This window comes from Daucus carota, chromosome 4 (genome assembly GCF_001625215.2).
Source record: "Daucus carota subsp. sativus chromosome 4, DH1 v3.0, whole genome shotgun sequence".
Classification (NCBI taxonomy): Eukaryota; Viridiplantae; Streptophyta; class Magnoliopsida; order Apiales; family Apiaceae; genus Daucus; species Daucus carota.
The window spans coordinates 50,599,619-50,838,829 of NC_030384.2; the positions used below are offsets into that span (position 1 = coordinate 50,599,619).

General features: G+C 34.3%; 35 protein-coding genes across 63 annotated transcripts; 11 read left to right on the forward strand and 24 right to left on the reverse strand.

Annotated features, from left to right (window-relative positions):
* Positions 1–821: 821 nt before the first annotated feature.
* Positions 822–7,234, reverse strand: LOC108219327 (protein WEAK CHLOROPLAST MOVEMENT UNDER BLUE LIGHT 1). 2 transcript variants are annotated; one of them, XM_017392710.2, is made up of 12 exons: positions 6,896–7,234; positions 5,816–6,214; positions 5,555–5,656; positions 5,173–5,304; positions 4,974–5,078; positions 4,693–4,797; positions 4,464–4,571; positions 4,122–4,226; positions 3,750–3,854; positions 3,453–3,509; positions 3,150–3,254; positions 822–2,954 (listed from the first exon to the last, which is right to left on the reverse strand). In XM_017392710.2, exons 2-12 carry the CDS (start codon positions 6,071–6,073, stop codon positions 1,128–1,130), a joined length of 3,009 nt encoding a protein of 1,002 aa, XP_017248199.1. In that variant the 5' UTR covers positions 6,074–6,214; positions 6,896–7,234; the 3' UTR covers positions 822–1,127. The 2 variants fall into 2 exon arrangements, with proteins under 2 accessions (XP_017248199.1, XP_063947766.1); XM_064091696.1 differs by lacking the exon at positions 4,693–4,797 and having other exon boundaries at positions 6,896–7,179.
* Positions 7,235–8,399: 1,165 nt separating this feature from the next.
* Positions 8,400–12,785, reverse strand: LOC108217551 (metal transporter Nramp3.2). Of its 2 annotated transcripts, XM_017390379.2 has the most exons (6): positions 12,627–12,785; positions 11,750–11,944; positions 10,939–11,678; positions 9,909–10,045; positions 9,168–9,820; positions 8,400–8,959 (listed from the first exon to the last, which is right to left on the reverse strand). In XM_017390379.2, exons 3-6 carry the CDS (start codon positions 11,520–11,522, stop codon positions 8,735–8,737), a joined length of 1,599 nt encoding a protein of 532 aa, XP_017245868.1. In that variant the 5' UTR covers positions 11,523–11,678; positions 11,750–11,944; positions 12,627–12,785; the 3' UTR covers positions 8,400–8,734. The 2 variants fall into 2 exon arrangements, with proteins under 2 accessions (XP_017245868.1, XP_063947237.1); XM_064091167.1 differs by lacking the exon at positions 12,627–12,785 and having other exon boundaries at positions 11,750–12,604.
* A 2,806-nt stretch (positions 12,786–15,591) lies between these two features.
* On the reverse strand, positions 15,592–17,864 carry LOC108216776 (UDP-glucuronate:xylan alpha-glucuronosyltransferase 2). Of its 2 annotated transcripts, none has more exons than XM_064092765.1 (3): positions 17,509–17,864; positions 16,767–17,400; positions 15,592–16,644 (listed from the first exon to the last, which is right to left on the reverse strand). In XM_064092765.1, exons 2-3 carry the CDS (start codon positions 17,380–17,382, stop codon positions 15,710–15,712), a joined length of 1,551 nt encoding a protein of 516 aa, XP_063948835.1. In that variant the 5' UTR covers positions 17,383–17,400; positions 17,509–17,864; the 3' UTR covers positions 15,592–15,709. The 2 variants fall into 2 exon arrangements, with proteins under 2 accessions (XP_063948835.1, XP_017245104.1); XM_017389615.2 differs by having other exon boundaries at positions 17,514–17,804.
* A 1,657-nt stretch (positions 17,865–19,521) lies between these two features.
* Positions 19,522–23,818, reverse strand: LOC108215974 (protein TIC 22, chloroplastic). The gene is made up of 8 exons (XM_017388618.2): positions 23,400–23,818; positions 23,220–23,288; positions 22,128–22,202; positions 20,875–20,925; positions 20,542–20,601; positions 20,384–20,455; positions 20,069–20,104; positions 19,522–19,978 (listed from the first exon to the last, which is right to left on the reverse strand). The coding sequence occupies exons 1-8, from the start codon at positions 23,775–23,777 to the stop codon at positions 19,886–19,888; spliced, it is 834 nt and encodes a 277-aa protein (XP_017244107.1). The 5' UTR covers positions 23,778–23,818; the 3' UTR covers positions 19,522–19,885.
* A 452-nt stretch (positions 23,819–24,270) lies between these two features.
* On the reverse strand, positions 24,271–35,320 carry LOC108216371 (phosphatidate phosphatase PAH2). The gene is made up of 11 exons (XM_017389123.2): positions 35,161–35,320; positions 32,703–34,590; positions 31,497–31,903; positions 31,333–31,406; positions 29,461–29,545; positions 27,468–27,554; positions 27,261–27,333; positions 26,490–26,533; positions 25,634–25,762; positions 25,440–25,535; positions 24,271–25,096 (listed from the first exon to the last, which is right to left on the reverse strand). The coding sequence occupies exons 2-11, from the start codon at positions 34,465–34,467 to the stop codon at positions 25,040–25,042; spliced, it is 2,817 nt and encodes a 938-aa protein (XP_017244612.1). The 5' UTR covers positions 34,468–34,590; positions 35,161–35,320; the 3' UTR covers positions 24,271–25,039.
* Positions 35,321–36,674: 1,354 nt separating this feature from the next.
* LOC108216904 (BRI1 kinase inhibitor 1) lies at positions 36,675–38,249 on the reverse strand. The gene has a single exon (XM_064092453.1). The coding sequence runs from the start codon at positions 38,140–38,142 to the stop codon at positions 37,216–37,218; it is 927 nt and encodes a 308-aa protein (XP_063948523.1). The 5' UTR covers positions 38,143–38,249; the 3' UTR covers positions 36,675–37,215.
* Positions 38,250–40,831: 2,582 nt separating this feature from the next.
* On the reverse strand, positions 40,832–44,875 carry LOC108217768 (probable protein phosphatase 2C 12). Its single transcript, XM_017390653.2, has 10 exons — positions 44,682–44,875; positions 44,139–44,424; positions 43,790–43,961; positions 43,449–43,602; positions 43,308–43,371; positions 42,818–42,925; positions 42,193–42,318; positions 41,850–42,088; positions 41,432–41,634; positions 40,832–41,351 (listed from the first exon to the last, which is right to left on the reverse strand). The coding sequence occupies exons 2-10, from the start codon at positions 44,340–44,342 to the stop codon at positions 41,323–41,325; spliced, it is 1,299 nt and encodes a 432-aa protein (XP_017246142.1). The 5' UTR covers positions 44,343–44,424; positions 44,682–44,875; the 3' UTR covers positions 40,832–41,322.
* A 1,434-nt stretch (positions 44,876–46,309) lies between these two features.
* Positions 46,310–51,470, reverse strand: LOC108219429 (uncharacterized). Its single transcript, XM_017392882.2, has 7 exons — positions 51,027–51,470; positions 49,372–49,429; positions 49,042–49,122; positions 48,909–48,944; positions 48,415–48,654; positions 47,878–48,019; positions 46,310–47,157 (listed from the first exon to the last, which is right to left on the reverse strand). The coding sequence occupies exons 1-7, from the start codon at positions 51,203–51,205 to the stop codon at positions 46,664–46,666; spliced, it is 1,230 nt and encodes a 409-aa protein (XP_017248371.1). The 5' UTR covers positions 51,206–51,470; the 3' UTR covers positions 46,310–46,663.
* Positions 51,471–52,913: 1,443 nt separating this feature from the next.
* LOC108216175 (succinate dehydrogenase subunit 5, mitochondrial-like) lies at positions 52,914–56,106 on the reverse strand. Its single transcript, XM_017388865.2, has 4 exons — positions 55,875–56,106; positions 54,303–54,619; positions 54,022–54,207; positions 52,914–53,248 (listed from the first exon to the last, which is right to left on the reverse strand). The coding sequence occupies exons 1-4, from the start codon at positions 56,020–56,022 to the stop codon at positions 53,192–53,194; spliced, it is 708 nt and encodes a 235-aa protein (XP_017244354.1). The 5' UTR covers positions 56,023–56,106; the 3' UTR covers positions 52,914–53,191.
* A 494-nt stretch (positions 56,107–56,600) lies between these two features.
* On the reverse strand, positions 56,601–64,910 carry LOC108215894 (CST complex subunit CTC1). Of its 3 annotated transcripts, none has more exons than XM_017388505.2 (16): positions 63,647–64,910; positions 63,379–63,497; positions 63,218–63,292; positions 63,052–63,130; positions 62,819–62,881; positions 62,664–62,741; positions 62,228–62,425; positions 61,254–61,358; positions 60,828–61,103; positions 60,301–60,753; positions 59,562–60,191; positions 59,387–59,478; positions 58,695–58,884; positions 58,424–58,535; positions 57,173–57,495; positions 56,601–57,034 (listed from the first exon to the last, which is right to left on the reverse strand). In XM_017388505.2, the coding sequence occupies exons 1-16, from the start codon at positions 64,748–64,750 to the stop codon at positions 56,831–56,833; spliced, it is 4,101 nt and encodes a 1,366-aa protein (XP_017243994.1). In that variant the 5' UTR covers positions 64,751–64,910; the 3' UTR covers positions 56,601–56,830. The 3 variants fall into 3 exon arrangements, 2 of the variants coding, with proteins under 2 accessions (XP_017243994.1, XP_063947745.1); XM_064091675.1 differs by having other exon boundaries at positions 56,930–57,068; XR_010291189.1 differs by lacking the exon at positions 56,601–57,034 and adding an exon at positions 58,262–58,338 and having other exon boundaries at positions 57,358–57,495.
* Positions 64,911–65,949: 1,039 nt separating this feature from the next.
* On the reverse strand, positions 65,950–70,079 carry LOC108218372 (mitogen-activated protein kinase kinase kinase 5). The gene is made up of 10 exons (XM_017391286.2): positions 69,267–70,079; positions 68,385–68,963; positions 68,213–68,300; positions 67,896–67,958; positions 67,630–67,793; positions 67,293–67,368; positions 67,041–67,100; positions 66,839–66,964; positions 66,249–66,447; positions 65,950–66,136 (listed from the first exon to the last, which is right to left on the reverse strand). Exons 1-9 carry the CDS (start codon positions 69,626–69,628, stop codon positions 66,256–66,258), a joined length of 1,710 nt encoding a protein of 569 aa, XP_017246775.1. The 5' UTR covers positions 69,629–70,079; the 3' UTR covers positions 65,950–66,136; positions 66,249–66,255.
* Positions 70,080–76,054: 5,975 nt separating this feature from the next.
* On the forward strand, positions 76,055–78,932 carry LOC108215960 (protein NRT1/ PTR FAMILY 4.5). Its single transcript, XM_017388602.2, has 6 exons — positions 76,055–76,208; positions 76,364–76,442; positions 76,814–77,031; positions 77,164–77,610; positions 77,772–77,896; positions 77,986–78,932. Exons 1-6 carry the CDS (start codon positions 76,206–76,208, stop codon positions 78,827–78,829), a joined length of 1,716 nt encoding a protein of 571 aa, XP_017244091.1. The 5' UTR covers positions 76,055–76,205; the 3' UTR covers positions 78,830–78,932.
* A 2,231-nt stretch (positions 78,933–81,163) lies between these two features.
* LOC108215884 (protein NRT1/ PTR FAMILY 4.6) lies at positions 81,164–84,345 on the forward strand. The gene is made up of 6 exons (XM_017388492.2): positions 81,164–81,305; positions 81,480–81,558; positions 81,643–81,860; positions 82,614–83,060; positions 83,151–83,278; positions 83,377–84,345. Exons 1-6 carry the CDS (start codon positions 81,303–81,305, stop codon positions 84,221–84,223), a joined length of 1,722 nt encoding a protein of 573 aa, XP_017243981.1. The 5' UTR covers positions 81,164–81,302; the 3' UTR covers positions 84,224–84,345.
* Positions 84,346–88,013: 3,668 nt separating this feature from the next.
* On the forward strand, positions 88,014–91,218 carry LOC108215531 (thylakoidal processing peptidase 1, chloroplastic-like). The gene is made up of 6 exons (XM_017388011.2): positions 88,014–88,856; positions 89,876–89,944; positions 90,055–90,123; positions 90,213–90,299; positions 90,389–90,456; positions 90,624–91,218. Exons 1-6 carry the CDS (start codon positions 88,233–88,235, stop codon positions 90,742–90,744), a joined length of 1,038 nt encoding a protein of 345 aa, XP_017243500.1. The 5' UTR covers positions 88,014–88,232; the 3' UTR covers positions 90,745–91,218.
* A 435-nt stretch (positions 91,219–91,653) lies between these two features.
* Positions 91,654–94,731, forward strand: LOC108215815 (protein TUNICAMYCIN INDUCED 1). Its single transcript, XM_017388397.2, has 3 exons — positions 91,654–91,919; positions 91,990–92,307; positions 93,736–94,731. The coding sequence occupies exons 1-3, from the start codon at positions 91,755–91,757 to the stop codon at positions 94,486–94,488; spliced, it is 1,236 nt and encodes a 411-aa protein (XP_017243886.1). The 5' UTR covers positions 91,654–91,754; the 3' UTR covers positions 94,489–94,731.
* A 1,412-nt stretch (positions 94,732–96,143) lies between these two features.
* LOC108217814 (probable transcription factor KAN4) lies at positions 96,144–99,083 on the reverse strand. Of its 2 annotated transcripts, XM_017390703.2 has the most exons (7): positions 98,810–99,083; positions 98,227–98,644; positions 97,996–98,072; positions 97,874–97,913; positions 97,495–97,657; positions 96,642–96,747; positions 96,144–96,500 (listed from the first exon to the last, which is right to left on the reverse strand). In XM_017390703.2, the coding sequence occupies exons 2-7, from the start codon at positions 98,633–98,635 to the stop codon at positions 96,384–96,386; spliced, it is 912 nt and encodes a 303-aa protein (XP_017246192.1). In that variant the 5' UTR covers positions 98,636–98,644; positions 98,810–99,083; the 3' UTR covers positions 96,144–96,383. The 2 variants fall into 2 exon arrangements, with proteins under 2 accessions (XP_017246192.1, XP_017246193.1); XM_017390704.2 differs by having other exon boundaries at positions 96,642–96,741; positions 98,227–99,083.
* Positions 99,084–103,983: 4,900 nt separating this feature from the next.
* On the reverse strand, positions 103,984–109,953 carry LOC108215529 (B3 domain-containing protein Os01g0723500). Of its 2 annotated transcripts, none has more exons than XM_017388006.2 (6): positions 109,634–109,953; positions 108,315–108,843; positions 107,845–107,963; positions 106,981–107,392; positions 106,582–106,751; positions 103,984–104,791 (listed from the first exon to the last, which is right to left on the reverse strand). In XM_017388006.2, the coding sequence occupies exons 1-6, from the start codon at positions 109,697–109,699 to the stop codon at positions 104,459–104,461; spliced, it is 1,629 nt and encodes a 542-aa protein (XP_017243495.1). In that variant the 5' UTR covers positions 109,700–109,953; the 3' UTR covers positions 103,984–104,458. The 2 variants fall into 2 exon arrangements, with proteins under 2 accessions (XP_017243495.1, XP_017243497.1); XM_017388008.2 differs by having other exon boundaries at positions 108,327–108,843; positions 109,634–109,898.
* A 1,507-nt stretch (positions 109,954–111,460) lies between these two features.
* LOC108216747 (probable nucleoredoxin 1) lies at positions 111,461–115,236 on the reverse strand. 2 transcript variants are annotated; one of them, XM_017389585.2, is made up of 5 exons: positions 114,919–115,236; positions 114,124–114,684; positions 113,487–113,993; positions 112,956–113,411; positions 111,461–112,089 (listed from the first exon to the last, which is right to left on the reverse strand). In XM_017389585.2, exons 1-4 carry the CDS (start codon positions 115,120–115,122, stop codon positions 112,977–112,979), a joined length of 1,707 nt encoding a protein of 568 aa, XP_017245074.1. In that variant the 5' UTR covers positions 115,123–115,236; the 3' UTR covers positions 111,461–112,089; positions 112,956–112,976. The 2 variants fall into 2 exon arrangements, with proteins under 2 accessions (XP_017245074.1, XP_017245073.1); XM_017389584.2 differs by lacking the exon at positions 111,461–112,089 and having other exon boundaries at positions 112,759–113,411; positions 114,919–115,235.
* Positions 115,237–118,619: 3,383 nt separating this feature from the next.
* On the reverse strand, positions 118,620–120,923 carry LOC108218271 (BTB/POZ domain-containing protein At5g03250). Its single transcript, XM_017391176.2, has 4 exons — positions 120,865–120,923; positions 120,545–120,614; positions 119,250–120,467; positions 118,620–119,092 (listed from the first exon to the last, which is right to left on the reverse strand). The coding sequence occupies exons 1-4, from the start codon at positions 120,921–120,923 to the stop codon at positions 118,727–118,729; spliced, it is 1,713 nt and encodes a 570-aa protein (XP_017246665.1). The 3' UTR covers positions 118,620–118,726.
* Positions 120,924–127,474: 6,551 nt separating this feature from the next.
* On the reverse strand, positions 127,475–128,894 carry LOC108216782 (probable galacturonosyltransferase-like 1). The gene has a single exon (XM_017389621.2). The coding sequence runs from the start codon at positions 128,784–128,786 to the stop codon at positions 127,710–127,712; it is 1,077 nt and encodes a 358-aa protein (XP_017245110.1). The 5' UTR covers positions 128,787–128,894; the 3' UTR covers positions 127,475–127,709.
* Positions 128,895–132,822: 3,928 nt separating this feature from the next.
* Positions 132,823–140,837, reverse strand: LOC108219206 (uncharacterized). Its single transcript, XM_017392523.2, has 17 exons — positions 140,354–140,837; positions 139,320–139,676; positions 139,082–139,222; positions 138,649–138,781; positions 138,407–138,520; positions 138,234–138,307; positions 138,075–138,149; positions 137,414–137,506; positions 137,227–137,287; positions 136,606–136,938; positions 135,437–135,563; positions 135,258–135,357; positions 135,078–135,147; positions 134,816–134,968; positions 134,638–134,733; positions 133,906–134,225; positions 132,823–133,397 (listed from the first exon to the last, which is right to left on the reverse strand). The coding sequence occupies exons 1-17, from the start codon at positions 140,450–140,452 to the stop codon at positions 133,209–133,211; spliced, it is 2,535 nt and encodes an 844-aa protein (XP_017248012.1). The 5' UTR covers positions 140,453–140,837; the 3' UTR covers positions 132,823–133,208.
* Positions 140,838–145,942: 5,105 nt separating this feature from the next.
* On the reverse strand, positions 145,943–147,586 carry LOC108217789 (calcium uniporter protein 4, mitochondrial). The gene is made up of 2 exons (XM_017390680.2): positions 146,973–147,586; positions 145,943–146,700 (listed from the first exon to the last, which is right to left on the reverse strand). The coding sequence occupies exons 1-2, from the start codon at positions 147,513–147,515 to the stop codon at positions 146,242–146,244; spliced, it is 1,002 nt and encodes a 333-aa protein (XP_017246169.1). The 5' UTR covers positions 147,516–147,586; the 3' UTR covers positions 145,943–146,241.
* Positions 147,587–156,393: 8,807 nt separating this feature from the next.
* LOC108216099 (F-box/FBD/LRR-repeat protein At1g13570) lies at positions 156,394–160,317 on the forward strand. Of its 3 annotated transcripts, none has more exons than XM_064091129.1 (5): positions 156,394–156,478; positions 156,588–156,642; positions 158,625–159,443; positions 159,574–159,729; positions 159,833–160,317. In XM_064091129.1, the coding sequence occupies exons 3-5, from the start codon at positions 158,736–158,738 to the stop codon at positions 160,115–160,117; spliced, it is 1,149 nt and encodes a 382-aa protein (XP_063947199.1). In that variant the 5' UTR covers positions 156,394–156,478; positions 156,588–156,642; positions 158,625–158,735; the 3' UTR covers positions 160,118–160,317. The 3 variants fall into 3 exon arrangements, with proteins under 3 accessions (XP_063947199.1, XP_063947200.1, XP_017244269.1); XM_064091130.1 differs by having other exon boundaries at positions 158,629–159,443; XM_017388780.2 differs by having other exon boundaries at positions 158,645–159,443.
* Positions 160,318–161,671: 1,354 nt separating this feature from the next.
* On the forward strand, positions 161,672–165,610 carry LOC135146742 (F-box/FBD/LRR-repeat protein At1g13570-like). Of its 2 annotated transcripts, XM_064092745.1 has the most exons (5): positions 161,672–161,798; positions 161,905–161,959; positions 163,936–164,734; positions 164,867–165,022; positions 165,126–165,610. In XM_064092745.1, exons 3-5 carry the CDS (start codon positions 164,027–164,029, stop codon positions 165,408–165,410), a joined length of 1,149 nt encoding a protein of 382 aa, XP_063948815.1. In that variant the 5' UTR covers positions 161,672–161,798; positions 161,905–161,959; positions 163,936–164,026; the 3' UTR covers positions 165,411–165,610. The 2 variants fall into 2 exon arrangements, with proteins under 2 accessions (XP_063948815.1, XP_063948816.1); XM_064092746.1 differs by lacking the exons at positions 161,672–161,798; positions 161,905–161,959 and adding an exon at positions 161,975–163,667.
* A 1,365-nt stretch (positions 165,611–166,975) lies between these two features.
* On the forward strand, positions 166,976–169,797 carry LOC108216666 (putative F-box protein At3g17480). Of its 3 annotated transcripts, none has more exons than XM_064091016.1 (2): positions 166,976–167,384; positions 167,609–168,308. In XM_064091016.1, exons 1-2 carry the CDS (start codon positions 167,354–167,356, stop codon positions 168,136–168,138), a joined length of 561 nt encoding a protein of 186 aa, XP_063947086.1. In that variant the 5' UTR covers positions 166,976–167,353; the 3' UTR covers positions 168,139–168,308. The 3 variants fall into 3 exon arrangements, with proteins under 3 accessions (XP_063947086.1, XP_017244982.1, XP_017244981.1); XM_017389493.2 differs by having other exon boundaries at positions 166,977–167,384; positions 167,601–168,308; XM_017389492.2 differs by adding an exon at positions 169,091–169,797 and having other exon boundaries at positions 166,978–168,134.
* A 2,205-nt stretch (positions 169,798–172,002) lies between these two features.
* Positions 172,003–176,162, forward strand: LOC108218471 (uncharacterized). Of its 2 annotated transcripts, none has more exons than XM_017391419.2 (6): positions 172,003–172,491; positions 174,191–174,326; positions 175,173–175,306; positions 175,432–175,494; positions 175,597–175,665; positions 175,787–176,162. In XM_017391419.2, exons 1-6 carry the CDS (start codon positions 172,297–172,299, stop codon positions 175,856–175,858), a joined length of 669 nt encoding a protein of 222 aa, XP_017246908.1. In that variant the 5' UTR covers positions 172,003–172,296; the 3' UTR covers positions 175,859–176,162. The 2 variants fall into 2 exon arrangements, with proteins under 2 accessions (XP_017246908.1, XP_017246909.1); XM_017391420.2 differs by having other exon boundaries at positions 172,156–172,491; positions 175,435–175,494; positions 175,787–176,092.
* A 544-nt stretch (positions 176,163–176,706) lies between these two features.
* LOC108218469 (NAC domain-containing protein 41) lies at positions 176,707–181,123 on the reverse strand. Of its 3 annotated transcripts, none has more exons than XM_017391416.2 (6): positions 180,990–181,123; positions 179,708–179,937; positions 178,724–178,950; positions 178,508–178,627; positions 178,050–178,332; positions 176,707–177,037 (listed from the first exon to the last, which is right to left on the reverse strand). In XM_017391416.2, the coding sequence occupies exons 2-6, from the start codon at positions 179,856–179,858 to the stop codon at positions 176,853–176,855; spliced, it is 966 nt and encodes a 321-aa protein (XP_017246905.1). In that variant the 5' UTR covers positions 179,859–179,937; positions 180,990–181,123; the 3' UTR covers positions 176,707–176,852. The 3 variants fall into 3 exon arrangements, with proteins under 3 accessions (XP_017246905.1, XP_017246907.1, XP_017246906.1); XM_017391418.2 differs by having other exon boundaries at positions 179,708–179,909; positions 180,990–181,108; XM_017391417.2 differs by having other exon boundaries at positions 179,708–181,070.
* Positions 181,124–182,779: 1,656 nt separating this feature from the next.
* On the forward strand, positions 182,780–184,318 carry LOC108218468 (geranylgeranyl pyrophosphate synthase, chloroplastic). Its single transcript, XM_017391415.2, has one exon. The coding sequence runs from the start codon at positions 182,945–182,947 to the stop codon at positions 184,013–184,015; it is 1,071 nt and encodes a 356-aa protein (XP_017246904.1). The 5' UTR covers positions 182,780–182,944; the 3' UTR covers positions 184,016–184,318.
* Positions 184,319–185,532: 1,214 nt separating this feature from the next.
* On the forward strand, positions 185,533–190,259 carry LOC108215658 (NEDD8-conjugating enzyme Ubc12). The gene is made up of 6 exons (XM_017388193.2): positions 185,533–185,697; positions 187,875–187,988; positions 189,187–189,295; positions 189,460–189,538; positions 189,640–189,756; positions 189,834–190,259. Exons 2-6 carry the CDS (start codon positions 187,880–187,882, stop codon positions 189,969–189,971), a joined length of 552 nt encoding a protein of 183 aa, XP_017243682.1. The 5' UTR covers positions 185,533–185,697; positions 187,875–187,879; the 3' UTR covers positions 189,972–190,259.
* Positions 190,260–195,193: 4,934 nt separating this feature from the next.
* LOC108219018 (protein BRASSINAZOLE-RESISTANT 1) lies at positions 195,194–197,363 on the forward strand. The gene is made up of 2 exons (XM_017392247.2): positions 195,194–195,619; positions 196,125–197,363. The coding sequence occupies exons 1-2, from the start codon at positions 195,353–195,355 to the stop codon at positions 196,824–196,826; spliced, it is 969 nt and encodes a 322-aa protein (XP_017247736.1). The 5' UTR covers positions 195,194–195,352; the 3' UTR covers positions 196,827–197,363.
* A 1,199-nt stretch (positions 197,364–198,562) lies between these two features.
* LOC108218498 (deSI-like protein At4g17486) lies at positions 198,563–202,991 on the reverse strand. Of its 4 annotated transcripts, XM_064092738.1 has the most exons (5): positions 202,675–202,991; positions 201,348–201,588; positions 200,723–200,935; positions 199,818–200,105; positions 198,563–199,122 (listed from the first exon to the last, which is right to left on the reverse strand). In XM_064092738.1, exons 2-5 carry the CDS (start codon positions 201,418–201,420, stop codon positions 198,878–198,880), a joined length of 819 nt encoding a protein of 272 aa, XP_063948808.1. In that variant the 5' UTR covers positions 201,421–201,588; positions 202,675–202,991; the 3' UTR covers positions 198,563–198,877. The 4 variants fall into 4 exon arrangements, with proteins under 4 accessions (XP_063948808.1, XP_017246954.1, XP_017246953.1 ...); XM_017391465.2 differs by lacking the exon at positions 201,348–201,588 and having other exon boundaries at positions 202,675–202,985; XM_017391464.2 differs by lacking the exon at positions 201,348–201,588 and having other exon boundaries at positions 200,723–200,965; positions 202,675–202,982.
* A 918-nt stretch (positions 202,992–203,909) lies between these two features.
* LOC108218496 (J domain-containing protein required for chloroplast accumulation response 1-like) lies at positions 203,910–209,876 on the reverse strand. Of its 5 annotated transcripts, none has more exons than XM_064092736.1 (9): positions 209,198–209,873; positions 207,981–208,732; positions 207,457–207,905; positions 207,225–207,330; positions 206,518–206,588; positions 206,229–206,294; positions 206,050–206,127; positions 205,076–205,252; positions 203,910–204,071 (listed from the first exon to the last, which is right to left on the reverse strand). In XM_064092736.1, exons 1-9 carry the CDS (start codon positions 209,632–209,634, stop codon positions 204,033–204,035), a joined length of 2,175 nt encoding a protein of 724 aa, XP_063948806.1. In that variant the 5' UTR covers positions 209,635–209,873; the 3' UTR covers positions 203,910–204,032. The 5 variants fall into 5 exon arrangements, with proteins under 5 accessions (XP_063948806.1, XP_017246951.1, XP_017246950.1 ...); XM_017391462.2 differs by having other exon boundaries at positions 206,518–206,591; XM_017391461.2 differs by lacking the exon at positions 203,910–204,071 and adding an exon at positions 204,099–204,942 and having other exon boundaries at positions 209,198–209,875.
* A 283-nt stretch (positions 209,877–210,159) lies between these two features.
* On the reverse strand, positions 210,160–212,471 carry LOC108218497 (arabinosyltransferase RRA3). The gene is made up of 2 exons (XM_017391463.2): positions 212,082–212,471; positions 210,160–211,648 (listed from the first exon to the last, which is right to left on the reverse strand). Exons 1-2 carry the CDS (start codon positions 212,271–212,273, stop codon positions 210,509–210,511), a joined length of 1,332 nt encoding a protein of 443 aa, XP_017246952.1. The 5' UTR covers positions 212,274–212,471; the 3' UTR covers positions 210,160–210,508.
* A 1,199-nt stretch (positions 212,472–213,670) lies between these two features.
* Positions 213,671–216,514, reverse strand: LOC108219307 (zinc finger protein ENHYDROUS). Its single transcript, XM_017392675.2, has 4 exons — positions 216,123–216,514; positions 215,637–216,033; positions 215,226–215,542; positions 213,671–214,805 (listed from the first exon to the last, which is right to left on the reverse strand). Exons 1-4 carry the CDS (start codon positions 216,235–216,237, stop codon positions 214,009–214,011), a joined length of 1,626 nt encoding a protein of 541 aa, XP_017248164.1. The 5' UTR covers positions 216,238–216,514; the 3' UTR covers positions 213,671–214,008.
* Positions 216,515–220,618: 4,104 nt separating this feature from the next.
* Positions 220,619–234,866, reverse strand: LOC108218965 (probable serine/threonine protein kinase IRE4). 6 transcript variants are annotated; one of them, XM_017392162.2, is made up of 18 exons: positions 234,737–234,866; positions 234,439–234,547; positions 233,122–233,216; positions 232,805–232,996; positions 230,306–231,556; positions 228,979–229,151; positions 228,666–228,891; positions 228,228–228,320; positions 228,006–228,146; positions 227,838–227,930; positions 226,888–227,083; positions 226,728–226,813; positions 226,082–226,170; positions 225,298–225,349; positions 225,082–225,138; positions 224,249–224,401; positions 222,372–222,449; positions 220,619–221,383 (listed from the first exon to the last, which is right to left on the reverse strand). In XM_017392162.2, exons 2-18 carry the CDS (start codon positions 234,545–234,547, stop codon positions 221,294–221,296), a joined length of 3,174 nt encoding a protein of 1,057 aa, XP_017247651.1. In that variant the 5' UTR covers positions 234,737–234,866; the 3' UTR covers positions 220,619–221,293. The 6 variants fall into 6 exon arrangements, 4 of the variants coding, with proteins under 4 accessions (XP_017247651.1, XP_017247650.1, XP_017247652.1 ...); XM_017392161.2 differs by having other exon boundaries at positions 220,619–221,183; positions 221,286–221,383; positions 234,439–234,845; XR_001806527.2 differs by lacking the exon at positions 220,619–221,383 and adding an exon at positions 222,616–222,744 and having other exon boundaries at positions 222,380–222,449; positions 234,439–234,846.
* Between the last annotated feature and the right edge of the window lie 4,345 nt (positions 234,867–239,211).

The following is a 239,211-nucleotide window of genomic DNA, read 5'->3' on the forward strand; positions in this document are numbered from 1 at the left end:
GGAAATAATAAAAAAGGGGTGTCGACGGAGGATTGGGAATGGTAGGGAAACAAATATTTGGACAGAACCTTGGTTACCATGCCTAGAAAATGGCTACTTGACTACACATATGCCTGCTTCACTGGAAGGGAGCTTAGCTGTAGAATGATGAACAACATAGCTGGGATATTGATATTTTAATGGATATATGCAATGAAAGAGATAGGAACCTGATCCGCAAAATCCCTATACCGATACGAGACAAACCTGACACCTGGTTTTGGCTTTTAGATGAAAAAAAATACCTTTTCACGAAAAGCTGTTATAGTACAAGATAATTACAGACTTGAGAGGACTACATGGCATTCAAGTGAGCAAATGTTTCGAGCCAGATGTTTTTATGAACTTTTCATATTCGGATTTTTATGTGTCTCTAACTTTAACACGACTTTTATGTTTTAATTGTTAAGTAATTATAACAAGAAATTTATAAATAATACTGTAAAAATTTATACACTAAAAATATGTCCTACAAATCTTAGATAGAATTATTATAGATAGAATTATGAAAAAAATAAACCTACCAATCTCACCAGATGGCAGATAGAGACGAATAAAAGTTTCAAATATAAGGTTGTCGGCAAGTGATTACTTTGTTATTATCGTACTTTTGCTGAAAGTAGATATATAAACCTTGAAGGAAGACTTGGCATAGATATTTGCCACAGTTGTTGAAATAACTGTCAGACACCTCTTTTATTAGCAAATACTCTATGCATAATATTAATTTAGCAGAATATGTTATTCCAAGCATTTCTGGTTTCTTTTGCTAGACCAAGGCAGTAAAATCTGAATTTCTTGCATTTATCATTAATTTTTCTGTGATCAAGCATCCTGCTCCCAGCTGCTTGTTAAATTATTAAGCATTTAACGGGAGCCGGATTAACGTTGGCAGGACACATTACAAATTAGCCTTAACAACAGAATACATTTTCAAATGATGAACTTTTGTTTTCCAGAATTACCTTGTAACGAGGGTCTGCTAAGGATAAATGGTAATCAGGCAGGTAGGAGAATGCGTTGAGTAAGGAGTGGCTGCTAAGGATGAATGGGATACAACGACATTAACTTCAAGTTTCGCCAAGAGATTAATTTCCTTTAGATTGGGACTTCTTCTTGCCCAAGAACATGAAGAAACGCGGGATCATTGACTTCTTCTTTTTCTTTTTTCCTTTAGAAGATGAATCAGTATCACCATTGCTCACCTGGGATGCTTTGGGGTTTGGTCCAGAATGGGTGGCTACAGCCTCTGACTCAGCAATATTCTTGGATTTTGTGGCTTTTCCAGAGGTTACTCTTGGACTTATGTTTCGGTTATCTAATTTACAAGATAGTTGTTGTTCATGATTTACCCTGTCTGCCAACTCCTGTTCTACACTCAACTTCCTCTCATTGGCTTTTTCAGCCTTCTGTCTTGCTATTTCCAGTGCTTCCTTCTTACTGGCCAACTCCGAAGAAATTTCCTCTAACTTGCTCAAACTTCTGGTCTTAGATTGCTCTGCTGCCTCAGCATGAGAGACAGATTCGGCCACTCTCAGGTCTGCTTGTACTTCTGCTTCATGGACCTGCTTATTAAACTTGTAGTACTCATCCAAAGAAAGTGTAATGAAATTTCGCGAATCCTTATTCTTGGGAGTTTGAGCTGTTTCAGTCTCTTGTAAAGCGTTAATTGCTGCTAAAGCCAGATTCTCTGCTGCCTTGGCAGCCTCTATTTCCTTTTTAGCTGCAACAAGTTTGCCCTCGATAGTATCTGCTCTTGACTTTGCTTGATCTGCTTCCTCAATTGCTTTCTGGAACTCTTCACGAGCAACTTTAGCACATGATTTGGCTTCATCTGCGTCTTCAGACGCTTTCTGTAATTTCTCAAATATCTCAACCATATCTGCTCTCGCTTTTCTCTGCTTCGCCTGAATAGGAGAAATCTCTGCCATCGTCCTCTTAAGCTTAGATTCAGTAGAAGCAACTGTAACTGACAACATTTCTTCTTTCTTCCTAATGGTTTCTAGTGCCAACTTTTCACTTTCTAACTGCGACTTTAACGGTGTGCCAGCTTCTTTGAGCAAATTTAATTCAGTTTTTGCTTTATCAGTGTCGTGCTTCACTTTTCTAAGATTCTTTCTGGCTGTAGCAATTGCTGCGAGCACGCCATAATCAGCATTCTTGTCCTGTTCCCCAAGGGTTTTGTTTAAATTTTCACAAGTTTCTGACTTCTGTTTTGTTTCCATGTATGCAGCTAACTCAGCTTTTAATTCATGCAACAAAGCTGTGGAAGTATCTAGCTTTGAACTGTAATCCTTGGTTGACGAGCATTTTTGGTTTAGTTTCTGCAGCTCCTCTTCTGCCTGCTTCAATTCCTTCTCTAGATTAAAAATATCCTGTTTTCGTGCCTTAGCTGCTTCAGTTCTATGTTCCCCCGCCTCTGACTTGGCTGCACGTGCAGACTCCAAGGATGCTTTGGTTTTCATCAGCTCGATAGTCAAGTTCTCAACTGTCTCCTCAACTTCCTTTGTAGCAGAAACAGTCTTCTCGGCTTTTTTTGCAGCTGTATCTTGATCCTTCATCAGTGAAGCATAATCCTTGCGCAGTGTATTCAACTCATCTTTTAAAGCTTGCAAGTCTGATGCGGCCGCTAAAGTCCTGCCCTTGGCAACCTCAAGCTGTGCCTTGGCTCCAACACTAGCCCCGTTAGCAATCTCTTTCTCCATCTCTTCCACCCTACGTTTGGCAATTTCAGAGTCCTGTTTTGCTTGCTGCTCTTCCTTTTGTGCTTTCTCTAGGTTGAGTTTATGATCTTCTATAAGCTTCGTAATCCTATTTAGATCCTTTAATATAAGATTCTTCGCTTCTTCAGCTCTTTCACACTGCTTCTTGAGAACAGGTACATCCTCATGCACTCTCTCAAGACTTTTTTGTCTCTGCATGGCAAGTTGTATTACTAAGAGACAAGTTGAGAAATCATATTGCAAAATAATTAAAATTTCAAAAGTCACATCATCATATAAAGAAAAAGAATTGCCAGAAAGGTTAATTTTCCTCTCTAGAGACATATGGACAGGGAATATATAATTAATCTTTAATAAATACTCCCTCCGTATTTCTCATATCTTTACCTCCTTTAATGTCTTCTTTTTCGGATCTCCAGTTGTTTCTGATTGTTTATTGAGGATAGATTTCTCCTCGGGCACTTTCTGACCTTCTTGAAAACTTCTTCGTCTCTGTTACAAGTTAAGAAAGCAAAGAATAAAGAATTCAAAATCTCAAAACACATAATTATCACATGAAGGAAAAGAATTATGAGAAAATTATTTTCTCTACCTAAGACAGATTGACCGGGAAAGAGATAAATTAATGTGCATATATTGACAGAAAAAATATAATCGAACTGAGTTAAAAGAATCATGCAAATGAACCACCTCCATAAATATCCGATCATCCTGCACTTTCTCGGGTCCTTGAAAACTTTTTCTTCTCTGTATGGACCAAGCAGAGAGTATTGTATCAGTTATTAACAGATAATTTAAGAATAATAATGACAAATTCAAAACTTTAAAAGTCCATTAAAAAAAGAATATTTAGAAAAAATGTTGGCTCTATCCATAGATATATGGATTGGAAAATCAATTTAATCTTCAAATACTACTTAGTTGTGCATATATCAGTAGCAAGACTGATCCATACTGGGCCGAAAGAATCATACAAAAATGAACTACCTCCATAAATTTTTGATTTTTCGATTCTTCAGCTGTTTCCAACTGTTTCTTTGCAACATGTCTCTCTTCCAACTCTTTCTCATGTTCTTGAAAACTTTTACGTCTCTTCACAAACCAAACACAGAGTATTGCATTATTAACACATAAGTTCAGAAAGCTAAGTTACAAGTTACAGGAAAATTCAAATTTTTAGAAATCTTATTATCATATCTAGAACAAGAATTGTAAAATATTCTTTTCTATTTAGAGATAGATGGATCAGGAAAATGAAACTTATTTTTTAGAATTTAATTCAATCCTACATATATCATATATTAGTAGATAAATACTTATATTCAAGATTGAGTCGAGAGGATCATGCAAATGAAGCACCTCAACAAATTTCGGAGTCCCTGGTTTTTCATTTGTTTCCGACTGTTTTCCAAGAACAGGTCTCTCTTCATGCATTTTCTCAGGTTCTTGAAAACTTTTTCTTCTCTGTATGAATGTAGTAAAGAGAGTTGTATTACTATCATTAAGTTAATAAAGTCAATTATAAAAAATTCAAAAGTCAGATTATCATACGAGGGGGGGGGGGGGGGGGGGGGGGGGGATGTAATTTACTTATAGAGAATAGTCAGTGGTGAATAAATCATTATAAAAATACTTGCATATATTAGTAAAAAAACAACTTATTTTCATACTGGAGTAGAAAGAATCATGTCATTGTACCACCTCAACAAATTTCTGATTCAATTCTTCAGTTGTTTCCGACTCCGACTTTTTCCTGATAACAGGTTTCTCTTCTTGCACTTTATCAGATTCTTGAAAACTTTTCCGTTTCTGCATAGACCATGTAAAGAGTTTTGAATTACTAATAAAAAAGGTAAGAGAGCAAATTGTAATAAAATTTAAAAAATACTTATGTTCAAAATAAGTTGAAAGAATCATGCAAATGAATCACCTCAATAAATTTTTGATTCGTTGATTCCCCAGTTGTTTCCGGTTGTTTCTTGAGAACAGGTTTCTTATCTTGCACTGTTTCCGATTCTTGAAAACTTTTTAACCTCTGTATAGACCAAATAAAAAGTTTTGTATTACTAACAGTTAAGAAAACATATTGCTTTATTTCTCTATAGAGATAGATGGATTGGGAAAATCAACTTTTGGAAAATAGTCGTGCATATAACAGTAAGGAAAGACTTATATTCAGACCGAGTACAAGGAATCATGTAAATGAACTACCTCAACAAATTTCTTATTTTTGGATTCGTCAGATGTTTCCGGCGGTTTCTTGAGAACAGGTTTCTCTTCTTGTACTTTCTCAGGTTCTTGAAAACTTTTTAGTTTCTGTATAGACCAAATAGAGAGTGTTGTATTATTAACATATAAGTTAAAAAAGCAAATTGCAGACTGAGTTGAAAGAATTATGCAAATGAACTACCTCAATAAATTTTTGATTCTTTGATCCTTCAACTGATTCTTGTTGTTTCTTGAGAACAGGTGTCTCTGTTTCTTTCTTGAGAACAGGTGTGTCTTCCTTGGCTTTCTCACGTTCTTGAAAACTTTTTCTTTTCTATATGGACCAAGCAGAGAGTGTTGTATCACTACTAACATATAAGTTAAGAATATAGATCATAAAAAATTCAGAATTTCACAGGTCACATTCTCACATGAAGGAAAAGAATTGTATTTCTTCTCCTCTATCCAGAGATAGATGGATTGGGAAAGTAAACCTAATATTTGGAAGATAGTCAATCATGCATATAACACTAGGAAAAAACTTATATTCAGACTGAGTTAAAAGAATCATGCAAATAAATCACCTCAATGAACGGAGTCTTTGGTTCTTCAATTGTTTCTAACTGTTTCTTCAGAACTGGTTTCTCTTCGTGCACTTTCTCAGATTCTTGAAAACTTTTTCGTCTCTGTATGAACCACGTTAAGTTAAGAAAGCAAATTATAAAAAGATCCAAAATTACATCATTATATTAAGGACTACCGCAGCTTTGTACAGCTCTTTGTTTTCACAAGCTTTGTACAGTTTAACAATAAATGATGAGAAAAGCGGTTTAAATTACCCTTACCTCCATCGACGGGCTTCTGTTGGCTTTCCAGTTTGTAGCTCCACCAAACTTGGACACAGCATCTCGGACAGATCCCATTGGTGAGCCACCAAACTTGGACACAGCATCTCTCACAGATGCAATTGGCGAGCCTGTATCGATCACAGCTGCATCTGATCCCTTCACACGTGCAGGTCCATCAGAAGAACCTTGCCTAACCTTAATCTGATTTAAGCTACTAAAAGGATTTTTCCCTTGGTCTGATTTTGAATCATCCATGATTGATGCCTCATTCTATATCCACTTCTCCATTATATCATTGTCTAGGAACGCCCAGAGATTTATGATGGAGCAGAAAAAATCCAGGGAGGCGCATTTAATTTCCTCTACTTTTCACTCTTTATCCAATGTATTTCTTAACTGTAAAACATAAACTCAATACGTCGAAATCCAAATTGAGTGATAAAAGATAACGCTAACATGCTTCTAAGATAAAACAAAACCATTAACAAACTAACACATTAACAAACTAACACATGAAAAGTGTATAGAGAGTATATGAAAAGGATTATGTTCAGGATTAGTTATAACGCTCTTATTTCCCGGTTGTTTCCAAGAGTCGTCGCAGGCCCTAACTAAAATCATTCGACTTAAATTACAGAAATACTAGTTCAAACTTCAGAATCTGCCAACTGAGCCGCTAAAAGTGACGACATTAAGATGAAGAAACTAGTCCTTAATATAGATAGATTCTCTTCTCCTATTTCCATGTTTCATATTTCTCCATGCAAATCAAGATTATTTGCCTCTATAACAATTAAATCATTCTGGGCTAAGATTTCGAGTAGTAGAGAATTAAATGCATGACAAACTAATAACAAGCGAATAAATAAATAAATCAAACATGCATCTAGACTGTGCAACACGCAGAATCTACACTTCAACTTCTGAAGCAACTTAGCATCACAAACCTTAATATATAATTCTTAATCATAAATCGCTCAACATATTACATAAATCAAAAATCACGGAACACAATGGAATTTATAATAAAAGAAGCATGATCCACCAAATAAATTAGTGAAATTGTGAATATATTACCTGCTATCAGCGGAAAACGAGCACGTAAAATGTATTATCCAAAATTTTGGGTTCTTGGTATCAACAACATAAGAAATGGAGGGGAAGACAGAAACGAAAGAAAGACAAGAAGAAAAAAGAGTTTGTAACTGGTAGCAGTCCGCTATTGTAGCATTAGAATTCAAAGGTGGAGATTTACTGCCAAATATAGTAAAAATAAATAAAGAAGAACTCTGTTTTTTTCGTTTCTTTCTTGTCACCATATTTTTGCCACCGATCTTTGTTCTCTCTTTCCGGTCTCTCCTCCCACTCCACACTCCAATCTTGGTGTTATGAGGTGAAGTTGCAGCCTGTCTCCGCGTTTCTTCCCACTTTGCGTGTTTATTGCAATTTCAGGACAGCTGGCCCTGACGCGGGTCATAAATTTGACCGACCCGATATAATAATTTTTTAATAAATATATCTTTTAATAATAAATAAATGTAATTTTAATCTAAATAAATTAATTTTATTACATTAAAAATAATTTTTTATTAATTTAAATAATAGATAATATAAAATAGTGTATATATATATATATATATATATATTATAATAAGATATTTGATTATAGTATATGATTTCAGGTAACCAGAATTCGACTGGAAATGATTATTTTGTTCTGATTGATTCTGGAGTTAACCCGAATTCATCCATATTTTAAAACTCCAATTCATTTTGAGTTGTCGGATCTAACATTGTCATCTCATTATATATATATATATATATATATATATATATATATATATATATATTTATGAGCTAATGGCAAAACGCATTCCTTTGATTTGACATAATTATATTTTATCACCTAAATTTTAAATAATTAATGATACATCACTTAGCATATTTTAGGATTCCCGTCCATTTTCATCTATTTTGACCTATCATTATATTAAATTAAAAAGATAATCACAAATTTAAGAACCTATACTATTACATTTTAGTTAATTATTAGGACTATTTCATCTTTAAAATAATTTAGTGATATGTCAAAATAGACAAACATAGTCCAAAAATAATTCCAAATACAACGTCAAAGTATACTAAAAGATGTATTATGCAATTATTTAAAATTTAAATAATAAAATACAAGTAGCCTGGAAAAAAAAAAGTTGTTTTGTAATTAACTCTATCTTTATGCTGTAACAACTCGGACACTCGATCACAAGTGTTGTGCATGATTATCACTGCATTTTCTCTTCACTCAAATCCTCATCTTTCATGTTCATTTTCCCAGTCTTCATTCCTCTTCTCATATCATTTGAAAAACTCGGTTTTTCTCTGTTTATAAAATTTCTCCCATCGCTGGCTTTTGTCTCCCGCAGATTCCAACACTTATTTCATTTTTATTCTTTATCCGTTCGAACTTGCAAACATAGTAATTGTTGGCATTCTTTATAAGATTATTAGTGTCGTCTATATTGCATAACTAAAATGAAATTTACAGGTACATTGATTAATTTTGGGGCTAGCTGTTGAAGCAATTCGATATACAGATAGAGTTCAAATAGCATAGAATTCTGTACAACTTAAAAGTACAATTTTATACCACAAAACACTTGAAAATTTTAAAATATTAGTACATGAACCTGATATGCAAAATTTTGATTTATATTTAGACACTATACAATGAAAAACTACTCTACTTCTTTACACACAGTGAATTTATCCACATTTTCTGCAATCTATGCCTTGAAAAGTGCAACACATATTTACAATGTTAACCTGCTCTCTAATTTGGTAGGAAACTCTGCAGTCGGCAGACAAGTGCAGTCGGCAGACAAGATATGCTACATACTATGGGACCTTACTTTGGGTTTATTGAGCAGTGTAGCCTAATCTCTTGGAGCGAAGTGTACTGAACCAGGTTGAAGGTAGAGCATTTCCATGAGAGGTTAGATACAATATAAATGCGGCATAAGAAAAAATCACACTGCAAACCAAAATTCCAAATACCAGCCCCTTGACTTCTGAGGAAAAATAATCTAGCAGAACATATCCATTAATCACGGTTACCAGGGCTGCCACGATCCACATAATCCACTGCATCATATATAAAGCCAGTAGAATGTGTCCATTAATCATGATTAGCAGAACATGATAATGTACTAAAATCTGCAAGTAAAGGAACTAACAATGTACCCTGAGAGGTCATTTCACTATTTCAACTTGGGGAAACGAGAGTAATAAGAACTCTGTGAAAGAAACTGAGCAGTTAACAATAACTAAATTATGTGATAAATGAGCTTACCTCAAAAAAGCGTCCAATTTTAAAATCTCCCATGAGATGATCATCAGCTACAAGTACAAGAAGTGGGATGAGAGCGAAAGGAATCTGCATTCCTTGAAGCACATTAAGCCATTCATTCAAATTATCTAGCGAAGCATCAGATCTATCAAAAACAACAGCTACGATCATGGTTGGCACAATAGCACAACTTCTGGTTATTAGAGATCTTAGCCATTTTTTCAAACGAAGATCAATAAAACCTCCCATTATAAACTGTCCTGCATATGTGCCAGTTAAAGTGCTACTTTGGCCAGCAGCCAACAGGCCGATTCCCCAGATATAGAGAATCGGGAATAATCCTCCACCATATCTGTCTTGAAGAAAATTCCCTGCATTTAGTAGCCCTAAAGTATTTGCTTCCTTAGTATTATAAAACCCTTTCGCAAAAACAGTTGTAACACATAAATTGATCAAGAAGGTCACAAAAACAGCGATGGAGGATTCAATTGTGTAGTAATTAAGAGCCTCTTGGACATATCCTTTCTTGGTTAGATCTACTTTCCTTGATTGTACTAAAGCAGAATGCAAAAATACATTGTGAGGTGTTATTACACAACCAACAATGCCAACAGCTTGCTTCACAGCTTTCCGACCGAGTTTCGGAATCAAAAGACCTGAGATAAAGGGTTTTTGTGAAATTCAGACCAACAGTCTCAAAAGTATATACCATATTATGAAAGATCAACTGATCAAGTATCACACCTCCTAGCAGTTCCTGTACATTTGGTTTTGTATCTGCGAACATCCAAGCAAATGTTAAGGCCATGGTTGAGATAAGAACAGCAAAAACAGCTTCTAGTTTCCGCACTCCATAGTTCTCAAGAAAGAGAAAGAAGAAACTGTTCCAATTAACATAACAGAGGTCATTATAGTAAATAAGAACCGACAAAGCAAATATCTTGCAACTAAAATCAAGCTAAGATGATAGCAATAATTTTTGCATATGGATTCATAAACTTGCATTATACCATGATAATAAGCTAAGAAAATTGTTAAATTAAAATCTCGTAGTGGAAATTAGTATTCAAATTCCACATAAATAACTTGCTTTATCTATGATACATCACTCCCAATCAATACAAACAATATACAGTGCACAATATGATCATCATAATATTATGTTCTAAAGTTCACACACGTGTGCTTTGTTACCAGGACTTGGCTCGAAGGGTCTAACATGGATACATGTCTAAGATTTGACTCAATTGGTTTTCTAGTGTCCATACTTGTGTCTAGATGTTCGACACACATACACAAGGCAGAATGAAAAGCCAATGTAACAGAGCATACATATTAACATTAAGATTCATTCTCTGAACCTTAAAATTAATTTTGTCGCGAGATACTATGATGACAGGATTATAACAAAGTAAATAAGTATATTGCAGAAAAAAACTGTTCTGTTTCTCTGTAATTAAGGTTCAGATTTCATATTTACCATGAGCAAACATGTTTCCAAGTTAAAGAAATAGTTCTAAACTCCTAATCTCAGGTCACCAGATTATTAATATTTATATATGATATATCTGGACCAAGTGCAGAACACTAGAGAGTATTGCTGACAGTTGATGGTAAGAAAATTGGGAACACAGTTATTTAAACACAACTGACCTGCTTGCATTCCCCTAGCTACTTAAATGAAACTCAAAGAAGAAACACATGCATACATGTAACATAGTACTTTAAAATAAAAATCCAAACAAACATTAAATCTAAATTTTTATTTACTTGCCAATCAGAAGCTGTAATAATAACACCAGCCCAAAGAGGAACAACATCTTGACTAAGAATATTAATAGCAATAGCACTCCCAATAACCTCTTGGATATCAGCACCAATTAAAGCCAATTCTGCCATGCACCACAACAACAAGCTCGCCCATCTCGGATACTCATCTCTACAAATCTCAGCCATGTGCCTCCCCGTGACCACCCCAAGCCTGGCCGATAAAAGCTGTATTAACAAGCCCATCAGTGTAGACCATAATAACAACCATAACAATGAGTACCCTGCAATTGCACCAGCCTGTAAATCTCCCTCTATATTTCCAGGATCAAGAAATGCAATGCTCATTAAGAAACCCGGGCCTGTGAATTCCCACAGCTTCTTCCACGAGAATGGAGGTGTTATATTGTCATCATCATCTATGACAGTAGGAGAAGAGTTAATGTCGATGGAGAGAAAGTCATCATCATAAAATTCATCGTCTGTAGACAGTGTAGATTCACGACTAATTAGGAGGTGGTTAGATTCTTGGGTTTCAGTGTTCGTCTGTGTATCGTCTGGATTTGCTGGTTGAGGAGGAGAAGTATCCATTAGAGCTTTTTTTCTTCTCTGGTTTATTTGAGTTCCCGGGTTTCGATTTGTGTTTTGTTTATGTCTTGCTTCCGAATTAGATGCTCGGATGATTTCTGAAACTGAAGATTACTTCTCACACAGAGGTTCATCAGAAGTACCTTGCTTAACCTTAGTCTGCAAAATCAGGTGAATGAGCCAATGCGCGTGTTTAATTATCAAAAGAAAATCTTCTGAAAAATTTGAACCTGTTTTGGACTTAAGCTGCTAGATGTTCTTTCTCTCCTTTGACTATTTATGATTTTTTGGATCAGGACTGATGCCTCATTCTAGTTCCACTTCTCCATTATATCACCATCTAGGAACTTCTGAAATTAAAGATAGCACAGAAGAAGATCCTGGTTCGGTCCTTTCCACTCTCATCCAAAGTACGTAGTTCTAAACTGTCAAAAACAACTCACCATATCCAAAATCCAAGTCGGGTGGAAACAGAGAACAAAGTTCACAAGCTTAAGCACTAGAATACCAACATATTATAGCTCGTGATTAACTAACATAATCCTACTTTGAAAAACAATTACTCTTAATCTTAATCAAGAACCGGAGAACGAACAAAGTACTACAGTTTTCATGAATTAATCTTAATCTTAATGCTTTGATTTTGCTGTAGTGTACCCTTGCTAATCATCCATCAATTTTTCATATTTTACATATTTTTAAAAAAAATTCTATTTACATGTTTCATGTCGTTTCCGTAGATACCAAGCCAAAATCATTTTCTTACCCAATTATTTCCAGAACATTGCATGCAAACAAGATTGAGTGCCTTCATATAGCAATTAAAACGTTCTAGACTTGGATATTTGTATTATTAGATAATTGGGTGCATGGTATATTACAAACAAGCCACCAAATGAATTATTCAAACATCTAACATGTAGATTATACACAGAATCTGCATTTCAACTACTGAAGCAACTTGAATTGCAAATTTTCATAATTGATTCTTAATCATGAATCACTCAGGAGACTAAATAAATGTGAAGTCACGAAACAAGAATTAATAGAAATGTCGTATTCAAGAAGCTGTTTAAGAAGAAACAAATTAAATCTTGGAGAAATTACCTGGGTTTAATATAACAGAATACGAGCAATGTACTCTTGATGAAGACATTAAAAGGAAGGTGCAGACCTAAACCAGAGAAATAAAGTAAAAAAGTTTGTAATTAGCAGTAGTCCGTAATCGTCGCATTAAAATTTAAGAATAACAAGGTGGAGATTTGCTGCCAAATATGCAAACAGATATGAAGGAAAACACTTATAGCATCTCCAGCAGTATAACTCATTCCTTAAATATAATATAAAATATTGGATCCGAGTGACTTAAGATAATAATAGATATTCTCACCTCCAACAATGTTCCTTATATTCATTCCTTATATAATATTTTATTATTAAAAGTTACCATTATTGCAATAGGTGAAGAGAGAGAACATGTTTGTATTCAAAATTTATTATAAAATAAGATTTAGGAGAGGAGAGAGGTTACCTAAAGATAAGGCATGGCTAGTGGATCTTAGTGATTTAGGGAATCACTAAGATACTGTTGGAGTGGATTATTTTCTCATATTCCTCATATTTTGATTTAAGACTCAAATAGAGAAGCTGCTGGAGTTGCTCTTAGAGCATCTCCAACCATCTAAAGCCTTTGGCTAAAAGGTGAGTTGGCATACTTAAAATAAAAAAAAATTAGCCAACAGCTTCAAAAACTCAACTCCAACCATGCTCACATGTTGTCTATAAATTTAGCCAACCTCCTATGGATGACTAAATTTGTCGAACCTCTACAGGTCTGTAAGAAAATCTGTAGGAAGATTGTACATTATTAATTAACATATTAAACTGATATATTCTATTTTAACAATTTAAAATATTAATAACATACTATTTTTAAATTATAGCCAACCAATATAGCCAGTACCATTGAAGCAAAATGTCTTACAAGTTCAGCAAATTTTACATAATGTCTTACAGGTCCAATTTAGCCAACGATTATAGCCACCGTCATTGGAGATGCTTTTATTATGTCAGCTTTTTCTATTATGACACGAGATAAGTTGAGCAGAATAATTACCCATATTATTCAAAATATATTGCATCCTAAGACAAAGGCAAAAAAAACTGAAAAAAAATCTAAACTTTTTCATTTATTTTTAAAAGTAGGAATAAAATTATTTTTTTTTAAAAATCCAGAAGAATTTTAGAGGATTGAAGATGATTAAAATATTGATGTATAAATCCAAAATGTTTCATTGAATTTCAAAAATGTTTAGGTGCAAAAGCCCACCCCAGCCCGAGCCCAATATGCCTGTTTAAACTCGAGGTACAGCTGTGATCAGTGTACAGCTGTAAAACAACGGTAAGGAAAACAACAACGAAGTTTTTTTTTTTTTTTTTGCGATACTACAACAACGAAGTTTTAAAGTTGTATAAATTATTTTCAAAAAAAAAGTTGTTTAAAATATATTCGTACCAAACAAAACGGCTTTTCCGCAGCTTAACATTTCATATCTTATAGTTAGTTTAAATAAAAAATAAACAAATATTTGAAGTTACGAGTTCTTCAGTAAATCAAATTATGAAAAAAACCAAAAAATCAGATATTTATTCTATAAAATTTCGATTCGAATCAAAATCGCTACTTTTTATAAAATATATGCAAAGTATGGGCAATATTTTGACATTATTTTTTAGTTTTATTTCATTTTCCAAAAATATCTTAAAATCCATTCAATATAATTTATTTATTTTTGAAAATAATATAATATTTACATCATAGACACGAAATATCGCATCCTAAAATAAAGGACAAAAGGATAAAGGAAAACGACACAATAATAACAAATTAAAGTATAGACTAGAGAAAAAAATGGGCCTAAAAGTCCAGCCCGGCCCATATATATATGCATGTTCAAACTCGAGATACCTTCATCTCCTAGGATTAGTAAAAATAATCAACCTATTTTTAGTATAAACAAATGAATATATATATATATATATATATATATATATATATAGATATATATAGGCCAACATTCAAAAGAGAGACTCCTTATATGGAGTTACATAGTGCGCCACTATAAATCATCAATTTTATTATAAATTTTGTTATAAAATACATATAAAACGTGATTCTAATATAGAATACTATAAAATATATTTATTTTAAGTAATTTAAAACTTAAAATTTGATGAAAAAAAGTATATTTTCGAAACTGATTCTACAACAGAATTATTCTGTTGTAGAATCATGTTGAGATATTGCATAATTTTAGATGATCTTTGGAATAAAAAAATTGTATATCTTCGTTTTCGGTTTAATAATCAAAATTTGCAATTATATTTCATAAAAAATATAATAGAATATATATTATGTGTATATTTATAATGGTGTGCTACGTAACTCCATATAAGAGGGTATGCTATGGAATGCTACCCTATATATATATATATATTTTCTTGGTCGTTCGTGTAAAGGCAAGCACTAACGACTCACTAATCATAATTAGTTGAAGGCTTCAAAATTTTCAAAAATGTTTGACATCTTAAGAGGAGTCGTTGTAATCGGACAATATTATATAATCCTTATTACAGCTGATATTAGGTGCACCTAATTTGATTAGTTCAACCATAACTCTCTCCATTTTTTCTTCTTTTCTTATCATGTCAACTCATCTTGCCCTGTAAGTCTATATACCGTTTCCAAGTGATTGAAAGCAATAATCCAACCGTGATTTTGACAAGCCAGCTGATGATCTTTTAGTTGTTATCGGATATGTGATTAGTTGGTAGCAGAAAGACAAGTCTTGTTAGTGTTACTCCATGTATAATGAGAGTCCATGTAAAATGAGAACAACTCATGGCATGACATTGTTGTCATGTTCGGAGTTCGGAGAAATCTCGTATCTGATATCATTTTTAGGATCCAAACACTTATCACTACGTAAAAAACAGCTAATTGTTGTAGATGACGTAAATTTAAGTGTAACAGTTCTCGTCACGGTAATTAATTTTCCTAGACACAAAATAGTGACCGATCATATAAACACAGAATTATATTAATGTGGTGTGCATCATATACAAAAAATGTAACCATCACAATCTTCTAAGAAAACGAAAAAAGAATCGAAAATAAAACCGAAAAATAATTATTTCTGCAAGCGTCGAGGATCGGTGACATTGATTTTCCAATGTTCATCAGGCAATCCCATTTTGCCAGCCATCTTTCTATCCCACAGCAACTCAATCTTCCTCTTCTCCGACAACGCGCAGTGCTTCTGCAACCCTTCTTCCATGCTGTCATGCACCTTCCACCACCGGCCGTGCGCCACATCACTCGCGTACACACGCTGATCACCGATGTCCCAGTTGCAATCATAATCGCGGTAACAGAGCCATGGCTTCAAGCCCAAGTAATGAATTGCAAACACTTTCGCAGGCTCTGAACCGAACAGCTGGTTCTTTAAACTAGTCTCCACAGTGTTGTTGGCCCAAAAATTCTTTAGGAAATTGACTCGTCTAGGCAATCGATGCCACCAAACGAAAACTTCGTTCAAGAATCCCTGATCACCCCCATTGTACGAGACTATTTCTTTAATACGTTGCATTAAAATCTTGAATGTACAATTGGAGGGCTCGATCACCATGATGCCCGAATTGAAGATGGAGGCATCGTTCCCTGTCGCGGTCATTTGGGGGAAGGAGAAGAGAATGTCCATGTTTCGTAGCACGATGATGTCAGAGTCGATGAAGATGATCTTGTCGTAGTCAGTGAGCTGCCATAACCTGAATTTGCTGTAATTGTATTCGTTGTACGTGTTCTTTTCAGCTTTCGGGTTCCTGATCCTTGTTATCATGCGGATCTTCCAGCCTGCAGAGGCGAGGGCTCTGCGTTTGCTTAGGGAGATGGAGCTGTCTATGAGGAGAATGAGGTCGTGTTTGGTTCCGGTTTTGAGAAGAGAGTGTGCTAGAGTGATTGCACCGCATACGTAGTCCTCGGATGAATGGAGGACTGTGGCGTAGGCTTCTCTTGTAGGCTTGGTGCTCCGTGGAAGTTTAGATGCATCATAAAATTCATCATTCCCTGAAAACCAAAACAGAGACGTTTTTTAGCTTAAAGTCAAAAATAACTTAAAGCCCCGACTTTAAACTCAGGCAAACAGGCTCTTAGTCTCTGCTTTGAAACACAACAAAAAGAATACACACCTTTTCCCCAGAGAGGCAAAGCCAGATTGCAGGATCCAACAGGCATCGAAAGCTTGTGATCCAAGCTAACCACGTCGGGCTTAAACAACCACCAATCTCCTTCCTGCTTGATCAATTCATGGCAAGGAAACAGCTCCAACATAGGCCTGCACTTGCTCAAAAACACAATCTTTGTTCTCCCATTCCGGTCCCTCTTTCCTCTCCCCACTCCCATATTTGCCGCGATGAGGTGAAGCTGCAGCCTCTGCGTATCTCTCCCCCACCCTTCTTCCGGCCATTTGCACCCCACCTTCACCACGATCACATCCATGTATCCGTAGTCTTGTATTCTTGGCATTGGAATTTCGGGACAGCTAGGACCATCTAGCTCCTCCTCTTCATCTATCCATTCCGGATACAAATCTTTCCATTCCAACAGCTCGGACACTCGCTCATAACTAATATGCATTACTTTCCCCTGCATTTCCCATTCACTCAAATCCTCATCTTCCATGTTCACCATTCCAATCTTCAATCCTCTCCGCATTTCATTCAAAAAACTTGGCCTTTCTCTTCTAATCAAATCTGTTCCATTGCTGATTAACTTATCTCCTGGCTCTTCCAATACCGCTTTCATATTTAATCTCTTATCCGTCTACAAAACATCAACTCAACATTATCATCAACCAATACTACAATCAATTAATCACATGAAAAATCAAGTACCTAAAATGATGATAACACAAGAACTTAGCTCTCTCACCTTACCTTGTGATGGCACTCGCGCAGTGAACACCGCACAACTGCAGCTGCATTCTGATGATAAGCTGAAGAAGATGGACGAAGAAGAAGTGTAGCGTAGACCACAAGGAAGAAAGCTATGAATATTAGATTGACTCTGATGATCAGAGCTTTTGAAGGAGGAGACTTCATCATTTTAAGTTCTCACTGCAACCCTCAGACTAGATGATATATATATTTAGATCAATGCTCAATTTATTACACCAATGTTTTAAAATGATCACATATGGAATGATAATGTTTGTTGAACATAACACTTCAACATATTTATATACATGAATAAATAAGACTAGGAGGGTAAGTTTTGAGGGTTCGTATAATGTCAAAAACAAGAAGGTGTCTGTCTTATTTAATTAGAAAATATAAAGAAGGGTTAAACAGAATGCAAATGGAGGGTAGCTGGCTGCACAATTTTTATCGTATGAGTAAACTGGAGACTTCCACGTGTTTCTAATTTTCTATTGACAAGAGGGTTTCAAGTAAGATTATAGTACTAACAATTATGCATGTATTGCTCCTACTAACACTAGAAAAATAAATAAATCACTTTTCTATTAAAGTCAAATCAACATATATTTGGAAAAAAAACGATAAATCACTTTTCCATTTCTTAAAGTCAAATCAAGAATATACGACAAATATTTGCAAAGTTGCATTAATCCTGAATTCCTGATTTATACATTTTTTTGAAATAATTTTTTTTTTGAAATAAACCTGATTTATACATATACAGTATTCAACTATATGGTTAATGTTAATTACATTTAATCAAGTTAATTTTTTGCGCATGAAATCATAATTAAGTAATAGTAAATCTTTTTGAAAGTTTTCTAGAAACTTTTATTTTATTGATTTTGAAAGCTTCCCTTTTCCTGTCTCAAACTATAAAAGAACCTGCTCAATAAAAAAACACATTTTATTAAGCACACCGGTATGCAATCGAATTTTAAAAGTCCAGTGCTTAATCTACTACTCTAAAAAATTACATTAAATTTTACTATTCGACATTTTATTAATACGATAATATTTGAATATCTGGTGGTTTTTGTTCTGGCATAATTTGGATTAGCACTCATGCACAGTACATATGGCTTAATTAGCTGAAGTAATGGAGATCAGGATGAAGATTAAGGATGAGGGTGCTTGATTTAGAAGGCAAGGCTAAAGTGACAAAGTGGTAAAGCTAAGATTGAAAATATGTGGCAGGAAGTGAAGAGGAAGGAGCAGGTAATAGGCATAACAACTGTTTAGTTGGCCTATCAATTTCTTGAGTTTCAATGAACAATGTTGGTTGCTTATGGTCTAGTTTTATACTAAGATCCAATGCTTCATCATATCTTTTAATTTTTTTTTAATAAAACTATTATAACAAGCCATCAGTGTATTAGTATTGTCTAATTTCTTGTTCAGGAGACTATACTGTAATTTGTTGACAATCTGATGAAATTGGGTCACAGTAATTGCAAAGAATCAATTGTGATCTTTTTCTTCGAATAGTGTGTTACTTCACTTCTTTTCATCTTTTTTTCACATATATTTTATTGAGAAAAAAGGCCATGAGGATGATGTTACTTCACTTCATACCATCTCTTATTCCCATTTAATTTATTGAGAAAAAAGGCCATGAGGATGATGTGGGAATTATTTAACACTTTAATTCATTTTAATTGGAAATTTTAAACGGCCACATTGTAGAATGTGTATGACTACCCACCAGTATGGCAGTATACACAAAAATTACGCTAATTTTGTATCATAATTTGCTCTAACATTGTCATCTGTCACGCAAAGAGCTCTTCTAAAACTCATAAATAGATCAACGGAATCACAAATTCTTAGGTTGGAAGGATAATAACACCCAACCAATATATGCGCCGTTAATCATAATCTTCATTAATTTTTCTAGTTACCAATATTTCATCTGCATAATTATTATCTAATTATTGCTCTTATACAAGTAAACTAGAATACTATATAGACCAAGCCACTAATCCCATCAAACAAAGCCCATAGGCCAGAGGTTTAAACTTGCCTGTATCTTGCTTTCAGCACTATGGTGACATACATAAATACATACAAATCCAGGGTAAGACCAAGGCTAAAGAAAATCGCCAATGGATGGATCAAGTTAATATCATGTTCTACGACTATTTCTAACTCAAATATTAACCAATAACAATGCAGTACCTCATGACTACCTTCTCGTGCCCAGCTATAGCAATTGCAATAACTGCCTCTTTGCTAAATCCAATTGACACATAATCATTTTAATTTCAAGAAACCCAGCTGTAGCAATTGCCTGAATATTTTTGCCATGTCATTGTCTGTAGGCAACTTTATCACGCTTTTGCAACTTCCTGGATGTGCTGGGAACGGCTTTTACCAGGCGGAATGAAAATCAGATCCTCCCATCCAGAACTCTTTTCATTTATCTGGAATCACCAAAAAAATGTAAATATGACTCAAATATGTTAATACACCTCCTCCCATTTCCCACCTAAATTAACCATGTGGATAGTTACCTCCATCTTTTTCAAAACATCTTCCAGACTCCCCACCTGTCAAGGAGAATAACTCATCTTAATTTCAGAAAAAGCATTTAATGGAGAATTATAACTGACACTTAAGATGTCATAGGGCTTGAGAATGTAATGGTAGATAAACAATAAAGATTTTTCAGGTCGCGGTTTTCCAGAACATTACAGATTTTAACCATTGGTGCAACTGTTACCCTCTTATTGGAAAAGGTTACATAATTATTAAGGGGGATTGCAAATTGGAGGCTAGAAGGGTTACTAAAAAACATAGTGAAATGGACAGGTGCTAATTGATCATACCATAATCTGTTGAGAAACCCCAGGTCCTCTTGATGACCTTGACACTGTTGACAATTCTTGTTCAATATCCTCCTGAAACAACAGACAGCACTCAACCAGTAAATCATGTAATCCACAATCTACCCAGGTGGTGCAGCAACAATCTCACAATAACAAACCTTCCGGAAATATATAGGACAGTAGCGCTTATTTTTCTTCTTCACGACCAAGAGATCTGACTGTATATACACAAAAAACAAAGGGTGAAGGCCTGATAAAGTCGCTCAAAGCAGCCCCAAATTAGGATGCAAGGTTGGTTATACAATGTACTTTATATATTTTATAGCCATTGATGTGGACAAAAATCTTGGTGTGCTAAGAGTATTGATGAAGCTTGATAATAGTTGATACTACAACATTATTCAGCTGATGATGTACTTGCAAAATTCATGATATCATACCAATTGAAATGAGTAATATGAGCCAATGGCTCCTCAGAAATATTGGCGCACCTGGAAAACAGGAACACCGTCAAACCCACTCCTGACATCGGAAGCTTTCAGCTAGCAGCCATAAAACTTAAATGTGAGTGTAAATAATAGTGCTGATGGTAAACTCATCAAAGTAAACAGATACAGATCATTTGTTACAAAAGTTAACCAGCAGAATACCATAGTAAGCTTATCAAACAGCATGAGAAAATTAGATACGTTGCTGGCATATGACAGTTTAATTCAAAGCAGAGGGGTGTCATTTTACTTGATCATTCCTATAATCCTTTTCAGCAAAAAACACATGTAGCACACGAAATATCAATATCAATAACTTTTATCGAATGTATTAAGAATCAAAATCCTTAATTTATAAGACGGTATAACCAGACTGCAGGTTGTCAATATTTTGGAGACGTATCAGACCTCGACATCTGATGTGCAACTTAATTAAAGGTAAGGTAGAACTACTTTAACGAAATCCTTCTTACCTTTTTTTCTATTAAGCAGAGTTTAAAAGATCATAAAGGAATACATGTCATAGTATCATGAACTGCTACCTTCTTGATAACAAACTTACTTGTTCCCATTAAATATTTTATTGTAAAAATTCATATGCTTACCAAAGTGTGCGCCTAGCTAAAAATAACCAGAAGACAGTCCGTACGCAATATTTGTTTTGTTATACCATTTTAGAAATATACTGATGGGGAGGAATGCAGGGGCTAATTAGGTTTTTGCGGGCTTTTTTTCACAAAGAACTCCCTCAAGAGAACTTCTAGACAATGTAAACATGATTTCAATAATAATAATATACAAGCTTAAATACCTGTTTATAAAGGCCTAAACTACTTTCATAACTCAAATCAGCACTCGAGATTATTATACTAATACAAACATAATGTTTATCTAATTGGCTTCCAGGATCTCTTATATTGTTTCAGTCTACCTTCATCCTGCATCATATACTAACTTTAGAACTTTAATCATGACAAAGATATCAATCACATTACACTGGGGTTGGTTGGCTTATATATGACGATAAAATCCATATGCACAAGTAATTTTTGCTACATCAGCCAAAAGTTTTAGGATTTTACTCAGAAAAATTACGCAGAACAAAAATTGGATTCTATGAATCAATTTCAATAGAATGTATATATACACATAAGAAACATTTTACATAAACAATCTTGAAGATACGATATAAACAAACGTGCCCCAATTTTTTCAAAATAGACAAACACATCACTGCGATACACACATACACCAACCTCTAGAGCATTTTTAATTTGAACAGGATCCGGCATGAATCGAAATGCAATTCCTTCAACTTTCAACATGTAGACCTACATATGGTAAATGGAGCCAAAATTTAATACTTAATAAAGATTATGTAAAGAAACAAGCATGCCTTAAATGCTGTGCCATATCCATATTACAAATGAGGTACTCTACATGACATATACATGGATAATTAATAAATTTGTCCAGCTTGTTTAAGTTCAAAAAATAAATCATTATTCATTATATAATTAAAAGACTTATAACTATGATGAGTCTGGAACTTTAGTGAATGTAAAACTTCCTTTTGTTCTAATAAGAAAAACTGAATTTGAGTATTCATGTGACTTGATTATAAGACTCAAATTCTCTGTGAGCCGACTGTCAAACTTGACGCATGTTAGACTTCGTAGATTTTTTGACATTCTCTTTGGAGGAGGCTAATACACATATGAGCAAATCAATAGTATTAGAATTCATATGTCAAAGTAATTTGAAAAGCATATATGAGATCAATAGATGTTTCGTTTCAACATTCAAGGCTCGAATGAAGAAAGTCACTACAACCAACTGTTCTTTATTAACACCCCCCCCCCCCCCCCCCCCCCAAAAAAAAAAAAAAAAAAAAAAAAAAATTGCCCAACCAATGACAAAAGTAGCAGAATCTGGAATGCATAGTCAATACACAAAAGAAGTACTACACAAGCCACATGCCCTATAAGAAACCACAAGTCACATCACGTATAATAGCCTCCAAAAGATGTTTACAGAATAAAAACTTTATTATCTAGGATCGAAGCAGACGTACGAACCTCGGTGTACACAATCCACCAGTTTTTTAGAAAAAAACTATTTCCCTATTAATAAATGCATTCATTTTCATTTGTTATTTAGTATCTCCTCCACTGTCTACCTTCAGTCCTTCACAATAGCTAAATATCCCTACAAAAAGTAATTTCCTAAACCGAAATACTTTTCCTGAAAAAACATAATCTATATTACTTTAATTCTCCCTTAATGAACTAGCAATATCAAACAAATCATAAGCGGAAATACATTCACTAGGAACAATATAATCTCACCTGGTCAAGAGTTATCGGAACAACTTTAGCATGACCTTTCATTCCTCCTCCTCCCTTCCTCAGCCGAACCTGAAATTACGAAACCGAAAGTACCTCCCAATTCAATCCATTAATTCTATACAAATAAACATAAACGTAAATTGTGTGCAAATTTTCGATAAGAGGAGTGTAAAAAGTGACCTGAGATAGAAATGCTTCGGCGTCTTCTTTTCGAAAACAAAGCAAGCCAATAGACTTCACTCCATCAGGATCAGACATCAACACAAACTCATTACTCGAATTGCTAACCGTATACACCGCCGTTCCGACGAGCCTCTTCGCCACGCCGTCGACGCTCTGAGCTGCTTGTTTTCCCTGACTCACTGACGCGAAAGGTAAATCATGAGGTGCTGACGTCATTTGCATCGGCGCCGGAAAATTGGCGGAGAGGAGACGCCGCGAGTCGTCGATGCGGGAGACGACGTCGGCGGTGAGGCGGTGGCAATGGTGGTGGATGAAGGTGGAGAGTCGAGTTATAGGGCTTGGCGGTGGGCCCGAGGAAGCGTTTGGTGACTCCATTGATTAAGAGGAGTTGCAGAGTGAGAGATTAGAGGAAACGGTGGAACAAATTGGTCCGTGGACTTGTGAATTGGGCTTTTACGGGCCTGGGCCTAACTAATAATGAATGTACTATGTCTGATACAATATGGATATGTATATATTCAGAAATTAGTTTAATTTAGGTTTTAATTGATTATTAATAATTTTTAGAAATTTTAATTAATATAATAAAAAACATTGATTACAGTATTTACAATTGGATAAAAATGAAAAAGAATAGTAATAAAAACTGTACAATCTAGCATTATAGCTTCATATCAAGAATTTCAAAAAAAAACCAACGAATCCATTTATACCGTTTAAATTCGCCTCTATTAGCACTTCCCCTTTCTCAAACACCAACATAAATTTAAATATAACAGCTATACATTTCACCCTAATCACGAAAACTTGAACCTTCGACTTCAAAGCAACAATTTTATCTTTAATATTGAAATTTAGATGCTAAAAATTGCCAAAAAGAATGAAATTGCTCTTACATGTAACCAGATTTAAATGTTATAGTACAACTTAAATACTAGAAGTTGGCTATTACAACAGTTGTCAAATTAATACTGACTGTTCATCAAAGAAATAAAGAATATAATTTACATCTCAGCTAATTTTAGGTACATGCTACAACTAATCTATCTAGTATCTACACCGTTTAAAAATCTTTACACACAGTCTGAGTGCCTGCTTCCTGCTTTCCCTAAAACATTCAATGAACAAAATTTATATGCCACTTTCTTATCTGAGGCCCGACATTACTGACATGGAAGACGGTCCTCTTTCCATGAAAGGACCAGTTCTCTGGACACATTAGTCCAATCGACCAGACTAATAGAAGATATAACTGCCAACCTACTGAAATTCTTGGCCCTCACTTACTAATCAGTATTAAGCTCCTAATTTTACGTTGTCAGACAGGAAAGCGTTCCTGCAACTATCAAATAGCTCATTCAGATCCAAACAAAGTTACTTGCTTAAGGAAGTCCCTTTACTTCACTTCTTTTTCCATCCTATCACTAATCATAGCGTGTTATTCTCTCTGATATTTCCAGATATTTGTCCATCTAAATAGCTCCTCTGAAAAATCTTGACGCGTCAAGAGAGAGCCCAAAATATGTGTAATGAGTTTTTCCCCCAAATTGTGACAGTTTTTTGACCTTAGAGTTGGAGGGCTAGCAGTAGGCGTTCTGCCTTCCATTTGAAGAGTCTAAGAACATTATGCTGAAACTTCACATGTCGACAGGAGGGGGTGGCAATTTCCAAAAGTTCCATGAATTAAAATCTTCCTGCAACCATGATGAAGAAATAATTAAGCAAAACATGAGGCAGGCAAAAAATGAATAAATAGACTTGATGCAAAAAAAAACCCTGGAATATGGTACTGGTAGAGCCAAGTGGCAAACTAAAATATGATCCAACATAAGGACATGCTAAACACTACACCATACGACAAAACTAACATGCGCTTGAGTGAGACAAAATTCTACCACTATAGATAATAAACAATCTTCCCATGTAAATATTTTCCAAATTATGTATGATGTGCTTTATTAAAGTTACACAGCTTCTCATGCGAATATTTTTTTTCATTCGAATGATGACAAAAAATGAAAGTTTAGGGTCACGAACCTGCTCGGACGAGGGAGTGGGAGGAAACATGCCATTTACAATAGCATGAAGGGAAGTATATGATTTCTTATCACAGCGATTCACAACAACCTCACCCTAAGAAATTCATAATAGATTGTAAGTTTAGAATTTGATAGTAAAGTTGCACCCTACATCTCTATACATTATGTTATATCTCTATATTCCACAAGTACCTTAGGATTAATAATAAAGATTTTTCCTTTTGGGATTCCAACTTTAAGATAGCTAAATTCATCAGTATCTCTGTTTCCGAAACCAGCATAAAATGGATTTCTATCAGATGGGAAGCATGCCTTTATATCCTGCAAATTTGAAGAGCTAGATTAAACTCAAATGTGCTCAGAAAATCAGTTTTAGAAGTGCCACATGCACCAGTTTTAAAAATGCCACACGCACGCACCCTCTTCTCTGCAGTACTTGCTTGTAGAAATTTCTTTCTTTTTTGATGCGAAAAAGTTATACTTTTTTACTTCTTAATACGAGAGATTTCAAGATTGCATGTATAATATGTTTTAATTACAACAAAATAACATAAATTGCATACAAATATGTATAAAAAGGTAAGTCACTGGCTGTGTGTGCAACCAAGGAACATCTTTGCATTATCAAGTACTCATTATAATTTAAATTAATCTGTAACAAATGGAAAGTGCTTATGATTCATAGTATTCCATCATAAAGGCACACATTCTCCACAATTCATATTTACATTGTTTCTCGATGTTTCTTTGGATTTATCAATATAACAATTAGTTGGGCAGATCTCACTACTTGGCTGGTGAGGAGTTTATCAAAGAACTTAATCCAACTCTTGCATTAGTGTAAGTAACATAAATTGTCCTTATAAAACATAGTTTAAATTGTCATTGCAAATAATTTTCGTTGGCACATATACTCGCTTTTAAAATCAGCAAAAGTTTTGCATATATAGATTTAAAAGAACATGTTTCCATATAAAAAAAGACAAGAACGGAAGTTACAGGCTTATCAGAGAGGCAATTATAGATTCTAAGAGTAACATGGAACTACCTCCAAGCAAGCAATTTTAAATTCATGAGGAGCTCTTCTTATAACTGCATGAAAAATGAGAGTTGGACAACACAGAAATAGGTAAGTTTCCATCTTAATTTAATTGAAGAAATTACGCAAGTCTTGGGTCAACTACTTATAAAATCAACACAAAAATATAATAAAAGTATGCTCAAGGAATACATACAGGCTCTTTTCTTTCTTTTTCAACTAAACTTCATTGTTGTCCCCAAGTAATTTTTTTATATATAGATATTTATTTACTGCTTCTAACATTTTTTTTCTGGGAAGGAATATGTAGACTCTTGCATGAAGAATCAATATAATGTTTTCTTAGTCAAAACAAAATCATCATACAGAGGAGTGGAATCGTAAGTTGTGAAGTAGAGTGAACGGGAAGGATTAAAGAATTCACAAGACTGAAGAGATTAAGATCCATTTCAACAATGAAAGGGTTGGAAGATAGCAATATTCATTTAACAATGAAGGGTCAGAAAACAGATAATGAAATTCAAAAAAAATATCAATATGTGCAGATATACAAAACAAGTCTTTAATAAAGTTGTTAAGAACAAAATTACAGAAGCAACTGAGAAATGGAGCTGACTAGAATCAAAGGTCATGGATATTTTATATGTACAAAACAGGTTGGTAGAACTTAACCAGAACACAAAATTATACTTGACACGATTAATTTAAAAAAAAAAAAGTTTGCAGGATTAGCAAAATAAGAAATATGTGAATGACTTTCTGGACATAATCAATTCTCACCTTCTCTAAACAAGGAAGGAAAAAGTCCATCAGGAGAAATAACAACAGGCCCATCTGGTAATACCTTACCATCCTGCGTAAAAATTCTAAGAGTCCCAGTAAACAAATATACATACAAGAGCAACAGACTCCATAATATATTCCTATATGAAATTATAAAACTAAAACTTTGTTGCCATGCAAGGGAAGTGTGCAGAATTAACGTACCTGCTTAAGATTGAATAGGAACTGCCTAGTGATGCCAGCTTGAGAAATTGCTCTTGCACTTAAAAATAACAATTGATAACCGTTTTCCTGGAATGGCAATAAGGGAAAGGGGGCATAAATTCTTGTTAAGGTAGAAGAATGAGAACTTCCACAAAAATTCATCTTTAGCTATTTACATCAGTAATGTCTGAAAAAATAGAAGTACATAACCCACAAGGCAAAGGTAAAAGGAAATAAAACTGTGGTAGATCCGTAGATATATGGCTCCGATTTCCATCACCTTTTATATTCAGGTTATAACGGTATAATATTATATGCGCTTATTAATAATTCACATAAAACATAATATGATCATATATTTCATATTTGAGACAAAAGGGGTCTACAAGAACTAAGTGGTGAGGTAATTACTAACAAGGCCTCACAAATTTGACCCAGGAAGTAACCCACCTTTCTTTGATTTTTTTTCTTTTCCTGTTTTGGAAAAAGCAAAAATCATGTTGAACCAAAGAGCACTGCTATTTTCATTTTTCACATTAACACAAAGATCTCATTCTTAAGTGATACTTGTTCCACACTTCTCTGGCAAGAGTGCTTTGAATTATTTAATGAGCTAGTCACGACCTAAATTATAGATGATATTGAACAGTCAATCAGATACTTTACATTTGATCTTCTGACCGGCTGAGGAAAAAATTATAAAAATGGGGCTCATATAATACACTATATTGGAGAGTCAACTTTTATACACTTTTTCTCCATACGTGGGGTCTTGTAACTTGTAACTAGGTATGACTACTGTGCCAGAATTCCAACATTGGATACTCAAGCACCTATGAGCCACTTGTTGGCACTCTTGATACTTCGATTTGGTCATTTGTGTTCATTCTCCATTCCTAATTCTCTTAGATATTTGTTATCAGGATCAGCACCACACATATCTATCAATAAAACTTGCAAATAGATATCATTCTCTCTGTATGTTGTAGTACCACCATAATCTTATTTATATTACATCAATGGCCAATCAAATTTTCAGAAACTAGACCAAACCAGTCAGTCCAGTTTAACTGGTCCAAGGTACACCTGTAGCTACCCGGTCCCATGCGAAGTAACTACTTTATTATAAGACTGAGTACAATCAGTGATTTCAAAGCTTGTTCTTTCATATACAACCAATACTAATATGTCTTAGACGGATAGGTACATAGAAAAAGCGACAGATTTTAGATCACATTATATTAATATGGTAATATACAATAATAAGCTGGATGTTTATGAACCTCCTTTCCTCTACACTTTCTAGAAAAAATTTGTAAAGATTAAGGAATCAAAGAGAGGATACACGCGAATCATATCCTAAATCTCCAAACTGAAGAAGCCATGCTCCTGACAATCACTATCATCTCACTTTCCCTGTTTTAGAGAATAAATTAATTATTTATAAACTGATACATTTGCTGGTCTAGTATGGTCTCTACTATTTTTTTTTTAATTGACTCCTGTTTCGCTATTTGTTGTTATGCACTTGTGCTTATATTATTATATTCATAAATTTAATTCTCTTTGGACAACTATGATAGCATTACACAAATCATAGATCTTTTTTTTAAGAACTTGGTTCTCTATGGGCATGCATGTCTCTATAGAAGATTATGAATCATCAAGTGTTTTAGGATCCTAGCGCTAACTACTACACCAAAAGCAGCTACTTGTTGTGACCTGCTCTGATACCAACTTTTAGGACCCTAGCGCTAACCACTACACCAAAAGCAGCTACTTGTTGGAGATGGTGCAACTATAGTCTTTATAGTGTAGTAGCCAACTTGTTGGAGATGGTGCAACTATAGTCTTTATAGTGTAGTAGCCAACGCCGGTTCGAGCTAGGGAGATGCTGGGCACCCCAACAAAGTGGCATCAATTAAATATATGAATAAAACTACAATTGATAATACTGCAAATAATATTTAAAGAAGAAAAAAGAAGGCCCAACCTTAATAGCTGAAAAAAGATGTGCAACCCCAGTCTGTGACCAATCTTTCCCAACCAAAGGCATGAACTGGCCTAGAACATCTGATCTGAAATAAAAAAAAGATATAATCAAGTCAAGACCTTAAGTATTAACAATGGTACTAGTTGTAAAATCTAAGTATTGATTATCGAGTAGTACAGTAGTACAAGTTTATGATTATATACAAAATTAATAGATCTAGTAGTTACCGATAAGGCTAGTAGTAGATATTTGTTATTTAGTTTATACTTTAGAATTGAGAATGTAATGATGCATGTTATGAACTGAGATATTCAGGAAACAGTTCCACATATATCTGATAGCATGATTATCTCGTTCTTATGCCAATAAGCTGTGGTAGGATAAAGCTTCAAAATTTAACCTTATGATCATTTTGTTCTAAAAAATGTGCGTTATATTATTAGTCATGGACTATTAATGGGTTAAACAACAGATCTAATACGGAGGTGTTATACCACCCTTAACTCACACAAGCACCCTGCTGAACAAAATACCACAACCTAATAATAGAACTACTAGAGTTTTTAATGCTTCACCTTTCAATTGGCACTTAGTTAAAGTTATTAACTGATCAGTTCTTGGATATCATGTTTACTTCAAGTGATGCAGGACAGCTCTCTAAAGATAAGGGTGATTCAACTAGAGAATAAACACTACTCCCAGAGTTTCCCAACCCAAGAAGGGAGAGTTATGACGGATCGCAATCCATGTACGAGGACTTAATTCAATATTTGTTATAACAAATCATTGCATATTAATTTAGTCCAAGTTAAATGTGGGGATTACATAACTTATATTGAAATATAAAACCTCTATAATATAAACTAAGGATTAAAGCGCAAAAAAATTGGGTTTATTAAAATAAGCTACATATTTTATATAATTTTTGTCAGGAAAAAAGAAGAAGCTAAATCTTAAATAAACTACTAGCTCCAAAGAAAATAAATTGATAGATATTACACTAAATGTATTCAAACAATTAATAACATATACAAAAAATGTCAATCCCATTCATCATCATTATATATTAATAGAATATTTAAACTGTTAGTTGAATATAATAATTGTTATTTACTATACATATAATTATTTATTATGAACTTAGTGTTACAAATCTGAACTAATAATATTAATTTTTAAGTTTCGAAATTTTCTTTTTCATCTCTCATTTTATCGGAAACAGTATTTTTTTCATAATTTTTAATTATGATGAATTGTTATTAAAAGCGAGAGTATTTAAACTTGACATTGTTTTTAAATATATTTCTAATGTGCTTCAAGTTTTACTAAACGATCTGAATTACAAAAAGTTAAACACACCAGCTAATATGGAGCTATATTACAAAAACATACACACGTGCACAAGACAACCTCTATTATAAAGACCAGAAATTAGAAAAAAACAGCAGATTTAAGGGTAATAATAACTTATGAGGACTGATCAGCAGATAATAACAATTATAATAATAATAATAGAGAGTATACCTACTTAACTTTTTCCAGATATTACTCCCTCCGGCCCACTCCTCATGTCCTATTATACTTGTCCCAATTCTATTGTCCATATTCAGTAAATATGGTGTATTAAGTATTAATTATTTTAATGTAATTGAAAAACAATACACTTTTTTGGTAATTATCAGCTTATGTGATGTGAGTGAATAAAAGGTGGATTTCTGATTGTGGACAAAATGAGTGGGATAGAGGGAGTACTAAACCCTCTTTATTAATACATAATTAGGTCTAGTACAATTTCATAGAAACGTATCTTTTTCAAGACAAATCCTAAATTCCCAATGTCTAAATCTAAATTCTTAATTCCAAAAGACTTACTTGGTAATTGTACCATCCACGTCTGTGATAACAATACGAGTGTCCCACCTCCACAAGTATATTCTAGCATCAACCTGTGAATACTTGGTCCAGGTAAGCATGTTGTCACACACAATAATAACAGACATTACCTAAGAGAGCAATGCAACAAGTAAATGACGAACCTGCTGCTTTCCCAACATCGGAGTTGAAAAGGTAAATGTTACAATGTTCTTTCCTTCCTTTAGATTCAAGGATGCCAGCTGCTCAGATGTGGGTGAAAGTACCCTGATTCCTTTCTTCTTTTTCTTTTTCTTTGCCTTTGACTTGGAAACTTTTTTATCAGGCACTTCTTCATCTGGCACTTCTTTATCTAGCACTTCCTGAGCCACTACTTTGTTGTCGAAATCTTCTTTTCCATGTACTTCTCCTTCCCTATCCATGCCACAAGTGCTCTCTAAAGATACTTCAGAACCAATGCTTCTCGTGCAATCAAGAGCTGATGGCGCATTCATGCTTTTGGATCTTTTAAAGGGCCAGATACCCCAGCTTCCACTTGAGGGTTCAACAGTTACTGATACTGAAGTATCCCCTGTAAGAATTATGTCACTCAATCAGTAGATATTACAATTATGTTCAAATTGTAATTGCTTATAATGCAAGAATCCACAAGAGATAGTGTTGTAGCATAACCTTGACAGCTGATCAACAACCTTACCTGATACAAGTATATTATATTTACTATAAAATTTTACCATATCCTTTCCCATTAACTTCTACGGGAGACATTCATGACCATTCACACAAGATAGAGCAATCCTCACTCAGTCACTTGACACTTCTAAGCACCATGGAGCCTTTTGCAGAAACAAATGCCAATGGTCCAAGAAGCAACAAAAAATAAATCAACTACTTTCTGGATTCTAGTTGATTCGATGATTATACGTGCTAATTTTACAGACTTGTGCATTTTAATCATCCTAGATATTCTTTAATAAATAAGAATAATCATAATCACCTATAAAATTATCGTACATGGGACATCAGGAGCTCAACTGTTCTCAGAAATATTTCTTGTTCAGTTTATATTTCTGTAAACAATGTTATATTGTTTCAAAGATTTGTGATATGTTGCGAAATTACTTATGACAGTATATTAACAAAGAGTAAAAAACTAGTGACTAAAGTTTTCCTTGGGACTGTAGAACCACCTCTACGTCAACAAAAGTTTGGATTTTGTAAAACAACCACAAACAAATCAATCAGGTACAATATGGAAACAATATTGATAGCTTTCACTTACCCTAATAAATTGGACAGTGTCATGGTTATGAACAAATAACAATCGTAAGTTCTTGATGCAATGATACTATGCAAAAGATGATTTTTACCAATTGCAAGGCTGGTGTCTGAAGCTTTTAGTTCTTCCAAATCTGAAACATCTTTGGTTGTACAACCTAAATTTGATGAACTATGTGCACTCCCCTCGTCTGACTTCATGCTGCTTTTGAAATTTTTACCGACTGATGCCCACTTCGATAATCTGGGGTTTGTATCCAGTGAATGGCCCAACCGAGGATGAATGTTAAGTTTGTCCAATTCACGAAAGTGAGACCACATATTAGGTAGGGATTGAACCACTTGTTCTGGCTCCTGTCCTTCAGATTTGTTACTTCTAGATATCCTGATTCGAGCAGATATTACTCTTACCTGTTCTCTCAACTCTTTACTGTCAAATGGCAACTTTTCTTGCCTGAACTTGACTGGAGTTTCAAATTCTGAATGAGAAGATCCATTCTCTGATCCAATAACTTCCGATTGACGTGAGGAATCATGTTCTTTATCCATGTGAATAGTAGGAATCACCTCCATACATCTACTCTGTCCATTTCTAGAGTCGTCTAGATCACTAAACGGAAACTGTTCTTCGTCTAAACCTACTGACGATGACTTGTTTACCTCCTCATCTCTGACAAATTCATTACCAACCTCTTTCAAATTGCAGGAAGGTAAAACTACTTGTTGGAGCTCCTTCACTTCATATTCTTTCTCATCACTTTTCTCACCTCGAATGGGAGATATCGGGTCAATAGAACTAGAAATAGTGAGTGTACTAAATGAGTCAACTTGTTTAGCTGTACCATTTACATGATCAACATTAACAGGCCCAGAGGAGGTTGCTATGGGGACTGTATTGTTTTGTAGAGATTCTTCACTTTCATGAAGCTTCCCATCCCTACAGGCGTTATCACCTAAAATTCCAGTAAAATGTAAATTTTCAACTTTAGAAGCAACCTCAGTACTTGATTCTGGATCAGGAGAAGTGTCTGTCTGCATTAAGACTCCACCACCACCAGATTCCAAACATGTAGTATTACTGTCTTGTCCATCATGATAATTCAAATCAATCTTTGAGGTGTCTAAAGTTTCATAATAAACAGTCGGCTGGCGTCTAAATTCTTTGTTCACCACCTTGGTTACACCACCCTCCAACGAACAAGCATCCTTTTCAACCAGAAAATCCGTACTAGATACACTGTTTAGAATATCTGGAGCAGATCTTAACTTATTGTCTTTGTCTTTCCTTACAGAGGCAAGATTTGTAGACCAATTTACCTCCAGAAGATCTGCGGCAATCTCAGCACTCTCCACCTCAGATTTATTTTCTTTTGTGGGGTTCTTTCCGAAAATCCCCAAGACTCGAGAATTGTGTGGGCCAGGCGTAGGAACGACTGTGCCATTGCTTACTTGAAGCTCTGTAACAGTTTTAGGTGAATCGATACCTTCATTCCAACTCTTGCACTTCATTGGTCTCCTTTCCACCTCCTCCATCTCGTCACCCGAAGATGTACATGATAATATCAAATCACCATCTTCAGTATCCACCTCCATGAGAAAATAGGCTTCCCCTGTATGATCCAAGTACATATGGAAATATGCATCGTCACCATTAACATTAATGATGATAGCCTTCTCCTTTGCCTTTAAAACCCCTTGAAACTTTCCAAAACGAACATACCAAGGCGATGATTTTAAGGTACCATCTTGTTGCTCAACCACAACTATATCAACAGCACCACCAAACGGATGAAACGGTGCAGAAATCGTGTACACACCCCGTGAAAAATAGCTTCCTAACCTCCCTACTGCATACATCCTCCAAATAATCAAGTTACTCCACCGACCTGGATGACCAGATTATTCCACTAGTTAAAAAACCCATTCCATTCCCCCACCAAGATATATAAGCACATTAAGTTCCCGTAATCTCCACGCACCCTGATTTCAGCAATACAAAACCATCAAGAATCTGAATCACCAAGTACACAAACCACAAAGATCTTTCCGCTCTATAAGAAATCCAAAACCCATAAATTGCTTCAAGAATCCATTAAAATTTCAATAAAAAAACCCAAATAAAAAAAACTCTTAAACGCAATATGATGATTTCAGAACTCAATTGATTGCTTCAAAATTCACCATACTCCAAAACAACACAACAATTGAATCAATACCAACTCAATTACAAACTCTTCATAAATTACCACAAAAAAATTCAATAAACAAGAGAAAAAATAAACTCCATTGCTTCGGTTCTCAAATATCAAGATAAATTACAAAAACAACAATCATATCATCAACAAAAAAATCAAGAATTTTATAAAAACAGTAGTGACCATAGAAAGCATATTTCCATCAAGATTTCACAAATGTGGCAGACAAGCACATCATCAACACATCCCAAGACACAAGAACATCATAACATATATAGAGATACGCTTAACGAATGTGCGTGTCTATCTATGCATGCACATGTGTGTGTATAATTGATAAATTGAAGAAACGGACCAGGAGAGAAGACAGGCAGTTTCAGGGGAGAATAAGCGGCGAACACCGATCTTTAGATACAGAGAGGGACAGAGATTTGATCCTCGTACGTACGTTGGAGAGAGATAAAGTAATGTTGTTGGTTTGATGAATGTTATAATAAAGTATTATTTTAATTTTTTTGATTTATTTCGAAGTAGGAGAAGGATTTGCATGATGGGGTAGGCGACACATAAGCATATGTAGATGTTCTTTTTTCTTTAACTTTTTTGGATTTAGGTGCTTTCTGTTTTCCTTTTTGCTCATATGTTCGAGGTTTCAAATATCATCCAAGATAAAGTGGTAAAAATATTTTTAAAATTTTTTAATTTGAAAATATAATTTTATTTTGTTTAGAAAATAAAATTTAAAATTTCTAGTTTTAATTATTTTCAAAATATCTAAATATATCAATAAGTATGATAAAATGAATTTTTAAAGAATAAAATCTTTGATAAGTTATTTCTCGTACCAGTCATTCAAGTTTTTCAAAAAAAATTGACTAGAAATTATATAGTTCTAAATTATATCTAATATATTTTAGTATGTGATTTTGAACTTTTTAAGATAAAAAAAAGTGTGTTGATTTTTGATCAAAAATATATAACTAAAAATATCAAGTTAATTAATTGAAAATGAAGACGGTAATGAGGTGGATCGAAACGAGGTTTCACAAAATTCAAATTCAAAGTCGAATTTTCAACCAGACTCGAATATGAAAAAATCTGAATCCAAACTAGATTGATATTGCACGGGTTCAGATTACTTCGAATCCGAAAAATATTTAAACCCCATGAATTTTTGTACTTCACATTATGAAATCACTGCCCCGTCTAGTTTTGATTTTTTTAATCTGTTTGTTTAAATAAATAAATGTATTTTAAAAAGATGAGAATGCTTATTTTTGAGTTTTTATCTTTTTTCAAACATTTTATTAATTTCAAAAGAGTCAAAAAATATTTATATTTGTAATAAAATAATTTATTTACATTCTAATAAATTAATATAGTTTATTATTTGACAACAATAATAATTTTTTTAAAAACCGACATCCGAATTATAGCACAATTATATTTAATTGCAAAAACTAAATTATAATTTATTTTAATTTTAAACAAATTATTAATATGATAATTTTTTATTTTAATTGTTTAAGAGAATTACTCCCTCCGTCTCTTAATACTTTTCATGTTTACCTTTATCACGTTTGTCAATGCACACTTTTAATCATTAATATTTTTAGTTTCGTGTTAGTATTAATTATAAAAATTTTACTGTAATAAAGTACTCATAAATACGAATCCAATAAGATCACTACTATATTTTTATTTTTATTTTGTCATAAGACTTATGATTATATTTGGTCCTATAAATTATACTTAAATCAGTCATTTGTCTCGTGTTATGAACAGTTCCGCATTATAAACGTGAAACGAATAAAGAATCAGAAAGTATAATTTAAAATAGATAAAATGTAAAGAAAACGAAGAGGGTGGGGAATGAGTTACGAGATATCGGGTAAATCCATTACTAAAATAGGAGGGAGGGAACATGATTGCCTATTTCTTTTCCCTTTTCTTTCCTAGTTATCCCCGACCAGCAGAAATTTTAACTTCAACATTACTTGGACTTGCTCTCACGCCCTTTGATTCATTACATGAACCCAACTTTGGAATAACACAGTTGATAAACAGCAAACAATTGTATCCTCCTAATCCAGTTCACAAACAAGAAACAGTTGATTTCTCCTGAATAAACAAGAAACAGTTGATTTCTCCTGAACAGGATACTCGATGTTCATCCCGTAATGGTTGTTTCTCCTTCTATTTGATTCACATTTTCTAAGCACAAAAATCTCCTCTAAAATATGTCAACACCATCCACCCCCTCCGGAGGTATAGGTCACGATCTCGGGTTCAATTCCCTGCAGAGTAATATGGATTTAAGTGGATGGTTGGCAAGGCTTTGCACAACAACAAATACAAGTACATACAGTATATACTATTGTTACATAATGGATATATATATATAGCCACATCAATCATCTCGGCCCTTCATTTTCTCTTGCACGGCAATGGAATTTTTGCAATGAGTAATCGCAGATTGAATTGCCGCTTGCAGCTCTTCCATCGTGCTGTCACTAGTTGAATAACCAGCCGCTCCGGTGGCTACAAGAAGTCCACTGTTCGTTGGAGATGCTCTCATGGAAGCCGGGGCTGAAAATAGCCCTCTCCTTCCTCTGAACTCTTCTTGGTTTTTCCTCGAACTCACGCTCCCTGGAAACGAATATGATTGATTATGAAAAGGCTTGTTGATCGACTTTCTTGATCCTCTAAAGGGCAGCAAGGGTTTCAGCATTTTCATGTACTTCTTTAGTACATCACTCACTTCGGATTTTAATTTTAGCTTCTTTTTTTGTCGCTCTTGGTCTTGTCTTTCGCTTCCTTTTTTCCGCCCTCCAAAGATAGAGAAAGATTTGGACTTGACTCTGCCACTACTAATTGCAGCAGCATTAGTAGTAGCAGTGTCATTGAGTTCTTGATTGATTTCTTGAAAGACGTTGGTGTACTCTATATCATCATTTGTGAAGTTTTCTTCAATGATCTGATCGCGATCATCGAAGAAAAACTCCGTTATTGGAAGAGTGAAACTGTCCAGAGAGTTTGTGGACGAACGAGGGGAGACCGGGAGGTGGGAGAGGAGGTGCAGAGGAAGCAAGTGGCCATGAAAAAAGATGTCATCGGCTGGAGAAAGATCAACGGCTGCCCCCGGAGGAGAATTCATCAAAGACTTTGTACTATTTTTCGCGATTAATGGATTCTGCTGGTGGAACGATATGGTGAAGGAGAATTCATGAGCAGGGGAATTGGAACAAGATGAAGGTGGTGAAGCTGAGGCAACCAATGCAGGCAATTCAGGTATATTAGATTTGATGTTGTTGTTTTGGAAAGTCTGGGTTTCCATTTTCGTGTAAGGAAGACAGATTGGAAAGTGAGAAAATGTGTTTGGAGGAGAGGGATGAGGAGACGAGGAAGCTATGGAGAAAGTTAGGGAGCTGTCATTTAGTATGAGCTTCCAATATAAACTAGACAAATCAATTTTTATTATTTTTGTTTAAATTATGAAATAGGAGGAGGGTATGTGGTGGGTATGGAGCCTGTATTACAAGGTGAGAAGAAAATAGAACCAAAAAATGTGGGCCCTGTTCAAATCAACTCCCTGGTGTGTCCCATGTTTTGTTTCTTGTGAGTTTTACTCCTAGTTTCTGAATTAATTAGTCTATTTTTATTATAAAAGTTGATGATTAATTTCGCAATTCAGTAAACTGATTAAATATAATTAATTAATTTCAAATAATTTTAAATGAATATTTATTTTATATTTTCAGTGATCGATTCCCACTTTTTACGGTACTAATCCTGATTAAAATCAGTTCGCGAGTACCACTAATGTGAATTAACAATGTTGTACATCCTTTTGCATGAAGGTACTAGCACAAAAGAGGAAAAGAGAATGAGTGCCAAATGATTTGAATAAAGATTAAAGATCCACTTGACCAGATACTTTCGCCTACCGAACTTTTCTTTCTCGAGCACCGAAAACACGGATCGGAGAAAAGCTATACATTCATCATACCATAAGCGCATATTATACTTGGACAGGCGCAAAGTAAATTCGGTAAAGTTCGGAAGATTCATGCATCATTTGCCGTAGGGGCCGTAATATCATACATGACCCGAAACCCGACACGAACCCGACCCAATTCGAAACCCGATTTACTGAGATAGGAACTCGAAAGTGACCTGAAAATCACCCGACTGATTCGAAATTGGAATTTTATTTCTAATAACTTCAATTTTCAATTTTATTCAATTTTAAGTGATTTTAGCTTGACCCGAAATCGACCCGATTGCTGACATGAACAGGACACGTTACCCGAAATTGCCACCCCTAATTTGCCGAATGCATTCTCTCACGATCGAGTCGAGAGTAAATTTTTATCGGATCATATATCTTAAAAATAAAAAATAATTATTTGCATAATGTCATGCACTTGTTCAAATTTGTGCAAGACGAGCTTTGATGGAATGAATTATTCACGTTTCTTCTCTTTTGTCCTTACACGCCGTTTAGAGCAAGTCCAACAATGTCCTAGCAAATGCCCTATAAATATAATAAAATAATGTGTCCTAGTGATTTAGGACATCATCTTCATATATCAACTCCAACAACATGCCTCATTATTGTGCCTTATTATTAAAATATTAATATATTTAAATTGTTATTGGAGGGAAATGAAAAGGAGAGAAGAGAGAGATGTAGTGGAATGGTAGGAAACTATTATTTTATTGAATAGGGCATGCATATTGGTGCCTCAAAAATAAGGCAATTGTTACATGTCCTAGTGTTTTAAGGCACCACTAGGACATTGTTGGAGCATTGATTTGCTTCACATGCCTTATATTTTGATTTAGGACATTAATATAGGGCACTCTTGGACTTGCTCTTAATAATAGACACTAAAATGCAATAATTAATCACCGATAAGATAAATGATCGAAGACCCTCCTTTATACGATCTGATCACGGACACCGAGACCAGATATTATTAATTTTCAAGCTTGATATATTATTAGTCTTTAACTACATTACAATCTTCTCAAATCCGTGTTAACATATTTTCAAGTATAAAAAAATACATGTAAGGTAGAGAGCTAGGCGAGTGGGGACGAACACACGTGTGCTCCGTGGAGTATGGTCCCATGAGTTTCACAAATTTGTTTATTAAGGTCAATATTTCTCAATGATAGAGCCATTATTTGAGTGGACACATTTTTATCTCCCCTTCTTCGAGAGTGTAATTGCTGGCATTATTTTAGTCCGACTGAAATTCAAAAATTTATGAAAGTTATTTAAAATATATTATGTACAATGGTGTGAAAATCAGTTGGCTTTGATTGACTTGGTCTAAGTATTCGGATGAGTAATTAGAAATTGGAAATCTCGGAATATTGAGAACGAGTACTCAACCGAATATTCGTATTTTAGGAATAGGAGTTTTACTAATTTCCGATTTTTATAACACGATGGAAAAAGGAAAAGAGAGGATAAGAAGAATGGTAGACAGTTGGAATTAGCATGGAAGGAAATAAATGGGATGGTCAAGTGCTTTTTGTCCCATTTCACGTTGCATTGCTTTCTAGCTTTCTGCAAATGACTCTTTCTGTCTGTAGTGTATCCGGAAAAAGGAATATATAACTGGGTGGCAAGTGCCAAAAGCCAGAGAAGATGAAGAAAAAAGCATCGTCAAACAAAGGATCTTTGCTGGATGACTGCGAAATTCTTTGTTTTATCCATGTTCGAATAGATTGAACGAAGAATGCCCATTACCCTGGTTTAAATACTATGTATATATGACTAGCTATGTCGCCATCACACCCCACAATATAATCAAATCGAAAGAGCGATTTGTTTGACTCGAGTCCTGTCAATAACAACACTCTTTGCAGGAGCGTTCTGATACCATGTTAAATAACCGAGAAAGTTGAGAAAGGTTCTTGTATTATTCCACACAAAGAACCAAACAAGTGCTTAATCACTTCTTGGCTTTGCCAGATGTACTGAAGAGAGTCATGCACTAAGATTAACAAATGATTTTATAAATTATCACTGATTTTCTCTAGTATCTCTTACATTATAATTTTACATGAAGAACTTTCATCAGAACTGAGAGCTGAGATAAACTACCTCACAGCATTACACAGAGAATTGAGTTACACTGTTGGAATGTGAGGGTGAAGGGCTAATATACTATATGGAACATAATTAGACACAAACAATGTTTCGTTTTTCAACTTGTTCTTGTGAACTAGTACTTAGTTAGCCTGGCATTCTCAAATTGAGACAGGCCTACCTGATCTATCAACAGCGATCAAAATTAATCTTAACTACAATAGGCAACCCTATTCCTGACTGCTGACTATATGTATCAAGCGCAGCGAAGATTCTCACTATTCCAAAGTTTTTACAAATTGAATTCCTTGCAAGAAACCGAGGAAGACTTCTTCTACTTCGCTTTTCCTTTACAATTTAGCTTCAGACAATGGTTAGTTCTTTGTGTAATGTATATTTGGTCGGGTTTGGCTATTCGCTTCCACTACTGTATCTAGAATCTGTAAAAATTGTGACATGACAATGTGTAAGGTTTAAAAAAAAAACCATTGTAACATAAAATTATATATATCAGGGTTACCTCCAGAGGGTCTTTTTCCTTCCATAGCTTCTTTCTTCTCTTGGCAACTTGCGCAAAGAAAAGGACCATCCCAGGGCCGTAATTTCTTTGAATTTTCAGGTCCAGCATGTATTGATATTCCCTCTCCAGGTTTCATCTCCACTTGACAAACGGCACATATGAACAACTTAAACATGTTGCAAATTGGGTATTTTGTATCCAGCCTGCAAGTCATAGAGTAACATCAAACAACAATGACCTAGGCAGCACGAATGTCATCCTAACATAGGTAATTCTATCACAAACAGTCATCATTTCGGATGTAAAGCAACCAAACATCAGGAAGCATGTAAACAATGTACTGATCATAATCTTAAGAGCCAAGGTAGAAGCTGTTATTTGCTCATCAAGACGTGACACAGATGACAATATCACAGACCTTTCAGAAAGATTTGCAGATCCTTCTTCTACCAATTCCTCGACCACATCAGGTTCACTGTACTGATCCTCAGGAGCTGAAGATGGCTCAGAACTCTTTTTTTTCAACATGGACTTGAAAACATTCATTCCTTGCTTCTTTGGCCGTGCTGGCATAGGAGGACTTGACTTCTCTGGGGGCTGTAAATCTATCACAATGCAGGTTGTATCATCTCGAAGTCCCTTATACCCAACAGCGTCCTGCTTATAGGGGCAACTTATTAAGAACAGACTTCTAAGTTCTAACTACTTATAATCAACCATAACAAAATTGCTGATAATAGAAAGAATTTGCAAGCATATACTTTAACTATTTGTGAAGCTGCAGCATCTGGCGGCATTCCACGACAACAATCAAGTGCCGCTTCAGCACTCAAAGCATCCCAGACACCATCACTTGATATAACAAGCCTGCCACCACTTGTGGAGAGCTTCAGGAGAAAACATATATAATGTTATGCATATACATTCACAAAATCGATATTAGTCATTCCATATTACAAAATTCACCAGTGAATTGCATAAAAGGAGAATCTCAAACTCTTGATAGAACCAGTTAAATTTAAAATGACATTTATGCCTATGATTAATAAATACTAAACTCTCATAATAAGACATAGTAATTCATCATATAATTATAATGGAATATTGCATATTCTTATACAGGAAGATTAATTTAGATTGGATAAAAACAAATAATATACTCTCGCAACAAAGACAGCTACAAGTTTGGACAAATGTTACACATGCAATTCCAACATCTGAACAATTAAATCTTCAAACCCCAGCTGCAGTTAGAGTTAAATTGTGATATCAATGCATGTTAAAGGTTTTCAAAAGAAAAAACATTGGGGTCTTTTGTGTGTGCTTATAAGAATACAAATAGACACCTAAACAAGCTATATGAAAGGAATAAAAAAGCTAACAAACCTTCACTTGCTTTACATGAGGAACAGGAACAATGAACTCGCCAACATCCATATCACCAATAGATCGTGATAGGCACAAGCCACCTGGCCAGCATCTTAATGGACCAATCTGCCATAATAGAATTTAGTTGATTAATACAGCCGTCTGTATACATGTTTGTGCATGTTTGTATATGCAGCAGGTGAGATGACATAATCTTGTGAGATTTATTTAAAATAAATGACCAAAAAATCAGTGATTTTTTTTTTTTTGCACACTCCAGATATAATATATATCATCAACTTGCAACAAGGATGTTGAATTTTAAATCAAAACAATTGATTCTGGACAAAATGCTTATCGACCAAAACCAAAATAATTCCTCTCATAATTTTTGTTTTGATCCAATAAAGGTTGTCAAGTAACTTAGGTGGAAAGAAACATGACAGAAAAAGGGAGACGGAAGCAATTAAGAAACAAAAAGACAACTTCAAGTATAATATCAATGTACCTGAGTACCACCACCAGTATTAAGTCGACCAACCTCGCCACCACATGCAGTGATACGTTCCCTCCTGGTATAATGAATCAGAAGTTACACATACAGCCAATTGAAGCAATGATCCAACAAACTGAAATTATGTGAGCTTACTCTTCTTCATTGGTTTCAAGTCTATGATCTGCTGACAGATAATAAATATCCCCTTCTGAAGATTCAAGGATGCACCGGGAATCACCAACTGATGCTACACTTACAATCAGTCCTTCGATTATCACAAAGGTAACAGTTGTTCCTGAAGTTTGCGCTGATAACCAATAATAGAATAAATAAGTATCTATCACATAGATACTTCAAACAAACACACAAAACTTTACAGGATATTACAATGAACCACAAGTAGAAAGTAAATTTCAAATCAAGATATAACAGTTACAATCCAAAAATACATCTAAAAGTAAGACAGTGGGAGAAGATACAACTGTTAAGCCTACCTTTTTCTTGCAACTCCTTATCTGTTTTGACAAACCCTGCAACCAAAGCCCTTGGCAGTGCTGCAACCCATTCTTCCCTATTAAGATCTGGCGGAATAGCACTCAAGACATTATTTAGGAGATTCTCCTTACTGTATATAGCAGCTGCAGACCCATTGTGCCCATCAAATAGCTGCAAGTGATGGCTAATTGGTTAGAAAGTGATGGGGGAAATACTGATGAACAAGCTGGCAAAAAATTGTTGCATGGTTCTTTTTATTAAATCCTTTCTGACATAACATTAAACGAAAACAAGCAAGCAACATCGATCCTTAAACATTGGAAAAGAGAAACTAGGAAACAATCTTACTGCAAACACATGAAATGTGGTAACATCATCTCCTAGCACATGTTCACATTCAGTCTTCCAAAACGTAAAGTCCTCGCCTTTCTTGCTGTGATTAGCCTGACCATACGAAATCTCGAGCTTGTCAACCTTGTCATGATCCGACTCCCGTTTAAGGAGCACAGAAAGTGGAACAGTTTGATGCTGATCACCCTTATTGGAGGACATTCTTGTTCAAAAATCACACACTATATCCAAAATTCAAAGAATGTGCCTCCCCTTATCGTTCCATTCATAATCTAATCAAATCCTAAATACATAAAATCACATAATTAATCCAAGAATCAAAATCTAAGTTAACAAACATAAAAAATAACATCTTTTCATTATAATAATCACATGCAACATGAAACAATAAATCAAGATGCAACAATTTAACAAAATATGAAGATGGAAACGATCCAAGAACACATTTGCATATATTCATAAAACACACACATATAACATATGAATAGTATGTTAATAGAATGAAAATAAAAATATTGAAGATGAAGGGAAAAATATTACATAGAAATGTGAGAATTGCAGAAAGAATTTGAGAGAGAGAGAAAGTAATGATCTTTGTAGGAGAGGGAAACAAAAACGGAAATGGAGCTCCTCTTCTCTTTTGTTTGCTAACTAATTTCTGTTGTCTTTTTCTTTTTTTAGAATTACCATTAATTGTGTACAAATCAGGTAATAATATCGCTTAATATCAGTGTTTCAGAAACAACAAAAATTTTAGTAGTGTAATTCTTTTCAAAATTTATTTACTTTTCGAGTATATAATACTCACTATCTAATAAATCTCACAAATTCGTGAATTTGAAATTTGGTCAAAGTACGTGTTGGACTTTTGGGTAAGATGGGGTGGATGTGAACTGTAAAACGCAGCGTTTTCAGGTTGGCGCTAAACAAGTCGTGAGTTTACATGTGCATTTCCCTGTTCACATTTTCATCTCTATCTTTGTCTTTGTTTTTCAACCCTCCCGTCCAACTTGGACATTGCCTTCTTTTTAAATTTTCAAATTTTGTTTAACGGTTTGTCTAGTGAGTACCAATGCGCATATGCTAAGCGCGGAAATTTTTGTATTGCACATGCTAAGCGCGAAAATTTTTGTATTTGAGAGATTTTGATGGGCGTAGTTGGTGTATTTGAAGGGGGTCCACCATTATCAAGAGATGGGAGCCAATTAAAATGATCTAAGCACATAATTTTCCGCGCTTAACATGTGTCCATGGGCACACCATAGAAAAACCGTTTATCTAATGATCATTTGATTAATTTTATTTTTCAGAAATAAGAGTTTATTTTTGAAGTTCAAAAAACCCTAGTTTTCTTTTTCTCCTTTCTCTCTAGCCGTCTCCCTCTTTTCATCTCCGACGGGGCTTCCATCGATTTCCGGTGGAAAGCCCCAAATCTTTACGTTTGATTGCTAGTTTTTTGATTGTTTTTGCTTTTTCATTGATCTTCCTAATAAATCTCCTTTTTCGGGGAAAGTTTTCTTAGATCTCATCAAAACTTTCAATTTTCGTTCTTATTCGCTTCTAGAGGCCTTTTTGGATTTGTGGGTGGATCGATTTTCTCTTAAGTGTCGTGGTGTAGATCTGATTGCTTTGATTATAGTTTGATTTCTCTCCTTAGTGTGGTGAGAGTGTGTGATTTTTCTCTCTTTTTGTGAGAGTGGTTTGGATTCATCGATAAAGCCTTTTGAGAATAGCATTTGTGGTTAATAGCTTAAATAGAGTTTTTGGAAAAAATAGTGAACACAAAGATCTATATATGTATCATCGTCAATTTCAACATCGCTTATTTGTCTCATCTTGCATATGAAGACATGCATGTTAATTTTTTCTATGTTTGTTGGACTCGATCGTTCTTATAGAAGCCGTATGACTATTATTTATTGAATTATGTCCTTTTTCTTCAAAAAAAAAAGAGTTTATTTTTGAAAATATATATACATATAATTATATATTTTTTTTAAGAAAAACTCATACTTTTTCGCTAAACAGGCCTTGTTCAAAATATTCCCGAGGATGAAAAAAGCAGAAAATTTTTAAATTTTCTTCGCCTATTTTCGTCCTCTCCTTTTTTTCAACTCAGGATCACAGTATTAGATCACCTATTTATTTTTAAGCAAAAAAAAACATAATAAGGTGAAATGTATGTTATATGTATATTTCTTCAGCAGAGGAGAATTATTATATCGGCAGATTCCTCTTAATGTCAATTCTAGTACAGTGAGGGGATCATTGATCATCCCTCCATAAACAACGCTCTGTAGTACACGGTATACATTAAGATTACAAGAAACAAGAAGAAAGCTGCCACTAGTTCAGACTTTGAGACCAGAGCGATCAATACCTTTGCGGCAGCAGAATATTTGCATATGAAAATTGTCCGTCCTTTCAAACCTAAAACATCATGCAATGTTCTGAAGCTTCCATTCAGCGTAAAACACCATGCAATGTTCTGAAGATTCTCTGAAATCTGTAAACCACTGACATTAGAGTCTTGAGCGTCGAATGCACTTGATGGGGTTGAAAGGTGAACTTTTTCTTGAATAAGAGGAAGGGGGCTTCAGGAATGACGATGGCTTTATATCCCAGTTTTCGACATCCGTTGGGACACAGACGTCAAAGAGAGCCTGACCAAGAATACCATGAGCCTTGATGACTGGTGGCTTTGTCAGAGTAACATAACGTTCTTTTTGTTCATTATGTACGGACCCAAGAACTTTATCTCCATCATACTCCACAGAGCCTGGCACAAAAAAGTGGTCATTCAGCTCAAGAGCAACTCTTCTCTGAAATGTCTGACTTGAGCTCACTGCTGCATCACCCAGCTGGGCAACTGACTCTCGGACCTCATCATGTGTTCCTCCGAAGCCCATCTTTCCCCCCTCGAGTTGTCTGATTCTTTGAGAATACATTACCGCAGCCTTTCCAAGTAGCTCAGTAACAGCAGCCTTGTAGTCAACTGGGTAACGCCGATAATGGCCTGCGTGACATTAAACCATTACATATGAAGTTCCAAATACAAAAAGGAGGATAATGTACACATTAGCAGGCAGATAGAATGCTAAAGCAAATCATGACAGCTAAAAAATCTAAATTACAAGTGTAACTGATCCCGGAATCATTCACATTGCTTAAGTAGGAGCAGACAAGGAAGAAATCTGCCTGGCAGTCTATTAAATCGTGGACCTAAGACCATATATATATTTTTATCTTCCCTATCATGCTTCTCTGTTCCATTCTCATTTGGTGGATTTTTATCTTAATATTCTCAATTTTCACGGCTAAGAATCAGCTGTAACAGTATCTTCATCTCAACAAAAAAAAAGGGAGTTCTGTGAAACAGCAAATTAATGGGTTAATAAGAATGCTTGGGGAGGTGGGGAGGGGGAGTACAGAGGAATGCACAACAGACCTCATTTTACTTACATTTTCTTTTTGATTGACATAGTTGCATTAAGGTTTGTAGAAAATAAATATGACATGAAGGCAATGAGATGTAGAAAGAAGCTTCCAAATTCATTCATCAGCTGCTCAAAGATAAGGCATGTTCTATTCATAAGCATACACCGCCTTCGCTCTCTACCATAACTATAACGATATGATAATCAGATTAAAATAAATAATGCAGCCTTTTAAGGTCGCAAGGATTCAGAACAACCTGGAGAAATTTATGCAGAGAAAAAAGTCTTGAGAGGCCTACCTACATGAGAAGAGCTACTCCACTTTACCAGTTTGACATCACCCCCAAGGTCTATTAATCGCTGAGCAAAATTACATATTGTTTGAAAAGGAGCAAGGTCATCGTTTTCTGAGCACAAAATAAGATATGGAGCCCCCATACGCTGCATGATCATAATTATAAAATAAAAAGTTGGAAAAAGTAGTACTCCCTCCGTCCCGGTAGATTGTATACATTTGGTTTGGACACGGAGACCAAGAAAAAGCGTAAAAAGTGAGTAAAGTGAGATGAAAAGTGAGTAAAGTGGTGGGACCCATTTATATTTAATGATAGATTTGAGATAGTGGAGGAAAATAGTGGGTGTAATAGTGTTTATATTATTATAGAATGGAGATAGTGGAAGAAAGAAGTGGGTGTAATAGTGTTTTATATTATTAAAAGTTACTATATTTGGAATGTATAGAAATGATGGGACGTCCCAAAAAGGAAAATGTATAGAATTGATTGGGACGGAGGGAGTAACAGTTTTATATAATTTTTGGCATGGGAGATACTTACAATTGTAGAGTACAGAGTTTGCCAGTACTCAGCACGAAGTGATTCCATTCTGTAAAGAAAGAATTTATCTGCAGTATACTTTAAGCTATGGGCAATCCAGGATGCTATAAGAGGCGGACGTGATCTTTTTAGAACAGTTGGATGAAGAACGAATTTCGTACCCAGATCACTGGTAAAATCTACTGGAGTAGAATCAAAAATTTGACCAGAAATGCAATCTCTGACCACTTGATATTCGTCCTACACAGAAATAAAAGATCAATGAATGATAAAATCACCCGCCTAAAAAAAGTTCATGAAAATTTCCAATTTCAGTATATACTATTATCACAAAAGGTCTTATCATAAATGCAGAAGATTTAAGCTCCTAGAGCAGAATGATTTAAACACTACTAAATACTGGGTATGTATTAGAAAAGATGATTGCCTAAATATATGTACAGAATTATTTGTGGGAAGGTGGGGATGTATGCAAGTTAAAGAAAAATTAATACCCGATTGGCCTTTTCTGCACAGTTCTCCTCAATCATCTACAAAAGAAAAGAACATATTATAATTAACTTTACCAAAAGGAAACTCAGATAATCTCTAACTGGAGTAGAACTTCACTACCCCAAAACGAATTACCTGAAGAACTTTGCACATGCATGCTTTGGGTCCACCAGAAAACGATGCGAATACCACGGGGCCTGGGCATACCTTTAACTCCTTCATGTACAAAATAAAATAGTCAAAGATAGTCTAACCGATAACCTTTCGACTTGTTGAGAGTTAAGAAATGATTATAATATAATAGCAGTAGACAAAAACTTGAGCAATTTCACAAGGAAGTAAAACATGACTCAAAAGAGTTGCCACTATAACTCTTATTATTAGTTTCTTATTCAAAATCACATCAAAAGAAAAAAATAATCAGAAGAGTCATTCTCATGCAGACTGTGAAATATAGAGAGCTACCTCAGTTAGCTCATGGAGAACTTCCGAAGCCAATGATGCGCCCTTCTCAGGGAAGAACCTGCATATAGTTACAATCAATAACGTCAACTTAAAAAAATCTTAAATTACACCAGAAACAAAGAACAGAAGAAGCAAACATTGATTAAATAAGTATATTCATACATCCGAGGTGAAGCATAATAACAATCCGTATTTATTTTATTGGCCTGAATTCATATCTAGGTCACACTGACCATTTATATCAAAAAAGTTACTCTTACCCCTCCATTGTGTGATCACTAAAGTAAACTTAAAACATACAATGCTCAAGATTTTTGCAGTTCATTTGAAATCAACAGTGCTGAACAGTCAATTAGTAGTTATCTATACAGTATTTACAGCTCTTAGCTGTACAAATAAAGATTCACCGGAAACAATATATTTTTTTAGTTTTTTTTAATAGAAAGTGGATCTAACATTTAGATTCAAATGGGTCTGGAGTAAATGGAGAAATGCACTATTAATTTCAGGAAACATAGATTACAAATCCAATAAAGTATATTTCAGATCCAAAAGTGTAGATGCTTGTACGTATTCATAATCACGTCACGCTTGTGGGCACACGCCCCCTACCCTCCCACACTGATGCCGAATATTTTCAACTGCCACTAAATTTAGACTACTAAATTATAAGGGCAACAGCCTACAAGAGCTACCGAGGGAGTTGACTGTTTCCTCGTACCATCCCTCAGTGGAATGTTATCACTGGTCTAGTAAATACAGTTATGAATGATGCAATCATCATTACGTAACCTAATTGCATCGTGTTCTGTATATGAGCTCATAAAATATATGACATTGCTGGCGACAACAATGGAATATACATCAGTTTTCATAAAGTTTCTATTAGAAGAAAGCAGAAATAGGGTATTAGCAAAACGCGGTATTTGATCTATGCGTATTAAAGAACGTAGGACAAATTTTGAGATTCAGTATTACTAGTTCCAACAAAAGACCTTTTTAGGATCTCTAATTTGTAGCAAGTAACAACTAATGACGCAGGACCCAACACGTGTTAAGAAAAGCTACATCTTCAAAAGTAAATTGTAGAACAGCCTATAATGTTATGCTGCATATCATATAAATCTTAACACAATAATATTCAGTTTAAATCAAAGTCATCATACACGTGTTTGGCATGGGGAAGTTTATTTTACCATCTGCACTCAGATGCAATCTAATAAGGTAATATTTTCTTCCAAAAGACCTTACTATGCACACTTGTTTTTCATCCCCCAAACATCTCCTCTGGTCATATTAATACCAATTGTAAACTTAACACAAATAAAAATGTAGCACAAATGTACCTCAACAACCATATCCGCAGTCCCACCTTACATAACTTCAAGCCATTATTTACCAAGATAAACAAGTCACTAAAACAATCAAGCTAGCCGGCATTTACCAACATAAAACTCATCATCAGCATTTCAACTTCAAAAAACAAACCAAACTGATTCCTCACACATCAACAACAGAAGGGGAGTCTTTTAAACACAGCCAAGGTCAAACAGACCAAAACCCACAAATCACCAATCACAAAAAGTAAACAAGAACACCAAACTACCCGATAAAATCGATATAAAGAAGAAAGATTGGGACATGAAAGGACATACATATTGAGAAATTGGGAGTGACAAACAAGTGAATTCCAACCAAGAGAAGCATAAAGATCAACATAGCTCTTAACATGTTTCTCCTCACTTGACATCCACGCATAAATCACTACCAGCCCTTGTACTTCCTCTCCTCTTTCTCTTCTTCCCCAGTAAAATCTTCCCCCAAATCCCCACATCTTTTGTTTATAGACCAAGATTTTCGCCACCACTTTGTCTACCCAAGTTCTTGAAAAAGATTGAGTGGTAAAATCTCATCTTCAATACATAATAGCAATTTTGGGGAGTGAAAAGAGAAGGGGTTGATGATGATGATACTGGGTTGTGTTTGTTACAGGAGAGATGGGGAGAGTCAGAGAGATAGAGATAGAGACGCAAAGAGAGAGAGAGTAAACGTTAGATGAGGAGGATGGGCAGCTTGCCTCTCAATATTTTATACTTTTCATGTAATTTCTTTTCTTTCTTTTTTTCTGAGAAATTTTTAAAGTGATTTCTGAGAAATTTCTCTTTTCATGCTACTACTATAAATGGGTCACTGTGATAAATTCTGGGGCACTCGATTTGGCAAAATACCGTTTTGAACCATGATCGTGATAATTGATTATTTCGTGGTTATTTATTTTTATCTTATTTAAGATCAAAATTTCGCTGATTGTAAAGAAAAATCGCTTCTCACAGGTTAAAAAGGAGATGATAATCGCTAAGCAATCTTTTGTTAATGCGTCTTCGCAGTTAGTAACTTATGGAGTATTATATATCGGTTCACGCTTGGCTTTGAATTATTTTTACTTGTATAATTCTATAGGGTACACTTTATTTTATTATTAATACGTAGGCTTGAGCAGAGGCTAAGAAAATTTCACACTTGGCGATTGCCACAAGCAAAAGCATCTGGCGGTGTTTAACCCCAAAAAACAACAAAAGACAAAAACATCTCGGGGGCGACAGTCGCAGAAAGCTCAAATTTTCCTTTCGTTGTTGGAGCTAGACTCCTTTCTTGTGTTCATGTTTTTGCCAAACTGAACCAAACTTAAGGAGGTTAACATCGTTATCAATTTTCATCAATCACATATTCATTAACTTAAATCGCCTATATGGAAATATAGCAGGCCTAACTTTAGCATCTTCCAAATCAGGACAGATTTGTTACCATAGGTAGTTACTTATATTAGACTGGTCAAGTTAGCAACATTCAACATATGTTGTGCTTCATTGTCTCTTGATGAAATGCCTGATACAGTGCTTGCAAATTATTGTAAGATTTTGACATAAAGCTCCTCAATCATAAGAACTTTAAACTTCAAAGCCACATAATAGGATAATAATTGATGAAGTTTGAAATATACTAACAGTCTTGTTCTCTTGCATATGGCTAAAAAGTTAAACCTGTATAAATTATTCAGTTGCACTGTATATGTTTGCAAGACAATAATTTCAGAATTTAAAATTCTGAAAATTGGATTTCAGATTAGCAAACACTACATAAAAGAACTAGCTGATAACTCAAGATACAAGTCTCTGCTTGCAAAGAAATTGTTTTGCCAAACTACATATAATAATAGATCATCACGCCTCAACAGCCTAACAATAAGGTAATTTTAAATTGGATTTAAAGTAATCAGGAGCTTGGAAGAAAACAGAAAACCAGTAGATCACACTTCAGCAGCGTTCAGCCTGTATTATATATGAGTACATTTAAAGCAATCTACAGGAAACACTTCTGCGGATACAGTTCATGTATACATTCTAAGAAATCTAGGAAGAGAACTTATTCCTCAAGGACATATATCAATTATCAAGTATCTAAATGGTTCTAACCAACTTTCAAATTAAACTTGTACAGCATATCATGCATCACCGGGGATTATAAAGCAAGTTAATATGGACTCTACCTTTAAAAAACATTTTATTGCCAATCCATCTCCAAAAACATTTTAAGCAGCTATTATTCCCAGCAAATGCTTCATACCGATGAGTATAACGAAAGAAACAGAAAATCGTGTCTATGAACTTTAAACTGAACATCATCAAAAATATAAAATCGCTCGCTTTTAACAGACAGGATAGCTGTGATATCCTTGTGACGCCTAAACTATAAACCAACGCCGAGAATTTCTTATGAGAACAATCATCAGGTCCCAAGACATTCCACTTGTCCAGCAAAGTTATGCTCTGTGCTCAACATACGAACCAGAAAGCCCTGAAGTCCCAAGGACTGTGATCTGCAATTACATATATATAAGCAAAGTATTACTAATAATTAGACCAGCCTCGCATGACACTTTAAATTCAAGGAACCGGCACTATTACATTCATTAAAAGTTCAAGACCATTCTTAACAACAAATAACTTTTAGCTCCTTGAAAGTCCGAACAAAAGCATAGCTACTGGCTGAAGTTAATTTCCTCTCTTAAGATATGTCACAACATCTTAAATAATATAACTAGCATTTTTATGCACCAAAAGTTAGTAGATTTAAGAAATTAGACAAGACACTATATATTTGTAAATTATGAATAAAATGTCTTGGTTACATGATAAGTGTTTCGAATTCATTGTTAGCTGGCTTGTCTCACAACTTTATTTCTAGTCAGTATTATATTTCATTTTTTGAGAAAGTTCATAGTTTAAAACAATTTTGAGTATTAAATTGTGTGTTTATCATGTAAATCTGTGACAAGATGCCACTTGTAAACATTCATACTATATATCACATGATCCTATTAATTAGTTCAAAATAATATTTGAAAGTTAAAAGCTGGACAGTAACTTTTTAATTGGTTTCACATAGAGAACCACCACATTTTAAACCAAACCTATAGCTGGAAATCCAGCTGCACCAACTATTATATTTCTAGTTTCAGCATTTGACAACAGCACCTAATTAGTTGCAGTGCAGTTTAAAACTCAATAACATAGGATTCTCAGACCTAATATAATTTGCAAGTGCACAAGACAAAGAAGATAAATTTGGTAGAGTACTATAGTACTATACCTTTCCCCATTCAGAACTGAGACCACCACATCTCATTTTTAAGTGAATCATCCTCGTTCCAAGCTCATTCTCCACTTTCTTCCGGATAAAGGTCTCATCAGGTCCAAAGGCATCCAAATATGCATTGTAACGCTGAAAAGCAGTCAATAATGCCTTGGCAAATATATCTGGTAGAGGTTTGACATCCTGCAGAAACATTTTTAGATTAAAACAGAATATTAACCGAAGAAGCATATAATAAATAGTCACTAAAAACACTTGTTGCTGTTATCGTATGTAACCTCTCCACTCAATCCAACAGAGTCATCAATTTCCATCCTCAAGGATACAAGTTTGCCTGTAAACTCCTCAACTGCGTCGGCTGCAAGAAGAACACTTTTTAAGGTCTCCTGACCAGACTTATCCTCTGAGCTCTTAATCAATGCTTTCTTTGCTTCAGAGACTACAGCACTTGGGATGTCACTCCAATCTGCTGCTAATAAATCCTTAATGGCGATCATTACCTCAGGGTCTTTTATGGTAGGCATATGAGTTACATCCTCGCTAAAAGAACGTGTGCTTCCAATGTTCATTTTGATCAAAAACGGGGACCTGAAATCTGTGAGAATTTGATATGAAAATCTGATGATACCTTTCTAGGGTCAAATAAAGAAGAAAAATGAACTCAGACAAGAAGCTGAGCATATAGATAAACCTAATTATAAAACTAAGCCATGCCTAAAAGTATTTGCAAATAATCAATAATTCAATATATTAACAATTTGTGTGTTTATCCTATCGTGCAAACATTAAGCAACATGATTTCAAACTAAAACTGTCCCATCGTCATGGTTATATTGACACAAGGCCTCTATGCACTATACAAAAGTTGCCTCATATCTATTATTTTCACTTTTAACACAATACATTATACATTCATACTAGACAGAAAAGAATTGAAATAAAAAAACTTGACGACTTTATATATGAACAAAATTAACACCTTTGACAATCTTCATTAATAAATTCAAGTATTTTAATTTAAAAAGAATTCCTCCGCGTAGCCAGTGTACTGTACCAGAAAATATTAAGAAAAAAAAGTTTGAACTCTCTTCAACACACCTCTTTTTAGTCAACACAAGGCTCTAAAGTTGTGCCACTTAAAGTATGTACATATTGGTACCTACCTATATGTTAATATTGAAAACTTTTATCGCAAATTTTAATTTTACATCGAGATCCTTCAAAAACATCATAAACCTAGACAAAATGACAAAAAATGAACTTGGCAAATAAATAGAGTGAATGGACAAATTCAAGAAGCCAAAGCACATTCTGATTTCTGTCACATATAGAAAAAATTCTCCATCCCTAACAGAGACGTATCTCAGGCATTTCAGAAAAGCCAACATAAACAGTACCTTAAATACAAGGATTCCAATGCACAAAGTATTAAACTGGACTCTCATAACTAAATATCCAGAAAAACTACAACTAAACTCACCCATTTCATGGCAGCAAAACAATACATAAGAAAACCTTATACAGCAACGAGAACTTTTCATTTTCACTGCTCATCTCTAAAAATAGAGATACATTTCTGACCTTCCGAAATATTTTTTTACAATTCGTTTTCCATTTCGTCCACTCCAACACTAGATAGACACTTTGTACGCTACAAATAGAAAATTAAAGCAAACACGATAACGACAAACGCTACACGCCTAAACTGCCTACAAAACTGACAGAATCATAACAAACTGCATCGAATAAAACATCTCCAACAATAAATTTCTCCACACTAAGTAATTGTAATTTTGTTTCAATTATGCTAATTAACTGTAAATTGTAGACATATGTGTGTGATAGAGTACCAGGAGAGAGGCGTTTAGAAACGGTGGAGAGATGAAGATTCCGGTGACCGGCGGCGACGAGTTGGTTGTTGACGGAAGTGGCGACATGGCCTCGGGATCTATGAAGGATCGAACGGTAGAGGGATCGAGCTCTTGCTATTTTCTCCATTTACGCTGCTTCTTCGATTTGCTTACGACGAATGATCTGAGAGACCCAAATACAAATTGAATATTTTTATTTTTATTTTTTTGAGCCAACAAGCCCAAAAGTATGAATAATAGATATAAATTATAGTAAATTTTTTTACATAATATATTATATAATAAATTAATTAATATATCAAAGATTATTATAATTTAATAAAATATCCAACTTTTAATCTGATTGATCCTTTTCTTTAATCCTGGATCATCTCGTTAATTTCTCATCAACATCTCCACTCCACCAAATAATTTCAATACCCGATTTTTCATTTAAATTAGAAGTTCATTTTTGCATAATTTTCTTAGATTTGATATAAAGATTATTTTAATATTTTAATATAATATATAACAACTATTCTGATTATTTTTTTATTTTTAATTATTTAAACTTGTGTCAGAAGAATTAGCCGAAATTCCCCCTCCATTTCACTCGAATCAATCAATTCAACTTTTCTCAAAAATGTCAGTGAGACATTTTGTTTCACCACCTAAAAAAAGAGGAGCATAAAAAATGTAAACAAAATGGCAAGCTACACTTGGTTGGTAAGCAAAGGCTTGACCCTGAGGCAGGGTCATATCACATTTTCACATATGTACAATTGTTATCCATGAACATGGGATCTGATTAATAATTATCAATCCCAATTTACAGGAAGATGCACTTATATGCACTTAAAACTTGAAGGCTATACAAAAGTGATTTAATCCAAAAAAAAGTGGTGGGGATTTTACATGGATTTCCTCTCCTAGATGAAAATTATCTGATTTTGAAACTAAGATAATAACATGCTCACTTCTTCAAAGATTTTGCTTGCCTTTAATTCTTCAAAGATGCTCCTTGCTTCAGAGAGCTGGTTGGAATGATGAACTTCCATGCCCCATATGTTTCTCATCGGAAGATTTGGCATGTTCAGTGATGTCAATTGGTTTTCTAACCTCTTTGTATCAACAGAATCCATGGCACGGCCAACAACAGTCTATAAAGACAAAGAAGCAAGAACTTCATAAACACTGGGGAAAATAGAAAAGCATATGTGCATTTCACATGAAAATCACACATGTTACTGGCATAAGGCTTCCATGTAGATATATTCATTCTTATGCAGAAAACTTACCCATAGGTTGCTTCTGGAGCAAGCATTTAGAATACTGAGCTTGAGGAAATCCTCATCTCGGCTGCTCATAATTTTATTTGAACCCACTATAATGTCTTGAAATGAAGCATCGGAAGTTGATCCACAGTTTCTCACGACAATTCTCCCATGCTGCTGCAGTATTTTATCCAGTTTAACACTGTTGGGGTCTCTAGATTTGGTTAGCAAAGTCTTCTTTGATCCCATTGAACTTTCTCCTGTAGCTTCATATTCTTTGTCCAGTCGTAGCAATGTCAACGCCATCTCATTATTAGTCCAGCAACAACACGAGGATGATCCATCGTCTACATGGGGAAAAAAGTGCAAAATGGTAGTATGAACCAAGATAATAACCTATATCTATCAGCACATGCACAAATATGCAAACATACTCTCTCCATCCAAATGTAATAATCTATGTTACTTTCTTTGGGTTTTTTTTTGCCAAAATTACTTACTTTCAGTTTGTTCTCTTAAACATGGTAGAAGTTGCTAACTTGTCATACTCATTTAAAGCAGTTCAAGTATTATTGTGACCCCCAATTAACAAAAATTTAAAAAGTGCCATAGTGTTGTATTAATTCTTCATTATAAAGCACAGGGGTACATTATAGCTTTGACCAAATTTATTTCATCATCACTGGAAAAAGAAACCTATCATGTCCGGAACCATGCATGAGATCCCAAAAGTTCGGAGCAAAAAATAAAATAAAATCAGCTTTAAGATAGATAGGTTCCCCAAACAACTTATGATAAGTTCATGCCAAATCATTCATAACACTGTAAATAAATATCAAACACACACATCCATTAAGTTGGACCTCCTCGCTATAAAAAAAAAATTAATAACACCATGGACACTTGGTGGTTATGTAAGACTTTGGCATGGCACCTTTTTCACTTGGATAGATACAGAAAGTTTTGATAGTAACATCATATAAAAGCAATCAAGTTCCCATTAAAAAAAAAAAAAAAAAAACCCTTAATAGAAAGAGCAACCTAGCATCAAAGAGGCATCCGGAAATAATTTCAGATAAAACGTAACAGGAATACAAGTAAGATGGCCCAAACCTTTCTTTCTCGGTTTCTCCTTATTAAGTCGTAGTAAAAACCACAAAACAGAAACACTTGAGTTCCTTGTTAATCACCTAGAACACAGTCCTGTAATTGCTAACGCAATGCTATTCAAAATAATTGTGGTAGGGTAGAGGGAGGTCAGAAGCAATATCATACCAAGAATGAAACCCGCAAGTGGAATGTTTGCAGGTGAGCAAATGTGAGCTATTCGATGAGATTGTACAACCTTTTCATTTTTCTCCAGCACCAATATATATACAGCAATAATCTGTCAAAATTATATATTGATAACCAAGAAACAAAAATATACAAAAGCATTATCGAATTTATGTGCCATTTAAAAGAAGAAAATGTAGCAGGAAGTCTTATTAGTTAGGGATGCGAAGCAGCTTGTAAATCATTAAGTTGAAAGATAATTGCCATTCACCTTGCAATGCAACTTCAGTAGCATATAACTCGGGCATTGGTCCATTTCAGATATCAAAGATACTGGTCCAATGTCCAATAAGGGAATAGAGGGAAATTCTAAAGTAGCTGAAAGGTACTGACTGTTGATGACCAATGCAGGACCAAGAATGATGACAGATGCAGGTATTAGCAGAAATTCATTTTGCCCACTGAAAAATAGAACATTCAATATTTTAATTAGACAAAATTAAGCATTTTTGTTTTTAAAAATGAAACAAGTCCAGAACATCCAAATGCCGTAATATACATGGGGTTTATGCGTAGGTGCACAGAGGGCTGAACAGAAAATCAGCACTTATAGACCCCTCATGAAGAGTCACTAACAATGAATTTTTAACAATGGTATTCTCTCTCTTCTTTCAAATAAAAAGGATCCTGTATATTATGTGGGGAAACCTCAGATATATCAACTGGGCCATAGTACAAAAGTTCCAACCAGAAACCTGCTAGGCATTTACATATAAAGTACACTAAGGATTGTGAATTAGAACTTGTCACAACTCAATCTGTCATCAATAGGGCCAAAGAAAAGGGGGAGACCGGGAGATTAGACAGGGACCCAATGAATCAGCAGGGCCATATATAGAGAGTTTCTACGTCAGTTTTCAAGTTCAAAGTGGAACACCATTATGAATCAAGAACTAAACTTACCCTGCTACAAGTATTCTGTGGAATGTAGCATTGACCCCTGCTCCAAACCCAACAGGAAAAGCATGTTTACTCAGCTTACCAAAGATTTTCACCTAATATATAATATAAAACAAATAATATAAGATTGCAAATTACATAAACAAAATGAATAGGACTAGGGATAGATGAATATTACCATGTGGTTCTCAACTAAAACATGGATGCAGGCACTCTGTGTCATGTGCTTGATGAAATTTGGGACATAACCACCAAAGGAACTCCCATAACCAATATTTACAGCCAGAGAAGATTGATCAGTGCTGTGAAAAGCGACCACATGTCCATGCAGAGATATTAGTTTTCCCCTGGGCAAAAAAACATCTAAATTTGAATTGCGAACAGATTTTACTGATCGAGTCATGTGTTCGGAGATGTTAGTCAATTCTTCAAACGAGGAAATTGGTTTTACAAAACCTTGCCCCAGATATTCTATATTGCCTTCTAAGAAAGCTAAAGATTCAGGAGAAAGAAACATTTTTACTTCTGAACAGGAATGAGGACATGCATTCATGAACTTCAAACTAGGAAGCTCAACTCCATGAGAATCTTTAGGCACAGTCACTTTATTGCAGAAAAATATATCATGAATTAGAGGTGTTTGATCAATTGCCAGGAGTGCCTCCTGCGATGAGAATGAAATGCTCAAAGGAATTGCTCTAGAAGTGATTAATACTTTACCAATACTCAGGGCACTGGAGTTATTAATAGAGCAATAACGATCTTCCTTTTGGTGCTTTATGATGTAACAACCACCAATTTTCAGTGACTGCAGAAGCGGAAGACAATATGCAAGTTCAATAAGAACTCGAGTGAAAATCATATAAATTGCTTTATCCTTTTATGGATAAGGTAAGAGAGTATGGAAGCAAGCTAACCTGAAATTCGCAAAAGTCACGCTGCTCAAACTCTAGCAAAACCTTTCGGACACCAGAGTAGGAGGTAGAAGTAATCTTTGTTTTATCATTTCTGCAGTTGAACATGGTTTCTTTAAAATAAAGAGTGACGCAAGGGATTTCAAGTGGATAACTTGAACCAGAACATATCTTCTCCTTGTAAATTCTCCTGAAAGTATTTACGCAATAACTTGAATTGCCAGCTGATTCATTTTGGGCATAATTGGGACCAGAACTAGATGTTTCAATAGTTTTACATCTTTTAGTCGTCTTCTCATAACTTTTATCATAATTTTCCACCAAGTCACTGGAAAGAGGTTTGGATATAGCAGTTATTTGATCTTCAGCTTTATCAGGGATAAGCAGATCCCAAGGCAGAATAATGGCCTCAGCATATGCGTTCAACCTCTCTGTAATAATGTGATCATCTTGAAACTGGAATTATTGACATGTCAAACATAAAGTGAAGTGATGGAACAGTAAATTAATTAGCTTGCACAAGGACATACCCTTTGCAACACAGGAAATTTGTGCGTAACCTTGAGCAAATGGAATCTTCCTTTAAGATCTTCCAATGTCTCCTTATAACTAAAACCAGGGAAAACAGGACGGCTTCTGTAAAGTTCACCTATTCTGTGACAGTACATATAAACAGTCAAATTACTCCCTTCCACGAATATAGCATTATTTAGTATACTTTGACACGAAAATAATCCAGTTGGGACTGATTCCAAATGATCTGCTAGGTCAGAAATGCCTTCCATTACAGCTGTGAAGTCAGAGACCTGATAAGATGAACAAATTAATATTAAGCAGCATAAGCCACAATGTGTACAATAACAATATGTTGCACCTACAAAAATAATGCAGGGCTGGAAGCAAAACATAATAAAGCATATTTTGTAACATATATTTTAGAAAAAGGTTACATCTACCTGATATATAGTTCCGATGCTTAAACTTGATGGAAGGTTAGGTGAAACTATGTCAATGCTCCCAGTTGCATCAATTAGCTGCAAACTTCCGGGGGATAGAGAACTCTAGAGAAAAATTACAAAGAAGAAGACAAGAAGATAAACATCCATTTAAAATTTCACCAATATCCACATTCTGTAATACCTACAAGCGCATTTTCCCCGGTCATAGTCCATCTATTTATCAGTTTTGGACTTGCCAGTTGGCAAAAAGCATATTACTGGGATTTTACAATTCATGCGTATATTGCCACAATACCACACCTCTAAATATAGGCATACTGGACATTGGAACTAAGCCCAACGTTCAGTTGTGAAAAAAGGTGCTGACTGGGGTTGGTGCAGAAAGGGAAATAATATTTTCAGTGATGATGAGGTAAACAGTATTGATTAGTGAACACACCATACTCATGCAAAAGAATACACAGTGAATCTCTTTTTTTACACAGATATAGCTCAAAAAGGGAGTAATCACACTTCCCCTGCTCAAGGTGTGTGCAGGTCAAACCCAATTACTAATATTTAATGAAGAGTATGCAAGCATTACTTTATTAAACAAAACAAACTTTGGCATAACATTTAGCCTACAAATATATGAACGACATAAACAATTTGGGTAGAATTTAAAAATTACTGTTCTGCTACTAAAGCCATTGAAACTAATCCTTCATGGTCCTGAATTTAGGTCCATATGTAAGGAAATCCTTAATTTCTGAATTGCACTTAACAGCAACAACGAACCAAGTACCGCATATCCCACACATCAAAGCTGACTTGCTCTATTAATAGTCTAAATTCTAAACATTAACCAGTGAGTCAGTGAACTATAGTCTATTTAGTTATATTCTTTTATGCACATCTACTTAGCGAATATGTCACTTCAAAAATTGCATAAAGATGTATAATAGAAGAACAAATACAAGTAGATCAATTACCTTTAGGCTTCCTAACAAAACCACATCAATATCTTTACTTTGCAGCATCATTTTGGTAGGCTGACTGAAAGATTTCCGTCCACAAATTTGGGGGCTTTCTAGATTATCATTACTCATTATATCAGAACCAGCCTTCCTAGCGGTCATCTTTATCCATGTGGCCTTACAATGACTAATGAAACTAGACATGGGTACCACCTGAGGATATGAAACAATTATAGTAATTAGGTGCAGCTAATTGGACACACTTGATACCATAAGAAATGTTATATGTGTATAGTTCTCCATAACTAGGGAATAGATATTAGGCTCGATAACACCAAAAAAAAGAAAAAAAAAACTAATATAAGGTGATGTGATTCTCCATGACGTGGGAACATTCGTACAGTACAGAAAAGAAAGATAATTAATCGACCACCTCAAACCATATACATACCAATTTCAAGCAGCCACAATCAGGTTCAGATCCACAACCGCATGAGTCATGCTTGCAGTATTCCACGAAGATGCCGTGCTGCGATTATCGCTAGCATTAGAGATATAATTAAACGGAAGCATCAGTTTATCCGCAAAGTAGAGTGATCTTTTTACCCGTGAACGCATGACTGATGAAGGTAAACAGGAGGTACAATATTTTTGAGCCACTCCTTGCTTCTAGAAAAAACATGCAACTGTATTGATCAGCTTCATACATACACAGAACTAAAAAGCATAGTACCAACTTCTGTCTATTATATGTACAAGATTTAGGTCATAACAATATGTATGCTTTCAAATAGAAGTTAATGCACAACACAATAAACATAGGCACGAAGGAGTAGTACATGCTTTGATCCTAATATATCCGTCTCGGATAGAATCCTGGAGAACTTATTCTTGAAACACGAGATAGTAAGTAATACCCTGAAAAAAAAAAAGCAAAAACTAAGAGATTGCATCAGGATTGCCAGAAAATGTGGAAATTGCTGCATTATGAAATAATTTTACTACCACATTCTTGCAGAAAATGATAAGGAGTCAATGAACTTCCTCAAAAGGCTTTCAGAGTGTCCCTGAATATTGCACCTGTGACACACATACATATTATTACTAACCAAGGTAGCAGAATTATAAAAATATAATAATAAATAGAACTAAGCGCAGTTACCAACCCAGTTTTCATGGGCGAAAACGACTTCACATGAATGCTAGTTTTAAAACAAGCTCCAAGAACAAGTAGATTTGTCCAAGAGAAACTGGGATGCACGAAATGTACATTCCTCACAGATACCTGCAAAAAAACATATTATCTATGAAGGAGACCAAGAAAATTTACAAAGCATTTTAATATCCCAGCTGTCGACAATTCTATCACACCTACGATCGAATTTACCAGGATCACTCATAAAATCTGAATAGACTAAAACATATGTTACTTACAATCGCACCAACTCTAAGACTGTGTGTAAAATTGAGCAGCTGATCCGTTAATAGTAACATCACTTTTTTATCGAACTCGATGACCATTCCCTGCATGTAGATTTCTGTAACAATACCCGTATACTCACCACATTCACCCTTACCAAGAACAATGGTCTTCTGAAATAAAACACACTGATCCTGAAATCTAGGTAGATGCAGCTTAGATTTCTCTGAGGTCACATACATTAACTGCGACTCTTCCTCTTTCCCAATGAAAATTAACTTCTTCTTTAAACCAGTTAGTGAAACATAATTTCCTACCAATTTTGAAACCACAGGGTGCCAACATGATGCAAAATCATATATATACACAATAAAAGATTTCGTAAAATTATCAATACAATGCCGTTCATGAATACCACACAATGCCTTATCAGGATCACTAGAACTACACAACTTGCACTCACAAACTAAAACTTTAGTTAAAAATCCACTTACTAAACTTGCTCGCTTATCATCCTTTCCCCCAGCATTACACGGAACAACTGTAACAGGACTAACTGATTCTATCACTCCATGAACATAACACCGAGCCCTGCAATTCTCTTTAACATTACCCGGAAACTCCAAACATAAAGGAAAAGACTCTACTTTTAAAGAACAAGGAACCAAGAAACCCGAAGATTCCGCAAAAGCCCACTTAATAATTTCCAAGAACCCTCCACCATACTTAAAAGGAATGTAATTCCAAGCAAGAACACGAATCTTTTTCCCAATTACTCGAGGATGGAAATCAAGAATGTCACAACAAACCGAAGAATCGCCATCTGAGAAGGAAAAGCAACTGATTTTAGAACACCCAGAAGCTGAATTTGAAGGTAGAGGTTCAAGATTTCTGTGAATTGGGAGATTTAGAGTTCCTACAAGAACTGTGGGACCCTTTAGGGGTTTTAGGGTTTTGGGGTTCGTGGGGGTAGGGGATTCATTCTGGGTCTTATCTATTCGGGGAAGCTTTGCTTTGGGTTTGGGGTTGGAAGAGGAAAGGGAAGATGCAGCCGTGAGTGGAAGAGATTGATGAATGAGATGAGAAAGTGAGAGGATTTTCACAGGTTGTTCTTCCATTATATTCAAAACTCAACGATATAGAACACGAGTCACTGGTAGTAATCAACTGGATAATTATATAGTATAATACACACATAAAAGCAAGCAAGCAGTCATTTATAGAGAATATTGAAGACGAAAGAGGGGAGGGGGATTGCGCGGGAAAAATTTATGGAGACTCTTGTCATAAGAAATCAAGTAGCTTATCAGATACTCCACGTTATAATAAGTTTTTTTTATAATAGGTTTGATTGAATACAAAATAAATCAAAATTTATTAAATTTACTCTTAATAATTCCTATTTTAATTTTTATAACAATTCCTGTTTTAATTATAACACAAAATTATTGAACAACTGATTTTTGAGTTACTCTTATCATTTTTGGTCATTTAAATTACAAGATTTTCCATGCACTATACTAAAATTGGCATTGCCAAGTTTTTCTTAAAATTTTGACTAATTAATTAATTTAATAAATTATATATTATTATTTCAATTCATGTGATTAGTTTTTTAATCTGTCAAAAAAAATTATTTATTAATATTTGAACAATTTTTACACCGATTAAATCTCTTTCTTGCATTTTATGATGCCATTATTAAACATGATAATAAATTTCTTCCCATTCTTAAACTTACTTTTATCTACGATTTCCATCATCCTAAATTTAAATTTTTTTTGGGATAATATAACTCAATAAAATTATTGAAAAACACGTATATGATAAATCAAAATAAATTATAAAATATGTTTAAAAATTATATTTATAATATTTTTTAATCATCAGCCAAGAAACGGTCTTGTAGATAGACACGTAGATTAGGATACAAAAGAGTACATAAAAAGTGCACCAATATCTTTTTAATATCTTTTTACATTTATATTATATCTATTTATAAAATAAAATTATAATTCGCAAATATAGATTATTTATAAAAAAAGAATGACACATCCATAAATTTAAGAACATTCAAAGTAATCTTCTTCATCCAATCCATTTTTTGACCAAGTTCTTCACCCTTTATCTACATTGCACATGCTTCTATATTCACATCTAACCTACAACTAAATCAAAAATATTCATACAGTTTATACAAGATTCAGTCTAATAATACCTACACAGTCTGAGATGCATTTGAGTTCATAATATGTAAAATTTCACTGAAATATGTTGAGGATGTGCTTGGAAGAAGTCTGAAGCTTGAACACTGAACTACAGAAAGGTGGTAGTAACTCAGATAGTAGATAAAGTCTTTGTTACAGAATCCCTTGCAGAATTAGTGGCCAAGGTTAGAAGCAATCCCTACCCCGTGTTAAGAGCTTTTCCCTTTGTAACCAATGTAGATGGTGAAACCGACCTCCAATTCAGTTTGTTCTATCAACAACAAACACGGATTTTTCCTGAAATAATATTATGTTCATATACAGAGTGATAGCATACACTTAAAAATCGCATTTTGTTGCACTGGAATTTATAATTGATAGAGACCAGCTAAGGGCGTCTGAAACTTACATGCAATTTAAGGCCAGAACGTTCTTTTCTGTTTTTGATCCTGTAAGTTTCTTAAAAAGGGATGGTCAAGTAACATAACTGCTGTTGGTCTGTCAGCTGGATTTCTCTGGAAGCACCTTCCCAGGAAATCCTTTCCTTCTGCGGATAATGAATCTGGTATGGCTGGGGATCTGTTCAACACATTAAACATAGCTTGTACCTGATATACGGGCACAATAAATCAAAATAGTTCAAGTGCACATATTTATCTGTTAGTTAGAATGGAGAGTAGTAATATTTGATATAATAGAGACATGAATATTTGAGGAACTAGATGAATTTCAAAAGATTTCCTTCACAACCCCTGTATTCCATCAAATATTTTAAATACAAGGTACTCGTGAGTTCAGTCACAAAAAGAACTCCAGATACAATGCTAGAGAAAAAAAGAAACCAGGGAAAAATTTGGACTGTAGAAGGAAATACCAAGAAACAAATATTCAACTGTTGATTTACAACCATGCTGTTATTTCTTTGATATCAGGAATATTCAGAGGCATATTATACTCGTATACTGATTAATTAATATATGCAGTTGTTGAGTTGTTTACCCCACTGTATTCACTCCATGGCGGTTTTCCTGTCAGCATCTCGATGACAGTACAACCCACACTCCATATGTCAACAGCAAAGGCAAGCTCCGGTTTGGGATCTTTTCGCATCATAGACAGCAAAACCTGTGGAGGAAGATATGGGGATTATACTTTACAGTAAGCTAATCTAACTTAGTGATATAAGTACAAACTGAGATACCTCTGGAGCCATCCAATGTGGACTTCCCTTCAAGGAAAGATCAACTGCATAACTTGTAAGCTGAATAGAAAAAAGTCTGCAACATAAGAACAAAGGAAGAGCAGAAGATACAACCAAGAAATGCAAACCATTACTGAAAAGAATAACCAAAATTCTTGCATCCTTTTCCTTTTTATTACGAAGATGAACATTAAGGCAAAATATTAGCAAAAGGCATAAATATACCAGAGGCTGAAGACTCTTAGATCTTACATGTTTTGCCAACCCAAAGTCAGCAAGTTTCACAACACCGGATGAATTGACAAGCAAATTTGCCCCTTTAATGTCCCTAAAAGAAAATCAGCATTGAGTTGAACAAACTTTAATTAATAAACATCGTGCACCAACTCTCAGAAAATCAGCATAAATCTTATTAAAGTTCTTCCTAGCCAAGGGAAACTAAGTAGAAAGACATGACCAACAGGTATTGTAGGAATGGGCTATTTCCTTGATCACAACTTCTTTTGGAGCCCTATCGCAGCTTCTACAGTATAACACGATGAAACAGGAAATCTACCTACATGTCTGAAAGAATAAGTCAAGCTTTCACCTGTGAATTGTATTTGTGCTATGCAAGTATGCTAGTCCCGAGAGAATATGACGGGTGAAACTGCGTACCACAGATTCAGTTATTGACCGATAATGCTCACGGACATAGTTATTAATTGATCCTGGATGGACATACTCCAGATATATGCAAAAGCGATCCTCAATCTGCAAAAAATATTCAACTTCATTGTTGGTGAAATATTGTTGAAAATCAAAAGGAACAAAGTCAGACTAAAATAAGAGAACATGAAACAACAATATACTAACTATATCACTGCCAAGATATTGCACAATGTTTGGATGATCCAGTTGCTGAAGAACTTTAATTTCCTGGTAGAACAGAAATAAGCCAGCACAAGAAGCTGCTGTAAGAAGCAGGCAGCATAATTCAGTCACAGTAAATTAGAATGTATTTCCCCATGTTTCTAAACACGAGATGACGAGAGGCATTCTTTTTGTAAATCATGAGCATCTTCACTTCTATTGAAGATTGTAAACTATCAAAGCTTAAACTAGAGTCCTAGGCCAAAAGTCGGAGTAAATAGATATAACTTGAATGTAATTTAATGATGCAGCAGTATAACCTGCTCCAACTGTTTAATACACTCGGCGGATTTAGAGTCAGAAGGAATAATATCAACTTCTTTCATTGCACACATCGCTCCATCATGACTATTCATCGAAAACAAAAAACAGTAAGACATCATATCATACTACTTCACCACAGGGGCAAGAAAGCAACAGTTCATATCTTACCGGCTGATGGCAACATAAACACTTCCATAGGTACCACGGCCAATGAGTTTTTCTTTTTGCCATTGACCTTTTGTTGATGATTCATTTGTTGTGTGAGACGTATTAGGTAAATGTGAAGGTGATGGCACTCCTGGTGGAAGGGGTAATTGGTGGACGCTGGAATTATAACGTTCGGGAATGGTAGCAGGGCTTCCGGGAAGAGACTTATAATGTGAATGGCGTGCAATGCCAGAACGGTACCTTATATTTTGGTGGGGACTTGGTAGAGCTGGACTATGGTGTGGAGAACGGTCAGGGCTGGGTAAAACTCTTTCTGGCAACACATAGGAATTTGGAACTACATTCCTATCTATAGAAATGTTGAATTCACGAGGAACAGCATATGAAGAATGGAGAACATCCACCGAGCCAAATCTTTGTGGACTAACCGCAGGACTTGAGAAGCCACTAGTTGGAGCACTCCTTGCAGGAACATCCAGCCTGAAGTTGTGAGCATTGCCAGCATTTTCAAAATGGAACCCCCTCCGATGATAAGTGGGAACTCTAGATGATTTACTAGCAACATAATCTGTTCTCTTCCTGATAGTATAACTCAAAAATTTTAAAAAGATGTTTGTCAGAAACATATCAACTATTTAATTAAAATTTAGTTGTACCAATTTGCAAATCTACTAAAGAATGCTTTATAAAAATCCTCTCAAGTAAAATCAAGATTAATTCCAGATTAATAGAAATTCGCAACTCCCCCCATCCCATTGGATCGTTAACATTCTAGAGAGAAGCTTCAAACATAAGTTATGAAACTATATTTTATGAATGCGAGCCAAGTAACGTAAAAAAGTGTTAATAAATGGAAGGGACGGAGGGAGTATCATTCTTTACCCCCTGGTGACAGGGCTCGATGAGCTATCCTCCCCTACTCGAGGCCTTCCATTGATCTGCACGCGTAATTTATCATCTGCTTTGAGAAATGAAGACAGGTCAGGAAGTGGCAGTGGTTGAGGCACAGCAGGCACAGACCGATGCCTGAAGCTAGTCGGCGAGAGTGATCCCCTGTTAGGGGAAACTGGTACAGACTTGGACCGAACCTCAATAGGCTGCAAACCTAGGTCAAATTCAGTTGCATGGCGAAACTTACGCTGTCTAGTAAGCTGCCTTCTCGACCCCAGTGATTTTTCACTGCTTAGCGGAGAATCAGGAGGCGAAGACGGCCGAGAAAAAAACACATTTTTGGTGTAAGGCATGTGGTATCAAGTATCAACACCTATCTATAACTGAAGAATCTTAATCAATAAATTACTGTGTTTAACTTGAGAGCCAAAAGAATGAATGGGCCTGAAACTATAGTCATGTCACTGGGAGTCATCACATTCACCAAACAGCTGGCATGAAGCTACCGAGTCAAGTATTTGAATGAAGAGCCATATGTTCAAATAGCCTAACTAGTGTCACCAACAAAAGGTCAACATTGTAGATTTGTATAATAATATGAAAACCATGGTCAATCACGGTCGACAACTCTGTCCGCTTCAAACATCAACACCAACGGTTTTAGCGTGAGAACATGATAATTTGTAACACTAAGCATCATAAGACATTAAATTAATAAAAAGTGTGAAACCCGGAACATATTTGCAGTCGACAGACAGAACCTTATGAAACCTAACGTCACAGCTTAACACATAGCGATGCCGTAAAAGTTGCATATTACTATTATTTTAATTTAGTACCAGTAGTAGCTATCTTGACTTGTGATAGTTAAGCAAAATTAACCGGCCGGCCGGCCGGTCGTTCATTACTGAGACTGCAAAATGTATTCGACACTAAAAAAGTGAAAAAAAGAGGGGTCATTAATCAATAGGAGTACTGTACTACTTACAAGCCCATATCAGAAGAGCAGAAAAATGTTAATAAAAAGCCCAAATTTGGAGTACTGCCAATGTTCAAATGAACAGGCCCAGCTAGCTTAATCAATCTCGACGAAAATAAAGACTGGACCCATATAGGAAAAAATACCAGGAAAAGTTGGAATTCTGCACCCAAAAAAACAAGAGAAACAAAATACGGCTGCAATTTGGGAGTTGGTAAAATTATTAGGTCTCTCTCTATATATATAATCTAATTTAATTTAATTTTAACCTATAATAGCACATGATCGTTTTTTATTCTTAAAAGAAAAAAGTTATTTGGGGTCAATAGGCAAAAAGATAATTAAACTCATGGTTAATTTGCAGTCGGGTTACCGAACTCAAAAAGTTTGCAAACGAGTCACAAAATTAAATTTAATTTGCAGTCAACCCACTGAACTACTAAATTTAATTTGTAGTCAACTCACTGAACTAATAAAAACTTGCATTTAGGTCAGTGCACCGTTAAGTATCGGTTGACTTTAACGGAATCCGTTAAAATAAAAAAAACTCTAGAAAAAATATAAAAAAAATTGATTTTCTTAAAAATTCTGAAAGTTTAAAAAAAATCTGAATTTTTTTAAAAACTTTAAAAATATGGAATTTTTAAAAAAAATGAAAAAATGTAAAATCTTCCAAAAATATTTTTTGAATTTTTTTTAAAAAATCAAATAAAATCTGGAAATTCAAAAATACATCTAAATTTTTTATTGGTTCAATGAGTTGACTGCAATTTAAATCTAGTTCTGTGATCTGTTTGCAAACTTTTTGAGTTCAGTGACCCAATTGCAAGTTGGCCATGAGTTGAGTAATCTTTTTGCCTATTAACCCGGTTATTTGGTGTATACAAGTTGTTTTATATTTATGAACAACATGACATCCCAAAAACAGTTTTTAATGGGCGCATTTAATTTGAATTATAATGAATATTTTTTAGTCAATGGATTGTATGTGATTTTGATTTTGTGTCATAAAAGCTAATGAACTAATTTTGGTGGGATTTTAAAAAACATAAAATACATCGAGAAATCCCACAATATTCATTATTTTATGAAATCCAAAAATATTTATCAACATTTGGATAGTAACAGATTTTAATGGATTTTGAACAATCTTAATTGAATATTATCGGATTCTGAAACATAATTTAAAAATTCTGATTGAATACCACCAGATTTTTTAACATAATTTTAAATCTCAATTGAATATCTCAAAAATTTTATGGATTTTAAACCATCCTAATTGAATAGTCTCAGATTTGATGAATGGATAAAATTCTTAAAAATCTCAACGCCCTTAGTTGATGGCAATGCATGATATGTAATTTCATCTGAGGTGTGCGGATATTTGACAGATTTATTGATTAGGGTGTAATATTATATACATATTTCTTACAATTTTTATTTATGATATCATTTTAGTTAAAAAAAATTATCAAGATTGGAGATGTTCTCACGTTCAATCTAACTAAATGAATCTCGACGAGATTCAACATGGGAAATGGGTGATGGGAAAAAAAATACGAAATCTTTTTCTCTTTAAAAAAAGAACTAATAATACAGCTGCCATTTGTAAATTCGTAAGATTATGGAGAGAGTCGCGTTTGTGGCTATGATACGGGCATGGTCCATTCGAGAGTAAGTGGCTGCAAATAAAAGAGGAGTCACTTGTGTCACTGTATATAAATTATTTTTGTCTTGACTTTTACAATTGTGTTGTACTGATAAAGGTGATGTTTTCGTTACTTTATTTGCCAGCTTTTAAAATGTTTGAAAAAAATACATTTATTATGCTCAATTTTAATTTTCACCCACAACCATAGCCACCGATTCACGTTTTTTTGGCGTAGAAATTTGGCACAAAATGTTTGTTAAAAACGTAGTAAGTTATAAGAAAAGTGTGAACCAAGTACAGGTCCCTCGGAACTTCCCTTCCCTACCATGAAGCGCTGTTTTACGAATTTCATAATTTGTCTCATCATCACACAAAAGTTTAAAATGTTTAGAATATGAACTCTTTACATGGCTTCTAGAAAGTGGGCTGTTATCTGAACAAGTACGAATGTGTGCTTTAAACTGCAAATTGATGTCAAATAACATCAAAAGTGTTGGTTTCAGATGAATGAATTGATCAGATAATGAACTATGTTGTGATGGAATATTTAGTCAAAATTGATAACAAAGGTTAACGATTGATATTGTTGTTTTTCTGTACATGCCCAAAATCATGCAATCATGACTCGGGGTGTTTTTTCGAGCGATGTCTTCATTTTTTATTAAAAAAATAAATTAGGTCAAATTGTATAAATTGAGATGATACAGCTTACATATCCGAAAATCACAATTTGCTAGTGTATTTATTGAACCATACTTGAGGCAAATCCAACAAGTGGCCTAAAGGTCCAAATTTGGGTGGTCTAAATTCTCCCAACAATGGCCTAAATCTTGGTCCAAATTTAGGCCGGTGAACAGTACCGGCCTAAATTTTAGCCGGCACTCTTCACCGGCCTAAATATTTTTAATAATATAATAATATCTTTTTATCTCTTTTATATTTAGTTAATCGAATGATTTTATGTTAATATAATTATTAAATATTTAGAAATTACATTTAATATATTTTACTTAAATAATCATATATATTATTATGAAATATAATAAAATTAAACAATCTTAAAATAATTCAAATTAACAACACATTAAAATGCTCGATTTCAACAATTTCTTGGACGATATCGAAAAATAAAAAATAAAAAAGCTCATATTGCACTTCGATATGCATTAATTGAGTATTTGTGGGTACACATATTAATTCGGAGTAGTATTGAATCTTTGTAAATTTTATTTTAGTTAATTAAATAAAATGTTAAATTTTCTTTTATTTTGTTTGTTTTTCTAATTTAATGAATTTATTGAGTTTAATATTAATATGAAATGTTATATTATTGTTAAAAAGATTAAAATTATAATATAAAAAATGTTAGAAGAATAAAATATTGATATATGAATTTGGATCAAAATTTAGGTCAAACTGTTGGAACGGAAAGATGGTTCGATCTAAATTTGGACCAAAATTTAAGCCAAAAATTGGTTCCACCGTTGGAGATGGCCTTATAAACCTTGACTATGTTTAGCTTCATTTTTTTCATGAATAAGGATTTATCTTGGAAAAAATTATACTTATATAATATATTTTTACATTAAATATTTAATTGATAATTCACATTCCTTACTTTAAAAAAGTACAGAACTAGGCGTGTTTGGGCAAGAGAAGCAGCTTCTGGCTTCTACTTCTCTTGATCCGTTTGTGTAAAAAAGTTGAAGCACTTTTAAGAAGCTGAGAATGCTAGCTTCTCTCTCACAACTTCTGCTTCTTTTCCAAACCGATGAATTTATTTACTTCTCATTTCTACTCCACTTCTTAGCAAGAAGTCACTTCTTTTAAGCTAACCCAAACGGCCCCGACATATTCTCTTAGAAAGAATTGACCTGTTTTCGAAAATTCATATAAATCAAACGGGACATTTCACTTTGTTTCACGAAAAATATAGCATCATAACGTTACTGCTTTAAAAGTTACGGTATATCATATCTTTTATGTTTAAAATTATGATTAATTAATTAAATGACTAAATTATTAAAAATATAATGAAAAATAAAAAAAATTGTGACTAATTTATGATTTATACATCATTTTTATCAAAAAAATTTAAAAATTTAAGTCATTAAAAAGTACTCAAACAAACTTCAGATTTTAAATTCATTTTAATTTATTACACAAATAAATAGTATTCAATTTAAAGTCACGACCATACTATGAATCCCGAAACAGCCTCCCCCCCCCCCCCCCCAAAAAAAAAACAAAACAAACCGTATGACAGACATGAACTACGCGTACAAGAACGCATAAATTCAAAACGAGTACCAATATTTGGGAGAAGAAAATCAAACCCTCGATCTCATATATACTCGGCAAGGCATATTAATGCTTATTTTGGAATATAGATGTATCTTATTTCAAATTTAAAGTTCGTAAAACCAATTTTATGTTAATATTAATGTAATATCAAATGCTAACTCTCCGTTTTCTACTTTTATTACTGTCCAGATTACAGTTTGATTTTTCATTCTGGACGTCGTTATTCAGACAAAACAATGAGTTTCATGTTTCGGGATTTTAAATTATTTTCGATGTTAAATTAAAAAAATGTTTATTTATATAATGATTCGTAAATATATTTATAATCAATAATAAATCAGAAGTTGATATAATATATTTCTTTCAAACACTTATTCTTTTTCTAATTTTTTTGTCAGGCTTTTTCTAATTATTTGGAATAATTACATCACTCAAATAATTTACATATCAAATATATTTTTATTATGCAATAAAACACATATATATAATAAATTATAATTACTCAGTCAAATGATTTAAACTTTACACTTATCACGAGTAGCTCACCCAAAACAGGCTCAATATCCATCAATTATGGATGTGAATATACTTCCTGTACCTTTTAGCCGACTGCTCGAATCTGTGAAGGTGGTGACTATCGGACAAATTTCTCTTTTTATCCTCTCCTCGTTTCGTGAAAGAGGATTAATTATCTTAAAAATTAAAGCAGGAGACCTAAAAATTGGAAGAATATAACATCAAAAATTTGTGATTTTCGTTCTTCCCGTCTGGCCATCAGTAACGAAGGACGACCACGTAAATCTAAGGTCTATCTTTTCAAGATTGCGAGCTTTGAGATTTATCGTACCATATCTGTAACACCCCAGTCCCACATCGAGAAGTTTGTGGACTTTAGTTCAGTTTATAAGCATAAGTACTACTACCAGTTGTACCAACAAATCATGATCTTTTGGGGGCTTGTGGTGGGCTTGTGGATTACCCAAGTTGTTGCAATTGGGCCAGTATATTTGGGCTTATTTTCGGATTCGGAATTCGGGACTTGACCCGATTTTCGAAAAAGACTCGGGATTTGACCCGGGTTGTTTCATATGGTATCAGAGCAGGCTCTCGAAAGCTTGATTCGTCAAGTTGCCGGAGGTGGGGACACGATGGCTGGTGGTATTATCCCGCAATGGACAGAGATCCGGAGGCGGGGACACGAAGCCAGCCGGTATTATCCCACAATGGCTAGAGAGGTTCGATCTGGGCCTATGGGCTATCCGTTCGGCCTGACGAGGACGTCAGGAATTTAAGTGGGGGAGTTTGTAACACCCCAGTCCCACATCGAGAAGTGTGTGGACTTTAGTTCAGTTTATAAGCATACTACTACCAGTTGTACCAACAAATCATGATCTTTTGGGGGCCTGTGGTGGGCTTGTGGATTACCCAAGTTGTTGCAATTGGGCCAGTATATTTGGGCTTATTTTCGGATTCGGAATTCGGTACTTGACCCGATTTTCGAAAAAGGCTCGGGATTTGACCCGGGTTGTTTCAATATCGAACACGTATGCGCTAAACCAACTAAAATTTGCCAATACAATCATCCAAGTATATATGCTACTAATAATTAAGCCCGTCATTTTTCATATTATTTAAAGAGCCCCATTCGTCCATACCAACAACTTATCACACATAAATCACTAAAATGTGTTTCATATTATATGAGCTGCACCTCTTTTTCCATATAATTAGCTGAGCTTTTTTGTATGGATAGCCAAATTTTGATAATGTGAATTAATTACAAAGTCAAAAAATGGGTACCATTTTGCTCTATGATTGAGTGACATTTTCCAATAATACACTTGAGTATTAAAAAGCATTTTGATCCCTTGCAGCGACGATATATGGAGTATGGACAGTTTTTCTATATAAGCAAACTGGTATAATAGTCTTCGGTGCCTAAGAAAAAACTGCTACCTAGCTTGTCACTGTTCTAGCCAAGGAAAGCTCTTCGAAGATGGTAACACGTCTATTCACTTGATTAATGCACAACAAGAAAAACGGGCATTTCTTATGCATACACATTAATAATAAACCTGAGTTATATATGCATTATGTGTTTAAATTTTTTGTTTTCGATTATGTTAAAAATGTTTGTTGCATTGTGATCATCAGAGCAACTCTGGAGAGATAGAAATGAAGCATCAGCAGAAAATGGAACGCGGAGGCATGAGAGCTACTCTGTTTGTATTTGGTAATATTTTTGTTGAGTAAACTTAATTTTGTTGAACACTTGATAGTTGAAATTTCAAATTTAATTCTCGCCACCCTATTATTAATTTGAAATCTGGCGATCAAAATACTAAAGCAGTTAAATTTTGGCCACCACTTTACAATTTTGGTTGTATTGTGAGGAAAGACTATTTATAAGGGAATTACATGTGGGAGCTACCTGGAAGAAACATTCCTGTCTACTAAGAATATTACAATTCTGCTATATATGTGGGCTGATACTAGGATTATGAGGCTGTGTGGTCCAGCATATTTATATATGCACGTACAATTGTATAACGATGTTCGTGTTCGATGTATTCTGGGACTGAATTTAATGTCTGGTATCTGCAGTGACCACGGTGTTAGAGAGCATAGCATTCGTAGGAAATGCGGCGAGTTTATTTATTTACTTCTACGGCTCGATGAACTTCAGCTTGACAAAATCAGCCACAATGCTTACTAATTACATGGGGTCTGCCTATTTGCTATCGTTAGTTGGAGGATTTGTTTGTGATACTTACTTGTCCAGATTTACCAGTTGTATTCTGTTCGGGTCGATACAAGTCGTGGTACGTACTTGCCTTTCCTTTATTTCCCATGCAAGGAATTCCCTTGTGATTTCTCTATTCATTTCCCATGCAAGAAACTATGTAGCAATCTTGGTTCATCTATGATTGATGATTCCATGAAAATAATTGCAGGGCTATGGAATTCTAGCGACACAGGCATTTATCGACGACTTAAGACCTGCTCGCTGCAAGGACATTACGCTACTTCTTATGAACAAATGCGAGAAAGCAGATGATGGGCAGGTCCTAATGTTATACGCAGGCCTGTATTTGGTGGCGCTGGGGGTAGGAGGGATAAAAGCGGCAGTCCCCTCCTTGGGAGCTGATCAATTTGATGAGAAGGATCCTGAGGAGGCAAGACATATTCCTACCTACTTTAACTGGTATTTTTTCTCCTTCGTGATCGGGGCTATGATTGGTTGCACTTTCTTGGTCTGGGTTAATACATATCGAGGCTGGGATTGGGGGTTTCTGGTGTCCACTTTATGCCTGGTGGCTGCCGTTTTGTTCCTCTCCACCGGATTCTCTTTTTTTAGGCACAGTTCGCCCCAAGGAAGTCCCCTCACTCGAATAGCACAGGTAAGAAGAGATAAACGATTATATGACTACAACATACATACATTTAAAATTAAGTACTTAACTGTCTCGGCTGAGTTTTAGTATTTTATTGAATTCTTCGGTTTTCGTTAAGAAAAAATAGGTACCTAACTTGCACTACTATTCTGTTTGCAATATTACAGGTATTTGTGGCTGCATTTAAAAACCGAAATCTTTCACGTCCAGTAACTACGGAGGGTTACCACGAAATCAGTAATCTTAAAGACGGAACTGGAACTGAGATCCTCAAGAAAACAAACCAGTTCAAGTACTACTAATTTATCCTTTCCTTTACAGACGAGCTTGCTATTAAACTATATATATTGTTTGTACTAACTAAAGTAATTTAACTGCCAGGTTCTTGGATCGTGCTGCAATTATTAGGACAGATTCGTCTAATTCGGGACCCTGGTCAGTGTGTACAGTGACACAAGTCGAGGAAGCAAAAATAGTTGTGCGAATGCTCCCGATTATTGGCAGCACCATATTCCTCAACACATGTTTGGCTCAGCTCCAAACTTTCACAGTTCAGCAAGCTAATACGCTGGACAGAAAAGTCATTGGAATCCACGTCCCCAGCTCTTCCATTCCCGTCATTCCACTTATCTTCATGTTTATTGCAGTACCAATATACGACCGCATTTGTGTTCCAGCACTTCGAAAGCTGACAGGAATTCCAACAGGCATTCGACAACTCCAACGCATTGGAGTTGGCCTCGTTTTAGCGAGCATTTCTATGGTAGTCGCCGGATACGTGGAAACAAGACGCAAGCGTCTTGCAGTCCATCATAACATGGTGGACTCTCCGAACCCACTGCCAATGAGTGTGTTATGGTTAGGTCTGCAATACGGTATATTTGGAATGGCTGACATGTTTACGTTGGTAGGGTTGCTAGACTTCTTCTACTCGGAGAGTTCAGCTGGAATGAAGTCATTAGGCACCGCCTTCACGTGGTTTTCATCAGCCATCGGGTACTTCTTAAGCACGGTGATCGTGAACGTGGTGGATGATGTGAGTGGCGGATGGTTTAGAAGCAATAACTTGAACAGGGATAAACTCAACTACTACTATTACTTGTTTGCGGGTTTGAGTACTTTGAATTTCGGGTTTTATCTGCTGTGTTCATCTTGGTATAGGTACAAAGATGTGGAAGTGAATGAGATTGAGGGTGAGAGTAAAGTTGAATTGGGGAGTGTATAAGCTGTCTAGGCCGAACTATTTATTTGAAATTCTATTCTTAAGTAAGTATTTTCTAAGGTCATGTATTTATTTGGATTTGAAAGGAAGGTTTTCTTTTGAAGTATCTGCATTTTATCGGCGTAAGGAAAAATAATATATAGGTATACTGTTTTTATGACTCCATGATAACCAGGGTGGAAAAGACCGATCCTGACATTTATTTACAATTCAAAGAGCATCTCATCACATTTTAGCTAAAATTTTAATCAATGGAAATAAAGATCACAAAGAATTATATATATATTAAAATTTAACACTTTAAATCATTAAAATTCTTATTTTATAAATTTATACAATCTAATCATGTTTGGTTAAAATTATATTAAAACAGTATATTTTTATAACAATTTATAATATATAAATCATTATTCTTAAACATAATTTCCATTCAAGAACAAATTTATATGTTCATCAAATTCTAATAAGATATTAATATTTATAAATAAGTAATTCTATTATAAAGATTATTTTTACAATTTTAAAAACCTAAAAATTATATTAAATTAAAGTGAATAACATATATCTTTATAAATTTTAGTTGAATTTTAGAATCTAAAAATTATATTAAAGGTGATCACAAAATATTTAAGAGAGTTATTGAATTGAAATGTGTGAATATTGTTTTCATAAAGTATTTTGGTCAGTCATATAATCTTAATCTGTATGTCATGTTCGAACTTTGATTGTAAATTTAATTAATTAATTATCTGGCCAATTATAAATTATAATTTAAAAATCTAAAATCTATCTTTTGATAAAAATGTATATACTTTTGAATTAAATAATTTTAGTTTTTTTTATTATGCTGTCCAGTAAACTGGTTCATTTAACTCGAAAATTCAAATAAAACAGTTATTTGGGTGAACTGAAAACATAATATAAAAAAACAAAAAATATAGGTCATAATAATATAAAAAGGAGAAATATAAAAGAAAAATAGTAAAATATAAAAATAATATGAAAAAAATACATAGTAAAGAAAGTTTAAGAACTTAGAGCAAGACCAAGAGGCACCCTAGTGGTGCTCTTAAGTCAAATAATAAAGAAATTAAAGGGAAAAGCGTGTCCAACAGTCTCCTAATCTCTCTTCATAAAACTAGGAGCTTTAAAATGTTCCTCAGTGATGAGGAGTCTGTACTCTCTCCTAAACTAATTTTATATTACTAGATATTATTTTCCCTCTAAAACTTAACTAACGTTTCCCTCCCTTTCCAATACAGCAACCTCCCCCCCCCTCCCCCCTTTACCTTTTATCATCTATTCTTCACTTTTAACATTGTTAAATTTTCTAAAGCTTATCATTGTGATGAATTTTCAGGAAAGTGTACCATCTTATTCTACTATGTTGAACCCTGATTTTCCTACTTATGATGAGTATACAACAGGTAATCCAAGTATATATGTACATATATATGTAGCTGCAATACTCTCCATTTCTTCATCTTCCTCATCTTCTTCTTCAACCAGATATTCGATTACATCTTCAGGATCCATTAAAGTAGTAGTGAGAATAGATTTTGTGTATGCTGTTCTCCAGAGATATATGATGTTCTGTTTAGGAAAGAAAGACTGTGAAAAGAGCTGTTGATGAAGAATGCCGTTGTGAAGATAGCCGTTGTAATAAAAAAAGGATAAACATCATATAAGGATAAAAGATGAGGAAACTGTTGAAGTTGGACTCCACATGTGCGTGTTAAAAAGGCTGAGAGTCAATATAATAACAGTTGTTATAGAGAGTATCTAAAAGAACTCTTGGACCTGCTCTTATAAAAAAACCCATGAAAAGCCATGTGAATACAATTTTCATGTAATAATTTACTTTTATCATTTCATTTTATTAATTTAAAATTTTGTTTTCAATTTAGTTTGTTATATTGCAGCTTTAAAAATATGTACGTGTTTCATTATTTAATTTTAATACCACGTCATTTTTCTAATCTTACTTTTCCTGACCCATCATTTGCAAGTTTTCTCTTGAGGATACCAATTTTCAAAAATGCAAGTTGGCACCCTATACTACTAATTAACATCCCTTTTCTTTTGCCCCTCTTGTTAACTAGGAATGTTCTATTTTTTGTGATGGATTCCAGTTTTACCTATAAATGATTCAAAATTCTGGATGAGCATCGAGATGATTTGTACTCTTAGCTCTGTGTGGATAGCCGAAATTTGATAATGTGAAATGTGAAATACATATACATCCATTTCCAGAAATAACAATATAGTCAAAAAATGTGTCCCAAGATTTTACTATCTATTATTGATTGACATTGAGAGGTTCCAATAGTACACTCAGCGAGAAATAAAAACACTGATTCCATTACACAAGAAAGGTGGACAATTTTCCTATATAAACAAACTGCTGCATAGTAATTCTATACCTAAGAAAAATCTACTATTCGTATTGCTGTGTCCAAAGAAAAGCTCTTGAAAAATGGTAATACTTTTTTCCTCACTAACACTACAGGAAACCAGTCGATTTCAATTTGACGTCGATCATATTTTAGCTCTGTTAGTGTAATAGCCTATAATGACATGCATGCATTGTGTGCTTATATGTTCCTGTCTGTTTTTTTGATTCTTATACAAATCTTTTTTGCATTGTAATCAGAGCAACTCAGGAGAGATCGAACTGAAACATAAACCAAAAATGGAGCGAGGAGGAATGAGAGCTGCTCTTTTTGTTTATGGTAAGATATTCAGATGCTGAATGCACATAAAAACATGATTTTTTTTTTCCTTTCTGGGACTGAATTTTGTGTATGGTATTGCAGTGAGCACGGTGCTTGAGAGCATAGCATTCATAGGGAATGCATTGACTTTATTTGTTTATTTCTACGGGTCTATGAACTTCAGCTTGACCAAATCTGCGACCATGCTTACCAATTACATGGGATCTACCTATCTGCTCTCGTTACTTGGAGGTTTCATCTGTGACACTTACTTGACCAGATTTAACAGTTCTGTTATCTTCGGGCTAATAGAAGTCCTGGTAAGTACTCTCATTTGTAATAATAGAGCATCTTAAATAGTTTGTCTGCCAGATATATTGTTAAGTAATTGGCTCATCAGAGAGCAATTACAAAGTTTTAATCCAACAGGAAAAAATGTTCGTTAAGAAATTAAACAAGCTGTTGTAAACACTTCATGTTGTGTTTGGTTGGGGTGAATGGAATGAAATGAGTATAAATAAAAAATAATAATAAAGTTTAGGAGGGAGGACTTTGAAAAAAAATGAGTGAGTGCAAATTTTATATGATAGGATTTGGGTAGAAAATAGATATAATAAGGAATGGAGCATTCCTTCACAAAATGGAGAGTTTGAGCTTTAGTTAAGTATGACTGGATTGGAATGATAGAATGAATGAAATTATTATACATTCAACTAAATTATAGTTCAATTCTCATTCCATCCTCTCCATTTTCATTCATTACAACCAAACACAATATCAGTATTCAATTCTGAATCCTTCTAAGATTTTATTTATAATGTTTGAGGTTGATTTTTGGGTCAAAATTGATTTTTAGTTGGACCGAGTACACTTCGACCATTTTATTCAGGTTAATCGTACGTTAATGAGTTGTTGATGAACAAGTTCAAGCTAAGCTCGACTAGTTAGGAAAAACGAAAACTTCCCTTGGGTTCAATCAAAGCAATATTCCTGTCAAAAACATTAGCTTCAGTTTTATTCTTTTGCAAAGGCAAGCCACGATATACAGGTTAATGATGGTAATATAATTGCAGGGCTACGGAATTTTGGCAACACAGGCATTTATCGATAACCTAAGACCTGCTCGTTGCAAGGACATTACCCTACTCCTGATGAATAAATGTGAGAAAGCAGATGATGGGCAAACACTAATGCTATACTCAGGCCTGTATTTAGTAGCGCTGGGGGCAGGTGGGATCAAAGCGGCAGTCCCCTCGCTGGGAGCTGATCAGTTTGATGAGAAAATCCCTGAGGAGGCAGTGCACATTCCTACATACTTTAATTGGTATTTCTTCTCCTTTGTTATCGGGGCTATAATAGGTTGCACTTTCTTGGTCTGGGTTAATACAAATCAAGGCACGGATTGGGGCTTTCTGGTGTCCACTTTAGCTGTGCTAGCTGCGGTTGTGTTCCTATGCACTGGATATTCTTTCTTAAGACACAGTATTCCCAAAGGAAGTCCACTCATTCGGATAGCACAGGTATAACTAAAGAAGAATCAAATCATTAATTAAATTTTTTTGAATACAAGTAATTACTTGAGGGCTTATGTTATTCTCTTCTGAATACAGGTGTTTGTGGCTGCATTTAAAAACCGAAAACTTTCATGTCCGGAAACAATTGAGGGATACCACCAAATCAGTGGAAGTAAAGATGAAACTGGAACTGATCAGATCCTCAAGAAAACAAATCAGTTCAAGTACTAGTTTATACTTTTTTTTTTATTATCAATAAGATTGCTAATTGCAGATTTTCAACAACGGAGGGAGTAACTGTATTATTTTATCCAATTCACAGGTTCTTGGACCGTGCTGCAATTATCAACACAACAGATTCGTCTGACACCGGACCCTGGTCAGTGTGTACAGTGACACAAGTCGAAGAAGTAAAAATAGTTGTGCGGATGCTCCCAATTATCGCAAGCACCATATTCCTCAACACATGTTTGGCTCAGCTCCAAACTTTCACAATCCAACAAGCGAACACCCTGGACAGAAATGTGCTTGGAATTCACGTCCCTAGCTCATCCATCCCGGTCATTCCACTCATCGTCATGTTTTTTGCAGTGCCCTTGTATGACCGCTTTGCTGTCCCAGCACTTAGAAAATTGACAGGAATTCCTACAGGAATCCGACAACTCCAGCGTATTGGAGTTGGCCTCGTCTTAGGAAGTCTTTCTATGGTAGTGGCCGGATATGTGGAGACAAGACGCAAGCGTGTGGCTGTCCATCATAACATGGTGGACTCTCCGAACCCACTCCCCATGAATGTGATGTGGTTAGGATTCCAGTATGGTGTATTTGGGATAGCTGACATGTTTACATTGGTAGGGTTGCTGGACTTCTTCTACTCGGAGAGTTCAGCTGGAATGAAGTCATTAGGCACCGCCTTCACGTGGTTTTCATCATCTATGGGCTACTTCTTAAGCACGGTGATAGTGAACGTGGTGGATGATGTGAGTGGTGGATGGTTAAAAAGCAATAACTTGAACAGGGATAAACTGAATTACTACTTCTACTTGTTTGCCGGTCTGAGCACTTTGAATTTCGGGTTTTATCTGTTATGTTCGACTTGGTACAGATACAAAGATGTGGAGGTGAAGGAGCTTGAGGGTGAGAATAAAGTTGAAATGGGAGGTGTATAAGCTGTTTAGGCCAGATTAGTATTTGAAATTCTATTTCTGAGCATGATATTGTTAATGTGTACTTTGATACTCACTATAAACAAGTTATATTAATTGGAATCCTTGTTGGTCTTCATTTCTAACCTTCAAATTAGTTGAGTTCAGTTTCTAACACTTCAGATTTTAGAAATGAATGTTGTTTTTCTTCCGATGATTTAATTGAAACAGTGTAAAGTTGCAACCATGAAATCCAGTTCACGGGTAATTGATTTATACTATGACCTACCACAAGTTGTGGTACCAGGGATTGTCATGTTTTGACCTTAATTCTTTAGCAGACTGATGAGTTTGAGTTAGATTCTGTCCACTAATAAAAGTCAAAAGTTGTCAAGTTGTCAGCATTGGAGGTGGCGAAGTTTGACCAGTCATTAAGGTGATTTTTTTATGGAGATTTTGTAAAAATACTATTCCTGGGAGGGTCCGGCTGAGTGAAAAAGGAGTTCCTAATCCAACTGGATGCCCGATGTGTGAGCGTGATAATGAGCATGCATTGCATCTTCTCTTTGAATGTGATTTTGCAAGATTTTGTTGGCATAAAGCAGGCGTGACTTATGATATGAGAGGTGTTGTGTCTGCAGCAAATTGGCTCCTGGAGAAATTGAGCAACGAGCCAAGGGACAACCTAATCATAATCACAAAAGTGTTAGAGGGGATTTGGTTTGCAAGACGGTTGAGATGAGCTCCAAGCAAAAGAAGGCTCACGAGTCTACGTCAAATTCCAGAAAAACAGGTGCAAGTGTGGATAAGTGGGAAGCTTTAGAAGTGGGTTGGCTGAAACTAAACGTCGATGCATCAGTTTAACAAGGAGATTCCAGTTGATGGTTATCAGAAATGATCGAGGTGAATTTGTGATGTGTAATGGAGGCGGAAGGATATGGTGTTCAAGCAGCTCTCAGCTGGATTCAGGAACTTCAACTTAGTCACGTAGTAATTCAATCTGATTCCAGGCTTGTGGTTCATGCTGTGCAACACAAGACTGAGTATTTTCTGGAAGTGGGTAACATGTTGGTCATTTATCAGGAGATCATGCAACAGCGGAATGATTTGACGACACGCAAACAGGTAGCACATCTTTTGACTAGAATCCCTGTTTTTTTTTTTTTTTTTAATAAAATCGAAGCTTGTGCGAGCACATGAGCTACAATATTATTCCTGGAACCATAAGCGAATCCCTGTTTAATAGGTTGCTGCAGCTTGTTTATATCTCCTCCATATTGTGTTTTGAAGGTTTTATTGTCTGATATTTCTTTCTAATTGAAGAAAAGGTGAAATTATTGTGGCGTTTGTTTTAGTTGGAAAAATAAATATAGATTTTTAATTTTATAGATTAAGTTTAACAGGTATATGTTTAATTAATTTTTGTCGTTTTCATTATAAAAATTAAGAATACTCACACATATTTCGTATTTGAAAATATTATAACTCACAATATTGATAAAGATTTGATAGAAATATTGCTCACCAATATTTTCCGAAAATAAGTAATAAAATTATTCACTAACTAATGCATTTGTTTGGCTGAAAAATTTAAGGACTAATTTTTTTTTTAAAAATACATATTTTTATAATTTTTTTGGATATAAATGTTAATAAGGTGTTTAATGTTTATGATGTAGAAAAAAATAAAAAAATTTCGCTGAAAATAGAAATTCATGTACGCTTTTTTCATGAATAAGTCTTTATTTTTGAAAAATAAGTTTAGCCTAATGGTCACAATAACGGTTATAAGATATGAGTTCATACTTTCCGCTTTAGTATTTTTATGAGAGTGGTAAAAAATTATTTTACATAAAAAGTTTTCTTACAAATATATAGAGCATTTCCAAAGTAAATAATAAAAAGTTTATAGAAATTTTAATAATATGATTTGTTTTGATATTATATATATATACGGAAGTGCTCAAATACAAACTACATTAGGGTACAAATTACAAATTTATTACAAGCTCTCTAATCTAATGGCACCGCAGCAAGCACACACCAATTAATATACACTCTGTTATACGTGATGCACAGAATCCCTTCCGTTTTTTAATTTGAATTTTCCCGTTAATCGGTGAATTTTTTTTTTGAAATCCGACCTCACTGTATATTTATTAATCTCCCCAACAATCAATTTCCATAACATATGTGTTATATTTCGATTTGATCTGGAGACTTTTTAATTTTAGTTTGTAGTTTGTACACTAAAAAGTTTTGTACCAGAATAATATATATATATATATATGCTTGTGCTCAAATGAGAACCCCGACTAATGTGAGATATGAGATCTAATCTCAGCCACACATTTTATCCCCAAATTAAATCATAACCACACATATTAAATGTTAAGTTTAATCCACCCACCCATTTCTCTCACCTCCCCCACCCACCCACTTCTCTTACTGCTCCAGCAAACCCCCCCTCCTTCCCTCTCCTGACATCAACTCGGCGGCAACTCCGCCGCGCCTTCTACCACAAACAACACAGATAACACTCACAGCACCTTTGGACACACGTGCTTGCACTCTCTACTTGCTTCCTCTTCTCTGCACATCGTCGCCTTCATCTCCATTGACGAGGCGGCCACTCCGGCGTCGCGGCTGCCGCCGGCCTCTATGCCACGTCGACAATCCTCTTCCTCCTTACTTACATTTACTCACTGACATTGTTGCTCGTCATCGATCCAATCTCAACGCACGCAGGCAAGCTTCTGATTTCACTGTCACGTTCTATAATTATGTCGACGGTGTTGGTGGTGTTGAGAGATTTGGTGGTGGTGGTGTTGCTTATGTGGTGATTTTTTTTTTATTTCATTCGATTTTTCAGGTTTTATTTTGTTCGATTTTGTTGATTTTGATCTTGTTGATTTAAATGCGTGTTAATTTTTATGATTTTGTGATCAGTTTGATGATTTTTGTGCATTGTGTGATTTTAATTATATATATGTGGTTGGATGTTGTGATTTTGATTTTCCGATGGTGATTTTGTTTTGTATTTAGTGATTTTTCGGATTTCGGGGGTGGTGATGGTGTTTTGTAGATGGTGGTGGTGTGGTGATTTTAATTTACAGTGGTGATTTTTTTTCCGGTGTTGATTTCTCATTTTTCGGTATTGATTTCTCATTTTTTTGTGGTGATTTTTGTTTTTACGGTGGTGATTTTCGTTTTTCTGGTGTTGATTTCTCAATTTCTGGTGGTGATTTTATATTTTACGGTGGTGATTTTATGTTTGCCAGCGGTGATTTTCTGATGGTCGCCGGAGGTGGTGGTGGTGGTCAGCGGTGGTTGAAGGTGATAGGTAGTTGAATTAGAAGACTGTGACATAATAAAATATTAAATGAATGATAAGAGATGAATATAATGTATTTAAATGAATGGTTGTGATTAGATCTCATTTCTCACAATAACAGTGGATCTCATTGGAGCATGACTCTATATATATAACTGAAATTAATCAAAAATACAAAATTTTAAAATTTAATAATTAAAATTGTCTTTATTTACGTAACACATTACTTCATAATTCATACGGGCTAATTCAAATATAAAAATAAAATTCAATTACTTAACAAAAAAAGTATAGGTAATTATGTTTGACTAATATATTCAGAAGATGTTAAAATCATAACAAAATTTTAAAATAATAGTAGTTTTTATTTTTATTAATTTGATGGAAGTATTATTTTATCTAATCTGACGAACTCGCTCACCACATTCGCGGCTTCGCCTAAGCAAGAGATGAAGAGAACAAACGAAACACGCCAGGGCAGCGTTGTAAATTCCGCAGAAATTAAGACCACAACAGCAAAGTCAAGAGTAATAAAAGTCTTCTCACTTGATCTCAAAAGCTTTGTTTCATATTCTTGGCTTCGCAAAAAATTCAAATCCCTGTTATTCCCTGAGTGGCAGCCTCAGGGGCGATCATTCTAGCGTTCTTCAAGGCTCCAAACTGTTAAATTTCTTCATCACTTTATTCAAGTTTGCAGTTATGGCTCTACGTGTCACTCTCACTTTTTCCGCTAATGTCGCTCATAATTTGGTTCAATCGGCGGTCACCAAGCCCGGTGGCCGCCGATTGTTTCACGACATCGCGACTCCGGCGCTTTTTACAAAGCCCCCGGGGCGCGATGAACCGAACGATCACGATGATTCTGATCGTTCAGCTTTTGCTTCTCTAGCCAGAGAAGTCTTTTTGGAATCCTCGAAATCGAAGAATTCTCCGATTTCGATAGGATTATCTTCGGTTTTGAGATCGAAGAGGTCTGGTTTGGCGGTTGGGGCTTTTGGGGTTTCTCCGATAAAAGCGGCCTCGATGCTTCCGTTCTTGCAAGGATCGAAGTGGCTGCCGTGTAATGAGATGAGTGTGAGGGCTGATGTGGATAAGGGAGGGACTAGAGGTGAAGATATGAAAATTGGTTGTGACGGGATTGATTTCGAGAGGAGTAATTGGTTGTCCAAATTGTTGAATTGTTGTTCTGAGGATGCAAAGGCGGCTTTTACGGCTGTTAGTGTTAGTTTATTGTTTAGATCATCGTTGGCGGAGCCTAGGTCGATTCCTTCGGCTTCTATGGCTCCTACTCTGGATGTTGGTGACCGGATTCTTGCGGAGAAGGTATAATCTACACATGATCTCATTACTCAATTGCTTTAATTTGTCATCATTTGTATTTTGTAGTTTAGCTATACAAGGGTCTCCTTCATTTGTTAAGTAATATGTTTTTGCTATTTTATATGTTTTAATGTTTCATTTAAACCTTGATTGTTTTTTCTACTTAAGAGAATGAGTTGATATGATCTAAAAATGTTACATAATATATGGCTGATTGATTTATAGTTGTCATGTTTTGATAATTGGATGTATTGTGAAGCATTAGGCTGCTCTGGTTTTGATGATTAGGGCAATATCATGTATGTCAAACAAAACGATGTTTCCCCCCATTTGTATCTATATGCATCAGGATCCCGATTCGTGGATCTTTCGGTTCGAGAAATCAAAATAATTGCAAGAAATCTTGGTGAACAATATCTATGTGTACACAAAGTGGCTTGTTTCGTTGTCAATCTACAGTATATTGATGTTCAGTGACTATTGATTAGGGCGTTGTATAAACATAGTGACAGGGTTGAGTATAATATAGGCTATTTGTAAATATGAATGCATTTTGTATATTGATGTATTTTCTTCAACCATTTTTACTAGGTTCCTTCTGATTTTCAAGGGAAATTTATTCTGTTACTTTAGAAACTTGATCATAGTTGTTTTTGTTTATATAACAATCTATCATCTGCTTCGCTCTCACTACCAATAGCTGTTTCCTGCACCTGGTATTCCTTCATGGTTCATAAATCTTCTCTTCATTCCCACATACCGAATACAATGTTTCTAATGTTATGTTATCCAAGCTTATTCTTGTCATACATTGTTTATATAAATATTTAAACAAAATGGCTTTTGATAATAAATTGAGTAAATGGCTCTTGAAATGCTTTGAATGTTTACAACACAAAAGTCTTGTAATCTGAGGATTTGTGGTCTGATAGAATTTTTGTTGTTGCTAATTGATGCAGTATGCTGTTTCTAGGAGCAAAATATCTATCTAATGTTCTGTGCTTTTTCACATGGTGATTCAGGTTTCTTATGTTTTTAGGAATCCGGAAGTGTCAGACATCGTGATATTTAAGGCTCCTTCAATTCTTCAGGTATAATAAAGATCCAAGACTAGATTTTGTGACATTGTTTTTTAATTTTTGGAGGTTTAATACAGAAAATTGACATCGTTGCTATCTGTTTCCTGCTTGTGTCCATGTAGAAAAAGGGTTGTAGTCCAGATCATGTCTTTGTAAAGCGGATCGTTGCAAAAGCCGGGGACTATGTTGAAGTACATCTCTTCTTCTACAATTTCCTATTTTTTGAGGAAATTGTTGATTAATATATTTCTAACCCCTTATGCATTTGATCTTTTGAAAGGTTCGAGATGGTAAATTGGTTGTAAATGGTGTTGTTCAAGATGAGGACTATATTCTAGAGCCAGTTGCTTATGATATGGAACCCCAGGTATGTTCTGAAATTTATGGCTTTTCTTAAAGTTCCTAAAGTGTCAACATGCGGATATTTGTTTGAATGCTTTTTTCTTTATTTTAAAGCTTGTGCCTGAAGGACATGTGTTTGTGTTGGGAGACAATCGGAATAGAAGTTATGATTCCCACAATTGGTAAGTGTGTATCTAAATGATTTTATTGCTTGATATGTGTAGAGAATAAATCTTTGAATTTCTTAGGTATATAGAACTTATAATTTTCAGACTAAAACTTTTAAAAGGTGTCAGGAAATATATATTTCTTACATATTGTTCTTGGCTCTTGTCTGCATCTTATGCAGGGGTCCTCTCCCCATCAACAACATTATTGGTAGATCTGTCCTTAGATATTGGCCACCGTCAAGAATAAGCGATACAATATATGAACCTTATGCAGGACAAAAAGCCTTCGTCATTTCTTGAAAAATTTCTGCGCTGTGTTTATCAAAATTCCATCCCTGTTTTGTGTATAAATGTGCACAACTGATGAAACAAAAGATTGAAGTGCGACCTATGGTCCAGCAGTGGTTGACTCCCTCTTTGTTCAGAGGGCTTCCAACAATAACTTTTGTGGAAGAATGGCATGCCTTTTGGCGGGCTTGGAGATCAAACTCTTTGCACTCCTGCCTTGGTGTTGATCTTTCCATCTCAAGTTGTTCATGTGGGGTGCTAGAGTTCGCCAGGTTGTGGGTTGGTGGTGCTTTTGTGGGTTGGATGGATATCTTGTTGGCTTTGTTTTTTCTGAATCAGTTGGGCTGTGTCTCATTCAAACTATTCAAAGATAGTTAAAGAAAACCAAGTGTTCATTATTTATGTTTTTTTTTTTTTGGAGAACACATTATTATAAATCTGGGTCGTAAGACCAAATATATAGTCCACCAATTCATTTTGATTTTACATGGTAGTTGTTTTTTTGGTTCTTTTTCTTTCAGATAAATGAAAAAGTTTTATGAGAAAATATAGTTACAATCAGCTGAAATGGCTCAAGACCCTTATTTTCTTATATATAAAAAAGATCTCACAGTACACAATAATTCATCTACTTACTAGTGGTATCTTCTATAACTTTTCAGTTGGTAAATTATTGTGGTAAATTTAGTTTATTTATATTCGTAAATTTAATAAAATATTAAACTAATTAATCATGTTTGTCCTGTATATATTTTTTCTTACTAAATAATATATATCTGTTTTAATAATTTTGATATACTTAATAAGAACCGAATCAGGTACTGACTACTAAGGAAGGAGATCAGTTGAAATAATTTTATAATTAACATAATCACAACGTTAAGGACAAGAATTTTACTAAGTATCAATCATTGACCGGTAAAACATGGAAATATTTAAAAACCAAGTACACTTCAAAAATTAGCTGGATCATTTATCTTTGCGCTGGTTGAAGCTCCGACTCGACCCGAATAGCCACGACGATGAACAAGCTCCGATTGCTTTTCTCCATCTTAGTAACATTCCAAACCCTAATCCCCAAATTAACCCTCGCAATTACAACCAAACCCCGTCCTTTCAATCTCTCTCACTTCATATACCCGAAAATTTACGATGAGTTTCGTCCCGAGCCTTCAATTTTTTTAAAGGTCGGATCTCTTTATTTCTAATTCTTTTAATTTTAATTTGGGCTTAATTTGAGTTGTTTTTTAATTTCAGGATGTTTTGGATGCAATTTCTGTGAAGAGGAAGTGGAATAATCAGGATGTGGAGGTGACAAATTTGGATTTGGATAAGGCTGAGTATGCGGTTGTGAATAATTATGATGTGAGTCTTCGATTAGGCTCGATAAGTGAGTTTGAGTATAAGTTGAGGGATAGTGAAGTGTCGGAGTGGAAGAAAGTTGGGGAGTTTGGGGGTGATTTCGAGAGGTTAGTGGAGGATGTGAGCTCGAAAGGGGTGGTTGATGAGTTCGAGATTGAAGGGCCGTTTGAGTTGTGTGCTTCGGGTGATCATCGGTTTCAGCTTATATTGCCGGTATACTTCTTGTTTGATGCATTCTGTTTTTGAGTTCGAAATGTGTTTTTCATTGCACGTTGCTGATATATTATATGTTTGTTTATTTGGCTTAATTTTCAAGTACTGTTTCCTGTAGGAATTTACTTGTCTGTAGCGTACTTAATAAAATTATAGTAAGAGGACATTTCAAAACAAAAAACGAGTTTTCCTTAGCTAGAGTGTATGTTAAGCTAGGAAAAGTATTGAGGAGGTCTCTTTTAGCTTCTTTCAACCCAACCAAAGGGATTGCTCACAGATGCTTTGGTTTGCCTGTCTATCAGGCAGTACATTGTTTTGAATGGTAATTGTAATTTTAATATTGATCGATACCACTTGGTTGGAGTCATTCATTCAACTAAGTTTTAAGTGTAGGATGATCATCGGAAATGGTATTCAGTGAAGTGGCATCTATATTCTTGAATGCTTTTTGTGAGTTGAATATAAAAGTCTTGCTTGGCAGAAGCATTACTCTAAAGCTATATACATATATTTACTGTGGATACTCAAGATATCTGTAACTCATCATAAGCTCTTTAACTCTTCAAGAAAATGGTATTCTGCAAATCAATTCTTCCCTTTAAAGTCATACAACTTATTTTTGTTCCAAAATGTTTCTTTACCATGTCTTTTTTAAGTTGTCCGTTTTCTTGATTGTACACCATATAGTTCTCTAGTTATAGATCTTCTAATTATTTGACTATATTTTGGAATGTTTAGGTTCTGTAGTGGTTTTTGCACAGCTACACAAGCATGAAATCATTAAATTTTTATAATTGAATTGCATATTTTATTTATCTAAATATATTACTGGACGTTGCTTTTCAAATCTCAAATTTATCTGAAAATTTTTGCTCTTCAGGAAGATGATTTGCAGAATGCTATTGTGTCACGTTTTTACTCTGGAAAAATAATAAAGATTGTTATATTTGACAAACTTTTTTTTTTCCATTTCTCCCTCGTGATTGTGTGTGCTCTGATTGCAGTATATATGAGTTTCTTGAACTAAATTTTGCAATGGCCAGCATGCAGGATATATATCTTCACAAGTCATTGATTTTTGTGTGCAACTTAATGAAATTATTACTTTGCATGTAGTTCTGTTTGATGAACTAAACCTGAGATGTCAAGAAGGCTCTAATGCGTTCAGGTTTAGGTGAAAAGTCAAAATTCTATGTTGCTTCTCATAAAAATTCTTTTTGTCAAATAGTAGGTTACAAGCTTACCAAATTGCTAGAGATTTTCTCATAAATATTCTGCTAATAAACATCTTGTTATTTGCATTGCACTATTATTCTAGCGCTGCTTAAGATGCAAGCTGTGATTTATATGCTGTAGCATGCACTCTTGCGCAGATAGTCCATCTATATTGTTTCTGCTTATAGTTACAACATATTTTTGGCTTGTCAGATGAACTCTTCACATGCTGGCCTGAAAAGAGTCATTGTTAGTGAGGGCATCACAGTGAAAGTGAAAAGTGCACTACAAGTCTCTTTGTTTAACACTTATGATCTTGGTCATCAAGAAAATGGGAGTGCGTTTGTCAATAGTAAGAGGGAAAAAGCTTGGTGGTCTTTAGGGAATTCAGTATGTTTGTCATTACTTCCTATAAATATCGTAGGTTCTGCATCGCTGGTTGCCTACAGGACCTGGAATCCCGATGCTCACATTGAATCTAATTTCCTATTTGGAGAGACAATAGAATTGCTGCCAGAGAAATGCTACATTAGTCATACCTATAGAAAGCATGGATGTCCAGTTGACTCCTTCAAATCAAGGATAGTGTTGCTGGAGAAAGTTATGCAGGGTTTGTTAAGTGACAAGATCAGTCAGGATTCAGGGTTGGGATTTTTTAAAGGTAAAGTTCGAGCATCAACACTATTTCGCTTTCACTTGGAAGTAAAGAGGGACATTAAAAGCAATGACACAATGTGGACAACACTCGCAGAGTGGAGAACAAGGCCTAAATTTGAACATTTAACATTTGAAATTGTGGCAAAATATGAAGCTCAAAGATTAAAGCCCTTGATGATGAAGAAAGTGGGACCTTTTGACGGAGTAGATACATATCCTTGGAGCACATTAATGTCCAACATCTCCTTCACAAAGTACCCCTCTGTGCTTGTTCCTCCAGAGACCCTAACACTGGACGTGAGATGGTAGGAAAACTGAAGTGCAACTTTACATCGTCTTTCGCTGATAAGTCTGTGCAAGGTGACTAGCATTTTGTTCTTGTAGGTCAGTTTCTTTACTTTGTGGGTGTTATTTTGAATGTATACATACCTCTGTGAAATTCAACTGTAAAATTCAACTTTAAATACTTGTAAATTTACAAATGAAGAAATTGTAATAACGAATATCGTTTTTACTAACAAATGTGATGATTTGTTATAATGTTTTGCATTACTTGTTAAGCGAGTTGCTGGTTTTGCCTTTATCAGATATGTTTTTGGTTCGGGCTCCTTTGTTGATTTGATGTATTACTCATTTGTTAATTTGATGTATTTGTACTGTAGAAATTCAACTCAATTATGTAGAGAATAGAGGAGGCTAGTCATTCTGAAATTCTTCAGTCTTGCAATCTTTATGTATATACAATCAAGTTGAAACTGATAACGAACTCATCATGAATTACAGAATCGGTCCCTTTTGCCTTGTACAAGTGTGTGGGGCAGAGTGAAAACAAAGTCCTTTATTACAGGTTTTGTACCCTTACTTCGTACTTAATTGTTTAGAAAATATTTGTTCCTATATAATCCAAAGTATTCAAAAATTAATAATAATATATAACTTTGTACATAATTACAATTCATCTTTACATCCACATAACACACAGTTCATCACATAATTATACGCTATCATTTTGGCGAATCTGCTTTAGGTGATGGGTGTGTTTGTGTGAACTTAATTTATGAAAATAAGACTTATTTTAGAATTAATTATTTAGAAAGTATCTAACATTCTTTAGTTGTCGAAACAGGTATTTTATTTTAAGATAAATATACATATTTAAATACTCTTTTCCAGAATACATGATTTAGTTTTGAAAACTAATATATCAAACAAAACATTATTTTTATTTGCCACCTGTGGGCTTGGAGCAGAAATGTGATCAATATTATTTTAGCCTCAACAATGGCTTTTACAACTTTGCAGGCTCTGAACTTTCCTATATTGCGTTGAAGGTACTGGATAGCGGATAAAAAGTGGAGATTGCTATTAAATGAGCCGGGCCGGCCCAGGCATTGTGTTGAAGATACTAAATGGTTCGGACTACGTACCCTAGCTAGCTAAGTCCCTAACCACTTGATATTTCGAAAATTTTACATGTTTAGTGTATTATAAAATTTCTGATCATATATGACATACTGTATATTTTAGCGAGAAACTATAAATGATGCATGTTGTTAAACATGGAGTCACTTCATTCTGAGAAACACTGCCTTAGGTTCTGATAAAATATGACTCCTAAATATTGATCAGACATGATCTTCACATGAATACATCAGTACTGACCGGGGTTGCAGGAAGACATGTAAACGGCATCCATATGAGTCGTTAGTCTATGACCTTCGAAACTAAGGGGCCGTTTGGATAAGTTTAAAAGAAGTGACTTCTTGCTTAAACTAGAGAAGTGGAGCAGAAGTGAGAAGTAAATAAGTGAATAAAGTGTTTGGAAAAAAAACAGAAGCTGTGAGAGAGAAGTTAGGATTCTCAGCTTCTTAAAAGTGCTTCTGCTTCTTTACACAAACGGGTCAATAAAAGCAGAAGGCAGAAGCAGCTTCCGCTTCTGGTAAACAAACAGGGCCTAAGAATAATTATCAAAAGGGCTCATGGCCGCGAGCTTACAAAAACTGGTTAAAAGCAGACTTACAATCAGACAGTGAGACTAAAGCTATAGACAAGCGTTCATATTAAGGATTTCTAGGAATTTCACTAAACAAGTGCAAGATCCTCGTTCATCAAACACTGCTCATTATTGTCAGTCACTAATGGAATTCGTTTGCCACGAATTAATCAGACAGACCAATGCCTGCTGTTGTATACATCGATAGCAGTCAGATTGCCATTCCCAGGGTAAACTCTAGATTAACCAACATTTTAGCAGAAGTCGATACTGAACTCTGATTTTCCTTCTTCTCTGGAAAATGGAAACCGTTATCATGCCCTCCAACCTACAAAATCAAAACTGGGCTATCACACACGTCCAAACCAGGTATCACAGCCACTTAAATGTGTGGATGCAATATGAAATTTCATCGGACTTTGGATGAATAATTGTTCAAAACTTCGTGTTTTTATCGGCCTACTCGTACCTTGGTGACATTTTGTTGGAAATATGAGCAACTAGTTGACACGGTTTCTTCATTTGAACTGATCCAGTCCTTCGTATCCTCCGAAGCTAACCATCCACCCCTGCTTCTAATATAATTAGTCAAAATTTAATCAGAAAAATGATCAGGTTTTGTACATTTATATTCTAAAAACAAAGAAGAAAAACACTGGCATCTTTTTATTGACCAAATTTCAGACCGGCCCAACATCAGAGACCTCAAGAATCGAGTCGAATGCTTGACTTTTTAGGGTACCTTGAGATCCGAATATTAAATTCAATTATCTTATTGTAGATACAACTACAGACTACAAGATCTTAATTCTTAATCCAATTTATGTTACATGTTCCTCAATGCCAAAGAAAAACAACTCAGTTAAGCAGAACCATGATGAGTTAGTCCGACTTCATATGCATCGCTCAGAGCCTTCATGTGAGTATTTATTTTCTTGTCAAACTTGAAATCATGATTGATTGATATAATATCTATATATAGGTGAGATAGAAATGCAGCAGTCTAGTAATATAGTACAGAAGTACATAAATTCATGAAGGGGTCAAGTCCATTTATATGCAAATCTTCAAATAGAGCGTTTACTTAACAAGATATCAGAGTTCGAGAGAGTCTTGATCTGTGTCCGAATCTGAGCCGTCTCACCCCAGTTTATTTAACTTAATTACTGGTAAGCTACAATATACGTGAACCGGACCCATTCATTAATGCACAAAGATACAGATACATAAGTGTACATATGAATGTGTGTATTAATGAGTGACAGGGAGAGAAAAGAGTAGCAACTGGGAGTACAAGTTAGGAAGTGTGACTACTACTATACCTTTGGGCATTAATCTGTAATGTAGTTGGCAGTGACGTTGGGGTTGATAATGAGTTGAATGAAGAATAATTACAAGGCATGAGCAGATAGTCACAAGCATCGCCATCTCCTCCTGTTCCTTCTGTCCCCTGCTTAAAATCCTCCGTCTCTGTCTGCCCTTGACCTACACCATTTACAATATTCATCATCACCATCTGCCCTACTTCATAATTCTTCATTATTCAACCCCGCCCGGGAACATATAATTAATTTTTATAACCAATCTTCACACAAAGGACAATTTTTTATCTATCTCAAACATTATCATATGTGGTTGCAGAAATACCAGTATATATCATGCTAAATTTGTATAAGAGAAAAATCTATTAAATTATAGTACCTATTAATCCCTTGTCAGTGTTTTTCACTGTCCTGTACATCTGCATGAAGAACAGAAGCCCATTTTAGTTTCAGGTTTTCATGATTGCAGCTAGTGAGATTATCTATGACTATAACAAGTACCTGCAAATGACTTTTCACATGAGCTAGAGTTAGATCCTTCACATTCATCAATTCTAGCACAGATTTTGGTGTTGCTCCTGTAACATGTGTCAACACTAAACAATTAAATATACTAAGGGCAAAAATAAGTTGTAATCGGAATACTGGAAAATCTAGCCAAATCAGTAATATTAATTAATTAACCTATTCATATGTAGCTAATTAAAACAGAAGAAAAAGATAAAAGCATACTTTCATGGCCACCAAGTAGCTGAACTGCATGAACAAAATGGGAGTGAAGAGAAGAGGTCCATCTCATTCTCGGTGCTCTAGCACTTCTTTTTGAAGCCCCATTCATCGTTCTTGAAGTGCTGCTTCTTTTGAAGTCACGGCCATAGATATGTGGCTGATAATGCTGATACTTTGCGGGCGGTGGAGGACTCAGACCAGACACCATTTCAAGCCCTAAACTCAGATATGAGCGCGGGTGACAGCCATATTCATGGCTTAGATCACTACTTCCTCCGCTGCTAGCCGAATCGCTCCGCTCTCCCATGTACTTCTTCATTAGCCCCCCGTTGTTGTAACCACGCATTGGCTTGGTGCAAGGTGGTCTGATTTGTAGCGACAGATCAGGCATATTTGAAGCTGCACTTGCCATGTTTTATCCCTTTTTATGTAAAAATAAATATGGTCAAGTTAGTTTCGAGATTTCCAAAGATGAGAGGAAGGAGTGGTGATTATAGGAAAATGAGTGGCCTGGTATTACTCATCTGCATGTCTGTGTTAATATCAAGAGATTGATAGAGAAGAAGAAGTTGCAAAGTATTATTACCTAGCTAGGTTTCCTAAAAAGACGCCCAATAAAGCAGGTTAGTCGTGTAAATTTGGGGAGACAAAGCTGCAAGATAAAAAGAGGGTGATGAAAAGTAGGGCTTGAAAGATGAAGCAAGATCAGAGACTTTTCCCTAATTCCTAATTCCTCAGTCTTTGCACAGAGATATATATACTTACTTATACTCCTAATTGTAGTAAAAGGAGAGAGGGAGGTTGGTTCCTTATCTATGTAACGGAAACTTAAAGAGAGAGAGAGGGCCACAATCCAGAAAATACAAGGAGGGTACTGTTTCGTGCAATAATCAAAGCGACCGTATAAATACACAGCCATAATCGGTTAAATTAAATATGTTATGATGGTCGGTTATATTATTGGAGTGTGATATTTTCATAAGATTATCTATTTTTATTTTTAATATGTCAACTCATTTTTTAGTTAAAGATTTTTCATAATTAAGGTTGCTCTAATAATACCTATAATTTGTTTCTCAATTATTTTTATGAGTATTTTAATATTTTACAAAAAATATTTTTATATGACTGAAATTTATCATTTATAATTTATAATAAATCATGTCTGATAGATAAAAAAAAAACCGTATCCTTTAATCATGACAAATCTTCAGATATATTAACATTTATGCATTTGTTCTTTAATGTTCTCCGACACTAGCTTGTTTGTGTAAATTATTAGCACAAATCAGCAATCTATATACAAAATTCATTAACCTTTAATAAATCTGTTTGTTTCGGAGAATCAAAAGTTACTTCTGCTTCTTTTGACCCGTTTGGGTAGAAAAGTAGAAACATTTTTAAGAAACTGAGAATACTAGCTTTTCTCTCACAACTTCTGCTTTTTTTCCAAACATTTTATTAATTTATTTACTTTTTACTTCTGCTCCACTTCTCTATTTTAAGAAGAAGTCACTTCTTTTAAATTTGTCCAAACGGCGTCTATACATGTATTGTTTTGAAGCAAGGTGGAGTATATTATAAGGTCAACATGCAGCTGATGCACTAATTTACTACTCCCTCCGTCCCGATGAATTGTATACAGTTTCCTTTTTGGGATGTCCCATCAATTGTATACATTCCAAAAGTAGTAAACTTTTATAATATATAATATCATTACACCAACTACTTTCCTCCACTATCTCCATTCTATAATAATATAAACACTATTACACCCACTACTATCCTCCCCTACCTCAAATATATTATTAAATATAAATGGGTCCCACCACTACACCCACTTTTCATCTAACTTTACTCTTTTTTACACAATTTCTTGGTCTCCGTGTCCCAGCCATTTGTATACAAATGACTGGGACGGAGGGAGTACTGCCACAAGTCTAGAAGTCTACCGAGTACTGACACTATGAGTATGATACAAGAGGAGCCAGCTATCGACGATGTACGGGTCTGAGCATTAGTCACTAAAATGCATGGCCTGTTGAGGTCGTAAAATAATCAATATAGATACGGGGTTAACACGTGAGGAACCGCCCACATCGCGTTCGTTCATGACAACTCACACCGTATAACAATCAGTCAATCACCTACCTCTCACTAGCTAATCCTTTGTGTAGCATGACCTGCTTAGTTTTATACTCCCTCTGTCCCATTTAATTGTATACGTTTCTTTTCAACTGCTCGACACGCATTTCAATGCTCTTATAAAATATAGTTCCGTAACTTATTTTTGAAATTTTTTTTTTCTGAATAAAAATATAACATCCAAACTTTAATTCAGAAAAAGAAAATTTTAAAAATAAATTACACAACTATATTTTACAGGAGCATTAAAGTCCGTGTCACGTCCCCGTCCCCCAATGTATACTATTCAGGAGACGGAGGGAGTAGGTATTGACTCTAGCCGACTGGAGTTGGAGCGGACAGACGTATCTTCGCAGTCGCAGGTCATGCCTGGGTATGGCCGTGTGCTAACCTGCTTAAATTAATCCCAAAATCACAAATTATAGATAGAAATAAGGATGTGTTTGGAAGTGCGGTTAAAATTTTTTATGCAGAATGATGAAGGTGGGTAGGAGGAAGGTATAAGAATCACTTATTTTTAATATTTTTATCTTTATTTAAATAATTCAATATAGATATGTAATATAAAATTAAATTAATATTGTAAAAATATATTATAATAATGATTTTGTTAATACTTCGAATTAATTAATATTAATAATTTATTTTTAATATTAAATATTATTACAACATTTAACCAAACACTTAGTATCATTACATATATAATTTATAACTATAGAAGATTCCAAAATCACACTTATATTATTCCAATTTCATTTCAACACTGTATCACTCCACGGACCAGATTCAAGACCAAGTTGTTATTAATACGACTGCATCTGAATGAATGTATGGATTTGACGAGAGTTTATCATATCTAGTTCTTAAACGAGAATGTGAGGTAGATATTTAAGAAATCGTCATAGCTCATCGAGATTTTTAGGTCATAATTTATACTCGTATATACTAACATTAATTCTAATATATCTCGCCATCAGCCCCACCAAGATTCTCTGCCTTTTCAAATATTCATAAGCTTGAAAATGAGCTATGGAGCCAAGAAAATCACCGTATTTCCCGGCGTCCTGGTTACTATACATCACGTGAGCACCATAGGCGCAACCCTGTCAAGGTAATATATCTATAGTTAATTTGTAAAGGGCATGGGTGTAAATGTGTATATAGATTGTTGTATTCTCGTTGCTCTCGATTACTTATTCGTACGTAGCATCATTCTTTCTCGTCTTTTCCACGTACTGGGGATTCTCACATCTTTGAATCATTTTTATTTCTCGTCTTTTACACAGACTGGGGATCATTTCTGAGTTTTAACTGTTTCATCTTCAAAAAGCAACTGGTCTTAAACTGGTTTGATGAAATTAATACTAAATTATTGACATTTTTCGTATAATTTTTAAAATTATATTGAAAATATATAATACTGTATTAATCAATCTGATAAAGAAAAAACTATTAAAGCCATCGCGTATTCGTGTTTATAAGCTTCAGAGTGAAAACCCTTAAACCCTACAGTATAATAGTAGAAATAATTGAGCTCACGTCCCAATGGCATGGAATTTGTTTACATAATTAATTATCAAGTCCCGGAAACAAAAAAGTGTTTCTGATACGATTTGATCACACTCAGATGAAGACGAGTTGAAAAGGTTCATCAGCTTGTTAATCTAAGATTTATATAGCCGCGGTCAGCGCCTGATGCGCTCTAGATTCATAGGGAAACCAAAACATTTTAACTTTGTGGTACCATATACATTAATTTAGTTGGGAAGAAGTTAATGTTAGAAGATTATTGTACTCTACTAGATATCGGTAGTATGTGATGGGGAAAGTAAGAATAATATCCGGGTGAATACGTCTCTCCGTGGTCTGTTTTCTGTGTATTCTAATGACTCGCCATTATATTCCATATTCCTTGTGTTTGTCTCTTTCTTACGTGCTTTCTTATAACAATTGCACGTCCTACCCACCCCATCTCGGCCTCTGCTCTTTTTTCCAAAATTACGAGTTCGTTTATGATCACATTTTATATTTTAATTTATATTATAAAATTAAAAAACCTTGTATGTTATTTTTTTTTAAAAAATATGCATATCAAAATGTGTCTACTAAAATAAAGTCATTTTATTAATAATCCAAGAAATTTTTATTGAAGATGGAGTAGCTGGATGTGAGGCAAAGAAACAAGCATATGAGTATGTGAAAGCATCGGAATGTGAGAAGGGAATTTCCCTTTCACATCCTGCACTCATCAATAACATTCCGGTTTGAGCATAGAGACAAAAAAGAAAGCAAGGGAATCACCGGAATCAACGCCGTTTTGAAGGATGTGAACCCACGACAATTTATATACTACTAGTAGTATATTAGTGCAAATTATACATGCACTACTGCAATAATCAATAAACTCAATCCTTGGCTGACTATTTTACGTCTACTTTTAGTTGTTTTAATCATATAGTATATATTAATAATTTTTTTCTCAACAAAAATATGATATAAATATTTTAGTTTTTTTTAAAAAAAAAATTAAATATATTATTATAACTCCTAAGATTGCATGTAAAGCCAAACGATCTACAATTACGATCGGAGGGAGTTTATGTTTATATATACAATCAATTTTACTGTTTAAAAGTGGAAAAATATTTTTGAAACGAGATGAATACATTAAATATGTCTTTTGACAAAAATTACCTCTGGGGTTTTGAAATAAATGAACAGAGCAAGTACTTGGTACCAATAAACTAAAAATATACTCTCATATAGGACTAGGAAGAAAGGTAGATGGATAAAGCAGGTAAGAAAAGCAATATTTGCAGGTTATTCAGTGACTGGGGAATGGTTGTATGGTTGTACTGTCTATCGTCTCAAGCCCACAGGACACATATGATTAATGGCACATAAAGAGATGTAAGGGCATGTAATTATGTATTGCCGGTCCACAAACTCGACCCGGAACTCCGGAAGGGCATGTAATTATGTATTGCTTGCCCACAAACTCGACCCGAAACTCTGGAAGGTCCCCGTTGGTACAAAAATTTATAGTTCGGGTACAACATTCATAGATTTTCTGTTATAAATTTCTTAACAAACTTGTATATCAATTCCATATATAGTCAAAAGGATTAATTAATTAATTTTTAAAATTATTTAAACGAATACATTGATTTTTATATTAAGATTCGATGACTACAATATCAGAGCGATAACTTAAGTGTTTCCGCTTGGTATTATGTACTTAGAGATTGCCATATTACATAAATATAAACACACATCACACTCCTTAATTACCTTTTCATATTTCTGACAAAAAAAATACTTTATCATTTATTAGGAAACTTTTAACCAAAAAATATTAACCGACAACAGACCACTTGATAAATTGCCATAACATTTTTTTCCATATCTACAAAAAGTTAACCTGTGTCTACACCCTGCAGTGCACCCATACACAAAAAAGATAAAAATATACATATATATCAAAACTTAGCAACTCAAAACTGCCGAAAAGAGACCGACTCTGAGATTTACTCTGAGGGGGATAGCAAAGACCAACACAAAAACATTGTAAAACTCGAGAAAAAACCAAGTCAAAACAAACAATTACAGCCAAAATCATCACAAGTAACTTCACAGAAGTCCGGTCTTGTAGCATAAAGACGGGATCACCTCTGCATTATAACTAAATTTTGAAATCAAAGCACATTACTAATTCAATATACAAAGTTACAAAAGGCAGAGAGAACACTCTTGTGTGCACTCAAGTTTTCAAAACTAACAAGTCACACTACATGATTAAATCTACCATATTAAAAGTTTAGAAATGAAATAAAATTTACCACCGGGACAAGATTTGGAAGAAAAATAAAAGACGCTAATCATATCTATCACCATTCACCATATTCAGTAACTTGAGATTATGGCTGGTGGAACTTGCACACCTAGAGGAACAGATAACATGATACATGTACACACTAGACTACAATTATGCCCTTCTCTAATCAGACTAAAAAGCAAAAAAACATCCAATTAAAGATACACAAATGACTGAGATAGTAATGCTTGATTAAACTCACATATTAGCAGCTCTTCATGTACCCTGCAAGAGGGGACGGCTGTTTACCATAAGAGCTAGTTCATTTGAGGCTACTCTTCCACCTTGATACTCCTGGTCTTTCCTCCCATAACTAGATATATGGACACGCATTTCACATTTCCCAATAAGCTCAAAGATGCAGATGTCCCCCATTTGAATATCATTATCACGGACAAACGCCATCCACCCACCACAAAAAGTATGTAGAGTCTGCACCTTCATAGTTGGAACTGAGTTTACAGTCCAACAATCTCCTTTTATATTGCGAAGTACAATCTCTGTTCTGCAACTAGGAAGATGTTCCATGGAAAACTTACATGGAACTTTCTGCAAAATAATGATTTGATATCAGTCTGCAGACATATTAATGGCACAAAAACTGATTATTTACGCCACTTAGATAAGAGTAAAAGATTAATAAACACTTAAATTGCCTAATATGGTGAAGCTAAATGCAAGTGTATGGAAATAGTAATATACTCCTGTCAACGTATTATCATAATGGAGATGTATGTTTCCAATGAAAATGTGAAACAATTTAGTAACATAAAAACAAAAATTGCATGGGAAATTAAGAATATACTAGCAGGTGTTTTAAAGTTTTAGATGCTACTTTCAGATCCAGATATGATTCAACAACATTGGTCAAGATATGATGTAAGAAAGAACAAATATACTTTAGAATAAAATATTAAGAATACAGTAATTACTTCACTGTTCACTCACAGAGGATATTAAGCACAATATCTAATGTATAACATCTACTGAACTATTAACTTGACATTTAGTCAGCGTTTAGTTTAACTCCACAGCTCTACTAGCAGGCTGCGACCGCGAGTTTTGATAAAGAAAAGACAAGGCATTAGCGGTCAGCATGTGGCAACCTATTTGGGTTTCTGAATGGGTGTTCCAATGGTGGCAGAGGGACGTTCTGGCATACATTTTTCATGGTAGGAGTTAGCGGATCTCCAATGAGGTTGGGCCGTTGGCTATACTAGTTGGCTAAAATACTGATTATGTAAACTTTTGTTAAACGTGTAACGCATTTTGCTTCGATGGTACTGATTATATTGATTGGCTATATTTAAAAAATAGTTTTTAATTATTATTTTAGGTTATAAATAGAATATATCACTCGAATAAGATAAGAGATGATATGGAATCATCTTAAAGCTCTCTAGCGGTTCAACAAATATAGCCAACATCAGTAGTTTGACTAAAATTATAGACAACAACAAAGTCCTGTTGGAGTTGGTTTGTTTTTTTACATAATCTCTATAATTTTTATTTATAGTATGTATTAAGTACTTTTAGCTAAGGATTCTATAGGGTTTGAGATGCTCTGATGCAGATAATAGGGCATGTGAGTTGAAGAATAAATAGGCCTGGAGGACATGATTTCTACAAAAGAAAATCGCAGCTCATAATATGATTATCAATGCTTATTTGAATAATTCAATAAATTAGTATACACACTATAGAAAACAAGTCTAAACTCATTCCCTTAGCCAAACCAAAACAAATACTATATATTACTAATCAAATATTATGAAGATTGTATTAAAAAAAAAAGATAGATTAAACAACTAAAATCTAGAATAACGTATCTATCTATAATCATTTAAGCTTGGAAACAGGTACTCCCACTGTTGGTCTGTCAATAAATTAGTCCCAAATCCCGATCTTCCGGGCTCGGCTTTTCCTGTATTAGTTGTCATCCATATTCTACAGTAAATATTAAATGGAAAGTGTGTGCCACCGATTTACAATCCGAGTCTTTAATTCGTCTTATGCAAGGAGACATGATGTGATCAAATGATAATTGAGGGTAATCTCCCAAACATCTGTACAAGGCACTAAGGCAGACCTTCAGATAACATCTATACAAGTCAAACCCTCAGATATATATCATGAGGAATGTGTTACTTAGCCCTGTTGCAGGCTTTAGGTTCTTAAGGCAAATACTATAAATTATTAGGTCTTTTCTCTGTTTGCAATTTTCTTCTTTTGTGCTTTTCTTAGGTTAACTGATTGCATAACAGCATTATGTTTAATTAAACCATAAAAGTACAATCATTCAAAAATCAATAAAGATAATAAATACATTGATTACCTACCATCGTGAATGAACCACTTATGTTAAACTTCTTCATGATTCTGACAAAATGAGGCAAATTGGAAAGAAATGATTCTGCTGCTATCTTTTCTTCAGGTGCTGATTTCATTGACATAAAACTCCTGATTTGTGGACTCTGTTGGAGTTGCTTGTTTTTTCTCCTATTGCTCCCTGTTCAAAATCATCAGAAGAAGTATTACAGTTTGTCGCTGGATAAGGCAATGTTGCTCAACTGGGTCAGAAATAAAAAACTGAAACAAAGCGTTTGACCCCACAATGGAATGGGTGCAACTTCATAAGCGACATAATGATTGTAAGACAAATCCATAGGAACTGCACCAGGTATGTCCCACAACAGAATTTATGACATATTAGTTTTAGCAGTTCATAAACATATTACCTTGATTTTTATTGCAACCGGATTTCTCTGCCTTGGATTTTGGTTTTGCATGAGATTCACGAGAATTTCCTTTTGATGTAGTCATATAACCTGGAGTCTTCTGTGTAGCACATGAGTTGTTCGTCATTTTACAAACTGACTTATTGCTATGATTATCGACCCCTTCAGTTTGTACCCTGAGAATTCGCACAAGAAATTCACAATTCTGCACTAGTTCGAAGATGCAGATATCTCCCATATTAATGGTGTTGTCCCGGACAAAACTCAACCACCCTCCACAAAATGTATGTGACGTTTGCACTCTTGTGTTTGGAATTGAATTAATAACCCAACTTTTTCCGTCTTCATTCCGAAGTATAAGCTGTACTTTGCATTTAGGCAGGTGTGCCATAGAGAACTGATATGGGATGTTCTACATGACAACATAAATAACATATTATGCAGATGCATGACAACAGATATCAAGCAAGCTGATAACTTTGTTGAAAAGCAAAATTCCAAATAAAAGCCTCTCGGGAATAGTTTTTTTTTTTAAAAAAATAAGCTCCATCAAAGTTGGAAACAGTGCATAATGTTAAACGATCCCTTGCATGGCTGAAATAGCCACGAAATTTTGGAGCAAGATCATTACTGGAGTTCATCAATTCAATATATCAAATAAAGTGTTCAACTATCCACAAGATCACTAAAAATAATGTTACGTGATTCAAGCCATTCATATATGCATTACTTTATTCAATTATAAATGGTGCAAAAATCAGATCCCACTAGTTCCAACTTCCAAGTACCAGATCTTACCATTCTTACTAGAACATAATATGAATACCCACAAAAAATCTAGTAAATAACTGATGAGAAACTTACCAATGTGTATGATCCACTTACGTTGAACCTTTTCATAACCTTAGTAAATGTAGGATAGAGGGAAGTAAATGCTTGAGCTATCCTATCTGCTTCAGTAGCTGACAGCAATGCATGATTAACTGCAAAGTACTTAAGAGTCAAATTTGACTTGCAAAACAAGAAACTACAGAACCAGACAACCAGTTATATGGTGTTCCAGAAACACAGGTATTTCATCAAGATATGTTGATTAATATGTGAAGTTATGAACTACTTCCTGACGAGGATAAAATTTTACCAAAACCTAGTCATAATAATAGTTTCATGCACATAAAAACGTCAAACAATTAATACAAGTAATTCGGCCGTGCAAATTGAAAAACAGATGACATACTTCAAGATGAAAGGACCAAAGAAATATGTAAACAAAACATGAGAAATTTACCCGAGTGAAATGCAAAGCTATTTTACATTTACTTAATATGTTTTACCTGAGTTTTTACCTGACGGCCCAGCAACAGCCACAGAATTTTTAGAAGGACCGCTAACATATTCAGCCAAGGTAGAAAGGCGAGATGTTTCACTTGTCATGCCCATAGAAGCCACTATTCCTTGCAAGCGCCTCTCTTTGACAGCTATATCTGAAGGGACTTGAGAACTTCTCATCTTTTTCCGTGGATATCCAACAGTGTTTTCTACTGATTCCCTCTTTTTCGCGTTTAAATTATTACATTTGCTTTGGTCTTGACTGCATCGTGCAGTAGATGCTGCTTCCTTCTCACAGGAACTTTGATCAAAAACTTGCACAACAAACTGCAAATCACCTTCATATCCAAATAGCAAAGTGTCGCCATCTTCCAAAAAATGATCTCTGACGAATGATTGCCACCCTTCATAAATACATAAATCATTATCATGCTTAATCAAGGACGCATGCCAGAAATCCCCACTAGGACCTTCCAACGACACAGTTCCACACGTATATCCTTCCATATTCTCAATGAATTTTGGTGGAACTTTCTGTAAAATAAAAATTACAGGTTCAGTGAACCACACAGTAGAGTTAAACGATTTAAAATATAATTACACAATTGATACCAGACAAACTAGTGGGAGTGGGGGGGACGGGGGGACAAATGAATTGAATTGGGTACAGAATATATGTATATATGTAACTTGAGTTTTTATTACCGTATGCATTGGAGAAATTCTCTTTATAGTCAAAAAATATATTCATGAAACTCCCAAAATCCAACAGTCTTCCTACACATAGGGCAAGGTCAGTGTACATATCACACTCCAGGATCCTCCAAGTGGGACGACCTAAATGTCTTTGGTTTGATTAAGCCAACAGTTAGGCATATGTTCATAAACTTGTTACCAAGTTGAGAAGTTGCTAACCTAAGTTGCACGATCAGGTAATTTTGAAACTTTCACTAATCTAAATTTGAAGTACTAAATACGCTGAATATTTTTAAATAGCACAAAATTATAATGGACGCATCACAACAGTTGTGCCTAGCAAAACATCTTCCTAATTCCAAAATCTCAGTCACCTTCTCAGTTTACAAGACACATCCTTAACAAAAATATTTAATTCAAAATGGCCGTACAATACCGCAATAGCCTCTAATACATAATGTGGGTCATTCTAAAATCACATATTTAAACTAATTAACCAAACTCCATATCCAAAATCACACATAACTCAAAAAACCAAACACAATTTCACAAATTAGTCATTTTAAGAACACTAAATGGTAACCGCAACTTAAACAAATAGAAAAACACATAACAAGAGCGTAATTACCAGCATATGAGAGCAAGAGATAGGATTATAATTGACCAAGAAGTAAGCCATCTTCGTGCTCCCCATCTCTCAATTTAACTATACAGTAAACCCTAGAAAAGAAGCCCCAATTTAATTGGTTTTCGAGTATTGTAAATCTAGGAAAATTGGGGTGTAAAATCACATCGATTTGCGGAGAATTACAAGTAGACGTTCTCAGCTACTAAATTCAATTCAACAAGACGAGGAGCCGTAGAGGTGTGATTATGTGTGTGCGTGTCTTTGTGTGTGTATAGGCGCATCTGGTATATCTACATACATGTTTCTGGTATCGCTGCGATAATTTTTTAGTTCAACATTATTTAAATTTTATACAGAATTTTATATGTGAATTTGTATGCATATATTTTATTCAAAAAAATGCACTTAATATGAAACTTAATAATAATTTTATAATTATTTGATTTTTTTTAATTATATAGATGTTTCTCGGCATCTATACTAAAAATGATTGTAGAAGCACCGGTCTCTATTTTAATTTACAAATTATAATAAAATGTAGATATTCTTTTAACTATATATTAGGATTCTTAAAAATGCGTTTTCCATGATGACACAATTTAATTTTATATAATAATTTATTTAATTATAAAATTAAATGAATAATTTTGACATCAAGTTAAACAAAAAATTACCTAAGAATTGATTTTTAACTCACTGTCACTCTAAATATTTGAAAAACTATATAAATAATTTTCATAAATATAAATAAAACTCTGGAAAATATTCTGTATGATGTTGCTTTGATTGAATAAAAAGTTTCCATTGGTTTCAAAAAACTATAAACATTTAAATTTTTAGATAATCTTTTGAATTATCATATATTTTTAGATAATTTTTTGAATTATCTTATATATTTACATAATCATGAATTTTTTATTGAATTCTCCTCCGTCCCATGCGATTCTTGTAAATTACACTGTTTGCACGCATTTTGAGACTCTTGTAAACTATAGCTTCATAACGTTTTTTAAATTATTATTTTTTTGAATAAAAATTTAAACGTCAAATTTTTACTCAAAAAAAATTAGAAAAAATATTCATGGAATTATACTTTATAGGATTCTCAAAATACGTATCAAAAAGTAACGTAAAGAAATTGGTGAGGGTTTCAATATACTTAATTTTAAAATATGTTTTAAATAAAATATCAAGATATTAAGGTAATGTTATTTATTTTGTTTGGACTTATTTTATAAATTTTCAAGTTGGTAGAAATTAATTTTACAAATACAGTGAAATTTAATTGTTACTGTTTTCACAGTTGCAACCTGATTTACTCTGGTCATATTCTTTTACTAAAAAAAAAAAAAGAAAAACCCTGGTCATATTTTCTTAAATAGTTTTAAAATATGAAATTTTTTGAAGGATTTTCCTTTCCTTTCCTTTAGCGTTCTCAATGGGATGGCCGGATTCAGGAGCAGCTGCCATGAAGGTGTAGCTAGAGGTGAAAAAAGAAGGCATTCTCTTTTAACTTTTAAGTAACATAATAATTAGGCTCTGATTCTTGATTAAAGGCATGCGCGTGTGTATATTGGTGTATATTGGTGATTTCGCTGCTTCCATCTTTTCGGTTAAGTTTAATTATGTAAGTTCTCAAATTAGATTTGTAGTAATGATTATTCTGTGTCGCAAATGTGAAATCTTTACACGTCCCTCAACTTTGCTAGGTGTTGCTACTGGAGCTCTATTCATGATCAGTTTCGGACTACTATGCTTTTTTCTTCAACACCGTGCCAGTCTCATTAGGGGAAAAGAAGGAATTGCAAATTATTTGAAACAAACGGCATCAGCATTCATGGATATCCATACAAAATAATAGAGAAGGCTACTCAAAGCTTCTCTGGTAAACATAGATTAGGCACAGGGGCTTATGGAACAGTATATGCTGGCAGACTCAACAATGCTGAGCTAGTAGCCATTAGACGGATGAAGCATCGAGCATATAATGCAGACAACATTGAGTAAGTCAGGAATGAGATCAAACTCCGGTATTCAGGTAAACCACCCGAATTTGGGAGACAACCTAGGTTGCTCCATTCAGAGAGGTGAACAAATTCTTGTTTACGAGTACATGCCTAATGGGATGTTCCAACATTTACATGGTGACCAAGGCAGTAGTGGCCTTCTCTGCCAAATTCGCCTAACAATTGCCTCAAAAACTGCCCGAGCCATTGCATATCTCCACTCTGTAGTGAATCCTCCGTTGTATTATAGGGATATCAAATCTAGCGACATATTGTTGGATAATTAGTACAAGACTAAAGTATCTGATTTTGGGCTTTCTAGGCTTGGTATGACCAGATCATCCCACATCTCAACAGCCCCAAAAGGTACAAAGGGGTGTCTTGACCCTCAGTATCACCAGAATGTCCATCTGACGGATTAAAGTGATGTTTACAGCTTCGGCGTGGTACCTGTTGATATCCTAACAGTGTTAAAAGCTGTTGATTCTACTCAGGAGCAGAATGAAGTAAACTTAGCCTCATTGGCAATTGATCAAATTGGAACAGGAAGTTTGGTTGAGATAATTGATCCACTCACACTTCAAGATATAGACGATTTTACAGTTTCATCATTGCAGAAAGTTGCAGAGCTAGCATTTACATGCCTGGCTTTTATAGTGACATGAGACCTTCTATCTATGACTGAAGTGGCATACCATCCTGTTAATGAAGTGCAAAGATGGCAGGGTCTGCAAGGAAGTCCTGTCTGGCGGTTTAAATGATGAATCACACTTACGTTTTGTTATTACTAAAATAATTTTTTTTAACTATTTAGAATTTAGAAACATCAAGACACCCCATTACAAAGAATGTACTACCTAAAACCTAAACAAGAATTATAATAATGTTCTGCCACCAAAGAAATAAACAAAGATCTGCATCCATCTTTAAAGGCTAAAGAAATGATCAGATTTGCTGGTCCAGACTGAACTGGATGAACTATTCTCAATCTGGTATAGTTCCAGGCTTCCAGTTAGTAGGGTTTCCAGTTAGAATTAGTTGGTTGCACTTCAGATGTAAATGAGTTAAGAAATTCAAAAGTACGTTATCTTCTAATCTAAACATCTTAAGAACTTAAGCTAATACAACTAAATTAAATATAATCCACATATCTCTGATAGCAAAATAAATAGAGGAAAGTAAATTGTTTCAACTAGAGCATTGACACTTCTGGGAATCAAAGGAAGTAACAAAAGATAGTAAGATACAGTAGAAAGATAACTAGCTGGGAGGGATAGAAATATAGACTTGACAATCATACCATCATAAATACATACCATAAATATGTCAACTAGCAATCACCATACTTCAATTGGCAAATAATCCCAATTATATTTCTCTGTGACTTCAGTCAAGGCCTCCTTTTCTAGACCACCAGCATAAAAAGGATACTCCTTATTCCCCCTTTCAATCGAAGGAGCTGTTGATCTCCTCACCACCGTTCCATCACGATCAAAAGCAACTATTCCATCACCCCGTCTAAAACGACACAGCAACTTGACTATATTTGTTCTTCTAGGACGATGAGGATGCCTCAACCATGGCATAGCCGCAAAAACATGCTTACCATATGGAGATCCCACTTTCTTAGGGACGAAAATCACTTCAAATGCATCATCTGTTTCCTTCATTTCGAGATATCTTGCTTTTAGCCTCCTCAAAAACTTGCCACTGGCCCACTCACCCTCAATGACGAGTATGATTCTCTTCCCCACAAGTTGCGACAACTTAACCTGTAAATTTGAACAGAGAAGTCAATCAGTGGAGTTGTACATATACTTGAACACAGTAATGTCAAGAGGACTCACTTCAGGCCCATTTTTTTGTATAAAAGAAATGTTTGGATCCCAGAATTTATCTAGCTTCAATTCCTTCATATAAGTAGCCTCCAACTTGGCAATTCTCATGCGGGTGAAGGGATATGCTTCAACACCAAATCTCTGCAAAATATCAGCACCATACAGCTCATAATATTTTCCTCGTGGTCCAATAATCACAAGCCTTGGATCTGGCCCTGGCCCCTCCAAATCCACAGGATAACTAAAAACCCGCTTCAGATACTTGCACCTCGGGTCTTTAAATGGGAGTGCCAGCCAAGGCATTTTGCTGAATGTCTTCCAGAATGATTCTTCAGTTGCACATTCGCTAGAATAAACAGAATCATGTATGTGAACAAGCACGATCTCAAAATTTTTCTCTTTCGCCAACAGTTCGTCATAGGCAGTTTTAAGTTTTATTGGAAGTTCAGCGGATATTGACTCTTCGTCAAAATACAAGGCCACGACCTTATCTTCGAGATTGTGAACAGGTACCTCCTGTAGGTAGAAATTCAAAAAATTGTGCAGAAGAAATAAACATCACTTTTAATAGACTGAAATCTTAAATGATGAATATGTCACCAAGTCCTGATGTTCAGGATATATTACTCTACTAGAAAACGTATACCTGATTCTGGTTGTTGATGACGTAATTACATTCGGGAAAGGTCAGGAGTTTTGTAATGGAAGGATGATAGAGTGCTTCCTCGTATTCATTTTCGAGGCAATCCATCCTTTGGGCAGTAAAAGGATAGGCCTGAGCTCCAAACCAGGAGAAGAAACCAGCAGCAGCTGGTTGCAAAACAACCCCCGAAGGATCAAATACAACTGAGAGGGTTTGAAATTCAGAAATAAAAGCGTCGGGAAGTCCTAATCTTTTCCCCAAAGAGTTGCGGGATTGGGTATCGAAGAAGGGGATTGCAGTCCATGGCATAACAGAGAACTTTTCCTCAAAACATTCCTCAAGGAAAGATGGATCAAGAGCGGAATGGAGTTGTTCTTTTGTGGTGAAGGGTTCAGTATAATCAGGAGTGATCCCTATGAGAACAACCTCGAAAGCAGCTTTGCCGTGGATGTCATTGTATATATCCACCAAAGAATCAACTTCCCGCCTTAAATAATGATTCCAAGGAACGAGTGGGACAAAATGTAAGACAACAACCTTGCCTTCCAGGTGCTTAGCTTGGACCTAGAAGAAATTGCAATATCTTGTTAAATTGCTACATAATTAGTAGTATTATCAAGTGGAGAATATGATGACATAAATGATGATATGTGTAGGGGACATAACAATAAAACAGTGGAACTGTGTATCAACAACATAATAATAATTTATGCTCTGTCATAATAATAAAACAGAAAAAGCAAATTAACAGTAATTAAGGGATAAGAAAGGGGAGTAGTAGTAGTAATAGTATGATACCGGACGATCGCGGTGCCGGTAGGTGATGAGAAAATCTCTGTGTTTTGTGAAGAGAAGATCCGATAAGTTAAAAATATCTCCTTTTTCAAGCCCCTGCTCTGACCACTTGTCTAAGCTGGAATCTGGCACCAATTCATCATCATTCATCCGCCTCTTCTTGGTCTTAGAAGATAAGACAACATCATGCTCATAGTTACTATCCATCTCCTTCTTCTTCCTGTTCTTACTTTAACACGTCCCTAATCTCATCTCTCTCTCGCCATCGCCGCGTAGTTAGGGTTTGATTTTCTGCATGTTTCTATCCTCGATACTATAATTAATAAATAATTGGCTCTTTTCTTTTCTTTAGAACATCTCCAAAGAGATAGCTAAAAATATAAATTTTTTAGTTATATTTAATGTTATTTTTTTTAAACCAATATTTAATGTTATGTTCTTTTGTAATTACATTTACAAATAATAATTACTTTTTTTTAAATAAATTTCATAAACAAATTTCTTCTAAATTCAGTCAAATAAACAATTTATATAATTACTTATATTTTATTCTAGTTAAATAAAATAATATTATTATTTAAAAATCTATTATTTTACTATTTTTAAATTTTAACGGCTAAATTTTCACATAATAATTATGTATGGTAAATAAAAACCATAAATAAATTATTTCCGAATTTAATCAAATGAATTATACAAGAATATATGTTATTCAATTAATTAAATAATATTTTATAATGCAAATAATATAGTTTTTTAATATTACTTTCATTCCCAAATTTTATTTAAATATTTTAGATATAATGGTAGCTATATTTTAATATATATATATATATATATATATTGTTATTAATTTTTAATTTAAATAGTTATGATTTTTTTACTAACCTTTTATTTTTGTTTTAAAAAAAATTTATATTATTTTGACAAAAACTAACATATAAATTTTTTTCACATAGTAGTTATGTATTGTAAATAAAAATCATGAATAAATTATTTCCGAATTTAATCAAATGAATTATACAAGGATATATGTTATTTAATTAATTAAATAATATTTTATAATGCAAATGATATAGTTTTTTAATATTACTTTCATTCCCAAATTTTATTTAAATATTTTAGATATAATGGTAGCTATATTTTAAAATATATATACATATATATTGTTATTAATTTTAAATTTAAATGTTTATGCTTTTTTTACTAACCTTTTATTTTTGTTTTAAAAAAAACTTTATATTATTTTGACAAAAACTAACATATAAATTTTTTTCTCACAAATATATATATATATATATATATATATATATATATATATATATATGTTATAATGATCTGAAGTTTAAAAATGAAAAATATAAATTATATCTCAAAATAATAATACATTTACATATTTGTGTTTATATAATATTTTTATAATAAATAATAAGATATGTCTTCTTTAATTTTTTAATTGTAAAATTAAACACACTATTATATAAATATTTATTATCTTACTATTTTTAAATTTTAACAGCTAAATTTTCATATAATAATTATATGTTATAAATAAAAATCATTTAAATGTTTTAAAAATTAGTTAGTTTTTAAAACTAAAAACACTACTCCATCCGTCCCTCTCATTTCTCTACAGTTTTTCACACTGCTCGGAACGTATTTTATAGCACATACAAAACATAGTTCTATAACTTATTTTTAAAATTTTTTTTGTATAAAAATTTATTCACTAAATTTCTTAAAATAAATATGTAAATAAAAAAATAACTATTGTGATTTATATAAAGAAAATTCTAAAATTCATTATGTAGTCGAAACACTCTAGAGTTCCCAACAGGATCATATATTTATTTTTATAAATATAAATGTAAAACATTTTTATGTGATTTAATTTTATATATATAAATGTATAAGAAATTCTACCGGTGCATCACTTATATGTCATGTACCGGTGCATTTTAATAGTCAGTAATTTTTTATACGTGTTTAAATTGATAATTTATTTTGGTATGTTGTTGATATGATCCGAACTTTAAAATCGTTATGTTGGCTTCTATCTGCCCAATATTTGATGAATATTTTGTCGCAATCGCCATCACGATATATGAACCGGTAATAATGCAAAATTAGCAAGATATGTCTCACATCTACAATTAAAATTAAATATATTTTAAAATTTAATAAAATATGCTTTGGAGTATGTCATAGGACTATCCTTACACTGGATTTAGAGATCGCAATTCACAAAGAAAGGATACATCAAAGGTGATTTTCTCATTATTTATGACTTTTTTTGTGTTATGTATTCTTGTTATCTAGATTATGGTGTATTATGTTATACTATCAATTTAACAAGATTTTTTTTAACACTTTCTCACACTTGGCAAGCGAAAGCGAGGCAATAAAAAAGAAGCTATTTACCATGTTCTTATAAACAGAGGATTCCTAATTGGCACGATTGAACCGTCTAAAGTATTTAGACAACTTAGGAATGATGAGCTCTTACAACCAAAATACCTATAGCGATAGTGATTATATCTAAACACCGACAACCAGCCAATAAGAGACGTAGTTATGTTTTTGTGATTTGAAATATAATAGTCTTAGAATTGTAAATTATCATATAAATCATATTTTGTGTCATTTCGGATTTTTGAGCGTAAGATTGGGTGCCTATGTGAAGGTATCTAAAGCACGTCAAGATCATATCCATTGACATTGGAGGCACGCTGAAGTCTGCATGCCATATGAGCACATAATTATTATCATCATCAATTATTGATAATATTCAATAATGAACATCGTATAGTAATTAATATACTCATACGTAGTTAAAAAAAAAATAAATAAAAGTATCTAACGACAAGCATCTACTTACGCAAAATGCAACATTTAATATATCTTATTTTTACGGGTATTAGCAAAATGGAAGACTCCACCTAACTTGCCTAGCTAGGAAGTCAGAGCTGCGGGGCAACAAAGGCTGGAACTATTCCTGCCAAAAAACCTTTCCTTCTCTTTACTGATACAGATGATTGTTCGGTGACAACGAGCGAGGCAGAGATGGAAAAGATAAAAGATGAGAATACGGGCTCTTCTCCTGTTTTACGAATCTAAAACTCTTAAGCATCGGAGTAGATCTCTACTAAAAAATGAAAAATGAAAAAGAACACTTTAAGAAGCATATAACACGGGTTATTAGCCGGGTCGTGCCGGACCTGCGGAAAGAGCGTTAATAGTTCCTCGCAACCCTTTCCTTTGTATCGGACCTTTCCCACTTTCCTCAGATCCTTACGTCGAGAAAAGCAAAAGCTTCAGGTGATTTGTTTTTTGATGTAAAAAAATACCTAAAATGAAGAACATATGCAATGTTGATTATATTAATTCAATTTATTATTCGATTATAAGTTTGTAATTAAAAAAATTTCTAATGATGAACTATTTTCCCATGACAAATTTGATTGTCAACCTCCAACCCATCAAGTGAAATTTGCTCCACTCCAACCACACATAATCCTTATCTAAAAATATAGTCAACCAATTGATGTTGGCTATATTTGGCCAACCACTACTATTTCTGAAAATATAGCCAACCAGTATAGCCAGTACCCATCGAAGCAAAATGCCTTGCAGCTTCGACAAATTTTACATAATGTTATATAAATCCAATTTAGCCAAGTACTTTTAGCCAGCACTGTTGGAGATACTCGCAGAAGATGTATAAATCATTAACTGCTGATTTAGATTTAAAAGTTCTATTTTCATGTTTCTAGTTTTGGCGCTGCATGATGAGACTTGGTTTTGGATGACACTACTTAAGTATACCAAACAAACTCCACCTTCTCTTTCTTTTTACCACTTTCCGAAGTTCTTGTTTCATTCCTTGACAGTCCTTCTCAAGCTCCAATACACGTGCCTTCACTTCATCCATACCATCAGATTGTGCACACCCCACTTGCCGGAGATTTTGTGGGTTTTCCAGATTTTCTGAGATGAAGAACAACCCTGAAATCGATGTACGCAGGCGAAGCTGTTCAAAGAAAAGAACCTGCACAATGACACGGAGTGGCAGTCTCTCATTCTGGGCTGCATGGGTGCTTGCTTCTAATGATAGCTTCTGGCAGTTCATGAGTCTGCATATTTGCTCCCGTTCTATATCTGTTAGCCAAGGATGCGCCTGCAGTTCAACACGGCATTCTTAATATATACTTTTCTCTTGTTCAATTATTTGGTTCTTCTCGTTTCATTTCAAAAACTTATAATAATGAGTTGATGCAATATATTGTATAATTTTTCGTTTGTTTATATTCTAGAGCAGTTAAGGAATTTGTTACCTTCAAATATATATCAATTGCGCGGTAAATGCCATCAGAAAGTGGCCTGGCATAATCAGGGACAGCAGAGCCAAGTGACTGAAACTTTGATAATTTGAAATTAACATCTGGTGCTACATCAGCAAGATAACCATCCACCAGATTGGCCACCACTGTAATTGCTGTCAGTGAATCGGAACTCTCAACTAACTGATTCTCATCAACTATACTTGGAGAATATGGCGCGGAAGAAATCTGCTCGGTTGACAAAAAATAGTCGAGAATCCTTTGAAAGCAGTCAATGTCATATAAAGTCTCTACTGAGTAGCCTAAACTTGGAATTAAAAGATCGTCTAAGGATGCCTGGTCCAATTGTGCCCCCACTCTTTTCTCTAGATTTTCTCTGCATGAAGGACTTGCTTGTAAGAGCATAGCCGTGCGAAGTAGCCTCACCAGAAACTTCGTCTGCACCACTCCTTTATGAGATGGAAGTAACTCCACAAGTTCTTCGAGGAGCCCCCTCTGATCCGCCTCAGATGGGGTCGAAACATTATTGCCTGGTTTAGCGCTGTTGGCGTCCTTGAAGCTGAATTGCCTATTCATCAGGGGAATATATTTTCTCGCATACACGACAAGAGATCCAGCAATGTTCTCAGGCTTCATGCCTACTGATTCCACCGCTTGGATAAACATTTTATAGAAACCCAAACCTAGATACGACACATCTTCATACCACCAACGATCACCCAATTGCTGCGCCTTTCTTGATATTCCACTCCATAATATTCTGTTTTCTTTTTCTTTGTTACCATTCCGCGGTGAAACTTGCCGAGTAAATATCTGTGGATCAGCACAAGCTTTCCTTGCCAGAGAATTCACACATCTAGAAACTATGTGAAGTTCTTCTGCCTGCGATAAAACTTCTTCACAGGTTTCAAGGGCTTCTAATGTGTCTGTCCAATTCCCAAATATTTCATTCAGGAAAGCCTCTGCATGGGAAACAAGATTTCCTTCTACAATATCTTCATTCATCTGAAGGAAATCCGCTGCACACCTCACAGTAACTATATTCGAAGCTGTAAGCTCGATTTTAACCCCGTAGCAAAATTTGGCTATAAGCTCAAATGTTTTAGCTCCACCAGGCAAGTCACAGAGTTGCAATACTTGCACCGACCCATCATCACTAGGCTGTTCCCCGATTTGCTTTGCCAGTAGTCCACTTTTTGATAACAATGGAAACTGCAGTACAAGATGAAATTACAAACACATTCTTATGATTTGATAACAAATAACCAAATAGAATATTCTGCGCATACCTTATGTAGATGAAAGGACATTTCTCCGATCTCAACGGTAACGTCACTGGGAAGCCCAGAGGTGCATTGCCTGCGATAATTAACAAAACCATCACATGACAGTAACAGAATTTGTGAATCGAAAAGGCCAAGACATCATACAGATCTGTTTAGTAAATACTCGGAGAATGCTCATGCAGCGTCACACAAGAATAAAATGCAACACTTTAGGCCAGTATCCCTAACAATTGTATGTCGTGAATATAATTAACAGTCGACGTGGATCTAAAATTAATCAAATATATCGAATATAGAAAATGCTCAAGAGGGGCAGTGAGTACCAAGTTTGGCCTTCGCGATGAAATGCTTCAGGCTTTGTACCAAGCTTCATGGAAGTCATTGGTGTGTGATATTCTTCACCAGCTCTTCAGTTTTGTTACAAAATCGAATGAAATGCGAGGAAGAAGATGTGAGAAAACATCTTCTTTTTGGTAACCAACACAATATATTGATTGTTGAGATGGTTAGCGAGATAAAAGAATGTGTCCGAGTCTACTGGAGCAAACAAGAAGACCAGGAGGATCACAGTTAGATGCAACTGTAGCTTCGGTTTAGCGCGCACTTGTACAAATTTTTATTGACTTAATTACCAAAAAAACTATACAACTATCATGTTTTTTTCAATTTAACCATAATAGTATATTTATTGCAGGATAATGCAAGTAACTTCAAAAAATTATATTCAGAAAACACACTCTCATTAATCCATAACCAATGTTAAGTTAAAATTGAGATGTCACATATATTGTCAAGTTATTAATTATTAAATTAATTAGTATACAAATTTTATTAATTTTTTACTATCCAATTAAACGATCAAAATCCTAATTCATATTTTACACAAATATAGAGCGAATCATAATTTAAGTATGAAGGTAGTGGACAATGTTAACATGATTTTTTGAAAACACAATCAGCCTACTAGACACATGTGTATCGATAATTTTTCATGTGATTTAAATAATTGTATCGAATTTATAAATTTATTCAAACTCTTGATCGCTCTATGAATCAGTGTTACTTTGTCTGACATATTACTGCAACATGGATATGATAAATGTTTTTTGTTTGGGTACAACCTACACAAGCACATATAATATATATGGTATTTTGAGAATTCTACATGATTTCTACATGATTTTTAATAAATATTATATATTTTTTATGTATTTTTTTGGACAATAAAATTTTATTGAACTAGTAATCATCTAAAAAAACAAACAATTCAAATACTATGATTTTCGATAATAAATATAATTCTTCAACAATATTAATATATGTACACATATATATAATTTTAAAATAAGTGTAAATTCTTACCAATCAAAAAAAAAATGTAAACTAAACTAAATTAATTATTTAGCCGATAAAAATTAGAATTATATTATGACGAACCCTAATAACTCAAATAAAAACTGCTTGTTTGGTCTGTATATAATGAATTATGTAAAAATTTAAACTAAAATTATAAAAAAAAGAATACTTTAGTAATGTTGCATAGGACATCCATTTAACCATGGTTAAAATTGGATTCTCTCAAATATGCTTTCTATTAATTAGTTCCATTTTTCTGCAACAAAATTACTATTATGGTTAAAATGAAAAAATCATAAAAGTTTAATAGTTTTTTCAGTAATTAAGTCATTTTTATTTAAAGATTTAATACGTCACCTGTGGCATGTTGTGATGTCAATATATTCTCATTCTTATCTTTTAATCTATGAAGGTACCTGCATCAAACTAATAAATTTTATATTTATTTTATTTTTACAATTTATATAATATTCATGTTCTCAATATTTTCTCTAATTTACATTGCAATATAATAATTTAATAAAAAAACTTTCTATATAAATTTTAGAAGAACTCCCGTCGCATATTAGTGATCGTGGATGCTTTGAGTAAATGAGCATTAAAAAACAGTACATTATAACCTTTGTTATTATTAACTTTTACAAAATTTAAAACATTGACTGATTCATGAAAGCCAATAATTTTTTAATTGTTTGTCACCTTCTTCGTTTAAAAGTTAGCGGATTTCTTCACGTAAGTCCGATGTGTAAGAGATTTTTTACGCCATTTTAAATATATTTTTCAATTTATCATATGTACATTCTAAAAATAAGAGATTTGTTATTATAAAAATAAATAATATCCATTATTTTTTTTCCAATTTTGATGATCGATTTATTGAATATCAAAGTCCTACCAGTTTCCTATTTTATTCCTTTTCACTTTACTTTAAATTTTCATGCCCAAGCCCAGCTCCAATATAAAGTGGGAAATGTTATTTCCATAGTTGTTTTTTAATTTTCAGAGCTGAAAAGCTTTGAAAAGACGAAATTACCCCTTCATATTGTTTTTTTCTTTCGCTGTTGTATATGCACGGAGACAATTTTGTCTTTTCAAGTTTTGTTTGTTCTGGAAATCAAAAATCAGCTTTGGATCTAATTTTTTCTTATAAAATTAATCCGGGTCCGATTAATGCCAAGCCCGGCTCGTATAAAGTTAATCCGGGTCCCATCATGCCAATTACTCCCTCTGTCCCATTTAATTGTATACGTTTCTTTTTAACTGTTCGACACGCATTTCAATACTCTTATAAAATATAGTTCCATTACTTATTTTTCAGATTTTCTTTTTCTGAATAAAAATAGAACATCCAAACTTTAATTCAGAAAAAGAAAATTTTAAAAATAAATTACACAACTATACTTTACAGGAGCATTAAAGTCCGTGCCGCGTCCCCGTCCCCGTCCCCCAATGTATACAATTCAGGGGGACGGAGGGAGTACTATCTTCTATCTTCTGAAAAAATCTAGATTAGGAATCAGTAGTATGATGATCTGCTGGTATAGTAGGAAGAAAAGCTCTTCTAAGGTGGTGAGTTTGTCATGTTACATGTGTTTGTAGTCCAAAATAAAAGTTACTTCCTCCGTCTCATCCAATTCTTATCGTTTGAAATGGAGTGCTCGGCACGCAGTTTTAAAACTCGTATAAAATATGGTTCCATAACTTATTTTTATAATATTTTTTTTCTGAATAAAAATTTAAACATTAGATTTTTATTCAGAAAATAAAATTTTAAAAATAAGTTATGAAATTATACTTTACATTAGCCTTAAAATGCGTGCCGAGCACTCCATTCTAAATGATAAGAATTGGAGGGGACGGGGGAGTAATATACTCCTATAGACTATATATTCGGTAGCAGCACATTGTGCTCTGCTTTCTATCAATCATTTATAGTAGGAGTAAATTACAGATTGTGTACCTGAAGTTTGTCATATATTCGATGTGTGTACCTGCAGTTTTGTATATAGCAAGTGTGTATACGAAGTTTGAGATAGCGTGCGATACGTGTACTACCGTCACTTTTGTGACAGTGCCGTCTGTAATTAACGGAGGCGAAGGGTGGGCTGTGAAAGGCCAAAGAGTAAAGGCTACAGAAGTACATCCGGTTTCTAAAAAATGAAAGTTTCACAGATAGACTATTTCTGTTGAGATTGCTTTCATGGTTGTATAGTATTTCGAATATTGAAAACAATCTTATAATTTAATATAATTAAATTTTAAAATTAAAATCTTTATTTACATAATTTAATAAGACTATTTTGTTAAATGTATATTCATGGACTTATAATAGAATAAATTAGAAGTATTAGAAATTTTCAATAATTATAAATAATAATAATGTGGTTCTTAATATTTTAACATAAATTTATTTGGATATATAATGCGAGATTTACTAATATCTTTGTTTATATTATCAATTTATATTATACTAGATTTTAAAAAAAAATTAAATTTTACGACTAGATGTTCAATCTTTTCTATTTTTTTCTGTGAAATATCATAAATACTATATGTTAAATTGTTTAGTAAAATCAAAATAAAAATATTGAATTCAAAACGTGAAATATCCGCGTCCCATTTTGTATTATTGAATCTGAATATTCATGATATAATTAGTCAATGGGAATAATACTCACATTTAAACTATAATTTTAGAGTATTATTCTTGATATTTTAATTTAATCATAAATAATATCATTGATTACCAAAATTTATATATAATTTATCGTTTATAAGTAATTTTGAACATGATTATTAATTAATTATTAACATTCTTCAATTTTACTAATCATTAATTAACATCATTGTTATAATTACTAGTTATACTATAAAATATGATATTGTATAATTTACAAAAATAATTATTTACACGATTTTCAGGTTGTCGAATATTTAAAGATATTTAAGTAATTTTAAATAATTCGACTTCAAAACTTCGTCTTACTCCGTCCAATTTTTACAAGGGTTATTTAGTTAACAATTTATCGCTCTTTTATACAAAGTGTTATGGTATTTGTTATAGAAGTTTTGCCTTTTTTCCTATTTTTTTTTACTGAATTAAGTCTTACTGTTTTTAGTTTAATATTGAACATTTAATAACGTGATTTATTTGGGAGTTTAAAATATCTGTTTCAGTAATTTTAATTTATGAAGAATTTATAGATTATTAAAAGTATAATAATAAAAATAAAAATAATTTATGAATAATTTATAACTTAAAATTAATTATTTTGAAAAAAAATACAATTTACTCATGGGTTTTTCAATTTGAGGAAGAAATGGCCGGGTTGATCATGGTTTGTGTTATATCGTTGCTTGTAGTCAGTTAGGTGGTAAAACTACACTTTACTCACCAGCCTTTTGAAAAACAAACTAACGGTGTTAAGCAGCAATTAACATTTGTACACATTGTGCAAAGTTTGTCAAAGTTGGTGTACACGCTTTGCTATAATCGAAAATGCAGATACACACATCGGATATATCGGAAACTCCAGATACACAATCTGTAGTTTACTCTTTATAGTAGTGCAGTTTTAGTGCATCTGACGAGTAATTTTTTCAAGTAATTGTCACTCACCCTCACCCATCATACTCCGTGACTTTTTTACACCCGGAACCAATAATCTCAAGCACACCATGGCTTTCGAATGCCTTTTCTGACCGCTAACTTGTTTATTATTCACTAGTTCTCGAATTCGTAATCTTCTAGTACATTCTGAGAGATAAGTTTGCATGGTTTTCCTGGATTTCTTCAGCACCACAAGCGTTCTTGGGATGCTTTGTGTTGTATTTTGACTTGCTGCATTCTTATGAATTCAAGTGAATCTAACTAAACTTAGCATCGCCTCTACCAGAAGAAAGCATGGACCAATTTCATATCTTTTTACCCTTCTCCCAAACTAGATGCTATGTGAAAATACAATGAATATGACTTAACATTTGATTCTTGTATTTAACCTACCGGCCCGCACACCAACTCATTAATTTTTTGTTTCTTTTTCTAACCATACATTCCTGATTCCCATGTCAGTTTTGGTTCATCTCGATTATTATTAAAATTATGAAAATAATTAACATAGTATTGATAAAACAACGACAGTTCCGTAGAGATATAGTTTATAAATTTGGGAGCTTAACAATTATTTAAAAGATAGTTTACTTCTGAATATTGAAAAGAACACGAGGAGACAAAATTGCAGGCATGATCCTACACCAGATGCTTGCCTTTGTACGTTGATTATTCATTTCTAATTAGTTTATATAGGTGAGACGCCATCTTTCAGAGTCATCGTAGAATCGAATAAGATATTTCTTATTATTAATAAATACAGTACAATATTTGTACTCTTATCTAGTTCGTTCAAACGTTAATATTACAATTAGTAATGCACTTATGTTAGGTACGTTTAGAAGCTTTCGTAGTTATCAGTGTTTTAAAAAGCGCATTAAGCGGCCGCTTAAGCGGCCGCCTAAGCGGAATCGGCCCTAAAACGCCTCGATTTTGTATTAAGCGGGTTCTTAAGCGTTTTTGAAAATTAAGCGGACTATTAAGCGGATTAAGCGGTCGTTAAGCGGATTAAGCGGTACTTAAGCGGTCAAAATGATTTTGACTTGCTAATTTTTCAGTTTTAAAATATTTTTTTATATAATATAACTATAATTATATTAAAAAATTAATATATATATATTTTTAAAAATTTAAATTCTTACCACAATATAACATTATTTTTGAATATATTAATATTAAAATTAAATATTTAATTATATTTTATTAATCCGCTTATTGGCCCGCTTAAGATTCCGCTTAAGCGTCCGCTTTACCGCTTAAGCGCTAGAAGGTCCTTTCACCGCCTAGAGCCGATTTGCGCTTTTCATAACACTGGTAGTTATTCAACGGAAGGTGTTCAAATCACCAAACAAGGATATCATTCCATAAAGTCAAAGACTTTAGGCGGTGGATGCACACTTTGTCACTCATATAATTAAACATGTTTATTTATATATTGGCGATACTCGAGTCATTTATGATAATTTCAGTCAATAGTCAGATGCTAGGTACAGACATCTCAAAAATAAATAAAGAAAGAAAAATCTTCATTTTGTTCTTCTATCTTTGTCAGCCATCTTCTTTCTACTGTTTTATAAAAATTATATATTTCATTCGGCCAACAATTTTACTATCATATACTCCATACATAGAGTAGCATGTAACTAAATCACTCCGTTTGGTTCTTTCAAATTTAAATCATGGATAAAATTTAAGTAATTAGCTGGCACATCATATCAGAATATTCCATGAGACGGTGGAAGAGACTTTGCTATAGCAATGTAGTACTAATTTATCGTACGTATGACTATTCAACCTTGCATTCGTCATCTTAATCACGATTGTAATGTCGAAGTTTTAAATCCGGTCCATTAATTACAAGTAAATACTACTAAATTTTGAATTTATCAAGTGCAATGTTTTGTCTGTTAGCTACATGGTACTACGATTACTTGTTTTACAACAATGATTTATATTCGAAAAGAATGCTAGACAAAACCAAATTTGCATAACCAACGTCACAACATGGACTTAAATGTACAAGGCTTTAAGCCTCATCATCGGCTGTGGAGATCACTCACAGAAAGTTAAATATTCACATACGACCTCTCCACTGAGTCTTGAACCCTCGACCTTAACAACATGCATGAGAAGAGGCCATGCTCCGAAACTCCCCTGCCATCAAGGCACCAACTAATTGTTCTTAAAGTTCCTAATTTTAACTCAAGAATCGAAAGAAAATGGAGGTTTTAGAAGATCATAAGGAGCCCAAAGAGCATCAAGAGGACAAGGCCTATTAGCATCCAATCTCACCCATGGCTTCCCTTTCCCACTCCAATGCAACAAGCTAACACGACCCGGATGTAAATTCCGACAAAGCCCCCGAAAGTTATCACCACCTAGTCCATGCTGATTCCACTTATGATCCACAGCAGCTATGTTCCCGGCAAACACTAGCAAGAAAGGAGGCAATGAGCCTAGCTCATATATCCTCATCCTCTTCTGTAACTCCATCCATTCCTCGATTTTCGTCGTGTAATCGCCGAGCCTCCAGCGATCAAGATCAATCACCATGACTCCGGTGTTGAAGTAACATGCTTTGCGGTTAGCGAATGTTAAGGATAGTGAAGGATTTGACCAGAATGTAGGTGTGAAATATGAGGTGAAGTTAGCGTTACAATATTCGGGGGCCGCAAGGACCGAATCTTCGCCTAGCGGCGTTTCGGACAATTTCGCTATGTCATCGACTAATATTAAGTCGGAGTCTAGATAGACTATTTTGCGCACGCAATTCGGTAAAATGTTTGGTAAATAGCTGCGCGCGTAGTTCAGAGGGCAGTCGAGGGCGGACCGGATCGAGGTGGAAATGAGACGTGCCACGGCATCATCGTCGAAATTGTAGACGCGGAATTTGAGGTAGGGGAACGAATTCGCGATTGTCGCGCATAGTAGTGTTGCGTTTGATGAAATGGAAGTGACGAAATGGAAAATAACGTTTTGTGGACACGAGGAGTGTTGGAGGACGGAGAGGATCGCGGCCATTGAGCCGCGAATGTACATGGCATCGAGTGTCATTGCCACGTGGATGGCGTTTTCGTAGCAGATGTTGTCGTCGATGTCATGTGCATCGTTGGAGTTGTTGATGAGGGTGGTGGAAGGACAGCTTGCGGAGTTGTAGAACTTAGGAGCCTCTTTGAATTGGTGGAGGATGTTAGTTGTCGTTTGTGTTGCGAAAATTGTACTCAGTTTTAAAATGAAGAAAGAAATGTAGAGGAATATGTGGAGATTTGGGTTTGGCATTGGAGATGCTTCAGGGGAATTGAATTGGCAAGGAGAGGAATGAAAAGGATTTTAAGGTATTTTTCTGAGAAGGGTTTGGAACTTTTGCAAGACACGGTTTGGGGAATCAAATGTGGGGTACGGAATTGCTTGCCAGGCTGGGGATTTATAAAAGTTTGAGATTTTGAAATACCACCGATTTTTCTGCATAAAATAGACTGTTTGAACTCTGAATTCATACTAGCCGACTCAATAATATATTTTCCAGACAATATTCCTGAGTCCTGACACAACGCATAAAATTATTATTTTTTTCAAAAAAAATAATTTTGAGTGATTAGTTTTCCGGAAAATTACCAAACGAAGAGCTTTGTTCTTGATCTAGGATGAAAGAATAAGTTTTCAGACTTGAGTAACAATCATTTGTCTGGAGATCTTATTATAATTTATCGAAGCCGGTCTCTTGTTCATGCAAAGTGTATTGTTTAAAGCAAACGAGAATAAGGTAACTACAGAAGAAGTAAATTTCAAAAATCACTGTATCGAGCATCTCTGACATGCGCAGGTAAATGAATTGATTGTCAAGTTGAAACCATCTATTCTTGATACAGTAGGTGTACACGGTTCGGTAAAACCGACCAAACCAACCCGAACCGATCACTTTTCGACCGAATCAATCCGAATTTTTTTAACCCGATATGTATTTGGTTTAAAAAAATATAAACCCGACTTAATTGGGTTGGTTACGGGTTTGAATATTTTTAGGCCGAACCAAACCAACCCGAATAAAAAATAAAATATTTTAAAGATTATATATATATGCATAGTCCAGCACCTCGAATATATTTTAAATATATCATGTTGTCTAAATTAGTGATTAGTGTTACAAGTATATGATTATTGTTCACAAAATGATATATCTTCTGCAATGTTTTCGAAGATAAAGTTTCTTAACCTAACTCAGAAAATTTATTATAAAATATTCAAGTTACATGTTTCAGTTTTACAGATGTGATTATATTGGTATGCATAGGGGAGTAAACAGTTGAGCATTAGTTTATAATTTTTATTAACTCAACCGAACCAATCCAAACCGAACCAAACCGGAATACTACAAATTGGTTTGGGTTACAAATTTATACGGTTCGGATTGGGTTGAAATTTTAAGAACCCGATTTAATCGGGTTGGGTCAATAAATTCCATTAACCCGCCCAACCCGAACCGTGTACACCCCTATACAGTAGTATGTTGGGATATCTCAGTCGGTGAAAATTATAAACTCACCAACTTTGACATAACTTATATTATTGTTCGGCTATTGATTTAATAAACAACAGACCTTGGCTTCAAGATTGAGGGATGTAAAAATGAGATTGATGGCAAAGCACCACCAGCCCGGGAAGTTTCTCATCTAGTTTTTACTTTAACCAGATCATCCGTATTTATTTATATGTGCGCTTCATCAGATATAGCCTATTTTGGAAACTACATTATTTACTCTCTTTTATACTGTTTGGTGTTAAATGAGTGAAATAAATATAATAATCAGTTAAATTAAAAATTTATTTAAAATAATCTTTTTTCTGTTTCAAAGCTGTTAATCTATAAAAATAATTATTGTACTCTAATTTTATTCTCGTAAAAGCTTTTGTTTTGGTTGATACACTAACTCGGTTTTAGATAATTCTTTGCAAATAAATATTTCACTTGAACTCAGCATATCATATGGCATGAGGACCTGAATGAAAAACGCCCATCACTGAATGAAGTGTGAAGATAGTTGAGATATCTGAACTCGTGTGATGGGCGTCAATATTTGGCCATCGTTTACCCATTGCTCCTATTTATTCGATTTTCAGGTTATCCAAGTTCATGAACATAGCTTCAGATTCATCCCTTCAGCCCTCGTTTTTTGTCCTATATATTTAGTGTGCATTTCTTACTCATTTGCGAATTTATACGAGGGTATGGAACTCAGGTTGGTATTAATTTTCTATCGTCGCCCCTACATTTTTTTTTGTCATAATCTTGTAGATCCAATATTCATCATAACACACATAATTAGAATTATAATCTTAACTTTAATAGAATATTCTTTAAACAAAATGTTATACCTCAGACACAAAAATGAGTAAAATATAACACAATATCAGTTTTTTTATAACATAAATAAGAATAGCTGATCTTCAGCATTCACATTAATTGCTCAATTAGTCATTTATCAAGTCATGAATCCCAAATATTTTATAACAAGTTGTGTATTCAAATACGTATGCATTGCTCTTTCTTTGAATATTCTATTCCGACATTGAGACGTAAGAATATTAATTCCGAAATTAAATTAGGGGTTACGAAGTTGTGACATAATCCTTAATCTGTGATGTAACCCATGTACTAAGAATTCAAAGATGTGTATCAATTATTGAAGCATGATGCATAAGGGACAATATCAGTAGACTTATAGCTTATGCAACTCGCCAGAACATGTATAATCTAATGAAATATATTAACTGAGTTAAGAGCTAAATTACTTCCAAATTGTATGATTTTCTATCAGTGTTTGACTACGTTTTGTTAAAGAATATGAATAATTCAGTCGAGATGTTGTTAATAAAGATTTTATATTAACGTGTCATTTTACTATTTTAGCCCATCATATTTCAAACATTCTAAGCATATACAAGTGTGTATTAGCAACTAATCTCTGTATATTATACAGATTTTATATTAACGTGTCATTTTACTATTTTAGCCCATCATATTTCAAACATTCTAAGCATATACAAGTGTGTATTAGCAACTAATCTCTGTATATTATACATATTTGTCATGTTGCCTTTTTATATGTAATTTGAAATTTACGAAAACATACTTCTACATATTAAATTTTAATATATTAAAATAGAAATTTAACATTTATATTTTTATTTAGAAAAAGTTAAAAAATAATATATAAAATTATATTATTTTTATATCCCGAAATATGAGCAAAAAATCAAAATCATTATTGTTTTTAAACGGACTCTAAATAGATATTACTTTAAAAAGTTGCTAATAAGACACTTCATCACTTTAAACAGTACTCTTCACACATTAAACCAAGTCATTGACTGATTCCGGAGCTTACAAACCATTTCTGGGACTTAAGACAGGAAAGAGAAGAATATAAAGTTACCCTGCCCAAATATAATATTCCCTCAACCACTTTAAGAAAGCATTTTACAATTCTTATGAAGTTGAGTCGTATAAATTAAGAGGGGTGTATTGGATTGGGATTTTAAAGCATTTTTTTGGATTCATGAAATCCGAGGGTATTCGATTGGGATTGTTTGAAATCCATTAAAATCGTGAGGTATTCAATTGGGATTTTAAATTATGCTACAAAATCGGATGGTATTCAATTGGGATTTTAAATTATGTTTTAAAATCCGATGGTATTCAATTGGGATTGTTTAAAATCCATTAAAATATGATGGTATTCAAATGCTGATGGATTTTTTTTCATTTCATAAAATGATGGATTTTGTGGCATTCTTCAATGTATTTTAAGTTTTTTGAAATCCCATCAAAATCAATGGGATTTTGAAGCATTGTACCTAAATCCCATCAACTCTGTGACATTTTATCAAGAATCCGCACAAAATCAAAATCTCATACAATCCATTAAAATCTATAGACTAAAAACAATCCATTAAAATCCCAATCGAATACACCCCCGTAATTTTAAAAAATTCTAAATAAAAATTTAATGTTTAAACTTTTAGTTAAAATTAAAATTTTAACAAAAACTATAAATCTAGACTTTACAAAAGGTTTAAAATACATATTAAATAATATAAAAAATATATAAAAATGAGTGGGAGAAATATTTATTCTGACATGTAATCTAAAATGTAGAAAAAACATACTTCCACGTACTAGTTTTTAACTTTGTTCAGAAGAAAAACTGAAAAAACTAAGCGAAAATATGTAATTAACACCTCAAAATTACTTATAAAAAATCGAAACAATTATTATTGGCGGAGGCACTAGTAAATAAGACCTGACAAAGCTACATTTAACTTTCAGGCCTTCGGCCTAAATTTCATCATTCATTAATAAACCTGATTATCATCTTTTTTTTTCTTTTTTGTTATCTTTTCCTTCCTTGTACATACATTTCGAGCTACAATTCTACATCCAGACTTCCTACACATCAAAAGTTCTAATAACCTTAAGGCCTCCCACCGCTATACTATATCTAGATTAACCAAGGGCTGGGAAAGGATACACTGCTCTATCGCACACTTAAATTTGTGCCACCTATCCCTACTAAAAAGGATAAATTGCTAGTGGGAGAAAAATTGGAAGCAAAAAACTAAAAAAATACTATATAAACTAAATGCCTATAATTTACAGTTATGCGCTCTTGTGGAATTCTTGCACAAACAAAGGATGTTGCTTCAGAAAACGCTGTAGCCACGATCCAAGCTACCGTAACCAGTACACAGGCCCTCTTCATCCTCGTTGCTGAACAGAGTTTGGTCCAAGCAGTCGAGTGATGCTCCACATGCTTTGTTATATGACTGGCACGCAGAGCGACACACTCTTAGCCTGTTATCACCATCCTTGTCGCACTTTTGGATAGAAATCTGTATCAAGATGAAAACATCAACATTTAACTTATATAATACAGAGAAAAGCAGTATGGCATTTATTCGAAGTCAAAGCAGGGTATTATTTGTTAATATAATTTAGGATACATCCCACATGTTTTTCCCATGCTAACAGAGCTTTTTGATACACAAAACACCAGTACCTTTTGCATCAAGAAAATAATGTAAGAATGTTATTCAAATTTAGCATCAGAAGCTCTCTTCTTTGCTTAAAACGTAGGCTTAGCATAGATATGCAAAAGACTTCTTCTATTAAAAAACGGGATAAGCAAAATAGGAACATCCAGATAGGATAAAGATTTAGATTAGTAAATGAACCATAAGCCTTTTATATTTGCTGTTATCAACAAGTTGATTAAGAGAGCATTAAAAACATACAAGCCAGGTAGCCCATTAAGTGGAAACTGGTTGTTAAAACATATAAAGTTAAAAATGTCAATCAGTAGAAGAATATATCGAAGTGTTCAAAGATTAGAAAAGTTACCCAGCAAGCAAGCCGCCTTGCAGCTCCATCACAGTCACCACCTCTGAAAAAGTTAAAAATTTTCCGAGGACCACCAGGAAATAAACGGTGGTAGTTAGGCTTAACAACTACTTCCTCTAATTGCTGCAATATACTCATTTCACTAGGAGCACAGTGTTGCATGGACGCATCTTTTCCCAGCAGATCTTTGCAAATCAAGAGATTTGAAGAGATTGTGGAGCTGTTTTGACATGTGTAGCCAGCATAGTCAGAACAACGGAACTCACAAACCCCATTATCACATACGCCTCCATGAAGGCTACATTGTTCGTCACAAACAGCTGCACACGCCACCCAAAGTGTTGGATAATAGAACATATTAGAATCAATCAAAGTAAACCACTGGAAGTTAATAAGAAAGAACTTAAAACTCTTGACAGCTTATGAAACCTTTGCAGGTTAAGTCTTCTTAAGTCAAAAGTATAACAATCCAACCAACAAAATTTCACTATTAAGTAAAGGTAGGAACCAAATAAATCCCGTGTCTTTACAAAGCACTGCATAGGTTAACTAATACTGTGCATGAAGAATTAATGAGATTACCATCATTGTTAATTTAGTGAAATTACTCGCACAGTAAAATACAGGAATAGGCAGAAGCACACTCAACTTTTTATTTCTTTTATATATTTTGTACTGTATAAAAACAAAGATGCAAAAATGAACAGAATGTTCAATCAGATGAAAGCTTACCTGTTGAGCAGTCGACACCAGTGCGTCCTTTTTCACACTCACAAACGCCATTTTGAAGACATTTCCCATGTCCACTACAGTTACTAGGACAAGAACCTGCGAGTCATTAGAACAATATTGAGAACCTCCATAACAAAGACATGCACAGAGAGTTAGAGAGGTGAAAAGAAGAGCATACGTTTGCTACAATCACGTCCACTGAACCCTAGAAAGCAGCGACACCTTCCATCAATACAGTCTCCATTAAAATGACAAGAATTGGGACATCTTCCAGGTACAGGAACCGGGTCTTTTTTACATAGTTCATGATAGGCTGGACATATTAGCTCGCCTAAGGGAAACATTTGGAAGAGACAATCAGGTGATGACAATGAACTCCAACAACATGAAAAAACACATTAAGTTGTCTGTAAAAACAAGATAATAAAGACAACCATTACCATTAAAGCCAGAAAACTGTACAGGTCCACCATGTTCAGGACATACTTTCCAAACATCATCGACTGCAACCTAAGAAAGAAAAGTGCACAAACGAAATTAAAATATCACATTTCCCTAGTGTACCTATAAGGGCATTATATACTTGGTTTAGGCCTGAACATATTAATAAGTAAAATTACCTTTAGTGTATTGTTTATACATCTGTGCTTATAACAACCATTTCCTTGGGCAGTGGAGCCCCTTACAAAGCCACTACGTACTAATGATGATGTCATGCACCTAGGGATATTAATGGAAGAATGGATGATTAGATTCAAAAATAAGAAAAACAAGTAACTGTCCATAAAACAAATCTAACCTTGAACTACTTCCTCGTACTTCACCCAACATTCGATCAGGAGGTCGTGCACTTTTAATGTCTGTGCACGAACCATCAGAGTATGCTACATAATAGGTGCAATAGTCGGCCAAAGATGACTGGCCACCTGCAACGACAATGTACAGTAGTCAGCCTCTAGTTACAGATGATGAGTATAAGACTACAAAAAAAAAAAAGGAAAGCCCCCGCGGTGCCAAAGGCACTCCTGTAGTGCTAGAAGAGGCCTAGAGGTTGATTTTTACCCCCATGGGCCCCATCCCCTCAATCATATGCATATACATTGAACTATTATGTCAGACTCCATATAAAATAAACTGGTAAAGGAAACATAATTTTTTTAGAAAAACTGATATTTTTAGATAAGCACACAAGCTCACACAGTCACACTTCTAGAAACAAAGAACCAACCAAAAGAAAAAACACAAAAAAGATCAAGTACAAAAAAGGCTCAAAACCATTATACACATATGTTGTGCTAATTATATTGGGGGTACAAGTGGCAAAAATACATTCTAATATTTATATCTCTGAGCATTTACAATGAAAGGGACCTCGAAGTCGAAGGAAAGGAAAATAAATCAAACTGATGCAGAAATGAGAAATGCTTATCGATTTAAAATGTGACATCCAAGTATACCCTTAACTGAATTCTCCAAAAGTCCTCCAGCCAATAAATGAACAGAAGTCTAACAGGGGGGAAATGGCAAGAGAAACGCCAACACAAAGTAGTTTATTATTATTTCTTACCACGGACTGGAACCCAATGCATGTATTTCTCGGTGTAATACAACTATACAAGTTCTAAACATTCCAGGCAAACTTAGTTATTATTTTATGCTCTATTAAGCGGTAAAATCGCAAATGCATATGTGTAATACTGCACAGGACTACAAATGATCGTATATTTGCTTAAAAGATGTGGGATTTTTTTTTATCAGTGATACCCCATACATTGTCATACTTTTGTATTGGGGGTTGGGGGTGGGGTGGGGGGGATGAGAATTGGGCTCGGCACTAGGAGCACCTTAGCCACCACTTGGGAATTCCTTAATTCTTAACTAGCTCTGATTGCTTAGAAGGTACAAACATGATTGATGAGAAACATAGATATTTAACTAACTCATATAGATACCAAATCAAGAGTGTACCTTTGTTAGCTTCCGGAAAATATTGGGCCCATTGAGGAAGGTCCCCACTATAATTTAAAATTGGGCAGTAACCCTCAGCCTCCCTGTTGTATGTACACCCTGACACCTGTGTGGCATTGCAGTGATACGCTCCCTTCCAGAGGTTGCAAGGGGATGTAACGAAGTCGGTACCTTGGTTGTGGCCCCAATCAAGATGATCGGCCATATCATAATTAGCTTGGTACCACCCACTATCTTCTAACAAAGCCAGTGTCATCTTTGAAACAACTGACCTTGTGTCCACTGAACCGGTCATAATCTCATTCATTAGAAGCCTTTTCTCCCAGTGGGACCCTGAGGCACATAATGAAACTTTAATGATTAATGAGAATCTCCATTCCCTATATAAACATCAAATTAACGGCTCATCATACTTTTAAGAAAGTAAAACAGTAAGCATATCATTTTCTTGGCTCAAAGAAAGAACAAGTGAACGGCACTTTAAATTAGAAAAACAATTATGATGTACTTCAGAATTCAAGATACAATATATATAAAGACTAAAAGACATATGAAGAAAGTAGATTGATATAACTACTAGAAGTAAGGGTTTCAAAGCAGAGAAAAGAGAAAGAAAGTAACCCGAAGTCCCTCGCCCTCCACCATCTTCTAACTCTAAGCCAGTGAAGTTCTCAGAGAAGGCCTGCACGCAACAATTGTCACGGCATTGTTTATTTACATTTCCTGTTATTTTCTATTTGAATTTCAAGAATTTAAAAGTTCATAGAAAACAAAAACTTAAAACCGTTGCAAAGTAAAGAGGTAATACCCCGTAATGATAGCGAGAATGCATGACAACACGAGGAAGCACAACACGTGTTACCATTCGTCCAATCTTTTCATCTTTCACTTGCTCAGTGACCTGCAAGTAGAACCAACAATTGAAAATCAGGAGTAAGAGTGGCACTAGTTCGATGATGCATTTGGCTAAAAAGCAGCAAGAGCCACTTTAAGCAACCCCTAAGATTGTGCTTTTGTTACTGGCGATTGGCGAAGACCGGAGACTAATCAGGTTCGGATGCAGTGAAGAATTTAAAACTATATAAAAAGTCAGAGCGAAGGACTGGGTGGTATATGGAAGAAAGAAGACCAATTGACGTTAATTGGTAACACAATGTTTCAACAGCAATATACTATGGAGTTAATTTAGACATGTGTTGAAATATCCAAGGATTTCATACTACAACTGATTCTATGAGGTTATTATTTTATGTTTGCATGCCTCTTGTTTATCACAGGAATAGATGTTACCAAATACGCCTCTTGTTGATGATTAGAGAGAATTGGTAAATATGTAAATCACCACTATGTTGTACATTCAAATTATTGCTAAGGTTTCAGCCGATATCCATAGACCTAATAGAACTTTAACACCAAAAATGAACCAACAGGAAATCAAATTTCATGATAACTTGGGGAGTATTATCAACCTGAATGCGACGCCTTCTCCTCTCATCCCTAAAATGTGTAAAGGCGTGTGGATCAAAACCAAGCACATGCATCACCTGAGAACATTTCACATATTTTAAACTAGAAAGAAAAAGACAAATTCTATTTTTAAGGTAGAACATATTTATAACCTAACTTACTTCATGAATGAGTGTAGCTGAAAGTAGGGTTTCTGATTCAGCAGTCAAGTGTCTGGGAGCAACATTCACGTGTCCTGCACAATAATGAACCATCACTCGATTTGGCCAACTTTCTTACAGTACAGATGAAAATGAAGGTGCTTAATAAGAATCATTCTCCATGAAGAAAGTACCTGCAATTGCACGACCCCATTGATCACGTTCGCAAGCTACCGCCCATGCTAGTGTGTTGCCTGTTGTGGGTCGAGTAGTCACTAAAAGAACTAAGTCTGCATCAGCAACACCCTCTGGAAAAAAAACACAAACAGTGAACCGACATTCCAGATGTGATAAAAACTAAATCACCGCCGTCCAACAATCAAAAAACTTGATAAGACGATGCTTGATGCAAAAACATTATATGCAATTTCAATACCTTCTACATACTCTCGTGGCAGTTGGACACCTCCATCTTGCCCACATGCAGAATATCCACTTAGTTGCAAGTTCCCTCTTACACGTTCTACTGACAAGGCCCTTTTAAACCAGTCAGCGGTTTGCCCTAGAGCCTGCAGTGAGTTAAACCACAACATTAGCCTCTAAGTTATCTGAGTAGGCTTTAAAAACACAGAAGTTCCGTATTTAAATGTTTTTAGCATCTATAGAATGGTTCCAGTAACATATATCTTCAAGCTCTATAGGACATATGACCAACATGGCTAACTTGCTAGTAGTTTAAATCAATGTGGTCACATTGTTTTGCATCATGAACCTTTTGTAATGAAGTTCCCATTGTTGATAGCTTCAAGTCACTACTGAACATAAGTTAGTTTATAAATGTGAGGTGAAATTTAACTAAGTCGTTGTACCTTACGAAGGCGACACTTTTTGTCTTCCCCGGCAATATCATCTAAGGTGCAATTATACCAGCAGTCAGCGGAGACGGGAGGGTCGCCATGAGGATTACAAGAAGGTGTGTCAGAATGAGAATTTAGGGGAGGCTCTCCGAGCTAAACAAGAAACAGTAAATTACAGAGTTAAAAACAATGAACAAGAGATGATATCATTATTGAACTTAAAGCTAGCAATATTGTTGTTAATAGATACCTTCACAATGTCACCAACATTCCGACAGTCTCTATCAGGTGAGTGACCAACTGCCTCATAGTTTAAATAAATTCTAATAGGCTGCTTTGCATTGTCTTGTTTCCCTGAAAATTCGGAAGCTTCAAGCAATGCCCTCCCATTCCTTCGGAGGGGTTTTGAAATATGTTGTTCCTTATAAACCTGTGGGGAGATCGAGTACACCTTGAACCCCGGTCTTTTCCTCTGTTCAACTATTTGATCATGAATACAAGAATGTGATTTAATGTTCTTGGTTCCCTTTTCAGAGTCATGCCACAACAATTCATGTTCTTGGGACAGGGCATAACCAGCAGCCGACCATACTAGAACCAGTAAAACCTGCAACAGATTGGAATGAGGTGTCAAAAGACATTAAACTCCTGTGACAGCAAAGCTTTAATAGACCGTAACCAAAAAACATAATAATGTCTAACTGCATTCCCAACCAGGCTACAATTCTTACCAAGTAATTGCAGCAACCATAGAACAGGACAACTTTACTTAATATAAACATATATAATAAACTCAAGCCACATGAACTACTACCGAGTTTTAACAGAGAACTCCAGAAAACCTTCCATTTAAGTACACACCCTAAACCAAATCTCAATCAATTTGAATCAATTAAATTGGATAACTATCGAGACATGCCCAAAACAAAATAGAACACTCATCATAGTACAAAGGAAACATACTCTGCACAGGGTCTAAAATTCAGCTTAGAAAAAAAAAGGGTATTGCCAAAAATAAAAGTAAGGCAAACTCATAAATTTATCTTCATTACTAAAAATTAAAAACAGCAACTTTATCAAGATCAGCTATGAGCTGTATAAGTATACATGTAAACATACCGATTATTTCCTAACATTATCCCAGCCATATTTCTGGACAATAAATACTTATTCTCTTTCAATAATTTAACAAAAAAAACCCAGAAATGGCAAGCAAAACCTAAATTTAGTAGCTGAAAAGAAATACAAAACTCAAAAAAGGAAAGAGAAAGATTCAGAATTTACCTTAACAAAAAGAAAAGTAAATCTGGGCCTGGCAGTACAAAATCTCACAAACATACATCGATTAGAACCACTAATCTTCAACTCCATACCATTAATCATTCACCACAACAACAAAACAAACATTGGTTCTCTCAATTCACCGCCGACGAGACGCCGATCGGCTGAGAAACCCACAAAAATCCCTTAATTTCCGGCATTGCAGTCAAAAAACACAACCTTAGTGATAAAAAACAGTAAAGATCGAAACTTTACAGAAACATTAGTGAAAAAGACTCGAACTTTGTCGATTAATCAGTGAAAAAGAGTGATGGGGTTCTAAGAAATTGTGTTTAGAGAAAAGGGTAGTGAGTGATTTGTGGTGTAAATAAATGTGGAGTGAATTTGTGAGAAATGTTATGTTGTGAATTGTGATAGAGAGGGGTATACGCGGAGTGTAAAATATACATACAGTTGAAGAAGCTACAGCCTACCAGGAATAGAAAAATGAGAAAAAAGTGATAGTGGGTGAGTAGAGTTGATATTTTTGGAGAGAGTGTGTTTTTTTTATGTTAAAACTTTTGTGTCTTCATTTTTTGGATTCTTTTAGTTTCTCAAGTGCTCTTTTTCTCCGTTTACGTTATCGTAATTAAAGAAACCGAAAGAGCGTGTACAATAAAATAAATTTTCTGTTCCCTATAAATTTTTAGAGAAGAGAAATCACATATTAATTTTGGCCAACTAAAATTATGATTCTATTTTTATTTTATAGACGTACTTTTTTCTTCGATTACTTATTCCAATAAAAATTAAAATTTGGACTGATTTGATCAAATTATACATCATTTAAATTTTCATTTGTATATATAATTAATTAACACAAGACACGTGCATAATTATTAAGAAAAAGTTTATGTTAATTCTCAAGTGTAATATAATTCAGGAAAGATATATATCATAATTACTGGAATGAACACATATCGGATCATAGCTCCTGAACTTACGTAAATCTTTCTGGAGAATTAGATTGCCAAATCACGTAACAATAGATTGAGCTGACCAATTACAACCAAGAGTTCCTTGTAAAGATTTACTAGTACTAAATTAAGGCATGATTGGATTAGGTTTAATTGTTTGTTGACATGCAAAGCAATGGCAGGTCAACATTTTCTTTTCATTTCAACTTTATTGTTCCGTACCAAAACTATTGACTTTATGCGTATTTCTTTTATTAATGTCAATAGCATCGTTAACTAAAACTTAAACAATCAGTGTCCGTGTTTAATATATTTTTGATTAAGATTAATGATATTTTGAGGAGCAGGTCATCCGTGTTTGTTAAGCAGAATTAAGATTAACAAATTGTTTAATTTACCTAATCTGTTAGTAATAATTTTAAACTATTGGGGGCATATAAGCATGGGTGGTCAGCTGGTCAGCTACCCATGTTATTCGGCAGATTATAGAAGTAGAGCTGGATTAGAGTAATCATATTAATAGGTTATCGTATTTGTTTGGACTTGTCTGTAGTCGTTTTAGTGGATTTTCTTGAATTTGAACACTTTCTAATCTCTATCTGAGTTAAGTGAGTTCAAATAGCGGAGGCATCGGTTACGTGGCAGAAAAGGAAAATCAGTGTGTTGTGTCTTGTGTGACTTGTGGTTGGGGCTGATGGGTGATTCCCGTGTTCAAAGAAACCCTTACCAATATATTTGTAAAATTAGACGATTATACAAATTATAATCCTGTTGGAAAGTAGGATGTTTGATGATAAGAGATTTGAGATTTGAGCTGTGTCAAAGATTTGATGATGTGAATAAATTGTTATTAGTTTTGATAATTAGTGGATGTGGATTCAATAATTTTTTAGCTCAAAAAATTATTTCAACAAGATATTTAAAAAAATTAGAATTAAAATATTTACATGTGCCTGGTTAAAATAAAAAAAAATTAGTAAAACAATATTTATCAAACAATTTCAGGTGACATGGCTAATTAACTCAACTAGTTACACGGTTTTCGATTATTTAGTCAAGATATTAATTTAATCCGATAAGTTAATTATAAAAATGAACTATGAATATTTAAGAAATATTATATCTGTAGGACATGATTTCTGCGGTACTGCTTGCTGTCTTGCTGAACTGAAGCCATCCGGTTCTTGGATTATGATTGTTGAAAATTGAATGAAGGATCGCATGCATGTCTATTTGTGTTCAATGTTATAATCATTGAAAATGATGTTGCTAAAATAAAAATATCATATTATAAAAATTCATATTAATATCGGCGAGATTTTCCCAGTAGAGATTATCATGTTTTTAAGAAAATATCAGTGGACATATTTTTTATTTTTTTTGATAGATATTAGTGTACATATTTGATTGTATATGAAAATGAAATAATCCTATATTAATCGGCTCCCTTTAATCCAATTAATCCAATGTTCTGCTGCAGTGCTGCTTGGACTTGTATCATATATGGGCCTCTTCTTGTGGCCCACTTCATCTCTGACCCAATGAACTATTTACTACTACAAAGTTAAATACCAGATTTGAAGTGAAGCGCTTAATAATCTTAAAGCGGTATCATTTCCATCATGAAGGTCATTATAGATATCAATCAAGTACCTCCAAATTTTAATTCAAAGAGTAAAAATATAATTTACAAAATTCTACGCATTGTTCTTAAATGCTACCACAATTAAATAAAAGGTTATGATTTCTAGTATTTATCACAATATATTTAGATTTTATCAATTTGATTTACTATTTATTTTTAATTAAGATAAAATAATAATTATATAATAAAAATTAAATGGTAAATAAACTTTGTCAAATCTAAATATATTGTCATAAATACTAAAAATCATAACATAGTATTCAAAAATAACGTGTCAAGCTTTATAAATAATATTTTTCCTCTTTGAATTAAAAATTAGAGGTACTTGGTTGATATTTATTGTGACTTAAATGATTGAAATGATAACAGATATGATATATGAACTCCACACCAATTTAATATTTACCCCTTTTTCTCTGGCCGGTTAAGGTACTGTTTGGGGTTGCTGTTGCAGACAGCAACAGCAGCTTTTTGCTGAAAAATAGGTGAAAAACTGTTTGGTAAATCTAAAAGCAACTTTTCTGAACATCAGCTTTTGGCTGAAAAGCTGCTTTTAGAAAAAGCAGATTCTCCCATGCTTTTGGAAAAAGTTGCTTTCAGCTTTTGCAGGACACTGTTACAAATTTTACTATCAAACCTCACAACAAAAAATATTTTTTTATATTATAATTTAAAATAAGCAAATATCAAAAAAAATTACCAAACACTTATCTGATTTCTACGACAACACATTTTTTACCAGCACTTTTTCTGACCGCACAGCAATTTTTAACAGCACTCCCAAACAGACCCTAAGGGAGTTTCAAATATTTTTATCATAGCTGTTTAACTTCTCACTATACCTTTTTCTATATCAGTAGTATTAAATAAACTTACTGATTAAAACCTTTTAAAAACGTGTTTAGTTCATAGTTAATAATTCTAATTAACAAAAATCATAACTTCAAACTCATGTATAAATATTTAAATTAGTTATTTGATTGCATAAATAATAGTCTCAATTTTATAAGTGGTTAAATCATAAACTTTCCAAATTTTACCATTCGCACTCCTACTAAGTCATTAACCCAGTTCTCATACCTCCATGTCTCCTTACTTTAGGACTTTAGGTGTATGTAGTTTAATTGGTTGGTTATTTGGAAAATAGCTGTGCTGTGGTCATTTTACTTCCAGAAGAGAAGTAAAGTTATATTATTTACTTTTTGCCTTTCAAATTAAATGTTCTGTCATTTCGAACTCTTGTGCATAATTTAAGTACTTGACAGGTAAATATATTTTATTCATAATTTTAAGAAAAATCTTAAAAAATTTAATTTATATTATTATTTAAATAATTCAAGTAAAATAAATGAATATACTCCGACAAACATTATCAAATAGCCCTTCTTATGAAAGATACGAACGAAGAAGAAATTTGGTGAACGCTAATATTATCAACGCTAATATTTTCTCAATGATATCAAGATTATTAGCTGAATTTCTTGAAATAATTTTTTTAAAATTAAGATTGAAACTATAATTTAAAAAAAAAGACATGGTACAGTATAAAATTACTTTCGTAGTTGCATGATTTTTTTATTTTTGTTGTTGTGTAAAATGCCTAATACCCACAGGCCACAGGGTCATTCATCCTCACACTTGTGTGGAGTCGGGGTAGCAATTTCGGGTAACGGGTCGTGTTTGTGTCAGCAATCGGGTCGATTTCGGGTCAAGCTAAAATCACTTAAAATTGAATAAAACTGAAAATTGAAGTTATTAGAAATGATATTCTAATTTTGGGTTATTTCGGGTCCATTTCGGGTCAATCAGATGATTTTCAGGTCACGTTCGGGTTTCTGTCTCAGTAAATTGAGTTTTGGGTTGGATCGGGTTCGTGTCGGGGTTCGGGTCGTGTCTCTGATATTGCTCACCACAATTTTGGCTTTCGCCAAATTAGATAGAGAAATTTATAAATATTTTCAAATAGTACGAATCTATACCACGGGTGACCGACCATTCACTAATTCTCGTAAATAGTAACAGAAATCGGAAAGCTTGAAATAGCTAGACCTGATAATACGTGGACGAATGATGATACAGTACTAATTAATTTCATTGAACAAGCAGGGATTCTTGAACATTTGCCTGTCGCAAGTCTTATTAACTCTTTAACAACAAAACGCAAACCAACTCCAAAGGGTAACAGTGTCCGTTAAGAACAGAACACGTATCTGCACGATATATATTTAATCTGATTCCGTCCATCAACGGCAATAGTTTTGGGAGTAAATTACAGATTGTGTACCTGAAGTTTGCCATATATTCGATTTGTGTACCTGTAGTTTCGATATAGCAAATTGTGTACATCAAGTTTGAAAAACTTTACATAGTGTGTACAAATGTTAAAATTTTGTTAACGGCGTTAGTTTGTTTTTGAAAAAGCTGGTGACTAAACTGCAGTTTTACTACATCAAGCATTGCTTTCTTAACCTCATTAACATAATTCCACAACTTAGCATATTTTTGAACATGACTAAACTGTAGTTTAGTCATGGGGGTGAGCATTCGGTTCGGTTAACCGAAACCGTACCGAATAACCAAAATAATTTCGGTTCAGTTAACTGAAATTTATATTTCGGTTCGGTTTTCGGGAGCCAAATTTATAATTTTCGGTTTATCTTCTATTTACAAACTAAAAAATTGGCTGCTGACTGCTGTTACTTGCTCTGCTTGGATCTTTGATGATTTAAAATTGTAGATATCAGACTTGCAAGCGAGAGTTTCACGTTTTCAACTATATTTTAAGAATTTCGGTTTCGGTAATAACCGAAAATTAAATTTCGGTTTGGTATTCAGTAGAAGTTTTTGATAAATTTCGGTTTCGATTAACCGAAAAAAAAATTCGATTTCAGTTCCGGTTAACTGAATGCACACCCCTATTAGTCACCAGCTTTTTCAAAGACAAACTAACGCCGTTAACAAGATTTTAACGGTTGTACACATTATGTAAAGTTTTTCAAACTTGGTGTACACAATTTGATATATCGAAACTACAGGTACACATATCGGATATGTGGCAAAGTACAGGTACACAATCTGTAATTTACTCTAGTTTTGGCCAAGCAAATTAAAAACAGTGGATGGCAAACTAGGCATCACCATGGACTCCATTATGTAAACCTTCTAGCGACTACTCTACACTTTAAACCATTTTTCTCAATTCTTTCGTCTTAATTCTAACATTATACAATCGTCTTTCGATGCCCTGCTTATCTGGGATACGAACCCTTTATACAGTGGCTGTGGCGTTATTAGAAACAATACTTCCCAAAATCTCCAAACTTCGATCTCACATTCGAGTTGGGGTAAAAGGCTTGGCACAGCTGGTTGTATTTTTCGACATCGAAGTTGTGAATTTTCATGAGCTTTTCTTGCTTGGCCTTGAACCTACGTTGGTAAAAACCTTCAAATGTGGGTTCTGTTGATGTCCTCAGGAAAAAAGAATAAGCCAGGGCAAAATGGAGAGACGTGACAAAGAAGCAAATGGGCTCCATCACGTCCCAGCTTAGTTCCCAGAAAGTTAGCCTCATAAACCCCACTGTTTGCACAAGCATGAAGCCCAGCCCACCATACAGCTCTGCTCTCACCATCGACTTGGCTTTTCTATCTATCACTGCTTTTTGCTTCTCCATTTGTTCGAGTTGTTCTTTTCTGGAGTCGTTCGGGGTTGCTATTGTTTCATAAATCAGCTTCTCCATTGATCTTGCCACCTGGAGCATTCACAGAATAGATATTTAGCTACCAAACTCTCACGATCGAAATAGACATTTAACTAACTTGGAAACTAAAACACTCCTACAAAATAACGTGACTTATGTATGATTGATGAAAATAAGTTCTAACACAATACTCATTCTTTGCGTGACAGAAAGACGCAAAATTGGTTACAAGATCTTTTATAAAATGACATGGGTTAAATTTTGATTAAAATGTCTATGTGATGTGTGCCTGTGTAAATACACAAGTATGGAGGGAAATTTACCTGATCAGGGTGGAGAAACACGATATTGCCCAAAACGATGACATTTCCAGCCTGATCCAACATTTTAGCACACTCTACACCTTGTTCGTCATTTTCACACACATCACTACAGATTTTAACAAACTGAGAATACTCAACCGAGTTCGCTGGAATTTGCTTGAGTGTTGATCTGAGCTTCTCCAATCTTGCGGACCGCAGAATCTTCCTGGCCTCGTGCACAGATATCCCGCTGACACTCTCTGGCGGATCAAACCGAATTTGATTTTCTGAAGAAACAAAATGAATAGGCCAGAGCTTTTCCCTCAGCTTATCACCAACAGGCATGGAGAGAAACTCCGGAAGCTTGGCCGAGGTCTGATTTATCGAACGTCGTTGCAGGAAGCGACGAAAAAAGCCTCTGTCATCGGTGGCAGAGTCAGGGGAAGTGATGAGCTCGCGTTTGAAGTTTGTTTTTGCTGCATTTTGATGTATAGCAGGGGCGGGAGGAAAATTTATGGGTGTTTTATTGAAGAGGCGCTTTGATATTGTTCTTCGAAGCGCCATTGTAAGAGCTGAGGAGGAATGAGAGAGACTTCTGAAGCTGGAAGGTTTGGTTTTTGAAGTTGTTGCTCAATTGTTGGGGAGGCAGGGGTTTATATAGGGTGTTGTGTGGACAGTGAGAAGGTGATGTAAACAAAACATGAAAATGAAAAAACAATATAGGGAAATATCCTGCCTGTTTTTATACCATACCATGTTATATTAAGTAAATATCAGGCACCTAATTGTTGTGTACCCGAAGTTGCTCCAATTTTTTTCTTCAAAATAATATCATAATAATAATTTATTTTAATTGAATGATTTATTAATATATTAAATTATTTTTATTAAAATTATCAAATATTATCCATTAGAATTTGGGAAATAAATTAAAAAAGTTGAGATACGTAGCATTTTTTTTTTATTATAAAGATCAGTGAAATGTTTGTGCAAAATATTATAAAAATAGTATTTATGTAAAATTTGTAGAACAATATCTAATTCAAGTTAAAATCGAATTATAAGTTTGGAATATCAACACCTAATATCTTAAATCCTACAAATACATAAATAAATAATTATATATATATTTAATCACATGAATAAATAATTGGTCCGATTAAGAACAGGTATACCCATCCTTACCATATTATCTAACTGAAAAATTTAAATAAATATAATAAAATTAAAATCAATAGAATTTGAATATAGCTGATTCTAATTATGTATTGATGCCCAATCATTTTACTTACTCCCAAGGGTTTAGCTAAACAAGAAAAAATTAATCTCCAACTTAATCAAAGATTTGTGGGGCCAACTCTAAAAAAAATTGTGGTGCCAAAACTGATGAAAGATATATGATATAAAGCGGGAACCAACTAAAGAAGATCAAAACGCTACTAACTTCTTGTGTAACTAGCCAACTAGGTGCAGATAATTCTCATGAGCAAGTAATCTCCCATAATCATTTCTTTTGTAGTTTTAATAAAGTAAGAAATAAGATACTACTTATTTAACATTAATCGAGTAGCATTTGATTAATATGTTTGCTTTATTATAGGTGTTAGAATATTAATAGAGCCAACTTACAAAATTGATGTTTTCTTTCCTTACAATGTCACATTTTGTAAAATATTTCTCTCACAAAAACATCATCAAAACAGATTTATTATTTAATCAAAGAATAAACATCCCAAAAATACATATATAAATTTATATTAGAAAGGAGTTCAATTACATCAAGAGACCCAGGAGATAATTGAACAAAAGACGGAGAGAGAAAAATAAAATAAAAACTCTAAATTTTTTTTCTATGTGTTTACTGAGAAGTTCTTGTCAAAATAAAAAAAAGTTATTTTAATACGGGGTTAAGGAACATCGTGCAGAAAAGTATATATTGTTATCAGTAATAATTACACCTCTTCTTTTTCTTTTTTCTTTTTTTGCAAAAACCAGTAATCACTTCTCCAAATAAAAACACTTCATTAGATGGCAATTAAAATATAGTTATCTCCTTTAGTATTTTTAAACTTTGATTACAATCATTAATTATTCATATTAAATATACAAGTTCTCTTAAAGCCCTCCCCTTTGTAAGATGGAGGTCGGCTGAATCACAACCAAGTTGCAACATTGAAGTGATGTACACTTGCATAGAGTACAATGTGAGAGTCGTTTTAGGACTCGTGTCTAGCTAATTGTGTTGTGCGGGAATATATGCGAATATATATGTAGGCAAGTGCATGTAACTAAATGTAGTATTTAGAATGTAAACAATAGTGAGTGTGGGAGAGATGTGCGCGAGAGAGAGAGGTTCCAAGGGGTATGGAGAGAGGGAAATATTCCATCAAGGTGACGCATGAATCAGGCAGCTGTGGAATCAAAGCTAAGTTGAGAGAGTAGCCATGACATGATTCATACAAAGTTGATTGTGTAAGAAACAGGGAATCCCAACCAATTGGGAAGTGGGAATCACACAAGGATGTAATATTGGATTCCATTCCACTTATCACAAACCTTTCATTCTAGTGCCCTGTCTACTACTCCCATCTTACTCCTTTTCTTATTCACACTCTTTTCCTCACCAACGTAACAGACTCCTACTATTCTCATTGCATTCTCTACTCCATACTCTTTATCTCTTCTCAATTGTTTCACGTTTCCAGTTATATTTCATTACTTATTTATCAACACCCTAGCTAGACTACTGACGTCTTAAATTTTATCATGCATTTATAACCCGAAACCCGAAATTGCCGGTCATTAGACACGACCAAAATTGGACTAGTTGTTGTACGGAGTGTAGATGTAGGACGTACTAAGTCTCATCGTGCTGCTTACTCAGGATTGTAAGATTTATAAAACCAAGCACGTCACATGTGCAGGTTAGGTTTGGAGTTAGATTTAGTTGGTGCATGATTTTAACTATCAGCGTAAGCTTCCACTAAATTTGTTTTGTGTAATATACTTGTGAAGCGATAGAGACAGGCCTAATAATGGTGATGGAAATTTTGGTGACAAGCTTAAACTTCCTCGCAAGATTTCCACTCACTCCCCCAAATAGTAATAAATTTTGATTTGTAGGAGAAGCAGGGTTTCAAACAATATTTGCAGATCTTAAGTACCCAGGATTTTCTAGTTCGCGAACTTAATGACTATCAATCAAGTTCTCATTTGTTTGTCTCAATTCGTCCCAAACAGTGCTCAGCTTCAAGTTGATCTTCAACAACGTTCATTGTTCTAATACAATGTTCAGGTGCGAGAACTGGTCGATGACCCCAGATCCGTCACTGCCTCACTGGTCTCTTATTTATAGTATTGTTGATGACATTAACGATGTATACCTTCATTTTTAAGTTCGAATACACAAAATGTGGTGAGGTAAGCCAAGAAAAGGCTCTTCAACTAAGTGGAGATGGCGGCGCAGTCACAGATACTTTTATGCTGGTTATGTAAATTTAATTAATGGGAGACCTCCTGCTTAATGAATCCGGATTCGTATATTTACTCTTGTACTTCAACTTAAACTTATGTTCAACCAGAACAACGAACATAATTTTTCGACCTCGTATTAACAGGAAGTCATTCTGTCAACGATATAGTCATGTAATATTTCATTGTATACATCTACAAGATATTTACCGATTCAAGTTCTTATAATACCACTCATGCAATAATGCGCCAATAAAAAAAACACCTGATGGTGTAAAACGAAGGCATTGGTTACTCGAGCCTTTATACTACCTAATCTTAGAGAAAAGATTAACTAGGAGTATTAAAACACGAATCATTTGCTTTCTTAAGCAATTGCAGCACGCATTACTGGCCAGCAGCTTTACAACTTACAAGCATCACTAATAAACTAATTAGAACGGCTAATAAATTGCGTTCTCAACAGCAGTGCTTCGTCTAGAAAGCATAAATGTGTGACTTGGCCACTAACGACATCATCAAAGTGAAGGATTCCACAGACTCATGAATACCCTGCTTGGTGGTCCAGGCTAACGTAACACACAAACATACGTATCCAGAATTGACAGCAGTGACATTACATGGAATCGGCACTAGAGATTTGTGGATAATGAGAGTTTATATCAATATCTTCCCCCTACTAAAGAATCAGCTTCTGATTCATCAACTGTGCCATTTATAATCCAACAATGCTTCTGGGCCTATACCAAATTTACCACTTTATTTCGATTCTCTTTGCTGAAGGTTCTTCTATAGCTAATGCGTGATTAATCTGTATAACACAGAGTAATTAGTAATCTGATTCTAAATTTCGGATTTAACTTTAAATCTGCACACGTTAGACCAAATGGACAAACCAACCACTAGGTTCTGTGCACCTGTACACATTCAAAAGTTGTAGTTAAAATTTAGAAGGTTCTAAACATAATTAGGATCCTAACTAAAGAAAATTAATCAAAGGAGAACTCTTAAGTATCTTCAGCTAGTATTATCTATTATATGACAAAAGTTCAGTGGAGTACCCGTAAATGGAGGGCTAACCAGAGAGCATATGTTCTAAGATATGTTCCACTGATGTTTTGCGATATTTTATAGCTGGATATTTCCGCGGCACATGCTGATGTTTTGCAATATTTAGTAAGCAGGACATATGTTTTTTCGGTTAGCACTCTATTGAAATGAACGTAAACAAAAAAAAAAAACAGAGAATAGTTTTGGACTTTTGGTATTATCTGCCTCTATCAACCAAGACATGCGAAACAGGATCAGAATCATATTTTGGGGAAACAGTATCAGAATCATATTTGGCCACAGTAGCGAAACAGGATCCACATACTCTGGATTGCTGGAACAGAATTTTCATTGTTGATAAATTCACAGGGCCTGGCAACCGAATCAAGAGTTGACAAAAGTTCATCAAATTTGAGATACTAAAGTCACTCAAGAGGCATGAGCATAAGGAATAACAAGCCATGATGATCCTTGTATAAGTTCCCAACTAGGTGGAGAATTGATGCTAACTTACTTGAAGTTATGAGGAATGTCTCGTGCTTTCATGTCACAAGTTTTAGTTAATTCTTGATGTATATATACACTGTAAACAAAGATGCTCAAGTTTCTGGGGATTTTATTCTTATCATACCTTAAATTAAAATACCTTAAATTAAAATTAGATTACAGGGATTCTTAAGCCATGCTCCATGTCTTATTAGATGAAAGCAGCCGAATTTCTTGCCAGGATGGGTATGATCTAATTTGAGCGATTGTACTTCCCCTATCTCACTCCGTGTTTAACAGAAGTCGAGAATTTGAATTTTGTAAAATACAAGACGGGAGTGCGAGTGTGAAATCATCAAAAACGAAAAAAAGAGTGGCACGGGAAACTGGCATTTTCAAACTTGCAATGAGTTGTGAATTTCTTAGCAGCAAAAGAAATCAGATCATTACCGTTAAATATCTGAGATAGTAAATAATTAATAATGATCTAAATAATAAAAAGAATAGAGCAATGCATAATCGACAAGTGATTTGGTCAAAACACCGAAAAGTAATATAAAGATAATATGGACTAGTAGAGGTTACATGCGAGAAAAGCAAAAATAATAAGGGTGTGACGAGTGATGCCCAGTTGTTTGTTTTTACGCTACTTAAACATTCTTAAGTGGACGACTCTAATACTTCTTTTGAAGTGTTTTAGTTGCTAGCTAGCTTGCTGTACCTAATTGCATGCCAATTGAGATCACTTTTCCTAAGATCTTGTTTCAACCAAACACCCATCTTTCCATATTGATTGGAACTAAAGTATGCCCTTAGACTGCTCTTTTGTTTTCTTCAATCATGTAGTGAACTGTGTATGCATTGCTGAATGATATGAAATAGCTGTCTACAATTGCTTGATGATAACCTTTACACAGGGGAAGATGCACTAGTGCATGATTTATCTCATTTTGACTTGTTAAAGTGGCATTGGCATTTTCCTCGCGAACACCTGCAACGTCGTGTTTGATGTGATGATCGAATTTTTATTTGTCATCGGCGTAAGCACGAGACCGGATACATCTTTATGTAAAAAAGACAGCACTACAGACTAGTTTTGAACCAAGAATGTGTCGTCTGGCAGTGAGTAAAGCCTATTTGTTGAATGCACCTTTCGACACCCCAACCACAAGGAAACAATTCACAGAGATCAGGCTCGGCCATCAAAGAATTGATCCTTGGATGCACATAAGATTATACTTCAATGTTAAAAAAAGTACCAACAAGGAGAAATAATCTGAACCTTGTAAACAAGCCCAAGTTTGTTCATGGATTATTTAACAGTAATTCCATCGATAACCTAAAGACATCTATACTATCATATACTAAGCGTAAACAGATAATTTGGTAGCATGGTACTATGATTCAAAATATCCGTTGGATCATGTATTGAAAAAATTCAAAATATCCGTTGGATCGTGTATTGAAAAAATAAGCACGTTAGATTTGAACTAAATTAACTTCTATTCTATAAGGCAATTGATATATACTTGCATGTTTATAATTTCTTTTCTGAATCCAAATAAATTCTGTCTTTCACGTGTTTATTATTTTTTAAATTCAAAATAAATATTCCCTACCAATATTATTTGTAGAATCATATAAATCGCACCGTCACAATTTTTTATAATATATTTTAAAATTAATAAGCCGAATTTATGTGAGGAACGAATACAAAAAAATTTTCTTAATCCAAAATAGATTCTACCTTCTTATTGCATGTTTACGAGTCCCTTCCATAATTCAAAACAAATTATGTTTATCAATTTTAATCTAGAACCATATAATTTTTTTGAAAAATATTTAAATCACATTATAATATAATATAAAATACATTTATGAATATAATCTAATAGGAGTTGGCGTAATGAATTCTTCTCGAAATATATTAAAATTTGATTGAAATAATTTAATACTTTGGCATGATACATACGAGAAAAGGAATGGCTTGATTACAATAATTTATTTATTTGAAGCCATTAATGACTGTGATGGTGTATTTACAACAGTTATAACTTACAAACAAATCATAATTTCGAATTTTATTTTATTGAAAACTTTAATTTATTATTGATAAATTAAATTTTTTCACACCATTTAAAATAGATTTAAAAAATTTATAAATAATTAAAAAACTCCCGTGCCTTGCACGGGCTATAAGCTAGTTTTATTAAAGCCGAAACTTTAAAAGCTTGGTCGGTCGGTACTTGGGCCAAAATATGAGCCTATATATATAACTAATCTATTTTTTTAATCCTGGACCAAAATACAAGCCTATTTATATAATCAATTATTCTTTTAACTAAAATATGTTATCTTTTTTACTATTAAAGCCAAAACATTGAAAGTTTACATTAAAAATTTGGTCGGTCGGTACTTGGGCCAAAATATGGGTCTATCGATATAACTAATCTATTTTTTTTAATTTTGGACCAAAATACAGGCCTATTTATATAATCAATTATTCTTTTAACTAAAATATGTTATCTTTTTTACTATTAAAGCTTGAAAGTTTGGTTGGTTGGTACTAGGGCCGAAATACTGACCTATTTATATAACTAATTATTATTTTTAACTTTGGGCCGAAATACATGCTTATCTATATAACCAGTTATTCTTTTTAACTAAAATATGTTATCTTTTTTACTATTAAAACCGAAACATTGAAAGTTTGGCCGCTCGGTACTTGAGCCGAAATCTAAATAACTAATTTATCTTTTTAACTTTGGGCCGAAATACAGGCCTATCTATATAAACAAATATCTTTTTAACTAAAATATGTTATCTCTTTTATTTTCTAACTAAAAAATTCAATCTTTTTAAATGAACATCGAGGAATACACTAATTACCTTTTTAACTAAAACAAATTAATTTTTTAATATTTTCAAACTAAAAAAATTGATCTTCTACAATTAATACAGGCAATGTGTGTGTGTGTGTGTTGGCACGCATATTAATGTGTTTTGACTATATAGTTACAAATATTATTTTTGAATTTTTTTTTCCTGAATAAAAATATTATATCAATACTTTTATTCATAAAAAGAAATATTTGAAAGTAACATTTCTAGCTATGTGGTCAAAATATCTTAAAATGTGTGCGAAAAAATCAAAAAGGCAGATTTTCAAGAACGGAGGAATTAACATGTAAAAACATATATTTTAACATTCTCATTTAAAAATATATATATATCTGACCTAATTATAAATTAGCTATTTGAAGAATTTAACTATCAAGAATTTATTCAGCTGTTAAATAAAAGTTTTCCTAATCACACTATTATGCCACAATTTTACTTTCGAATTTGTTAAATCTAAAATAATATACAATAAAATAACAAATTTTATAATCGCCCGTGCATTGCACGGGTTTTAAACCAGTAGACTGTAAATTTAAGAAAACAACAACTCTTGTTAGCTCCACCAATCTTAGGTAGAGAGAAGACATAGACAATTAGACATCTTACATAAAATCGATTGTTATATCTAGAGATGCACAAAAGATATGTTCGGGTCAGATCCAGACCGGGTCAAAAAAAGTCCGGATTTTTTTGAAACCAGATCGGGCCGGGCTTTTTTAAAAATCAGGCCGGGCTGGGCTTTTCCAAAAATACTAGGCCTGGTTTAGTTATAAAAAACTCGGATTTTTCAAAATTCCGAATTTTATCCGGATTTTTTTGAAAATACTTGGCCTGTTTTAGGCCCTCGGACCGGGCCGGGTCAGACCGGGTTTTTTTCAGATCGAATTTTTCAGATTTTTTTTCAGATCGGATCGGATTTCAAATTTCAGATTTTTTGAACATCTCTAGTTATATCCATGAGACTTCAGTTTATTGTTATCATACTATTGTCAATGCATCATGTCATTAACTACCTTAAATTTGCATGATTATGTATGTATATAAAATCATTCAAATTTCTACTAAAAATTAACTATACATTTGCTTTTGATTTAATTTTAAAATTTTATATTTATAACAAAATATTATTTTATTTTAAATAAAACATTAGAACATAGAATATTTTTTTTCATATTTTGTATGACAATTTTTAATTGATTTCATAACATAAATAATATTGAGGCTCCCCTGCGTACACGCTAATTTCCAAACTAAGATCAACCAATTTTATATTTAATAATAAATTTATGAATTTTAATTATTTAAACATTATTAAAAAAGTATAAATAATTAGAATTATAATACAATACGATACAAAATATCAAGTTTACTTTATAAATATAAATATTTGAATTTTCTAAAATAAATACGTTGTCTTACTCTGATCTAGAAAAACCAGAGACAATAAATAATCTAATGTCCTTTTGGGCCGAGGTAGCAGGCCCTTATGTTTATATTAAAATTAAAAGTTAGAGCACCGCGAAATCCAATAAAACAAACAGCGAAAAAATAAGAGCGGCACTTTCAAAAAATAAGCGGGTTAGGGTTCTCTCTCAAAGGGGGCAACAAATCTCTCTCAGGTAATTACACTCTTCAGGCGGCTGTTTATCAGATATTTACACTCTTCAGGCGGCTGTTTCAATTATCATCAGTTTCTAATTCAATTTGTTTATCTGATATTTATAGCAGGTTTTGGGTTTTTGTTAGCTTCTCGGTGGATATTCTCGGTTTTCTCTTCTCTCAGGTATTTGTGTACTCTCAATTTGTTTTCTTTGTGTATCTGATATTAACACTCTGAGGGTTTTGATTATTGAGGTCTTGCTAGCTACTTTGGGTCTTGCTATTTAGGGTACTGTCTCTTTTGGCATCTCCATTTAGGGTAATTGTGAATCTGTGATGTTTTTTTGTACTCCCATCTGTAGTGGACAGAGCAGATTTTTGGAACCAATTATATGTCTTTTGTACTCTATCTTTTGATTCTGTTAACCTGTGAAGTGGTGCATATTTTCTCGGAGTGTTATATAGTAGTAAAATTGTGAGGGATCTTTAGTTTTTAAATAACTTGTATTGTAGTGACATTATGTTCACACAGCCTTTTACTTTGTAAGATTGTATATGATGGGATTAGGCTGAATGTTTGGTGTTTGTCTAAAATAAATTCTGCTAGTAAAAAGTTAGTGAGCATAGCAGCAAAACTAAAGTTATCAGTATCCTCCAGCTGGTCCAATGTGACTTCTATAATGTATTTCTGGTTGATGAACTTCTTGGCATCTGCCTGAACAAAAAATATGGCGTGCCATTGAAGTTAATCTCAACACCTCTGTAAGACTTGATGACATTACAAGGGTCATCAATGTGCATTTGCAATTAACAAACAGAGACACCAAAGTAAACGGCTAGCAATTACTTGTGTTTCTTGAGCTATATAATTTTCTTGAATTTAATTGATATATCTTTATGATGATATATCAATTAAAAACAATGACAGGGAAGTGTTGCCTAACATGGTAGTAAGAATAGATTCTCCCTCTTCCTGTTAAATTACCATAATAATTGCTTATTTCTTTTATGTTTTACAAACCTCTGCAGCTAACCCTTGATAATTGAAGTAACAAGGGCCCTTTTTGGAAAGAGAGAAGGGGCTAGGGTTTTAGAAGCACTCTTATCTATTGTTATTTCAGTTTTTGGATTAGATTTTAAAAAAAATATATTAGCCTAATTATTATAGATAAAAAAAGAGGACATTCAAACTGTTTTTAACTTTAATCCGTTTTTATCATATTTCTTAATTGGAGATAATTTTCAACTCGAACTTAAAAATGACTTAAAACCCGGATTAAACAATAAACAAAAGAAACCTGAGAACGTAATATCCATGCAAGTAAAAAGAATACGAGTTTCGAATATGTTGTATGTAGAAGATCATGAATAAGATTATAATGATTGTTGGCTTAGCGGAACTTATTTAAAAGGATAATAAATCTCCTACGCTTTTATATAAAAAGGATATAAATCTTTAATCTCTAGTTTTTTTATAGGAGTATAAAGGGTATAAGATATTTTGCTAGAATTGGGTGGAGCAATTATTAGGATTATACAAACCACCCTGGCAATAGGATCCAGGGTTAATAGTAAGTTCCGAAATTATTTTGTTTAGATTTATACTTTAGTTTAGCTTGAATTTGGGTATGGAATCGGTCCTTGATTTAATAATACTAGCAATTTTAATGTTAGTATATTGATTAATTAAAATAATAAAAGGATTGATAACACATGTTCTCTTAATTATTTTAGAAGTTGGATAACAATTGGACATTACAACAAATATATATCTACACACACTGAGTAATCCAAGAATACAAGAGCTAAGAATAAAAGAAAAGAAAAACTACAGGCTGCGTGGCGAGAAGAAAACTAGAAAAGAGGCTTTGGCTTTGATATTTTAGCTTGTTGATTTACTTTTTGTCAAGATATCTTACAAGAACCGGTACACTGTATAATACAGTTTTGTGTGACTATATACGTAAGTTACATAACATAGTTGCTAGATATTTGAATACTGATCATGAATTATAGTTCACGGTTTATAACTCAATTGTTTCATGTATGATTTCATATATTAGTTATTTGATTATGCTTGTAGTAACGGGTCTCTGAATGTAAATAATTTTATGTATTGATATAAAGCTAGATATTAAATAGTTAATTATTTTATTTAACTTTCAGATAGTCATTTCCATGTCCAGGTTTTGCGTAAGATCAAGATTAATAGGATTGGTGTCGAAGATCTTAGGTTTGGAGTAAATTAATAGTCCGAAAAGTCGGGTTCTTGTAAATATGAGGATGAACAAATGCTCAAGGAAGGATTATATCACCGATCTGCCCGAGAGCATCATCGATATCATCCTAACCAAACTGCCAATAAGGGATGCTGTAAGAACCAGCATTTTGTCTACCAAGTGGAGGTATCAATGGGCGACCATGACGCGACTCGTATTTAAAAACCATGTGCCATTTATGAGTGACAAAAAACTTGCCGAGCAAGAAATTACAAACTTTATCATGCGATTTCTATTTCTTCATCAGGGCCCTATTTATAGGTTCAAACTGTCTACCAACTGCTCCATAAAGTCTACTGACATGGATCAATGGCTACTTTTCCTATCGAGGAAAGATATAAAAGAGTTGGTTCTGATGTTAGACGCCAACTGTCTGAAGATACCCTCATGTATAATTTCTTGTCAGAAACTTACCACATTGAAGCTTCAAGCGTTGGACGTGAAACCTCCTTTAAGATTTCGTGGATTTCCATGTTTGAAGTACCTTAACCTATGTAGTGGCTCGTTTACAATTGAGGATATTGAAAACCTTACTTCAGGTTGCCCTCTTCTAGAAAAGTTTACATTCACAAATGTCGGGGACCTTATGGGTTTTGCCATCCATGCCCCAAATTTGAAGCGTCTTATTCTGAATGGGGACTTTTCAAACTTGAATCTTGAGCATTCTCCGTTTCTGGATGTCTTAAGGGTTGACTTTCGTGCAGAGGTAAATGTACTAAGAGTGTTTTCGCTTTCTTAATAAACTCAATGAATAAGGATTAATGTTTTGGTTGGCCATTTTCTCTAACCTTGTATCTAGTTTACAAAGAATGTCCTCTTTTTTTTAATTTTTTCAGGCTTGGGAAAGTAATGTCCTTATGAAAGTTCCAGTTACATATGACCGTCTAAAGTTTATTGATCTTCAAGGAATAAATTACGAAGAGAGGAATGCAGTGTTGTATGTACTTCACTTGATTTTGCATTCCCCTAATCTACAAGAACTGGAAATTGGAGTAAGTCACATGTCCTGTTATTTTCTACTCACATTTACGTGTTCATCATTATGTATTTAGGTCTTTGTTTATTATCAGCCTTTAATTTATTTTGACTGCATAGGCTACACCGTTTGAAAGTTCTCATGATAAAGCTGTTGATTTGGATTTTTGGGGGAAAGAATGTCCTCCTGATTTCACATTTAAGCATCTTAAATTCGTTGAGATGTTTGGTTTGCCCAACAAAAGTTGGGTGGAATTTCTCAAATTTGTGCTTGGACGTTCTCCGGTGCTTGAAGTAATGAGAGTGTCACCTCATGTGGATTACAATGAAAAAATGAATATGGCGAATGAAGTGCTGCATTTTCGACGTGCTTCTCCAAAAGTTGATATCAGATTCTTTGATTAGTCATCTGAAGCATACATATGCATTTCCTTCCCTTTTGTTCTTGGTTGCTTTATTTCGTCAAGTCTCAAATTTAGTTGCAAAAGAAATCTGTACATTAGAAGAATAAGCTTTTGCAAATTGTGGACTCTACAAGACTCTAATGACATGATTTTTTTTTTTTTTTATCGATGATAAAGCACAATTTTCTTATTTTTCAATATCGTTGAATACTGTTGAGAAGTAGAGCTAAAGAAGCATATGTCTGAATGGTAAGAGTGCGGCCTTTAAAATTTACTTTTGATTTATTTAATAAATTTTATATTTATAATAAAATATTATTTTATTTTAAATAAAACGTTAGAACATAGAATTATATTTTTGTCATATTTTATATGACAACTTTTAATTGATTTCATGCCACAAATAATATTGAGGCTCTATGCGTACACACCAATTTTCTAACTAAGGTTAACCAAATTGATATTTAATAATAAATTTATGGTTTTTTATTATCTAAATATAGTTAAGTTCTATGGAGTACAAAAAAAATTGGAGTATTGGAGTACAAAGTTTGATAAAATGTAATCTAGTCATCTAAATTTCAATTTTTTTTGTCCAATGATATTCGTAAATATTTGACAACCTGCACATTATGTTCTGCAACATAAACATCATGATCAAATGGTAGAATAATTACTTTTATAAATCATAAGACTCTATGTTCTGCAATATAACTAATAAGCAGAACAATAATCTTAATACTTGTTAAAGTTGAAAGATATTAATGATTAATTGACAATTATGTGCAAGACAACTTATAAATGACAGATTATATAAAAATTTGGATAATCAAAGATATTATATAGGATCAAACTAAAAAATTATGATTTGTACTCCAATACTCCAATGTTTTATGTACTCCATAGAACTTAACTCTATCTAAATATTATTAAAAAATATAAATGATTAGAATTATAATACAATATGTGAAGATACAAAATATCAAGTTTACTTTGTAAATATGAATATTTGAATTTTCTAAAATAAATACGTTGTCTTACTATAATGTACTCTCTCCGTCTATTATTATTTTTTCCCTTCAACACGTTTGTCAATATGTTTGCCAATACACATTTTTTATCGTTAATATCTTTAATTTCATATTAATATTAAATATAAATTTTTTATTGTATTAAAATATTTATAAATACGAATCCAGTAAAATACTATTTAATCTTATAAATTTGACGTTAAATAATTATTTATGTTATGTTATAAACAGCGAAAACATTTGAAACTGAAAAAAGTTTAAAGAAACAGAGGGAGTATGATGTAAAAAAGCGAGAGACAATAAATTATGTTATGTTATAAACAGCGAAAACATTTGAAACTGAAAAAAGTTTAAAGAAACAGAGGGAGTATGATGTAAAAAAGCGAGAGACAATAAATACACTAATATTAGGATTAAAATTACTTTGGGCTGAGGCCAAAGTAAGAATATAAGTACTTTGGGCTGAGGCCTGAGGCCTGAGGTAGCCAAGCCCTTATTTTTATATTAAAATTAAAATTTAGAGCACCGCGAAATCCAATAAAACAGACGGCTGCCTTGTGAAAAAATAAGAGCGGCACTTTTAAAAAATAAGCGGGTTAGGGTTCTCTCTTAAAGGGGGCAACAAATCTCTCTCAGTGGCTGTATCTTCAGGTAATTACACTCTTCAGGCGGCTGTTTATCAGATATTTACACTCTTCGGGCGGCTGCTTCAATTGTTATCAGGTTCTAATTCAATTTGTTTATCTGATATTTACAGGTTTTGGGTTTTTGTTAACTTCTTGGTGGATATTCTCGGTTTTCTCTTCTCTCAGGTATTCGTGTACTCTCAATTTGTTTTCTTTGTGTATCTGATATTAAGACTCTGAGGGTTTTGATTATTAGAGGTCTTGCTAGCTATTTAGGTTCTTGCTATTTAGGGTTCTGTCTCTTTTGGCATCTCCATTTAGGGTAATTGTGAATCTGTGATGTTTTTTTCTACTCCATCTGTAGTGGACACAGCAGATTTTTGGAACCAATTATATGTCTTTTGTACTCTATCTTTTGATTTTGTTAACCTGTGAAGTGGTGCATATTTTCTCGGGGTGTTATATAGTAGGAAAATTGTGAGGGATCTTTAGTTTTTAAATAACTTGTACTGTAGTGACATTATGTTCACACAGCCTTTTACTTTGTAAGATTGTATATGATGGGATTTGGCTGAATGTTTGGTGTTTGTCTAAAATAAATTCTGGTAGCAAAAAGTTAGTGAGCATAGCAGTAAAGCTAAAGTTATCAGTATCCTCCATCTGGTCCAATGTGACTTCTATAATGTACTTCTGGTTGATGAACTTCTTCGCATCTGCCTGAACAAAAAATATGGCGTGCCATTGAAGTTAATCTCAACAACTCTGATTGAGAAAGCTGTAAGACTTGATAACAGTACAAGGGTCATCATTGTGTATTTGCAATTAACAAACAGATACACCAAAGTAAACGGCTAGCAATTCCTTGTGTTTCTTGAGCCATATAATTTTCTCGAATTTAATTGATATATCATCATAATGATATATCAATTAAAAACGACAGGGACGTGTTGCCTAACATGGTACTAATAATAGATTCTCCCTCTTCCTGTTAAATTACCATAATAATTGCTTCTTTCTTTTATGTTTTACAAACCTCTGCAGCTAACTCTTTATAATTGAAGTAACAAGGGCCCCTTTTGGAAAGAGAGAAGGGGCTAGGGTTTAAGAAGCACTCTTATCTATTGTTATTTCAGTTTTTAGATTATATTTTTTAAAAATATATCAACCTAATTATTATAGATAAAAAAGAGGGCATTCAAACTGTTTCTTTAACTTTAATCCGTTTTTATCATATCTCTTAATTGGAGATAATTTTCAACTCGAACCTAAAAATGACTTAAAACCCGGATTAAACAATAAACAAAAGAAACATAAAAAAGTAATAAACCTGAGAACGTAATATCCATGAAAGTAAAAAGAATACGAGTTTCGAATATGTTGTTTGTAGAAGATCATGAATAAGATTATAATGATTGTTGGCTTAGCGGAACATATTTAAAAGGATAATAAATCTCCTACGCTTTTATATAAAAAGGATATAAATCTTTAATTTCTAGTTTTTTTATAGTAGTATAAAGAGTATAAGATATTTTGCTAGAATTGGGTGGAGCAATTATTAGGATTGTACAAACCACCCTGGCGATAGGATCCAGGGTTAATAGTAAGTTTCGAAATTGTTTGGTTTAGATTTATATTTTAGTTTAGCTTGAATTCGGGTACGGAATCGGTCCTTAATTTAATAGTAATTGCAATTTTAATGTTAGTATATTGATTAATTAAAATAATAAAAGGATTGATAACACATGTTCTCTTAATTATTTTAGAAGTTGGATAATGATTGGACATTAAAACAAATATATATCTACACACACCGTGTAATCCAAGAATATGAGAGCTAAGAATAAAAGAAAAGAAAAACTCCAGGCTGCGTGGCGAGAAGAAAACTAGAAAAGAGGTACACTATATAATACAGTTTTGTGTGACTATATACGTAAGTTACATAACATAGTTGCTAGATATTTGAATACTGATCATGAATTATAGTTCACGGTTTATAACTCAAATTGTTACATGTATGATTTCATATATTAGTTCTTTGATTATGCTTGTAGACTTGTAGTAACGGGTCTCTGATTGTAAATAATTTTATGTATTGATATAAAGCTAGGTATTAAATAGTTAATTATTTTATTTAACTTTTCGATAATCATGTCCATGTCCAGGTTTTGCGTAAGATCAAGTTTAATAGGCTTGGTGTTGAGGATCTTAGGTTTGGAGTAAATTAATAGTCCGAAAAGTCGGGTTCTTTTAAATATGAGAATGAACAAATGCTCAAGGAAGGATTATATCAGCGATCTGCCCGAGAGCATCGTCGATATCATCCTAACCAAACTGCCAATAAGGGATGCTGTAAGAACCAGCATTTTGTCTACCAAGTGGAGGTATCAATGGGCGACCATGACACGAGTCGTATTTAAAAATCATGTGCCATATAAGAGTGACAACAAACTTGCCGAGCAAGAAATTACAAACTTTATCATGCGATTTCTATTTCTTCATCAGGGCCCTATTTATAAGTTCAAACTATCTACTAACTGCTCCATGAATTCTACTGACATGGATCAATGGCTACTTTTCCTATCAAGGAAAGATATAAAAGAGTTAGTTCTGATGTTAGACGCCAACTGTCTGAAGATACCCTCACATATATTTTCTTGTCAGAAACTGACCACATTGAAGCTTCAAGCATTGGACGTGAAACCTCCTTTAAGATTTCGTGGATTGCCATGTTTGAAGTACCTTAACCTATGTAGTGGCTTGTTTACTATTGAGGATATTGAAAACCTTATTTCAGGTTGCCCTCTTCTAGAAAAGTTTACATTCACAAATGTCGGGGACCCTATGGGTTTTGCCATCCATGGCCCAAATTTGAAGCATCTTATTTTGAATGGGGACTTTTCAAACTTAAATCTTGAGCATTCTCCGTTTCTGGATGTCTTAAGGGTTGACTTTCGTGCAGAGGTAAATGTACTAAGAGTGTTTTCGCTTTCTTAATAAACTCAATGAATAAGGATTAGTGTTTTGGTTGGCCATTTTCTCTAACCTTGTATATAGTTTACAAAGAATGTCCTCTCTTTTTTTTTATTGTTTCAGGTTTGGGAAAGTAACGTCCTTATGAAAGTTCCAGTTACATATGATCGGCTAAAGTTTATTGATCTTCAAGGAATAAATTACGAAGAGGGGAATGCAGTGTTGTATGTTCTTCACTTGATTTTGCATTCCCCTAATCTACAAGAACTGGAAATTGGAGTAAGTCACATGTCTTGTTATTTTCTACTCACATTTACTTGTTCATCATTATGTATTTATGTCTTTGTTTATTATCAGCCGTTAACCCTTTTTGATTGCATAGGCTACACAGTTTGAAAGTTCTCATGATAAAGCTGTTGACTTGGATTTTTGGGAGAAAGAATGTCCTACCGATTTCACATTTAAGCATCTTAAATTAGTTGAGATGTGTGGTTTGCCCAACAAAAGTTGTGTGGAATTTCTCAAATTTGTGCTTGGATGTTCTCCGGTGCTTGAAGTAATGAGAGTGTCACTTGATGAGGCTTACGATGGAAAAATGAATATGGCGAATGAACTGCTGCATTTTCAACGTGCTTCTCCAAAAGTTGATATAAAATTCTTTGATTAGTCATCTGAAGCATACTTGTGCGTTTCCTTCCCCTTTTGTTCTTAGCTGCTTTATTTCGTCATGTCTCAATTTTTTATTTTTTTTGTGAGAGTCAAGTCTCAAATTTAGTTGCAAAAGAAATCTGTACATTAGAAGAATAAGCTTTTGCAAATTGGGGACTCTACAAGACTCTAATGACATGAATTTTTTATTTTTTTTTATGGATGATGCCTTAACAGGGAGAGCATTCCTTAGTCTTTATCAAGACTTCAATCTCCGAACTCTTTCCATGCTTGGTGGATTTTCCGGTAATGATGAATTGAATCGACTATTAAAACAGTAAAAACAACTTTGATGATGTATCTCAGAACCACGCTTCCTGACAATCACTATTCTTCTGATGTTAGATTGGATATAAACAGACTATGCATTGTTTTTCCGATTACAAAAAGGTCGGTTGATTAAGTATAAGATAAAAATTGCATATCCTTCTGTTTAGGGTGAGCCTGTAGACTTTTGATCAACAAAATTGCATCTTGATAAGCCAGTGACTTTAAATCCTTAAGCCCAATAAGTCGCTTCAATTCCTGCTTTCCAAGAGATTCACTGTTTTTTGTGCTTGAAGAAGAGATGTCACCCATGCTTCAAGCAACCCTGGTATCACCATTCAAGTTACCTAGATTAGTAAAGATGCGTCTCGAGTAGTGCTTTTTAACCTAGATTCTGCGAGTAAATCATAAATGCAAACTATTAAGAAAATTAAAAAGCTGTTAAATACTTAGTTAAAAAGCTGTTAAATAACTTGTGTCAAAATCTTGAGCTCTAGACAAACTCACTAGATAGCCTGATACCAAATTTGATTTTTGAATCACAAAACCTCTTGAAAAGGGATAAATATGATTCGGACAATTTCATATTTTCATATAAGACATAGGATGTTAGAAAGGAAATTTAGGATATTTCTTTTCTAGTATTAACTTTTTCTTAATATATTATTCAGATGATTTCTTATTTTTATTTTTAAAATTGAGGATATTAGAAAGATAATAAAAAATAATCTGATTCTCTTTACATATTATTTCGAAATCTTTTCAATTTTGAATAATCCCTCTGGTCCATTATATAGGACGTTTTACTTTTTACACATATTTTTAGGAGGTTTGACCACATGGTTAAAATTAGTATTTCTTAAATTTTTTTGAATAAAAATACTTATGATATATTTTTATTCAGAAAAGAAAATTACAAAAATATTAATATTTGTTATATGATCAAAGCACCTAAAGTTATGTGTAAAAAGTCAAACGTATATTATATCGAAAAGATGTAATTCCTTTTTAATTTGGAACGCATTCTATTATGAATAAATTGATAATTATTTCCTTTCCTAAAATTTGGAGAAATAAATTTGTGTTTTAATAATAATGAAAGAAATTCTTGACAAAAAAGATTATATACAATTCAAATAACTATATAATATAACTATAGTAATATAAAAAAGATATAATTCACCTGAAATTCTAAAACAAATTGACTAACATGACAAGATTTTCTATAAATTAAATTTATTGAATCGGATAAAATATCAGTGGGCTCTTACTAAAAAATTGTTACCAGACAGAGCTTTTAAAATAGGGGGTAAAACCCTAATCCAATATGAGCTGCAGTATTCCAATTCAATCGCTCTTCTACGATCCTATAAATTCTATGAATGACAAACTCCGCCCCCATCAATTTGCGTCTGTGATGAATGGCTAAAACAGGGCGCGACAACTATTTACCTGAAGAAATTATCTTCATAGTCCTTTCATGGCTGCCTGTTAAAACACTCCTCCGCTTTAAATCAGTTTGCAAATCTTGGAGATCGATGATATCCGACACTCAATTTGTGGGAGCTCACCTCAGCAATTCCCGTAGAAAACCAGCAGTTTTACTAAACTTCGTATCATTTGATCGACACATTGATGTCCATTATACTCCTGAAGATTCATATAGGTTTTACCTGCCTCCTAATGTCAACGGCATGAAATACATATGTTCTTGTGATGGTCTTGTTTGTTTATCTAATGCTTATTGCGATGTTATATATATATGGAATCCATTAACTAAACTGTTGAAGTTGCTTCCTCGTCCTAGCAAAAACTTGAAAATCTATCGAGGTTTACTAGCCTTAGGTTTCGATCCTATTTCTAATGACTACAAGCTTCTTAGGATTGCAGGAGTAGAAGCGGAGCTGTATTCTTCAAAAGCCGATTCCTGGAAACACGTTCAAGTTCCTGAAACACTAAAGGCATTGCGGGCCAGTTCAAAAGTGGTGAATGCTAAACCTGGGATTTTGTATATGACAAGTGGCAAAGATATAATTGCGTTTGATTTGCATAAGGAGGTGTTTCGACTATATACGATTCCTCCCTGTAAAATGTCAGATATTTTGGAGTTTAATGGTGAGGCTGCTATGGTTTTTAAATCCGATGATGGATCCGCTCTTAGTCTATTTGTGTTGAACGACGTTTGTGGTGAGGTGTTTTGGACAAAATTGTTGGATTTAGAGTTTGATGACAACATATCAAGAGTTCTTCCTTCTCTGGCTACCGCAAAGTTTGTCACAGAAAATGATAATGAGGCTAAGAAGTATGCTCTTCGATTTCACGGTGATGGAAAGGGCATGGTTATCAAGTACACCGAGAGTCTTGTTTACCTCCAAGGGTTTCAACGACAAGTTGAAAGTAATAGATACTTAAAGCAGTAAGTATTAGTAGCAATGCTGGCTGTCATCGTCTTGTGAATTTAGTTACTCCAACTCCAACTTATCATTGAATGTAGTCGTATTTTTATTACCGCTTGCTTGTGTGACAGTGAACCAAGAACCATATTTTCATTAAAGATTTGAATAATATAACAATTTGATGTTGGCTCACAGAGCTTTTGGTTGGTTAGTCGATACACAGGATATGGATTCTTCTAAAGCTGTACATTCAAACATTTAAGCAAGGGTGACTTGCTCACTTGCTGTATCTATCCCATTACTATACTTGTCTCTTGAGTCTTGAAATCAGCCCACCATAAATCCATGGTTTCTATTACAATATGTATATGTATATATAGGCAGTGATTCAAATGAGAACAGTTTGCACGTGAGAATAATGAGAACAATTGTTCTACCCTTTTCCAAAAGTGTGTAGAACAACTGTTTTGCATTTATTTTATTTTTTTAATGTTGTATTGTTCTGCAGTAGAATAATAGTGTTTTCAATGTTCTCATACTAAAACGTGTTCTCTATAGAGCGCAACCCTGTATGTATATAGAGCGAGTAACTCCTTTGTTGATTATTTTACTTATTACTGTATATGTCTGTGCTTAATTATGCGTTATAAGTTGTCAACGGAACGGCTCATGATTGGCTTTCATTGATTAACCCACACAGTATCATAAATGCTACACTATACTTCCATTTGATACTTTAAGGAAATGGATACAGATGGATATAGTAGTATTTAAACAATACAGATTTGCTTGGTTAGTTGCTTCGCTTTTACTGTTATTGTGGAATGGAGACCCTGGTCAGTGTACGTAGTTGATATTCTTATTGAAGATTGGCAGAAATTCAACACATCCTAATTAAGTTCTGTCCTGCCTGATTACAAGAAATTGATTGGTTGTTATTGTTTGTATTTTTCTCACAAATTGAACTCGATTTTAGGTGATGATTCATGTTCAGATTCGCAAAAACAGAGACTGTCGTAAAACGACTAAATGTTGAGCTACAGATATTGCAAAAATTGCTGAAAATTTTGAGAATGGAAAAGTAAAAGACTGTGAAATGGAGGCTAGCAATCAAAGAAATATCATGATAGGGTTCAAATCAGAGATTGAGACACTGAAACAACAATTTGAGAAAGCAAGTGAATACAAGGAGAAGGTAGTGGAAGCTAAAGCAACAATATAGCAACTAAAGGTAGAGCTTGAGGCTGGAAGGATGACCGAATCTTATACGCATAATTTGCTCGAAGAGTGGCAAAAAAGGGTTAAAGAATTAGAGATCAATCGTGATCAAGCAAATCGGCTAGAAAATCCACATTAGAGTCTTTGGATACCTGGGATTTTGTATATGACAAGTGGCAAAGACATAATTGCGTTTGATATGCATAAGGAGGTGTTTCGACTGTATACGATTCCTTGTACCAAGAGTTCTTCGCTCTCTGCTCTTGGATTTCACGGTGGTGATGGAAAGGGCATGATTATCAAGTACACCGAGAGTCTTGTTTCCCTCCAAGGGTTTCAACCACAAGTTGAGGAGAGTAAGTATTACTCCCTCTGTCCCAATGAATTGTATACAGTTTTTTTTTTGGGACGTCCCACCAATTGTATACATTCCAAAAGTAGTAAACTTTTATAATATAAAACATCATTACACCAACTACATTCCTCCATTATCTCCATTCTATAATAATATAAACACTATTACACCCACTACTTTCCTCCACTATCTCAAATTTATTATTAAATATAAATTGGTCCCACCACTATATCCACTTTTCATGTAACTTTACTCATTTCTTACCCAATTTCTTGGTCTCCGTGTCCCAACCATTTGTATACAAATGGCTGGGACGGAGGGAGTAGTAGCCATGCTGGCTGTCATCGTCTTTTGAATTTAGTTACTCCAACTTATCATTGAAAGTAGTCGTATTTTTATTACCGCTTGCTTGTGTCACAGTGAACCAAGAACCATTATCTTTTCATTGAAGTGTTTGTACAATATAACAATTGATGCTGGCTCACAGAGCTTTTGGTTGGTGAGTCGATACACAGGATATGGATTCTTCTAAAGCTATACATTCAAACATTTAAGCAAGGGTAACTTGCTCACTTGCTGTATCTTTCCCAGCACTGTACTCCTCTAAGATCCGTTCTCTTAGTCTTGAAATACTCCCTCCGTCCCCTTTTACATGGGCGTTTCGAAAAGTCAAATTAACCAATTTTTGACTAAATATTACAAATTATATACCTATTATTTTTAAAATCCGAAAGTTGCATATTAAAATAGACTAAATATACTTTCTAATGGTATAATTTTTATTATTTTTCTCAATTATCTGATACATGTAAAGTTCAGTCAAAATATAGTCAATTTGACTGGTCAAAAGTCAAAATGGACATGTAAAAGGAGACGGAAGGAGTATGTATGTATATACAATTGGAGCGGGTCACCGTTCTACGGTATACTCCCTCTCGTCCATTATATAGGTATCTTGAGGTGGTTTCTGAGTAAAAATATTTATGTTATAATTTTGTTCAGAAAAAAAATTATTAAAATATTAATATTTCAGTATGGTCAACACAATTTACCGAGAGGAGGGAGAATAGTGTCAGTCAGTCAGACAAAGCCAAAGGAGCAGGTACAGATGTTTAATTAGAGGCGGGGCCCTTTTCTGAATTTTGCGTCCTTTTCGTTCCCTCCATGTCTTGTCTCCAATCCTTTTTTCCTCTTCTTCCCGCGCTTGTGTTTATTCTACTTTTTAGTATTTTTTTTTATTAACGTGTCGGTCCTTTCAATTTTGATCAACTGTTTCTTTGTTCACCGGCCCGGTTTTGATATTTAATTTGCAGTTATATCCTTATTCACAGTGTTCTAAAAATCCCCGATTTAACCGATTAATCCCTGATTAATCCTCTGCAAGGTTGACCACCAATCTGTTTTTTGAAATCAGATTAATCTTTATATATATTTCCTGATCGAAGTATATATGATAAATTATTAAAATTAAAATATCATATTACTTTAAATATGAATAATTATACAGTTTATGAATATAGTATATATATTAGTTACTAAATAGCTAATATAATAATAAATAAATATTAAATAAAATTTTAATATTAAAATAAATCCGATTCCGATTAATCCCCGATTTTCGATTAATCTTTGAATCGATAGCTCAACCGATTAGTCCTGATTCCCGATTTCTGTAACACTGATTATTCATCTTAACTTTCGTTCTAGTGTGTGCACGCTAACAATTATTTTTTGATGAGGTATGAGATTTTTACTCTTTTATGATTTGTGTGTATATGCACCAAGCTAAGATTATAAATGAGATTTAACCAATAAAAGTCCATTACTGATTGTTAGTATGTGCCGTGAACACACACTATAATCCAATTCAAGAAACATATCTTTTAAATTGATCCGTCGTTGTTACTTTCATTTCAATTTAAATATTTATTTTATAAAAATAACTAATTATTTAAATTACTTATCCATTTTTAATTTAATATAAATCATCATTTATATATTCAAATTCAATTTTATATCATATATTTTTAATTTATAAACTCAAAACCAATTATATTTGATCAATGTAATAAATGTGATTAAAAAATTTCTTTGATATATTAAAAATCAATATTTAATTTAAATGTAAAAATTAATTATATATATATATATATATATATATATATATATATATATATATAAAAGTTTAAATGAATTTTCACACAGCAAACGGTGATAGCTAAATAAAACACACAGAACAAGTAGATACGTCATGGTCCGTAAAGAAAGGTGTAAAAACGCAGGATGAAACAGGCAGCTTCCATGCCCACGTGTTTAACTTCCATTTGCCCATTCCATCACCTCGGGATTCGCACCATCACTCTAAACAAACACACTCTCTCTCATCCTCCTTCTCACTCAACAAAAGAAGAAGAAGAAGAAGAGAGACAAGTGTGTTTTTTCTCCCTCTGAAAAACTTGAAATTTTCCCACAGCTTTCTCGCTCTAACCCCACCAAGATCCCATCTTTTCACACATGCCATTCTCTGATCCTTCCACCTCGAGAGCCGATGATTCAGTTCGTGCATAGAAATTGATGATTCACTGAAAAAGATATATATTTATATAATAATGGTTGAAGCAGTGGAGAGTTCGTTTGGGTATTCACAGTTGCAGAGCTGTGGGGACAGCAGTGAAGAGGAGCTTTCCGTGTTGCCAAGACATACAAAGGTGGTTGTGACCGGGAATAATAGGACTAAGTCTGTTCTTGTTGGTCTTCATGGGGTTGTCAAGAAGGCTGTTGGTCTTGGTGGCTGGCATTGGCTGGTATATCATCTTTCTATCTTCTCTATATTCTTCTTTTCTGTCTTAATTTTTATTGTCTTTGTCTTTTCTTGATAATGTGAGAGCCTTGGGAGAGAGGGTTTTGGCATTTGTGTTTTCTTGCGGCTCACTTGCTTCCTTTTTCTTTTTCTGTTTGATTATGCATTTTGAGCATTCCAAGTATCTGTCCTGCTGCCATTTGGGTTTTGTTTTAGTGGATCGCGCGGGTGTGTGTGTGTGTTATTGCAGTGTGGTGGAAATTTTCAATTCGAATGGCTAGATGATATATGTTTTCTAATTTTGTCAATTCCGTAAATGATTGGTTTGTATTCTAATTGCTTATAAAAGAATCAAAACTAGTTCTGTTTTTGATTCATTACATTATTACTTAGGATAAGTATCTGTGCTGATATTGACCAGTTCTGTTAATTGTTTGAGTGATTAGAATTTGTTTCCTAAAAAATCTCTTTAAAAAATATATTAAAAGCTTAAACAAGATTTCTGGATGCAAATCATGGCTTCAAACATTACAATCAATTGTATGTCTCCACTCAAACAGAATGGTTGACTAAACAGCTGCGAGCCATCTAGATTACTGTACCATATCATGCAAGCATTCTGGGCATAAGTTTGGTTTTGGGCAGTCCTAACTTTTTATGATGTGGGTTGAATTCACATGTTTCTTGTCCATATACTATTATATTCAGCATTATTTTAAAACTAGTTTTTACGCCAACTGAAACAATAAACTTTTAAATTTTTAAGTGTTTTCCTGGGAAGCAACAATCTCTTTGGGCATTGCAATAAATTAATCTATTTATAGATTCCAGTCTTAGTGGTCTCCACTCTCCAGTTCCAAGTTGGCATTTATGTAGCCATAATTTTGTTTTGTAGTACTACTACTACTTTGTAATATTTGTACTAGTATTAGCTAACTGTGGGCATGATCAGTAAACCTGAGAAAATGTCGGAGAATGTTATGCTGCTTTCTTGTTCCTTCCTCATGTTCTTGTGTTTGCCCGACTCGAGTCTGACACTCTGATTATTTTTTAAATCAATGTATAAGATATTCAACATATATTAATTAACTTGGAATCCATTTTGAATTTGTTTCAGTTTTCTAACATTTATCTAATTGACTATTTGACTGTGCACTTTTTCGTCTTTCTGGTCCATGCATTTGATATGTTTTGGTCCCAATTAGGTAAATATGTTGTATGTTGGTATCATACTTTCTTGCTCTTTGTTAATAATTAATTTTCTGATGTTTTTTAGCCAAGGCAGTAATATTTTTTTATAATCTTGTGACTTGTCCTGTGGAAGGTATTTGTTCTTTTTTAATATTATGTATATGTTTGGGTTTTTAGCGCCAGGAATGTTTTATATTGTTAGATTGTCACTTGGAAATTTTTATTCTTGTGTCTCAAATGAATATTTTCGTACTTATTGTTTTTTTGAAATTGTAGGATCAAGTTCAAAACGATTTTTAATTCTATAAATCTTCATTCGAGTTTTCTCTATATTTATATACTTCTTTTTACCTGGGACCCTTGTATAATGAATAATGATGTATAGTTTCTTCTGGACTTGTGACGGTATGTCCATACAACTGAAATTGAACTTACACACAAAAAGAATATAGAGTAGAATCCCCCTAAGCTGATATCTAACTGAGATAAATAACTTCTTTCATATGTTACAGGTGCTTACTAATGGCATAGAGGTAAAGCTGCAAAGAAATGCTCTGAGTGTCATTGAAGGTCCTACTGGTGATGAGCAAGATGATGAAATTGAATTTGAAAATGTCCAGTGGAATGGATCGGATATGGGTGAACTTGGTTAGTACACTGCACTCTGTTCTCTTTTGCTCTGTCGCTACCATTACTATAGCCTAAAGACTAGTGAAATATTACCATTATTATTTTGTTTAGTTTAAACAGCAAATACTGATAAAAAATAAAAAAATTAAGGAGCAAATTCTTTTCATCACATTTCTGTGCTACATGTGGTCACTATCAGTTGGCTGAAGATTCTGTGATTGGAAAATATTATTAAAATACAAAATTGCTAATGGTTTTGCAAATTGTTCCGTGCTCTCGATTTTGCAAACTGGACCGCCACATTTTGGTTTTTTCACTACAAAAATTATGGTATGTGGTAATTTCAGTGAGAAATACCTGTGTGTGTTTAATCCTGGGCTATAGCTTGGATATCTGTAAACGAAGAACCAAAGGTGAGTGTGGATGATTGAGTTTCCATGTTTAAACCAAAAAAGGGTCGGTTCGGCTGTAAGTATGTCATTTCAGTATATGGTGAAGGTAAACAAAATATACTTATATTTGGTTTCCGAAATATCAAATGCATAGCGATACTTGTAAGCTATTAGTTAGATGCTTATTGTCTTATTGATGTGAAATTATTGTAATCTCATCCAAAATAAAAAATTCTCTTAAAAGAATGTCCAACTGGCTTCTGAAATTGAAACAAGGGCATGTTGAACTTCAAAATTTTATGCGACTAAATGGATCAAAGGTCATATTATATCAACTGAGATTGTTTGTTTTTATGATTATATGATTAACATACCTTTTTTTTGATAAGATGATTAACATACTTCATTGTGCACATTTAATATCATTTCTGGTCCCACTAATGTGAGGGTCTTGTGCATGCCAATTTTACAGCATCTGATGATACTCAGAAGTCTCAGCGGTCAAGGCATTGCACACACAAATCAACTGGATCATCACATAAGTTAATGAGTAGATCTCGCTCTTGTGACTTGCAGTCCAAGGGATCGATGACAAAGGGACCCGAGGTAATAAAGTTCCATCCATCCTCATATTTTCATGTACAAACAATTTCGTTCACAATTTGTATGCTTGAGTGTTGCATATGTTGATGCGTTATATAACTTCTTGCCATTCAAACATTCTGCTACAGAAGATTGATCTCAGCAAGCTTGAAGTGACTGCCTTGTGGAGATATTGGCGACACTTTAACCTTGTGAGTTGGTTGTGTAAAATAAAAGGCATTGCATCTTAAGTTTCATGTGGTTGATTATCCTTTGATTTTAAACTTATAGTAATAACTCTGTTTGTATATTAGGTGGATGCAATTTCCAACCCAACCAAAGAGCAATTGGTTGATGTAGTTCAGAGGCATTTCATGATGATGGTACTTTATGCAATTATTAGTATTAATTTTGTCCCAGAAACATGTTTCATTTATAATTAGCTAAAATAAATATACTTTATCTGAGTATTGACTTGAAACACTTTATTTGTTGTTGGTGAAGCAATTGGATGAGTTGCAGGTCATACCAGGGTTTGTGCAGTCTGCTAAGAGATTGAAGATGGTGTGCAAATGACAACCAAGAGCTCGAAGACTATCTTGTTGTCTGACGCTAACAGATACTAATGGAACTTGAAACTATCCAACCCTCTACAGTATATATTCAGTATGTGACAATGTATATGCTACAGTTCTACCAAGTTTAGGCGTATTTGTAGAGTTTAGTATCCATGTCTAGTTCTAGTTATGTAGGTACATTATGTGAACTGGGATTTGACCTTTAAGTTACCTCCGTCTTTTCTCTACCTAAGATTGGTGGATGCAATGCATTGCTCGACAAGAGGGTTGTTGCTTTAATTTAAAATGTATAGTTGTCTTTACATTATTGATGGAGTTGCTCTTAAATAATCCTTTAACAAACTTGTGCTTGTTTACAAGGTTCAGATAATTTCCTCTTGGTACCTTATATTTTTACAACAGTGATCAGTTATTGGATGGCCGAGCCTGATCTTTCTGAACTGCATTCTAAAGGTGGCGTGACCAAGATGGATAACAAAGGATTCGGAAGGCAGCCTAAAATTTATTATGAAACTTTAGACACCTCAAAGATTGATTTGAATAATTACAGGACATTTATACTATATGTTTGGAATCAGGTGGAGTCTTTTGGCAGATTGACACTTCTGATCCAGAATCAATCACAAAGGTTAATTCCGAAGTTAAAAATTTAAATTTTCCTGGAATTGTAGGTGACAACGCTTGTAGCGTTGGGAAGCTTCATAAAAGTGAAGAATCTCTACAAAATAAAGTATAATGCAGGGTTCAAAGTAAATAATTATGGATGACATACATATTGTTATATCCACTTCAAGAACATAATTTGTAATTATATTCTATACTGCTGTCCTTCATGTAAATACTGCATAAAGGTAAAAATTTGTGTACTCTAATTTATAAACAACAAAGATCAAATATTTCATTGCTACATGTAAAACACTAAAATTACATATTGGAAACAGCTTGAAAACTTGTTTGATGACGGAGATATTTACATGTGTGATGCTTGATAATTAGAATAAATCAAAGCAGAAGAAATTCTGCAACTTCTTTATTTGGCCGGAGACGCCTTTCTTTTCCTTTCGCTTTTCATAAACAGCTCCAGGGTGACCAGAAGATGCAGATGCATTTTCTCCTCCAACAACCAAGGCAGGAATATAACAGTTGGATTTCATGGGCTCTTCAGTTGTCAGCTTACCTAAAAGACAAATTAAGACAAACTGCATCAGGAATACATCTAGGGAAGCTTGTCTTGAAAACACAATAGAATTTCAACTTGAATATGACAAAATAATATGTGTAATGAAACAAAGACAATTGATCAACAAACTGAAGTGAAAGGCAAACCCGCATTGGGCTGCTGAACATAGTATATGAGTGTCTAAAACAATGAATTCCATCAGTTCAAAAAATTTCTATGCAAAATCACAACAGGAATGTTATGTCAACAACTACAACTCATTTCAATTATTAAGAAGTCGCCATATTCTTTTGCCCATGACAGCATAGATAATATAATGGAATTAGGACTAATGTAACATGTTTACAATAGATATGCAATCAACCTTTCTGATTATTTATAGTTACATTAATTTCGACCAGTTCCACGAGAAGTGCAAAAGGAAACTTTAATGAATTCTAAGAGAAAACAGAGAGACAAAACCATTACTGGCATAGCTAGTGTAAGATGTCCCATTCCATGTAATCTTAATGAGCTAATGGATGCTGTTGTTTCGTCAAATACCTTTTTGTTTCTGCAAAGGAGTATTTATTAAAAAAAGGTACACAACTAATTACAGTAACACCACATTGCCTAAATCTAATTGAATTTGGAGCTAGTTTTATGATTAACCAAAAAGCTGAATTTTTTCTGGAACTTGTATGTTTGTAATCAATTTTAAAATGGAGAACTGAACCTTATAAACCCTAATCCTTTATCTTTTGGTTTATAACCATGCAGAATATTTGAGTTTTTTACCTTTCCAAAGTAAAAGTAGGCAAGTATAATAACTAATATGGAGAATATTCCTTTTAATGACGTCTAAATGATTGTCAGCAATGTGTTGTATAAAGCCTATTACAAGATTGTAATTACCATTTAAAGCTTTGAAGTAACCTGGTTATGTGAGGATGTGAGAGAGCATGGTGATAATAAGAAAAATACTTATACAAGAAAAGCTTATATAATGAGGGAAATGATCTACACATACCTACAATCGCTGGACGCATAACCACCTCATTTGGTTTGACTGTACTAGAGACAGTGTACTTAAATTGTTCTTTGCGATCTATTCTTTTGTCGTCCAGCTCTTGTAACAGCATGTCTGAATCAAACAATTCCTCCGAAGCTAAGGTTGGACAACTTGAATTGAATGAAGTGGAAAACGGTGATTGTGGATCAGCAAGATCATCCAACTCCAGAAAGTCACCTCTCAGTGCACAGTTATGTCTCTCAGCTGAAGTCAACAATATTGCCTCAACATCCCCAATTTCCTACAATAAAAAGTTTAAAAAATAGTTTCATGTTTCGAACTACAAAGGAAACAATATTTATGACAGAAAAAAATTGTATGTTAAGAAAATGAGGTACAATAATTAGTAAATCAAAAGGGGAATCAGAGCAAGTAACAACCACAACCGCACAAATGTGAACAATGCATTGACCTACCTGAGCTTCATTTTTTGATCCTTGGCCACCAGTACTATTAGACTTTGGAAGGGAAATCATGTTTATCCCCTCTGGGATACTTTTTTTAGATTGCAAGATTCTACATAAAGACCCATAATCCTGCATATCCTCCCGTCAATTACCAATCAGACAGCAACATAAAGATTAAAACAAAAGCACAGGATTAAAAAGTAACATTCCAGGTTGGTTGTATACCTTTGATTTGCTTCCATCACCCGGCCCCTTGTGTGTTATTTTGTACTCTTGCATCACCCAATTAGTTTTCTTTTCATTAGGGGATTGACCTTCAAAAAATTCATAGGTAGTTCTCCAGCCAGTCAAAACAGAGTTTGTGAATATCTCACATGGTTCTCCATTTTCTTTCCAGGATCCAAGTTGTGTATCTTTCTTCACCTCCGAGCTCAATAAGTATCCAATCCCGTCTGCATAAACCAAACACCTTGTAACACTTTTTTATGCGATAGCAAGCCTAAACATCTCATTACTTGTGAGATTCCTAAACTGTGTAGAACTGCAGATTAATTTAACAGTATATCAAGTTGGATGACTACTAGGATGACCATCGGGTAGTAGGTTTGCATATCATGTATCATTAGTTGTTAATGGAATAAGGGTATTGATCTATTAGAATGCTTTATAGAAATCTGACTTATTTTGTGGAACCAATTTCTAGGCAAATGGAACTCTCCAAGAATAGATGATGTAGAGGTGTTGTACGAGTTAAAGGTGTTGAGTAATTGAGTTGAACATAGGAGAGCAAGATCATGCAATACTGTGTTTAAGACTACAGAAACTAGTGTTGAGAAATATGGCTTTTGGTAAAATGGCAATTAATGGCAGCTAAAAAGTGAGACGAATATATTATCTATCTTCACATGCTGTCTAATATGTGTACTCTGCTAACCATCTGCAATTATGCAATGCAACTTTAGCAGTGGCTTTTACAATTTCATGGTAGGTTTCCGGTTGGCATTTAAAAAAACTGACAAAATTAAAGCAACAAAACCAGAATTTCTCACTTGACCTTTTTGCTACCTACAATCTTCTAGAGATAGTTACTAAAATCAAATTTCTAAAAGGAAGAAATATATTCATTGCAATTATCAATATAAAAGGAGTTTAAGGCTAATAGTAGTATCATACAAATGTATAAAACAACTTTCCCCTGATAGTACTTACCGGGTAAATTTGATGGCAGGTAGCTGTATGGATTCAAATCTGAAAGCAAATATTGAGGGGGAGGTTTTCCTTGATTGTAGTCTTCTAATGACAGGGTTATCATCTCATCAGTCCATGAACTAAAAGGAACTGGAGGATTTGGTGGAGACATTGCAGCACAACGTTGATGTTGCAAAAATAAGACAGTGAACAAAAGTCTCTCCTGTGTTGATTTAGAGTGATATCGGTCCCTAACATCTCAAAGTAAGCATATGTACATCATATTCAACTTAACAACGCACTTACATTTAGAAACGGATAATTTAAAGGCAGAGAAACATGGAATAACTATGGAGTTCTATATAAGATGAATTCAAGATCTATTAGAAATCAAAATAAGTATTGAACATTCTATCATATTAACCTCTCCACCCTAAAAATGAAACAAGACACACATAAAGTACCAACTACCAAGAAGTAAAAAAGGAAAATAAAAGAGATCGATTTAAGTAGTTTCGTGACTATAATTAGACATAACAAACAAGACTACCTGAAGTTCATAAATCATTAACACTTCAATAAATTAGTATCTCCAGTAGTATGATACCTACACTATGTATATAAACAGCCATATTATTCAGCAACAAAAGACAGCAACTGGTGTCCCTATCGGCAGATACAGGAGACCACCTAATATATGCTTCATAAAACCAAATGCCAGGAATGCCCTCATCCACCACAATCAAACATTTATGGAAGCAATTTAGAATTATAAATATGACAACACAAACTATTTACTTGGAGATATAAAGATGTAAGGTACATTAAAGAACAAGCATAAATGCATAATCCCATCCAAGTGACGTAATTAAACCCACACGAGCAATTGACTGGCATCCTAAAACGCCATCATCTACTTTCGACCTTCCCCGGAATCCGCTCATAGCGAATTTCAACAGAATGAACAAATTTAAAAATATTCCAAGGCAAGCTTACACAAAATCTCAACTTGGAAAAACAAAATTTTAAAAAGGAGGCACACTGTAAGAATCATATTCCAATATTTCATCATCAGAGTAGTATCATACATGTGACAGTGGTATAAAAGAGAAAGTGCAACAGGGATATTCCATCAAGAATCAAGAAATCAATATAAAGGGGAATATAACAGCAATTCAAGAATAAAGATGACCAAGAATTTTATAAATATTAAAAGGGCAGGGTTACCCTAAAAACAAAAAATCACATTACAACATGAAATGAGAAATGGATATAAACAAATAAGTGGGTCAAGGTTAAAGACCTTGAAGAACACAGAGAGAGCAAATGGCCGGCTGCTGCACTTTCCTTTCTCTCTCTACTCTCTAGCTTCACTTACTTAGCCAAGTAAACAAAGTGAGAGTGTGGGTATTTATAGTTGTGGACCAAACATGTTACGAGCTGACGTGGCACTCATTCAGTGGCTGAGTTACGCAAGTATAAATAAATGGACTATAGCTGTAAGGATTTGGCATTCGACTCGCAGATTATTTACTTTGCAAGAAACGTGTCTACATATCTTTCTTTCTTTTACGTAATCAACCTCCAGCTTGCTGACGAAATCATTTCAATTGCTTAATAAATTTTATTTTTTGGAAAGGTGTAAATTAATTTGCATTCAGCGTTTTTTAGTTTAAAATAGTGAAACTCATAAAGTCCACATTAATTCCAATTTTCATGCTAAAAATCATTACTTTTAGATGAACTTAGCGGATTAAGAGACTTGAAGGACATCCTGTATGTTAAGCTCGGAACTAACATTCGGGCATTAAATTTTTAGCAATATCTTTGTTAAATCATTCAACTTTATGTAAAAGTCACCAAAACTCTTTTCTGGTAATGTTCGTCGTACCTACCATTTCATGCCAGTACAGGGAAATTGTCAATCAAATTATACTCCCTTCATTCCAAAATAATAGTCGCTTTAACTTTGTGCATGTATTTTGAGGTGCAAAAAAAACATACTTCTACATATTATTTTGCGCTAAAGATCTTTTCGCCCTTAAAGTTTGGGTGGAAGTTCCGATGCGGCCTCGAAATTTAAAAACGTACCTTTCAACCCTCAAAGTATCTAGAAAAGTAAGTACATACAGGTGTGTGAAAAGCAAGTTCTACAAAATAAAATCCACTCTTCAAGTTATTTCTAATTTTAAACTGAAAAAATTTGTTTGTGTTTGCGTGACAAGTTAAAAATTGGTTTAAAGTCAAGAATAAGTTAAAAATTACTTTAGAGCCGCAAGTTAGTTTTGGGTACTTTTTTATGTGATTTAATTTTTTTGAACTTTTCTTTTGATAAAATATATCCATAAGCCATAACTCATAAGTGACGCATTAATCGCTTTTATTTTTATTATCATAAAAATTATATCCAGAATGATATTATAAACTCTCAGCTATCATATAAATCACGTTCAGTTGTAAGTCATAAACTTAACCAAACATGCTGTTTATTATATTAGTATATATTGAATGAATAATCCTCTTAATAAATTTTAAAACATATGTCTAGAACTCTAGATGTCCTCTCTTGGGTTGATTAATTTTAAGGTGTCTCAGCAATTTGATTTTTGATTTATATCTGTTTTTTTATAAGTCAAATTATCTCTGATGAATATCCGATCATCCAAATAATTTTTAATAAATAACTCAATCAATCAATTTTAATTTTTACTTTTGTTACTATTTATAAAATACGTAAAATAATGATTCAAATTTTCCGATTACACATGCACTCGTGACTCGGCATAAAAACTACTACCTCCATCCCAAATTAGATGTCCCGTTGACTTTGGGCACGTAACTTTAGGTGCATTGACCGTCTACTTCCGGAATTTATTTTTTTATTTTTTCTTTTATAAATGAAAATTTCATATTTTAATTTTTATTTGCAAAATTTTTTTTTCAAAAATAAGTCATGTATCTATGCGGTCAATGAACCTTAAATTATGTGCCCAAAATCAACAGGACCATCTAATTTGGGATGGAGGGAGTATTGAAGGGAAAAAAGGGTACGGAAATACAAAGGATTTCCAGAGAAAAGAAAAGATGGGAAATACAACACAAGTGGTGATGATGATGTAGATCTCCATCCAAAATCCTATCTTCGTCATGCCACCGTCCCACCATCTAAGTGTCCATTTCTCATCCCTACATTCTCATCTCACACTCTTACATTAACCCCTCTTCCGACATTTTCCTAGGTATTACACCTCCTCCGACATGAAGTCTTTGAACGTCTTCAATCCATGGCTTCAAACCACCTCTATCTCCACTCACTCCAACTCTTTCATTACAACCTTTTACAAACAACTCAGACCCACTTGCCCCAATCTCAAATCAGCCCGACCCATCTCCTCTGTTCTCGCTAATCAACAAACCCAACAGACCCAGACCCAAACGGGGTCGTTTAATTTCAAATCTTACATGATCGAGAAAGCTGTATCGGTTAATACTGCCCTCAACGACGCCGTTTTGGTGCAAGAGCCACCGATGATACACGAGGCGATGCGGTACTCACTCCTCGCCGGCGGCAAGCGTGTCCGGCCAATGTTATGCATCGCCGCCTGCGAGCTCGTCGGCGGGCGCGAGTCGTTCGCCATGCCTGCTGCTTGCGCCGTCGAAATGATACACACCATGTCTCTAATACACGATGACTTGCCTTGTATGGATAACGACGATCTCCGGCGCGGAAAGCCCACGAACCACAAGGTCTACGGCGAGGACGTGGCGGTCCTCGCCGGAGATTCGTTACTAGCCTTCGCATTCTACCACATAGCCACCTCGACCAAGGGGGTGAGTCCCCGCAGAATCATACAAGCCGTTGGGGAGCTGGCCAAGGCTATTGGGACACAAGGGCTCGTCGCTGGCCAAGTCGTGGATATCTTATTAACCGGCGATTCATCGGTCGGATTGGATCAGCTTGAATTCATACACATTCATAAGACGGCGGCATTGCTGGAGGCATCGGTGGTTCTGGGAGCCATTTTGGGGGGTGGGGAGGAAGAGGAAGTGGAGAAACTGAGAAAGTTTGCGAGGTGTGTGGGACTGTTGTTTCAAGTGGTGGATGATATTCTTGATGTGACCAAGTCGTCTCAACAACTGGGGAAAACGGCGGGGAAGGATTTGATGGTGGATAAATCAACGTATCCCAAGCTCATGGGGTTGGAGAAATCCAGAGAGTTTGCTCAAAAGTTGAACAGAGAAGCTAAGGATCAGCTTCTGGGGTTTGATGAGGCCAAGGCAGCTCCTCTACTTGCATTGGCTGATTACATTGCTTATAGGGAAAATTAGTAGTTAGAGGGAACTTCGACATATGCTGTTCACAGCTCGTCAATTAGCAAGGACATGTCAAAAATTCTTACAGTTATATCATTTTAAAATTACAGAACCATCCGTGAAATTTGAAAACTGGAAAAGAGTGTATTCTAAGATTTTGTTCCTGATCTATCCGTGTGCATTATGTTGAATTTCAAGTTTAGTATTAGTTCTTGTTGATTTTTGCTTTTGTATCAAATGTGTATTCAGTTTCTTTCATGGCTGTGTAAAGGTTTTGTTTGACACCGGGCGTTTGGATGGTTTGTACATTCTTCTCAACACTTCTGTGTATTGCCTTTTCAAAATTGTTGACATTCTGTCTTTTAAATACTTTTTTTTAATATTGATTGTATTATTTACGACCTGTATTGTGGGACCGGGGGAGTAATATATTTATTTATTTTATGATTTGAATCGGTTTATATAATTCGGTTTGATGAACGATTAATCTGAGCAAACTGGTATAAAACATTTGTGTGAAGTTTGTATTCACAAAACTGTCAAGAATTTGTAATAACAGAATACGATGACGACCGCATGCTTCGCCCTGGTCCGGTGTGCACTCATTCCCAGAGCTCCACAATAATTGGTCCCTATCTTGAAACCAAAATCTCCCAGCCCGGTGCGTATCTATAGTGTCTGCCTAAATTTGATGAACTTGCCCAATTCCTTCTACCTAATTCCGACTCATCTCTGACTTTGTCCACGCACATTATTTTCAACATGCTATAATAGTTGCAGATTCTTTAAAGTTTTCTTCTTTTTTTTTTGAACGTTTTATTCATTTCTTTAAGTTACAAAACTTTTAATTAATATAATTCTCATCACTTTCTCATTTCTTTTGTATTCTGCTAAAAATATAATTACTTATATTCTAATTTAATAGTTTAATTTTTTTAAAAAGAATTGACACCGAAATTATCAAGCCTGGTTTTGCTAATTAACTAACACCGCAAAGAATAAGGATAAGTACTAAACTTCATTCTATTATTGATGAGTAGTAACTAGTAACTAAAAAATTGAAATATTTACGTACAATATTTTATAAATTATTTTATTAAGGGTTATGATGAGATTATATATATTATATATGAAAATTATTTTTTTTTGTTCTCACTTCTCTATTATAAAATCATATAAAAATATCCTTTTATTTGACGAAATTAGTTTTAACTGAAAATTGTCTCAAAGATATAAAATAAAACAAAATAAAATTAGAAAGGTCAACTAATAAGAAAATACTACCTTCATTTTGAAATATCAGTTCGATATTCTGGCATATGTTTTTAAATTTTTTAGTTGTATTTCTAAAATCACTATTTTTATAATTTTTTTAAATTTATAGTAGTGATGATATTTTTTTATTAAAAATAAATTTAAAAATATATGTTAAAAATTTAAATAATTAATATTTTAAAATAGAAGGAGAAAATAAATACTTAGAACTTTTCTGAAGAAAACAAATGGGATGCAACTATGCATGCTGAGGTACCAAAATAATTAAAACGCAGAATGACTCAATTTCAGCGTTCTTTCCACACAGATAGATATATTCATATTCCCTTTCCTCCTCATTATTAGAGGAGAAAGAGTACATTCTTTTGTTAATCTGTATATCCACCCATTCCTTTCTTTCTTTTAGACATTTGATCAAACAGGTTTCTCTTCTTTCTTAATACTCTGCTCAAACTATCTATGTCTGTCATATGGATGCTTGATTGCTTGTTATTGTATGTGGGTTTAATTGGGCGTTGGTTAATTCTTGGATCTGACTTGTTAATTTCCTTCTGATTATATGATTCACTGTTTTTACTTGCTATTTTTGATATCTGGGTTATAATTTTTCTGAGATTTTGTGTGTCTTTGATATATGCATATCGTTGTGTTTGTTGCAACTTTAAATGACGGATTAAGAACCCTTCTCAGTAAACTGAGATTCGAGTTGATCTACGGAAGAATAATTGCTTCAGTTGAGTTCTTGAACGAGATTTGTGTATCTGTGTGTTGTGTTTAATATATTGTGGCCTAAAATAGTGTGATAAATATCTTAATCTTCCTACTTGATTCTATCTAGTATCTACGATAGCATAGCTCTGGACGAGCTGAGAGCAGGTTTCTTGGCGTGTTCGTGTATGTTTCCCTTTTGAAGTTGTTTCTCATATCAATTCTGAGATAAAAGTTAAGTTGACTTACCTAGGAGAAGGCAGTGTCACATACTCGTGTCCAGTGACCGAGCCAGGAAGATTTTTTAGAGGGGGCCGAAATATATATACTAGTTAAGCTCAAAAATATAATATATCGAATTTTATACCAGCATGAGCAATAAAAGTCCATTTCTTATAGATTTTTATGAGGAAGCTTAATCCCTGTCCTGACTCCTGAGTCCTGACCTTCCATTGTTCTGACTTTTTATTGATAAAATTTAATCATTTAATTACAAAGCCGTCGAGGATGGAGATTGAAGAGAAATATAGCTACACAAGTTGCAAGCAGGGAGACTCACTAATAGAACAGAGAGAGTAAAACGATCCGATATCCAAACTAGTAATGTCTGCTGGTCTGGGCATCTTATATTATTATAATTTATAACAAATGAATATAATTTTTTTTTATAAATTAAATATATATAAACAATATAGTACGATGAGTAATGCTACATTTACAAAATTTTGTACAAAATGACATGGTAATTATAGTGGGATGTTTTAACTGGTGCTATTAATGCATATAGAGGGTACTCATTCCAATCAAAACTTAATATATATAATTATGAAAGATTTTGTATCTAATTTTGTGCATGAAGTATTTTCCTAATACTATTTAGGGCAAAAAAAAAATCCCAACCCAGGAGGGGCCAGGGCAACCCCTGGAACCCCCCCCCCCCCCCCCCCCCCCCCCAAGACCTTAGTGGTCGTTATGAAAGGGCATTTCTCTTATAATGTTTTAGTTCAAAACTAAGATGTTTAAACTTGTCTGAGATGGTTGATGCCTTAGAAATTTGGAAACAGTTTCGTTAGTGCTATTGAAATACTCTATCATGGCAGTGTTATTTGGTAATGTAAAGGTTCATCGAATGTGAACTGCAATTTAGAACCTTTATCAAGTACTTTTTCATAAAAACTTTGTCAAAAATGTATCAAGAGATATTAAAACTTTATTCATGTTTTAAACGGAAAGAATTCATTATGTGAACATTATATGTTCTCTTACTGCGTACCACTCATGAAATAGATCATTGCAGCCTTGGATCGAATATTCACCTCCATTTTGTGTCCAATCTTTGATCTACATTGGCAACCATCTTCACCTTGTATTGCTCTAATGTCCCCACCCTTCCTCCACTTATGATTATATACCTGTAGTCATCTTTATCTTTTTATCGGAAAATATAGAGATACACTTTAGTTGATATGACTAAAGAGAGATACATGGGAACAGAACGGTCCATTACTTGGTCCCTGTTATCATATTTCCAGTGATAACCTTCGTCGTGCCAAATTAAATGCAAACTTTTATGTGTTCTAACCAAGATATATGGCATTTCCAAATGTCAAGTGGAATATAGCAAACTTGAATCTAGTTATGCTGATCTAAACCTCCTTGAACAAAATAATACTGAACATACTGGATTATACCTTTTATTTGTATGGAATCTATATGGAGATTTGAGAGTGGAACATGAAAATATATTATTAATTATATACACATGAAAACACAAACTGGGATGTTGCCAAATTATATACACTTGAATGCCAAATTGTTACTGCATGCCTTCTACTCGCTATTCATTTTATAGTTTCTTATGCATGCCTTTTATTGTTTCTCGTGAATGCAGAAACAATGATCAGATTGTTCAAAGTGAAGGAGAAGCAGAGAGAAGCTGCTGAGAATTCTAATGGGAAGCCTCCAGTTAAGAAGCAAAGTGCGGGAGAACTACGACTTCATAAAGGTATTGATTTTTACAATTGGTATGTCAAGATAAATTTTTTCTTTTTTTTGAGAATTGATCATTTGACCTTAAGCTTTAAGGAGTTAAATCAAGGACAGAGTCAACTTGAACGTCTCACAATAATAATGCTGAAGAAACTACCAATAGAAAGTGAATTGATACAAAATAATGTTACTGCACGGATCAAATATGCAAGTACTTGAAAGTTCTGTTTTAAGTTGTCAAGTTGCAAAAAGTTAGTTACCAAGATCTGATTATAAGTTATTAGATGTGATTTGTCTATCACATTGTGAAAATTAAATAGTGGAATGGACCCATTCAAAAACAATTGAAGGATAACAAATTTATCAAAGATTAGAATTCATTCTAGTTTAAAGGCATGATCTGTCCCATTTGTGAATGCTTGAATGGTGAAGAAATATTTATTATTATTATTATTTTTTTCATTTTTTGAATGAGAGTAAAGTTGTGTTCTTTATATTCTGTTCTGGTGTTTGGCTGCTGTGAGTTGTACAGACTATAGAGAATCATGCGGATCAAAAGATATTTTTACTGTTGTAAAAAGAGTATGCTTTTATTTGTTGAGCTCTTTGATTCAGAGATATCATGACCTAGACTAGGTTGACCTTTCTTGAACATCATAACCAAACATGTAAAGTACTCTAGCGGTCTAAAAATTTCTGTGGTTGATAAGGGAGAATGTCTACTGAATTGTGGGTATTGGGAGAACGAATGTCATTTTTTGCATTCTGTATAAAGCTGTTATAGTAAGATAGGGTATCATAGTATCATAAAAAGTGTTTTCTCCTCTTCGGACAAATTTTATCAATTTAAATATAGCAGACCAACTTTAGATCAGAATCTAAAATTGGTTTTGGGTGCCAATTGTCTCTGTGTATTTATAAACGTTATAATCCATTCAAAGCTAAAGTAGTTATATTTTTTTTTGTTCCACAAAGGAAGCCACTTTCAATTGATGATTTTTACGTCATGACACAATATTATTTAGGTGGTTATAATTTTACTAACATTGCATAAACATCTGTTAAAATATGAAACATCAGTTGATGCTAATTTAGGAAATGATATCTCCCTCAGAACATGTGTAGTAGTGCTTGTTTACAAGATTATCTTGCTTCATTTGTTTTTTGATATAATCTAATTTAAATGCTCCGTATGTTTTTTTTTCCTCGTGTAGATATAAGTGAACTTAACCTTCCGAAGACATGTAGCATGGCATTTCCCAATGGCAAGGATGATTTGATGAACTTTGAAGTTACAATTCGACCTGATGAAGGATATTACTCGTAGGTATTTTTAAGTAAGTATCATTAGTCGCTCTGTTACTTGAAAGGGATTGAAGATAACATTCAGTCCGATATCTTTCTAGAAATTTGGGCACTAGTGATTGTTTCATATCTATATTTTTGTATTTAATTTCATTTAGATCTTATTTGATTCCTGTTTTCAGGGGTGGCATATTCACATTCTCATTTCAAATATCTCCCATCTATCCTCATGAAGCTCCAAAAGTTAAATGCAAGACCAAGGTAAAGAAAACATTAACTTATTATGCACGTCGCTCAGGTATCTATATGATCTTTATATAATCGTTTATTGTTTTATTTCTAATGTAATTAAGTTTGTGTAGATCTATCATCCAAACATTGATTTGGAAGGGAACATATGCCTCAACATCCTTCGGGAAGACTGGAAGCCTGTTCTCAACATCAACACCGTCATTTATGGCTTATACCATCTATTCACGGTAGATATTTGTCATCTTGATTTGATGGGTTGCATGTTACTGTACTTTGTCTATAATTGAGCATGTTGTTTATGCAGGAACCAAATCACGAGGACCCCTTGAACCATGATGCAGCAGCAGTGCTGAGGGATAACCCCAAGTTGTTTGAAAATAATGTGAGAAGGGCAATGTCTGGTGGGTATGTGGGTCAGACCTTCTTCACTCGATGCATGTAGGGTGATGGTTGCAGCATCCTGTGTTAATGAAGTGGCAAGGTGCCGATGTTGTAAGATTGTGTTTGTAAAAAGAACTGAAACCAAATGCTGAACCCATAGTTTCTAAAAACGAATTTGTAACACGGGTAATGGGGTTCAGTTTTGTTATTCTCTGTTTCTGCAAGAAGGATGTTAATCATGTAAGGCTGTAAGCTGTTTGTTGTGATGTGTTGGTTTAAACTCTTGGACTAAGGAAAATGTTGGCAGTAATAGATGCTGAGTAACACATCCCTAGTTCATTATTGCTCATATAGTTGTGGTCTGTGACAGCATATCCTGAGTTAAAACGTCATATATCATTTCAAGTGCTGCTAATACCAAGAAATGCCCGTCTCATCTTGGAAAAAGGAACGTTTAATTTTCGAATAGAATGTTTAATACTCTATTAAACACCACAATGTTCTGTCAAACATTGTCGTGTTGACCCCAGAAACTCATGTGGTTTAAGGTCATGAACTCGTGGTGCTGCTCAAAAAATTCAAGTGGTTTGTGATCTTGTTATGTCTCGTGTTGGCTCAAGAAACTCAAAGAGTTCAAGGTGTTGGCTCAAGAAATTCAAGGAGTTCAAGGTCATGAACTGAGCTCGACCCTCGTTATTAGGGGTGATCGCGGTGCGGGCGGTGCGGTTTTTTCCGCAAACCAAACCGCACATGCGGTTTTGTCAAAATCTCAAACCGCAACCACACCACGAAATTTTAAAACCACATAAACCACACCACGAAAATGCGGTGCGGTGTGGTGCGGTTCACTACGGTTTCCACATACGATAAAGCTAACTAAATATCTCTAAATATGAACATAAATTTCAAATCTGGAACATTGCAAAAACTTAACAGAGGAGATGATTAATAATACTTAAATTGAATAAATCATTCGGAGACAAATTTGGAGTCTTAAACAGCACATCACACTAATTAAAGTCTTAAACAAAGATGAGTATGATTTTCAGTTTTACTTAATAGAACTTTGGGCTTCTGGGCTACTGCGTGCTTGACTGCTGGATTGCTGATAGTTAAGTTTTAATGAGCTGAGAGTAATATTAATTATAATATATATATAAATATATAAGAATATAAATACAAATATTATTTTTATGATATATATTAATATTGCGGTGCGGTTTGAACCACATTCAAAAACACTAAAACCGCAACCCACACCGCACCACGCGGTTTGTGAAAAATCCAAACCGCAACCGCACCGCAAAGATTAAAAACCGCGTTTTGTGGTGCGGTTTGGTGCGGTGCGGGCGGTTTACGCGGTTTGGGCGGTTTTCTGATCACCCCTACTCGTTATATTTTTGGTCATGATAATTTACGGCAAAACTTGTGAAATAAAGTGTTATAGATAAGTTTTTTTCTTTGGGAAAAAAATTGGGTTAGAAATAAAATTTCGTCATTGAAACATGTAACACTAAATTTGAAATAGGGCCAACTGCTTGTATTTTCATAAGAAATGAAAGCGGATATAGATCGAAGAAAACACTAGTTAGCGAGTGAGCTGAAGAAAACTTTAATGATTACGAGTCAGTTGGATAAAACGGCTTGACAAAAGTGAAAGGCGATGAATAAGAGGAAAGGCTACACTTATGGCGTGAAGGCAGTTTGATATATGTACATAGTGCAAGCATAAGCATGACATGGCGACTGAGTTTGTGGCTTTGTTTCTTGCTCCGCTTTCCATTTTCTGATAGACAACAACATTTGTCACAACACATCTATTTTTATTAGGCTCATGAAAATAGTATTTTTATATAGAGCTATCATAACGCATACTATTATTTGTCTGAATTATTTACTTGTAAAACAATCTCACAATCAAGAACAAGTATATGAAACTTGACCAAATGATTTTTAAAGTTGAAATTCGATTTGACAAATATATCGTACTTGGATTCCGGAGGTCCATATGAGTTATTCATTTAATTTTTAAAATTGAAAAATCTGTAACACGGGTAATGGGGTTCAGTTTTGTTATTCTCTGTTTCTGCAAGAAGGATGTAAGCTGTTTGTTGCGATGTGTTGGTTTAAACTCTTGGACTAAGGAAAATGTTGGCAGTAATAGATGCTGAATAACACCTCCCTAGTGGCTAGTTCATCATTGCTCATATAGTCATATGGTTGTGGTCTGTGACAGCATATCCTGATTTTTAACTATGGTTAGTAATAGAGTTAAACGTCATATATCATTTCAAGTGCTGCTAATACCAAGAAATGCCCGTCTTTCATCTTGGAAAAAGGAATGTTTAATTTTCGAATAGAATGTTTAATATATAACACCACAATGTTCTATCAAACATTGTCGCGTTGACCCCATAAACTCATGTGGTTTAAGGCCATGAACTCGTGGTGCTGCTCAAGAAATTCAAGTGCTCTGTGATCTTGTTATGTCTCGTGTTGGCTCAAGAAACTCAAGGAGTTCAAGGTCATGACTCATGAACCAAGCTCGACCCTCGTTATATCGGCAGAACTTGTGAAATAAAGTGTTATAGACAAGTTCTTTCTTTGAGAGAAAAATTGGTTTAGAAATGAAATTTCGTCATTGAAACATGTAACACTAAATTTGAAATAGGGCCAACTGCTTGTATTTTCATAAGAAATGAAAGCGGATATAGATCGAAGAAAACACAAGTTAGCGAGTGAGCTGAAGAAAACTTTAATGATCACGAGTCAGTTGGATAAAACGGCTTGACAAAAGTGAAAGGCGATGAATAAGAGGAAAGGCTACACTTATGGCGTGAAGGCAGTTTGATATATGTACATAGTGCAAGCATAAGCATGACATGGATTCCGCAGCATGCGACTGAGTTTGTTGCTCCGCTTTCCATTTTCTGATAGACAACGGGGTCCTTTGGCTGAGCTTAAAATAAGTGCTTATTGCTTAAAATAAATAAGTGGAGTAGAAGTTAGAAACTAAGACTTATAAGTGATTAAAGTGTTTGGGAAATAAGTGGAAGTCCTAAAGCAAAAACTAGCATTCCTAGCTTTTTATAAGTCCTTCTCGACTTTTTACACAAACGGTACGAATAACTGCTTCTAACTTAAAAGCCGATAAGTTCGGCTTAAAATGGGTTGCCAAACACCCACAACAACATTTGTCATAACGCGTCTATTTTTATTACGCTCATGAAAATAGTATTTTCATATAGAACGCAGACTGTTATTTGTCTGAATTTACTTGTAAAACAATTTCACAATCAAGAACAAAGATATGAAACTTGACCAAATGATTTTCAAAGTAGAAATTCCATTTGACAAATATATCCTACTCGGATTCCGGAGGTTCATACGAGTTATTCAGATAACATTTTAAAATTGATAAATTTGATTTGAGTTCACGCCAATTTAATAAAAATAATTTAAATTGTTAATGATAATATAAATAATATATATAATATATATAATAATCAATTTTTTGAGTTCACACCAATTTAATAAAAATAATTATATTGATAATGATAATATAAATAATATATGTAATAATAATAAATGAAAACGAATTAAATTTACGCCTCTTACCAATTGAGTAGTTTAAATCTCTACCCCAATGCGATAATATATATTTAATTATTATGAAAATATATTTTATTTTGGGAGTATAATTTGAACAATATACTGATAATATAAATAATATATAATATATATAATAATAATTAAAAAATTCGAGCTCGTAAAATATATTCAAATACTTTAGAATATAACTCGAATAAAATACTAGCAAGGATTAGGCACGTCGAGACATCAATATACTTATATAAAGGAGAAGCGAGGGGCGTGTAGGTGGCGCCTCTCACATCGCTCCATTCTATTTTTCTAATTTTCTGAAATTTTTGGATGAAAAATATCAAAAATTAGAACTACCTTTTTCAGTTTTGGATATATTAAAAGTAAGTTTCAGAATCTGATTTTGTTTTAGATTATTTAAAAATTAGAACTATCCTTTTTAGTTTCGGATATATTAAAAGTAAGTTTCGGAATCTGATTTTGTTTCAGATTATTTATGGAATATAATAGTTTAAAAGTTTTAATTTGATTTTGTTTCTATATAAAGGAGAAGCGAGAGGCGTGTAGGTGGCGCCTCTCACATCGCTCCGTTCTATTTTTCTAATTTTCTGGAATTTTCGAATGAAAAATATCAAAAATTAGAACTATCTTTTTTAGTTCCGAATATATTGGAAGCAAGTTTCAGAATCAGATTTTGTTTCAGATTATTTATGGAATATAGCAGTTTGAAAGTTTTAATCTGATTTTATTTCAGATTATTTAATTATGGGAAAGAGTAGCACACAAGTCTCTCTACATCTATAAATACCCCTATAGGTCGTAAGATTTTGGATCATCTAAACAGAACCTACTCTCTCTCAATATCACAATCCTGCCTCTCTTTGGTGATAGTTCTCTTGCTCGATTTCTAACTCGGTGGTGTCGTTCTTCTGCAATGATAAGTGAAGGCTGTTTATACGGTATTAAAAAAAATAAAGATTGTTGCAAGCAAAGGTAGTTATAGACCGCTATGTGGGTGTTGATAAATCCAAATACGGGAGAAGAACAGTCTTAAACATGATCTTGATGGATGATATTAATAAATTAAGTATTGGTCATGTATGTTTGTTGGTTATTCTTTTATAATATTTGTTTTGTTTATCGGACATGTTTGTTGTTGTTAATTTTTATATGATTTACTTTGTATACATGAAAATATTATTCATGCATTATCTGTTTGCTCCGTTAAGCAACTTTTAAGTGAAGGCTGTTTATACAGTATTAAAAAATAAAAGTTGTTACAAGTAAGGGTAGTTATAGATCGCTATCTCACGGATTTAAGTTAGATGTTTTTGTGCACAATCAATCCAAAAAAATTGGAGAAAGGTGACAATGTTTACATTAAGATCATGTTTACATTTCCAAAAAAAAAACCACAAATAAAATTAAGATTCGTCGTGGTTTAAATTGTTAATTACATGTAATTTATTTTTATTTTTTCACCATAAATTATAATCCAATTTTGCAATTTTATATATTAGTATTGGTATTACATCAAAATTTTTATAATATAAAATTTATTTTATCCTGCAAATATTAATTTTTAATTATTAATATAATTTTTATAACCCGCCGCAACGCGCGGCTTTTCAACTAGTAAACGGAAAAATAAGAAAAAAGGGAGAAAAAGGGGAGGAAGGGGGTGTATTCCTCGTGAGTAAAAGCAACACAACACAACACCACAACGCGCCCCCACACTTATACATACATACACCTATATATACATTCATCCTTCTTTTTTATTAAGGCAACAAACAATTGTGTGGGGGTCTTTATGTTAAGACACTACTCAGAGGGAAGATGATGAACTGGGAAGGCGAGTCCCCTGCTTCATCTGCCGGCGGTGGAGGTGGAGGTGGAGGGAGGCGGAAGCCGTCGTGGAGGGAGAGAGAGAATAACAGGAGGAGAGAGAGGAGGAGAAGGGCTATTGCAGCTAAGATATATGCTGGGTTGAGAGCTCAAGGCAATTTTAATCTCCCTAAGCACTGTGATAATAATGAGGTTTTGAAAGCTCTTTGTGCTCAGGCTGGCTGGACTGTTGAGCCTGATGGCACTACTTACCCAAAGGTCTTTTCTTTTTCTCTGTTTCTTCAACCCATCTTTTTATTTCGGCTTCTTTTTCTTTTCTTGGATATATATCTTTGCTTCATCTGCATTTTTCTTGTGTTGATTGGGTGATTTCACACTAGATCTGTGCACTATTAATCTGGGGCTTTTCTTGATTTTTACTGTTTCTTTGATTCTTCAACTTATTCTTGATTTAGGGATTCCGTGGTGAATTAGTATTTAGTAATCTAGGAGTATCTGTTTGGGAGGAGCTAGTATAAGCGGAATTTGAATTAAGTTTTTTTTTTTTTTATTTATTACTTATTAAGTTGAATTCTTTTGTTTATCAACAGAATTTGAAGAAAAGGCTTTGTTTTAATGCTTATCAAGTTAAATTCTTTCTTTTTCCTGCCCAAGAAGTGTTGTGCATCTCCAATGTTTGTTTCGGGTTGCCATGTGATCATTTTATGATGTTCTGTGGTACATACTGATGGTCTAATACTGTTTGATTTAATATGTGATTCAGGGATCAAGACCACCCTCAATCGACATTGCATCGATGGATATTGGTGGTACTTCAAACAACACCACGCCATGTTCTTCACGTCGTCCAAGTCCACCATCTTCGTCCTTTCCCAGTCCTATTCCTTCATATCAACCCAGTCCCACTTCCTCTTCCTTCCCAAGTCCGTCTAGGCTTGAACCTCACATGTCATCCAATCCTTTTTCGTTCATGCGTTACTCCAACCCATCATCTCTCCCTCCCCTCCGGATTTCAAACAGTGCACCTGTAACCCCGCCTCTTTCATCATCAGCCACGCGGATTTCTATGCATAACTTCAATTGGGAGTCCATTGCCAAACAATCTGCCTCCTTGAGTTTCCCCTTTCTAGCGGTTTCTGCCCCGGCCAGTCCAACTCGTGGTCAACGTATCCCTCCTCCAGCTACCATACCAGAATGTGATGAATCTGATTCCTCGACTGTAGATTCAGGACAATGGATGAGCTTTAAATCATATGCACCCAGTGGGGGTCCAACATCTCCGACTTTTAATCTCATGAAGCCTACAACAGAGAACATCTCTTCCCAAAAGGCTGTCCTTGACAAAGGAAAAGGCATCGATTTTGAGTTTGAGAGAGAAGCGGTGAAGGCATGGGAAGGGGAGAGGATTCATGAAGTGGGGTTAGATGATTTGGAGCTGACACTGGGAAGTGGGGGAATGCAATGATTAGAGACATTGGTGAGTCGAATCTTATGTCCTAAAACATTTGATCACGTCCCGTTGGTTTCGGATTTGGTATGCTGAGTTGTCCAACTGATTTTCAAGTCCGAGGCGATGTTGGTTTGATTGTGAAAGACTTGTTTATCTGGTAAAGAAGGTTTTTCTTTGCAAGAGTGTCAAGTAAAATTTAGATTTGTGTCTTTAAGTTGTCATGGGTTATACTGTCATGTTTTCTCTGTTATTAGGTTCTGTTTGCAGTGTAATTAAGAACAGAGCCTGCTTATATTACGGGGGGACAACGGCCTTTCCGCAAGCGCACCATGTCGATAGCAGGCTCTTTATAGATGTAGCATCCATATATCCATCCGCGATGATGAGACAGGACTGTACTGTTTGTTTCAGGTCATCGCGATTCTAAGGATGCTAAATTGTAAGAGAGAAATGTACTAGGGTTTGTAATCAATGCCAATTATTGTCTGCTAAAACTTTGTCTACTATACCAATTATGAAGTGAATTAAGTATCATTTTGGTTTCTGTTGTTATATGACATCCATTGCTAATCTCAAAGGAACGATATAAAAGACTCTTAACTCCATACATCAAATGTGGGCCTTGCTCTATTTTGGAATTTGCGTGAGACATGTTTACGAACACGATGAGGCTAAAACATTGACATGATTACGAACACGATCAGGTGGGTGAGGAAATTGAAAATGAAAATGAAAAGAAAGATGGGGGAAGGCGAGTGACATGTGGAATTAAAAATGAAAAGAAAGCAGAAGATAAGCAGGAGAGGAGAAGAGAAGAATGAGTAGTAGGAGTATTATTCGGTGAGTAGTCATAATGAGATGGGCCTGGTCTGGATGGAGTGGAGGGGCCTGGTCCTTTTCACAACTTTTCAGACCCAACCCTTTAATTTTCATTGTTTCTTGTCATTTGCTGCATGTGCCTGCCTTGTATAACATTTATTATTATTATTATTATGGTATGATAATTTAATGGACCAAAATCTATTATGTACCCTCCTCCCACTGTACAAGCTTCAATGTATCTAAAATTTATGACCCTGCTTTAATAATAGAGGCCAAAGGGGGTCCTATCATACATTACGCCGATACGCCGATACCATACCTGTATATGCAATTTTATAAACATGGGCAGCCATCTCCTATGCTCTCTCTTTGTTTCATCTCACAAATACAACAAGTCCCAGAATCTAATTATTAATGAATATTCCCAAAAAAGAACAAGTTGAAATTAAGTTTTTAAGATGATGCTATATATGTGTGAATTTTTGTATATTATATGTGGATATTTTTCTTGTGGGGACCATGATCCCTGCGGTCCTGTTCTCCTGCAGGCTGGGCAAACTCATCCCCACCCCACTACCCAGGCCCAGGTTCAGAGTACATCGAAACTAGTGATATTGGGTCCAAGAGACCCATTTACATTATTAGGCCAAGAAGAGGTTATATAGACAACGCTCTGTCGTCATGGCCCATAAAACGGCCAGAGCTAGGTACATTTATTTTCTGTGCCAGTGGGCTCTGCATGCTTCCCCAAGGGGCCCAAGGCTGAAAATTAAATTAGGCAGTTAAATTTATGAGATTATTCGGTTTAGCTCCATTTTTATACTAGAATTTTGTATTAGAAGCCAACGTTTTTTCTTCTTTTAAGCTGTTTCGAGTTACAAGCTTGATGCATAACATAAAGGCCATTTTTTGATTGAGAATCTGGTCCATTTAGAAACATAATGGATTATAAGAGCCCAACAACTGGCTTGTTAGTAAGTTGATAAGAGCCACGCTACAACTAGTAGAGAGTAAATTATAGCCAACTCATATACACTTTGTGCATCATTTAGTCTCAATAATAGATTGAGGGGGAGCATTTTACAGGGCAAGAAACCATATTTAACAAGGAAAATTCCCAGACAAGAATGAATACGACTCCTAAAGGAGGGGGCTAATGATTCTGCCAACCTTTCAATGCAAGCTCATAAATATTAATTCTCCGTTGTGAAGATGAATTGAACTTGTTCACCCTTGTATAAGTCTTACCTTTCGTTTGGTGAAGCATTGTTGGACTGTCTTACTTCCCGCTGTGGTAAACAGCCTTTCAACGGTGACTGTAAGAACAATGAAGATGTCGACAACTGTTTCTGCCTCATTGAGATGGAAGAGAGGCAACTAAAACCACTTCTCAGCCTTCTCTTTTCGTTTTCAAATGGTTGGCAATTGGGGTCATGTTCAACCGCTGTTATTCTAAGGGCCTCTGGTAACATGAAATTGAACACTGAACCTAAAACAAGAAAGATGGAACCATAAAATCATTAAAGGCATCCCAACTGCTGTAAGTGTAGGCACCACATTTTGATGTGCCAATTTTTACCACCAATATAAGTTATAATGGTAGTTATAATATTGAGTACTGATTATAACTGATAGAAAGGGGGCCATGATGGACAAGTAATAGGCAACGAAAGCATATGGTTGTACTTAATTAAAACCATGTCTGCTCCAGCTTGAGCTCTTGTTAATACTGCCCAGCGTCAAACATCCCGATTACCAAGCATGAAATGATGTGTCTATTTATTCGGCTCAATTAAATTTTTTAGTTCAAGATTAGAGAACTTGATATTTATCAAAAAAAGGTCAATAAGAAAGAAAAGGAACTGAATATGACAAAGCAAAAATATGACAGAGCATCACTGGAGGCAAACAAAGGACTTCACAGGTTGTAAAGGTGATCAAGTATATTACTGTAAAGATCATTGGATACGTGTTATTATTCACATTTCAGAAACTGTAAATAATGAGGCAACTTCCACAAGTTAGAAGGTTGGTTTCGCAGAACTGCAAAAACTAGGAAGCCGAGATGTTCTTTAAATTTGCAGGAAGTCAATATAATATTGGAGGAGTTAGCATACACAGCAAACAATTTGACTTGTGTGGCACTACGAACTAATTAGAGTCTTAAGTGAGTGCAAGGAGTACCTAGTTTTGCAAGTCGATTCACCCATTTAGGGATGTCCTTCCCAGTCAATTTGTAGCAGATGTCCTTGCAAAAATGGTTGCAGTTCTTGACAATTAAATGATATGAATCACCATTGTAGCTTGCTGCATGATGCTCAATGAATTCCCTAACCTGTACAGGGTCCAAACATGTAGTCCCAATGAATATGGTCTTTCTAAATTTGAAGCCTGGGCATTGACGAGGCTCAACTTCAAATACACCACTAGTTGGATAGTCATGTGCTCCAAAAGCATACTCTACGCCATGAACTGTCAAAAACATGTAAGAATGATAATCTTTTCATTTTTGTAGGTATGCAACAATTACACAGGTATATATACCATGCATGTGCAAGTAATTAGATAGCATAAACCTTCAATTCTTCATCATTTGTATAAAAATAATTTGCACTGAGATGATAATGATCTTTAGCCCACTGAACATCCTCGGGAAGTATTAAGTTAATTTTTTTCTGTTTCCTTTGCTTAGTGGGAGAAGAAGCTTTCAACAGTTGAAATTAATGGTCACTTGGGGACAATTTGAGGGTCCTACTACACCATAATGATTGAGGAGAAGTTTTAATGTCCTTCGCCAACACTGTATTACTCATATCTTAATTTCAACGATGAAAAGTATTTCAGAAAACTAAGGTATCAGACGAGTATATAACAAACTATAACAAACCACCCGCTTGTACTTAACTGTTCCCACTATCCTCTCTAGTTACTAGTTCAACATGTAAATGAGAATGTGAGACTTTGATTTTCCTTGAAGACACGCGGAAAGATGTGTGTGCAGTTTGAAGGGTATATATCAGTATTAGTAAGAAGGGGTTTCAAATAATTGACCTAATGAAAAAGACAATAAAGGAAACGTAGGACCCTACCTTCAACGCCGGAGTGAAAAATACCAAATCCCGCCCAATAGGCATAACCATTCAGGGGTGTCAAGTCATATACATTGAGATACACTGGTGTACTGCCCGAACCATAATTAGATTTCACCTTGGGGAACAAACAAAAATGTAGATTTGATTTCCCTTGCAAGCGGAGAGGTACTACTGACTTCCATCCCTTCTTTACTCCAAATTTCATGGTGTCTAGTTAAAAAAACACAGGTCAATCAATACCTACAGGCATCCAGCACATTCAATAAGTATATAATCATAAAACTACATAAGAAAAAACACTAAAAGAATCAAACCACGAAGAGGGGTTATATACTAGATACGCATGTGAAGGTATATGGTTATACATTGATCAGCAAGACAAATGATCTTAAGTGGCTTAACTCAGTATCAGCAAAACAAATGAGCTTAAGTAGCATAATTCTTCGATAAGAAGCTCCCTCATTTGAAAATAATCTGTACTATGGTAAGAGCTGACATGTTAATGTCTTATATGACACATTCCAGGCATGCTTTCGAATATATACTTAGTTCTGCTATTATTTGGAGGTCAACTATATTTTGCAGGGGGCTCTAAATATATGGAGCAAAGTCAGCATATTACCATCATTGCAATCAGTCTCATCTTTATTAATCCACATAAGCAACATTACTCTACTGACCACGTTTTTAAACATCTAAAAAAGATAAATTTTTATTAGTTTCATCATGAATAATGGAGTCTGTTGGAGAAGTTGATCACACAGCATCTTCCACTGACACTTTCAAGCACTTCTTTCATTATTATATAATAAAAATGCATCACACACTAATCAGGTTCAACTGAGTTTGACTTTGACCTTGCGCTGTTACATACATATAAAAATAATCAAGATTTTTGTTTATACAAGAGTCAGCACATATCCTATTCACAATAATAAAGAAAACTGATTATAGCATGAGTGGGAAACCATAACTTTGTATTTAAGTGTGTTTTGTATCTTTTAATCCAATTAAGGTCTTCTAATGGTTATGAAGATAGTCTAGCTTAACTGATTGTTCATTCTCATTATAATTTTGAGTTTTATATTGAAACTAAAAGGCATGAAACACTATTATAAATTTCCTGTAGTCAATACTTAAGGGTTGTTCCCTGAAAAACATACTATAGTTACATATGCTTTCAGTTTCTGAATATACAACTTACAAGCAGACATGAAGAATCAATAATGTATGCCAATTCAAATAGACAGTATAAGCATATATTGTCACATAGCAATCAAATGCAGTTATTTGAAATTTGATGTCTCAATACAAAACTACTTCTTTCAGTATTGAAGAACACTTTAATACTTTTGGAACTGGTGGAGAAAAATTTCAGATTTTTACACAGATGCCTCAATACAAAACTACTGTGCCATTGATAACCAGATTACCTAAATTAGGATCCTCTGAACCAGAAAAACCCGAAAACACCTTATGTTAGCACAGCAAAAGTCCTAAACTTGTAACTTTCATAAGCGGTGTAAAAGAATTTTAATATATGAACATCGCAACTGGATTCAGAACCTTTGCACACACAGGTATACTCCAAATCTTCAATTCAGATGCTCATCGTTCCCAAAATCAACAAACATTAGACAACTCAAAATCCTAAAACCAAGAATTTCAACTCATGTCATGGGAATTAAATTAATCTAAAAGACTTTTGCAGTGTCATTTCAGATCTTGCATACAAAGAATGACCGGAACAAGTTAACAAACAGCCCATGGAAGAAAGTGAAAGATGCAAAAAAGAAACAAGAGATTTAACAAACCCCAGAGAATAAATTACACATTATATGCAGATATATTGTATATTAAACCAAGAAACAAGAAAACAAAAAGAACAATCCAAAGCAAAAAGATGTGTATATACACACATGTATATGATAGGAGAGAGAAGGACTTACAAGTTAGAAATGGATAGCCATGATAAGAAAAGTGAAGGGCAAAATCAAGAATTTGGAAGAAACTGAGAGGGCAAGCATGCTAAAAAAGAAGGAAATATCACAAGAAGCAGATGGTGGTGTGTAAAAGAAAGCAGCTAAAGCTAGGTGGAGTAGAGTCCCATCAATAATTAAAGACACACAAACACACACACGTTCATTTTCCTGCAAATCCCAAGTAACAAATCTTGAAATTTACAGACCCCCGTTTGTAAGCCCAACATTTTTAGACATATTAAATCAAGATAACCAAACTAGAGTAAAGACATAAACCCAAGTCATGGAAAGTGACTCAAGTCCCCACCACTCTATCTTTCCATATTTTCATTTTCATTCTTATATTTCTCTTTATGGATGTAAAATGTACTATCAAACAAGCAGCTGAACAACAATACATGAAAAATCATAGTATGAAAAAAAAGAAAGAAAAGATTCTTGCTTTTGCAATTTTACCTGTGTAAAAATTGCTGTAACCAAGATTATGAGAAGTCCACATCTGTAAAACCAACTCTCTATCATATGTAAATGATACATTCAACAAAATATAATCCAAGACCCTACTATAAAGAAAGATTTATATTTTGTTGAAGAATATCTTTTAATAATTGACACTTCAACTAGACTACAAAGTAATATATTATCTGCAAATATAAAGTAAATGAACATAAACAAAAGGCACATTTCTTATTAATGTAGGGGAAAAGTAAGTACCAGCAAGTATAAGAGTTTAATCTAGTTTTTTTATTTATCTCATCGCTTCTCTTGTCCAAGGTTTGAGTATTATATTTACTAAAGTAGTACTAATGCATGTGTCCACTTGTTGATGTAGTTGCCAAAGTAAAGCAAGCACGAGTGGTGCTGCTGTCTCTGCGAATTATATTTTACTCCAAAAGCTTGTTAAGTATTCACGAAAATCATGATTTTTAACAAAATCAAAAAACATGGATATCATGTGTAATTTTGATGATAATATGTGCCATGGAAATTATTCGCAACTCAAATGGGAGTATGTAGTCAAAGTATATTGCACCCAGCACCCATCGTTAAGCGGAAAATTAGTTGCGGAAATTTAAATACGTATTCGAACATTTCTTTTGAGCTTTTTTACATTATATTAGTTGTTTTTTTGTTGTGTAGTATGCTTACGTTGACTTAATAAACTGATACTCCAACTGCATGGTGCAATTGCTGTACATGAATGAACAAGAAATACAAAACTATATACACAAACAGATTATATTTGTTTATATGTATGTACAGTTCAAATTGTTGTATGATTTGCACTTGTACAAATTTTCCCTTGCCAGTATAGCTCTGCACTCTCAAATTGAACCTATTAAATTGAATTGATCCCACGCCTCCTGAATAAAAGGGAAAAAATTAAAATTCTATCATGGAATAACTGAGTCTCTTGAAACTTTCAAGAAATTGCTTGCTTTTTCTTCAAATACACATAAGCTATGAGTGCAAGCAGGGGACAAAATGGCAATCTCCAAGAAGAAAACAATCATTTGCACAGTAGAGACAAATTTTTTTTTGAAAAAAAATACAAAATATAATTATAAAACAGGTAAGCTCACCAAAAGTACAGCTCAGGTCTAGCAATAGGTGTATCACCAAATAGCACAGTATAATATACAGATCATTATATCATTATACTATATCTAAAAAATGTCCTTGAATGTGTTCTATACCTATGATCAGTTGGTAGAAAGAAAGAGGTCAACAAATGAAAGAGTTGTTTTGAAGTGTAGATTCTTAAAGATTAGTCTTATGCTCTCCTTTTACAGACTCTGTTATTTTGTCAATATACCCGATATGACATGGATATGGGTATGACATTTAGTTATGATTCTTACAGTGAAACCAACATGAGTTTGAGTGAGATTTTTCATATTGAAACCAGACACTTAACCTCATTACTACTTGTTTATCACGAACTGAGGTCTCTGTGTGGCTTATTTCCGTGATATGAATTTGTAATACGGTTCAACGTATAGCTTATCCGATTCGCAGGCCATATACTGTATTTCAATATTTCTAGTTATGACCCCATATTAAGATCGTAAAAATGTTGTGTCTTTAGCTTTCATGCATGCTTGCCTAGTCTTAGCATGAATCTCTAATTCCGGATCAGTATCCAAAAGTTCATAATATTCATAATTTTAGGGATTCGGCATATAGATCTTACCCATGTCCTACTTCCCATATTGATATAGAACTACAGGTTTTCTGTGTAGAAAAGGTTGACAAATGAAAAAAAAAAAATAGAGTTAAAGTACTGAATTTAGTTTTCTCAAGTGAAAGATTAAATTTCACATGAGAGCTCAGTTCCATTCTGAACCGAATAAAGTTTAATTGTTACCTGCAATATATCAAAAACTTTTTCAGCGGTGTATTTTTGATGAGGAGTAGCGCCTTTCTGTTGTAGTTTATCTGGGTGTAGGCAGAGCATAGCCCTCTGATATGCTCTCTTCACCCCATTTCCCTCTATTATATTCACAAGTGGAACTGGTTTCCATCCACTCTCCGCCCATAGAACCTGTATATATACACAAAAAAGACGATAACACATTTGCACAGACCTTGAGTGACTGTGACACAAAGATTTTGTCATTTTGGCAAAGGGTCTAAAGAGACACATATATGCGGCAAACAAATACAAATCTAGGAGATTTTGTTCCAATTATCTTGTAGGATGCAAACTGAAGACACAAGGATGACTGGTCGGCTGGTCGCTACAGAACAAAAGCTAGGAGAAGAAAGATATCTGAGTAAGCAGTATCAAACTGTATTTCTGATGTGTAATAACTTTTTTCCCTTCATAAATTGAAATTACAGTAAGACACTCTCTACCTATACACCAAAGACTACACTTAAGATCACTTGGATGAAATTGCCCTTGCCAGCTTGCTTTATGTTGCATTTAATTTCCAGTCATTTCTATGTCGTCGTAGAATGGGAGCTTGTAAATAGAAGTACATGCTAGTGGAACAGATGCTGAAGTGTATGCGAAAAAATATAGAACTTGCAAAGGTCGATTAGAGAAATAGAATGCATACATGAACAAAGGGAGATAAGTGAGGGTAGCAAATTATATTGGAAACGATGCTGATTAATAACATTGAAGAAATCTATTGATGGCTATATAATTTTCTTGATGAATTAGTTTATAAGAGACAAGCAAACAAGCACTGCGGTCATAAAAAGGAGCAACCAAAAGAGCAATGCAGTGTGAAAGACCAAGCTAAAGACAAGCAAAAGAATAATTCAGCATGATATAAGACCAAGCTTTCTACATGTGTGGCTTTTAGAACTACATGAAATTTCTATTCTTACATATTGTAAAGTCGAGAGCAGCGAACGAATGTTTCCTTTCTTCCCGGTTGACCATTTATAAATTTTAGCATCCAAAGCCTGCATTAAACATAATCCTAGTATTACTATATCTGTAGATATATAAGCAATCAAGAATTTTTAGCAAAAAACAAAGGCAATCAAGAGATGAAGCAAATTACTTTAGTAGTCTCGTGATCTTCACTAGTCACTGAAAGATTGACCTGATCCTCGGATAATTCTTCTATCTGTTTCAACATGCAAGTAAACTAGCTCAATGGGAAGCATCATTTGCATTTTAATTGGAACTAGTATAAAATAACACTAATGTGGTGAGATTAAATTTGCATCGTGCAATCTGATATTTCAGTGTACGTCATATTGGAAGGAACTGGCGACATCTATATAGAGCAATCAAGAAGAAGGCATATGAAATTTACTCAATCGATGGAAGATGGAAGAACTTCATACCATGTAATTCATTTGAGATAGATCATCTATGTCTTCATCGGGAGTAAATTTAGAGCCATCAGCGGTCGGCTCTGCTAAGAAGGGGAAGGATTTCACATAGAAATTCCTAATCAGATAGCTGTCAAGTATATACTTCAAAACTTGTCCAATTAGAATAGCAATGCAATTTAAATCGTGGTACTTAATAATTTGTCTGATACTTTATGCTGCTCAATGGACAATAAAATCTGAAACTTTTGCAACATAATGATAAGCAAATATATTTGCCTTACTGATAATATAGTTAAAATAGAGTTAAGCCATCTTTATTAATATAATTTACAACACTTCCAGTTCACTGAATGATTCCTGGTCGGAATGATACTACATATAGGGCAAATACCTTGGATATTTGCATCATAAATTTCAGTAACATCATTAATGCACAGACCGCTTTTTTAGAACAGGCCAGACTAGCGGCGGGATGCAATATAGTTTTCAGGTTTCCTTCAGGTGGGTAAAAATTCCTTTCATAATAAAGTTGTTCTTAATGATTATAGTACATCAGGTCCATATATGTTGTAGTAACAGTTCCGTATTGATATAATCTCCAGGGTGATGATCCCTTTTTGTTTCATATAATTAAAAAGATATATAAACCCACTTATATATAAAAAGATATCAAATTACATCTCTTAAACGACGATGAACCAGAATTAACAGCTCACCAGCATGTATATTAGGCTCCTCACTAGAAGATTTTTCTGCACTCCTATGGATTATAGGGCTCCCAGGAAAATGTTGTTTCTCCTGCTGTTCAAGTTCTTCAACCACCTGAAAAGACATGGGAGATCTTAGTTCTTCTGTGGATAAATTCCAGTGACTCTAAAGTAAAAAAATGTGAAACCAGATTGTTCTGAATGGAATATTGATAAAAATAAAATTATTATTGGTAATTACCTCAAAGGAAGCATCTGGCAGTTTGCTGGCATCGGGCAAATGCAGTTCAGTGTCCATCTCAAATGTGCTAGCATGCGCAACACTGACATCATTAACTGCTGTACCAGTAATATTTCCTTCCCATCTACAGCTCTGAGTTCGAGCTTCAGAATTATTTCTTTTCTTTGAAATCGATTCTTGAGTAAAAAATTTCGCGAACTCCTTGACTTTTCCCCTAGCTCCACCTTTTTTTAGATTTTCAGTTTCATTTTTTGGTGAGCCAAGGCTTCTAGCTTCCTTCACTTCTGTTTTATGTGAACTAATAGCTTTCTTCACTTCCTTTTTATGTGAACTAATTTTTTCCACTTCATATTCCTTAACAACTTTACTAGCACCAATATTTAAATTAGATATTTTGGCTGTTTTTGCTACATTATCTTTTCCTTCTGCCTTACCAGTAATATCTCCACCTGCACACAACAAAATAACTTTTAGGTTAATTTCACTTTTATTTTGCTTAAATTCCAGATTAAAACACATTGTACCTTGTTGATTAATCTGATCGTGTATGATTGAATGCACACGTTTCAACTCTGGTTTCTGAACCTCTTCTGTGAACACAGTAGCTTCTTTCTTATTACTGAAAACAGTATCATCTGACTCATTTATATTACGTCTTGATATCAAAGCTTCTAGTGGCTGACTTATAACTTCTTCCTTAGGAAAGCGGAATGTTTCTTCTTTACTAAGGGTGTTTGCTTCTTCTAGCTCCTCACATGGCATTTTAGAGTACTTCGAATTGACTGATATATTGGAAGTAAGAGTTGGTAGTGACTCGCTAACTGTGTCCTCATTTGCCCTACCTTTAGAGCTATAGCTTTTATTAGGCTTATCCTTATCTTTTGATCTTAATTTAATCCTTTGATGAAGAGGGATCACTACTGGTATCTCATATTGTGGCCACTTGTATATAGAGAAATGAAACTCACTTATGCAAACTGGAGCTTCCGTCGATTTTGAAAAGTCACTATAATCTCCTCTCCTTTCTGTGTCATTAGGTTTTCCTGTGTATGTTGATTCCTCTTTCCTTGGAGAAAATTCATTCGACAGAGGGCTTGCATGACTAGATGACCAAACATCACTTTTAAAGTGGTCCTGTTCTTGCATTGTTTGGCTTGAAAACCGAGAAAGATTATAACTTGGAGAACTTCTTCCATTCGCATTACCTTCCTTCTTGGATGAGCTACTCGAAACAAATGTTGGATAGTCCATACTGTTGGTTAATGTGGCAGGAAGGCTAAGAGGACAACAGAAGGAACAGAAAACTGCATGATCACAAGGAAGCAGAAAAGAAATTCCATATGCAAGAAGAATTTATCAAACATTGATTGTAATAAATTACAAAGATAATTTGATTTAGGATATTTAAGGAACTGGAAAGGGAAACAGATATCTAAGAAATTAAGGAAGAAAGATTCGAATTAAGGAAACAATACTTGTCACGAAATTTAAAAGAGTAAAATATAATATATCAATAATTTCACGTGGTCATCAGAACTGCCAAGACTTTTTTATGAGAGTTTATGTTAGAATCAGACAATGAGGATACATGGTGGAAGAAATTAGCTTATAGCAGTAAACCAAACTTAAGTCCAGGAGACGCCAATCTTTAACTAACAAAAGAAAGCGAAATAAATGATAAGAAACTAAATTTAACAGCAGAAGCTTTCATAATTGGAATCAAACTATAAATATAACAAACCTAAAATGAGCAGGAAGTGAAGCTCCGAAAGGCTCCGAATTTGGTGGCAAGGGACGAGATGGACTCATTATTCGAGAAGCAGGCAAAGAAGTGCCAAAATCCCTTCCAAGAGTATCACCACTTCTATAAATATCATCAAAGAAATCATTGCTCTGGTGATTCTTCCTCCTATTGACACTAGCCTCTTCACCGAAAACCGGCTTTTCGCTACTAAAACTGCGAATGGACATAGCATCTTCTGCACTCGTAGTCCCATCAGAAGTTTGAACAGAAAACCTCCTAGGTGGCCCTCCAAAAACATCATTAAAATCAACATCATCAGAGTTTATTCTTCTTCTTGGCACAATAGTGCTGCTACTACTACTGCCAGGGCTCTCATGTGGTCTCTCTGCTGCGTAGTTGAACAAGAAACTCTCTCTCTCCCCAACTCTTTCCATTTTTCATAAGACGGCGCGAAATTCTCGGGAATTGTGAATATTGCGTTATCTTGAAAATGGGTTTTTGGTAAAATGCTGAATGTTGCGAATGAATGAAAGAAAGTTTGGAGCTTTTGATGTTGAAAGGGGTTTAATGTGAACCAGGGGAGCGGATTAGAGTAGAATTGAAGCCACAGCTTAAGCTGTGGCTAGGAAGAAGACTTCAAAAAATTAATCTAGTATTTTGATGAAGATTTTCACTGCCTCTCTGGTTGTTTTCCTCGGATCCTCCTCAATTTTATTTTAAAATGGGAAAAAAAAAATTAAAATTTTTTTTTGGAGCTAGTTGTAATATTAGAATATAAACAGCTCTGGAAATAAAAAAAATCACAATTAATTATTTTCCAAATTTTGAAAGCACTGATTCATCATTGATCGCTACAATGTGTTATATAGTTATCTGGAATTATGAAACTAAGAAGAACATTTAGATTTCTATTCATATGTAGGTATATCATATTTGCTATTACTATGCTTTTAATAGCATTGGCGGAACAATACAGACCATATCTGAATAAAAATAAGAATAGGTTCAAATCCAGCAATGCCGGTTACAGTGAAATCTTTCCTCCATCAAAATCCTGTAATCTCATATGCAAAACGTAACAGTGCCGAGAAAGGGAAAAAAAGAGTGGAAAGTACCGTACATATCTGAATTGTAAGTTCTACCCATCAGTAATTGTGAATATGAATGACAAGCTGATACACTTATATATTGTCCCTGTTAAGTATAACCAATCAGTCAAAACAGTGCATTCAACTAAGGTGTGGAAGGGCTAATGTATGCTTAGCGTATACTTGATGAGAAAGATCCCTTGTTTCAGTTTGTTTCTTCTTAGCTTCCTTTCGGATTTCTTACCCACTCAGAACCATCTGGGAAAATATCCAGGGCATCTTGTTTGCCATCAACATAATAGTTGACAACCGCTTGCATTCTGTATAGCTTATCCGGATGGTAATTTACATGAACAGTAACTGGCCTCAACTTTTTCAGATTTTTATCTTTCCTAACGGTCTTGAAAAGAACCTTACTATTCATAAAGAGATAGAAGTCCATGGTTCTTTTGGAAATGTGAAGCCCACTGTACCCAGGATATGAAGGGAAAAAGAGTTCTTCGTTAAAAACAGCCTGGTCCCAAGACTTCGGTTCCTTGGCAAGCCGGTTAGCGACACGATCGAGAAGCTCGATTGAAGGAATTGTAGGTCTGATATAAAATAAGCCAGAGTTGTACACCCAAATACGCATTGTATGGGCATATCGAGCCCAACCCATTGCAGGTTCATCAAATACATCATTATATCCATATGCTGTCATATTATTGTGACCATCAGTCATTGACTCCACATCTGAATCGCGATATATATGAAGAAACGGGTTCTGCAAATATACTATATCGACATCTGACAGAAGCACACTGTAACCTAGCTGCAAAAACTCCCTCAAGATGCGGAACTTAAGTCCAGAAACAGCATGGTTACTGCCACCCTTTGCAATCACGTCCACATCCTCGTCCGGATCTCTCTTGTACACATAAACATCATTTGATTCACAAAATTCTACTATAGCATCATCCAGAGCTACTACCAGATAATTTGGTATGTCCGATTTCTTGATGCTAGTGACCTGTATCTCCAACATGGGTTTAACATTTGTATTTGCAAGTACAACTATAAGCTCTTTCCGGACAGCAACTTTTGCCAAAATCTTGGCCAGTCTAGGATTTGCAGATTCATCAGGCAATACAGTTGGGTTAGTTCTCAAACTCTTGACTGTACCAAAAGGACCAGCTTTATAAGGTTTACCCAACACCATAAACTGCTCTTGTGCATGATCTTTTCCAAGATCAGCCAACCGTAGCTTTTGAGTTAGCTCGGTAACCTGTTTTTCCAACTTGACATTCTTGTCTGACAACCCCATAATATCAGATTTCAATTTGTTGATCTTCTCAGGCGATTCACATGAGGATGATCCCGTCTAAGAAATAGAAACACAAAATTTGAATCAATAAAAAGCGAGCCTAAGCATCACATTAACATATGTAACTTTTGCAATCAAACCCAGACAATCAGTTAAAAGGTAGCGATTTATCCAATAAATTCTATTCTTTCTCACAGACAGTAGCCATCTACATCCAATTAAGGAAGACCACATTGTATCCCAACTTGTATGAATGCTACAAACTTTAACATTCAAGAAAACCAGAAAGACATGTACAAAAGTCAACCACATTGATTTACAAGTAAATTCCAACAAACAAAAGTAAGTATAAATAACATACAAGCTAGAATTTAACATAAGATCAACAGGATAATTCAAATTCAATCTAGTCTGAACATTATCATACAAACTAAAATGAGGGTACAGGCAAAATAAAACCAAGAATGGAAAAGTGATTAGAAAAAGGAACCCGTAGATTAGATTTGGAAAGAGGGTGAGTAGTCTGAGAAGCAGAATAGGAGGGGAAGAAGCCATGAGGGAAAAAGAAAGCAAAGATGCAACCCATGGATATTCCTATGAAAACAGCCACCCAAATTCTTCTAGATCCAGACAATGATGATGATGATCCCTTGTCTTTACGCCCACCCAGCCCTGCCATCATTCTTCTCTTTTCACCCCTAGTATACTAAGATACTAGTATGTATGTATTTATGTGTGTATGTATAAACTCACTGGTGCATTTGAAAGAAAAATTTGTATGTTTATGTTGCTGAGAAAGGTCTTGCCTCCTGGGGTTGTTGAAAATATATGCCTGATTACTTTTCTTTCTTTGGTGTTAGCCCATTTTTTGTGACAAAATATTCTACACAGCTTTACTCTTCGTCATCTTACCTTTGGCTTTGTCAATATTCTTATTAAATTAAATTAAATAAGTGTTATTTCATTTTAATTATGTTAAATAAATCAAATGTTATGTTTCTTTACTTATTCAGATATATCTTTTAATATTTGTGAACTTGTAAATATTTCTATGTACTGTATATAAAAAAATGATGAAGAAACTTATATTTTTGTTGAAGGTAAATAAAAAAAATTAAATGCTTACACTGATCCTTGGATGTGATTTTTTGTTTGCCAAGAATGCTCAGATGTGATTTTGTACTTTATGGGACACGTCTCTTCTATTTTTGGGCAATGATATAGTATCAGATATTATCCCTACGAAATAAATGAGACAGGTCACCGCAGGATCTAAATTGGAAAGTTTACTCGTATTTGTTAAGCGAAGGGGGAAGAGTTGCAAAGCTTGCAATTAATGTGATAATTCGGTTTTTCAAGTGTGTGCTCATGGGGTATGGGCACATGCTAAGATAAAAAGTTATTTTCAGAGATTAGAAGTCGGCTTCTACTTTTTTAACCAGTTTGAGTAAAAAGCTAGAAAAACTTATAAAAAGCTGAATACTAGCTTTTGTTTCGGTACTTCTATTTCTTTCTCACATTTTAATCACTCATAGATTTTAATTTAATTCTTATTTCTAGACCGTTTCTTTACTTTAAGCATAAAGCGCCTTTTTAAGTTTACCCAAACGGTCTCTATATAAAACTCTATTTTTTCTAAAAATAAGCCCTTATTTTTTGTCAATAACGAATATGAAATAACTCTTTAATATTTATATTCAAAAAAATTATTAAAAAATACATTATTTTAAATAAAATAAGGACTTATTATCTATAAGCAGTGGTTGTCAAACAGTCTCTGCATATTATTGCAGATAAGTATAGCTGAGGACTTGGGAGTTGGGAGCATAACATCTGTGGTGCAAAGTGCAGACATGGTCCATAGCACAGACCAAATAGGCAACTAATGATTCCACAACACCCTCCTTTGGACTTTGCTTTCCACTTGAAAATTTCCCCAAACTAGCTATTGCTGTCTTAAGCCTTAAGGTCCATGCCATCATCATCCCCCTTCTTTACTTTATGCAAACACACACACACACACATATTTTTATTCTCTTTCTATCAAATCACCATGCCACTAAAACTCCCACTCACTCATCAGTCATCAACATTATGCATTATGCATATCCTCTTGCAACAAAAAAACTAACAACTCAAGCTGAAAAGTGAATAGAGAGCTGGAATCACTTAACGCAACACAAGTACACAACACACCTACTTAATCTCATTCTCTAACTGCTGCTCAAACATACAACTTATGACTATAAACAAGACCACTCACCCCTAATTCTGTTTTGCCCTTCCATTCTTTCTACAATTCACAATTTCGATAATGTACTGCTAGCAGATTTAACAAAATGAACCCTCAGCAGACGTGCTTAGTCTACACTAGCAGGCAGCACAGGAAGGCAACAAAAAGTTAATACCCGCATCCACTAGAGGAATGTTGGCTTCCTATCTGAAGCATCATCCCAAGTTTCTCCAGCAGAGTTCACATCTCCATATGGAGCATCGAGCCCACCTCTGATGGAACTGTAGAACGATGAGTACCCATTGGAGGAAAGCGCACCACCTCCTCCTATTCCAAGCCCGAGCAGATCAAGAGTTGTCGGTTTATTTCCATACAAAGATGATGAGCCACCCAACATGAGGCTCGTCAAGTGCGAACCCCTAGTATCGGAAGAAAATCCCAGTCCAAGGTCAGCGGCCAGTGGATGGTTATTGCTCTTGTTCATTGTACTGCCTCCATTCCATTGCGTTGTAGGTGAGGCCATCATGTCATCTTGGGGGTCCGCTGGACCTGATGACATTGATAATCCAAGGCCACGAAGGAACGAGGAACTCGATGAGGTTGAACCCATTTGAGCTGCTTTTTGTAGCAATGCAGTCGCCGATAATGCTGGTTGTGATGATGCCGTGTACAGACACTGGGATGAAGCTGGGAATAAAGGTGAGGAAGTGCTTGAAAAATATAGGGACGATGACAGGGAAAGTGAGATGAATTCCGAGGGAGTTCGGTCAGAACCAGGCATGACACATAGGGAGTCAGTGTACGAAGATGGTGGTTGTGGGGATTTAGAGACCGCCACTGGAGCTGTTGTTGATGATGCAAATATACTCGCAAATACGCCGCTGCTATTACTTACTTTGCCACTGCTGGTGGTGGAGGAGCCACTTGCACTCGTGGTGTCAGGTGGTGGTTGCAAAACCCCACTAGGATTATCCTGTATCTCTGATAAGAAAACAGAGCTGATATCAGATTCAGCAAATAAAAAAAGGGGGGCCTTTTCCTTTTCAAAAGCGATAACTTATTGAATCATGTCTAGCAGTAGATCTAAACTTTTGTAAATGGAATAAAAGCTATCAGGGCAATCATGCCTTCCTTTTCTCTCTCCCAAAACTTCACAAAATCTTAATTTCTTAATGGCTTTTTGTCCTGGTTGCTCAATTTAACTTGTATATTATTTACTCTTAAAAGTTACCAATAAAGAATGGGAAAGAAGTTGCCATGTATCTTTTCTAAGCAGGGCATTGTAAATAGACAAAACCTAACAATAAAATAAACCTTGCAACTGAACTGAACAAAACAAAATCAATACCAATTTAACATGTACAATGTGGACAACATAGAAGGATGAATAGCTTAAATTACCTGAACTCTGAATCGACAGAACAGGAGATAAGACTCCGGTTGTGGGTGTATTAGGCGGCAGCGGACTCGATGGAGATAAGACTCCGGTTGTGGGTGTATTAGGCAGCAGCGGACTCGATGGCAACGGAGGCGGGTTCAACAGCGGAACCGCTTCAATATCTTTCATAGCATCAGCATCTTGAGCAATAGGATTCAACCGCGGAACCTCATCATCTTTGACAGCATCAGCATCTTCAGCGGTGGTGGATGGCTGAGATTTAGCCGCTTCCTGAGCTAAAATATCACAAAATGCTCTATGTGTAATGAAGCTATCTCTCCTACAAATCAAATTTAAACTTAATTTCCTAATGTGAAATATCTATAATAATCAAGAAATTGACTTAAGATGATCAAACTGAAATGGCAACAAACCTAGAAAACAAAGTTCCGCAATCACATCGATACTCTCTAGAACCGCAAGTCTTGACATGGGCTTTCCAATCCGAATGCACGGCGTACTTCTTTAAACACCTCTCACACTTATGCTTCTTCTCCCCGTGTTTTCGACTAAAATGCTTCTTAATTCCCGTAAGATCCCCAAGCGCCCGTGAGGGATCGTGGTGGACACAGGTGGCTTCGGGGCAGACGTAAACACGCTTCTTAATCTCCTGGCTGCTTCTCTGCTTGAGCTTCCACGGCAAGTTATGACCTCTCCGATGAAGCTGCAGATTCTGATCTCTCTGAAATCCTTTACTGCAAATCTCGCACACGAATCTGTTGGTAGCCTGTAGCGTTTTAGGCGACAGCGCAATCACTTGAGCATCTGGATCTAGAAAACCGACACAAATATAAAAAAATAAATAATTATCAACTCAACTAAGAGGGTATGTATGTAATAAATATTGTTTTGATGAGTACCTGGCATTCCGGGGAGATTGCGCTTCTTCTTGATAGGCGGAGGTGGCATTGATGAAGCTTGAGGAGGTGAAGAACACGCACTGGCTTCTGCTGATGAGTTCTCGGCGTCGGCCATTGTTATTATTTAGAGCTTCGCTTTGAGTTGAGTTTGGATGGATAGGAATAGAGGAGAAGAAGAAGATCTGGGGGTTATGATTGTGGTGACATAAAAAGGGACAATAGTATATTCATAGGAAATTGTGACCTCATTTTCAAGGAAGAAGAAGAAGAAGATGAAGAAGAAAATGGGGTTTATTTATTTATATATACCAACCAAGTGTATTCCAGTAACATTACATGTATGTATATAAAAAGATGATAGGAATGGTGTAGGATACAATAAAAGCGGCGGTAGTAGACACTGCTCTGCGTTATTACAACCCAAACTATGCTTAACAGTACTAGTGTCTTGTGTGGTAACTACTGTTTCCGTTTTTTGGTTTACTTGGGCTTCAACTCCTGAATTACGATCATACAGATTTATAGAGATTTCCGGATTAGCTCAAAAGATCTGGACTTCACTTCCAGATATGTTGTAGAGAGACATGTTTCATGTTTGTGATTTTAGATTTCTACAAATCTTTATCATAGTTTACGTATGGAGGACAGTACATATTTATATGAAAGTCATATATTTAATGTAATTAACTCTATTTATAATGTTTTGATTTATTATGATATATATTATCTCAAAAGATTAAATGGACATTAGTAATTTCTAATCCAAAAAAAATACTACTTACTATGAGTCAAGTTGAATGGGTTATACATAAAGTACAGTCGATTCGGTTTAAATATTTAGAATCGTCAAAATTTTAAATTGGGTTCGGATTGGAGTTAATCAAAATTTGTGATCGCGATCTGAGGCCGATTTAATATCAGAAGTGTCCTCGTATAAATATAATATTATTTTTATACAATTTTAAATACTGCTTTAATTTTTATTTTTTTTTGCTTTTACTAATATGATTTATAGGTTTATAATTGAGTATCTTTGCTTTACTCATGTAAACAGTAAAAATAGAAAATCGTAACTTTCTTTAGTTACGTAAAGATCAAAATTTGTAAGCAAATATTTTGAGAACCCTGCAATTGCACGACTGCACGAGAATAAATTATAGGCATGAGGTACGTCATTGACCGTTGCAACGCGGAACCTATCCAGCTGTAACTAAAGGTTTGACCCGCTGGTCCAATTTTGCATAAGTAACTTTCTCCGTTTCAACTGGACTGTATTGTTGCAGAGCTACGGGACTTATTTTCTTAGAAAAGATTTTGTAAACAATATCTTAAATGTAAAATTTCATTTTTAAGAAATATATTAACAAAATAAATTATAATGAACACATCTTAAATGATATGCCTAAAACTAATTAGTTCATTTAATTTTAAATTATGCCAAATTCTTTTTAGAACCCCACCAGGAGTTGAGTTGCACGTAAACTACCTTTTGAATACACCATTTTCATTTTCAGTTGATAACCCAGGTGACGAAATTATGATACCTGAAAAGAAATCATTTTTTCATTACTAATATTTATAGAATAATATTATTTTTAACAGTACCGCCTCACATCCTGCTTCTGCAATTATATGAGGAAATACGATCACAAAGAAGCATGCAACAAATTTTTTTACAGATATTTGTAAAACGAGACACGAATAGGTGTTTGGATATTTTTTTTGCCACGAGGTGTTTGGATATTATAATTATTTATAGTTTGAAAAGAAATATAAACGGAGACATGCTACTTGGATGAATAGTCTGGACCTCAACTCAAGGATCCGGAGTTGAAGAAAAAGAGAAGAAGGGTGAACAAAAGATGAAGTTGGTCTTGTTAGTATTTTACTACAAGTCTATGTTTGATACAGTAAATATCTTACAGTATGAGAGAGGAGGGGTAGGGTAGCTAAAAGGACGAAATAGATGAGGGAAATAGAGTAGAAAGAAGCCATCACAAGGCTAAGGACGAGACACCGAGATGAGGACAAAACACATATACTTGCTTCTATTCGTCGTCTTGTGGATGGCGTTGTTGTGATTCCCCAACCAACCTCTCTCTCCTTCCTAAATGAATGTATTAAACTAAGCAAAAATGTTTATGTTTTGTCTGTGTCGAATGTACACTACTGCTGCTACACTAAACAAATGCGTACTACTCCCTCTGTCCCTCTCATTTCTTTACAGTTACTATTTTGGGATGTCCCTCTCATTTCTTTACATTATCATAAATAGTAAGTTTTTTCAATCATTACACCCACTATCTTCCCCCACTATCTCATATTTAACAATAAAAATTACTATTACACCCACTACCTTCATCCACTATCTCAAATCTATTATTAAATATTGATGGGTCCCACCATTTTACCCACTTTTCATCTAACTTTACTCATTTTTCATACATTGTCTTGGTCTCCGTGTCCCTCTCCAATGTAAAAAACTGAGGGGGACGGAGGGAGTAGTTTATTTATTCGCGACTTTTACCACAAACACGTGCTTCAGTCCGTCTTCGTCTTCTGCCCATGCATACACTATTACTGTTGCGTATAATTAGAGGTGGCCAAACGAACGAGTTCAAACGGCTCGACTCGTCTCGGCTCGCTTTTTAACTCGTTGAATACTGGTACGCCGCGAGACGAGTTAAAACTCGCCTCATCTCGTTAAGCTATACGAGACGATCACGAGCCTGGGTTTGAGAAAATGCGAACGTCTCGTCTCGGCTCGGACGTATCGGCTCGTCTCGGAGACGTCTCGCCCGCCTCGTACGAGCTCGTCTCGTCTCGCCCGAGCATGTTCCACCAAATATTGATAGTCTTTCACGTGTGTTTTTTTTGTCATCTGATTTTATTTTGTTTCCACTACTTTGAAGATTTCATCTATTAATTATCTGTATGGATACCCCTTTTGTTAAGCTTCAATGAGACCACGTTATCTGTAATTTACGTGACTAAAAAAGATTTGGTTTGAATATACTTATCTATGTCCATTTATTTATCATATATTGTTAAAATAAAATTATTAAAAATTAGGTGATAGGGAGGAACTTCACATTGGATATTGAGTTAAATAAAAGTACACACAAAAAAATTATCACTACGATTTAAGAATAAGAACAAAACGTAAATTTGTGTGAATTCATCAAACTCAATCGTGCGATATACATGTAATCGAGATGGAAGTACAATATTAAAATTGATTGTCAACACCCATCCCCAGGACCCCAACAAAGTAGAGAAGACTCGCCTCGTCTCGCCGTGCAGACTCGCCTCGTACTACTGCTGTCCAACTCGCAAACAAACAAACAGCCTTCGCAGACAAGCTCGCAGACCAACTCGCCAACTGCAGTGCAGAGAAAAAATATCATAACTCGTCCAACTCGTCAAACTCGCGAGTTGGACACGAGTTTAATAATTTGAGATTCGTCTCGGCACGTCTCGTCTCGCTAGCCTTAAACGAGACGTCCGCGAGTTCACCTTTCATCAACTCGTCTCGCCTCCGACTCGTCTCGTCTCGTCACGGGGCGCCCGTTTGGCCACCACTACGTATAATATACTACTTGCATGCAAATATCTCGCATCTTTATTTCTGAGGTTGCTGTCAACTTGAGTTTAATTGTATCAAATATATACTCAACAAACGAGTTTCAATATTTTTATATGGATCTAGAGAAAGGGTATTGAATGATTTAACCCCGTACACAAGCTTCCAACTCGTAACAATATCTACAGTCAAATATTTTATTTTGACTATTCCCACTGACAAATACTTGTACAGATCAACCAAATATTTCAGTATCTAGCTTCAACAGGGCGAAGAGGTGGCAATATGGATGCAAAACCATTAAACCAATCCAAACCAAACCAAAATTGTGAATTTGGATCCATATGAAATCACATTTAGAAAAATAGATTTGGTTTGGTTTTTAGTCTCACATTTCTCACAAAATATGGTTCTAACCACATTTGGTCTCACTTTTAAGATTTCTTATAACTCTCCACACACACTATTATGTTCCTTTTCTTTTCTTTCTTTCTTTTTGCTAATTATCACATGCACATCCCATGGTTCGAACTCATGACCTTACTTGGAGAAGCCAAGAGCTAAAACCACTCCATCAACTCACACACTCACACATACTTTTGTTATATTTAGTATTCATTATATTGTGATTTGAGTGTATTAACTTTTGTTCATTATATAAAACTTATTTTTACTTACTAAACTAGTTACCCATAATTCAAACTAAAACCATAACCAAATTTATTAATATATGGTTTGAAAATGGTTTTGGTTCATCTATCCAAACCAAATCTATTTTATAAGAACCAAAACCAAACCAAAACCACATTTTGCCACCGGGAGGAGATGGGACCGCAAATATTAAAGATTAGATCATACATGTACAAAGATCAATCAGCAGTTAAAACAGTTAATGCCCCCTTGCTGCTAAATATAATGTTCAACTCAACTCGTTTATTATGTATAAACAATTCCAGTACATACTAATGGATTATACAACACAGCATAAATTCATCGTCTCTGCATCCTTAACCAGCTTTCTTCACTAAACAAACTTGGTCCTATTTTAGACTTCCAGCGACCAGGTTCACCGGTTTGGTACACCTATTTCTTGCTAAATACAGCACTTGTCAAAAACGGCAAACTTTTCCGCAGTACAGTCATCGTTGAGGTCTCTGCACTCTATTCTTCTATTGTCATATGTGCAAGTAATATATTTTTGTCCACCACTTGCTTCAAATAAGCCGATATCTTCCCATCCCAGAACAAAATCATTCAGATAAACTTACACCCCTATCCCCTTTCTAATAATAGAGTTTTACCAAGACTTCAATTTACAATAGACTGTTTGATATGTTGTTAGTATCAGTAAATGACACACTATCAATATACGCAAGTAGTTTTCAATAAAATGAGCCTTCAAGTCATTTTGATTCTAAGCCTGCCTTTATCAAGTGTCCTCATTCTAGTAAAAACATGGTTCCAGGTCCAGCACCAATCTGGCATTATTAACAAATGAAAACTTGTTTCCTGCTTTCTCATGAAAAAGGGGGAAGCAGAAGAAAAGAAAACTGTTATAAGAGCAACAAAAAAAACACAACCTATGATGTTAACACTTGTATGGTGATGAGCTTCTTGGTGAGTCCTTCCCACTTTGTAGAACCACTTCACGATTAATGGATGCCAACTGAGACAAGTTCTGCACAAAGAGAACCACATGTAAGAAACCATATCAAGTTGTACTAGAGATTCTCAAATTTTGCAATTTAAGATGCTACTATGGACTTTATCAGCAATTGATTGATTACAGAGCAAGTCCAACAATGTCCTAAATTGGTGTCTTAAGCTAAAATTTAAGGCATTTGGATTAAATGTGTGCTCCAACAATGTCCTAGTGGTGCCTTAAACTACTAGGACATCCAACAAATGCCTCATTTTTGAGGCACTACTAAGCATGTCCTAAACCAATTTTCACAATAAAATATTAACTTCCCACCATTTCAATAAATCTCTCTCCTACTTTTTCACTTCCCTCCAATACTAGTTCAAATAAATTATTTGTTTAATAATAAGGCACAATTATAGGATATATTGTTGGAGTTCATGTATCAAAAAGATGTCCTAAATCACTAGGACACTATTTTATATTATATTTTTAAGTCACTTTCTAGGACATTGTTGGACTTGCTCTAAGGCACCACAATAGACATGACTCATGAGTGCAAAACTTGGCTCATACTTTTAATTGATTCATGTGCATCATGTGTATGTGCTAACAAGTGATCTGGACTTGTTAGCAAGGAAGAAACAATTAATGAGATGAAACCTCGATGTGTAAAACACCAACAACGTCGTGCAGGATAGCAGAATATGCATTTCATACACTTAGTATATATTTATCTACCAGCGACTCAGTTATAAGAAAAACTCCAGAAAAACATAAAGATCAATACTGAAGGCCTACTATGAGCTTGGTTTTTCCAACCTAAAGGTATAAGACAGTACGCCTTTTCAGGAAAAGATAAAGCAAAATAAACCTGATTTTGAATGTCAACAAATATACCAAGCAGCCATATGTGCGAGGTGCTTGTCTTCTAACATCACATCAACAGATCTACTACTACTGGATTACCTTAAAATTAGAAATAATTTAGTTAACATATTTGAAAGAGGTACAACAGGCTTACCTTGAAAGAAAAATTCATTAAAGAAAGATCAAGAGGAGAGGATTCAAACTCGGCAAGATCACCACAGTCATCCAGCTTCTGAAAAAATGATAACAGATTTAACTTCAGGGCCAAGCTGTAGGACTGCTTATTTTTCTGACTACAAATATATTATTCACGTTGGAAATAAATCTAATTTGAGGAACATACAATCGTCTGAATGGGAAATTTGCAGCAAATACAGACAAGCAAGGAAGATTATTACCATTTGGTAGCAGATAAGATAAACCAATTTGTAGAAAGGAGAAGGGCATAAAAAATCTCATACATATTATGTATGATTGGCTTTGCCGCTTTCCTATTAGGGCTGGCAATCTCAGACAGACCTGATAACCTGACACGAATTCGACCCGCAAAATACGAATCAGCGTCAAGGTATTTCAGATTCGGGTTGACCCAAAATTGACCTGAAAAAATAGGCCAGGTAACCCGAAGCTCCCCCGCCCGCCCGCCCACACACACACACATATTATATTATATATTTAAAAGTTTATACTTAAAATACAAAATCACAAAGTATCAGTTATTCACTTTCTTTTCTTTTCATATGCTAAGCCGCAGCCGCCTCAAACTCTCACCTTCTCTTCTTTCAGCCTCCTAATCAAAAACCCTAAGTCCAAATCTCTAACATCTGTTTTCGAATTACTTATTTACTTCTCAATCATTTCCAATTTGATTAAGTCTCAGCTATCGTATTCGATTTACTTTTTCAGTTTCGAAATTGGTAAGTTATAGATCTCAACTGGATGTCGAAATTAGTAGACTACATGCCATTAGAAATGTTGAAACTGTATGTATTTTCCTCCCAACTGGAGACCTGTGGACGCGTCTTTTTTCTAATGGTTGTGTCATTTGAAATTTTTGTACTTGGATCTTACTGAATTTTGCTTCCTCGATCAGCTTCTTGTTGTGATTATACCAACAATTGTTAGAGTAGGAGCTTTTATCTGGTGAGCTGGAAGGGATGTATTTCCAGAGCTTTGGGTCGTGTCGGGTAACCCGAAATTAAACTGAGTCGTGTTAGGGTTAGGTACATGTACCCATTAAATTTTGGGGTCGGGTTAAAAATACTACCCGAATATGTTGAACCGACACGAACCCGACCCACTATCCGTAATTGCTAGCCTTATTTCCTATAAGTAATTAAAGTTTTAATGATGAAATAGGTACATAGTAGAATAAAGTCGGCTTTTGCTACAGATTAATGATCCAGCCTGGCTAAAAGCTATATGCAACAAGAAAAAATAAACTAAGCTACATGAAACTAAGATAACTTACATCCAACGAACATGTCATCACATACATACTGAAACCAGCAACACCTTGTACTCTACATAAATGAGACCTGGACAATAAATGATGTCTTTCGTTTTAGTGGTTACTCTTAGATACTTCTATGAGTTCAGGGATCAACTAAATAGGTCATTACTCATTACTACCTATACAAGGTGGAAAAAGTATGAACAAAGAAGCAGCTTATATATAACCTCTTCGTCTGATATTGCATTATTTATAATGTTTATAGGAATTCAATAGAATACTCCTCTCTGGATAGCAAATATTGCAGCAAGTTCCTTATTGATGTTCTCCAAAGTAAGCTACCACGATTTTTTCTTCCAGCACTAGGTACAAGTGTCCTTAATGTGTGTAAAATTATAGTCAATACACGTGTGTAGTTCTTAGTGTACCAGCATTTGTACCTATGCAATTGACCATACAAATATTGATGTGAATGTTGGGAATCTATGTGAGAAGTCATAAGGTATCAAGGCGAGATTACTTCAAGATATATGAACAAAGTCATTACATATTGAGTCGAGATCAGGAAGCACATTCACCTCACATCCTTCAGAATTTAAAAAACTGTCTGTAGTGTCAGAGTCTGAATCACTAGTGTTCTGATCATTATCCCTGGCCGTGAAACTGTCAGTAAACCTCGACACAAAATAGCTTGTGTCATCTACACTGTCCAGGTGTGGCACAAAGGCAGCCTACAAAACAAAGCCGAAACATGTAAAATCCAGAAACATAAGCGCATCAATATAGTATTACATGAATAGGCTTTACATGCGGTATGTACTGTACTCTCTCTCTTCAGAAAACGAATTCAGAGTTATTAATAAAGCACTCTTAGACTGTTATATTACTCAAGAGTTTCAAACCTCTTAACGAGATGATAATCTTAATATTGATATTCGGATTCCTGTATTTCAAACTCTACACTCACTGTACCCCAAATAGTACTGTATGCATGAAATACCACTAACATAATATATATTTCTACAAAAAATAGGCTATATATGTAATTATATTTAATTTATTGTGGGTTTAGCTTTACTTAATTTAAGTTTGAATGCGTTCCAGCTATAGGCACTACTATAAGCTGCTACCCATACTATACCACTTCTCAGCACATTAATTACCATAAACAGTCTGTGATTTAGCTTCTCAGGTAAGACATCTGCCAAACTGCTTTTAATCATTTCTTCTAAGCATCAACGGAATGGCATCCCGAGGAGGGGGAGTTGTTACAGTAAGTCAACTTTATAAACGCTTAGTTGATTAATATGCTGAATTGCTGACAGGAATATGCTATGGAAAAATCAGTAAAAAATCCGCCAACAAGCTGGGTCCATATTAACTTATTCACTGTCTATATGTATGTCTGTACCTTCTGCAAAGCAAGGCTTTCCCAGTTTATTCCTCTGAAAAAAGGGTGTGCTTTTACCTAAAAGAAAGTACAGCCAATCATCAGGAAGACAATTTAGAATATATAGCTTGCACTTGCACATAGAGATGGCAAATAGAACCAAGTTATATTGTCAAATAACCAGGTAGGGACATTGTTAATTGTCAAAATAAATTTTCAAAACATATGAAATACAACCTCTGATGATCCTTGTGCTCCAAGACGCTGATTGGGATCAAGAAGCAGCAACCTGCAGAAAAATTATCACATGAATCAGAGTCGCAGTCACTGATTAAAAACACAGCAATCTGGAAACTAGCATTTCCAGCTATCTGGAAGTAACCTATATAAAAGGGTAAAACTTTTATGCATATAGGAAGAGCCTAGATATAAGCATATCTAGTAGCTCATCATGATACTATAGATAGGGAGGATGGATTTATTTGATTAACATTGTGCCTAATAATCAGTCTAAGTTTGAAGTCCTAATTCTTACTACATAATATATGTTACACTTCAAGCTGAAGTAAAAAAACGCCAAATAATTTTGTATAGATGAGAATAAAGTAATAAACTCCTATAGGATATATGTATCAGAAGATCTTTACTTGCATCTGGTGATCAATAAAGTGAAAAAGTACGAACGAGAAAAGCTTATTCTGCTTACTAGGCGAAAATGGTAATCATGGACTCTTAAGGAACAAAACAACTTGCTGGGTTTTTTTTCGTTTCAATATAGCCCAAAAAAGATATTCCTATGCCTAACATCAGTAGGGAAAATCAGAAAAGGTAACATACAACCTATAGATATGTCCGAAAATTATAAAGGTCGAATTCGCAAAATTCTAGTGTACATTTAATAGTTAATAGTGTAAAGCAATTAATAAATCTTTTATTCTGCAATCTGGTTAAACCAAAAGCATAGATACAGACTCTGAAATTTTATTAAACAAAATACTTTACAAAGTTATAGATAAGATACCTGTCAATTAAGTCTTGAGCCTCAGAGGACATATCTTTAGGAACAGGAGGCCACGGAATTTTCCTATTAAGAATGTTATCAAAGATTATCTGTGCCGCAAAGATGGTGAATGTGTCAAGATGATAAGGTTTGTAATTCAACTGAAAACTAAAATTGTCTGCAGTAAAGCTTTAAGATTATGAAGTGAAGGACCAGTACAACTGTCATCTCAAGCTCCACAAAGTTGCAAAATATATCCAAAATTATGCAATATTTTTTCATTATATTAAACATAGAAAAGTCATGTCAATGCCCTCTTTGCTTTCAAAGTAAAACTTTATCCCAATGGAGGAGCTTAAAATGACGTGAAAATGAATATTTCACCTTCACATAAACATTATTTCTTAGCTCTACTCGTCATGCATTATCTTCCAGCAGACTAATCATTTAATTAATTATAATGAGCAGCAATCGTTATACATTACATCTAACAACTACAACGGTTTCATTGCAAATTCCTAATGCAATGACGCATATTCTGGATGTTCAATGTAACTAAAAGGTATGAGATACATTTAAATATAACCTACTTTTTTTTTATTGTGGACTTCTTATCCCCCGGGCATGTCTAAAAGATTAACATAAAGGATAAGAAGGAAAAAAATACCTCAACATGTTCACCAGTGAAAGGGGGAATTCCAGTAATCAACTCATATAGAATAATTCCAACTGACCACCAGTCTGCAGCATAACCTGAGCAAACGCAAGAGGCAATTCAACAGCCTGCTACAGTCACAGAAAAATACCAATATAGATTACATTCACACCATGCTTGCTGCCCAGCAAAAATTCAGGAGCCAGGTAGTCTGGTGTGCCAACAGCTGATTGCTGACTTCTATCCTCTGCTCCTTTTTTACTGTTCTCATTGTTGGCTTTTAAAGGTGCATATTCATTTGTCTCGTATCCAGATAAATCATTTGTTCTATTCATAAGGCCAATTTTTGATAAACCAAAATCTGTAAGCTGGTAAAGGTGACCAAAAAAAAAAAAAAAAATTAGATGGGGAGGAAAGAAAAGACAAGAAAGTCATGATAATTAGAGAGAGCCCATACAAATTTGGCAAAAGTATGAGTTAAAAAATTCTTAAAGGACTTTACATGTCGGCCAAAGAGAAAACATATATATCAGAAGAACATAATTGTTTTTATTTGTAAAGAGACAATTCTATATCTTTTCAGTAAAGAAGCAATCCGCAAATTGATGGTTTTTGATTATCTTGTATGTCTATATATCTCCAGCTTATTATTGCCTATAGGTGTTAACATAACTAATCTGACACCACCCGCAAAGCAAAGGATGAACAAATCTTAATTTTGATTAAAATGAAGATATAAATAAAATATCAGGTTAGTAACCTAGCCCAGCACAGAAATCTGTTCCAATATAATTTATTAGAATCTTGTCCAGCATGTTGACAGTCTAGCTACTTTCTTTTTTGTCTTCATAAAAGATAACATTAATGAATTTACTTATTGCTATTAATTCATTATGCCGTCTGGATCTGAAAAAAATTATATGACTAACAAAATTGGTGAAGCATGGTAAAAACAAGAGTCGCACCCAGTGCTTTTCTTGTGGTGTATATATCTGGATATCCTCTTCTACACAAGTTCCGATGTCAGTCAAAAAGTTTGGATGCTGTACTATATCCTGATATCTAGATACCAGCACTATGATTTCAGTCGAGGAATAACTGGAACTACTAAATCATACATACTTTAATATGACCATCATGTGCGATTAGGATGTTATCCGGCTTCACATCCCGATGCACGATTTCCAGAGAATGAAGATATTCTAAAGCAAGAACCTGAAACACGATGAGATGAAATTACAAAAGGAAGTGCAACATTAAAGATCGAAAAGATAGTGGTTATAAACACACCAGTTCGGCAATATAGACACGAGCTACATCTTCCTCGAGGCAACCAACATTCCGGACCAAAGAGTATAAATCACCTCCATTGAGGTATTCCATTACCAAATAAAGGTTTTCTTTACTGGTAAAAGAGTAGAAAAACCGGACCTGCAGTAATCAGGGGATGAAGAAGCATATAAACACTGTTCACAACAGGGAAAGACTGGATAACTAGATTACAGAAATTACCACAAAAGGGTTTCGAACTCGTATCAATATATTACGTTCTGCCACTATCCGCTCAATATCATTCTTTCGCAACATATCCAATTTTTTGAGCACCTGCATAACCAACAACATATTTAGAAACTTAAAATTAGTTAAGAGCATAAGTTGCTATCATGACACCAATGAGGGTAATGTTTCTTGTAAAAAGTTATTGTCACGAGAAAGATCAATACATTGGATTTTTATCACTGATCAGGAAGACGACAGAACTAATAAAAGAATCTGACAAGAGCAACACTAATGCTGGTAATGGCTCCTTATTCAACATTTACAATGATAAATATCTACATGTACATATTCTTTTCTTATTATTTTGTAGACCAAGTTAAACAAAATGTTCTCAAGAAGGTACAAAAAGCATGTCCGGTCTATTTATACAACACAAGATTGAATTAATACCTTAATAGCAAAAAGATCCCCTGTTGTTCTCTTTCGAGCTAAAAACACTTTTCCATAAGCACCTTTGCTAATTGGTTTAATAATCTCAAAGTCATCAATGCTTGTTCGGTCTTTATGTTTAGGAGTTGACATCCGACTGCTCTGAGATGTATTATCCGGAGACATTCCGCTGTCACTTTTCACACTTCTTGAATCCACTAATTCACAAGCAAGCATGTACTTTTCTCTGCATTCAAGGGCTAATGGTTATTCAAAGATTTTAGGTAAATCTAAGGCTCATGTTTAACACTGCATAATTCCATTTGACTGATACCTAAGCAAATTCTCTATTCGGCACCCAAATGTCTCTATTAGAAGAGCTTTATGTTTACTATGTTGTAATATATCCTGCAAGTCTTCAAGGCAAGCAAGTAAACACTCATGGAATCTTTCTTCTGAAGGATCTGCGTCTGCCACACAGCGAGCAATATCAACAAGGTCGGTCATCTGCAAATACATATAAATTTTACAGGATAGGTAAAGAATTAGAGTATATAATAGAGGATCCTATAGAAGCAGTTTTGTCTATGTAAATGGTGCACACAAGAAATCACTACTCAAATACAAATTAGACGACCAGTATTAATAACCTTTGTTTCTACAGACTACATAACAGCAGAAAGAAAGTGCAATATGGCTTATGAGCCTATGCAAGCTTAATTACACAACCTACAACCTTTAAAATAAAAGCCTAAACAACTCTTTTTGTTGAATAAAAACAATAAACAACTGCCAATACTGGATTTGACAACTTAACTTGACAAATGAATAAGAAATTAAAAACTCCAAGAAAACTGATTAGCACATTAAACATGATTCAGCAACCTAAGAGAACATTAATTGCATGTGTCCTCAGACACATACAGACTTATTAAGTTTTTTTTCATTTTATTGCTATTATCATAGGCAATACCAATTGCATTTGTATAATATTGCTTTTACTGGAACGAAATTTGATTCAATATAAATAAAAGCAGAATTGCATTTATAAGTGGTGCCATGGTTTATGAGAAGCACTCATTTGGATGAGACCTGAATGTTAATAATATCCTAATCTAGACACTAGAAGCAATCATTCTTAGATATGTTGAAAGCAACCAGCTTTAGGCAGACATTGAACAGCCACCTATTTCACCACAGCAAGGCATCATCATTCAACATATCGTATCATGTTACCAACTTCTAAATTGCAATAGGAAGTTTCCGGTTGCTATCGGAAAGTAACTTGAGCAAAAGTTTGCTTGCTGTTCTGTATAGTCGACACATGTTTACTTTCTAGTATAAACATACTGTTTTCAAGTAGTCAGCTGTAAAACAAATTCAAACTTTCCAATATAATTCAGTCAAACTAGCATACAATAAACATATTCATGATATATTAAGGTATGTTTGCCTGCATGGACAATCACCATAGTATACTCTTTCCCACTTAATTTATCATTCCCATGGCAGTGAACTAAGAAATTATTGAAATTTTAATCCGCATGATAACTTTAGGAGTAAAATTATTATGAAAATACAACAAATGGGTCAATTAGTCTGGATATTAATCCATTGAACAAAAATAAATCAATTGACTGACTGTAGGAGTTCGTGTATACCTGCTGCACATCCTCCAGCTCAGAAGGATTCTGATGCTCAATCCATGAAAAGTCAAAACTTCCTGATCTAGGGGTATTTGCAGAGGATGCTGATGTCATACTTTCAGCAGAGGAGGGTGGACCATGGCTTATCTTAAATCCTGACTGGCCCCTGATACCAGAAAAAGTTGTCAGGTGGGTATCTTCTATATATGCAGTGTCCATCTCGTGGATATCATCAAACATTCCTTCTGCACCTTTACCTTGCCAATCACTTATTTTAGGAGAGTACCCTTCAGGAACTATTGAATTGTTAGTCCGTGATATTGAACCTTCAGGGATATCATATGTTGCACTGACAGTTAGATTAAGTGAATCTAATATCTGTTCTAGGACTTCAGCATGTCTTTGAAGTCGTTCATCTAAATTTGAACAGGTTATGTCGCATTTGTCAGCATAAGCACATATATAAGAGTGAGGCTCTAATTGAGCGCTAGGAACTAATTCCTCACATATCCTACAAATCACTAAATCTAATTCATCTACACTTGGATTTGGCTCGGTGAGTAAACCAGAATCAGAATTTTTAACTGAGCCACCCAGATTATCCTCGTCAACCTCATGAAACTGCTGAATCCTATCCGAAAGGTCTTCAGTATGGGATGCTTCAGATGGTATCTTTTCAGCAACCATCACATCCTTTAAAACATTTTCAACACTTTCATTAAGCGGCACATCCGCCCCCCAACAACTCTCACACTGGAGAATATCAGACTGATTTTTCTCCTCCAAACTGTCTTTAGCACCAGATCTTAGGTTCGGTGCATTATCTAAATCAGAATCTGCACTCTCCGTATTCATAAACCAGTTCATCTCACAAGAAGGGACCCTTTTCAAACATTCTTTAATTTTCAGGAACGATTTCTCATCTATAGGTTCACTATCTTTCTCGAAATGCAATAACCTAGTACAGCGTGTCAGTATGAAGAGCATGCGTGTAAAGAGCCACTTCATATCTCCCGTCTGATTTTGCTGCCTCTTCAGAGTCAAATCCTGGACAATTATTTCACAATTGGACCGGAACTCCAAGGAGTTCATCCCTAAGCACTGTTTAGCAAGAATGAGAAGACCCTCAATCATTTGTAGTTCCAATGGGGACATAGAATTATTCTTCTGTAACACTTCCATAACCTCGTGAATGAAACAAGTTAGCTCAGAGTTCACCACTTCCTTTGCAGCTGAAAATCTCGAGCGCAGTGATCCTAAAAACTCCTGCATATCAAAATTGAAATTTAAGAAAATTGTCAGTATACATCTCGAAATTGGAATAATAGATCTAAACACCGTGTGAGATATAAACAAAAGACTACAAAATAAAGAAGTGATTTTTTCGGATCAGATTTTCAGACTTTTTCCTGGATCAAATCGAATCAGATTTCAGAGTTCGAATTTTTTGTACATCTCTATCCATGACTGCAGATAAGTATCTGATCATTAGAATTGCATGTAAAGAAAAGACACACTTTGGCTACTCATAAATTTTAATTATTCAATGTTTATATTTTACATTATTCACCATCTGAGTACAAGTCCAGATAGATTAACAAATTTCATTTATCTTACCTACTTATACATGTTAGTGCAGTGAAAGTGGATATCAGTGACATGCTGATTCACCTATATCTGGCTCTTTGTATAAACAAGCAGTAAAGAACAATGAACCCATGTATGTTATTACAGGCTGTGAGGTTATATTAGGAAATTCAAGAAACAATGCTACAAAATTACCAGGCATATCCCAAAAAGGTTCTGAGACACGTAGTAAATTGCATATAGACTTTGTCTTTTGCCTTCAAATTCAATACGCCAAAAATATATTTTCTGAACTGTGTATTCCCATATTTCAGTTAGGTTCAATTTAATTTTAAGTTTAATGTCACAACAGAAATCATCGTCTCAGCAGCTGGTGAATATTTGTGGTAGCAATCGCAAGATTGACATGCTTTATGCAGGGACAAACTCATATATACTTTAGCAAAAGTAATGAAGACTGTCAAAACAACAGATTGCTATTAACATACGTATATGTTCAGGTTCAAAGCTTGTACATAATTGCTTTGGACATGCCAACTATGAAGTGTTTCGAGTTAAATACTTTCATTTTTTTATAAGGCGGTACTCACAAATGATATTAAGTTGAAAGTAGATGGATCAAAAAATGAAACACATGATTAACCTTTATAGCAATGTACACTAGTTATAAACCTTCCACAATTAAATTATATACAAATATAGTTACAGTTTTAAGACTTTTAACACTTCAATTTTGTTTCTTGTACCAAATATGCTTTATTCAACATTATGAACTAGTAGTGGCGTAAAAGATGAAGATATCCTGTTAATTCCTTGTATGGCAATTAGGCAATGTTTTCTGAAATTGGTATCCTTTCCTTTATAACTTCAATTTTGGGTGATAAAATGGACAAGAAATTTCAGCTAAACTCATAAGGAAGAAAGTACCTTCAAATCAACAAAACTATGAGGCCGGGGATGAATGAGACGAATGCCACTTTTTGGTCCTAGTCCGTGTGAAAAACTCTTTGATCCTTTTGGCAATTTACTAATGTGTTTTCTCTCTCCCAATTTATGTTTTCCAGTATGATGCTTGCGCACCTTGTACATTTCTCTTGTGAGGCCCTTCTTGTCAAGTGCCTGGAAGTAAGAATATTGCACTATCATGTAAGCGGAGCTTATCAAGAAAAAAACTAGCATACTACGACATACTGGTCACTCAATAACGATTAATTGGTGCACCATGCACGATAATGGGGCCTCACCTCGTTATTTGGATCCGCATCCAGAACAGCTGGGTCCAAATCCTTGACAACATTTGATTTTAACCACAAAGGTATCTTCTTCTCTTTACGCATTCCTGATATTATTTATGAAAATATTAAATCGAGATGAACCTATTATACGATAAATATTATTTTTTGTTCAGTTCCACTATATCTGCAAATAAGTAAGCTACTGAGTACTGCTGTCCTGTAGATGGTGCTAGACTGCAAACGTCACTGCACGAGGTGAAACCTTTCAATTGGTGTTACACTCGGCAAAGGTCACCACACGAGGTGAAACCTTTCAACCTTCAGCCGGGGTAAAGGCTCATAAATGAACATGTATTGACTATGGCATATCTAAGGCATTGACATATAAAATACAGAGAGTTGTAACATATTGGCTGTCAAAATATGTCAGTTTGTACACATAAACCCCTAAAGTAAACAGTTAAACCCTTGATGGTACAGGGCTTCTGCATTACCTTTATTTCATCAAGTGATTTGAGGATATCTATATGTTAGTCGTATTAAGAAAAAGAAACGCTATAACACTTATGCATCTCCTTGCATCATTTATCAACTTCTTTGACTAAAACCCATATTAACAACACTCCATATTAACTCTTTTGTAAGTTGTCATTCAACCCGCTTTCTTTTGTACAGAAATTGAGAATCCACAGACTGTATTTTGTCTCCATATGACCAACAAATTAAGAAACATATAATTAAATGAGCTGTGTTGACAAAACATTTTGGAAGCACCTATATTTGCTATAAACCCTATTGCAGACCCGTCGATCTCAGCATAAACAAAAATTGAGAAGTCTTGGCCAATTTATAAAGCTGAGGGGCGAAAAGACAGTCCGACATCATAAGAAAGCCTCTACAAAAAGGAGAGTGTGGTTGAGGTCAGTGTTGTGCGAATATCTTAATATATGTTGTTCAAATCCAATTTGTGACCCCAAAACTGAAACCAACTAGTCTAGAGTCCATCAATGTAAAACCAAGCCCTGCCTCTTCAACTAGCTGATTCACCACCATTCAAATACATATATGGGCGGTGAAAAATAAAATAAAAATCTTATTTTAGGAAGAAATCCAAAACGTCTGTTACCAAGTTAATACAGCGGTTAAGATTAATATGCACAAAAGACAGAACAAGTTATCTATGAAGAAGGATTCCTACAACTAACAATACATAAGCTGACATACATATATGTAAATTGTAATGGGGTGTATCATCTCTATGAAACAATCACCATATACTTACAGATATATAAAAAGAGGGAGAGAGGGAGGAAGGGAGAGAGAGACCTTTGAAAGTGGTGAGTTTAGAGAGTGGACGAGTCTTAATCCGATTGAGGCCGTTAGGAATAGCGGTTTTAGGCGACGATTCACCGCCGTGTGGACTCGTCTCCGCCATCTAAAATAAAAATTCAAAACATACATACAAACTCAACTCCCCTAAATAATAAAACCAATTATGTAGATATATAATTATGTAAGATGAATTTGTGATGGTAGTAGACAGTTAGATGCGTTGTTATATATGAGCTGCTGATAGTGTGGCGGAAGGCAGCAATTAACTAAACATACATACACCAGTACATACATATCAGACTTGAGAGCAAGCCGTGGCCTCCTGTGGCACCAGGTTTGCATATATTTATCACACGTCTGACGTCACCAGCAACTTCGCCCATCTCCACACAACAATCATGTTTCTTCTTTTTAGACTAGGGTTTTCTTTCCATATTTCGTCATTTTCTTGTCTTTGTAGATTTATTTTTTTTACAGAAAAACTAGGCTTTTGTTTCTTTGCTAAATATATTTTACATAAAAAAATGGACTTTTTTGGATTTTTTTGTTGATATTAATATTTATTTCAGACGTGTTTTATTTATATTTGGGAAGTGAAATATTTTTCAAATAATATAATTTAGGATCCTATCGGCTTTTGATGAGTAGACTTTTTCATTAACTCTTTTCATATTTTATACTACACAGATATATTATTTAATTAGATTCATATATAATTATATATATATAGGCCAACGTTCCAGAGAGGGACTCCTTATATGGAGTTACATAGTGCGCCACTATAAATCATCAATTTTATTATAAATTCTGTTATAGAATACATATAAAACGTGATTTTAATATTATATACTATAAAATAAATCTATTTTAAGTAATTTAACACTTAAAATTTGATTAAAAAAGTATATTTTCGAAACTGATTCTACAACAGAATAATTCTGGATTATTATTATTCTGTTATAGAATCATGTTGAGATATTGCATAATTTTAGATGATCTTTGGAATAAAAAAATTGTATAACTTCGTTTTCGGTTTAATAATCAAAATTTGCAATTATATTTTATAAAAAATATAATAAAATATATATTATGTATATATTTATAATGGTGTACTACGTAACTCCATATAAGAGGGTATGCTATAGAGTGCTACCCTGTATATATATATACACACAACTATCTTAAATAATATTCTTATTTAATAATTTTATAGTATAAGTTACGATGAGTGTAATATTAAAAATTTAGCATATAATCATTATATATAATTATATTTTATTAATTTTATCTCTAAAATTATAAAAAATTATTTTTAATATCATATATTTATAATTTATGGAATATATATATATATATATATATAGAGTCATGTTCAACTACAAACCAGTTTAAAATAAAAACTAAAAACCACTGGCCCAACCAACATTTGAAACATCCCAGCCCACCCAATTAAACCTAACCACTACTTTACGCTAAATCTACTGCTCGTTGCAACTGATACATACGCCTATACATACAAAACCATTAGAGCGCATTAAAGACAAACCCACTTTTTCCCCATTCTTCATCTTCTTCGATTTCTAGATGTAATTACAACGTGTTATTGGTGTTTTGAGCAAAAATATTCTGTTTTGAAGTCTGATATTCTCGTTTACAGGTGATTTTCGTTTTGAAACACAACAAATATGAGTTTCTGCTCTGGAGTTCACAAATATCACTAATTTATAAAGCGAATATCACTAATTTGTAAAGCGAATATCACTAATTTGTACAACATAAATCATTGATTTTTATAACTATATTAACACTCACCCCACCTCCACATCTTCCACTACCTTCATCTCAGTCTCTGCCACCACCACCTCCGCCTCGACTTCTACCACCACCACCTTCACCTCCACGCGTTATCTCAGCCCCTACCTCTGTCATACTTCCACCTCGACCTGCAATCCCGCTATCTCAACCCCACTCCCGCATCCTCCATGCCCCCGCCCCCTCTACGTCCACCACCTCCATCTCCACTGCCGCCGCCACCACCACCAGAATCAAAAAATAAGAACAGATCTAGATCTGAAACTTTTTATTCAAGTTCTGGAGACTATAACGAATATCACTAATTTCTACCGCGAATATCACTAATTTGTAAAGCAAATATCATTAAAATGTACCGCTGATATCACTGAACTATATAGCAGACATCATTCAATTCTATAACTATATCAAAGCTTGAACAACACTAAAATCCACGACTGAACTTTAGTCATTTAAGACATTAAGAGAGAGGTCGTCGAAAAAGATTGGGGTAGGGGAATGAAAAGATGGAGGTGATGATGATGGAGAATGAACGGAGGTGGTGACGGCGGAGAAAGGACGATGATGTGATGACGAAGAAGATGAAGAGTGGGGCTGGTGACGATGATGGAAAAATCAAGGTCAGGGATGGATCGATAGATGGCGGCGGTAGTGAGTTTTAGCTGGAGCCACAGGAGATATCATAGGAGGTAAGGGGCTGCGAGAGTTGGTGAGGCAACTGGGTTTACTAATTGCAGGGGTGTGTTTTACTAATTGCAGGTGTTTGGGGTTGGCAGATGATTTATTTTAGTTGAGTGCCTTTAGTAATTATAAGAGTTTAAATAGTGGTTTCTAGTTTTTATTTTAACCTTGGTTTCTATTTGATCATGAGCCTATATATATATATATATTATAAATAAATCAGCCATATTTTATGATATAATTTATGTGATTTTTTTTGTTATTTAACTACTGAACTCTGGGGAGCGACCACCCATTTTCACCCTACGTATAGTCTGCATTATGTAACACACAGATTACAAGGGTACTGTTTGTGCTCCTCTTTTGATTTACTCTCGAAAGTCCCCAAAGTTTCCCTTGACAGGCGAAATCAGCTATAAAAAACGTGGCCAGAAAACAGGCAAACAACAAAAATGTGGCTATCTAGAGCGGCAAGAGATTGCAATTCGATCTCTAACTTTCTATGCATTAAATACCTACATACGCAATTTGTAAATACTGTTTTGTTTTCAGAATAGTGTACAGTAGCATTCTGATTTCTTTTGTTTCATCTTAAATGTCACAAGTCTCAACCACACGGATCAACAGAGGGAAATCCTTTGCATGTGGGGGTGCTATGTTAATATCATGTGAAATTGTTTGAAAATTATAAAAAGTACTATATATATATATATATATAGGGGGCTTCTCAGTGAGGAACTTGTTAAATGAGTAACCTGGGAACTCTTCTTCTAGAACATGTGCGCGGTTGCATAATGCTGGGAGTTACTTGTGTTCGTAACTGCATAGTGCTGAGAATTATTTGTGTTCTGTAATATGCTACGGGAGTTAATTGTGTTCTGTAATATGCTACAGAACTTGTGTTTTGTACTGTATGTTTTATGTACATAACTATACTCTAACAAAAATAAATTTTCAATGTTGATTAATATTTTTATGTTCTGTAAATTTATAGAAAAAAATATGCTTTGTTCACAATTGCGTTCTGTATATTATTATATTTTGAATAAATTAGGATCAATAAATTCAACTATTTATTTAATAAATTATGTTCTGTAAACAAAATATAATATGTGTCCTGTATCTTCAAAGTTTTCTTAAATACAGAACATATTTTTTAAAATCACGTAGTTAAAATTATTTAAAATACAGAACATAAATTTTTCAAAAATGAAAAATAGAAATAAATGTGTACCACTTTTGTAAAAAAAAATTGAAGAATAAGAAAATATAAAAAAAAACAAATACAATGTCCTGTATTTTCTAATACTGTATTTTTTCTCACACTTTATGTATTTTATCTACATATAATATTTTTATTTTTTTATTTTTAGCATGCTAGGTATTTTTTGTGTAAATATTTTTAGAATTTTGATGTATTTTTAATATAGGTAGCATAATTCACACCCAAAAACTAAAAATATGTACGATAAAAAATATGATATTAAAAAAAAATATTAATAATATGAAATACAAAAGCAAGATAAAAAATTATGTGTCTAAATTTTATACATGTGCTAGGTGTCTCAGCATTACATGTGCAGTTACAGGCGTCCAAAGCACTACATTTGCAGTTACTGGCTTCCAGGATGCACATGCAGATATATTCTATGGCTCAGATTCAAAGTTACTAAGTTACTCGGATAAAAGAGTTACTCATTGAACTATACCCTATATATATATATATATATATATATATATATATATATATATATATATATATATATATATATATATATATATATATATATATATATATATATATATATATACTACTGGTGTTACAAGTTGAAACGAATGATAGCACTTAATTCTCTTGTGCATCATTTATAAGTGAACATACAAATAGCTAGTATTTATAATTACAGAGAACGGAGTTGGGAGTGATTTACATAAACATGAGGTGTCAGATCTCAAAAAATGCCTGAATGATGGCCCCATGCTGGTGCCTTGAATTAAGAGATAGCAAACACTGCAACAACTCCTCCAAATCCTTAGCCTTAAACATCTTCTTCTCCCTTATCATCTCCATCATTGAATTCTTGAAATCCTCCTGCGGATTTTGTGAATCCTTCATCACCATCAAACTCTCCTCATTCACTGCACAACTCGTCGTCAAAGCTCTGCACACTGATGCGAACTTCCTAGTTGGAGATTCATCATAAACATTGGCAACCATTTTCTTCCATGTGTTATTTTCGTTAACACCAGGAATATGGCCAAAATCACAAGACG

Excerpts from the sequence above, each read along its gene's own strand:
- LOC108219327 (XM_017392710.2), bottom strand. The coding sequence starts at position 6,073 with ATGGATGATTCAAAATCAGACCAAGGGAAAAATCCTTTTAGTAGCTTA. Across the intron at positions 4,572-4,692 it reads CGAATCAAAAATTTATTGAG|AAACGGAAAAGTTTTCAAGA; the intron begins GTGATTCATTTG and ends TGGTCTATGCAG. Across the intron at positions 3,510-3,749 it reads AAAATCAAAAATTTATGGAG|AGAAGAAAAAGTTTTCAAGG; the intron begins GTAGTTCATTTT and ends TGGTCCATACAG.
- LOC108217551 (XM_017390379.2), bottom strand. The coding sequence starts at position 11,522 with ATGGATACTTCTCCTCCTCAACCAGCAAATCCAGACGATACACAGACG. Across the intron at positions 9,821-9,908 it reads TGTACAGGAACTGCTAGGAG|GTCTTTTGATTCCGAAACTC; the intron begins GTGTGATACTTG and ends CCTTTATCTCAG. Across the intron at positions 8,960-9,167 it reads AAATTGGACGCTTTTTTGAG|TGGATTATGTGGATCGTGGC; the intron begins GTAAGCTCATTT and ends TATATGATGCAG.
- LOC108216776 (XM_017389615.2), bottom strand. The coding sequence starts at position 17,681 with ATGATGAAGTCTCCTCCTTCAAAAGCTCTGATCATCAGAGTCAATCTA. Across the intron at positions 17,401-17,513 it reads TGCGCGAGTGCCATCACAAG|ACGGATAAGAGATTAAATAT; the intron begins GTAAGGTGAGAG and ends GATGTTTTGTAG. Across the intron at positions 16,645-16,766 it reads TTTGCCTCTCTGGGGAAAAG|GGAATGATGAATTTTATGAT; the intron begins GTGTGTATTCTT and ends TTTGGTTTTCAG.
- LOC108215974 (XM_017388618.2), bottom strand. The coding sequence starts at position 23,777 with ATGGAGTCACCAAACGCTTCCTCGGGCCCACCGCCAAGCCCTATAACT. Across the intron at positions 22,203-23,219 it reads TTCCGATAACTCTTGACCAG|GTCTACATGTTGAAAGTTGA; the intron begins GTGAGATTATAT and ends TACCATATGTAG. Across the intron at positions 20,105-20,383 it reads GGGTTTCTCAACAGATTATG|GTGGGGAGTCTGGAAGATGT; the intron begins GTATGATCAATT and ends TCTCCTTGACAG.
- LOC108216371 (XM_017389123.2), bottom strand. The coding sequence starts at position 34,467 with ATGTATGCAGTAGGGAGGTTAGGAAGCTATTTTTCACGGGGTGTGTAC. Across the intron at positions 29,546-31,332 it reads GTGGATGGTACAATTACCAA|ATCAGATGTTCTAGGCCAGT; the intron begins GTAAGTCTTTTG and ends TTTTTATTTCAG. Across the intron at positions 27,334-27,467 it reads TCCTATTCAATCTTAAGCAG|GATGGTAAGGTATTACCAGA; the intron begins GTACGTTAATTC and ends ATTTTTACGCAG.
- LOC108216904 (XM_064092453.1), bottom strand. The coding sequence starts at position 38,142 with ATGGAAACCCAGACTTTCCAAAACAACAACATCAAATCTAATATACCT.
- LOC108217768 (XM_017390653.2), bottom strand. The coding sequence starts at position 44,342 with ATGTCCTCCAATAAGGGTGATCAGCATCAAACTGTTCCACTTTCTGTG. Across the intron at positions 42,926-43,307 it reads ATACTGGTGGTGGTACTCAG|ATTGGTCCATTAAGATGCTG; the intron begins GTACATTGATAT and ends CTATTATGGCAG. Across the intron at positions 41,352-41,431 it reads AGGAAAAAGACCCTCTGGAG|ATTCTAGATACAGTAGTGGA; the intron begins GTAACCCTGATA and ends CAATTTTTACAG.
- LOC108219429 (XM_017392882.2), bottom strand. The coding sequence starts at position 51,205 with ATGTGGGGATTTGGGGGAAGATTTTACTGGGGAAGAAGAGAAAGAGGA. Across the intron at positions 48,655-48,908 it reads GTGCAGAAAAGGCCAATCGG|GACGAATATCAAGTGGTCAG; the intron begins GTATTAATTTTT and ends ATTTCTGTGTAG. Across the intron at positions 47,158-47,877 it reads GAGTAGCTCTTCTCATGTAG|GCCATTATCGGCGTTACCCA; the intron begins GTAGGCCTCTCA and ends AATGTCACGCAG.
- LOC108216175 (XM_017388865.2), bottom strand. The coding sequence starts at position 56,022 with ATGGAGAAAATAGCAAGAGCTCGATCCCTCTACCGTTCGATCCTTCAT. Across the intron at positions 54,208-54,302 it reads CTGTTGGATTGAGTGGAGAG|GATGTCAAACCTCTACCAGA; the intron begins GTTACATACGAT and ends ATGTTTCTGCAG. Across the intron at positions 53,249-54,021 it reads TCAGTTCTGAATGGGGAAAG|ATCACAGTCCTTGGGACTTC; the intron begins GTATAGTACTAT and ends ATGTAATTGCAG.
- LOC108215894 (XM_017388505.2), bottom strand. The coding sequence starts at position 64,750 with ATGGAAGAACAACCTGTGAAAATCCTCTCACTTTCTCATCTCATTCAT. Across the intron at positions 62,426-62,663 it reads ATTGTGGCTGCTTGAAATTG|GTGGTACCCATGTCTAGTTT; the intron begins GTATGTATATGG and ends TCATATCCTCAG. Across the intron at positions 60,754-60,827 it reads AATTTCCTGTGTTGCAAAGG|TTTCAAGATGATCACATTAT; the intron begins GTATGTCCTTGT and ends CAATAATTCCAG.
- LOC108218372 (XM_017391286.2), bottom strand. The coding sequence starts at position 69,628 with ATGCCTTACACCAAAAATGTGTTTTTTTCTCGGCCGTCTTCGCCTCCT. Across the intron at positions 67,959-68,212 it reads GTATTAAACAGTTGGAGCAG|GAAATTAAAGTTCTTCAGCA; the intron begins GTTATACTGCTG and ends CTGTTCTACCAG. Across the intron at positions 67,101-67,292 it reads ACTTTGGGTTGGCAAAACAT|CTTACAAGTTATGCAGTTGA; the intron begins GTAAGATCTAAG and ends TTTTCTATTCAG.
- LOC108215960 (XM_017388602.2), top strand. Across the intron at positions 76,443-76,813 it reads AGCTACTCTGTTTGTATTTG|TGACCACGGTGTTAGAGAGC; the intron begins GTAATATTTTTG and ends TGGTATCTGCAG. Across the intron at positions 77,611-77,771 it reads CCCTCACTCGAATAGCACAG|GTATTTGTGGCTGCATTTAA; the intron begins GTAAGAAGAGAT and ends GCAATATTACAG.
- LOC108215884 (XM_017388492.2), top strand. Across the intron at positions 83,061-83,150 it reads CACTCATTCGGATAGCACAG|GTGTTTGTGGCTGCATTTAA; the intron begins GTATAACTAAAG and ends TTCTGAATACAG. Across the intron at positions 83,279-83,376 it reads AAGAAAACAAATCAGTTCAA|GTTCTTGGACCGTGCTGCAA; the intron begins GTACTAGTTTAT and ends TCCAATTCACAG.
- LOC108215531 (XM_017388011.2), top strand. The coding sequence starts at position 88,233 with ATGGCTCTACGTGTCACTCTCACTTTTTCCGCTAATGTCGCTCATAAT. Across the intron at positions 90,300-90,388 it reads CTTATGATATGGAACCCCAG|CTTGTGCCTGAAGGACATGT; the intron begins GTATGTTCTGAA and ends TTTATTTTAAAG. Across the intron at positions 90,457-90,623 it reads AGTTATGATTCCCACAATTG|GGGTCCTCTCCCCATCAACA; the intron begins GTAAGTGTGTAT and ends CATCTTATGCAG.
- LOC108215815 (XM_017388397.2), top strand. The coding sequence starts at position 91,755 with ATGAACAAGCTCCGATTGCTTTTCTCCATCTTAGTAACATTCCAAACC. Across the intron at positions 91,920-91,989 it reads AGCCTTCAATTTTTTTAAAG|GATGTTTTGGATGCAATTTC; the intron begins GTCGGATCTCTT and ends TTTTAATTTCAG. Across the intron at positions 92,308-93,735 it reads GGTTTCAGCTTATATTGCCG|ATGAACTCTTCACATGCTGG; the intron begins GTATACTTCTTG and ends TTGGCTTGTCAG.
- LOC108217814 (XM_017390703.2), bottom strand. The coding sequence starts at position 98,635 with ATGGCAAGTGCAGCTTCAAATATGCCTGATCTGTCGCTACAAATCAGA. Across the intron at positions 98,073-98,226 it reads GCTACTTGGTGGCCATGAAA|GAGCAACACCAAAATCTGTG; the intron begins GTATGCTTTTAT and ends CACATGTTACAG. Across the intron at positions 96,748-97,494 it reads TTACAGATTAATGCCCAAAG|AAGCAGGGGTGGATGGTTAG; the intron begins GTATAGTAGTAG and ends TAATTATATTAG.
- LOC108215529 (XM_017388006.2), bottom strand. The coding sequence starts at position 109,699 with ATGGGGAGCACGAAGATGGCTTACTTCTTGGTCAATTATAATCCTATC. Across the intron at positions 107,964-108,314 it reads GCCGTCAGGTAAAAACTCAG|TTAATCATGCATTGCTGTCA; the intron begins GTAAAACATATT and ends AGTACTTTGCAG. Across the intron at positions 107,393-107,844 it reads TAAGTGGATCATACACATTG|AACATCCCATATCAGTTCTC; the intron begins GTAAGTTTCTCA and ends GTTGTCATGTAG.
- LOC108216747 (XM_017389585.2), bottom strand. The coding sequence starts at position 115,122 with ATGGATAGTAACTATGAGCATGATGTTGTCTTATCTTCTAAGACCAAG. Across the intron at positions 113,994-114,123 it reads TCATCAACAACCAGAATCAG|GAGGTACCTGTTCACAATCT; the intron begins GTATACGTTTTC and ends TTCTACCTACAG. Across the intron at positions 113,412-113,486 it reads TACAAAAAAATGGGCCTGAA|GTTAAGTTGTCGCAACTTGT; the intron begins GTGAGTCCTCTT and ends TCAAATTTACAG.
- LOC108218271 (XM_017391176.2), bottom strand. The coding sequence starts at position 120,923 with ATGACTTCCATGAAGCTTGGTACAAAGCCTGAAGCATTTCATCGCGAA. Across the intron at positions 120,615-120,864 it reads CATCGCGAAGGCCAAACTTG|GCAATGCACCTCTGGGCTTC; the intron begins GTACTCACTGCC and ends TAATTATCGCAG. Across the intron at positions 120,468-120,544 it reads TGTCCTTTCATCTACATAAG|TTTCCATTGTTATCAAAAAG; the intron begins GTATGCGCAGAA and ends CTTGTACTGCAG.
- LOC108216782 (XM_017389621.2), bottom strand. The coding sequence starts at position 128,786 with ATGCCAAACCCAAATCTCCACATATTCCTCTACATTTCTTTCTTCATT.
- LOC108219206 (XM_017392523.2), bottom strand. The coding sequence starts at position 140,452 with ATGATTAATGGTATGGAGTTGAAGATTAGTGGTTCTAATCGATGTATG. Across the intron at positions 139,677-140,353 it reads TTACTTTTCTTTTTGTTAAG|GTTTTACTGGTTCTAGTATG; the intron begins GTAAATTCTGAA and ends AATCTGTTGCAG. Across the intron at positions 138,782-139,081 it reads AAAAGTGTCGCCTTCGTAAG|GCTCTAGGGCAAACCGCTGA; the intron begins GTACAACGACTT and ends AACTCACTGCAG.
- LOC108217789 (XM_017390680.2), bottom strand. The coding sequence starts at position 147,515 with ATGGCGCTTCGAAGAACAATATCAAAGCGCCTCTTCAATAAAACACCC. Across the intron at positions 146,701-146,972 it reads TGTTTCTCCACCCTGATCAG|GTGGCAAGATCAATGGAGAA; the intron begins GTAAATTTCCCT and ends TGAATGCTCCAG.
- LOC108216099 (XM_064091129.1), top strand. The coding sequence starts at position 158,736 with ATGAGGATGAACAAATGCTCAAGGAAGGATTATATCACCGATCTGCCC. Across the intron at positions 159,444-159,573 it reads GGGTTGACTTTCGTGCAGAG|GCTTGGGAAAGTAATGTCCT; the intron begins GTAAATGTACTA and ends TAATTTTTTCAG. Across the intron at positions 159,730-159,832 it reads TACAAGAACTGGAAATTGGA|GCTACACCGTTTGAAAGTTC; the intron begins GTAAGTCACATG and ends TTGACTGCATAG.
- LOC135146742 (XM_064092745.1), top strand. The coding sequence starts at position 164,027 with ATGAGAATGAACAAATGCTCAAGGAAGGATTATATCAGCGATCTGCCC. Across the intron at positions 164,735-164,866 it reads GGGTTGACTTTCGTGCAGAG|GTTTGGGAAAGTAACGTCCT; the intron begins GTAAATGTACTA and ends TTATTGTTTCAG. Across the intron at positions 165,023-165,125 it reads TACAAGAACTGGAAATTGGA|GCTACACAGTTTGAAAGTTC; the intron begins GTAAGTCACATG and ends TTGATTGCATAG.
- LOC108216666 (XM_017389492.2), top strand. The coding sequence starts at position 167,140 with ATGGCTAAAACAGGGCGCGACAACTATTTACCTGAAGAAATTATCTTC.
- LOC108218471 (XM_017391419.2), top strand. The coding sequence starts at position 172,297 with ATGGTTGAAGCAGTGGAGAGTTCGTTTGGGTATTCACAGTTGCAGAGC. Across the intron at positions 172,492-174,190 it reads TTGGTGGCTGGCATTGGCTG|GTGCTTACTAATGGCATAGA; the intron begins GTATATCATCTT and ends CATATGTTACAG. Across the intron at positions 175,495-175,596 it reads ATTGGCGACACTTTAACCTT|GTGGATGCAATTTCCAACCC; the intron begins GTGAGTTGGTTG and ends TTTGTATATTAG.
- LOC108218469 (XM_017391416.2), bottom strand. The coding sequence starts at position 179,858 with ATGTCTCCACCAAATCCTCCAGTTCCTTTTAGTTCATGGACTGATGAG. Across the intron at positions 178,628-178,723 it reads GTGATGGAAGCAAATCAAAG|GATTATGGGTCTTTATGTAG; the intron begins GTATACAACCAA and ends GAGGATATGCAG. Across the intron at positions 178,333-178,507 it reads GATCAAAAAATGAAGCTCAG|GAAATTGGGGATGTTGAGGC; the intron begins GTAGGTCAATGC and ends TTTTTATTGTAG.
- LOC108218468 (XM_017391415.2), top strand. The coding sequence starts at position 182,945 with ATGAAGTCTTTGAACGTCTTCAATCCATGGCTTCAAACCACCTCTATC.
- LOC108215658 (XM_017388193.2), top strand. The coding sequence starts at position 187,880 with ATGATCAGATTGTTCAAAGTGAAGGAGAAGCAGAGAGAAGCTGCTGAG. Across the intron at positions 189,296-189,459 it reads CCTGATGAAGGATATTACTC|GGGTGGCATATTCACATTCT; the intron begins GTAGGTATTTTT and ends TCCTGTTTTCAG. Across the intron at positions 189,539-189,639 it reads AAGTTAAATGCAAGACCAAG|ATCTATCATCCAAACATTGA; the intron begins GTAAAGAAAACA and ends AAGTTTGTGTAG.
- LOC108219018 (XM_017392247.2), top strand. The coding sequence starts at position 195,353 with ATGATGAACTGGGAAGGCGAGTCCCCTGCTTCATCTGCCGGCGGTGGA. Across the intron at positions 195,620-196,124 it reads ATGGCACTACTTACCCAAAG|GGATCAAGACCACCCTCAAT; the intron begins GTCTTTTCTTTT and ends TATGTGATTCAG.
- LOC108218498 (XM_064092738.1), bottom strand. The coding sequence starts at position 201,420 with ATGTTTAAAAACGTGGTCAGTAGAGTAATGTTGCTTATGTGGATTAAT. Across the intron at positions 200,936-201,347 it reads TGAGACTGATTGCAATGATG|ACACCATGAAATTTGGAGTA; the intron begins GTAATATGCTGA and ends TTTTTTAACTAG. Across the intron at positions 200,106-200,722 it reads TTTTCACTCCGGCGTTGAAG|TTCATGGCGTAGAGTATGCT; the intron begins GTAGGGTCCTAC and ends TGTTTTTGACAG.
- LOC108218496 (XM_017391460.2), bottom strand. The coding sequence starts at position 209,634 with ATGGAAAGAGTTGGGGAGAGAGAGAGTTTCTTGTTCAACTACGCAGCA. Across the intron at positions 207,906-207,980 it reads CGATCAGATTAATCAACAAG|GTGGAGATATTACTGGTAAG; the intron begins GTACAATGTGTT and ends TGTTGTGTGCAG. Across the intron at positions 206,295-206,517 it reads TATCTCAAATGAATTACATG|ATAGAAGAATTATCCGAGGA; the intron begins GTATGAAGTTCT and ends ATGTTGAAACAG.
- LOC108218497 (XM_017391463.2), bottom strand. The coding sequence starts at position 212,273 with ATGATGGCAGGGCTGGGTGGGCGTAAAGACAAGGGATCATCATCATCA. Across the intron at positions 211,649-212,081 it reads TTTCCAAATCTAATCTACGG|ACGGGATCATCCTCATGTGA; the intron begins GTTCCTTTTTCT and ends TCTATTTCTTAG.
- LOC108219307 (XM_017392675.2), bottom strand. The coding sequence starts at position 216,237 with ATGGCCGACGCCGAGAACTCATCAGCAGAAGCCAGTGCGTGTTCTTCA. Across the intron at positions 216,034-216,122 it reads CAATCTCCCCGGAATGCCAG|ATCCAGATGCTCAAGTGATT; the intron begins GTACTCATCAAA and ends TCGGTTTTCTAG. Across the intron at positions 214,806-215,225 it reads TCTGTCGATTCAGAGTTCAG|AGATACAGGATAATCCTAGT; the intron begins GTAATTTAAGCT and ends TTTTCTTATCAG.
- LOC108218965 (XM_017392162.2), bottom strand. The coding sequence starts at position 234,547 with ATGGCGGAGACGAGTCCACACGGCGGTGAATCGTCGCCTAAAACCGCT. Across the intron at positions 228,147-228,227 it reads GAGTTCGAAACCCTTTTGTG|GTCCGGTTTTTCTACTCTTT; the intron begins GTAATTTCTGTA and ends TGATTACTGCAG. Across the intron at positions 221,384-222,371 it reads TAATGAATTTTTCTTTCAAG|AACTTGTCTCAGTTGGCATC; the intron begins GTAAGCCTGTTG and ends CTCTTTGTGCAG.